Source organism: Ascaphus truei, chromosome 2 (genome assembly GCF_040206685.1).
Source record: "Ascaphus truei isolate aAscTru1 chromosome 2, aAscTru1.hap1, whole genome shotgun sequence".
Lineage (NCBI taxonomy): Eukaryota > Metazoa > Chordata > Amphibia > Anura > Ascaphidae > Ascaphus > Ascaphus truei.
Window position 1 is genome coordinate 160381168 of NC_134484.1, and position 288358 is coordinate 160669525.

Sequence of the window (288358 nt, forward strand, 5' to 3'; positions counted from 1 at the left end):
GTAAGTCGCTATCGTTTGAGTTCAGCAGCAATCTTATCTCTTTATGAGGAGATAAGGGGAGATTTAGATTTTTTCACAGCCAGAGGTCGTGCAGTCCCTGGGCTTGTTAAAATGCTGTGCTCATTACATTATCTTGCTTCCGCGTCATACCAGACAACTGTGGGCATAGTGGGCGGGGTCTCGCAATCTACATTCTCGCGGGCCTTGACCCAGTTTCTCTATGCACTCAATAGACGCGCTAGGAATTATATTCATTTTCCTACAGAGGCGACAGAGTGGCTGGAAGTCAGGACTGGCTTTTATAATATAGCAGGGATACCATGTGTGCTGGGTGCAATCGATTGCACACATGTTGCTTTGATTGCACCTAGTCAGAGTGAGCATGTGTACCGCAATCGTAAGCACTACCATTCACTCAATGTACAGGTGGTATGTGATGCGACGATGAGGATAATGAATGTGGTACCCAAATTCCCTGGTTCCAGTCACGATTCCTCTATCCTGAGGAACTCTTCAGTCTTCCATGCGTTCGAAGAGGGACATTTTGAACATGGTTGGCTGCTGGGTGAGTACACATTTACATGTTCTAACACAAAACACATTTTTATGTAGGAATGTTGGCATTGTAGAATCTTATCACTAATGTCAGCTTATGTGTGCTCCATTCATTATAGGTGACTCAGGATACGGAATTAGGCCGTGGCTCTTGACTCCGGTGCTAAACCCTCAAACTGAAGCAGAGGAGAGGTACAATGCAGCCCATATATCTACAAGATCTGTTATAGAGAGGACATTTGGCCTACTGAAGACCAGATTTAGGTGTCTGGACAGAACTGGTGGGGCTCTTCTATAGAAGCCTCAAAAAGTGTCTGATATTATCCTTGCCTGTTGCATTTTGCACAATGTTGCACTCAGGCACAATGTACAATCAGACCTAGCTGAGCCTTTGGTAGACGAGCATCCCACCCATGTAGCTGCTGAAAATGAACAAACAGCCAGTGGTGGCCAGACACGCCAGAATCTCATCAATTCATTTTTTTCTTGTAAGTAAAAACATATATGTTCCAAGTTATACTTTTATAGTTACATTATGTTATCTTAACAATAATGTTTTTTTATATACCCTTCTGGTAGGACACAGATGAATATGGGTTGCACACCTTTCTTTTCTCTGCTGTGTGCACAAAGGGATGTGGCACCGGTATGTTATTGTTGCACAGGTTATATAATCCCTCTTCAATTGTACTTTAGTTGTGTGTATGTGAATACAACTGGGGTAACAAAGCACTAATATTTTAGCATTGTGTTGTTCCTTAGGCTAACACAATACACATATTATGCCCATACTCATTCATGCTTCTAGTATGCTTACATACAATGTTATTGGTGCAGTGTAACATGTACATCCATATGATGTGTACACCAGGCTGATTTACATTTTGAATGTGATTAAATATACATGGTGTTGCACATTTAACACCAAATACACACTTTGCTGTGTTGTTTACGGTACTGAAGATGGCATGTCAATGTTTGCAAGTTATATATTGTTCCTTTGCATTATAGGTATATCTCCAGTATGACTGATCATGGTATGTATATTTGCTGACATCTCTCATAAGATGTGACTACATCAATCTTCCTATAATTATTTGAAGTCAAAACCCAACATATTGGTTTAAACACAAATGTAACATATATGTACTTTCTGTATCATGTATATGCATTTAGCTACTCTTGAGCTTTCATGTGCATTGTATTAGAAAATGATTACTCCCATTTCATCACATTTTATGTATGTTTCCTTATAAATTCCATTAATGTAATATAGAGGTGTTTGGAGACAAGGGGATAACTGTACTTATTTGTTTACTTACGGGAGCTCATTCATCACGGATGAAATTGACTGATCATAACACTCCATGCATGAATGCCTGTAATCACAACAATGCGTACTACATCTTATATTTAGCAATGTAGGTGTTTTTTAATGATAGGAATTAATAGTCAACATTAATTTAAATTTGTGACATGTGTATGTATAAGTCACACGTGTGGATGTGTCCTACATGTACCAAGTGTAAAACTGTTATACAGAAAACACTAATTTGTCGCAAATGTTACTGTCATTTAGCATTTCTAATTTACCAATATGACAATGTTGGTAATATTTTTGGAATATAAATCACGTCACTTCATCATTATGATGATGATAATTATCAAGTATTCTCACAATTGTAACCTCAATCACGTGCACATTAGCATAGACACACTTTTTAAGACAACTGTTTGTGTCTGTATCAATTTGTGTAGGATCCATGTATAACACCGACAAATGATAACACCAGCTTTATTATGGTAGCTTATATCATCATATTGACTATACTATGTATTTTTAGAACGTTTAATAAACACAGTAAACTATAGTTAGTTAGGTTAATGAAATATACACAGAAACGTACTTCATTACATGATGTTGATGTCATATTCAGAACATCATGCATTGTAGGGGACCACAACATTTGGCCAATAACATTATTTGCTACAGTCCCAAACCATTTTATCAACATACCCATGTAACAAGAGATTTTTAACAATAAATGGCTAGTTGGTTGTAAGTGTCCTTTACATTGGGAGAAGGAGTGGCTCAGTGAGTAAAGACACACACTGGCACTGAGAGTTTGAAGCAGGGGAGTCTGGTTCAATTCCCGGTGTCGGTTCCTTGTGACCTTGGGCAAGTCACTTTATCTCCCTGTGCCTCAGGCGGCAAAAAATAAATTGTAAGTTCCACGGGCCAGGGACCTCAGCCTGAAAAATGTGTCTGTAAAGCGCTGTGTACAACTAGCAGCGCTATGCATGAACATGCTCATATTATAATTATTATTATTATTATTGTTACATAGTTTCGACAGTCATACGTTCCATTACACAATAGAATACACAAATGTGTTAGCAGAGTGGGAATGGTTGTTATATATAAAACACACCATGCCATAAAATGATAGTAGTCATTAAAGAACACTCAATAAAAATTCATGAGGCACTATTTTGCAACATCATTATGTTAATTAAGTGCTTATGCAATATAGGCATAAGGGTATCACATTTTTAATTGTTTGTTAATAAGCGCTGCAAGCAATATAAAATTAGTTCCATATGTATAGTAGTCGGTGGCTCCTCCTCACAATCATCTCATATAAAGGTAGACTCTTCTGAAATCATACATTGATCCGATTGTATCTTCCCTGACATCTCTGAAATACAGCAAACACATGATGGTCAAATATGGCACCTTACTATATATGTATCCGTGACAACGCGTTACACAGCTCTATATGATTGTGTACATACACACGTCACTCACTTATATGTTAGAAGTACAAGTGTACATCAGTATGTAATGTTTCTTTAAATTTGTAGCAGGCATAACTATGTATATGAAGTGAACGTTGCCTGTATACTGAAAAATGTGCGCGCACATCTTAATGTGCGCGCACATCTTAGTGTGCGCACGCACTTCACGCTTGGCTGCACTAACTGTTAGCGCATGCGCAAAACAAAGCGTACGTTGTGCGTTCAATACATCTTGAAAATACCATTAAACATAAAATCTTTATTTCAAATACAATGAAGACGAAACTACATTCGTTCTAAACGAGTACATCTGTATTCTTTTTAAACAGACGTGTTTGGACAGAAAGGACGGCCGATAACACAATGCGCAAATGCAATACGTGTGACGTCATGTTAAACCAGCGTGAAACGCACGCTAACACTCCTCCCACTCAATTAACATTCGGCTTAGGCCCAGTTGACGCCTACAAACACTGAGCCGCACACATGACACACTGCAGTTACCGTTACTATAACAAAACATGACAGCCAATAGGCTTTGAGGCACGCACGTCGCTTGGGGGCGGGACTTACATCCGTAATCCTTTTTAAGGACGCCTTGGCCCATGACAAGGGTCCCACGTCATACGTGGTGGACCCGGTTTTAAATGTTGTAGATGTTGCATGATAACAAAACAGGTATGTGTTAGAGTTAGGGTAAAATGTTGCTAATATGTTTTAAGGGATAGGAAAGTACGTATATTTATTCCGTCAGCAATGTGTACTACTCTTTCACGTTCTACTATATTGTATTAGGAAACAATGTGTTTGTGATCGCTACATGTTATGCAGTGTGCAATGTTACGCTGTATCCACGCATTGAAAGTGAAAATGGTGGTTACAAAAAAAAAAAAGTTTAAACGCAGAGTCAACGCATAACGATTGTTATATTTACCATTCTTCTAGAATTAACTCTTCGTCTGCCTGCAACTGGTCGCTCCAGAAATGCAAGGCATTTTCATCCACGCTTGACCCAAATGCTGAATCCAGTATGTCACACATCTCCTCCATGAAGCGCTCATAGGAATCGCCACTGCTTTCTTCAAACAATTGGTCCGGAGGTAGGTTCATTTCTTCGGGTACCCATTCCAATGCATTTTCTGCTGAAAGGCTTGCTACATAATCATAGTAGTTTTGTTCTTGTACAATGTGGGTTTCTGGAATGGAGGGAGCAGATATTGCAGCAGGTATCGATTCACACGGAACAGTAGTAGCGGATCCATTGCTATTGGCATTAGGAATAAATATGCCTTTAAGCACAATATGTGTGCCCTCTTTCACGGTGAAATGTTTTTCCTTCGCAATCTTCCAGAAACCATACTTGTCTTCTAGCTTATCCTGCACAAGTTCAAAACAGTCATTAAGTGAAGAAGATTGGGGAGATGTTGGAGCACTGCAGTGAAAAATACCAGGCTGGCGGCGGCGTGCAACAAAAAAACTTTAATGCGGCATAAAAGCCCTGAATTAAAATGACAGAACAATTCTCTGACGCGTTTCGTCTGGGCGACTTTTTCAAAGACTCTTTGAAAAAGTCGCCCAGACGAAACGCGTCAGAGAATTGTTCTGTCATTTTAATTCAGGGCTTTTATGCCGCATTAAAGTTTTTTTGTTGCACGCCGCCGCCAGCCTGGTATTTTTCACTGCAGTGCTCCAACATCTCCCCAATCTTCTTCACTTACCTGGCCTTCTACTGATGGGACGGATGCACGCCAAAGAGAACAGTGGTGAGGCTTCCTTCCTCCCGGAATGAACAGCTCAACAGGCACAGGCTGAGACAGCCCCGTGAGTCTCTGCACTCCCTGCTCAAGGACCCGCTGGAAACACGTGACCCGCCAGAGAAGGAACCGCCGGATGGGACAAGCACTCCGGTCAGGTTAGAGGTCTCTCTTTCCCTATAGCGGTTTACTCTATGTGCCTGAGCTTTACATTATACATGACTGTATACGAACTGATGCACTTAATGGGGGAAGCTTCACACTGATAATGAATTACCAAAAACCACTGATCCCTTGAAGACTGTGATAACGATCTTCAGCAAACACCAATTTGAAGCACCCTTTTAGGGTTTACTCCCTTACCAACCTACAAAACAGTCATTAGTTGATAAAGTGAATCTTACTGAGGAATTAAAATTGCGCGCATGCCCACGGTCTTGGTAATAAGGATATTTTGCTCGAATCAAATCATAGATTTGGCGTGTGCTTGCTTTGTGTCCGCAAGTTGATAAAATTGCTTCTGATACCATGTATTTATACCCTAACTGCGGATTTTGATTTTTAACCAATTCTTCAGCCATTGCAGATTAGCACAAAAGATGTGTGCAGGTATCTGTCCTTTGCTCATAAAAATGAAACTGCTCAATGGCTAACAAATTTCTGTGTTTCCTTTTCAAGGTCACCAAAAGTATAAACTTTTACTCCTCATTTCAAACGCCAATTGGATTTGTAGTTTTAATTGGGTGAACATTTGTGGTTTGTGATAGCCGCTTGTGGGACAAACATGTATCCTTTTTTTTATCTCGTTTCTGAAAACATTCCTACACTTGTAATTAAGTAACATTGAGTTTTCTTGCAAAATAACAAAGAGCACTGTGTGAAAATAGTGCTTAGACAGCCATATCAGTAAATACACACACCTGCAAAATGAAATGTTTCTTTCCCGCATACATTTCTGTGTGTATTTGAAAGTCTGGTTAACTCCCTGTCTGCATGAGTTTAAATACGTGTGTATCTATATATATATATACATATATCTCTCTGATAAATATATATATATATATAAAGTGTATATTGTACTATATGTATATTGTGTGTATATATATATATATATATATATATATATATATATATATATATATATATATATATATATATATATATATATATATATAGTGTGTATATATATATATATATATATATATAGTGTGTGTATATATATATATATATATATATATATATATATATATATATAGTGTGTGTGTGTGTGTGTGTGTATATATATATATATATGTGTGTGTGTATATGTATATATATATATTGCAGGAGTACACACAACATATTGATGGCAGTAAGTAGGCCTTGTATGAAACCTATTTAAATGGTGATAAACATGAGTGAATTAAGTAATAAACATTTGTTTGCGCCCAATACTGTTAGAGGCTCACACTTAGTATAGTTTTCAAACATTAGGCCTGTATTATTAAAATACTGTGTTTTCACAAGGAAGCATGAAGTGTATGTTTTTTGTAAATACATCTATACCAGTTTAGATAGTACTATATATACATACACACACACACACACACACACACACACACACACACACACACACACACACACACACACAGACACACACACAGTGTGTGTCTGTGTGTGTGTGCATATATGCATACATACTACATATATATTAGTATAAATTCAGAGATGTTCTTGAAACAAGAACACATAAATGATTAAAGGACAACATTACAATGCCCAAGCAAGGCAAAGGTAAGTAATATTTTACACATAATCCTGCTGTACACGTACAAGAAAGATGTTTGCAGTTAAATATGTTTTTTTTTAATTGCATGTGAATAATATGCACATGCAATGATTACATCAAGTAACACACCCAAATGCAATGTTTTGCTGCAAAGTCAATGGCAGCTTCTCTAAACTTAGCAACTGGCTCCTGGTGGACCATTACTGAACAGACGATTAATACATTAATATTTATAACACTATTCTTTAATAACGACTGTTAACATTTCCAAAACTTCACGTGTACAAGAACATACTTGAAAGTTTGGAAACAACACAGTCTTCTGCATACATACAATATTAATTAGATAATCTGAAGTCAACAAAACAAGGCCAAAGACATATTTAGTGAATTATAACATTTATTTTTTTTGTTCCTTTTGAGATCGAGTAACAGGCCTGCTTGTTGTCTCTTGTATTTTCCTTTTTCGTTTGGCAACAACTTTAGCCACAACAGAGCCACTTTGACTGGCCTCTGGCACTTCACGGGCAGGGCTTGTGGCCAGTGACTCACCTACAGGGCTTTTGGGCAGTGACTCACCTACAGGGCTTTTGGGCAGTGACTGTTCACCTACAGGGCTTTTGGGCAGTGACTGTTCACCTACAGGGCTTTTGGGCAGTGACTGTTCACCGACAGGGCTTTTGGGCAGTGACTCACTTACAGGGCTTGTGGGTAGTGACTGTTCACGGACAGGGCTTGTGGCCAGTGACTCACCGACAGGGCTTGTGCCCACTGACACATGTGAGCAAGTTGGTAGACACTGCACAAGTGATGGTTGCTCTGTTTCATGTGTGTCTTTTTTTGTTTTTGACCAAAAACTGGTCAGTAGTAACTGCTTGTGTTTTGTTTGTGTCGCCTCCTTTGTAGGTGTCAGCTGCTGATTTTGTACCGATGGCAGCGGTAGCATGTCGTCAGGAACCTGCACAGCTATGTCTGCTACTTGACCGGTAACATTCGGACCTGGTGAATGAAGATCAGAAGCATGTGGTGAAAACTGACCAGCATGAACAGATCCTGCCTGTGCGGTGTTCAAGTTGAATTGTGGTACATTAGTCATTCTCAAGTAATTAACTTGTGTTTGCTGAACAACTAATGCTTCGAATGAGGTGTTGATTTTTTGCAACTGTTTAGGCACTTCAATGAAGACTCTGTGGAGATGTGCCAATTGTGAAACTGTTTCTTCCTGCAGTGCAATCATCCTTTCCAGCACTGTCATCAGGTCAGAATGGCGACGATTTTCTGCTTCCACAATTTTTCCCTCAGAAGCTACAATTGCATCGTATGTGGTATTTGCTGGACGATTTGGCGGTAAAACAGTTTCAATTGGAACCTCTTCATGGTCACTTGCTTGTATTTGTGTGTCTATGGCGGCATCATCATCATCATCATCATCATCATCATAATCCTCATCATCATGTTCTACAAATAAATGTACACATTATTAAATGGCATGTTAATCTCTGCTGTGTTACTATGTAATTCTACTGTGTCATAAGTAACAACTAACATGTTTCCATACGTTTTATAACCTCACATTAAAAACTACCTTGACTTAAGAATAATGTTTGGACTCAGTATGAAATATGAGTGAATGAAAACTTGCTGTAAACTCACAACTCCTACATGATAGTTAACATCACTAACACAATACATGTTGCCTTACACTTCATTTTCACTGACACTAAGTAATCCTATTTAAAGAACATGTGCAAAACAAATAATGAACATGACAACATAACATATAGAAGAGCACATATTATATGGCCACCAACTGATACACTCACCTTCTAGGTGTGTTGAGCTGGCTGACCCAGGTGAAGACACTTGTTCCGTCTCAGGTGACACATGTCCTTCAGGGGCAACTATATATAACAGTAACATAAGTTTTACATTTACATGTGTAAATATTGAACAAACAGTTATTGTATGTTCTGTATTTATGAGTACCTAACAGCATCATTTCCTTAACCCAAAATGTGTGTGTGAAAGTGAACATAAATAGTTGTAATAACAATGTACATGCCTGTGTACTTAGAACTTTTGAGTTCCCTAACATAAAACATACTATGTTTCTGCAGTAATGCTTGAGGATAAATAGATTAAATTTGAACATAAAAATCATATGTTGTGTAGTGATATCAGTATCATAATGTACATAACTATCATGAGATGACCATTCACAATGGTTATCATGAAGGTGGTCATATTGCAAAAAGTGTTGTTTTTGGTAGAGGATATGTGTGGTACATTAATCGAAGATGTGGCACACCTGAATGTGGCTGTCACTCAACAAGACAAGACATGCAGTGTGTGATAATGTGTTGTTGATAGTAGTTCAACTATAGATATGAGTGAACTAATGTGTGACGTACGCTTTGATAAGTAATGAGTTGTTGGGGCATTTAGTAGCTAAAGTTAAGCTTTCAAATGAGTGTGATTAACTTCAGTTGTGGTAGTCAGGTTGTAATAACGGTATTCCCTTCCCCAAAAAGCCTAATCAGCCACACCTTTCAATTACTTGAAACAGGTGAAAATGGTGTGAACTAAGTTGACCCTAAAATGAGCCTGTAATTTGTGTGTGTGCTGAACCCCACCCCCTCTTTTGAAGTGTATGCTGTGATGAGATATTAATTGCAGCTGCTTTAACACAATGGTAGATGAGCTAAATAGTCGTGTGCTGTTTTAAAGTTATGAAAACAATGACATAACATATGATACGTGTGCCTCATTATGCTGTCTGTATATGAGTTAAAGCAAAAATGGACCTTTTCATAAACAACTATAGATGTGTTAGTGCAAGTGATGTTTGTAGGCAGTTGCATGCAATATATTTGATGCATGCTTAAAATAGGCAGTAATGTCATGTTTGTCGGAGTAAAATAAATAAAATACACAATAATATTATACATATTTATGTTCTGTACCTGTAGCTAGTAATAATTTCTCATTAACATGTGTTACACATGTGTACTACCCTGTTGTTCCCCATCTTCGCCCACCATCAATTGCTTCCACTGCAGCAATGCATTTTGGGAATTCACATGGAAATGAGCACGCAATGGCACGTGCTATATTAGTTACTGCTTTTAGTAGGACTACAACATATATGTCTATTTTGAGATATATATATATACAGAATCAGACATATACATATATAGATGCAGGTATGCTTATATTGTGAAGACAGTATAAAAAGCAGTGTAAATATGCAAAATAACTGTAAGCAACGACACGCCTAGTACAGTAATATTTCTCACCTGGTGGAAATTGTGAGGGATAAATTCCAATATCACGGTCACCAGGTAAGCCTTCCACGACGACGGGAAGTAATTTTGCCCGAAGCAGCTCCTCCAATGGAGTTAATATCAGACGTTGTGGTGTCGGCCCACCTCCAGTGCCAGTAGCATGCACGCGTTGGTCTTGTATTTTCTTTTTCAATTTTGACCTAATATCATCAAATCTTTTCCGACAATGATACTTGTCCCTGACACTATTCCCACACGCATTGACACCAATGACTATTGTGTCCCACATTTCTTTTTTGCTTGATGAACTTGTCCGCCCTTGAAAAAAATACAAAATATATGAGGTTAATTAATAATAATAGAAGCACCAGTTTCCTACACTGCTAGCTGTTCCAAGAGATAGCAAACATGCTGTTTTAGGTGTAATATGTGAAGCACATGAGCATTCACTACTAAACCTATACATGTAAGCAAGGTTGCATTAATATTGTATGCAGTTATGGCAAATTGTACGCCTGAGTTTTGTTGTCCTTGTAACGCATGATAAAAAGCTGTGTTTCCACACTAATTAACATAGAAATATATTCTGTACCCATATTTGCATATGAACAAAACTCAGATGACCTAGGATCACATGTATTTGAAGAATAAATGTAAAGGTACACTTACCTACTAAATGTCCATAGATACTGTCATAGTGCTCCAGAATGCCAGTGACAAGAGCTGTATTTTCCTGGTCATTGAAGCGAGGATTACGTGGCTTCTCCACACGTTTCTTCCGAGCAGGTTTAGGGTCAGAGCTTGGCTGGTGCTGACTGGACTCTCCTTCTTCCAATGGAAGAGCCTCCAAAAGCTGGCCACCAGCAAGCACGCCACCACCAGACACCCCATCAGCAACTGCGCCACCAGCAGCACTCCCAGCACCAGCACTCCCACTCCTAGCACCAGCACTCCCAGCACCAGCACTCCCACTCCCAGCACCAGCACTCCCACTCCCAGCACTAGCACTCCCACTCCCAGCAACAGCACTCCCACTCCCAGCAACAGCACTCCCACTCCCAGCAACAGCACTCACACTCCCAGCAACAGCACTCACACTCCCAGCAACAGCACTCCCACTCCCAGCAACACCACTCGCAGCACCAGCACTCCCACTCCCAGCAACACCACTCACACTCCCAGCAACATCACTCCCCTGAACAGTACATTCACTCCGACGCGTACTCGCACGAGTAGCACTCTCACTCCCACCAGCATCACTCTTCCCACGCTTTGCGGGCATACTTCCAGCACTCACAAAAAACAGACAACAAATGTACAGCCAATCACACGAAACACTTCCACATATAAAACAAGACAAAGATATAAACAAAACAACAATGGACAAAGCTCACCCAATACACAACAAGTCTCTCAGTCAATATGCAAATCTTCAATCAGCCAGCTCTGTGCGTCTCTCTCTCTCTCACTCCCAACAACACAGAGAATGATTAGCAGTACACGTTGCCTTTAAATATGGTGCGCTATCCAATACATGCTTGTTTCGCCTGATTCAGCAAGATTTGTAATTGGGCAACCTAACAGCACCCCGCCACGCACGCCGATACACCTGTGTGTGATCGGCTAATCATCGTGAGAGTGGGCGGATTTGTTTTCGGTTGATTTTGAATGTATTCGGCACTTACTGCATACGGAGAGGAAAAATCGCCAATAACATGCCTAATCGGTAAGCTTGCCGATTTCACATAATCGACGCTTACTGCATGAGGCCCTAAGTGGCTTTACCATTCATACTATTATCAGTATACACATACAACCATAGAGTGCAATCTTGTAGGGTCTTTTCGATTCTTTGGGGTCAAATTGTTATGCAAAAGATGTCACCCTGCCCAGACTGAGCGGCACCAGGTAAGAGGTCTCATATGCTAAGCGGCAAAGGGGCAAAGTTCGCACATGCCCAGAGCAGAATGAGAAGCCGCCTCTGCCAGGTTTGCAAAGTATTGGCAACTCCGTGATAGGTGGATGGAAATATTCCCATGGAGAGATAGGCTGCACTAGTTATGTATAGGAATGTTAACCCTATAAGAACCCGTGCAGCCCATCAGGAAGAGAGTCATCATGCTGTAACAGATTCAACTAAGATTCATCATGCTGTAAGAGATTCGTAACATCGTAACCAAGATTCAGCAGGGTAGGAAAGAATAACCAGCTAGGGCTCCCAATGGGAGATTAAGAAAAAAATTCACATTATATACTGTAGATATGCTAGAGCCAGAATCAATCAACAGACCCTAAAGAACACATGGGTGGGTAAAAGAGGTGGCAGGGAAATACACTATAGATATACAATAAAGTGGACAGTACAACTCAGACCCCAGGGTAGACACAATGAAAGGCACATGGACGTACACTGGAATCGGACATTTAGTTACGGCCATCTCACCGTGACCAAGTCTCCACCTGCGTTTGGCCGCAGCAGGACCTTTCACTGCTTGACACTCAGCCACTTGCCATGTCTCTAATAAGGTAAGCTAATTTAAGGTGTGTTAGTGGTTATGGTAGAGGGTTAAGGATAGGGCTTTAAGTTTAAGGGACTAGGTTTTAAGAGTAATGGATATGGGTAAAGGGTTAAGATTTTTAGGATAGGGGATTTAGGTTTAATGGTAGGGGGTTAAGGGGTTTAGGGTAAGGGGTTTACTTAAGGGGCTTATGGTTAGGAGTTAAGATTTTTAGGGTAGGGGGTAGCATTAGGGATTGTTACAGTAAGAGGTAAGATTAGGGGCTTATCTTGGTGGAGAAGTGGCCGGCACAGAGATGTCCCAGCGATGAGGTAAGTAGCAGCTAAACCCCAGCTGAGATTTGGTCACGGAAAAGCAGGCACGACCAAATGCCCTAGACTGGAGGTTGACATCGGATTCTTACTGAATAGGGGAAAGTTTAAAGCCTATGAAAAGATAGGGCCTTATGAATAGACAATCGCAAGTTCTTATCTAACTTCAAATATATTTTAGTGTATGATGTACAGTGGCGGCCACCTTTAGCCTAAATCGGCTGTATCTGCAACTCTCGGATAATCTCGATCAGATGCGGTTTTTTTTTTTTGGTCCAGAGTGAATTGCGTTATTTTAGCAATTGTGATATTAGCATTTTATTCTCGCTGTCCGCAATACTGCAATGCCATCTAAAAACTCAGGGGGGCGTTCATGAGCTGTTGTCTTGGAAGTCTAATACCTTCGCAGTTCAACCTACGTCAGTACACAGTCTGCGTGTGCGCGCGCAGTAATTGTAAATTTGCATATTTACAGTATACATGCATTTGCAGTGCTGTACTGTATGTCTCATTTGAAAATTGTTGAAACGCATAGGCATGTACAGTACTGTAACAGTGTCACATTTCAGCATATACAGCACTCTCCCCTCGCTCGGACACACACAGGATAATTTACTGTGCTGCAGGGTATTTGAACTTCTTATCTTATCTACAGTGCAATACCATTTCTTTGAACGTGTGTCTTTCTGGTTTCAATCACATTCCTGCTTGACAGCAGATGATTACTGCGCATGCGCCTGTAACTTCACCCACCACTGCTTGCTTGAGTGAGTGACCAAAAAAAAATTTATTCTAATTTTTTTTTCTCCACAAGCCTGCAAAAACCATCTTGATATTATGATATTCAATCTGTGCTGTAGCTTTTGACTGTGACCCTGTCCGTTTGACTGCACATGGTTGATTTGTGTGCTTTTTACGTAGTGTATTTGGGGGTGTAGGGATCAAATTATTATGATGAACTGCCTTTTGAAATTATGTCATTTCTTTGAACTGCTGCACAGCTAATCCTTCATGCAGCCCCCTCCCCCACGCACACACACAAGGCACGCTCAAGGATTTGAAACCCTTATCGACAGACACCTCCATAGAGTCATTCATTTTCAGAAGCTTGTCATTGTGTTTTTAATCAGGCCCTAGCAGAGCATCATGCAGGAAAGAAGAGAGAAACTAAGCACTGGATCCACTATTAGCTTGAAAAAACACAGAGGTGCGTTCCCATAATAAAAAAGTTTAATGGATCAAAAACATGAAACAAACAGAACTCCTACGCGTTTTGGGCTTGTAGCCCTTTATCAAGGTGAATAAAATAGCTTACCGGAGTGTATTTAAATACCTGATCCTCGCGCTGCTGTAACCAATCCCCCGTCACTTTCTGGTTTGAAAAAAGCGACGCGGGACGTGTGACGTCAGCACGTTGGAGCCGATACAATACAACAAACTTTATTAAAACAGAAAAAAATTGACACTCCGCAAATGAATGAAAAAACTATAGATAGACATTAAAACAAAGTTAAAAAACAAATAAAGAAACAATAGAATAACTAATTCAATGAGTAAAAGCAAATAAATGACTCATTCATAGGTTAAGCATGTTCTATACCTGTTGGACAACCACAGTTAGAATTCATGGGAATTGTATTCGTAAACTTGAAAAAAACATACGTATACATGTACAAATAACATTGTGAGAGCAATAATCATGATTAATAAGTAAAACTAAACATAGAAATGTACATTAATCACTCAGTATAGATAATGATAAATTGCCACTCACAATAGAATTAATAGTATCCAAATTTAAACAAATACTGTCCACAACCATTTAAAGTGTTCATAATGAAGTGAGAAAACTAATCCTCATCATAAAAATATATAGTAATGGTTTTTAACAGAATGAGAGACAATCCCAATAGCACATCTGACAAAAAGCCATTGATAATGGGTTAAAAATATGTATATATATAGTATTCAAAATTCAATCTAAATGAACATCTATAAATATATTTGTTGTTCATAACCAGTATATTTATTTTATAAAAAATGTTCCGAGCTAAAGAGAGATATATGTAGAGACAAATGTGCCTCCCATATGAAGTAGGAAAGAAAAATGACAAACATTGGTTCAATTAGAGCAGGAGAGGCCCAAGGTCCCAGTCTGAATTGAGACCACTAGGGATACGAGTCTTTAGGGTAAAAATCCAAAAGAGCTCCCTCCTGTCCAAAATGCCATTTCTGTCACCACCTCTAATGGGACACGGTATATGCTCTATACCCATATATGAAAAATTGTTTACATTACCCATACTACAATCGGTAAATTGTAAAGAGACAGGGTGGTTGACATCTTTTTTTATAATTAGGCGTAAATGTTCGAGTATACGAACTTTCAAAGCCCTAATTGTTCGGCCTATGTATTGTTTACCACAACCGCATTTAAGTAGATAAATTACATATGTAGTATTGCAATTTATGAAAGATGTAATTGTGTAACTATTCCCTGTACTAGTAGAGGAAAATTCAGATTTAGTTAACATATATTTGCAAGATTTACATTTTAAACATTTAAAACATCCCTTAGGTAAATTATTAACCAGTTTCTTGGCAGTAAACAAACTGGGTGAAACATAGTTTTAAATTGTTCTTGCCCTTTTAAACACAAATTTGGGACCCTCATTAAAGACATGCTGTAAAACAGGATCGGCATCTAGTACAGCACAATGTTTTTCACAATACTTTTGATTTGATTTGCTTGTGTATTGTATTGCATAACAAACATTGGGGATTGTGAAAAAGAGTTATTTCTTTTTTTGTTCTGTAGTAATCTTGATTTATCCATGTTATTAACCTCCTTAAATGTTTTATGTAACTCCAAGCGTGAATATCCCCTGGCCTCAAAACGGTTCATAAGATCCATCGATTGGTTCAAAAAATCCTCTGAGTTAGTACATATTCTTTTTAATCGGATCAATTGACCTTTTGGTATTCCCTTAAGTAGGGACTTGGGGTGGCAGCTGTCAGCGCGTAAGAAAGTATTGCGTGAATTAATTTTACGATAAACGTTCATTCTAATGTTCATGGCCATATCGATAAATAAAAATAAGTCTAAATAATTTATATAGTGAAAATCATAGTGATAAGTGAAGTGCAAATTTAAATCAATATTATTAAGATATTCAGTGAATAAAAGAAGAGTGGGTACGTCCCCATTCCAAATGAAAATGAGGTCGTCGATGTATCTTTTATAAAAGGTGAGAAAGTGTCTAAAAGGGTTATTATCTCCAAACACGTGGACCGACTCCCACCAACCCAAAAAAAAGGTTTGCGTAGGAGGGGCAAAACTTGTACCCATAGCAGTACCACATGTTTGGAGATAAAAAAACATCATCAAACATAAAATAATTGTGCGTTAGTAAAAAGTGTATAGCATTCAAAATAAAAGTTTGTTGTAATAAAGTTTGTTGTATTGCACCGGCTCCAACGCGCTGATGTCACACGTCCCGCGTCGCTTTTTTCAAACCAGGAAGTGATGGGGGGGGGATTGGTTACAGCAGCGCGAGGATCAGGTATTTAAAAACACTCCGGTAAGCTATTTTATTCCCCTTGATAAAGGGCTACAAGCCCGAAACGCGTAGGTGTTCTGTTTGTTTCATGTTTTTGATCCAATAAACTTTTTTATTATGGGAACGCACCTCTGTGTTTTTTCAAGCTAATAGTGGATCCAGTGCTTCGTTTCTCTCTTCTTTCCTGCATATTGATCTACATGAACGGAGGCACGGTATACCCCAGGAAAAGTGGACTCTAAGGCTCTTCAACCACGTGAGTTACATTCCAATGTGAGTCCTTTCCACTCTCCTTTTCCTACAAGTGGCTGCAAGGATTATTGTTCAAATACCCCATGTTATTGCCATGATGTTGTTCTGATGCTGGACACCGGCAGGTGTATATTGTCCTTACCTCATTGCCTGTGGGACTTTATTTCCAGTTACAAATCTACTAGGCCTGTGGGTGTATTATATCCTAGCCTTATTCATTGCTTTCTTTGGAGGGGTACTCCACTTTAAATCTTAGCTGTTATTACAGCATTTTCTGCATTTTTTATCTTAGAGCACCATGCAACCTTGTTTGTTCGTTCAATACCTAGCAGAGCATCACCTCTCTATGCGCCTGCGTGTAATCCTCTTTGGGATGGGAGCTAGTTGATTACTGCGCATGCGCCTGTAACTTCACCCACCACTGCTTGCTTGAGTGAGTGACAAAAAAAAAATTATTCTAATTTTTTTTATTTTATTTTCTCCACAAGCCTGCAAAAACCATCTTGATATTACGATATTCAATCTGTGCTGTAGCTTTTGACTGCGACCCTGTGCGTTTGACTGCACATGGTTGATTTGTGTGCTTTTTATGTACTGTATTTGGGGGTGTAGGATCAAATTATTATGATGAACTGCCTTTTGAAATTATGTCATTTCTATGAACTGCTGCACAGCTAATCCTTCATGCTGGTCTCGGATACAGTCAGATTGTGATTTTCCTGCAGAGTGTATTTGACCCTTAATGCACTCTTCTCATCATTCTCCTCACTTATTTTGTCGACCAGAAGAGTTGTCTCCCTACAATGTACAGAAAAACCACCCGGTAAGTTACAGTGCAGTAGGCCACAAGCACAGCACATCATTTGGTGTAAAAATAGTATACAATGAGATATTGTTCTATTAATAAGCAGCAATTTAAAATAAATTGTGACAAACGCCCCTCTTTTGTAACGCTGACGTCTGTCTGGGTTCTTCCCGACACCGTTTTCTAGGGTTAATTATACAACAAACAGGAACGTGCAAAGTATTACGTTGCTTAACTCAGGCTTCTGCCTGCTTTATTTTCATCCAAGCAAGGTACTGCAGCTTTAACATGTGTAGGTTAGAGGCACTCAGACATTTTCATTCAGCGGTTCCCTTATATCAGTGTCATAGCATTTCACACAGTGTCACTTTTAAGAAATAAAAACCAAATCATATAAAGAAATCCTATCCCTTTCAGGGATCTAACTACACATCAGAATCAGCCCCTAACTGCTGCTGGCCGACTAACCTGGTTCCCCAGCTTAAAACAATGCCCTCTCATTTAGGGTCACTAGATACAGCACAGTCTTTTAGCAACAGCAATAAACATTTGTTTTGTCTTATCTGTTCGTGGTGGCAACTCGGTCCCAAGTGTCCAGGCAAATCCTCTGGTACTGTGATACTTGGAGGGGCCGTCCACCCCGAAACTGGATACCGGGGAGCAGCGATACCCCCAGCCTCAAGGCTCTAAGGAGAGAGAGAGAGTGAAATGCAAACCTCTCTGTTCTAAATACCTGTGCTAGTGATTAGGAGAGCAGGTGAGGGAGAACTAGACCCATTGTAATCTGTGGTCTGGATTTTCCATCCACCAGTCTGAGTTAATGTGAAGCTGTGGAATGGATCCTTTTTTAACTATTCCTGCACTTTCTGACCTAAAACGGGGCAGAAAGCTGCCTAACATCTTTGGACTATGTCACATATCCCCCTCCCCAGCTCACACCTACTGGGGTGAGCGGCCATGGACCTCACTGGGGTGAGCGTCCTACCTGAAATACTTAAGCTAACTCCCCAGTACAATATTAAACATTCACAACATGAATATTAACTTTTTTTTTTTCACGGCAATTATGGACAATAGTTTTCATCATAAGAGACTATACTTGGCAAACATATTTTGTTGCTCTATATTAGGGAACTATTTTGAAAAATAAATTTCTAGCACACATTCTTATAACCCAGGATATGCTAAATATACTCACAAAACCAGACAGTTTCTTTTACCTCCCTGGGTTTTTTCTTTTCTACTCTAGAATATGAACCTCAAATATTTACCAACAAAAAGGGCCATCAACCCTGTATATTAATTTGTAGTTTAGCTACATTTTCAACACACAGAAAAAATAACATTGCAATATTTCAAAATGCTTATTCTAGAGGCCAAATATAGCATAACTACACTAGCTTATTTGCAAAGTTAAGTGACATAGTCCACTCATATAACATAAAAATCGGTCATTCCCAAACATTTTTTTTTTCTTGACTTCCAGTCCATTACATCTTCTGACTTCATTTCAACACCCGCTGCAACCTGCAAATGACTGGACTGTTTCTTTAGCTTCTGAAGGAACTCTGGGGCCGGATAGTCTTTGTCTTTATATTGTGGCCCAGAGTGGCGAGATCCGGAAAAATTCAAGGCCAGCGTTGACTTTCGTCGCTTTTGCTTTGCAACCTTTGAACCTTTATGGTACTTCTTACTGCCATGTATTTTCTCATGACCATCACTCTCAGAGATTTGGGATTTTCCCTTTCGGGCAATTATATGGTACTTAGAAGATAAAGCACTGATTACCTGGAGCACCTTCACATTGATGGAGCTCTCACTAACTCCGGCTGTACCCTGTGGCATTTTACCTTTGCAGTCGGCAGGGATGTAGTCTTGGGCCTCTCTTTCCTGAGGCCTACATTTATTCAGGCGGAAGTACCGCTGGATAACCAGTGACGCATTTCTCAGGGATTGATAGCGAATCCTGTTCTGTGTCATCCTAGTCAGAGACTGGATTTTTATAGTTGCTCCTTTCATAATGAGGAACCTGTTTCGTACCATGCGGGCACGGTAGAATGATTGAAGAACACAGGCTGCTTTATTCCGGCGATTGAACACACGAATTTTCATCCCTCTGTAGGCAGCCTGTAGGATGATAGTTGAGGCGCGTTTACGCCGATAATTTTCTCTTTCCCTTCTTCCTTGGATAAGAGCTTTGCAGTGCTTCTGAATTATTCTAATGCTTTTCTCCTTTTTCAAAACGTTAAGTTCCTCCACGAGAGAATTCGGTTTTGTGCATACATGTCGCAATTCTGTTCTCAGAGCGTCCATTTCTTCCTGGTGCTGGCTCTGAGTGTGCATCAATGCATTCTGTAGTGCTTCCTGCACTTCTAATTTTTCCTGAGTCAACTGTTTCTTTACTTTTTCTGCTTGGTCAGTCAAATCTGAATTTTCCAATTTCAGACTCTCATTTTCTTGCTTTACAGTCTCTTACTCACTTAGGGCAAGCTCATGGGTTTGCTTCAACATTCCCAGCTATGTGTTCAGACCGTGGCCCTCCAGGCGTGAGTTTTGCACCTCTGTGCTGAGCGCGTGAACCTCTTGCAGAGCCTTCCCGTATTTCTGTTTTAGGATAGCAATCGATTTGTCAGACTTAATCTGTTTTTCATCCATGGTGGCAATTACAGTGTTGGCCTTTTCCAGCCTAGTCGTCACCTCTTCCAGCTCACTCCGTAAGAGAGACTCTGTTTTCTTCAAAGCCTCGTACTCCTGTAAAGCTGGAAGTATACACCTCTGTAACTCGGCGTTCGATTCTCGCTCTTTCATCCAACATTCTCGCTCCTTCACCAAATCCTGCCACAGGACTTCATAATTATGGCGGGCAGCTTGGAGTGCAGAAACCAAAGCCTCTTTATCCTGGTTCAAGGATTCAGCTTCCCTTTGTTCCTCCTTTTCCTTTGCCACTGTTCCCGTGGCAATTCTGCCGGTCACTCCGGTCTGCAGCACATCTCGGCGCCTTTCTGACAGCGCAGGTTCAAGTGGCTCGGTCACTTCCCCTGTGACTTGAGGAACAGTTTTCTTTTTCTTCTTCTTTCTTTTTGCTTTATTAGCTCCAGAGTTATCAGTGGTACTGGCCACACACTCACTAGTATCAGCTTCCACATCTTGCTTGCACTCATAGGGCGTTGCTTGCTTTTGCAGCTGTTTGTCTTTGAAAATTTTGGGGCACACATCTTCCATGTGACCTACTTTATGACAGGCCCAGCATACTAAATTCATCTGTGGGTACGGCTCTCCTCCAGGGGCCACATACGAGTCGTCATCATCATCATCATCGTATGGCCTGAAGGGACAGTGTTTTTCATGATTATGTACATTACAAAACAAACATTTCATGTCGGCCATTTTAGAAACCCAGCAGGGACAATTTGCTAGCTGCAATTTTACTCACTTTACATACAGCACTTGCTAGCTGCAAATGCACTCACTTCACCCGTTTTAACTTTCTTATATCGTATATTCCTGGTTCCAAAAACTTAAAAGCCGATGCACTATAGAGACAATTCCTGGTCGAGGACAGAGCAGAGGATCATCAATAGACTATACTTCCTCCCGCATGTATTTTGTCTGCCAACACCTTTGACGCTTACCACACATTACCAGGGCTCAACGTAACATCCCTCTAGGCCTCAAGGTTCCAGAAGGACGTCTGTTCACTCCCACGAACTTCCATACGAAAGTGATGGAATGGGGTCACGCTTCCAGGACCGCTGATCACCCCGGCACCAGGAGAACAATCGACTTGTTGGAGCGCACCTTCTGGTGGCCAGGCATGCGCAAAGACATTGAAAGATTTGTGGCAAGTGGATCATCAGGAAGCGCATACCATGTGGGAACATATAAAAAGAAAAATGCTTTTGGTGCAATATTGTGCAGACAGTGGTGGAGTAAAGTTGCTAGCACAGAATGTGTACACAGAATACTCACAAACGTGAGGTAGGATGAAGGCACATAAAGGTATCTTTAAGAGCTGGTGTCAGTCTGTGGAGTATGGTGTTGCCAGAATAGTGTGGTTCTCAGCTGACCTTAGGGCAGGAAAACACTGGACATAGCATAGACCGTAAAACAATTTAATAAGTGATGTAGTTATAATCCAATCTACTCACATGTTGCAAGATAAAAAACAGCATTTTAGATCTCAATGATCTCTGCAAGTATCGCTCGATGCTGCCACCGGATGGGGCCTCTCTCTCTGGTCTCCCTCCTTCTCTGCTATGCGGGTCACGAGTGCGTGTCAGCAACCGGAGGTGACGTCACGGCATCCAAGGGTTCCAGTGGGTAGAGACAGCGTCACTCTATGCATTTCACCTTTCTTGGCGTCCTCAGGAGTGACGTTGTAAGAGGTATAACTGATATATATACACCCTCCAATTGGTAGTTAATTGATTAACTGAAAGATGCTGGTAGACAATTATCTCTAGGATTACAATAGCCTAGATAGCTGCTCTGGTGTATAGCAGGGGTAATTGGGCACAGAATCTTGCAGGGCAGTCAATAAGACTTAACCACTGAATGCCTGTCCAATGATGTATTTGACATATGTATTCTGCAGACAGTGATTGCCCAACGGCACCCGCCATATCTGACATGTAGATGTGTTACTTGCATAATAAATAGAGCCATATTATTAAACACCAGAGTGTGTAAGGGATAGCCAGATCACTTATAAATGCATAGACATTTACATACATCTGATCTCCAAATACATCCTAACCAAATAGTCTGATTTATCCTACTGATACAAAATCCAATGTGCAAAATAGCAGGATGATATATATTGTTAGCCTTTGCTGGTAACAGAATGAGGATAATAAGTTGCCACATGCAATGGGCAGTCTTATAGGCAAAATACATACAATTAACTGTTCCTCTGTATCATACATATGCAGAGTTCAAAAAATGTTAAAACTAATCTATAGTGATCTCATGATCTAACTAAATAGAAATTAATAAAATAACCTATAATATAAAATGTCCTGGGGGGAAGAGAAACGAAAAGTTACTACAGGAAACATAAGAAAAACTTATAAAAATTCTTATAAAAGTCATATTAAAATCTTATAAAAACTTATAAAAAAGGTTTAATGTCAAATTCTAAGTTAAGGCCCGAGGGGGACATAGTACTGAGTTCAAACATCCAGAAAGATTCTCTCTTTAGAAGAGCTGAATGTCTGTTGCCACCCCTCCAATGTGGCATCACTTGTTCTATGGCCTTAAAAGTTAACCCTATTGGGTCCGAATTATGCATTAACAAGAAATGATTGGAAACACTATGAGTAGTGAGTTTTTTCCTAATGTTTCCGATATGTTCTAGTATGCGTGTCTTCAGAGGACGAATCGTTTTTCCAATGTATTGAAGACCGCAACTGCACTCAATGAGATATATTACAAAATGTGATCTACAATTGAGATGCTGTTTTATATTATACACTTTCTTGGTAGCATAGGACGTGAAACTGTTGGTAACTTTAGAACTAAAATTGAAAGCTGTACACATTTTGCAGCCGTAAAAACCTTGTGTCGGATTCAGCCAGCCAGAATATTTAGCAATGTTTTTTTCCCTGAGGGCGCTAGGGGCCACAATGTTTTTAATGTTCGGGGCTTTCCTATAAATCATTTTCACTTTGTCCGGTAGATGTTTCCCTATGATTGGATCATATTTTAACTATAGATTAGTTTTAACATTTTTTGAACTCTGCATATGTATGATACAGAGGAACAGTTAATTGTATGTATTTTGCCTATAAGACTGCCCATTGCATGTGGCAACTTATTATCCTCATTCTGTTACCAGCAAAGGCTAACAATATATATCATCCTGCTATTTTGCACATTGGATTTTGTATCAGTAGGATAAATCAGACTATTTGGTTAGGATGTATTTGGAGATCAGATGTATGTAAATGTCTATGCATTTATAAGTGATCTGGCTATCCCTTACACACTCTGGTGTTTAATAATATGGCTCTATTTATTATGCAAGTAACACATCTACATGTCAGATATGGCGGGTGCCGTTGGGCAATCACTGTCTGCAGAATACATATGTCAAATACATCATTGGACAGGCATTCAGTGGTTAAGTCTTATTGACTGCCCTGCAAGATTCTGTGCCCATTTACCCCTGCTATACACCAGAGCAGCTATCTAGGCTATTGTAATCCTAGAGATAATTGTCTACCAGCATCTTTCAGTTAATCAATTAACTACCAATTGGAGGGTGTATATATATCAGTTATACCTCTTACAACGTCACTCCTGAGGACGCCAAGAAAGGTGAAATGCATAGAGTGACGCTGTCTCTACCCACTGGAACCCTTGGATGCCGTGACGTCACCTCCGGTTGCTGACACGCACTCGTGACCCGCATTGCAGAGAAGGAGGGAGACCAGAGAGAGAGGCCCCATCCGGTGGCAGCATCGAGCGATACTTGCAGAGATCATTGAGATCTAAAATGCTGTTTTTTATCTTGCAACATGTGAGTAGATTGGATTATAACTACTTCACTTATTAAATTGTTTTACGGTCTATGCTATGTCCAGTGTTTTCCTGCCCTAAGGTCAGCTGAGAACCACACTATTCTGGCAACACCATACTCCACAGACTGACACCAGCTCTTAAAGATACCTTTATGTGCCTTCATCCTACCTCACGTTTGTGAGTATTCTGTGTACACATTCTGTGCTAGCAACTTTACTCCACCACTGTCTGCACAATATTGCACCAAAAGCATTTTTCTTTTTATATGTTCCCACATGGTATGCGCTTCCTGATGATCCACTTGCCATTTTCTATGAGGATTGAGAAAGAAATCCTACACCAGGTCACAGCTGCAATCAACCATTGTGTTTGTCTAAGTATCACTATTATCATTATTGTATTGATTATATCACTGTTACTGTAAATGTATATGAGCGCCAAATTTGGTTAAACACTTCACACACATTGAAAGATTTGTGACTTCATGTCCCATATGTGCTCAGAATAAGACGCCTCGCAATAGGCCGGCAGGCCTTCTTCAACCACTACCAATTCCAAATCGTCCATGGACACATCTCTCCATGAATTTTATCGTGGATTTACCCAGCTCTAAAGGGATGAACACCATACTGGTGGTTGTGGATCGCTTTTCTAAACAGGCGCATTTCATCCCACTTAAAGGTTTGCCCAGCGCGCCTAAACTCTCAGAAGTCTTCGTCAAGGAGATTTTCAGACTCCACGGTACTCCACAAGTCATAGTCTCGGATCGAGGCTCGCAATTTATCTCCAGATTCTGGAGAGCCTTCTGCCAACGTCTGGGCATTTCACTTAATTTCTCCTCTGGGTACCACCCACAAACGAAAGGACAAACGGAAAGGACCAATCAGTCCTTAGAACAGTTCGTTCGCTGTTTTGTCTCGGATTCACAGGACAATTGGTCTGATCTCCTCCCATGGGCAGAATTTTCACATAATAACCTTAGAAATGAGTCCACTCAACAGTCCCCCTTTTTCACGAATTATGGATTTCATCCCTCGGCCTTTCCTTCCACAGTCTCCAGTTCGGAAGTTCCCGCCGCCGAGGACAGAATCCAGTGCCTCCAGGACTCTTGGGAGAAGATTCAGGGGAACTTGAAACAAGCCATCAGTATGCAGAAGAAACAAGCCGATCGTCACCGTCGGGAGGTTCCATCGTTTATTCCTGGACAAAAGGTCTGGCTTTCAACGAAGAATATTCGTCTCAAGGTCTCTTCACCCAAATTGGCACCCAGATTTATTGGCCCATTCGTCATTACGGAGAGGGTCAATCCTGTCACATACCGGCTTAAATTGCCGGCAACCATGAAGATTCCTTCCGCTCTTCACATTTCTCTTTTGAAACCCTTTATCCAGGATCCCCAATCATCCATTCGAGACTTGCCACCTCAGCCTGTTCTTGTGGAGGGTCAACAGGAGTTTGAGGTGCAGACAATCCTCGACTCCAGAGTATAAAGGGGGAAACTGCAATACCTCGTGCATTGGAGGGGTTTTGGTCCAGAGGAACGTGAATGGATCCCTCGGGAATAGGTACACGCTTCCAGATTGGGCAGGGCTTTTCATCACAGATACCCTTTGAAGCCTGCCCTGGGTCATCCAGAAGTCTCCCCTGAAGGGGGGGGGTACTGTCAGGATCGCTGCCAGGCTCCTCCCCCAGCACGCGTCACGCGGCTGTACCTCTGACATTCACAGACCGCTATCGGTGCGCACGCAGCTGCGCAATGCTTCATCCGCAGAGGCGCGCTACCACAGTATCACCACAGCACCCACTCTGCATCGCACTCCTCGTACGCGCGCACGCCGCACGCCAACGAACACTAGTAGCATCAGCTGTGTTACACCAGTAGCCAATCCAGCACTACCCTATCGGCTCGTGGCTTATGTGTGAGGTCATCATCTGCTAGTTCCTGATTGGTGCTTTCCCCTTTAAATACCTTCATGTTTCACTTTCACTTTGCTGGACATAAAAACTGTTGTGCTGTGCTTGCTGCTTCTTGGATCTTGTCTGTTCCTGTGCCTTGCCTGACTCATGTTGTGACCCCTGCTTGTACCTGGACCTGTCTCTTCTCTACCCCTGGACTTCGGCTTGTTATTGGACCCCCGCTCTCTCCTCTCCTTGATCACGGCTTCGGATAACGACGATTCTTCTCTCTCCTCTCCTCGATCACGGCTTCGGATACGATGATTCTTCTCTCTCCAACCCCGGATCACGGCAAGTACCACGGCTTCCCCGAACTCTCCTGCCCTGACCCAGCTCCACGACTCCGACAACGCATTCCGGACCAGGCTCCGTGGTTGTAGGGCGGTGGTTAAATACATCCCCACCTCAGCCCCGCGGTCTAGTCCTGTTTGTGGTGAGCGCAGCGTGACCCCCACGTTACTTCCCCTTACTATATACTGTATACAATACTATATACTATATACTATAAACAATACCAAAAATGGTGAGAGGGGTGTCAACGGCTGTCCATATCCCAGGTCATGTGCCGTTCCGTATTGGCTACCCTTCTGTGTAGCCTCTCGGGTCAGTGTTGTTCGATGAATGTATGGCCAAATCAGTTAAGTCCTTGAATATAAATACCCTAAGGATCTTACCATCCTGTTAGAAGTCCCCATGATCTTAGTTGACTATTGAAACTATTAACTACTGGTGAGCCTCTAAGGACATTATATATCCCAACACTTTGTATGATTCCAACAAGTTCATATGCCACCTGTAATTAATGTAATATATGTTATAAGAGCAAATTCACATATATTACCCCCTCCTTCATGTATCACAGGATCTATTCAAATAGACCCTTAACGATTATCAACCTATCCGGAGGACCTTTGGCTTCTCCTAGTTCATCTTTGTTATTGAATGACCAACGAGCCACTAATTTGCCTTAGCCAATCAAATGGAGGATCACTACATCATGTCAATACTTATCTCTCATTAATTTAATAAACCCTTGATTTATTTAACTTAAATCAGTGAACCGTTAATGACCCCCCATTTACTCTATCTTCCTAAAATTAGAACTAGATTACAGTAAATAGTATAACATGGCCTCTAATTTATCTTGTAGTAAGGTATAGTGTATAGGATAATATATAAACTAACATCTGCTAAACTATACTACAGACCACACAATATATAGTATTTACACAATACATAGTATGTACACCTACCCAATTCATAATATATGTAGCAATATATATATACTATAGGTGAAACATCTATTTGATTTCTAAATTACATATCTAATTAATATCTAAAGTACATATCTTTATATATTATAACTGGGTCTCTCCTTCTATCCTCACCTTATTATACCTCTTATTATTATTTACTTACAGTATATGTGAATATCTTTATTGCCTAATATGTACTAATTTACCCTACCTTCAATTTGTGTGCATCTTCAAACTTTATGATATGTATCCACAGCCGGATACAATAAGATCCCTATTGTGGCGCACTGCAGACCTTTATGTTTTACTAGCTGATATACCGGCGTTGCCCGGGCGTGGAAGGGCAGGGGGGCATGGAGTGGAAGGGCGGGGGGGCCAAGGGGCGTGAAGGGCGCGGAGGGCAAAGGGCAGGGGGCAAAGGGCAGGGAGGGGAGGGGGGCAAAGGGCAGGGAGGGGCAGGGGGGCAAAGGGCAGGGAGGGGCAGGGAGGGGCAAAGGGCAGGGAGGGGCAAAGGGCAGGGAGGGGCGGGGGGGCTAAGGACAGGGAGGTGCAAGAGGGCGGGGAGGGGCAAGAGGGCAGGGAGGGCAGGGGGGCAAGAGGGCAGGGAGGGCAGGGGGGCAAGAGGGCAGGGGGGCAAGAGGGCAGGGAGGGCAGGGAGGGCAGGGGGGCAAGAGGGCAAGAGGGCAGGGGGGCAAGAGGGCAGGGAGGGAGCGAGGGGGGCAAAGGGCAGGGGGGGCAAGAGGGCAGGGGGTTAAAGAGGGAAGGGAGGGGTGGGGGGGTCAAGAGGGCTGGGAGGGGCGGGGGGGCCAAAGGGCAGGGAGGGGCGGGGGGCTAAGGGCAGGGAGGGGCTGAGGTGCCAAAGGGCAGGGAGGGGCTGGGTTGCCAAAGGGCAGGGAGGGGCTGGGGTGCCAAAGGGCAGGGAGGGGTGGGGGTGCCAAAGGGCAGGGAGGGGCGGGGGTGCCAAAGGGCAGGGAGGGGGAGGGTGGCAAAGGGCAGGGAAGGGCAGGGGTGGCAAAGGGCAGGGAGGGGCGGGGGGGCCAAAGGGCAGGGAGGAGCGGGGGGGCCAAAGGGCAATGAGGGGCGGGGAGGTCAAGAGGGCCGGGAGGGGCGGGGGGTCCAAAGGGCAGGGAGGGTCGTAGGACCAAAGGGCAGGGAGGGAGCCGCGTGCTCTGTGTGTGGGGGGGGGGGAGAGCCGCGTGCTCTGTGTGTTGGAGGGGGAGAGCCACGTGCTCTGTGTGTGGGGGGGGAGAGCCGCGTGCTCTGTGTGTGTGGGGGGGTGATCAGGGGGAGCGGGGGGGGTGAGCGGGGGGGTGGGGGTGAGCATGGGGGGGGGTGAGCGCCGGCTGAGGGAGTGGCCTATGGGTGGTGAGAGCCGTGGGGAGGTGAGAGTCCCCCGCTGTGTCCCGGGCGCTCGCTCGGCTCCTCCGCTGACTGTAGCGGCGCCGGGGGGGGGGAGGGGGGAAGCGCGGGAAAGCGGGAGACCCAGGGAGAGGAGGAGGGTGTGTGTGTGTGTGTGTGTGTGTGTGTGTGTGTGTGTGTGTGTGTGTGTGTGTGTGTGTGTGTGTGTGTGTGTGTGTGTGTGTGTGTGTGTGTGTGTGTGTGTGTGTTTGGCCCGTCACTCCACCTCAGGCCAATGAGAGGTGTGCGGGGGCGGGCCAAGGGGGTGGTGTGAGTGTGTGAGGCCAATGAGAGGTGTGCGGGGGCGGGCGGCCCAAGGGACCAATGAGATTTCCCCTAGGGACACCGGACATCCAGACAGGCAGGCATACAGTGCGATCACTAATATAGTATAAGATTGCGGTCAGAGGTAAGCAAAAGACAATAAATAAAATCAATTTTATTACTAGCGATTTACGCATAACTTTACATATGTGGCCCACAGACCCCCTCTATTGAAAGATTGAACAAAACTTTAATTTACATATCTTGGTATACCTACCCCGTTTCTCCCCCGCATATCGCCCTGGTCACCAGAACAAGACACTCACGGACTGACGGTGACGCATGTGCATTGAGACTCACGCAAACAATTATTTACGCTATAGTGAATTGAAGCCACACAAAAAAAACCTCTCACCTTAATGGAAGGTATACCTTGCACACGATCCATGCAAAGCTGAAAAAGAGTACGCATTTGGCATTTGCAAAACAAAGAACAATATTTGGCTAGTGTCATTGGCTACAATAGCATTATACGTAATTACACGACACAAAGTCATCTACCGCTGTGATTTTACTGCAAGGAATTACCATAGTATTAACTCCTCCCTACCCATCTGCAATCCTATCCATCTCAGTGTTTCAATAGGAAACGCTATTTGTGCTTCTGATACTAGGTATACTGTACTTCATAACTATAAAGATAAGGCATAACCTTCCTCTACTGAAGGACAGTATATACTTCATTACCTATCCAGTAATATCCACGCCGTCTCACTCCGCACGGACCCACCGTGATGCATACACAGTTAGATGTACGCAATTAAATAAATGTATATATATGATCTAGGGCAATTTGAAGCCACAAGTACATTTACTCTAATCAGAGAGGTATTATTATAACCAACATACCCACCTTGGTAGACTTACATCTCCAGACCTGCATCCCCCTCACTGGGTAACAATCAGAGTACTGTGACATATTGTGGAATATATGCTTTGACCCTAACATAACTAACGAAGTCATCAACATCCCATAATCATAGGGACTTCAAGTCTACCACTGTCTTGCCTAGCATAGAATAAGTTAGAATTACGCCATATAATCACCTTATTTTTATTCATCAGACAGCTGGACAGAATACCAATCTCAGAGTCCACGGTGACGCATGCGCAGTCAGACATAGGACACAGAACCTCAACTCAAAACAACATAAACTGAAGTGAGCTCTATACCTCCGTCAAAAACACCTGACTAGATTCACTAACTACAAACTGCTCTACAGAGCTATCTTAGCACAACTTAAAAGGATCAACTGAGTGACTACAACACATAGACATATACCCCACTCGGCTATATATGTCTATCTTTTAATACTACATACAAAATGTTAATAAAATTGATTTTATTTATTGTTTTTTGCTACCTCTGACCGCAATATAACATAAAGGTCTGCAGTGCGCCACAATAGGGATCTTATTGTATCCGGCTGTGGATACATATCACATAATCTCTATCACCTACCTCCCTGGCAGCACGCATATATCACCAGGGGTTAGGAGTAAGGTTCCTTGCACACTATTAACCATCTTCAAACTTTAACTATTCAAACTATACTAACATATCCCCCCATATCTCTCCTCCCCCTCCGATCAGCTATGAGTCCCTAGAATACATTGTCTATTAGGGGAGCTTTATATGTGTCCAGCTCTTAACTGACCATCCCCCCTCTGGGGGTGGACTGCCTGACCCTTCTGCCAGTCTCTGGTCGTTATTATGACTGTATTCTCCGAACTCCCCCCACCCCCTGGGGCCAGCAACCAGATAGCAATGAGAACCCTCAAGTGGTGATCCCTCCGCCGATGTCTCCCACTGTGGCTGCGCCATCCACCACTGCCCCCTCCTCTCATCCACCCTGCGCATGCGTCATACTCAAAGTCTCATGAGAGTCTGTCGCTGATTAATGTCGTCATAGAGCCAGCCCACGAAAGTCAGAGAGGTTCCCGCTCACCACGGCTGCTACTTCAAATTTGTATGCGGATCTGCTCTTGGTGTGGATCATAGAATCCATATCTTGGGGGCTAGTGGAGATCCGAAGTAGGTCTACTGCATCCGGATTTCCAGAATCTCCTCGGAATCCTTTCAGGTAGCGGAGTCAGATATATGGGCGGTTTTAGATGGAGCTCAACGTCTCTCCAGCCGCTCTCTTCTCCTCCCGGGCGGTCCTCACTTTACTCCATGAGGGTGCGGGTATGCCATCATTAGCCGCCAGTGGGCCAGGGGGGCTCTGTGAAGATCTTGAGACTCCCAGTCGGCTCAGGAAGCCCTCACCATCCCCCATGTTCTTTAAGGAATGTGCCACTCCATTCTTTAGCACTAATAGTGCACACGGGAACAGCCAAAGATATCGCACATTTTGATCTCTTAAGGCTTTTGTGACAGGAGCCAGTGAACGTCTTTTGGCTAGAGTAGCTGGGGACAAGTCTTGGTACACTTGGAATTTGATCTGCTCGAACTCCATAACCCTTAGATTCTCTGGAAATTTTACATGTTTCCTCTTTGGTGCGATAGTGATGAAACCAAATCACTATGTCTCTGGGGGGGTCCACCTGCTGAGGTCTCCCCCCTAGTGCCCGGTGACACCTATCCAGGAGGAGATCTCTGTCAGCAATATCTGGGAATAGGTGCTCTAACCATTTCGAGGAGAACTCCTCTGTGATGGATTCAGGCACACCTCTCAACCTGATATTACATCTACGATCCCTATTTTCGACATCTTCTATTTTATCCTCTAGGGATCTGACCTGATCTTTTAACGAGGCCATTTGGTTCTGAGTTTGAGTCATGGCAACTACTGTTTCATCCGTTTTGGAGTCCAGGGCATCGGTTCGCTCCCCCAGAGCATCCACGTCCTTTCTGAGAGCCCATAATTCGGATTTGAAAAACTTTTTCATTTGTGCGCAGAATTCCTTCATATCCTTGCGCCTAACAACTTCCAGATCTTCTGGTTCGTCACCCGGGGTATCCGTTTCTGGATCTAACATGGCCGGTTGCACTGGTATCCCCGGTTTGTCCCCTCGTGCTGCATCTTTACTTTTAAAATACGTGGTTACCGGCTGGGTCTTTCTGCGCGGTACTTTGCCCGATGCCATCTCCGTATGTTCACAAACACTTTCAGATTTGAACCGCTGCACTGTTCGCGCGTCTGCTGCTGAAAAATAAATTATTAGCGCCGGAGAGAACGGAGCTTAATCTCTAAGCATCCATTGATCCTCTCGCCGCGCATTCGCCTCTGTGAGATTAGACTTTCAGTTGAAATAGAAATAGCGACATAGATTTTTTTTAGACGGTTTCCCTATGCTTGTCTTAATTTTAGGGGATTATAATGCGCTTTTTCATTTTTACATGAATTAATTTCTAGACTTCATGACTGATAGCATTGTAAAAACAAATAAAAACACATTATTTTCTTTCTGCAAGTTCTGTATGTGTACGTTTGGCAACCAGTCTGTTAATATTAAATCACTTGAGATTTTTCAAGTGGTTATAATGACAGAGAAACACATATTTTGCCTTCTGTACTATCCGTTGACAATCCATCATCACCTGTAGCATGCTATGGTCAATCATGTCTAGCCTTCTCTTTCTTACAGAATGGAGTGAATAAAATGATCCAGGGAATCCTCAAAGCCATTAATATGATATTTGTAATTGTACTAACAAATTGTTGCAAATTTATAAGACAAATCTTGAACCTCATTATACAGTAGCCAGCATTTAAATGATGTGTACAGTAAATCATTGTGAGATGAGGTCCATATGAAATGGAAGGGTTGTTTTTTAATGCCAGGAATACACTAGATCATACCATGATCACATATATAGAATTAAGTAGAATGGTGTCACTTACGCCAGCTTGTCAAGCAATACACCTACATATTAAACAGAAATCAAATGTAAAAAAAAGCCCTGCCATAAACACACTGTGTGAAGTGTTTGTTGGAGACATCAAGTAAAATTATTTTCGTGTGAACTTTTAAATGTGACCTATGTTATATTATACTTACATTGATTTTAACCTTAGCCATTATTATTGAAACTGCTGCATTTTTAGTTTGTTATAAGCTTCAAAGCAGACCATTTGTACTGTAAGTATTAGGTCTGACAAAGTGCAATTTCTATTTTTTTATTTTTTTTTTTCCATTTTTGCTGCCCTGAAGAGCTTACAATCTAAGAGGTAAGTGGGGAGAATTTATAGAGAAAATAGGAGGGTTTCTGGTAAGTGCATCTGCAAGGGGTCAAGGTCAATGAATACTGTATACGTAGATGTATCAGCCAACAAAGCTACCCATATGCTTCATTAAAGTGTTGTGTTTTAAGATGGCTCTTAAAGGTGGAGAGAGAGGGTGCTAGTCGCATGTTGAGGGGACGGGCATTCCAGAGGTGTGGGGCAGCGAATGAGAGGTTTTAGGTGGAAGAGGGCTTTGGATACAAAAAGAGTAGACAGAAGACATCCTTGAGCAGAACACAACTGTAGAAGATTAAAAATATTAGCACACGGTATTTTTAACTAATTAAATGTTGTATTTGTACAGGATAACAAAGGAAAAAGGAATAATACAAAAATACGGAACCTTATTGAAACACATATGCGTGTCATCACATTTGTGCGCATATTTCTAATTGGAACCTTGTTGAAACGCATATGCGTGTCCTCACATTTATGCGCTTGCGTGTATGTCTAATTGTCTAAATAGGAAAACTACAGTAATTGCACCTTTCCCCTCCCCCCCTCACAAATCTTAACAAACAAAAGCAAATCCAACTGCTTATCGACACCTACCCCAGAGCCATTCATTATGTTTTAGGCTTTGATGAACTGGAGTCTTGAGTATATCAATACTTATCTGGATATTTTGCACTATATCACATTAGCATTAATTTAATATTCTACACCTTATTAGGCGTCTCCAATATCAAGATACATTAGGAGCTCGAAATTAAATTAATTCCAATTTGGTCCAATCGGATCACGGACTTTGGCCCCGCCCTGATACTATTAGAGTGATATTTGATGTCAGTCAGTTTAGGCTCCATACTAATCCATGACCAATACTGTAGGTGTGGATATAGCCTACTGCATACCACTTATTATGGGGATTTTACTATGTTATATATGTGTTTTTAATATTGTGATTATGAAATAAAACTTTATTATTTTTTCTGATCTTCCCGGTTCTCAAAGGGTCAAAAGACTGATTTACAGCAATTATCTGTTAAACTAAATACAGTCTCTATACTATTATCCAGCAATGAGTGCTTGAAATAGGGGATATCTTTTCTGATCTGTCTTAGATCAACTCTGTAATATGTATTACTTTGTCCCCAAAGCACCTGCTATAATTGAGTGTACTGTATACACATTACAAGATATATAAGGTCGAAGCGGTCTCATTTCTCTATCTTCTGATAATAAATAATAAATATAGAATAAAAGATATACATTTTATTTTTGTGGTTTCTTAGCAGAATTAATAACACATGCAAAACTACTGTAATTATACGGCAAAATGCAACGTCATTGATAAAATAAAACAGCAGTGATGATACAGTAACAATATAAAAATGTATTGAATATGAAAACATAGCATCATACTGTATAAGGTTTTGTATAAAGCTCACAATTATTCTCTCCTTCTCAATAAAAATTACATTGTCACTTCCATTTTATTCCTCGTTGGATTTTGAAATCAGATTCACAATGCGCAAGCAACGTTTTAAAAAAGCGGTATTAGAGTTCCATCGAACTTCCTCCTTATCTTTTGCTGCTGTAAGGGATCGGGGGATACATGCCTCTTAGTGGGTCCCCGTCACCCAGGATCCCAGTGTGGCCGCTCATCCCAGACCCCCTCCCTATCGGCTCCTTACCTCCTCTGGTCGGACGCCATGCCGCTCCTCCGTGGCACACGCCGCATCCTACCACACGTGGCCGGGGCTCGCGCACGGCAACCTTACAGGGCCCGCGTGCACTCGATCCTCTTTGCCATCCTCCCGCACTGCTGGCTCCACCTCCCATCAGCTACAGGCTGTGTCCACCACTAACCTGGCTGACTCCCACTCTGGGCACCTGAACCTATCCCTGGGTTTGCTCAGACAGGCCTCCGCTCCACCTCTTGCTCTCATTGGTCCTCCTGCATATATAACCCCAGTCTGCCCTCTCCTTCCTCGCTCTGCATAGTTCTTCTTTGGCTTCGGTTGTTCGGTCGTCTATGCCTGGCTCTCTTCTGTATTACAGCTCTAGTTCCTGTCCCTGCCCCCGTTGGATACCATTGGCTCTCGTTGACTTTGTGTACCTTGCTACTCCCTGGACTCGGCTTTGGACCTTACTACGCTGCTCTCTCCTGCCCCTGACCTATGGCTCTCGGATCTCTACCCTCTGACTTCTGGCACCCCGGACACAGCAAGTATCAAGTAACCCTTTCTCACCAGGCCCGGCAACGCATCTTACCACACTCTGGGCACGCCCTCACTGCTGTGGGTGTGTGTTATACCCTTACCCATATCAGTATTGGGGACTGGCCAGGTCAGCGGGCATTCAGGCATTACAGCTGCTTGATGTCAACGTTTCTTTTCTGGGGAAAAAAAGATGTTATTATTTCTGGTATTGCGCATGCGTCAAGTCGCACTGTTGTGTGCATGAGTACAAGCATTGATACTGTATAGCAAGCATACTGTACACTACTACAGTATAGTGTCATTGGGAATTAAAGCAGCAGTTCAAGCAATATCCTACATGTGTGGTTTTTTAAATAAATCAGTTCTGTACTATGAGAACAGACTTGTAGCATTTAAAAAAAATAAAAAATGTCCAAAGTGACAGCCCCCTATCCCTTCTGATAGGCTCAGGCTCTTGAGCCCCGCCCTCTCCCTAGCAGTCAACCAATTGTATCTACTGTAGTAACTGATCAGTCAATCATATTGCAGGACTACATTTTCAATAATGCTGTGCAAGAATTTAATTAAGTAACCCTGAGTAAAGCTATAGATTACAGGAGAACGGACCAAGCTGCAGTTTACCATAGCTAGTCACTTGTCTGTGTGCATATTGTATTGATGCACGTATTGTATTTTTTTTTTAAAAGAATATTTTTTTAAACGGCAACTTGAACTGCAGCTTTAAACTTAATACTGTACAATATAGTGTAATACAGTATACTATAGTACATTATATTTACCTTCATTATAAACTTTGCCAAATGGTTGGAGATGAGTGGGTAGTCGTCATTATAGTTGAAAGGTGACATCTGGCCTGCTATATCTGTAGTTGACAGCTGCTTAAGCTGGTAATCATGTTGGTAACCATGTTGGTATGTGTTATCAGGTTGGAAATCAGACTGTAAATGTTGAGGTTATCTGGCAGGGACAGGTAGCAAGGATTGCCGTTCACCAGGTTTTCACTGACAGTCGGACTTTATTGTAAGCCGGTGCTGGTGCCGGCGCTGGCACATTACTGGATTGGGATAGACGAATCTTATATGGATTAAACCTGACCTTTCTCCTTTTGCAGTTGCCATGATCAAACATACTGTAAAAATCTGGGATCACACACCAATATCCTCTTCTATCTCCAACAGGAGGGGCAATGCGAAAAAAGCAATGATCGTTAGTTAAGTTTTGCCTTACCGTGTGCTTCCACCCACGAACGTCAGGTGAAAATTTGTAAAAATCATAGTTCGAAATGAAATATTCATATATTGCTGATAAAGTTGCCATCTTATCTGTTGTAGCATTAATTGCAGAACATATTAAAAATGCATAACTACAGTCAGGTTTTTTATACATGGTACACACATGGTGCCAGTCGAATCAGCAATTGTGCAGGGATAAGAATGTAGAAAAAAGCCCACAGCATTGTATTTTAGAGGTTTATATTATGAAACGCCTAAATTTGATAATGTCTTCAGCGTCTTCAAGGACAAAGGTCGATTCACAATGGACCACTGTGGTACTCTAGACTTGTTTTTTATCTGGTTTTTAAAAACCTGCAAATTGACACAGTAGCACAGTACTGTACACATTACAATTCATTCATTTCTGCCCCCCTGGCGGATACTCGAAGAATTGCACCCAAAGAAATCAGAATCCATGTAATTCAAAGAAATCAACTGCGGTAAACACAGGTGTGACTGGTGTGATTGGTGGCATTCACGGAAGAATAACGAGTGAATGCCGCATGGAATACAGCAGATTTCACTAAAACGGCTCCGTGAAATGTTCGAATAATGGCCGCTGCCTCTGTATATTTAAGGAGTAAAGAAAATGAGAGGGTATTTGCATATAGCACTACTCAGTATTTGATGGAAACATCTCAATTACTGTCCGCTTTTTATTAAAATAGAATGTACATAATTATGGAAAATGTGATTCTTCTGGGACCTACGTTCATCTCAGTTTTGACCTAAGACTTAATGTGCATTTTTGAAAAGTTGTGGATAAATAAACATTGCCAGAGCAAACTGTATTCCCTCAATGTTTGTTCAATACACCATCTTTTAAATAAAGAATTTGCTGTGTCAAACAGGGCATTTGTTTATCAATCAGAAACTTTAGTGTCTTAATTTGTTATTGTATCTTTTGGTGCAATCGTAAAGAGAAACCACCGGTCAACTCAATTGTTGTTACTCAGTTAACACTTTAAATAAGTAAAATAAAAATAGATTTCAAAATTGAAGGACAAATATTACGACCTAAAAATCTATGGTCATATTTTTCTCTGATTGCTTCAAAGACAGGTCTGTGGTAAAAAAAATAAGATCTATTTGTTCAGTATTTCTTGCTTCAGAGCTGCAATGGTGCTTCATCATGACTTGACTGCGATAGCATGTCAAGGTGAAGCAAATGGCTAGAGTTCTGAAATCTAATTTATTTAAGCTTTGTAATCTCTAAGGATAGCAAAGGTTGTAAATCAACAGTAAAAGGCATGCAGGGGAGAGAGAAAAAAAAGTCTTCCTTGAATTTATCTTGGAAATGAATAACAAGGATTAGGCTATATGCTGTTGGCCCTCTTTGTGCAGAAATACATGTGCTATTGAAATAATGTTTGTGTGTGGCATCATCTTGTACACACTATGCTTTATTTCTAAGTAGCATTAAAACACAAATGTAAACAAAGTTTACTATTTGCAAATATTTTAAAGGCTCTAATCAGTGGAAATCATGAAGATTTCCACTTCCAGGTCATGTGGTCCCGCGTTCTCGTCTCACGGTACTGGTCGCCGTCTCAGCTCAGCACAACTCGCAGTGTTTTTCTCCTTTGTGTAACTGTCCACTGAACATGTTTCGCTTCCGCTTCATCAGGAGTGATGTTTCTCTACCTGAGCTAGTCCCTTTCTAAGTACTTGTTTGTAACTCCTTCTGTGGGGTAGGTACTTTCAGGGGCTGTTCCTCAGTTCTTCCCAGGGATCAATTGGTGAAATAATGAAGGGTTTCTCCTTTCTTTCTGTGTGGGGTCTTCTTTACTAGGAAACATTAAGGTTTGTGTGTCCGAGGCCTCACGCAATAATGCAATGTTGGAAGGCAGCTATCCACAAATGGACTATAGAATGTTTCCCAGGAAAATTGCACTAGTTCATTTAATTCATTCATTGTAATCCCCATGGAAATCACTTCTTATAGTAATATTTAGAACAAGCTTTTAAATGTGATATTTGCTAAAAAAAAAAAAAAAAAAAAAAAAAAACCCTTGTCTAGAGTCTTAATCCAAATCTGGGACTCAAAATAAGTATCAATTGAAAAATAATGCGTTTCGTACACCAGTGGATCACTGGTGTCAGTAGAGCTGTACTTAAAGTTCAGCAACTCCTCTTACTCTGAATCCAGACTTAGAATCTGTAAAGACCTTGGAAATGTAGGATATCCCTGTCTGCAGATGCTGTGTACAGGGCCGCCAACAGGGGGTCTGCCGGGGCTGATGTCCAAGGCCTGCTGGCAGGGGGGGTCTGTCAGGCACTGCAAATTTCCCCCAACCTCTGGCCAGGCCCTGCTGTCGGTCACGGCCGGGCCCTGGCTCATAGCTGCATCAGGTAGGGTTGCCAATGTGGCTGCAGGGCACCCGGTGGCAGGTCTCTCTGACATCAGCGTCAGAAGTCAGCTGAGCTAAGCTTGCGTCAGCATGAGACCTCGTGGGACAGACAGTAAGGGAGAACTGGGGCTGGCAGCAACTGCTGTGACCTGCTGCCGCCCCCTCCCATCTCCTTCCCCCCCCCCTCCAGCCATCGGCCCCACATCGCAGTGTAGTATCCAACACAATCTGATTCAGTGGGCCAGGAAATTGAGTAGCAGCAGTCTCTATTCTTACCACAACTAGAATACTGACAGTCATTTTTCCCAGATTGACATCCTGTATAACAATCTTGTTGGGAATCGAATAGAACCTATAAGAAAGCGCAAAGAAAGCCTCCAATGGAGAATTATATCAAGGGAATTTAATAGATTAAGTACAATTAATTGAAATGCACTCACACAGAGTACTAGCAGTAAATACAAGTATAATACACACTGAGGGTCCTACATCTCCCTCCGTTGCTCCTGATCGCAGCTCTCACGGCATCCTTTGGATTCTCTGACAAAGCTAGCCATGTCTAGTGAAACACGTAGAATAAGAGAAGAAATTCCTGGTAGCTGGGGTTTGTGCTAGTCATGCCCCCTCTAATGGCACCACTTTCAATCATGCTTTCAACGCTAGACTTTCTCTGCAGGAGACCCTCTGAAATCCATGGGACGCCATGAGGAGGGAGGACAAGCAGAACAACATCAGAGCTGAAACAAAGCAAACAAAAAGGGAAGCGCTATCCAAAGGGATTGATGGGTTCTAAACTAAATAAAGAAAGGAGGCCGCATGATATGGTCTGTTCCCAGTCCAAACAAAAATTGTCTAGTTCTTAAGTTCTACATCTCCCATCCCTTGCTCCTGATCAGAGCTCTGATGTAAGTTCCTGAAAAAATCAGCGCAAACTCAAACAAAATAAAAATGGTGAAGTATGTGAATAAAAATTGTGGTTTTAACAATTCTGGTGAGATATGCACTTACATGTAATTGCCCAGACCCCAGCAACTTAAAGGTATCTTTAATATATCCTTTCTTGTATCAATGGTTTCTCCGTGATGTTTTTATGTGTAGTAAAAAAGCAGAGCAGCCTCGTACTGCAAATATGAAAAGATTTTTTATAAAACTTTAAAACAGGGATAAACCCTAAACACTCACAAATTGCCAGTTATTTTAAGCTTTGATACTGTATATGACTCTGGAACCAGTGGAACAGAAAATCCTTTCTTCTCATGTAGTTATAGCTGTCCTCGCCGGCGTCTGACATCACTTCCGGGAATTTAGTGTCCGTCACTGGTTCCGGTCCTTTGTCACCCTATGCGTTTCACTGGGGGTTCCTACTTCCTCAGCCCTTCCACCAATCAATCAGATTTGGAGATAAACCATGTGAGGCATCACATGGAGGATTTCCCAATACAATTGGTTGGAGTACCATGTGATGGCTTCCATTTTTCTTTCTGGTGACATCATCTTAAAGGGAGGGAGCATATGCTACCTGATTGACTGACTTCCCTCCATTTAAGATGATGTCACATTCTTAAAAAAAATGGAAGCTGTCACATGGTACACCAACCAATTGTAATGCCTGTATGCCCGCAGACCTGGCCAGTCCCAAGTACTGAGGTGGGTAGGGTTAACACACGCACCCACAGCAGTGAGGGCGTGCCCGGAGTGTGGAAGTGCGTTGCCGGGACTGTAGAAAGATGGTTAGAGTATACTTGCAACGCCTTGGGATATAGAGTTCGGTTAGTGATGTCCGTGTGCCAGAGTCTAGGGCAATAGAGAGCAGGATAGTGATGTCCGTAAACCAGAGTCCAGCGATAACAGAAGTCAGCAAAGTCGTGTCCGTAAGCAGGGTTCAAGGGCAGGAGAGAGCAGGGTAATCCAGTACAAGCAGAGGTCAAGCCAGGGAGATCCAGGGGTAAGCAGGAGCAGGAACAGAAGCTGGAAAACACAGGAGAGCCAAGCATAGGACTGCACACACAGAGGTTACAAAGAACTATGCAGAGCAATGAGTTAGAGGATAGTGAGGGGTTATAAATGAGGGAACACCAATGGGAGAGAGAGGAGGAGCAGAAGGTGAAGTGAGAGGAAGCAGGGATAGGTGAGAAGGAGAGGAGGAGGAGACAGGCGAGTCAGAGAGGGAGATAGCTTGTACAGCATGAGAAGGAGCCAGGGGTCTGGGAAGGCCTACAAGAGGAGCGTGTGCGCGGGCCCTCTGTAAGGTTAGAGTACGCACGCACAGGCTGTGTCAAGAGGCGCGTAGAGCGCCGCAGGGGCACCCGCCGAGGGCGGGAGGAGAACCGGAGGAGTCTGCAGGAGGTAAGGGGACTGGAGCAGGAGCAGAGGGAGACCGTGAGCGGGGAGTGCTGTAGAGGGGAACGGGAGACTAAGAAGACGCGCGTGCCCTGCGGGGAACGCGCGCAGACGCTGGGAGAGCAGAGCAGAGGGACGGATGCGGGAGGAGGAAGGAAGAACAGAACGGGGAGGCAAGGAAGGGACATGAGAGGCAGGAGGGAGCGCAGCGCCAGGGACACATAGAGGGGAAGGAATCCCCTGAACCGTCACAGTATCCCCCCCTTGAGGATCGATCTCCGAGCGATCCAGCCATGGCTTCTGGGGAAATTTCAGATGGAATTGCCAGAGGAGTTTGGGAGCATGGATGTGATGTGCTGGACCCAAGAACGCTCTTCTGGGAGGCAGTGCTAGTTGGTAGGCGACCGGATTGATCTTTTCTATTATCTTGAAAAGGCCCAAAAATCTTAGGGACAACTTTGGAGACGGAGTCTTCAGCCTAATATTCTTTGAGGACAACCACACTCTGTCACCGGGTTTGAACGAAGGACCTGGTTGACGACGTCAATCTGCCTTAGTTTTTTGTCTAGAGACGGCAGTTTGTAGAGACTTAAGGATCGTCCTCCAATAATTCTGAAGGGTCGTAACATGGGAGTCCACTGCGGGAACGCCAGAAGGGGGGGAGAAGAGGGAAAGACTGCTAGGGTGAAATCCGAAATTGATGAAAAAAGGAGATTATTGTGTAGATTCATTCTTAAGAGAGTTGATAGCAAATTCGGCCCACGGTAACAGGTCCACCCAGTTGTCTTGCGACTCGGAGATGAAACATCTGAGATACTGCTCTAAGGTCTGATTCATCCTTTCAGTCTGACCATTGGTCTGAGGGTGATATCCGGAAGAAAAAAGAAGAGAAATCCCAAGTCTCTGGGAAAACGCACGCCAGAACTTAGAGATGAATTGAGAACCTCTTTCAGAGACAATTGAAATGGGAACGCCATGTAATCTGAAAATTTCCTTGGAAAAAATATCGGCCAAAGTAGCAGAATTAAGAAGACCCTTGAGGGGAATAAAGTGTGAGTGTTTAGAAAATCTGTCTACCACGACAAGAATGGAATTCATTCCCTTAGAGTTGGGAAGTTCGACAATGAAGTCCATAGAGATGTGTTTCCATGGTTGCTCCGGGATGGGAAGAGGCATGAGAAGACCCAAAGGCTTGTGATGAGCAGATTTACTCTGGGCACATACCGGACAAGCACTAGTGAAATAAAAATGTCCTTGTTCCTCTTAGGCCACCAAAATGTCCGTTTAATAAGATCCGCTGTCCTCTTGAAGCCTGGATGACCAGCCGATCTAGAAAAATGTCCCCAAAGTAAAATCTTGTGGCGAAACCGTGGAGCTGCATATAAGCATCCCTCTGGTACCCTGAACCTGCTGGGAATGTGAACATGGGCTTTGTTGATTTCATCCAACACATCGAAATTATTGGCAGAGATTATGCACTTATGGGTAGAGGTGACAAGGGAGTGGGACACCATGCACATGTAAAAGAGAGATCACAAAAATAGTACAGTACTGTATAGCACAAAAATGATAATCCTATGAAATTCTGCAAAGGTTATACTCACAATCAGACAGTGAGTAAAGGCATTTCACACATAAAGTGTACACGAACAGTAGTCCCACGTAGAGGGGCGTCTGGGGACCAGGATGGGATGGATAGGGTGCTAGTGCAGCAGAGGACAAGAACACACCATAGCGCGAACTGTGCAACAATTTAATGAATTAAAAAACACTTCACAAGTGCTCACTTACAAAGTATAAGAAGTTATTAGGCAATAAGGAATCAGAGGTACAGGCATATGATGATCTCACCGCCCCTTCCTCTCCAGGAATCGTGATTAGGTTTGGAATGGAGACGCTCCGCCACAGGTGCTCCTAATTGCGGCCGCAAGAAGCAACGAACAGCTCAGCGTCTCTCCTCCATGTGTCTTGGTATCTGCCTCGATTCGACGCGTTTCGCTAGAGAACTAGCTTAGTCGGGAATCTGGCACCGTATCCTACACTTGCTCTTAAATACAGTCAGTTAGCTCTTCATTGGTGGTGTATAATGGTCTCTGGTGATGTGGGATTAATGCGCTGCATCTGTGACCACAGTCACCTGGGATACATGATACAAAGCCAATCCAAGATGGCCGCCATCAGGACAAAAACTTACAAACCCCTTGTATAACTTTATCAGCCACATTGTCTTAGTGACACAGTATTGGAATGCATGATACAGAGCCAATCCAAGATGGCCGCCACCGGGACAAAAACTTACAAACCCCTTGTATAACTTTATCAGCCACATTGTCTTAGTGACACAGTGTTGGCATACATGATTCAAAGCCAATCCAAGATGGCCGCCATTGGGACAAAATCTTACAAACCCCTTGTATAACTTTATCAGCCACATTGTCTTAGTGACACAGTGTTGGAATACATGATACAAAGCCAATCCAAGATGGCCGCCGTCGGGACAAAAACTTACAAACAGCTTGTGTAACTTTATCAGCCACATTGTCTTAGTGACACAGTGTTGGGAATGGACAACAGATCACAAACCCTCTTAAATTGAGTAGTCAGCAATGGAAAGACATTGCATACAGTTAGAAATATACCCAAAAAGCAGTGTTTATACAATACTGATAAAAAGTAATTCTAAAAGTACATTTTGAAAAGAATATAAACATATTTAAAAAAATACATACAAATTACAATTATTGCTACTGTTTAAGATTTTTAATGGTTCACTCTAATAGTTAAATGGCAAATTTAAAAATAAAGAATAGTATCTTTATTACAGTAAAAATTACTAAAATCCTAACTAATTCTAATTGCTATCCTTGTAGTCCAACCAGGCAGCATATATGAAATAAAAGAGAACAAAGTTAGCAAGCACATAATATACTTTCGGAGAATATCTTAAAAAGGCCACATATTAAAATTTTAAAACAGTGAGAAAAACTGCAGAAGTCCACTATCATTTCGGGTGATGTATCATGGTCCAAAAGCGTAAAAAGTAATGAAAAGGCAGAAAGATTTTTGGGACAGTATACAAATACCAGCCAGTAATCTAATTATTTGAAAAATTAAATTTTTTGAGAAAAGTAATTATTGCCAGAGCTTGTGACAGGACATGAAGGGGCAGTGCCTTAGCAAATGGCTGTTAAAATAGAATACAAGAAAATTGGTCTTTCAAAGTTGTTTTTTTTAAAACAGAAAATGCTAAAAGTATTTTTTCTTACTACAGAACTTATTTATTTAAAAAAACACACATGCAGGATATTGACTGAACTGCAACTTTAAACTGATTTCCATATACAGTAGATGGCCAGGTGCATGATTGCAGGCAATCTACAGAAAACACTTTAAATCCAATTCAGTGTTGAGGCTACATGGATTTAGAGTGTTAAAAGTGAATATCCAGTGTGCCCCTCTCTGATGTAATATTTTCACGTATTGGTAGTGGGATATGTTCCAGAGCTACACATCTCAATGTGTTCAGGGAACCTGAAGGGCGAAATGCAAAGTGTTTTGCAACAGGATGGATTAGATACTTTTTAATAATCAGTCTGAGATGTTCCATAATACAAATTTTCAATAGCCTCGTGGTCAGACCAACATATTGTTTATGGCACCCAACATTAACATATAGATGACAAAATGTGTTTGGCACGAAATAAATGCACTAATTCTAAAATCTTTTGTTCCCTTTTGTCTTTAAACGTTTGCATTTTTTGCAAGTATGGACACCTTTTACAATGGCCACACCTGTAACATCCCTTCAAATGTGGAAATAAAATGTTGTATTGCTTGGATTTTAATGGACGTAACATGCTAGTGGGAGAATATGTTACGCAGAGTTTGAGTTTTTCTAAATACAACTTTAGGGTCTGCACTAGTCATGTTTCGGATCAGAGGGTCCAGAGACAGAATCTTCCAATGCTTCCTAATAATGGAAGTTATTGTTCACTATAGTGTTTAATAAAATAAGGTGTATCTAAATTGGAGCCCTTTGCATCTCTTTGTACAGTATATCTATGGTACATTCTGATCCAGGACCAGATCTAGTGCCAATCGATGAAATCAAATCCTGTCTGTGTGCAATGCCATATCATAGGATCTAATAGATCCTTCCGGTCATAGCCCTGCTAATAAAGTGATCCAGAAGATCCTGTGATTTTAATACAATATCTTCCATAGTTAAACAATTCCTGCGTAGTCACAGGAATTGCCCACGAGGAATTCCCCTAAAAAGGTTGTGGCAACTCCTAGCATGTAAAAGGGAATTGCACAAATTTTCTTTCCTGTATACAGTATGTCTGATTGTACTGTCTTATTGGCATCAATGTGGAGGTATAAATCCAAGTATTGAACGTCATGGTGATAGTGTGTTAATGTAAGGTTGAGATCATTATTTCCCAAATAAGCGAAAAATTAATAGTTTGTCCTCTGATCCATTCCATACCATCAACAGATCCTCTATATAGCGCCTGTAGAAAGCTGTAGTTACGAAGCGGTTTCTATCTCCAAACACATGGGTCTTCTCCCACCAACTCATGAATAGGTTGGTGTACAATGGTTTCTTCACTCTAAGGTAGAGCTACAGTATAAAGATTGGAATTGAAAACTGCAGGACACTTAGCCAATCAAGTTATGCTACTCTTTAGCACCTACAGTAGGAGACTTACTATGTATAACTCTAAGTGATCATCTTACCCTTCAAGATTCACGGATGAAACCTCTTAAATTGTTAATACTATTGAAACATATGTTCTTTTGACATGCAATCATACTTTTAACTGAGACATCACATCTGGTCTGCAATCAAATTATAAATGCATATCAGAAAAAAATTATAGCTGATCCCTTAAGGATACAGTTGAACTAATGCAGATATTTTATTTTCTTCATCAGTGTGCATCTGTTTTTCTTTTTGGAAAATGAGTTTGCAATTCAGCATGAAAAGTTCCATTTAAAATAACAATGTTTTTCAAAGTCTGTAACTCTGTGGTGTATCAACAAATAAAGTATTTATAATTTGACGTTTCTACAACAGATGTGTTTACTTTAACTGTACTATAAGTGCAATACAAATTGAATCACACATGTTGGGGATTTGTTAAGCTTTGCTCCACATTAGGTTTTCACATTCAAAGTACTGGCGTAAAGTAAAAATGCCATGTCTTAATACTGTATGTACCCCATCATATTGAAAAGCAGCAGCTACTACTGCACAAACATCTGTTACTGTTACCCTGTTTTTTAGTTTATAAAACCTTTGCTTCCTGTAGTATAAATAACTAGTACAAAACTGATTATGATTAAAATATGGATAAGTATTGTCATTTTTAATTAAATATATTTCAGGCACAACTAAAAAAATATAAATAAGGCATATAATAAATAATTATAAATAACAATATACTAGAGTTAAGCATTTCAGTCAAATTAAAATTAAAGACAGCAACAGTAAAATGTACACAACATGTAGCAAAGTGTTGTTTCAGGGAACATGCCATGTTTCTTTAGTGAACAAAGTTAATAGTAGAGTTAAATCAATAAAAAAAGTCTAATGTTATAACTTTGTGTGATATACATGTTTAAAGTCATCCTTCTTTGACTTCCTTCAATCCTGTTGCTTATGATGCAGTAAATGTACATTTTTTATAGCACACAGTGGCCTGCAGTGAACCTTAGCCAAGAAATATGTTCTACAAGAACTGTAAATGAAGAATACAATTGTCGAAAGTAAAATTATTAGTGGAACAGAATTTTTTACATGTGGTGATGTCATGGTAACCAAGGATGAAACAGTTATTATGTGATGAAGACGGTGATGGTAGGGGTAGCTGCCTGACCTATAAAAGAGAAATTCCAGCTGGTTACCTCTAAAAAAAATGTATAACTTGGCTGGCTAAGTAATGTAATGTATATTTTAGCCCAATGTATGTAATGTGCAGGGAATGTGGGCAAGCTAAATTCAAAGTCCTGTCTTGTACATAAATACCTTATGTCTGTATTAAATCCTGTGTTAGCAATTTCCCCAACCTTAGATACTTGGTACTGTGAGGTGAGGAAAATAACATATCAGCCCTGCAAATTCAAATTATGTTATTTGCCTGTTCCTATCATTTCTATGGAGGGAGTTTCTGTAATCCATTTAGCTGAGCTGTTCCATAGAAAATAAATGATCAGGACAAAGATACAGGACTAGTTAATAGAATCAGATGACAGGTCTGAGCCCCAGGCACTGTTTCTCTTGGATGGCTGCCCTTGCTCAATGTTGAAGGATAGCCACAAAGGGATTAATAAGGGGCACTGCTGATCAGAGCACTAGTCCATCTGAGAGACACACTGGGAAGGAGTGTGGAGTTTGACTGTGACCAGCTGGAGATACTTGACCCACGACGTAATGCTCCTTATAGAAAAACGTGGGATATAACAGTAGCAAAGCTCCCAACATTATTTTCAGGCATTTAGTAATTTAAAGGCAAGCACCCCACCCCTTGAGGTTTGGATTTGTCTTCAGAATATGTTACAGTGCAGTACTTCCCTCCTATCAAATCCCGTATCACACAATCAATTCTCCTCCTCTCTTTTAAAGTTTAACACTCTTCTGCTCCTCCTTACATCTCAGCCCTAATTTCTCGCTATACTGTACACTATCTTGACTGTTGCGTTTTGCTCAAGGATTTCTTCTCTCTACCCCTTTTGTATCTAAAGCCCTCTCCCGCCTTAAACCTTTCTCACTGACTGCCCCACACTTCTGGAATTCCCTTCCCCTCAATATCCGACTATCACCATCTCTATCCACCTTTAAGACCCACCTCAAAACACAACTGCTTAAGGAAGCATATGAGTAGCTCCATGGCTGGTAATTAACACCTCATACATAAACCTTGGCCCCTTGCAGATGCACTTACTAGAATGCCCTCCTACTGTCTCTGTATGTTCTTCCCACAAACCAATTAGATTGTAAGCTCTTCGGAGCATGGACTCCCTTTCCTAAATTTTACTTTTATGTCTGAAGCACTTCTCCTCTTTATGGGTTATTTATATTATTTGTTATTTAAAGGACTGTCACGTGTATTACTGCTATGAAGCGCTATGTACATTAATTGTACTATATAAAGACATACATACATCCAATTCTCTTAAAGGTAGTACGTGCATGTGTAGAAATGTAATGACCCACGTATGCATTCCTTACAGTTCCCATAGAACACAATGGTGGACTTCCGGTATGGCACCAGTGCACACAGTCACAGGCAGCTGAGCTCCAGACCAGACACGCTCTGCACAGCAAAACCGTGATGGAAACAATCAATAAAAAATAAATAAAAAAACACCATGATCCACAGCGCAGCCCCTGGAGCACCACGGACAGTTATCTGGGAAGCAAATCGGCCGGGACAGCTAAGGAACAGAGAGCACAGAAGAGTGAGAAGAAAAAAGAATCTCCCAAGATGTCCCCTGAGAGAAGAGTTACAAGGCAGGCAGCGATAGAGGAACAACAGGATGCAGCCCTTAAAGAGACAGACTCTGAAAATGCTGCTATGGCTAAAGCACTTGCAAAAGAGCTAATGCCTGCATTAAATAAGAGGTTTGACTCTTTGCAAAAATCCCTTGAAGATAAAGAGGAACTCTCCTTGCAAAATGTAAAATTGGGAGAGGTGGAGACCAGCGTGAGAGATTTGCAAGATGATCTGGGAGAAACTCAGTCAGAAGTCCAGGAACTAATAAGGAAAAATCAAGCCTTTGAGGAAAAGGTAGATGATCTTGAAAATAGATCCAGGAGGAGCAATATAAGAATTATTAGATAACCGGCGTCTGTAAAACTATGTCAACTTATGGATTTCTGCTCAAAATGGCTCCTGGAGACTCTGGGGTTAACTTTGGATCTGGCAACCATCAAAGTAGAAAGAGCCTATAGACTTGGGCCAGCAAAATATAAAGGAGACAGACCAAGAGCAGTGATGGCTAAATTCTGGACTTTAGTGAAAAAAACAGACTTTTGTGACCTTACTCAGGACTCAGGAAGAATTGCATACGAGGGATCCAAGATATTAATTTTCCAAGACTTTCCGGTGGCAGTTTCAAACAAAAGGAGAGAGTTTGGACATATTTGTACAGATGAAACTGCCGGTTCTGAGTCACTTGGCAGGGAAAATTCGTGGCCATCTCTCAAGGCTTCTCATGTGGCATATCCCCCCTGTTCGCAGCGATTTGACAAGTTGTCAGCGAGTTGTCCAGGGTGGCAAGCTGTCCCTCCTGTATTTAGTGGTCAGACGGAATTGTTACTTTTGTGGTTGCAGTTCAGTGCATGTCCAACATATGGAAAAGTTAATGTCTTTGCCTGTGGGGGACATTTGATGCTACATAACATATATACTACATCTGAAATCAGGTGTCTTTAAGGCCAGATAAAAAGAATATACATTACAGTAATCCATTGTTAAATGACCTTGGTCACTCAAGACTTTATCAAATGTAGGCATTTCACATTTTATTACAAAACAGAATGTACTGTACATTATTTTACATTGACTTGACTGCTGACTGTTGTATGGGACATATATCACGTCAGCTCTTTGTAGTCGACCCAAATGCAGTTTCGCATACATGATATTTTCTGCAATTAATGCAGGGACAGATAAGAAGGCAACTATATCTGACATCTATGACTATTTCATTGAGAAGTATGAATACTTCAAAAAATTCACCAAACCCTTGTTGTTGGAAGAATTCTGTACGACATAATCTGACTGTGAATGATTGCTTTATTAGAACACCACGTACCGATTCAAAAGGAGGTTTCTGGTCACTGCACCCATCTTTTGCAGGTATGTATGATCACAACAACTTCAAAACGAGAAAGATCGGGACCAGCACATTGAATAAATCATACTTCCCAAGCCGGTCCCTCCAATGTGACACCACCAGCTGACCAGCTTCAGCCTGAGTGCTTGTCTCAATATTAATACTACTACCAGTACAGTCCAACCGACACTGAAAACCAGATGAACCTACATCCTTACTACCTGCCCCCGACCTGAGTACCAGCCTCAACCTGATTATATTGCTCAGTCTGGCTACCTGTCCCAAGAGCATTATCAGCAGGGACCAAACAATGGAATCAGTGAGATTAACTTTCATCCCAACTACATGATCGACTCAGGCATCTATGCACAGTACACCCCTGGCATTAACATTGGGTCACCTCCACCCAGTTGGCAAGGTTTATAATGAAGGTACATATAATGTATTGAACACTAGTAACTGTAATTACCAATGGCGCACATACAGTATTGTAATGTGTGCATGCCATAGCCCGTTAATGCATTGACGCATGCGCACTTTTGTGTACTACAGTACTTGAATGCTTAAAGAATCATAGAATTTTTTTTCAGAAATTAAAGTATCAAATCGACAGCCAGAAGATGATGTTAAAAAACTATATTTAAAGTTTCATTTTTTTATTTTATATCACCTTTACTATTCTAACAATGTGATATTTATTTTCATGTTTCTTAACTTTTATGGTACTTTCTTAATGATTGTATTTTACACTTGTTTGGCACAGCACATACTGTATGTGATAGTTGGATTTATGTGATCAGCTTTAATAAAATTTCACACACGTTTCAGTAGACAAACCAGACTCCTTGAGCCGCACCTCCCCCCCACCTCGTGAATATACAGTAAAGAGGTCCCCGGGGCGATAGAAATTTCACACTGAAATGTTTCAAGCTTTGGCTGCAAGGTTAGATCAAATGAGCTGTCACCGGCCGCTGAGAAATTCCACTTCCTGGTTAATGAAACGCAGGGCTGTTGCGTACCATACAGAAGCATGTGCATATGACACAAGGCCTGCATTGAGCATTAGAATGCATTGAATAACAATGGAACATCAAACTTGTATAAAAAAAAATCAAAGCCAAAAAATAATATTTCTCCCCCCCCCCCCCCTCTAAATAAGAAGAGATTAAATTGCAGGATTTAGAGAAAACATAATATGATGGATATTTGTCATATTTAATAAAATGTAAAAAAATTAAATCCCAATTTTTTATTTCTAAATGAAATTGCATACAATATCTTTGCATGTGCAATTTATGAAAACATCATGTTTTGGATAATTGGCAAAAAAAATTTCAATTTTGTTTGATTTTTTTATTCTATATTAACATTATTAACATGACTACATTTCATGCTTGTGGGCAAAGCCCCTTCGGTATTCTTGTTGTAGATAAACAGAAATATTCCTTACACATGGTCTCAGGCAGTGATCACTTTTATTAAAATTTCACACAGTTCAAGAAGACTACATTTCACACTTGTTATATGCATGTTAAATTCATTTTTCTACAGAGGGAGACTTTACTGAATTACAGGAGGAAAACTAATGCTGTTGAAATAGTTGTAAGGTCGGTCAATTTGCCTTTTTGCAGAGACTGCTCATATACCTTTGCCCCCCATCCATCTCCCTGCTAATATCAAGTTTTAACGATTCCCCATGTTGCCATATTCCTCTATACTAGTGTAACGGATTTTCTGGACTGGCCTGACCCACCCAATCTCATATTGGCCCCTGTGGTCTAACCAGTCCCCATTACAGTGTAGTGTCTGGTGGTGCACCTGTTGGCAACAGGACTCCTGAGTCTCCCGCATGATGTTGTGTGGGGATTGTCAACCCAGACAGGCAGCTGAGGTAGTGTGCATGAGTCCTACCTAGATCCAGTGCAGCGCCTCCACCTCATCAGGATCCCAGCGTGAGCTTGTGGCTTGTACTGGTGAGGAACTCCTCTGTGGTGCTCCTCTCTGTGCAATAACTCCACACTTACACACGAGAGTGTCTTTGAACAAGGTCATCTTTATTGGCATGGTGATGTGGGCCAGCTGCCCCTCACAGCTATCAGCTTAGCCACTCATAGTCATTAGTGCTTCCCTTTGAAAGGTTCCTCCTTTTCTAATGGAGTTGCTTCCACCTCTCCCCTAAGGAAGATTCACCAGCTTCTCTCTGTCTGTTCTGAGCTGCACGCAGTCACAGCTCTTGCATCAGCCTCTGCAACATTGTTGCAGACCTCCACATGATTCTCCTGAACAGAGTCAAAACACCAACTCAACTGAACTAACTTTAGACAGTGCTGTGTCTTATATCACCTAGGAACAGGCACATCTCTGATGTCACTAACCGTGGACACACAGCATGTTGTCACTTCCTATGGGACATATGACACCTCACCAGGGTGTGAGGGCAAACCTCCATGATGACTACTGGCAATCCTGCATACTTACCAGGTTTACTGCCAGCATGAGAAAGAGATATGTACACCAATTTTACACATGCCTACACTAGTGTTTCCCCAACTCCAGTCCTCAGGGAACCCCAACAGGTCAGGTCTTAAGGATATCCCTGCTCCAGCAGAGGTGGGTCAATCAGCGACACAGTCATTTTAATTGAGCCACCTGTGTTGGAGCATGGATATCCTTAAGACCTGACCTGTTGGGGTTCCCTGAGGACTGGAGTTGGGAAACCCTGCTCTATACAATGATTCTGCCCCTGGCACACTCATCTCATCTTGTCATTGAGAGGGGGGGGATTAGGCCAGGCTATTGACTGTCTTGATGCACACAGTACAATAGGAGAGGACGTTTCCCCCCTCCCCCAGGTGGATTCCTGTGAAAGAGAATAAAGGGAAAGGGGAGATTACTTCAGGATTGTGAGTACAGATACCTTTGTGTATCTTCAGTGCACTTGTGCTAAGATACTTTGCCACGATACAATTCTTTGTGCTAAATGCTGTGCAAACAGGACTCATTAAGCACTTCCAGATTAATCAAGTTCATAATTATACTGTACCGATGACTTGTGTACTGTAAGACTAATATCAATATCCCACACCAAGACATAAAACATTTACCTTTATGTACCGTAGACCTGCTGGTTCCTGTCTGTACTGTACTTACTTTACTACATCCCAGTCGTCAAACCAGAATGTTCAAAAACACGCCTGCACAACCCCAGTCCTTGAAGGCCGCAAACAGGCCAGGTTTTCAGGATATCCCTACTTCAGCACAGCTGGCTCAATTTGTGGCTCAGTATGACTAAGTATGACTGAGCCACTAATTGAGCCAGCTGTGCTGAAGTAGGGATATCCTGAAAACCTGGCCTGTTTGCGGCCCTTGAGGACTGGAGTTGTGCAGGCCTGTTCTAAAACAATGGGCAACACATTTCTTATGTGATTTATATAGTTGTTGCATGTTTCTACAGTGAGTGTTTCCCCAGTAACTATGTATTCCCTTTAAAAGTTATTTTTTGTTGGCAGGCATGATATATTTCCATAGGTGATGTTTCATAGCATGCCACACCAGTTCTGTGGGGTACAAATCGTGGGATCTGCAACATTAGGGACAAAAAGGGTGAATAACAAAGATCAATACAGTTGAAAACAATGAGAAACAGTTACTATGCAGTACTTACTCTGGTGGTGTTCTGACCCAGTTAATTCCACTTAAAGGCAGAAGAGGCACTATGTTTTGGGTCATTATCCTGGAAGAACTGGTGACAAGGTGGGAAATCACTCCTAATGTATGATACTATAGGGGGTGACAATCGACTCCTGGAAAAAACAAACTTATCTATGATTCCTGGACAAAGAGAAGAAAAAATAGGAAAATAAATGTATAGCACTGTCTAACACTCTCACATACAGTACAGTACATAAGAATTGGTGTTTTATCTAATGGAAAGAACAATTACCAAGACAAAAACCCAGGGACTTACTATACAGTACCTTCAAATATTATTATGGGTCCTGGTCCAAGTGTCGAGATTGCATCCCACACATGGACCTTGAGTGGGTGCTTGGCTGACAGTTGAGGGCTAGACATTTTTTTTTTGCGAAAGGCAAAAGTGGGAAATCTTTCTAGGGCAACTGATGTCTCACCCGAAAATATAACATCATGAAACGTTTTGCAACTATCAATCCATGCATGTGCTAATTCGACGCTTTTAATCTAATTAATCTAATTCGACCCTCTGTAATGACAAGAAAGAATTTTACAGGTACAGTAAAACAGCACAATAGCATATAGCGCTTTAGGTGTACTGAGACATTACACTTCTACTATAAGAACAACACTATTGCATTTTATTAGAGTGAAACACATTACCTGACACGTCCATAGGTCTAGCCCAATTCGCATCTCATCACCCTGATGCTGTTCTCAGATATTGTTAAGTTATGACTCTTCTCCGGAACCACCTTAACTGCTGTGGACTGTTAATCATTTGCCTCGCTGATCTCATCCACCAGCAGCTTTGCCTCCCTACAGTTTAAGAAACATGTTATTAAAAGATGGATATGGCATGATCATTTAAACTAAGTTTGGGACATTTTTTTAAAGGTGTCAACCATTTGTGTTATGAAGACATTAATAGTTTTCTAACACCAATTCTTTTCTTTTGGTTATTATTCTCTATTAATTCAATTCTATTCTACTGCCAGAGTTGTCCCAATCTTCAAAAGTGTGGATAAAAACACTGTCTCAAACTACAGGCCAATCTATCTTCTCCCAATACTATCCAAAGTCATAGAAAAATGTGTCCACTCCCAATTAAGCAATTACTATAACAAGACAACTTTCCCTAGCCAATTCCAATCTGGCTTTCGTCCCAAACACTCCACCGTAACTACCCTGCTAAATGTTTGCAATGAAATCCAGCGTGGAATGGAACGGGAACAACTCACTGGTGCAATATTCCTAGATTTTGCAAAGGCTTTTGATACTGTTGATTATGCTATCCTGCTTAACAAACTCCAGAGCTCTGGAATAGGGAAGCATGCTTTAAACTGGTTTCAGTCTTACCTATCAGGTAGATCCCAACATGTGTCCATCTCAGGCCCTAACTTCAACCCCCTGGATATCACCTATGGTGTCCCGCAAGGCTCTGCTCTGGGGCCCCTACTCTTCTCAGTGTTCATCAATGATCTTCCCAGAACTTGTAAGGAAGCCTCAATACACATGTATGCAGATGACACAATCCTATATGCACACAGCCATAGCTTCTCCGACCTTCAACACATACTTCAATCTGACTTTTTGAGACTCGAAAACTGGATTTCCCAAAACAAACTGTTTTTAAAGACTGACAAGACTGTAACAATGGTATTTGGGACCAAGACTACATTTTTAAAGCTTCCTGTGACTGAGCACCAGATCAGAACCAACGCTAACACCACCCTAATGCCTGTTACAAGTTTTAAATACTTGGGCATATGGTTTGACTCCCACTTAACATTCAGGATGCACATTGATACCCTAAAATCCAAAACCTACAGTATGCCAAACTAGGTGTACTTTACAGGAACAAATCCTCCCTAAGTCTGCTGGTCAGAAAGCGTATTGCACAGCAGATGCTAATGCCAATGATCGGCTATGGAGACATAGTATATGGCTCAGCACCCCAAACCCACCTTAGCAAACTTGACACCCTCTACAATTCAATATGCCGTTTTGTTCTCCAATGCAACTACTGTACAACACACATCACTGCAAAATGCTCAAAGAACTAGATTGGTCATCTATCTGATCAAGCTCCTCACCCCTTCCACATGCAGCACTTATCATCTGAGATAAGACTCCAAAAGACTGTTAATAGTCCCAAGGCTCAACAAAGTATCCGGCCGTTCCTCCTTCTCTTAACGTGCACCTCAAAACTGGAACAACCTACCGGAGACTCTCACATCCACCACCAGTTTACGTTCTTTCAAAACTAAGGCTGTCTCACATTTTAATCTGTTCTGTAACTGTTTCATAAGCCTATAATATATATTTTCTTTAACTGTGCATGCAATGTCTTGTATATAATGTATACCCTGTTCATTTATGTAACTGTATTTGTAACCATGTATTATTTGTCTTAACTGTAAGCCCAGGACATACTTGAAAATGAGATGTAACTCTCGATGTATTACATCCTGGTAAAACATTTTATAAATAAAATAAATAAATGACGACCATACAGCAAGGCGAGCCAAGATATAAAAGGCTTTATTTGTATATACACACACAAAATAGAACAGGCTACACCATGTCCCCCCTCAACGCGTTTCACACCATATTATGACCGGTTATGGCCGTTATTTGCAGTGGCTTCGGATGTTTTTTTCTTCATTCATCATTGCTTACCTTGAGATCCAGGACGCCCGCTTGGAGAGAGTGCTTTGAGAAAAACCTCTATTACAACGGAACTACCCGCCCATGAGAACGCAGGTTACAAAGGGACGCCGACACAGAGGATTACTTGACCCAGATCGTAGGACTGGCTACAGAGGTAAGCAATACCCAATTTACCTCTGAGCCCCGATCATTATGGATATTTCTTTCCTTTATCTCTCTCCCAACAAGACGGCATGTAAATTGATTCATTAACAACACGTGTACAAGCCACTTACCAGAGCGCAAGACAGCAACTTGATCACAACGTGTTAAATGGAGTAATAGAAAAATAAATGAAATTATGGGCAAACAGAATACAAATATATATATATATATATATATATATATATATATATATATATACATACATACATATATACATACATACATACATACATACATACATACATACATACATACATACACACACACATACACACACACACACACTAAGACATTACTGAACAGATGTTTATGGAACACCAAAAATAAATCAATGAGCAAGTCTTTAAAAAGAAAGAAAAAAGGTTGTACGCAGCATGCTTATTTTCAGATAAAATGTGCAAAGCAATTCTGTGCAAATAGGTATTGGGTAATTCAAGGGATAACTTGTTTCTTTGAAATGCAGTCTCAATATGCATATGTATTGTAAAGAAAATGCAAATGTTACTGAGGTCCATTTTGAAATATCACAATTGATTGCAAAGTTCTAACAGCCGTTTGCTGATGGGAGATGTTATTTTTTTTTTTAAATATGCTGGGCCATAATATGATCAAATTTTCTTATTAAGCCTTAACTAAATATCCTCTATGATTTAAGATAGGATTGCTTATACGTTAGAGGGATTTTTTGATCAGGATAATGAGAAAATAAAGAATGTGTTCTCTTCCTCGTCAGCAGATTTATCCACAGACAGTGCTTCAGCTACTCGGTTATTTGTGTTAGCTTGTTGTCATATAGTAAGACTAATGTACTCACTTCACAGAAACAAAATTAACTGATTAAAGCAGCAATTATAGCTCTTCATTTTTTCATGACATTGAGCTCTCCTATTGGTAATTTCTACTGCCCATCTTTGTTTTACTTCAATTTAACAAGCAAAGAGTAGGGTCAATTTCTTGTGAATCATCTTAAAACATCGCAGATCAGCTCCGGTTCTGTTTCTTTTAAAAGGTGTGAGACAGGGAAAGACCCCATAGTTCTTCTTAACCTTTTTAGTGCCACTTTGTTTGTGGCATCAGTTCTACAGCCCTCCAACAAGTTCTGATCATGTGATCATTATGGATATTTCTTTCCTTTGTCTCTCTCCCAACAAGACGGCATGTAAATTGATTCATTAACAACACGTGTACAAGCCACTTACCGGAGCGCAAGACAGCAACTTGATCACAACGTGTTAAATAGAGTAATAGAAAAATAAATGAAATTATGGGCAAACAATAACAATATTATACTGAAGAAAAGTTATTTTGATTTGATCTGAGGCTTGTGTCCAGCCTTTGATTATCCGCTATAATGCGATATTGTCCTTGTATTATATGCTAATATGGAACTAGAATTGAACAAGATAACTCACGTTGATAGATGATGCTCTGTCCATAATTAGGACTGGAGTCTGTTGAGAAAACATCTTGGTGGATACTACAGTTCCAATTCCAATGCAGTTCCATGTGATTTGTCCAACATTTAGAAGCATACTGTACGCATGCTAAAGAATGTTCTTTTTTACATATAACTAAGGGCTTTATTCAATACAGTTTGAAACTGTTATTCATCTGATTGCGCTTAAGAGTATATTAAAAACAGCTCTAAGAAGAGTGTATACAAAATACATTGTTTTGCGTTTAAAATACAATTTGTGGATTGTCTGAAATTGAATGGCAGGAGACATTAAACCAAATAAATTACATTGCCTTTTGCAACTCAATTTGATCCCATTTCTTTTCCCATACAAATCCTCTTATGAACCTGTTACTTAAAACAAATCCTGATATTTTTAATAGCAACCTACTTAGCTGATTCTTAGTTTTCATCCATACACAGATATGACAATATAACATATTCAACGAATGTAAATGTAAAATAAAGATAAGTATACAAAAAAAAAAAAAGAACAATCATATTTGAAAATACTAAGATACTGTAGATTATGACATCTCTCACGAGTATCCATCTTTCGGCATTATTTGAAAATAATACAGAGACGGAATAAAATAGAGGGTATTCTTTTTTTGTTACTTTTATTATTTTTTTTCAAGTTAAATTTTTATTGGCAATTTTCAATTGGGATACAGAAGATAAAATAGGTACAGTGAGGATGTTATATAACAGAAACCATAATATATTCCAGGCCCACATATCCAAATATAATGATTATCCTTACTGCTGGAGTCCTCCTTAACGTCCCCTAATATCTCTGTGATTAAATAATATTGGACGAACATCATGGACAAAATTAGACGAAAAAAATGGACCAAACAATACAAGGGGAAGTGAGGGGGGGGGGGGTTGCAGCACCAATGTCAGCATAGGTCTAAGTTTGTTTTACAAGTATGCTCCCCGTCATACTCATTACTTTGGTTTATTTGAAACATGCCTCTGTGCTAGATCTACTTGGAGGGAACGTCGTCTTCCGTCTACACCCAAGCTAATTCTCTAATATCTCTCCGCCCTCCTTCACTGGTAAACCCATGGGAACTTGTCGCAGCTCTCTTAGGTAAGCTGTGAGTTTCTGTATCGTAGCAAAATGCAATATTATGTATTTTACCATTGCCAGTGAGGGGGGTTCCTGTTTTTTTCCAGGACCCCGCTATACAGCATCTTGTGGCTAACATGATATGGGATATTAGTTTGGTTGAGACTCTAGACATGCCTTGAACTGGTCTGCCTAGTAGAGCGGACCACGGGTTGGGTCTTAGGTCCGAATTCAGAAGTCTATTGATAAAGATACTTTTTATTTAAAATTTTCAAGCCATGTTCACATGATATTTAACATATATCACATAACGCATTTTACAGAACAAAATAAAATGGGGGTTAAGTAATATTGGGGCAGTGAAAAGGGGGGAAAGAGGAGGGCGTGGGTTGTAAGGCATACAAGACATACAGTGCTACGATTAACATATATATGTTATTTATATTGGTTAAAGATTGGGTGTTATACCAGGATTCAAACTGGGTCATTTTTAGTGGTACTTTTTCTTGGTATTAGATTGGTTATGGTGTCTAAGCTGCAAATATCTATAAAATTCGGTATTTGGGATGTTAAATTTTGATTGTATTGTAGGGAAGGTCTTATTAGTATGTAAATCTAACATCTTTCACCCTACTAACTCCACTCTATATATAGGACATCTTTGCATTTATTGCATTCTTTACGGTACATTTGTAATGCATAACCAATTATTTATATACTTTAAGATTTATTGCATTATTCATATTGGATTGTATTAAATGATGTATCCGTAGTCATATTATTATGTCACATGAGGAACTAGGTGAATTTTGCTTACTTTTATTTGTAAGCTCAGACTTTTACTGTGCTAGTTGTTCTATCACTCAGTAAGGACAATATGCATGCAAAACATGAGTTTATTTCATCAATTCTGGTAACTATTGCTGGTATAGTGCGGGTTAATTTCTGCAGATCATGCGTGATTATTGTGGGATGTTCTGCCTCTTTTATTTTTTTTAATTTTTTTTTCTTTTCTCTCTTTATCTTCTCTGTTCTTTCTGCAAGACATATTTAATTGATTATTGATATCAGCTGTCTTGTATGACGGGGAGAGTCATAAATACCCAGGACCTCCCTTACTTCATTACTCCTTGAGAAAGCGCCACAGTAGGCGTGAAACATGTGGGAGAGTAGTTAGTACTGTCTGTTTTTTTGTTTTTTATGTAGTTCATTAAAGTATACCTTTTTAACCCCTTTTTGCTGGTGAGTGCCTATTTTTTGTATTATGGAGCGGCTGGATTTTTGATTCTTACCTTGTTCTATAACTCCATGTTGCAACCATTCTGTAAATGGGGTTGTTTCGTATTGTAACCTGGCGAAAAAGAAGATTTTGAGAATAAAGGGTACATCATGGAGAAGGAGGTGGTCAAATTGTTTCTGGATTTAAGGGAATCCCACAAATTACATGAGAAGGTTAAAACTGGATTTTTATATACTGAATGTGTCCTACTGTTCTTTTTCAGCCAAAGGAAATGGTGGAATTCCTCAGGGTGGCAAACTAAATCCTCCACTTCTACCCATCTTTTCTCGGTTGGGTTATTGTGCCAACTGATTAAATGTCCTAGGTGAGCTGCCTTGTAGTATCTTTTGAGCTACAGGAGCACCAATCCACCCTCTGATTTAGAGCGATATATAGAATGGATCTGTTAATCCTTGTTTTTGTTTTTTTTTGCTAAATGTAGCGAATAATTCTATTTTGCAGTAGTTATAATTCTTTGATTGGGACTTTAACTGGTAGTGTATGAAAAAAATATAGAATCTTTTGGGTGATATTTTATCCATAGATGCATCAAAAGCAGCGTTAAAATTACCTCCAAGGATTAGTATGCCCTGTTGGACAGACTCAATTTTTTAAATTAGTCTGAAAAAACTGCGACTAACCTTCGCTAGGGAAATAAACATTAACTATCGTAATTTGGGGGGAGTTTAGTGTGCCCACTATCAGCTACTGTATCTACCAAAGATGTCTTTTTTAATGGATTGCAAAGTAAAGTTCAGATCTTTTTGAATTAAAAGAGCAACTCCATTTTTTTTATTCTTTATTGACGCCTGATAGATTTGGGGATAGACAACCGGAAGTATTCCCACAGGGGGGAAGTGTGCGCTGCTCAATAACGATGGAGGCTGGATAACGTGAAAAAGGAATTTTATTCTAACCTCGCAACATATAAAAATCTGGAAATGGTAGAGAACACTAACGTGTTTCGCACTATCCAGTGCTTTATCAAAGACTGCTGGCCTCTCGGAGATGATGAACTATATAGTGATCCCCAAACCGGTAGCTCTACTTCCTGTGCTCTGCAAACTGAGTCCCCAAGTGTAATGGGAAAAAATGATGGTAGCAAAGAGACTTGTAGAGCGGAGATGCTGGTTGGGGGGGTCTGTATAACAAGTAAAGAGAACATACATATAATAAACATCAAAGAAAAACATTAACAAAAATACACAACATAAGCAAAGCATGTATCCCCCCATCTATATTTGAGTTGGTTTTCACGCAGAATGAGTGTGAATTCCCGACGCTTGGCTAGTGTGGCTTGAGACAAGTCTGGGAAAAGTTACAATGTGGATCCTTCAAATTTGATTTGGCTTTGAGATCTGGATGCTCTCAAAATTTCTTCCTTGGTTCGGAAGTAATGAAGTCGGACAATAATGTCCCGTGATTTGTCCGCAATCAGGTTTTTGGGCTTTGAAGCTCTATCAGTTTGAAGCTGATCTTCTGTCAGGGATGGGACGAGAGATGTAAAGAATCTTGAAAAATAAGCATCCAGAATGTTGTTACTTAGTTCCTCAGATACGTGTCTGATCCTTATGTTATTCCGTCTGGATCTATTTTCAGCATCTTCTAATTTTTCTAGTATTGAGTGCACCTTCATTTGTGGTTCAACTATGTCCTTGGAGTGTTGAGCTTGTGCGAGTTGTGGCTTCAATTTGTTCATCCATTTCGACTATATATTCTGGAATTAAATTAATTTCTTCCTTAAGATTTTTGTATAATTGTTGGAATTCAGCATGCATTGCTGCTTTAAGTTCTTCAATGAAGCCCTCCATGTCTTTTTTAGAGACAGCTTGCGATTCAATCTCTGGTGACGATTCTCTATTGTAGCTCCTCCCTTTTGACGTGGAGCCTCCATCTTCAATTGTAAAAAATAATAAATGTTCCCAGCACACAAAAGAAGGAAAATGGGGGAATGGTGAACCAAAAAGTTTAATGAGAAAAACACAAAGTGAGTGAAAAAACTACAATACAAAAAGGGGGAGGGAGGGAAGGAGTGGGATGAACAAACGTAAAAGTATAGGGGAAAAGGGGGCGGCAATGTTTCGGGGTATGAACCCCTTCTTCATGCCTGTTCCCAAAAGACACAGGGTATCTAATGGTACTTCCCTAGTCCCTATACACGTCGCCCAAAGAAAGCACCAAAAATAAATGGGCAGGGACATGGATGTATCCTAGTAGGGAATAATGTAACCAGGTAGTATCCTAACAAGGGTTAATAAGGCATGAATGAATCCAAATAGGGGTTAATGGGACATGAATGGCTCCTAACAGGGGCTAACAAAAGGTAATATCCTAGCAAGGGTTAATAAGGCATGAATGTATCCAAATAGGGGTTAATGGGACATGAAAGCCTCCTAGCAGGGGTTAACAAAAATAAACCACATTAATCTAGGTAATGTCCAAAGTACTCAAGCACACACAGTCCGGCAAGATACAGTGGCGGCCGATCTGAGTCTAAAACGGCTAGATCCGCGGCTCTCAGATTATCCCGGTTAGGTGCGTTTTTTTGTCATTTTCGCCCGGAGTGAACTGCGTTATTTTCGCGCTCGTCATATTAGCATTTTATTCTCGCTGTCTGCAATACTGCAATGCCGTGTAAAAACTCCACAGAGTCATTCATTTTCTGAAGTTAGTTAATCATTGTGTTTTTAAAATGTCTCTAGCCAAGCGTCAATCACCTCACTGCGCCTGCGTGTACTCTAATCCTTTTAGAGATGGGAGCTTGCTGCTTACTGCGCATGAGTCACCCAACCCCCTCTGTCCACAGAGTCGTTAATTTTCTGAATATTGCCATTGTGTTCTTAATCCGTCCATAGCCGAGCTACAACGCCTCAGTGCGCCTGCGTGTAATCACCCCCCTCCCCCCAACCCTTTGAGGCTTTGTTTACGGTAACGCTTTGGAAAATCCCTTCTCGATTTTGAAATGTAAATCCGATTTGCACAGCATTGTGAGAATTGAGAGTTATAAAAACCATTAAGTGATTGATTGGTGTACTGTAGGGGTGGGGGGGGGGGGGGTTGTGGTTGTTGTAAATGATTATGACTACCAGGAATGTGAATAAATATTTATTTTATCAGGAACCAAAAAATACAAATATAAAAATAATCATGAATAATACATAATGCAGTCTTTATTAAGTTCTTTTGGCAGATTGAAATTGGATAAACATTTAGAAAACATTTCTAAAACATGGGGAAACATGAATAATGACCATTTATAAGAATATTATTTAATAATATATACTGTAATGTATAATATATACTATATATATAGTAATATTATTTTTTCCGTCTTTATCTTGTTCCTCATTCTGTGTTCAGTACAGTAGTTCATTGAGAGAGGAGAGGTTTTGTGTACATCATTACTGCTGTTTATATACTGTACATTTTACTGTACAAACAGATTAGACTGGACACAAAACCCCACCTCCCCCCAGGCCACCCTTTTTTCCTGAAACGACAAGAAAACAAAAAATTAGTGCAGTTATGTGAGTACTGTATTAGGGCATTGTGTGATGTGTAGTACTACTGTAGATGGCTGGTGCAGCTTTTATGGAAAGAAAAAAATTGAGCAGTTAGTAGGCAGTTACTGTAGTACTGTCAAACTAGTCTATACTGGAACTACTGTATACTATACTCTGACTACTGTTAAATACTATGTACTGTAACCTGATGGCTGGTGCTGCTCTCTCTGTAAAGAAAAAACTGTAACTACTGTATACTCTGACTATCTGGAAAGAAAAAATCTGTGCCATACTTACCTGTATCATACTGTACTTACAATACTACAGCACAGTACTACTTTCCTGATGCTTGCCCATTACGCGCGCTCACAATGGGCAACACAGTGGCAATATGGTCTATATATTTATTGCAGCGTTCCACGGTGAGTACATCGTTCCAAAAACTCATTATGCCTTTCAACAACTCGTCCTTTTTGGAGGGTTTCGCCACTTTCCGGATATGGTCCTTCAGCTGATGCCAGACCATTTCGATCGGATTGAAGTCTGGCGATCTGTCATTGGAAAATAAGGACAATTAGTTTACGAGATACAGTACACAGTAAAAAACTGTGGGGAAAAAATGAGACACGGTTACCGCACTTACTCCGCTGGCGTCTTCACCCAGTTGATACCGCGCTCAAGGAAATGCGCTGTTGACGCGGTGTGCTTCGGATCGTTGTCCTGGTAGAAGCGGTGACCATTCGGGAACTCGCGTGTGATGTATTGCACTATCTCAGGGACAATGTTGTCTTGGAAGAAAGCTTTATTCATGATTCCTATAGCAAGAAAAGAAAAGTGCTCAAAAAACTGCGCAATAGTACAGTACAGTGCATACAGTAAGGCTACACTAGTAAAGTACAGTGCATAAGGCTACATTATATTTCATATATTTTACCTTCAAAGATGACAATGCATCCTGGTCCACGCCTAGAGATGGCACCGCACACATGCAGCTTCAAGGGGTGTTTTGGCCGCAGCTTCAAAGATATGCGGCCTTTTTTGTGGAATGCAAAGCTTGCAAATCTCTCCAGCGACACAGTAGACTCGTCAGTGAAGATGCAATCCTGGAAAGTTTCCCCACTGTCGATCCATGCCTGGGCCTGGACCACTCTTTTGATTTTGTTTGCGTCCCTTATCATGGGGTACGCTCTGTAATGACAAGGAATAAATAATTTTAACGGTATAGTACTGTTTCCAAAACAACACTTTTACCTCCTGTACTGTCCAGTACTAACCTCACACGTCCATATTTCCATCCAATGCTGAGTCTCATCTTCTTTATGCTGGTCTCGGATACAGCGAGATTGTGTTTTTCCTGCAGAGTGTATTTGACCCTTAATGCACTCCTCTCATCATTCTCGTCACTTATTTTGTCCACCAGAAGAGTTGTCTCCCTACAATGTAAAGAAAAACATTCCGGTAAGTAAAAATATTAGAGACAGTAGATCAAGAGGATACAATATATTGTTCTATTAATTCAGTATGCAGCAATATAAAACTGATGAAAAATAAATATAAATATACAAAATATATATACTGTACTGTTGTAATATAAATATAAATATACAAAATATATATACTGTTGTAATATAAATACAAATATAAAAAATATATACTGTACACTGTTGTAATATAAATATACAAAATATATATACTGTTGTAATATAAATATAAATATACAAAATATATATACTGTTGTAATATAAATAAAATATAAAAAATATATACTGTACACTGTTGTAATATAAATATACAAAATATATATACTGTTGTAATATAAATATAAATATACAAAATATATGCACCGTTGTAATATAAATATACAAAATATATATACTGTTGTAATATAAATATAAATATACAAAATATATACACTGTTGTAATATAAATATTCAAAATATATATACTGTTGTAATATAAATCTACAGAAATAACAAAAATATTAGATACAGTACTGTAGATGTACAGTACATTTTTGGATCAAATTTTTTTTTAAAAGTTTTATAAATATACTTACGCGTTAGTTACCCTTGGTGCCCTTTTGCGTTCGCATTTTTTTCCGTGTGCATGATAGCTCACGGTGGTTGCTGGCAGAACGAGGCCAGAAGTAGCTAACCAGCGTTGGATAGCAGATATTCGGTGTCCGCTCGTGTACATCTCCTTAATTCGCATGCTGAGATCCTTGGAAATCTTTTTAACAACCATTGCTGCGAGTAGAAAGAAATACAAACACAAGACTGTATATTCGATGTTTAGTCGATGTGTATTCAATGTGCAGTGAATCCACAAAATGGATGGTGTATTTATATGGTAATGACTCAAATTAGAGTACGCCCACTTTCAACACCTGTACCTCGCTGCCATGCATAAAAGGTTACAAACTTTGCATAGCCCACCACTTGATGATCTTTACCTGAACTTGCCCTTGTCCAGATACTGTTCTGCATTGTGCCACCTGCTTCCATGGATCAACCCCGATTCTACGGACGCAGGAACCCTATCGCCTCTGCCGTGCCTGTCATGCAGAAAAAGCGAAAGGCGGTTGCCGTTTCCATGCCAAGGCAAAAGCGACAGGCCAAGACCAATAAAGAAAACCTTCTGCTGACCCCAAAGGCTAAGGTTTTCATAGACGTCAGCCTTATTATGTCAAGAAGATATACGGTGATGTACTCTCGACGCAAAACGATTGGCAGCCAACCCATCGAACCCGCAGACCACTTCCTCCCATACGCTTCGACGACACTGCCGCCGCTGTACCGGAAATCTTCAGCCCGTCTTCTCCACCCCTCGTCCTCGACGCTGTCGCCGCCCTCCCGAAAATCCACAGGCCATCTTCTCCAGTTCTATCCGACGACGCTGCCGCCTCTGAAATCCATGGGTCACTTTCTCCTTTGCTCATAGACGACTCTGCTTCTCGCCCGGAAATCCAAAGGTCCCTTTCTCCATCCCTCTTCGACGACGCTGCCGCTTCTCCTCTACCGGATATCCACAGGTCACCTCCTCCAACCTTCTTCGATGTCGCTGCCGCTTCTCTCCACGGAACCCCCATCTCATCCTCCGTTGCACCCATCCACCCAGATGTCCACACGCCATGCACAAGAAGCAGCTCGTTAGACCGGATGCTGAATGGGATAAGTGTGGATCTCCCCGGGAACTCTATTGTGCTAGCAAAGATAGATCTGCTTCTGGAGACCATGTTAAATGTGGAGCAACGGATGCTACATATGGATCAACGGATGATACATATGGATCAACGGATGCTAGATATGGATCAACGGATGGATCGACGGATGGAGAAGATAGAGGCTGACATAGCGGTTATACATCGTTAGCTCTGTGTTAATGCCCCTGTTTCCCTGACGCCAGAGCAGGGGGTTTGACATGGATGTGATGAATGGGAGCATCGACCTCCTTCTATCACCAAGCACACCCCCTCCACCAGAAGATGTAGTGTACATGTATGCCATTGAGGAGGACATGACAACCCCGTCAAGACCACGCCAGGAGACAACATGGCGACCTAGACCAGAGGAAAGCTTCCTCCCAGACAACCTACCATCGCCCGTCGCCTCAAGCACACCCGCTCGCAGAAGACCTACATTCGCTCTCATCGATACGGTGCCTGAGATCACCCTGTGCGATCTGCCACCGGCGCTCAGGGAGAAGTATAGGGTGATGAGTTCTGGTGCACCCCACAAGTATGCCTTGTTACTTTTTAAGCACCATGTTCCCTACTCGTTGTACTGCGACTTGGCCTTCAGAGTGACCTACGACGGAAATCGCGTAAAAAAGGCGCTTCCTGACAATTTAAGAAAGAACATTCTGGATGAAATGTGGCGCTTTTATCCAATTACAGATCCTGTAATGAAAGGCGTTCGAGACTGCATTAATGGCGTTTTGCGCCATGCAAGGAATCGGCCATGGACGGACAATGTGGTGGACTTTCTGGATTAATCACGGGAACTGTAAGACCATACTGTTGTGCTGAACTGTGCTGTACTGTACATGTTTTGACCTGCTGTACATAAATAAAGAAGATGTTGTTGTGTGTTTTTTAACTTGTATTTATACAGAAATGTTTTAACTTGCTGTACACACACACAGGACCTGCACAATTCCAGTCCCTGAGGGGCGCAAACAGGGCCTGTCTGGTGCCCTTGAGGACTGTAGTGATGCAGGCCTGACTGACTGTTTTGCACACCATCCCACTGTACTCTATACTGTATGTTTCTTTAATAAAGTAGATGTTGCGTTTTGTATACTGTATTTTATGAATAAATAATTTTTTTAATCACAGGTAAGACCATACTGTTGTGCTGAACTGTATTGTACATGTTTTGACCTGCTGTACTTAAATAAAGAAGATGTTGTTGTGTGTTTTTTAACTTGTATTTATACAGAAATGTTTTAACTTGCTGTACATACACAAAGGACCTGCACAATTCCAGTCCCTGAGGGCCACAAACAGGCATGGTTTTCAAGGTTGTCCTGAAAACCGGGCCTGTCTGCTGCCCTCGAGCACTGTACTGGTGCAGACTGTTTTGCACACCATCCCACTGTATATGTTTTGACTTGCCGTTCTTTGATAAAGGAGATGTTGCGGTTTGTATATTTTATGAATAAAGAATTTGTTTTTAAAACATGTGACTGTAAACCATACTGACTGACTGTAAATGTTTTTACTTTCTATACATAAATGTTTTCACAACTGTAGCAGTAAACCAGGCCTGCACAACTCGTAAAGTGCGGAGGGCCGAACTGCTCCAAGGAAAAAAAAATTGGGCCGCACGGGTAAAATCATCATCATCATCGTCATCATCATCATCGTCTCTCCTCCAGCACCTCTCATCATCATCCTGCACCTCCCATCACTCTCCCCCCCCTGCATCTCCCATCACTCTCCCCCCCTGCACCTCCCATCACTCTCCCCCCCTGCACCTCCCATCACTCTCCCCACCCTGCACCTCCCATCACTCTCCCCCCTGCACCTCCCATCACTCTCCCCCCCCTGCCACTCCCATCACTCTCCCCCCCCTGCCACTCCCATCACTCTCCCCCCCCTGCACCTCACAAGAAAAACAGAGTCCGTCGTACGTGTAAAACAGCATATATTATTCAAAATAACACAATGTTTTCTTGAAACAAAATTACATTTAAAATACTTTAACTCAAAGTAACTAATTTCCTAACATCTGAAACTTAATGAGAGGTATTACACCTCTTTATAGCAACAAGCTTGTTGTATTCCGGGGTCATATTTGTAGTAGACGTCTTCAAAATGTCTTCCAAATTGTCATTTGTCAGACAAGAACGTAGTTTGTTTTTGTTCAAATTCATGATTGAGAACGTTTGCTCACAAATGTAGGTACTGCCAAAAATGCAGAACATTTCCATTGCAGCGTCAATAAGATTTGGATACTTTTCACGGTCTAAACTCCTGTAGAATTCCTGCAGACTGCTTTCTCTGTGCTTATTTCTGTACTCCGTCGAAAACTGAAGATCAATAATGTTAAACTGCAACTGGAATGGCAATTCTGCTGGATCCACTGAAAAGGGATCTTCAATCATCCTCAATTTAATGTCTTCTTCGTTAGACAATGTGAGTCTTCTGTCAAATTCTTCAATCAGACCACCAATTTGCATAGCATATTTTTGTCCTAGCTCGGTGTGCTTGTGCTGAGGGATATGCTGTGCACAAGTGGGAAAGTGACACATTGCACCTTCCAACAGCTGACTTCTGCAAATCTTCAATCTCACTTGGAAAGCCTTCACTGCTGCATACAGTTGAAATATAAGCTTATTTTTTCCCTGAAGTTCAATGTTGAGGTAATTTAGATGTGTTGTAATGTCACAAAAGAAGAAAAGATCATGATTCCAGGACTCATCTTCAAGCTCAGGAAATTTTCTTGGTTCTTGTTCTAAGAATTGGACTACTTCCTCTTTCAAAGCAACGAAACGCTGGAGCACTCGTCCTCGACTCAACCACCTCACATCCATATGGTAAAGTAGGTCGCTGCACTCGGCGTCTACCTCTTCCAGAAAAGCTCGGAATGTCCTATGTTTCAGTCCTCTAGAATGGAGGTAGTTAACAATAGAAACTACCACTGACATTACATAATCTAACTTCAAAACTTTGCTACACAGAACCTGAAGATGTATAATACAGTGATGTTTGGTTATTTGTCTACCGATAAATTGTTCAATAAGAGTAACTGCTCCAACATGTTTTCCACACATTGCCGGTGCACCGTCAGTACAAATGGCCACCAAGTTTTCATAACCTATTCCCAACTTATCATTCACGCACTTTATAACTTCAGTGGATATTTCTTTTCCAGTTGTCCGGCCTGTCATGGAGCACATACCAACCAGCTCTTCAGTAATTTCAAAGTTTCCATCAACACCTCGAATAAAAATAAGAAGTTGAGCTGTGTTCTTCAAATCTGTACTTTCGTCCATTGCGAGAGAGTAAAAGCGGAACTCACTGGCTTTCTGCTTCAGCTGATCTGTAAGATTGGTGGAAATGTCCGCTATCCTCCTCTGTACAGTCATGCGTGATAGACTGATATTCTCAAATGTTTCCTTCTTTTGTGGACATAACCCAGAAACAGCAATCAGCATGCATTTCTTTATAAAGTCACCCTCAGAATAACTTTTTCCAGCTGCAGCAATTTCCATCGATATTTCAAAACTGACCTTGGTGGCCGCCTCGCTCTCGGTGTTCACTTTCTTGAAAACCTGTTGTTCTGCATCAAGACGTTTCACAAAATGTGCTGCTTTAATTTTCTTTTCATTTGCGTCCAAACTGGCCACTTCGGGATGTTTAGTCTCAAAGTGGCGCCGAATATTGTATTCCTTGGGAACGGCTACCTTTTCGCGACACACAAGGCACAGAATTTTCTCTCGGAACATAGTAAAAAAATATTTATTTGTCCATTCAGGGTTGAAAGATCTATTCTCCGATTCCAACTTTCTTTTTTTCTTGTCACACATTGCAGCTGTAGTTGTTGGAAATAGGAACGTCATTGATGATGATGATAATAATTAATATTTTCACAATGTAGTCTAATTTCAAACAGATTTATATAGAAAATTATAAATGTCTTTTTTTAAAAGCCTGTCACAGCTCATTTCAGCTGCCCCAAAAACCCAAGGACGTTCCTCCTCCTTCTTCCGTGCACCCCAAAACTGGAACAACCTACCAGAGACTCTCACATCCACCACCAGTTTAAGTTCTTTCAAATCTAAGGCTGTCTCACATTTTAACCTGGTCTGTAACTGTCTCATTCGCCCATAATATATATTTTCTTTAACTGTGCACGCAATGTCTTGTACATACTTGAAAATGAGAGGTAACTCTCAATCTATTACTTCCTGGTAAAATATTTTATAAATAAATAAATAACAGCAGGCCCCACAACCCATATCGGCAGCATCCCCCCCAACGCAGCATCCCCCACCCCAAGGCAGCATCCCCCCCAATGCAGCATCCCCCCCCCAACGCAGCATCCCCCAACCCAAGGCAGCATCCCCCACCCCAAGGCAGCATCCCCCAACCCAAGGCAGCATCCCCCAACCCAAGGCAGCATCCCCCAACCCAAGGCAGCATCCCCCCCCCCCAACGCAACATCCCCCAACCCAAGGCAGCATCCCCCAACCCAAGGCAGCATCCCCCACCCCAAGGCAGCATCCCCCAACCCAAGGCAGCATCCCCCAACCCAAGGCAACATCCCCCACCCCAAGGCAGCATCCCCCCCCCCAACGCAGCATCCCCCACCCCAAGGCAGCATCCCCCACCCCAAGGCAGCATCCCCCCCCCCAACGCAGCATCCCCCCCCAACGCAGCATCCCCCACCCCAAGGCAGCATCCCCCACCCCAATGCAGCATCCCCCAACCCAAGGCAGCATCCCCCACCCCCCCAAGTCAGCATCCCCCACCCCCCCAAATCAGCATCCCCCACCCCCCCAAGTCAGCATCCCCCATGCCTACCAGATGATGCGGCGATAGCAGACTCTGTTGTGGCCGACGGTGTCAAAAGGAGGAGAGGAGGTGGATGGCGGAGACGGCAGGTGAAGCAGGGGGAAGCACGCTCTACTATCAGACCCTGAAGTTCCGGGTCGCGGGACAGGTGGAGCGCGCTCCTAGAGGGCAGCATGCGGCCGGCCGCGAGGGTTTACCAGGGAACTTCCGGGTCGCGGGACTGGTGGTGCGCGCTCCTAGAGGGCAGCATGCGGCCGGCCGCGAGGGTTTACCAGGGAAGTTCCGGGTCGCGGGACTGGTGGTGCGCGTTCCCCTGCTGGAGCCGGGAAGGGGGGTTAGGGGGATGACAGGAAGCGCACACGTTTGCTGGTGCGCGCTCCTAGAGGGCTGTGGGCACAGACAGCATGCAGCCGCGAGGGAAGGAGAGGAGTGGGGAGGGAGAGGAGGGGGGAAGAAGGGGGGTTGAAGGGGGGCCGTGGCGGGGCCGTTGAGCACGTTGAGCCCCGGCAGGCCGCTTGCGGCCCGCGGGCCGTATGTTGTGCAGCCCTGCAGTAAACTATACACCTGTTGATGTTTTGAATTGCTGTGCACTTAAAATGTTTCTACATTGTACAGTATTTGTAAATAAATGTTTTTGTACTTACTCCACCAATAAAAGAATATGTTGATTTGTTTTACATTGTTCCATTGGCTCCTTTGCTACTGTAACAAAATATAGTGTTTCTAAAATGTACATTACTGTCCAGGCACACTGTACTGTATACTGTAGGCATGCTCAGTACAAGAGTATTAAAAAAAATAGAAGACACATACAGTACTGTACTGTATGTACTGGCACTGTATAGAAGACACATACTGTATGTACAGTACTGTAATACACGTACATTTTTTAGGGTTTATTACACAGTATACTGTTTATAAAAAAGTATTGTATACTGTACGGCCGCAAAACATCAGCATAGTGTACATCAGCCACTAAACTGTAGACTCCGGTATGTGGGTTTTTAAATCCGATTCAGTAATGTGCAGGCATTGTTACACAAAGCGATATTATCCATCGAAATCCCTCCATTAGCCGTTTTCTTTTCTGAGGAAAAACAAAAAGAAAAGTTTTACTGTAATGTTCTAAAGACGTTCCCAGCCAGTCCCACCAATAATTTTCTCGGGGGGTGTCTCCTGTTCACATGCGCATGCCCTTCCATCGATGTAATGACACGCATACTGTATGCGTTTCAAGAAGGTTCCAATGCGCATGCGCCTAGCGTTCCACCAATAGTTCAGTATCTGCAGTACAGTACTGTAGAAGCCGCTCAGCCAATAATATTGCTTACAGGAGAATCGCTTGACTTTTGAATCGCACCGATATTGATACTGTATTGTCAAAATAAAAAAAACACAGAAAATAATGCGGCAACAATACTCACCATAGAATTTCCCATTCAGCTGGCGCCGGCGCCGGTCCACTGCCAGTCCAGCGTTCTTGATCATCCACGTCGATAGTTTGCAGTGGGACTAGTCCACCTGTAGTCAGCTGATGAGGTTGGAAATTGCTTAGGTACATGCAAGCTTGATCGAAACTGCACGCGAAATCCGGCTCAGGCTCAGGGTTGTCACTGACGGCGGGACCGCCATTGGAAGCCAGTGCTGGTGCATTGCTTGGCAGCGACTGTCGTTTCTTAGTTGGTTTTAACACGACCCTTAGCCTTTTGCTGTCTGCATGATCATAGATACAGGAACAAGCCGGTGATACACACCAATACCCTCCAACAAATTGTGGATCAATACGATAAAAACAGGGATCGCTACATAACCTTTTCCTTATTGCACGCTTCCACGTATGAGGAGTTGGCGAAAATTTGTAAAAGTCATAGTTTTCGATAAAATACTGATAAATTTGAACAACTGTTGCCATCTTATCATCTGTTGCATTAATCGCGGCCCATATCAAATACGCGTAACTTCTGTCTGGTTTTTGGAAAACGGGCTGCACTTGAACACTCATGGCGGGCGGGTCTCTGGAGAATACTGTAACCGAAACTGGTCTTTGTCTTTCTTTAATATGAAAAGCCTAAATTGATACATTTTTTCAACCTCTTCCTTCAGTCTCAAGGCCAAGTTACAATAGCACACTGTGGTATCTTTTTTAAATGAAACACCTGCAAGTCGACACATTACTGCAGCACATGCGCATTACAATTCATAAATATCTGCCATCTGGCGGACACGCGAAGAATTTCAACCTATTAAATCCGAACCATTCTCAATAAACGCATCAACCGCGCGTCAACCGCACATGACCCGTGGCTGAGAACGCAAAATGAATGCGGCATGCTCCAGGTGAGGTGCGTCGCATTCCAGGAAAAAGCCAGGGAAAAAACAGTGATGTGTTAGAATCAGATGCGCCGCAGCAGTACGCTTAGGAAAAAATGCTATAGTTGTATGGCTGTACAGACCAACATAGAGAACCTGACCACAGTCCAGCAAAGTCTACAAAAGACAAAATTATATGCTTAGTACTCTAGTAATCTAGTACTCTTGTGGCTATACAGACCAAACGTGCAGTAGCACGTGTGCTAGAGAGATCACATGGAAATCACTTCCTCCTGTTCCCAAGTTGCTGTAAGGCTGCAGCAATGGAGCCCTCTGAAGTACTGCCTCTCACCGCTCCTGATTGGCTGAAGTAGCAACAGCAGCTCTGATTGGACCGTCAGTCAGTCTGATGCTGTGGGGCAGGAAGATCTCAAGCAAGGCATATTGTTGTCATGGTTGCTATGAAGGCAGACAGTCTCTCTCATAGTATTCACTCCCATCGGCAGACAGGGTCCACAGGGGCAGCATAGAGAACATGCAAAATGATGCAAAGGAGGAAAAGACAGGAGTGAATACATAGGAAATGAAAAAAATATATAATATTCAAACATATGCAGATATAATAATTATTATTGTGCTAGAAGGATCTGTACTACAATGACCCAAACTACTGAGATGAAATGTATTGAACAAACAGGCAGATATGCAGGTAAAAAAGTGTATAACAGACTCCCTCTATGGGTTACCCATACTTAGGAAACGTAAATGATCTATATGGAGGTGATGCCACCAACAGGACAGATAGAGGTGGGGGAGACAAACAGTGTCCATGGATCGATCACAGCAGATGATGGTGCAACATGGCAGAACCGGTTAAGGGTCACACACTTCAAACATGGGCAACTACAGTCAAGGTGGACAGATCTGTGGATAGAGAATGTAATACAGCCACGGCCCATTTTATTCTCCAACATCTCCGATTTTTTTCGGGGATTTTTTCCGAATGCCACACACTTCACCGTGTTCATGCCACATTCATGTTGCATTCATGCCGGCGTCACCCGCAGTTGATGTGTTTATTGATGTGTTTATTGATAATGGTTCGGATTTAATTGGTTGCAATTCTTCGCGTATCCGCCAGGTGGCAGATATTCATGGGTTGTAATGCGCATGCGCTTCAGTAATGTGTCGACTTGCAGGTGTTTAAAAAATACGAGAACTAGGAGACAAGAACACCCTATTGACAGCACTCGTTATATTGGGAATGTAATGATGAATTATTTAATAAGCAATACTTTATTCATATAGTATAAAATAAATGGTGAAATATTAAAGGGATAAACAACTAACACTGGTGACACAACATGTAAAAAACAGACTTACAGTGCTCTATACAAAAACTGAGACATAGGGGGGAGAGGTAAAAAAAAATACCACAGTGGTCCATTGTAAATTGACCTTGGTACTGAAGAAGTTACAATAATGTATCAATTTAGGCTTTTCATATTAAAACATAAATGCACAGTGTCTGGTCTTGTTTTATTATCCTGAGAGTCCCGACATGAGTGCACAACTGCAGTCCGTGTTCCAAAAACCTGACAGACCAAACGCTTATTTAATATGGGCCGCGATTAATGCAACAGATGATAAGATGGCAACAGTTGGTAAAATGTATCAGTATTTTATCGAAAACTATGACTTTTACAAATTTTCACCAGATGCTCATCTGTGGAAGCGTGCAATAAGGAAAAAGTTATGTACCGATCCGTGTTTTTTTCGTATTGATCCCGCACACAGTCTTAAAGGAGGGTATTGGTGTGTAGCACCAGATTTTTCCCATTTCTTTGATCATGGAGACTTCAAAAGGCGAAAGGTCATGTTAAAACCAACTAAGAAACGTCAGTCGCAGGCAAGCAATGCACCAGCGACAGCACCATCTTCCAATAACAGTCTGACCGTCAGTGAAAACCTGGTGACCGGCAACCCTTGCTGTCTGTCCCAGCTCGGATACCTGCAGCCTGAGCCGGATTTCACGTACAAACTCCAGCAAGCTTGCATGTACCAAAGCGATTTCCAGCCTCATCAGCTAACTACAGGTGTAGTAGTCCCGCTGTCACCTGTCAACTACGTGTATAATCAAGAATACGGGACTGGCAGTGGCTCGGCGCCAGCTGATTGGCAAAGTCTATGGTGAGTAATGTTGCCGTATTTTATTCTGTTTTTGAAATATCAATATCAATGCACAGTCAAGCGATTCTCCTGTAAGCAATATCATTGGCTGAGCAGCTTCTACAGTAGATATTGAACAATTGGTGGAAAGCTAGGCGCATGCGCATTGGAACCTTCTTGAAACACATATGCGTGTCATCACATCAACAGTAGGCGCATGCGCATGTGAACAGGAGATGCCCCCCGAGAAAATTATTGGTGGGACTGACTGTGGGAACTTCTTTAGGGGACTGACTGACCATTACAGTAAAACTTGTACTTTTGTTTTTCCTCAGAAAAGAAAACTTTGTCATCTCCTGCGGAAAGAGAGGATAAAACAGGTAACAGCGGTCACAGCTCCTCCAACCAGCCAACGCATTGAAAAAATAAAAAACTTTATTGAACACAAACAGTGAACATCAGCAGCAATTCACTCTAACGCGTTTCGTCCAATGGTGGACTTTATCAAAGAGTGATCACCCCTGCAATATAGCGATCCCTATATAGGTGATGATGTGGTTCAATTAATTAGAAAATCACAGGGATGGACCTCCCCCTTCACCTGCAAGCTATTAGTCAATTCTTGACTATTCCACGTCACCAAATTTACATAGGGAACGGTACATGCACAAACCCATAATAACAATACATTTGTGTATTAAGAAGAAAAGAAGAAAGAAAAGGAAATAAAAACATAGGGGTTAAAAACAAAGAAAGCTGAATATTCACATCATTAATGAACTAAACATAGTAATGTACAGTAATAGATGTGGAAAAAATAAATAAACAAAAATAATTAAACAAAAATTATTATATATAATACAAATAATAATTAATAGCAAGGGAGCGATGAACCATCTGAGGAAAAAATAACATAATAGACAGTATATTAAAAATGAGTTGGTATATGAACCAAATGCAAGAAATCTAACCCAAATAATATAAATGACAAGTTATTGCCTATAGAAGAATATACAATATATAACACATCATAACGCATTGCAAACATTTATGATGTAACCATTAGATATTAGATATTACACACCCTGAACACACCCCACACAAAAAGGTTAACCAACCAGGAAGTGTTTAAGTTCCCACTCCTGATTAATGCCAAATGGATGGAGAGTGTTCAGAGTGTATATCCAATACATTTCTTGTCTATTCAATGTATTTTCCCTATCACCACCCCTTACATGACAAGGGATGTGTTCGATAGCTGAATATGAAAAATTCTCTGTTCCACCTCTAGAACACATAGAGAAAAGTCTGGCCACAGGATGTGTTAAATCCTTTCTTTTTATCAGACGAACATGTTCTGCAATTTGTTTTTTTAGTGGTCTGATGGTCACATCCACAGTTTAAAAGGTATATTATGAAGGTGGTTACAATTCAAAAATTTCTTTATATAATATTTATTTTTGTTCTGATTAAAAGTTATGACTTTAGTGGTATGGACATATTTGCACACAGAGCAATTGCCACAGGCAAAAAAGCCTCTGGGTATCCCTTGTATATTAGGGTATTCTAAACGAGACTCAAAAAGACTTGGTGATAAGTGTGAAGCAAGTGTTTTGGCCTTACGGTAAGTAAACCTTGGCCCATTTTTTTTTCTTTTTTTTTCCTTTATTGGTATCTTGCAAGGTACATACAGGTAAGAATAACAGTCACAGCTTGGTAGATGATTTTGGGTCATAGGCACATGACTGCGAAGTACAATGAGACACTCAATAACATTTTGTTTTCCTTTTTTGTAGAAAAAAAGTTTGGGAACGACAGGGGTCAGGTGGATAGATGGGAACGACATGGGGATGAAGGGGGGGGGATAGAGAGAGAGGGAGCGAGGACTGGGCTGGGTGGGACTCTCGGCCCCTTTAGTTCAGGGGGTGTCATAGCTGGATCAGGGCTTGTAATAGTGACGGAGCGCCTGAGCCTGGCCAGGGTTCCCAGGTTTTATAGAACTGGTGCATTCTCTGTTTCAGCATGGCTGTCAGTCTCTCCATGTTCATGACCATGTCTATTCTCTTTATTACTGTTCTCCTGGAGGGGGCTTTTATTTGTTTCCAGGCAGCCGCGACACAGCATCTTGCAGCCGTTAGGATCGTCGAGGTCAATCTGGCCAATGGGGCGGGGAGGCCTTCAATTGGTTTTCCAAGCACGTACGTCAGAGGGTCCAGGGGGACCTCCAGTCCTAGGGTTTCAATCAAGAGTCTCTGAATCCTGGTCCAGAACCTCTGGATCTCTGGACACATCCACCAAATATGGGGCATGTCCCCCCTTTGACCACATCCTCTCCAGCACACGTCTGTTGTGCCTGGGAAGATCTGGCTCAGTCTACTCGGGGTTAGGTACCATTGGAATAGGATTTTGTATATATTGGGTGATAGAGCAAATTGATGTTTTGGAGGCAGCTTCCCAGATATCCTCCCAGTCTTCCAGATCAATTGGGGTGTTTAAGTCGGCACTCCATTTTTGCATATATGAATGCAAGGGGGGGTTGGGAGGCCTCTATTGTTCTATAGATAGGATATGGGCCTGTATGCTCCATTGTTCTACTAGCGGGACTTGGACTGGGAGAGTTTGAAAATAATAGAGTAAGCGGGGGAGGATGTTTATTTTAGCGGACACTATTCTACCAAACCAGGAGATCTGGTGGGTGTGCCAAGTCTCCAGATCTCTTTTGATCTGGCGGAACAGGGGGGGGGGTAGTTAGCTTGATATAGGGAGCTGTATGACCTAGCTATTTTTATTCCTAGGTATTTAATATGGGAGTTATTCCATTTATACTTAAAGTTGGCTTGCAGTTTCCATGCAGGGTCTGGTAGGGAAATGTTGAGCGCTTCAGACTTGTCCATATTTATTTTATATTCAGACACCAGACTGAATTGGTCTAATAGCTTCTGAAGATTGGGGAGGGAGATGTGGGGGTCAGCCAGGGTCAGAATGATGTCATCGGCAAAAAGGGAGATTTTATACTCATTATCTGCAATTGGGATGCCTTTTATGCTAGGTTCGGCCCTGATCCGGGCTGCCAGTGGTTCTATTGAGATAGAAAATAGTAATGGGGGTAGAGGGCAACCCTGTCTGGTTCCATTTTTGATTGCTATTGGGTTTGAGTGTCCGCCCGGGAGTTTTAGAAAAGCGGTGGGGTTGTTGTAAAGTGCTCGCACCCCCTCAAGGAACGGGCCTGAGAAGCCAAATTTAAGCATGGTTTGGTCGAGAAAGGATCACTTAATTTGGTCAAATGCCTTTTCGCCATCAAGGCTTAGGATCATGGCTTGGGTTTTGTTGAGGTGGACGTGGTCTATGATGTCAATAATTTTGCGGGTGTTGTCAGAGGCCTGTCTTCCTGACACAAAGCCCACTTGGTCTATATGAATTAGTCTAGGGAGAATCGGGTTCAGTCTGTTTGCTAGGATCTTGCTGAAAAGCTTGAGGTCTGTATTGAGTAGGGAGATCGGTCTATAACTACCGCATTGTAGCGGATCCCTTCCCTCCTTGTGGATGATGGCAAGGTTGGCGGCCGAGATTGTACCTGGAATTGGTTCACCATCTAAGAAAGAATTGAACATGTCCAATAGGAACATGGAGAGGGATGCTGCGAACTTTTTATAATATGTGTTAGAAAACCCATCTGGGCCTGGTGTCTTAGCTATTTTGAGGGAACTAATGGCTTGGGACAGCTCTTCCTGTGTTTTTTTTTTGGTTAAGGAACTCGAGCTCTTCCGCTGTTAAGGATGGGAGGTTGCATTGAGTTAGGTATTCTGCGGCTATTTTGGCACTGTCCTGGTCCTGGCCATGGGGGTGGAGGTTGTAAAGTTCTTCGTGGAATTTTGCAAATTCCTGCGCTATTACTTTTTCGTTGTAGGATAGTTGCCCGTTTTTGGTGCGTATTTTTGTGATCTTTGCTTTGGCTTTTACGCCTCTAAGTCTTGAGGCCAGGAGTTTGTCTGCTTTGTTGCCCCTGTCGTAGAACCTTTGGTTAGTCCATTTCAACGCCCTCTCTACCTCGTCAAGTTGCAATAATTTAAGTTCTGCCCTTGTTTTATCTAGGGTTCTGAACACTCTTTTAGATGGGGTCTGCTTATGTTGGAGTTCTAGGGCCAGGATCTTATCTGTGAGCTCTTTTTGTGCTTTGAGTTTCATTTTCTTCTTATGGGAGGCTAGCGAGATAAGGTCTCCCCTGATAGTAGCTTTGTGTGCTTCCCAGAGCAATGCTGCTGATGATACAGAACCGCTATTTATTTGGAAAAAAGTGTTCAGTTTCTGTTTGATTGACTTAATCACCTGGGGGTCGTTAAGGAGTGAGTCATTCAATCTCCACTTGTACGCAGAGCTTTTGACGAAAGGTAGAGAGAGGGTCAGTTTGACAGGGGCGTGGTCTGACCAAGTAATTGGACCTATGTTGGAGTGGGAGGATGCCTGGAGAACATTATTGGTGCCTAGAAAATAGTCAATCCGTGAGTAAGACTGATGAGGAGCTGAGAAGAATGTGTAGTCCCTCTGGCCCACGTGCTGGGTCCTCCAGATGTCCGACAGTGAGTAGTGTCATAAAATCTCACGGAATGTTTTGGCCTTTTTCTGTGTCTGGGCGGTGTGTGGTGTCGTGGGCAGAGTGGATTTGTCTTGGTCTGGCGAGAGGACCATGTTGACGTCCCCAACCAGTAGTAGTGAGGAGAGCATAGATTGGTCTAGTGAACCAACTAGGTTCTGGAGAAATTGGATTTGATTGTCATTAGGGGCATATACAGTATATTCAGTATAGAGATGGGGGATCCTGACAGGGTACCTTGTAGTAGCAAGTATCTTCCCTCAGGTAGAAAAAACAAATAAGTGCGCTCTAAAATATATACTTAATACGAAGTGTTAATTGTGATGTCAATTTAAATAAAAAAAACATACCCCACCATGTGGAAAAGGTAAATACTGTAAATATATACCAATGTAGATGAGCGTCTGCTGCTGTGTAAAGGGTAGCCCAAGACCCTAGAATCTAGTAACAAAAAAAACAAACAAAGCGCACAACACTCATCGTGAAAAATGTAATAAACTATGTTTATATATAAGGTGTTTCAAGGTTATGCGTACATCAAGGTAGATTAATCAAGCATAGAGCCACAGAGTGGCAGTTACCAGCGTCTGCAACCAGGAACCACCAGAGCTTCACTCTCCTTTCCACCTACAGGTAGGTGAAATGCCAGATAATTGATGACTCTGCCACAGTCTCAATGTCCTGTAAATGGCGTCAATGCGCTTAGTGGATCCTGGGGAATGGTTGTCCTTTGCTCGCAAGTAGTACACAGGTTCCTCTGCAGACCTCACTGTGTTTCCCGATCAAACAGGCAGCGTGACGGCGTGGTCCCGCGGGCCCTTCTGTGACGTCAGAGCGCCTGCTCTGCTTTGAGTAACAGCATCTGCCAGTAATGATTCAGACCTCACTTGGCAACCACAGAGGCAGGCAACAGCGCGGCACATGCGCAAAAGAGGAAATCAACTCGGTGTTCAGCAAACCGTTTGACAACAATAAAATACACCTTGGAACATGAATAATAAAAATATATAGATTGAATGGTATCTCTCCTACGCAGCGTTTCGTAGCTCAACAGGCCACTTCTTCAGGGAATAAAACACATGATATCTGTATCAGAGTATATACCATTCAAAACCATATGATTGGTTAACAATTTAGTAGTATCAACGAATCACTATGCACCATGCTAATGCAGTACAGCTGCAAAATCAGAGCTGCCTAAAAAAAAAAAAAAATAGTAAATGGTTTACTTATGGATACTTTAGGTCTTGATGAGAGATCAACATTGCAAGTACATACAGTACATGAATCAGGTAAACCGTTTTCTTGGTTTGGCATGTGGGAGAGGGGGGGAGAGGGGAGGGAGAAGGGGGGGGAGAGGGGGGTAGAGGGGGGGAGGTGGGGGAGAGGGGGAGAGAGGGGGGGAGAGGGGAGGAGGTGGGGGGAGAGAGGGGAGAGTGGAGAGGGGGAGGTGGGGGGGGAGAGGGGTGGAGGTGGAGGGGGGAGGTGGAGGGGGGGGGAGGAAGAAGGGGGGGAGGGGACTGACTGGGGGAGTCATCAATGTCAAAGGCATATACAAGGTTTAAGCAGAGCTCCCGGAGCATATTTAGATTGAGCAGCAGGTCTATTGATTCACAGGTAAAATAAAAAACTTTATTGAATACAAACAGTGAACATCAGCAGCAATTCACTCTGATGCGTTTCGTCCAACGGTGGACTTTATCAAAGAGTGATCACCCCTGCAATATAGCGATCCCTATATAGGTGATGATGTGGTTCGAGTTTTTTATTTTTTCAATGCGTTGGCTGGTTGGAGGAGCTGTGACCGCTGTTACCTGTTTTTTCCTCTCTTGTCGTCATTTCCGGCTGGAGCACGCCGACACTACGAGCAGCCGGGACAGAGGCTGCTCACACATCAGCGCTACAGGCAGACTACTACATTCTCCATGAGTACTGACCAGCTGAATTGTGACATCGTTGGACAAAGGGTGGAGGTGAGGCGGACGGACACCGGACACATTGACTTACCTTTAGGCACCTCCCTGGAGGTGCCTTTCTGTACTTCTACCAGAGTATACTTCCTAGCCCACCACCCTGAATTAGTCCGGATAAGCTTAAATAGCTCTTATAACATTATCTTAAGAAGAGTGGTGTCTTCCTCCCTGATTTACGGACTGGTATAAATTACAGCCTGGGTAGCAGCCTCGGTATACCTTGGGGGTCATTCCCCATATTCTCTATTGTTTCTTTCCCTACCTGGTGGCTCACCTTGTGTTTGTTATAAACACCTCTATGGATAACTAAATACACTGTTATTGGATATACATGATCTTTGAGTTTTTTATATATTTCCTTGGATATATATCTTCCCGCAGTCGTTTCAGCCAACGCATTGTTTTTAATACATTTTTTCTAATAGGATATACTTATCTTTTTTCTATATTTTTGTGATGGAAGATGTGGATACTGACACGGAGCACACAGATGTGGATACTTATGTGGATGCATGTGGGGACAATACCAAGCGGTCTAAAAAGGCAGCACATTTTATTTTGATGAGAATACAGAAATCATCTGTGAGGAACCATCTGACCTAACTCACTATTTTGTTAAATTGGAAAAACTACTGGTGCAAAATATACAGTGGCGGCCGCCTCTAGTCTAAAACGGCCGCCACCGCGGGTATTTTTAAACCACGTGCAGACGCAGGCTTTTTTTTTCTTTTCGGCGCCACAGGCGCTTCCATTGTTCAGCGCCATTAGCGCTGAACGGAGAAACGACCAGCGCGCGGCCGCGAGATGCGGCTGGCGCGCGGTCAAGTTCAGCGGCTGAAAAAAAAATCCCCGAACAATTGCCGGCAAGCTTTAGGATAAGCTTAGCTGCAACAATAAGACTTTGGTGGGACATCACATTATTGAATAATTATATCAGATGTAAAAGGATCCCAAGGGGTTTACGTATTAAAAAAAAAAACTACTTTTGGGTTTATAAATAAACAGTTTGAACAGGACTGGACAAATACTTTGGATCAATGTTCAGTCAAGTTAATGGAGCTTATCATCCAGCAGAAGTCAAAAGAAAAAGAGACTTTGATGTCAGACATTAACATCCTTAGGAATAATTTGAAACCATTTGCAAAAATGGATCAATTTATTAAAAATGATAAGACTCTTTTAACTAACATAGAATCTATTGAAGATACGATTAGTGACAAGAAGCATAACAAATTCGAAAGGGACCGCTCAGACTATATTAAGGGTCAAGTTTATTGTTGGCAAAAACCCCAATTTAGAGATAATGCAGGGTCCAGTACACCTAGGGGTTCCAGATCATTTTCTAAAGGGTGGTCTAAGAAAACACCATATAAATCTATACTTAAGAGCAGACCCATGGAAGCCTCAAGTCTTGACTCAGACTTTTCTGACCACGAATCAAGGTCCCACTCTGTTTCGTTTGAAGGTTCATCTGAATATATAAGGGATAATCTGGGAAGATCTAGGAGTGACAGTAGATCCTCAATCACATCAGCTACCGCCAAACCTAAATCATCAGAACAGTCTTCCTCCTCTTCTTTTTTACCGACAGGACCAAGACAGCGCCGAGAACCAGATGATCAAGGAGGAAACGGAGAGGCACGCGGGATAACAAAGAGGAAGAAATACACATAGATGTAACTAATAACAATGTGATTAATCTTTCAGGAGTGGAACTTTCCTTCGAGCAGTTATCTTTACTTAACAAAGGTTTGGGGTTTGCAACAGTTCAGGACTTTCATTTATTCCAAACAGTTATTGATCTTCAAAAGTTCACCCGGAAGCTAACCCTTAAAAAGTTTTTTTCCTAACTGATACTGATGTTCAAGTTGATAATTCTAGTTTTAATTTTCAGGAAACGTGTGTATTGTCAGATATGAATGCATTATTAGAACAACAAGGTGAACATTTAAATACGTTTTCACAATCATTTCTTGGCAATCATTACTCAGGCCTCAAAAAGAAGTCTATTTTTTGTCCCAATAATAACAGGGGCCCCTTTATCACTACGTTTGAAAGACTAGTGGAAAGGGATTTACGATTATTGGCTCAGGGTTTTTCTCAATCCTATATGCACTCTAATAATCTGACATACACAGAGTTCAAACAATTAGATTATCTAAAAAGAGACATGATATTATGTTTAGAAATGCTAACAAGGGTGGTGCCCTTGTTGTGTTATCTACTGAACAATACAAACGTGAGGCACTCAGACAATTGGGGGATAGAACCCATTACCAATTCCTTAAAGGAGATCCTACAACTAAATTCATTTTTCAACTTAACGAATTGATTGATTTTGGTAAGATTTTGTGTGTTATCAATAAAAAAAGAATGTGATTATTTGAGCTGTCCACATCCCGTGATTCCGGTATTCCACCATCTCCCAAAGATCCATAAATCGCTGGTGGACCCTCCGGGCCGCCCTATAGTAGCGAGCATTGGATCTTTGGGAGATGGATTATCGCGATATGTGGACAGCTATCTAAAACCATTGGTATTCCAATTACCATAATTTATAAAAGATTCAGCAGATCTTATGGTCGGTCTACAGGACTTGGTCTGGAAAAAAGAATATAGGTGGGTCACACTTGATGTGATCTCACTATATTCCATTATACATCACGATCACGGCCTTTCAGCCATCAGTCACTTTTTGGATTTATCACAACTTTCCACTTCACTTTGCACATTTCTTTTAGAATCTATCACCTTTTTATTGACTCACAATTATTTCTTATTTGACTCACATTTTTATTTACAATTATTAGGCACTGCAATGGGCACGAGTTTTGCACCATCTTATGCAAATTTATTTATGGGTTTATGGGAAGCACAGCACATATATCACAGTAACAATTTCTTTCGCACCAATTTTATATTTTTTAAAAGATATATTGACGATCTCATCATGATATGGGATGGCGATGAAGCATCACTCATATCTTTCATTAATATATTAAACACTAATGACTAAATATTAGTTTTACATTCGAACAAAATATTAATCATATTAATTACCTAGACCTACTCCTGTATATCGACCATAACATGACTATCCAAACAGACATTTTTAGAAAACCTAATTCAAGGAATACCTTACTTTCTGCTAAGAGATGCCATCCATGTTCACTTTTCAAAAGTATCCCTAAGGCTCAGTTTATCAGGTTAAAAAGACTGTGTTCTGATAATGATAGTTCCCTTGATTGTTCAAGGAAACTATCTGAGAGATTTGTAGCCAGAGGCTATTGTAATACTGATATTCAATCAGCGTTTGAATCTGCTAAATCTATTGATAGAGCAAGACTTTTGAAAAAGAGGACACCATTGAGTCGTAAAGATAATACCAAATCCTTTTCTAACTACAATGATATAAGTCCATTGCTTATTACAACATACAATCGTCAATCACAGTTAATATGTGATATTATTCACAAGCATTGGCAAACATTGTCTTTAGATAAGGACATCTTCGAATTTGTTAAAAATGGGCCAAGGTTTACGTATCGTAAGGTCAAAACACTTGCTTCACACTTATCACCAAGTCTTTTTGAGTCTCGTTTAGAATACCCTAATATACGAGGGATACCCAGAGGCTTTTTTTGCCTGTGACAATTGCTCTATGTGCAAATATGTCCATACCACTAAAGTCATAACTTTTAATCAGAACAAAAATAAATATTATATAAAGAAATTTTTGAATTGTAACACCACCTTCATAATATATCTTTTAAACTGTGGATGTGACAAGAAATATATCGGACGAACCATTAGACCACTAAAAAAACGAATTGCAGAACATGTTCGTCTGATAAAAAGAAAGGATTTAACACATCCTGTGGCCAGACATTTCTCTATGTGTTCTAGAGGTGGAATAGAGAATTTTTCATATTCAGCTATCGAACACATCCCTTGTCATGTAAGGGGTGGTGCTAGGGAAAATACATTGAATAGACAAGAAATGTATTGGATATACACTCTGAACACTCTCCATCCATTTGGCATTAATCAGGCGTGGGAACTTAAACACTTCCTGGTTGGTTAACCTTCTTGTGTGTTCAGGGTGTGTAATATCTAATATCTAATGGTTACATCATAAATGTTTGCAATGCGTTATGATGTGTTATATATTGTATATTCTTCTATAGGCATTGACTTGTCATTTATATTATTTGGGTTAGATTTCTTGCATTTGGTTCATATACCAACTCATTTTTAATATATTGTCTATTATGTTATTTTTTCCTCAGATGGTTCATCGCTCCCTTGCTATTATTATTCGTATTATATATAATAATTTTTGTTTAATTATTTTTTTCCACATCTATTACATTACTATGTTTAGTTGTTTTTAACCCCTATGTTTTTATTTCTTTCTTCTTTTCTTCTTAATACACAAATGTATTGTTATTATGAGTTTGTGCATGTACCGTTCCCTATGTAAATTTGGTGACGTGGAATAGTCAAGAATTGACTAATAGCTCGCAGGTGAAGGGGGAGGTCCATCCCTGTGATTTTCTAATTAATTGAACCACATCATCACCTATATAGGGATCGCTATATTGCAGGGGTGATCACTCTTTCATAAAGTCCACCATTGGATGAAACGCGTCAGAGTGAATTGCTGCTGATGTTCACTGTTTGTATTCAATAAAGTTTTTTATTTTTTCAATGCATTGGCTGGTTGGAGGAGTTGTGACCGCTGTTACCTGTTTTTTCTTCTCCTGTCGTCATTTCCGGCTGGAGCACGCCGACACCACGAGCAGCCGGGACAGAGGCTGCTCACACATCAGCGCTACAGGCAGACTACTACATTCTCCGTGAGTACTGACCAGCTGAATTGTGACATCGTTGGACAAAGGGTGGAGGTGAGGCGGACGGACACCGGACACATTGACTTACCTTTAGGCACCTCCCTGGAGGTGCCTTTCTGTACTTCTACCGGAGTATACTTCCTAGCCCACCACCCTGAATTAGTCCGGATAAGCTTAAATAGCTCTTATAACATTATCTTAAGAAAAGTGGTGTCTTCCTCCCTGATTTACGGACTGGTATAAATTACAGCCTGGGTAGTAGCCTCGGTATACCTTGGGGGTCATTCCCCATATTCTCTATTGTTTCTTTCCCTACCTGGTGGCTCACCTTGTGTTTGTTATAAACACCTATATGGATAACTAAATACACTGTTATTGGATATACATGATCTTCGAGTTTTTTATATATTTCCTTGGATATTTATTTTCCCGCAGTCGTTTCAGCCAACGCATTGTTTTTAATACATTTTTTCTAATAGGATATATTTATCTTTTTTCTATATACTTTTTTCTATATTTTTGTGATGGAAGATGTGGATACTGACACGGAGCACACAGATGTGGATACTTATGTGGATGCATGTGGGGACAATACCAAGCGGTCTAAAAAGGCAGCACATTTTATTTTGATGAGAATACAGAAATCATCTGTGAGGAACCATCTGACCTAACTCACTATTTTGTTAAATTGGAAAAACTACTGGTGCAAAATATACACTGGCGGCCGCCTCTAGTCTAAAGCGGCCGCCACCGCGGGTATTTTTAAACCACGCGCAGATGCTGGCTTTTTCTTTTCGCCGCGCAGGCGCTTCCATTTTTCAGCACCATTAGCGCTGAACGGAGAAACGGCCGGCGCGCGGCCGCGAGATGCGGCTGGCTCGCGGCCAAGTTCGGCGGCTGAAAAAAAAAGCCCCGAACAATTGCGGGTAAGCTTTAGGATAAGCTTAGCTGCAACAGTAACACTTTGGTGGGACATCACATCATTGAATAGGCATAATGAGTTTTTGGAACGATGTACTCACCGTGGAACGATGCAATAAATATATTGACCATATTGTGACTGTGTTGCACATTGTGATCGAGCGTAATGGGCAAGCATCAGGAAGGTAGTATGGTATAGTACTGTACTGTAGTATGGTAAGTACAGTATGATACTGGTAAGTATGGCACAGATTTTTTCTTTCGTGAGAGAGCAGCACTAGCCATCCGGTTACAAAGTATTTAACAGTAGTTACAGCATACAGTAGTTCCAGTATAGACTAGTTTGACAGTACTACAGTGTATCTGCATACTGTAGTCCAATATGGAGTAGCTATACAGTGCACAATGCCATAATATGCACCTAACTGCACACATTTTTCTTTCCTGAGAGAGCAGCACTAGCCATCTGGTTACAAAGTATTTAACAGTAGTTCCAGTATAGACTAGTTTGACAGTACTATCTGCATTCTGAAGTCCAATATGGAGTAGCAATACAGTACACAATGCCATAATACAGTATACACATAACTGCACTAATTTTTTATTTTCTCGTCTTTTCAGAGAAATAAGGATGGACAGGGGGAGGGGGGTATCATGTCTAAATTTTGTGAACGGTGTGTACAGTTAAGTGTATCTAAACTGCAGTCATGATTTACACAAAACCTCCCCTCTCTCAATGAACTACACAGAATGCGGAAGAAGATAAAGACGGAAATTTTGTATTACTGTTTTTATTATTATCAATGTGCATTATTCATGATTATCCACCGACCCTCAATTTTCAACCCCCCCCTCTCTCAATGATTATTTGTATTTTTCTTTCCTGATATAATAAAATACATATTTAATTACATTAAGATTTTATTTCTTTGAACTTTAAATTCACTATGAATGTGTGTGGGGGGGACTCTTCAAGAAGAGATACAGTTTTAATAATTGGCTACCATTTTAATAATTGGTTACATAATCAGATTAACATAAGGGAAAGCCAACAATAGGAAAATTAACGAATGGTCTGAGAGAGGTTGAAAAGCACAAAGACAAGCTTTTGAAAATGAATGGTCACTCACTCTTGAACTTCGCAAGCAGTGGTGAAGTTATAGACGGACGCATGCGCAGTAATAATCAGCTAGCTCCCTTCCCAAAGAGGATTACACGCAGGTGCAGAGAGGTGATGCTCGGCTCGGGACGATTAAAAGCACAAAGACAAGCTTTTGAAAATGAATGGTTTTGGAGAGGTGTCGATAAGAGGTTGAAATCCTTGAGCGAGCCTTGTGTGTGTCTGCGGGGGGAGGGGGGTAAAGCTGCATGAAGGATTAGCTGTACTGTAGTTCAAAGACATGACATATTTTCAACACGCAGGTTATCATAGTAATTTGATCCCCACACCCCCAAATACATAAAAATCACACACAGGAAGGATGACAGAAAACAAACTTGTTCTCAAAATTATTCATAAAAATATTTGCGTATGTGGGTGCGACATTCGACCCCATAGCGGTTCCCTGGCACTGGATATAGAAGATATCCTCAAAGAGGAAAAAATTCTCTTTAAGGATAATCCCCAGTAAATCCAAAATAAGCATACGCTCCTTGGGTGTGAATAGTATACAAGTGTCTAATGCATTCTTGACAGACTCTACACCCTCATCATGCGGTATGGAGGTATAAAGGCTGTTGACATCCAGTGTAACCAGGATAACCTCCTCCGTAAAACTGGGGATCAGTCCTATCTTACGTAGAAAATGGGGCGTATCCTAGATATAGGACCTGGACTCAACAACCAGAGGACGGAGTAACTTATCCAAAAATACGGCAATCAGTTGAAAGAGAGAATCCGTCCCTGCCACTATAGGACGACCTGGTGGTTTAGGTAGATTCTTATGAATCTTGGGCAAGCTATACAGGACAGGCATGATGGGATCTTTCTTAATAAGGAAATCTCTCTGTCTTTTGGATAGTACCCCTCCTTCGTATGCTGAATCGACAACTGCTAAAATCCTACTGGCAATGTCAGCCGTAGGATTAATGGGGCTAATTCTATAATTGGATACTACCGAAAGTTGCCTGAGAATCTCCTCCCTATAGTCCACTTTGTCCATAAGGACAATAGCGCCACCCTTATCAGCTGGTTTAATAACAATGTTGTATCCTTCTCAAGCGTCTGAATTATTAGCCTGTCCTTTTTAGAGAAGTTGCATTTAGAATAATGATACTTTCGATTCGCCAGTGTACAAATGTCTTTCTGGACAAGTGTGATATATGTTTCAATGGTATGATTTTAAGGGGGTGGGTTGAAACGACTCTTAGGTTTACAGTCAACGGTGAGTAAGTGAAACGGGGTATCCTCTTCATTATCTAAACTATGTGTGGATAAGGTGGATGGTTGTTTAGAGAAAAAACCTTTCAGTCTAAGGTTCCTAAAAAAACGTGCTAAATCAACATCTAATGCTAGATGGTCAGTGTGTACAATTGGGACAAAGGATAGTCCCTTGCTGAGGACACCAATTTCATTCTCAGAAAGTGATCTGCTGGAAATATATACCACCAATGAACGTGGGAGCGGGTCTGCATTCCCCTCCGGGCTGGTTCGTGAGTGGTTGCGCCCCGCGTCTTCCTCGTTTGTCCCTGGCCAGTCGCTGCTCTAAAAAAGTTGGAGTAATGCCGGTGGAGGAATCGCTTTCCGTGGTTTCCACGACTTCCTGGTGCTGTTGAGTTTTTGCCTGAGCTCTGGGTCGTTTCCATCGCTGATCTACCCCCCTTGAATCTTTGTACTGCCAGTTATAAACTTTTCCTGTTAGATAGTCTTTGGCGTCTCTCAAAAATTTACTTTTTTCTGGTCTCTATTTCTCTAGAGAATGTTGCAAGGCACTCATCTAATTCCTTTTTGAGGGTATTTAAGTCCTGTACCTGCAGGGATGTTTTAAGGGTCTCCTGTAATCTGGTCACCTCGCTTTTGGTCTCCGCGAGATCTTTCTGAATGGACTCAATTGTCAAAATAATAAGATTGTGGGAGCATTTGTTTAATATTCCCTCCCACTTAGCACAATAATCCTTATCATCTCGGTGAGAGGCAGTACTTCAGAGGGCTCCGTTGCTGCAGCCTTACAGCACCTTGGGAACAGGAGGAAGTGATTTCCATGTGATCTCTCTAGCACACATGCTACTGCACGTTTGGTCTGTATAGCCACAATACTCTAAGCATATCATTTTGTCTTTTGTAGACTTTGCTGTACTGTGGTCAGGTTCTCTATGTTGGTCTGTACAGCCATACAACTATAGCATTTTTTTCCTAAGCGTATCTTGCCGGACTGTGTGTGCTTGAGTACTTTGGACATTACCTAGATTAATGTGGTTTATTTTTGTTAACCCCTGCTAGGAGGCTTTCATGTCCCATTAACCCCTATTTGGATACATTCATGCCTTATTAACCCTTGTTAGGAAACTACAGTACCGACCAAGTTTATTCTAATACGCCTAGAGCCGCAAGCCGCGAGGTTTCCCGGCTTTGATGGAGAATCCCCTTGGCGTGCCGCGCGTCACCGATGCGCGGTCACGCTTCATCGGGAGCGTGTGCACACGGCGTGCGTGCCCATGGCTCCCTTCGGGGAGCCCTGGTGTCCCGCGATGTGGGGGATGCGGTGGGGGGCTCCGGGGGACCCGGAGAGGGGAGGGGGAAGCCCCGATCGGAGGACCGATCCTCCGACGCGCGCACGGGACACCTCGGTGCGCGCCCGAGATCTGCTGCAGCCGAGACCGGGTAAGTGTTAGACTAAGCTCGGCCGCAACAGTACCTGGTTACATTATTCCCTACTAGGATACATCCATGTCTCATTGCCCATTTGTTTTTGGTGCTTTCTTTGGGAAACGTGTATAGGGACTAGGGAAGTACCATTAGATACCCTGTGCCTTTTGGGAACGGGCCTGAAGAAGGGGTCCATACCCCGAAATGTTGCCACCCCCCTTTTCCCCTATACTTTTACATTTGTTCATCCCATCCCTTCCTACCCCTTTATGTATTGTGGGTTTTTCACTCACTTTGTGTTTTGTTCATTAAACTTTTTGGTTCACCATTCCCCCATTTTCCTTCTTTTGTGTGCTGGGAACATTTATTATTTTTTAGTATTTTGCTTAGGAGGAATTAGGGTCCCCCTTGTTCCACATTGCACCTATTACCCTTTATACATTTATGTGTGCTGTCTATACTTTGTCCTCCATCTTCGATAGGCCTCATGGATCTCTGCTGGAAGAATTGCGAAGCTTCCTGAGAGAGGGGTTGTTTAGCTTTAAGAGGCATGGCGCGGAAGTCAAGATATTTCGGTATTATTTAGTGTCAGCTTTAGAGTGTTTCAGTTAGTGTGGACTGCTTTTGCTTTATTTTCATGATTGTCCCCCCTCTACATGGAGCGGTCACAACAGACATTTTTTGAAACACGAGCTTGCGCCCCTTTCCATATGTATTTAATGGGTAATGGAATTCCTGGTTTTAATCATCTATATGTTTATATAGTTTAATAGATAACAGATTCGTACAGGTGTTTCAGTGCTTATGTTTTTCAGAGCACCTCTGTAACCAACACACCACTTAATGTCAAGGATATGTTGAGATCTGCTGACTTTGGTAGCCTTGGCCTCTCAATCTTTTTGCCTCACACAATCTCTTTCCAATATATTTCTGAGCAGAGGGGCCTGGGAGCTAAGGGGGCGCAAAAAGATGGGGTATAGGGGGCCTTCTTTCTTCCAGCCAGACCATCCAGCCCAAAGACTCACCTTTTTTTAAATTGTATTTGCTTGGGGGGTCCCTATTTCTTAAAGTTTGGCCCAGTCTGTCAACAGAGTCCAGCACACAGTCCTGTACCTTTAACTGGTGGCTGATCCCTCACCACCAGTCTCCCTCTCTCTCCTCTCCAGAGCAGATCTCCTCCAACCAGCGCAGCTACCCGTGGATCCTGTGAACCAGTTAAACTCGGGCAATGAGCAGGACCTCGGTGAGACTGGCCTGTCTGCTGTGTGCTCTGCTGGCCCCGTCAGCCGGATCGCAGATAAGCAGGGTGTACTGCCATTCTCTCCTCCACAAGCCCCTTTCACATGGCAGTGGCGGCCATCTTGCCTTGGGAGCAAAGCTTATTGACGGCCCAAGGAGCAGCAAGCCCACGCACTCCGGAAACCCACACGACTCTTCCAGTTACAGGGGGGTGGTAGCCATTTCATTTGGGATCAGGCCAAATTAGTGTACTGATCAGAGCCCCCACACCGCCTCCGCCCGCAGTTGGCAAACCCGACCGCCCAGAAACCCGACCGAGACCTCTCAGCCTAGCGGAGTGTCCAATCCTCCATGGAAGACAGCCGCGTCGAAGATGGTTGCCTCGCCTCACCACAGACCCCATGTGACAGCCACGGACAGGTTGGGGTAAAATTTTTATTGTGTACTTCAACCGGGGGTGGGGTTGGGGAGAGTCCTCTGTAGAGATTTCAGGCCCTGATCTGGGGAACTGTGGACAACAACGCTCCAATGGAATGCAGCGTATTGGAGTCCTGGGTGTCTTCAGCAGGCCCTCTCCACACCAGCCACGATGATCTCGTCGATCCCCGCTCACCTCAGATTTTGGTCTCTGGGTCTGGGTATATTACCACAGGTCATGGGCTGTCTATGGAGGGCTGCACACCTTGCTGGATTCACCTGAAGCCTCAGTGATTGGTCAGATGGGCCTCGTGCCTGCAGTGGCTGGATATAGAAAGCCCCCAAAGCGCCAAGCCCCAACTCCTCTATTCCAACATTGTCAAGGCTGTGCTAAATCAGGGGTGCACAAGATTTTTCAGCGGGGGCACGGGCATTTGCAAAGGCCTTGCGCTCTTCACCAAGGCATTTAAATTAAATGCCGTGGGATTGAGTGAGGTCCCTGCAACTTCACTTACCGGGATTCAGAGGCCTGGTGTGACGCGTCGCCATGTCAACGAGCGGTCAAATGGCACTGCAACGTCATGTGATGTCACATGGCCCTGTGACGTCATTTGATGCCGGCAAAAGAGGTAAGGGGGGCGAGCAGGCAGGGGGGCACAGCTCAAATAGTTTGCACACCGCTGTTCTAAATGACCAATTGCTTTTTCATTGTCTAGTGAAAAACATGCTACTAGATATTGGTGGATACCATATACATACAACTGAACCTCATGCTCATACAAGAAGAGTTTAAACAATACAATATGTAAATATTGCTCACCAAGGGACATCCTTGCCTTGAAATAGTTAATTGGAACTTATTATGAAATATGCCACATATAGATTGGTTTTTTTTCGTGCGATGTGTGAGGTAGTCAATACCAGTGCACCTCGTTTTTTGAACCACATATTTTTGTATGTTTGAGTTCAAGAAGTCATTTTAAGTATGGATGACTGCATCTTCTTTTCTGTAGTCATACTGTACAGTACCTCTGAAAACACCTGTTCCAGGGTCAACAATAGTTATTCTCAACTCTTATACTTTAAAGATACTATTTTGAGATAGCTCCCTCATTATTACTGTAACCTTATGCTAACTGGCCTTTTCAGCTATTCTCTATGTAATTTTGCAGATAGAAACATGTCTCTCACAATTTTTTTTAATGGTCTCTTCCTTTATCGCCACATACCTTAGTTGGGGTTTTAATTACATTTAGTATTACCTCCAACGCTCTCCTTCATTCCATCTTGGCATTACGTTATTTTTCACATCTTTATTATCAAAATACTCCCCCCCCCCACACTTTGCCCTGCCCGATAATAATCACACCACCTCCTGTTCCTATTGTCTTTTATAAAATAATTTTTTTTTTGCTAAGGTTATGCTATACATATATGCCTTTTATTTTCAGATCTCTGAAAATGTATTATCCTTTACAGTGCTGGTTACACATTTTCTGTACAATGCAAGAATAAAATACTAATTGTACAGTAGTGACTGCAATAATGTATTTGTTTCACACTTGGCGAAACAAACACTTTAACACAATTTATGTCATCAAAGCCAAAAGGGCGATTTACTGTATTCAATGGCCTTCTAAAATTTAAAGCTTCAGTCTATGATCTTTGCAATCATATTGTAATTATATAATTGATAGAACCATGACAGGGTTTACCCCCTCATTGTGTTACCCTGCATGGACTGGCAACACTTACTAGGCCAGCTTGAAAAAAATAAAGAAAATAAGGCAACTGGTCCCGATGGCATACATCAAGAGTTCTTAAGGAGTTAAGTTCAGTAATAGTCAAACCATTAAATTTAATATTCAAGGACTCAATTTCCACATGCTCAGTACCACAAGATTGGTGTAAAGCAGATGTGGTGCCTATATTTAAAAAGGGAGCTAGATCACAACCGGGGAATTACAGACCTGTAAGCCTGACTTCAATAGTGGGGAAACTACTTGAAGGTTTAATACGGGATAATATTCAGGAATACCTAATGGGAAACAAAATTATTATTAATAGTCAGCATGGATTTATGAAGGATAGATCATGCCAAACTAACCTTATTTGTATCTTTGAGGTAAGTAGGAATTTAGACCAGGGTAATGCAGTTCATGTGGTCTACTTAGATTTTGCAAAGGCTTTTGATACGGTTCCACACAAGAGGTTGGTGTACAAAATAAAGCAAATTGGAACCCAGTAAAAATATATGCACCTGGATTGAAAAACTGGTCCTATGGTGGCCTTTCCTTCTCCCACACTCCGCGCCGATGGCAGGGGTGGAGGCGTGGGGCTCCTGCTCTCCTCTCTCTGCCGTTACCGAACCCTTCCTATTCCCCCCTCTTGCTTTTCCCTCCTTTGAGGCTCACACTGTCCAGATCTTCTCTCCTCTCCCGGTCCATGTGGCGGTCATCTATCGCCCACCTACCTCTATTCATTCCCCTTCTGCCTTTCTCTCTCACTTTGAATCCTGGCTCTCTTTCTTTCTCTCCTCAGACTCCCCTGTTCTTTTCCTTGGGGACTTCAATTGCCACATTGATGACCCCTCTCTCCCTTGGGCTTCCCGCTTTCTTTCTCTAACCTCTTCTTCTGGCCTTCAACAGTGGACTGCAGCCAGCACCCACAAGGATGGCCACTACTTAGACCTGGTTTTCACTAAAAACTTTTCTCTCTCTGATTTCTCCATTTCCCCTTTTCCTCTCTCTGACCATCACCTCATCTCATTCTCTCTATCTCGCTTCTCCCCTTCGCCACCTCCATCTACCCCCCGGTTCTGCAGAAACCTGCGCTCTATTCACTTACCTGACTTTGAGTCCACTTTACACTCCTCCTTCTCCTCTCTCAGCTCTGCTACAGACCCTGACAACCTGGTCAGGAACTACAACTCTGCCTTGTCCTCGTCTCTTGATCTACATGCCCCGCTTTCTCTCTGCCGCACTCGCCCTTCTAACCCTAGACCCTAGCTAAATTCCCACACGCGCATGCTGCGTTCCTCCACTCGTTCCTCTGAACGCCTCTGGAGGAAGTCTCACACTCTCGCAGACTTCCTTCACTACAAATTTATGCTATCCTGTTTCAACTCTGCCCTCTCGCAAGCTAAACAAGCCTATTTTTCTGCACTAATCAACATGCACAAGTCTAACCCACGCCGACTGTTCTCTGTCTTTGATACTCTACTCAAACCACCCTCAGCTGCCTCTCCTTCCTCCATCTCCGCTCAGGACTTTGCTGACTATTTTAAGGAAAAGGTGGAATCCATACGGCAGAACATCCCGTTTCTTCCTCCCATCCTACACCTCTTCCTAACTCTCCTCCTGCCTTCCTTGACTCTTTTCCCACTGTCTCAGAGGATGTGTCGCTGTTGATCGCCTCCTCTCCCTCTACCACTTGCCCTCTTGACCCCATTCCCTCCCATCTCCTAAAACCTCTAGCTCCTACTATAATCCCTACGCTCACACACATTTTTAACTCGTCCCTCTGCTCTGGAACCTTTCCATCCTCCTTCAAACATGCAACAGTCATACCATTACTCAAGAACAACAAGCTTGACCCTACCTGTCTTTCTAACTATCGACCTGTCTCCCTCCTGCCTTTTGCCTCTAAACTCCTTGAACGTCTTGTATTCTCTCGCTTGCTCCATTTTCTCAACACCTATTCTCTCCTAGACCCTCTACAATCTGGCTTCCGCTCTGCTCACTCCACCGAAACAGCCCTCACTAAAATAACTGACGACCTCCATGCTGCCAAAGCCAGAGGTCATTACACTCTGCTCATATTACTCGACCTCTCTGCAGCATTTGACACAGTGGACCACCCTCTTCTCCTCCACATTCTCCATACTCTAGGTATTTGGAACAAAGCTCTATCCTGGATCTCATCCTACCTCTCCCATCGTACTTTCAGTGTCTCTTCTGCTAACACCTCCTCCTCCTCTATTGATCTCTCTGTGGGGGTACCCCAGGGCTCTGTCCTGGGACCTCTTCTATTTTCTCTGTACACACTCTCTCTAGGTGACCTAATAACATTTTTTGGGTTTAAATATCACCTCTATGCCGACGACACACAAATATACTTTTCAACACCTGTCCTTACACCTGCTGTACAAACCAAAGTTTCTGAATGTCTCTCTGCTATATCATCCTGGATGGCCCTCCGCCGCCTTAAACTCAACATGGCTAAAACAGAGCTCCTCATACTTCCTCCCAAACCTGGCCCTACTACCTCCTTCCACATTACTGTTTGAACTACAATCATTCACCCAGTAGCCCAAGCACGCTGCCTAGGGGTCACACTCGACTCCTCTCTCACATTCGCAACATTTCTAAAACTTGTCGCTTTTTCCTCCGCAATATAACAAAGATACGCCCTTTCCTCTGTTGCTCGACTGCTAAATCTCTGACTCAGGCCCTCATTCTCTCCCGTCTTGATTACTGTAACCTCCTGCTGTCCGGCCTTCCTGCCTCTCACCTGTCTCCCCTACAATCTATCCTAAACGATGCTGCCAGAATCACTCTACTCTTTCCTAGATCTGTCTCAGCATCTCCCCTCATGAAAACCCTCTCCTGGCTTCCGATCAAATCCCGCATCTCACATTCCATTCTTCTCCTCACTTTTAAAGCTTTACACTCTTCTGCCCCTCCTTACATCTCATCCCTAATTTCTCGTTATGCACCATCCAGACTCTTGCATTCTTCTCAAGGATGTCTTCTTTCTACCCCCTTTGTATCTAAAGCCCTCTCCCGCCTTAAACCTTTCTCAGTTTCTGCCCAACACCTCTGGAATGCCCTTCCCCTCAGTACCCAACTAGCACGCTCTCTATCCACCTTTAAGACCCACCTTAAGACACAGTTGCTTAAAGAAGCATATGAATAGCACTGTGGATATTCTGAACACGATACATAAAGCTTGGCCCCCTGCAGACGCACTTACCAGAACTCCCTCCTACTGTCTCTGTACGTTCTACCTACCAATTAGACTGTAAGCTCCTCGGGGCAAGGACTCCTCTTCCGAAATGTTACTTTTATGTCTAAAGCACTTATTCCCATGATCTGTTATTTATATTATCTGTTATTTATTTGATTACCCCATGTATTACTACTGTGAAGCGCTATGTACATTAATGGCGCTATATAAATAAAGACATACAATACAATACAACTGGAACTTTTTCAGGTTGGGCTAAGGTAGTGAGTGGAGTACCTCAGGGATCGGTGCTGGGACCACTGCTTTTTAACTTGTTTATTAATGACCTTGAGGTTGGCATTGAGAGCAAAGTCTCCATCTTTGCTGATGATACTAAATTATGTAAGGTTGTATAATCAGAGCAGGATTTAATTTCTCTCCATAAGGACTTGGAGAGACTGGAAACTTGGGCAGGTAAATAGCAGATGAGGTTTAATACAGATAAATGTAAGGTTATGCATTTGGGAAGCAAGTATAAATAGGCGAGTTACAAATTAAATGGGGATAAATTGGGGAATCTTTGATGGAGAAGGATTTAGGAGTGCTTGTAGACATCAGGCTTAGCAATAGTGCCCAAAGTCATGCAGTAGCTGCAAAGGCAAACAGGATCCTATCTTCTATTATACAGGCAATGGATGGAAGGGAAGTAAACATAATTATGCCCCTGTACAAAGCATTAATAAGACCACACCTTGAATATGGAGTACAATTTTGGGCACTACACCTTAGAATAGACATTATGGAGCTAGAGAGAGTGCAGAGAAGAGCCACCAAATTAATAAAGGGGATGGACAATCTAACTTATGAGGAGAGGCTAGCTAAATTAGATTTATTTACATTAGAAAAAAGGCGTCTAAGAGGGGATATGATAACTATATACAAATATATTCGGGGACAGTACAGGGAGCTTTCAAAATAACTTTTCATCCCAAGGGCAGTACGAAGGACTCGAGGGCATCCCTTAAGGTGGGACGAAAGGAGATTTCACCAGCAACAAAGAAAAGGGTTCTTTATAGTAAGGGCGGTTAAAATGTGGAATTTTACCCATGGAGACTGTGATGGCAGATACAATAGATCTGTTCAAAAAAAGGTTGGACATCTTTTTAGAAAGGAAAGGTATACAGGGATATACCAAATAAGTAAACATGGAAAGAATGTTGATCCAGGGAATAATCCGATTGCCAATTCCTGGAGTCAGGAAGGAATTTATTTTTCCCCTTATGAGATATCATTGGATGATATGACACTGGGGTTTTTTGTTGGCTGTCCTCTGGATCAATAAGTAAGTATAGATATATGATAAAGTATCTGTTGTCTAAATTTAGCATAGGTTGAACTTGATGGATGTATGTCTTTTTTCAACCTCATCAACTATGTAACTATGTACAGTACTAGCAGTTTGACTTTATTGATCCAATAAACGGAAAAAATACATTTGCAAGAGCAAAGTTTTATTTTTTTTTAATCATTTATCTTGCATATGCTACTGAGAAATGTTACGTTTTTAACCTGGCAGTAACTAGTAACTAGAAAGTAAACAATACAACAAGAGCATTTTTTTTTAAACAGTACAATACAGTACAATAGACTAACAAACACGTCTTGAAATTTTTCACGCAAAGTAATGAGTAAAGGAAAATAATATTACTTATTAAACTAAATAAAATTGTTGCTTCATTGTGCAGATTCCTTACGGGTTGTAAAACCTTTTAGTGGTCCAACATAAGAGATTTTTGTTGATAAAATTAAAGCAGCAATCCCAACAAATGTTACATTTATTTTTGGGGTCTTCTGGTGTGTAACCTTACTATTTTCGGCACCGGGCAAGCAGTGGACCTTGTGGTAGCAGAATTTTTTTACTTAACAAAAACAGTTCCAAAATGTTACCATAACAAGAATAAGCAACATGTATGTAACAGTTCTGTCCAACTGTCCAGACATACTGTATGAAACCAAATTATTCCAGCAAATCTGTAAGGATAATATTATATTACTCAAATGTTGTAAGAGTCTTGAAACAAATGTTGAAAGCCAGTTGAATTATGGAGTTCTTGAACGACTTTTTATACTTTCAATAAAGGTCTGTCATCATCTTTAGTGCCTTCGTGTGAAACAAAGAATTGCATATACCAATTAGGATGAATCCAGCGCAACCTAAAATAAATGAATAAACAAAATTAACTAAGGTACCAAAATGAGTCCCAATGTTTTAGAACTAGTTAAGAAAGTCAATTTTTCGCACACATTATATATATATATATATATATATATATATATATATACATATAAACAACTAGGTGATATAATAGCAAGAAGAACCCTCGAAGGAGGAAGGTGGAGCACTGTGCTCCACCTTCCTCCTTCGAGGGTTCTTCTTGCTATTTGATCTTCAATCAAGTTGGATGCACGCATGACGGATTTCCTGTGTCACTTATCTGGATGGTTATTCAAATGTACCTCCATCTCTACAAACAGTGAGTTTACTGGAGAGTTTTCCTGCTACTAATTGACTGTGTTACCTATATGCTCTAGTGGCCTTATCTGAGTGTGGTTGAAGAAAAGGGGGCACTTTACCTTTGGGTGTTTGTGCCTCCCCAGTACTCTATAAATCCCACTTCATGATTTAAGTCGGATATATGGCGGCCACTCATTTATGAGTCATAGGTTTTTATATACACTTATGGTCATTATTTCAGCTCATTATATTTGAGCAGCAACACATGGATTAATACTCCCAGGATCAAGATCATATTGCTCAGTCTTTATGGGATTTATTGGATGCTATAGTTTATACCTGTGAATTGCTTCTGCTGCACCGATTGTGGACCGGGTGTCCTTTCTCTGCTATAACTAGGTGATATAAGTTTTTTTTTTAATGGTAAGTGAAAAGAGGGGGTTAGTACTGTAGACACTTTTTTTTAATACATCGAATCTAAGACGCACCCCGATTTCAGACATGTGAAAATGAGAAAAAAAAGTGCGTCTTAGAATCGAGGAAATAGGGTGTGTGTATATATATATATATATATATATATATATATATATATATATATATATATATATATACACACACTATATATTGTATATAAATACAAAATATACACACACACACACACACACACACACATCCTATTTCCTCGATTGTAAGACGCACTTTTTTTTCTCATTTTCACGTCTGAAATCGGGGTGCGTCTTAGATTCGATGTATTAAAAAAAAAAGTGTCTACAGTACTAACCCCCTCTTTTCACTTACCATGTTTCAGGAGAGGTCCCATGTCAGCGGAGGATGAAGCGGGCGGCGGCAGGAGATGTCCCCTGTCTGCAGGTGAATGAATATAAGACAGCGGGCAGGTGTGCGGTGGCAGCAGGAGATCACAGTAGCAGGAGAGCGGCATAGGGGAACGGCTTGGGAGGTGCACACTGTAACCAGAAGTTGACCGGTGTCTGACTTCCGGTTACACTGTGCACCTCCCAAGCCATTCCCCTATGCCGCTCTGCTCCTGCTCAGCTCTCCTGCTATTACAATACTAACCCCCTCTTTTCACTTACCATAAAAAAAAAAACTTATATCACCTAGTTGTTTAAAACCATCACACAAAACTATATCTAGAGGTACTTTTTTGGACCCTAAGGGATTTTATAAATGCCTTAGGTGCAAAATCTGTAAACTGGATCTACATATAGTGCTAAAAAGACCGGGAAATTTTCTTCAACTTATACAGGAAAAACATATGATATTAATCATTTCATAAATTGCGATTCATCTAATATTGTGTATCTCATACAGTGCCCCTGTAAAAAACAATATATAGGGCGCACTACGAGAAAACTTAAGCTACGCTTTGCAGAACATATTACTAACATACAAAAAAGATTTTTACAACATACTTTGTCGAGACACTTTTGTGAGGAGCACAATGGTAACCCTGCAGACATCCAATGTATTGGCATAGATAAGTTACCCACCAATTGGAGAGGTGGAGATAATGTTAACGCCATATCCAGGTTAGAAACCAAAGTGGATCCAGATGATAAAAACATTGGTTCCAATTGGATTAAACACAGATATAGATCTGGGTGCATTCCTGCAATAAATTACCATACTTTGAAAATAAGGATATAATACTATTAATTTATGTGTTATCCGTGCATGTATGCCCAATGGGTTACCTTATTATTTGATTAAATCAAATTTAATTTTGTTGTTTATAATAGAAACCATATCAGGAATATATGATTGGACCTAACACAATGCAATAAAGACATAGAGATTTCTTGCATGTGGACATCCAATCATGTAAAATATAATTTTGGGCTGTGGTTAAATTAAATACTGTATAATATCACTCTAAAAACCTCCATATGAATAATCCTGAAGATTTCAACATATTTATTATTTACTATGTGTATCTTATTTAAAAATGTTATTATTATTTGTTATTAAAATTGTCTGTGATTTTATATTATTGTTGTAAAATTTTATGTTTACTATTTTATATATGGGTCCGTTATACTGTAGTTAATTGTCATTTCAGTAATGAGTTTGTAGGGCAACAAGAGATTAAGACATTGGTTGATTAATTAAACTATGGGAGACCATGTTTAACTATAAAAATCCCAGTATGCCATTCATACTCATTCCCCAGATGAAGTCCTATGAATAGGACGAAATGCGTAGGGCAAGACTTAAGATCACATATATCAAGCTCCCCCTATCTCCAAAATTATCATACTTTGATTCCAAAACGCAATATTGATCTCAATCGTGGACATTGCAAAACTCCCCGCTCCGGTACAAAGACGAACCAGGTGACGTCACACTCGCGATATCTACGGAGGAACGTGGGAGTACTATTTGAATCATCTGCAGACGGTGCAGCTACTGCATCTCGGCGTCCCACGTGGAGAGAGGCAGACAAGCAGAGAGTAGCAGGAAGGAGAGGAACGAATGTGTCCTACATGCCTAAACTATTGGCTACTTTGTAAGTAGCCGACTACTGTTGCGCACTTGTATTACTAAAACGTGCTTCACGTATTTTCATTTCAGAAATCACCTTCAAGATACCAACCATTGTTTCAATTCCATGCTCTCTCTTATATATTTTATACAGTATATTACATTTATCGATTTTCTGCACCTGTGTTTCCCTCCTGTTTTCCCCATATATAACTATTGTGTATAGTATGACACTGTGGCAGCATTTATCGTTGTAATTATTGTGTCTATGTGCGTACTTAGTTAATTTATAGTACACACACACACATATATACATATACATATATACAGTGTTCGACAAACTTATACATTTGCACGGCCCGGGCGAGTGGATTTAACATCGTGGCGAGCTCCTATTGGCCCAAGCAGCACACGTGTGGTACTAGGTGGCGAGTAGATTTTTTTCAACATTACCATTCTCTCGTCCGGTAGTAATAATGAAAATCTGTATTGGGCATCTGAATAGAAATGATAAATCACTCAATCCGACGTTTCGGTCCTGGAATAGGACCTTTCTCACCCCCTTGAGAAAGGTCCTATTCCAGGACCGAAACGTCGGATTGGGTGATTTATCATTTCTATTCAGATGCCCAATACAGATTTTCATTATTACTGAACCGAGTGCAGACTTTCTTTACCGGACAAGAGAATGGTAATGTTTTTCTATTATTTGAGACTAGCACCTGTCTATATGAACCAGTACATTGAGTGCAAGCTGTGATGTTTGTTTTTATATATATAAATATATATATACAGTGTTCGACAAATCACCCAAAAATCTACTCGCCCAACCAAAAAATCTACTCGCCCCCAACCCCGCCCCAGTCCCGCCCCCAACCCCGCTTTAAAATAAAATATATAAATAAAATACATTTAATAAATTCCTAGCCAGAACAACATTCGTTTTTGACATAAATGAATTTATTGTATTACATTATACTACAATTAGTCCTTGTTACGTGTGTGTGTGTGTGTGTGTGTGTAAATGTCGGATCTAGAAATAAAAGCCAGGTGTGAATGACTAGTTTCCTGAACCCGTTAACCAGTGTCTGGATGCCCCCGCTTCATAGTATCTAAAGCAGCAATCCCGCCTGGGATCTTACCTGATCCGCAGTCCCTCAATGTCCAGGTACCTCATTCCCGCAATGTTTTACATTGGAGGGGGGGTGTTCCCTACCTGTCTTCTGGGTTAGGGGGGGTTCCGATGTCTTCCGTGTGAAGCTTGAGTCAGATCTGGAAGAAAGCAGTATAGGTTATTGCGGTGTAGTATAGGGCTGTTAAGATATAAAGGGTAAATAAGAGATCCAGAGTGTGAGAGAGAGAGACACAGAGAGAGAGAGAGAGAGAGAGACAGAGAGAGACAGCGAGAGACAGAGGGAGACAGAGAGAGGGAGGGGTAGAGAGAGAGACACACACACACAGAGAGAGAGAGAGACACACACACACACAGAGAGACACACACACACACACACACACACAGAGAGAGAGAGAAACACACACACACACACGGAGAGAGACACACACAGAGAGAGAGAGAGAGAGATGAGACACACAGAGAAAGAGAGACACACAGAGAAAGAGACACAGAGAAAGAGAGACACAGAGAAAGAGAGACACAGAACGAGAGAGAATGAGAGAGACACAGAGAGACAGAGAGAATGAGAGACAAAGACAAAGAGGGGGACAGGGAGAGGGTGTGGGCGACAGGGAGAGGGTGACACAGGGAGAGGGAGACAGGGAAAGGGTGAGGGTGACACAGGGAGAGGGCGACAGGGAAAGGGTGAGGGTGACACCGGGAGAGGGTGACACCGGGAGAGGGTGACACACACAAACACTCACAGACACACACAAACACTCACAGACCCACACAAACACTCACAGACACACTCACAGACTCAAACACACACAAACACACACTCACACAAACACACAAAAACACACACTCACACAAACACTCACTCACTCACACAAACACTCACTCACTCACACAAACAAACACTCACTCACACAAACACTCACTCACACAGACACTCACTCACACAGACACATACACTCACAGACACATACACTCACACACAGACACACACACACAGACACTCACACAGACACACACACACACACCCACTCACACACACATCCACTCAGACACAAACACACACACAGACACAAACACACACACAGACACACACTCACACCCACTCACAGACACACAAATACACACAAACACCCACCCACACTCAGACACACACTCACACCCACCCACAGACATTCATTGGAAGGGAGGGGGCCTACCTGTTCCTCCAGGGCCTGCTTGTCCTCCACATGCTGCTCCACATGCCAGGGGATCGGGCAGGAGTTGCGGTAGGATCGGGTGGGTCAGCGGGAGGATGGGGGGGCCAGCGGGGGGGATCGGGGTTCAGCGCGGGTATGGGGGGGCCCGCGGGAGGACCCGTGGGGCCAGCGGGAGGATGGGGGGGACAGCACGGGGATGGGGGGGCCAGCACGAGGATCGGGGGGCCAGCGGGAGGATGGGGGGGGTCAGCGCGAGGATGGGGGGGCTAGCGGGAGGATCGGGGACCAGCGGGGTGACAGCCGGACAGGCGCACGGCCACCAACCTCCCCGATGGGAAACATGGCAAGCCGCGCGTGCGCCCAGGCTGCAGCCAGGAGGGGGGTCAGGCAGCCATGCTGGGAACAGCCGCACGGGCCACACCAACCTCCCCGATGGGAAACGTGGCCGGGAACATTGCCAATCCCCCCCCTCCAGCGCGTGTGCACGCGCACCCCCCTCCCTCTACCTCCCGCCAGGCTGCTTCCCTTCTTCCCCGCTCCTATTACCCTGCCCGTGCGGGTGCCAAAGGAGCGTGGGACGGAGGGGAAGCGCCTACCTGGTCTTCCAGCCCTGGGCAGCAGCAGCCACGGGGACCCCCCCCCCAGCCTACATCCGGGGACCCCGGGATCCCCCCTCCCAGCCTACATCCGGGGACCCCCCCTCCCAGCTTACATTCCACCCCGGGCAGCAAGCTGGCATCGGGTACAGGGGGAGGGGCTGACCCAGAGCTGCCAGCCGGCCCTCTTCCTCCCGTCAGGCCAATCAGGGAGGCAGATTACTTATTTATTTATTTTAAAAAAAAGAAATTGGCGTGAACGGGGGAAATTTGAGCGCGAACGGGGGAAATTTGAGCGCGAACGGGGCAAATTTGAGCGGGAGCGGGGGAAATTTATAAAAAAACACGTGTGCTGCTTGGGCCAATATTTACACGCCCGGGCGTTAAATCCACCCGTCCCGGGCGAGTAAATGTATAGGATTGTCGAACACTGTATATATATATATATATATATATATATATATATATATATATATATATATATATATATATATATATATATATATATATATATATATATATATATATACACACACACACACACACATACACACACACACTAGCTGATATACCCGGCGTTGCCCGTGATGTAATGTTCTGGCTCCCCCATCCTCCCTCTCAACTCCCTTCCCCCCCTCTTCACAGCTGTTCAGAGCTGCGCCCCCCTCCCCCCACTGTTCACAGCTCCGATTCCCCCCCCATTCAATGCTTTTTTTTAATACATCGAATCTAAGACGCACCCCGATTTCAGACATGTGAAAATGAGAAAAAAAAGGTGCGTCTTAGAATCAAGGAAATAGGGTGTGTGTGTGTGTGTGTGTGTGTGTGTGAGAGACATGGAAAGTGAAAAAGTAATTTTCCTCGATTGTAAGGGCCAAATCGATGGTGCGTCTTACAATCGAGGAAATACAATATATATATATATACTTAGTTAAGTTATGGTGAGTAAAAAAAGTGACAAAAACCCTCCACAGCAAAGCATATAGCAAATATTCCTGTATGCTCATTTGCATGTATTAGGCAGGTCTGCAACCCTGCCTTTCACCATTATCACCCAGCATACAGCACTTCCACTGCAGCAAGGGATTCTGGGAAATGACATGCAAATGGGCACACAGTGTCACCTTTTGCTTCAAAACCATTTTTAACATGGTTCCCTATTGTATTGTATGTCTTTATTTATATAGCGCCATTAATGTACATAGCGCTTATAGGCTTAAGCTTGCTGCATGGTCACAGCTTTAAGCACAGCCAGGGTTAAGATGCATAGCCAGAAAACCCACCCACAGACAGCTGTTTCGACCTTAATGGGTCTCCTCAGTCTGGGGTTGGTTAACTAGCTATGCAATGAAGCAATGAGCACAAATGTGTGCCCATTTGCATGCCATTTCCCAGAATCCCTTGCTGCAGTGGAAGTGCTGTATGATAATGGTGAAAGGCAGGGTTGCAGACCTGCCTAAGTCATGCAAATGAGCATACAGGATTATTTGCTATATGCTTTGCTGTGGAGGGTTTTTGTCACTTTTTTTACTCACCATAACTTAACTAAGTATGGTAAACCCCATCCTCATTGCTTCATTGCATAGCTAGTTTACCAAACCCACACTGAGGAGACCCATTAAGGTCGAAACAGCTGTCTGTGGGTGGGTTTTCTGGCTATGCATCTTAACCCTGGCTGTGCTTAAAGCTGTGACCATGCAGCAAGCTTAAGCTTATAGGGAACCATGCTAAAAATGGTTTTGAAGCAAAAGGTGACACTGTGTGCCCATTTGCATGTCATTTCCCAGAATCCCTTGCTGAAGTGGAAGTGCTGTAAGATAATGGTGAAAGGCAGGGTTGCAGACCTGCCTAAGACATGCAAATGAGCATACAGGAATATTTGATATATTTATATAGTGGTTGACAAATCACCAAAAAATCTACTCGCCACCTAGTACCAAACGTGTGCTGCTTGGGCCAATATTTACTCGCCCGGGGGTTAAATCCACTCGCCCGGGGCGAGCAAATGTATAGGTTTGTCGAACACTGTATATATATATATATATATATATATATATATATATATATATATATAAACACAGAGAAGCTGATTTTTACACAGATTTATGCTATGGAGCGCATTGGAGTGGGAGTCTGTGGAGTGGGACCCCTACCTTTTTCCTATACAAGAGGCCCTGGCTATCTGTAACACACACACACACACACACACACACACACACACACACCGTATTTCCTCGGTATATATAGTTATATATATATATATATATATAGTTCTAAAATGTAAAATGACACCAATGAGGTTATATTATCATATATACATTGTATAATGCCAGCTAATTCTAATGGAAAAGTCTCCTAAGGGATTTGCAAGTTTTGGCAATTACTATAAAACAGGAAATAGCTTTACATTAGGAAATAAAAGGGCAGTAGTGTGGGTATCAAAGTATTCATCAGTCTAATCTTAACTACTTGCAAATAAACTACTGTAGCGAACTGCTTTATACGCTACACTAAATTTTTTTGGAAAACCACAATAAGAAAATGACATGAATTAACGTTTTTGGACTATATACAAGCCCTACCTCCCTTGCACAAATACAAAATAGATGGCTTTATAAATACATAGAATAGCATACAGTACATAATGCCCATTTTTGGAAGTGTACAGTATATTGTGCAGTAATTCTCCATGTACAATTTTTATTGTTTTGAATTTAGGGATTATGTCAGAAAAACAGCTCCGGAAATAGACCTTAATCTTCCTCCATTCAGTCCCTGTTGCATAGATTATGAAATACTGCCTGTACGTAAGCATTGGCTGTGATACGATGCCAGCAGTTTGTATTTATTGACATATCTGACAGTACTCAAAGAATAAAAATAATACATTTAGTGGATTGCCATTTTAACAAAGTGCAGGAGAGAAACTGATGGTTGATCAAGAGGTCACACGCTGAAGGTCCAAGCCAAAGACAAAATCACTCAGACAGTAGAGAGGGAGATAAAACGTTGTTTAGGTTGATAAAGGAAAGGAAAAAACAAAAGGAGGAAAAGCAAGACTAAAGAGAGAAGGCAACAGCTGTTGAGGGAGACAAAGGCATACAGTAGCAGACTACCTTATTATTTTGTTTCAGTAAGTGAAGAGGAGAGACCACAGTTGGGCAACAGGAATAGAAATGGAAAAGTGGTAGACAAGTCAACTTTCAAAGAAGCAAGTCCTACTAGGTAACTAGAACTTTCAAAACTGAAAGAGGAGAAGTGAGTGGAGTACCTCATCGATCAGTACTGGGACCCTGCTTTTTAATTTGTTTATTAATGACATTGAGGTTAGCATAGCAAGCAAAGTCTCCATCTTTGCTGATTACACTAAATTGTATAAGGTAGTAAACTCAAAGCAGGATGTTATTTCTCTCCAGAAGGACTTGGATAGACTGGAAACTTAGGCAGGTAAATGGCAAATGAGCTTTAAGACAGATAAATAGAAGGCTATGGATTTGGGAAACAAGAATAAACAGGCAAATTAAAAAAGGATAAATGAGGAAAATCCTTGATGGAAAAGGATTTAGGAGTGCTTATAGACCGCATGCTAAGCTATAGTGCCCAAAGTTATGCAGTAGCTGCAAAGGCAAACAAGATCTTATCTTGCATTAAACGGGGAATGGATGGAAGTGAAGTAAACATAATTATGCCCCTCTATAAAGCATTAGTAAGACCGCACCCTGAATATGGTGAACAATTTTGGGACCACTCCATAAAAAAAACATTATGGAACTAGAAACAATGCAGAGAAGAGCCACCAAATCAATAAAGGGAATGGAAATTCTGACTTATGAGGATGGGTTAGCAAAATTAGATTTGTTTACATTATAAAAAAGGAGTCTAAGAGTGGATATGATAACTATATACAAATATATTCAGGGACAATACAAAGAGCTTTCAAAATAACTATTCATCCCAAGAGCAGAACAAAAGATATCCTACAAAAAAAAAAAAAGTTGGACATCTTTTTAGAAAGGAAAGGTATACAGAGATAAAACAAATATGTAAAAGTGGGACGGATGTTGATCCAGGGTGTAATCTAATTGCCAATATTTGGACTGAGGAAGGAGTTTATTTTTCCCCTTATGAGATATCATTAGATTATATTTCATTGGGGTTTTTTGTTTGCCTTCCTCTGGATAAATATACTATAAAAACAAATATAGGATAATTATCTGTTGTCTAAATTTAGCATAGGTTAAACTTGGACATACAGTTGTGTGAAAAAGAAAGTACACCCTCTGAATTCTAAAGAGTATTCAAAAGTGGAAAACTTTCAAGACAATTGCCAATCTTCCCAGGAGTGGACGTCCGAGCAAATTCACCCCAAGGTCAGACCATTCAATGCTCATAGAAATTGCAAAAAACCCAAGAGTTACATCACAGACTCTACAGGCCTCAGTTAGCATGTTAAATGTTAAAGTTCATGACAGTACAATTAGAAAAAAGACTGAACAAGTATGGTTTGTTTGGAAGGGTTGCCAGGAGAAAGCCTCTTCTCTCTAAAAAGAACATGGCAGCATGGCTCAGGTTTGCAAAATTGCATCTGAACAAAACCACAAGACTTCTGGAACAAGGTCCTTTGGACAGACGAGACCAAAGTGGAGATGTTTGGCTATAATGCACAGCGCCACGTTTGGCGAAAACCAAACAGCATATCAGCACAAACACCTCATACCAACTGTCAAGCACGGTGGTGGAGGGGTGATGATTTGGACTTGTTTTGCAGCCCGAGGACCTGGGAACCTTGCAGTCATTGAGTCGACCATGAACTCCTCTGTATACCAAAGAATTCTAGAGTCAAATGTGAGGCCATCTGTCTGACAGCTAAAGCTTGGCGAAATTGGGTCATGCAACAATACAATAATCCCAAGCACACCAGCAAATCTACAACAGAATGGCTGAAAAAGAAAAGAATCAAGGTGTTGCAATGGCCCAGTCAAAGTCCAGACTTCAACCTGACTGAAATGCTGTGGCTGGACCTTAAGAGAGCTGTGCATAAACAAATGCCCGCAAACCTCAATGAACTGAAGGAACGTTGTAAAGAACAATGGGCCAAAATTTCTCCACAATGATGTGAGAGACTGATAAAGTCATACAGAAAACGGTAACTTCAAGTTATTGCTGCTAAAGGTGGTTCTACAAGCTATTGAATCATAAGTTGTACTTAGTTTTTCACACATAGCTTCTCCATTGTGGCTTTAATTTTGTTAAATAAATCATGACACAGTGTAATATGTCATGTGTTGTTGTTCATCTGAGGTTGTATTTACCTAATTTTAAGAGCTGCTAAGGAACAGAATATTGTTATTATGTCCTGATATGTAAAACCATAGAATTCAAAAAGGGTGTACTTTCTTTTTCACACAACTATGTCTTTTTTCAACCTCATCTAATATGTACTGTAACTATGAAAATAATTCAATATGGCCAGATGTGATACATTCAAAGATATTAAAAGAGTTTAGGGGTGTGTTGGCAACCATTAACATAACTATTTAACCAGACACTATGAGTATGTGTAGTTCCAGGTGACAGGAGAAGAGCAAGCATTGTCCCAGTTCACAAAAGAGGAAGAAGGGAAGAGACAGGTAAACTACAAGTCAGTGAGCCGGACGTCAGTAGTGCAAAAATTAATGGAAGCATTGCTGAAAGATAGAATTGTTGACTAACTCAAGTTCAACAACCTACAAGATACAGTACCAGGTAGCATGGGTTTACTGGAGGGAGATCAAATCAAACAAATCTTATAGATTTCTTTTACTGGGTGACTAAGGATCAGGATAGAGCAGTAGATGTAGTTTATTAACATTTAAGTAAGGCCTTTGTCACTTTCTCATATAAAAGACTGTTAAACAAATTGCAATGTTTGGGATTGGACTCTAAGGTAGTAGAATGGATAAGCCATTGTTGAAGGAGAGGTGAAAGAGTTGTGGTAAAGGGAGTACATTCAGATTCTCTATTGACAATAATGAATCAATTGCCAATTTGAATGCCGGCAAACCCAGTCCCCGAGGAGTTTAGTAAAAATAGTCAGTATGTAAACGTCATGTCCGAATGTAATGTGATGAGATTAAAAGCTTGACGATTAAAAATCCACATAGGTTCTCTCATTTTAGAACTTTATTCCTGCACTAAAAGCGCAGGATAACAGCAGGATGAAAAGACTATGGCAAAGAAATGTCTGAAAACAATCAAACATACACAATTTATTACTATGCCATTTGCATCATTTTACTCATTCATATAGGCCACACTCTCTAATCAATATTTATATTTTAAGTGCTCTATTAAAGGTCAGTCCTGGAACATTCTCTGAAACCTGTAGTATTTCTTGTTTCTAAATAATTGGTCTGTTATGGTGCTGTGACTCCCTCATTATCAGGGACCTTGAGTCACAAGCCCCCCATCTGCACTGTTTTCACATTCCATGTCCTAATGAAAAATATTGATACAGATCAAGCGAGGGGCCGACTAAATCAAATATTTAAGTGTCCGCTCTTTACCAAGCATTAACTTTACTATTTTTCCTCTCTACTGTACTTCATCTACTAAGCAAAATGAAAGGTTAGACAGAATAGCAGCATATACTGTATATCTCTATGAAAGATATAGTACATTGTGTTCAGTCAACTCTCTCCTGTCCACAGAAGTAACTTGGGGATCTGTACTGAGACCGGAGCTCTTTAATATCTTTATTGGCGACATTACAAATGGTCTGGAAGGGAAAGTAGGGCTCTTTGCAGGTGACACAAAGATCTGCAAGAAGGTTTAAACTCCAGGGTGAGGGTGCTTAAACAAAAGAAATAATAGTTAAGGTAGATTGTTGGAGGAATTGTTAAGAGTGTGGCAACTACAATTTAATGGCCAAAAGTGCAAATTAATGGACTTGGGTCACATTCAAAGGCAGTATATAAAGGATTAATGGCAATACAATTGTGGAAAGGGGGCTTGTGGAGTAATTATTTCAGCTTAAAAGTAGGCAAGCAATGTGGAAAGCCAGGGGATATTAGGTTGTATAGGGAGAGGCATTAGCAGCATAAAGAGGGGTGATGAGGTCACTTTATAGATCATTGGTGAGCCCTCACCTAAGTATTGTGTGCAATTCTGGAGACCAAATCACAGGAAGGATGTAAATAAATTGGAGATTGTACAAACATGGCTACTGAGATGGTGCATGAACTACAGCATACAACTTATCAGTAAAGACACCCTTCTTTGCCGGGGGATCACGTGAGGCCTCTGCAATTTCTCCTACCTTGTCTTCTGTGACGCGTCGCCACGGGGTCATGTGACGTCGAAGACAAGGAGGAGGGGGGCGTGTGCCGGTAAGAAGAGCAAGCAGGGGGTGCGCAGGGGAAAAAATTTGCGCACCCCTTGCTAAGAAGATAGAACAGAAAGGGCAGATATGATTTAAATGGTCAAATACATGAAGGTTTCCATAAAGAACAGGAGGAAAGAATATTTCAGAGAGAGAAATGCGAGAACAGGAGGTCATGCTTTGAAGATGGAAGGTGACAGGAATGTGAAAAATACTTCTTCACAGAAAAGATGGTGGATTCGTGGAATAGCCTCCCAGCAGAGGTGGTATACTGAACTCTGTACTTGACGCTAAAATAAACCGTCCTGTTTTAAAAGATATAACCCCCCAAAAATGATTAATTCACTCACTATTATATAGTGCGATGTTGAGGTATTCCATAGGTCAGTAGTATGTCCCAAACCAGCTGTTCACTTTTTCTGTCCTTAAGTACAGCACCAAGTTAACTATATAGTATTCTTCAGTTTCTTTCATCCACACCAGTTCAATATGAACTTTTCCCATTGAGTCCTCGTAGCAAAGATAATAGTTTTGTCCCATGAAGTCATAGAGTCCGTCTGATGTTTTGGAGGCCTGCAGGTTAACTGGAGCACTAGTACACCAAAATGGCTTTTCAGTTTCGTCCAAAACTGTAATATCCATCATAAAGCAGTTCTATATAGGAAAGAAAGTTATAATGTGTTGGCAATAATTGAACATCGCATGCAACATGTAAATGTTGCATTTTTTTAAAGTTAAAAATATGCTTCTATATTTTGATAAGCCCTGATATGTAAAATATCTTCACAATCACTTGTGTTTATTACGTTTCTAATATTTGGGGTTTATTTAATGGCTTCTGGTAGTAATATAGGTCTTTGGGTGAAAAAAAGGTATTTGCTGTTTTCAGACATAGGGTATTATGTGGGTGAAACGTCTGTCATCTGTTAAAAAAATGTTTTACCAATTTTAACATTTCTGGAGTACAAAAATATACAATTTAAAAGTAGGTCACTGTAAATACAACACAGTTTTACAGCTTTTGAGAATATTAAAGGGTGTTTTAATTTCAGCTTTGGGGACCCCCTGCTTCCTGAGATACTAACCTCTGTTGGTCATGCTGGTTACAGCCAACCCTGGCTGGGTGAAGTATATGGAGGTAGAAAGGTCCAGTGGAAGCCACGACGTCACCCGTTGCAGCTTCCCAGTGACCCACATTACGTGGGAGCTTTAACCCTCCATGAGATACCAGTAGACACCAGCAGATACCTTTGGAGGTATGTATCTTGGGAAGCAAGGTTCCCCGGAGCTAAAATTAAAGTGGTTCAGCTATAGAGTCCCTCTTCTCTATACTCATTTAAAAATAAATGACTGTAATGCTCCTTCAAACATTGGGAGGAGTTACTGCTTTGAAGAACATGTCTGTGCTTATTTGTACGTCTATAAAAAAAATGTGCATAACCATTTGAACAACAAGCCTAACTGTAACCCGTATTTGTATTTTGCAATTAGAAAAAAGTTTCTATTTTCCCCATGTATTTTCAGAATAACTGCGCTTTATAAGCTCTCCATCTCAAAACAACCCAAAGTTTAGATTTTCTGTTAGATATGAACATCCAACGTTACCAGCAAAAAAGTAGGCAATAAATAGGATTAAAAAAAAAAAAACTTTAAAGCATTTATATTTAAGTTCATATCCAATCAGGTCACCAAATTTCCAAATATAATTTTTTTTTTTAAGATGAGTCATGGATATTCTTCGATCTTTCTGTTTAATATGTGGCGCATTTCACACTCTCCTATTCACACAATGCCCCTTTCAATTACAGCAAATGTAATTAGAAGTATACCCAAAATATAAAAGCATAACCAAGTTTGCCATGTCAGTGGTATCTGGTGTGTGACCTCTATGTCCCATAAATTAATACCCAACAGGACACTTCTTCTAAGGAAAAGCACAAATGATTTGCCTTAACGTCTAACAGAGGTTACAATGAAAGTGCAAGCTCTCAGGGCCATACGATAATCATTACTATGTATAATGTATATAACACTATTATTTTTTTTTTTTAATGACGCACAGGTTTTCTTGTACAAGCTACCATGGCACTATTCTTCATTTGAACAAACAACCAAAAAGTGCAACAAATTTCAACAAATCACCAATAGCAACGTAGAGACAGCACACAAAAACTATCTCACTATCCGTGTTTTCTCCAAAACTCCTCGTGTGAATTAGAAGAAAGTCCGCCAGTAGAAGGTGCTTCTTTAAGAGTATTCCCAACTCTTGGGCAAAGAAGACTGTATACTGTATAGGATTAGAAGAGCACACACACCACACCAGGTGCAGATCACTTTTATTAACAGTTTAAAATCAAAAGGGAAAAATTCATACTCACAAGTGTGGTGCTGTCACAAAGCAAACAGATATAGTGTTGTCCACCACAGTGGGATATCTCCAATTCTGCTGCCTCTGTTCTACTAGGTTGAACCCCCTACCGCTGGAGTGAAGCCGCCGAGCCACGCGCGCACGTCTTTACTTCTGGATACGCCGAGATGACCCTCCAATAGTATGGAGATTGGTGCAGCAGGCTCCAGCAAATTGTCAGGATCCCGCGGGCACACTGTTCTGCAGTATGAGATTGCCCTACACATTTTGCAAAGGCTATCTTTGCTTCCTCGGGGGATAGGGTGTTATTAACACTTTCCATATTAGTCTCTTTATGGTACCCTGGGTTAATTACCCCTTAAATTAGCATAAATATTACTCAAAATGCATTACATATGTAAATTTTTGGAAACAAATACTGTAACATACAGTATAGATGATTATTATGAGATACATATTGCTACATAAGTGTAGCCAAGTGCCCCTGGCTATAGCCGTCTACTGGCCTCAACACTAGAAGTCCTGATAGGAACAGGCAGTGTTGGGGTTAAACTCCTGCGTAGGGCCTAGCCTGCAGTTGCAGCCTCAATGGGTACTATGTTGCCTTATCTAGGGGCGGGCCTAAACCGGCAGTTGGAGTGTCATACCTGGGGAGGGTACTGACAGATCAAATGTATATGGTGTGATGCCGGTCAGTACCTGGGCCTGCCCTGTTATGGGGCGGGGTTACAAGCCCTTTCCTATAAAAGCTGACACCACCAAATTGAGTGTTGATGATTATGGGACAGTGTGATACCCTTTTCCCTACAAGATGGTTAAGGAGATTGGGAGGGGCTCTTGGGGCCCCAAGCACCTGTGGTCTGCTTCAGGGTTGGAAAACTATCATGCTGCTATGCAATAAACCTGCCGTTGGACCAACTATGGTGTGTGGTTATTGGAGAGGAGTATTGCCTGTGGGAACCATCCTGCATTCAGCAGGAGCCTCATAGGATGGAGGAGCAACAGCACCGGGGACAATACTCATGTAGTGGCCGGATCTTCCGTGGCAGGGAGGGAACAGGTGCTACATTTGGAGGCACTGCTGAGAGTAGCAATAGGGGCGGCAAAGTATGGCTGGGAAACCCGCTGAAGGAGAAGAGAATAGGGGCATTCTCCGTATCCAGGCCAGAGCGTTCCCAGTTGGTTGCAAGCGGGGTACCCCAGGATGGTATACACTCAAGATGCAACTTCACCCGCTGCCACATGAGGTGTGCCTGAACAGCACTGTATCAAATACAACAGTGTTCCAGCACTCACTGACTCTTTAGAAAAATGTCAAACAAGGAATATGCCAAAATGAAAATGTAATATGAAGACAAAAATATATAATAACTTGTAACAATGTCACATGTGGGCAATAAAAAATGGACCCTAAATAAAGTGGTGCGGGGAAAAACAGGGGAAGGGAAAAAAGGAATACGGTGGGGGGAAACAAAATGGAGGAGGGTAATTTGAGGGACAACATTTCAGGGTGAAGACCCCTTCCTTAGTTCCGTTCCCTCAAGTCCAGAAGGACCAAAGGTACTTCCCTAGACCCTGCGTCCCCAACAGACTATGCAAAACCCAACACAAGGAATATACCAAAATAAATGAGAGAAAAAAAAAAAAAAAAAGGACAGGCTCAGTAAATAATGTCCAGATTCAGCAAGGAAAGTAGTAGGCGTAGATAGAGCACAGCCGAGGACATCCTGTATACGATATCCAGGAAAGGGAAAAAGGCCAGGCCACTCCGAAGATAACAAAAAAGAAGTAATTTATTGCAGGCTAGACATACAGCAAAGAAAGGGACTAGATGAACGCATCTACGTGTTTCGTACACAGAGTACTTTGTTTATTAATCACTGTTTGTATTCTCGTTTTCTCTCTTTGGAGTACCCTAGTCCCGTGGAGACATCTTTAGCCATCAGCTCCTCTCCACAATCTGCTTGCAGCATTTTCCGTCTATGTGGATACATGGCGGTCGTCATGACAACGGAGGATGCATCAGCTAGTGATTGAAGTCTGAACACGTGCATTCAGACCTTGGGACTCGCACAATGTTCACTGCTTTGGGCGACGACTCATTTAAGCTACTCAGGATCATCAGCTGTTGGATGTCCGATCACTCGTGATTATGTTGCAGCTGTGCAGTCACATGACTTGGATTCCTGCCTATCGGAGCAAACGATCTGGGTATACGTCCACTGCTGATGTAATCAGTCTGTGCTGTTATCTTCTTTGGAGACTTGTGGACTCATTCAGCATTCCGTATCAGCAGGAGACAGAGAGAGAATTATTGTTTTTGCTTCACAGACTAAGTACTTTACTGTTTGACTATATTTTTTGCGCAGCAGCTTACATCCTCTTGCTGGATCATCCCTTTGCTGGATCTGGACATTATTTACTGAGCCTGTGCTTTTTTCATTTATTTCTGTATTTTCCTTGTTTTGGGTTTTGCACAGTCTGTTGGGTACGCAGGGTCTAGGGAAGTACCTTTGGTCCTTCTGGACCTGAGGAAACGGGCCTGAGGAAGGGGTCTTCACCCCAAAATGTTGCCCCCCTAATTACCCTCCCTTATCTTTTCCTATTATGGTTTTCCTTGTCCTTTTTCCCTTCCCTTGTGTTTTCCCAGCACCACTTTATTAAGGGTCTATTTTTTATTGGCCGCATGTGTGACATTGTTACAAGTTATTATATATTTTTGTCTTCATATAAAATTTTCATTTTGGCATATTCCTTGTTTGACATTTTTCTAAAGTCAGTGAGTGCTGGAACACTGATGTATTGGTTACTGTTTTAGGAGGAATTATGGTCCTCCATTGTTCCATTGGCACCATGCAAATATTCTATTTGTTACTTCTCAGAGTGCTGTCTATCGCTATTGTTCTCAGCACTGCATCAAGGCCATCGTTTGACCTTTTCCGGGACATTATGCAGATTTGAAAGGTGTCTGAATCACACTGTATCAGTGCCAGGTCCCTTCCATGTCTGCAGGCAGAGAGGTGTCTGAACCACACTGTATCGTGCCCGGTGCTGCAGATGGTATGCCTATCGGGGATGACTTCAAAGATGGTACCCCACTTTGGACTATCTGTCGGGTACCTTTATTGTGCTACGTTCCAGAGTTGAGAGGTGCCTGAACACCACCGTAACCGCCGAAGGCACGCTGCAGCACATGCCCCAAGGAGAATGTGACTTGGATGATAGCACCTCCCGCGATGGGACTGCAGCGTATGCTCCAATACTACGTGCTAGATCAGTGAGTGGGATAGGGTGCCCAAATGGGGACCTGGCACAATAGATATCCCCCCACATTGGGACAATCCGCTTGCAGTTGGGGAGGAAAAGAGTGCATGTGGAGCATGCCAGCTGGTGTGGCCACTTGAAACATAGCACCCCTATATGGAGCTCATCGCAGGACCTAAGGAGGAGAGTTCAGGGTCACCGAGGAGGATCCTGGAGTCTGACTGCATACTATTTTTATTGTTAAAACCTTAATACTTATGTACCAAAATGTATCTCATAATAATCATCTATATGTTATATTGTTTCCAAAAGTGTAGATATGTAATGCATTTTGAGTGTAGTGTTTATGCTAATTTAATGGTTAATTAACCAAGGGTACTATAAAAATGGGACTCCTTAGGAAAGTGTTAAGAACACCCTAGCACATGAGGAAGCAAAAAAGCCTTTGCAAAACGCATAGGGTGATCTCATACTGCAGAACAGTGTGCCCGAGGGATCCTGACAATTTGCTGGAGCCTGCTGCACCAATCTCCATACCATCGGAGGGTCATCTCGGCGAACCCGGAAGTAAAGATGTGAGCTTGCGGCCCCGCGGCTTCCCTGCAGTGTGGGGGGACTCTACCTAGAACAGAGGCAGCAGAACTGGAGATATCCCACTGTGGTTGACAACGCTGTGTGACAGCAACAAACTTGTGAGTGGGAATTTTTCCCTTTTGAATTTAAACAGTGTTAATAACAATGATCTGCACCATTGTAGTGGTGTGTATGCTCTTGTAATCCTACAGTATGCAGTATATACTATTTTTCCTGTTGTGTTTTCCATATTGAGAATACTTTGGGACATATTAACTGAACCACAAGACCCTTTTCTGTACTGTAAGACACCCTATTGTCTATTCACTTGAATGGGCTGCAAGGAGTCTTCTAGCTGCACAACTTGTCTTTACCAGTTAGTAAATGTGGGCCTCAATGCCTATTTTTACATCTCAAGTAGCCCGCAAAACATTTTCTTCGTACATGGACACAGATATAGCATTACACATTGGACGTTCCTTACTAGGTATTTACCTGTATATTGCCTTCAAATGTGTCAGTCCTCCAGAAAAGGCCTACATTTCCAGCAAGAGGCGCATGTTGTTTGTTGTTCTTTAAACCTATAACTGTTAGTCTAAGAAAACCATTTCTGATGTAATCTGTAAGACATGACAGAAATACATTGCTATTTTTGATATTAAACATAACTTAAATTCGTTCAATCTGATTTTATCTCCAATCTATAAATTATCAGCTATTGTTTTCTTCTTAACATTAGAGTAGGAGTTATACCCTTGATGTTATCCTGGTGATGGCAAAAGAGAATTGGGGGAACCCGCTTAACCAACAACATATACAGACAGGTGCACTAGGGCAATTGATTACTTACAAGAGAAAAAAACACCGGTGGAGCATAGGCACTAGCAACCGAATAAGTCCCTATAGCGTGCACTCAATATCTGTATAAGGGAAAGTACCTAAACAAAAGTAGGAGAAGTCAAAGAAATCAGTGGTACTGGTCCAGGATGTATTGCGTAATTAAAGAGTTAAAAACACTATTTATTGGTATGCAGTAAAATAATTGGACCAGACTGGATAAATGAGTACCCTAAAAATGTATTAAATAATAGCACAGTGTGCTAATTACTAATAGAGGCAATGGGTAACCAATGCAAATTAGCTAGGTCAATGAATACCACTATATGCCTCTATGACCCAGCATACCAAAAATTGGCTGAAGGCATAGTAGCCCGAAGTGTTAAAACAGCAACCATACGCAAGCAAACAGTGACAATGTTGTGCCAGCTGAGAACGCAATTTCTTCACTAAATAACAACAAGCCCTGTATTTGTGAGATCACATAAGCACATAGTGTAATGTTAAAACAAAATGTGACAAGTGGGTGTCTGTGTAGAGACCCAGCTTGGAGCTGACCCTCAAAGCAGTAATTAGCTACACACAGGGAAGGGAGAGAAAAATATACATCCCTATACACCAATCTAAATTGACCCTGCGGGGATATAGCCTAAATATATGGCTACATACTGAGGGAATCACATAAACCCGCTCTACCAATCCGTCAATAACATACCCCTGCGTCACTGGGGGGGGGGGGGGGAAGGGATGGGGGAGGACAGAAAGAGGGAGAGAAGACCCGAGTCACTTAGCTGTACTGTCCTTGCGGGATGCATTACGAAAAAGATTGAAACCTCACAAGCAATTGAAAAAATAAAAAATCTTTATTGAACTACATAAAAATGGCATGGACAAAGACAAATCTTCTCCCATGCATGTCATGCCCCCTATAGCGCTTTCTCAAGCGCCATAGGGGCCGTGAAACATATGGGAGGAGAGTAGTCTTTTTTGTCCGTGCCATTTCTATATAGTTCTATAAATATTTTTTATTTTTTCAATTGCTGGTGAGGTTTCAATTTTCTTAAGAGCTGTAGTCTCATCAATCTACCTTTCACTTCTCTGCTGCACATGATTGAAGAAGACGCATCCGGGGGTCACGGAGGATCTCTGTAACAGCTGGCCGGCACAAGTGCCCTGTCAGCTGGAGGAGCAGGACGGTGAAACCTTGTGAGTAATTGAGTACTCCACAAAGGGCATACCGGAGACACAGGGTTAAGACACAAGCACTGGACATTCACTGAGAACCTGTAAGGAATTGGGGAACACGTCCTTTGCAACGTGTTCCCTCCTTACCTGTCTCCGCACAGGCCTCCGCTCTGGCACCAGCGTGTACGCGCACCCCCGCTCTGTTTACAGAGCACGCGAAGCTCTTCTAATGCGGTGACGGAGCTTAGCTCCACCCGCTCACGTGACACCGTGCACCGCCGCTGCGTGGGAAGATCTCCTAATGCCCACTTGTCTCCTGCAGCCTATTCTAGTCTCCGCAGAAGCCGCGCCTCCGCTCAGCCTCCTTGGCTAATGGTTTCTGTTCCCGATATACTGCACCGACACACTTTATTCGAGCAAATACCCAGTATGTACCTGGCAGATACCTGGAATGCGCCGCTCCTCACCTCTGACAAGCCCCGTTGCATTTGCCTTCCCAGCCTGGGTTCATGCCTGGCTCATGGGCGGCTGATCTGTTAAATGATAATGATTAGGATTTAATAGGCTGCAATGCTTCGCGTGTCTACCAGATGGCATAAATTCATGAATTGTAATGCAGTATATATATATATACTGTGCAATATTGCAGCCAGCGGGAATAAAATGCTTCAATCCCTGCTTGGAAAATAACTCAATGCACTCTGGCAGAAAACAGTCACAAACCTCAATACACCCGGGTATACCCGAATTCGTGGGACTAGTCAAGCTCGAATAAAGTGTGTCGCCAGTGTATACCCTGCTCTCACTTCTAATCTTTGCTGAGCATAACTAGTTGTAGCCTTGTGCTCCTGCGTCTGTTGTGCATTGCTCCTGTCTCATTCTCTCTTGCAGTTTCTGGATTCTACGTGTACCGACCCGGCTTGACAACTGAACCCCCTCTGGACTTCGACCCCGGTTTACCCTCAACTCTGTGTACCTCTCCAACCCAGACCACGGCTATAAGAACTTCTACGATTCTGACATCTCCAATCCCAGACCAGGGCTTAACGGACTTTTACTATTCTGACATCTCCATCCCAAGACCTTGGCAAGTATCTGGACTAACCCGCTCTCTCCAACCCAGACTCGGCTACGTTGACAATCCGCCTGCCAGGCACGCTTCCGCTGCTGTGGGTGCATGGTTCTATAATTCCCCACCTCAGTACCGGTGTCCTGTCTTGCTCGTGGGTAGCGCAAGTGTTACAGAACCATACTCAGTCCTCTTGTGAGTGTTCTCTTTGTTTTACTTCATTTTTCCCTATATATGTGTCTCCTCCTACCCTATTTATTCATATTGATACAGGGCTTAATTACATCCTCTCAACCCGATTTTCGCTCTGTTTTTATTTTATTCATTTGTTATAGTTTATTGTCTTTTCCTTGAGCTTATATTCGGTTTTGCATATATCACAATTAGACGCTAGTCTACATGATATCATCAAGGGAGCATGGCTTAGACACAATGCAAGGACACGCAGACTGGCATATGGCAGTGTGGTGGCCTCCACAGTGCTACTGTACATCATACTCTATGAGGCATACATGCCCTTTGCGTGCACTCTTTTGTGAGTGCAACTCCTTTTTTAATTTACTTCATAGTAATGCACTGATATATTATTTTCTTCTATGTGCATATCTCTAAGAAGATAAACCATCCACATAAAGGTGGATCAAAGCACAGATATACACCGCTCCTAAAGGTGCAGTAGGCATATACCGCCAACTCCCTCTACCAACATTTGTTACTGTAGATCTGGACGACGAGAGATAGCAATGGTATATTGTACCATTCAACATGCATTCCTGAAGATAAAGTCCATCCCTAAATCAGTTTTAGATCCGATCACTTGCTGGAGCATCAATCACAATACCAAATGAGGTTGTACCAGGCCATTCTGCTTTCCTCATCTCCTCCTTTCCAGTGGAAGGAATGCTAGGGAGCTGAAAAACCAATATCACAACAGCCTCACATTGCAGCTCCACCTTTAATTATGTAAAGTTTAAGACAGGCCTGTCCAACTCCAGTCCTTGAGGGCCGCAAACAGGCCAGGTTTTCAGGATATCCCTACTTCAGCACAGCTGGCCCAATTAGTGGCTCGGTCATACTGACTTGCGGCCCTCGAGGACTGAAGTTGGACAGGCCTGGTTTAAGAGTTTGTGAAGAACCCAGGTTCAGTGGATCCGAAAGGATCCCGTGACTCCTACCCAATTCAGTGAGACAAAATAGATTGCAAGGCATATTCAAATTCACAATATAGCCTTTTGCCAAGTTTAAATATGCTGGATGTTGGACTTCATAAAAATAATGACAATACTTTGAAGTACCCTGCTCAAAAGGCAAGTTATTAGAATATTTAATGAAAACGTCATGTCTGACATTGAGTTTACCTTTGCCAGCTGTAAGATTACAGTAATCAAATTTAGGCTATTCGAACTAAACAAGCCTCATTTATGCAAGAAAAAAAACCCTGAAAAAATAAAAAATGTGCATTATATAAGTAGTTTAGGTGCATTTGCAGCAATCTGAGACTGTATTCCATGGTTTGTTGAAATATATGCAATTTTACTAAGTGCAATCTTTGAATGAATCTCCGGTGTCACACACCACCCTATGCTTTGTGAATGTATTATTAGTTACTGAAAATAATGTCAGTTCTGCACTGCACAAATGCTGAAGAACAGTAGCACACAATAAGAGAACAGTGTCTGTGTGTGTGTGTATATGTACACACACACACACACACACACACACACACACACACACACACACACACACACACACACACACACACACACACACACACACACACACACACACACACACACACACACACACACTATTAAAATGAATAAGAAAGGACCCAAATTAATAATAGACAAGTATCTCTTAATAAACTATCAATTTTTAGCTGGATATAATTTGTTCCTATGATCTTGATTTTTCAGACAAATACTTAAATTCAGATTTTATTATACAGATGCAGCAGCCCTTCTTCAAACATTTCTCGTACTGAATTTCGAGAATGTCCTGAGATTCTCTCAAAATTTGCTCTGGCAGACTGATGGCCCATCGGATTAATACAGCAGGGGTCCCTGCTGTGTGAATCCTACTGGGGTCTGCCTGTCTGTAAGAGACGCGCAGTAAGAGATAGGCTGAATCAGTCACTCTAACGGCGTGCCTCTCACAGGCGATTGTGGGGGTTTTATTTCCTTTTAAACATTACAGTAATGTAGCAGGGGGTCTTCTGTGCTGAACCGCATTGATTTCAGGTCTGGGGAACCCCTGCTTCCCGAGATACAGGCCCCGTTATGGGGTGCCGGTATCTCCTATGCATGGAAATGTCTCGCGTCATGTGACTGAGACATTTACATGCATAGGGGATACTGGCACCCCATAACGGGGCCGGTATCTCGGGAAGCAGGGGGTCCTCGGACCTGAAATCAATGTGGTTCAGCACAGAAGACCTCCTGCTACATTACTGTAATGTTTAAAAGGAAATAAAACCCCCGCAATCGCCTCTGAAAGCACCAATATACAACCCAACTCCTGTGCCCCCACATAAAACCAATATTTATTTTTAGAGACACAGGATTAATACCACAGGCCGGCAGGGGTCCCCGGGTGGTAACCACGGGTTTGTACAGGTCCCACAGTGCACCCCAGGGGTTTCCACCAGTATCTGGGGGCCCTCGGGTGGTCCACGCGAGGCTCTGTGGCCTCCAGATGGTTCCCGTGGGTCCCAACGGGGTCCACGCGGGTGTCTGGGGGACCCCGGGTCATCCCCACGGGTGTCTTGGTGCCCTCGGGTGGTTCCCACAGGTGTCTGGGGGCCCTTTGGGTTGTGCCCACAGGTCCCCCACACCTGTGGGGCCAACGGTTGTTCCCCGCAGGTATCCGTGGGTCCTCAGGTGGTCCCCGCTGGCCTTCAGTACCATTCCAATATTTAAAACAAATAAACATGGCCTACATTTCAATAAATACACCTCCCCTCCCCTCAACACATACAGTAATGGGCAAAATAAATATTATCCAGATATGGATAATAGATTATTTGCCCATTATTAAACACAACATTAGCCAGCCAGCATAAAGTAAATACAAACCATTCTACTTATCCTGCCAATGTGAAGGGTGTCCTCGTCAGCATACTGCAGGTCCATGTCCTCCGTTGCCAGAAAGCATACATAATAAATACAATCTAATGGCCCCTAGCCCCTTAACGGTTAATAACTGCTATAGTAATTAAGGGGTTAACCCACCCTGCCCCGCTACCCACCCAGGAGGCCTAACCACCCACCCAGGACCCACTATACCCACCCTGTACCCATTGATTGTTATAGTAGTACATCATACCCACATAATATGGGCATGATAAGCTACTACAGTATAGCAGGCAATAGTCACTCCAAGGCTTATAGTAAGTAACGTGACGGAGCGATGGCTTGGTGGCGATCGCTGGAAGTCATCTCAATTTGATTTTTCCAGTGACCACAGCCTGACGTCACCGGCACTATAAGCGTAGCCTTACACAAAAGCCTGAATGTCCAAAATACACAATAATAAAATCTACACAACAAGCACCTAAACCTCCAAACTGTAAAAGCAATAGGCAATCAATTACCTAAATAAAACCACTAGCCAACCAATCAATTAAAGAAATAAAACCACTAGCCAATCAATTAAATTACACCACTAGACAATTAAAGAATTCACACTACTAGCCAAACAAAACATTTCATATACAGCAGTAACCAACACATCAACTAATTAATACACCCACTTGGTAACACATAAATTAAAACCAGTAGCCAACAAAAAGCATTAAATAAAAACACTAAACAATCTGTAAAAAAACACAAATAAAAACACCCGACCCGGGGACCCCAGGACACCTGCAGGGACCACCCATGGACCCCGCTGGGACCACCTGGAGGCCCACAGAGCCTAGCGGGGACCACACGAGGGCCCCCAGACACCCAAGGGATCCCCCCGGGGTGCACTGTGGGGCCTGCAGACACCCGTGGGGACCACCTGGAGACCTCCGCTGGCCTGTGGTATTAATCCTATCTATAAAAATAAATATTGGTTTTATGTGGGGGCACAGGGGATGGGTTGTGTATTGGTGTATTTATTGAAATGTAGGCCATGTTTATTTATTTTTTTAAATACAGGAATGGTACCGCAGGCCAGCAGGGACCCACGGACGCCCACGGTGACCACCTGAGGACCCACGGACACCTGCGGGGAAGAACTAGGGGCCCCACAGCTGTGGGGGCCACGGGGACACTCAGGGACCACCCGAGGGCCCCAAGATACCCATCGGAACCACTCGAGGGCCCCTAGACACCCGTGGGGACGACCTGGGGACCCCCAGACACCTGCAGGGACCACCCATGGACCCCGTTGGGGCCCACGGAAACCCGCGGGCACAACCTGGAGGCCACAGAGCCTAACGTGGACAACCCGAGGGCCCCCAGACAACCGTGGGGTGCACTGTGGGGCCTGCGGACACCCGTGGGGACCACCAGTGGACCCCCACTGGCCTGTGGTATTAATCCTGTGTCTATAAAAATAAATATTGGTTTTATGTGGGGGCACAGGGGGTGGGTTGTGTATTGGTGCTTACTACATATATTAATTTAAATGTATGACTAGTGTAGATGAGCAGGGGGTCCCTGGAGCAGAACCGCATTGATTTCAGGTTCGGGGACCCCCTGCTTCCCGAGATATATATATAAATATCAGATTAATCAAAGAGCATCAATATATAATATATTTAGACAGGTGAACAGTCTGTTAATGACTGATCAAGTGTCTTAGCAGATCTTCCTTCAAGTGGCCCTGTGGACAATCAAAAGCCGTTCAGGTTGACAGCCATTAAAAACCGTTCCTGTTGATTTCTGTCTATGTGACTGGACAGAGAAAGTGTCTGTTTATGACTGATTCAGTGTCTCTCGTCACATTTACTCCCACTCGACACTGGACACTGAGCCCCAGTGGAACTGAAACACTCCAGAAGGAGGCGCACATAAAGTGAAAAATAAAATAAATATTCAACTTCTTAGTGCCCTTTGTAAGGATGACAGGCACTCATCAATTCAGTGATGAGCTGCTTGGTTTTTGAAGGTAAAAATGCAGAGTGCGCAAAACTGAGCCTAGGGATAGTGAGCATGAAGTCAATGCAGGCACTCCCTGATGACGTCAGTACGTCAATGCCAACAATCTTTTTGCGGATTGCTTTATCAACGATCGTTTTGCGGATTGCTTTATCAACGATCATTTTGCGGATTGCGTTATCAAGGCAGTTACCTGACACCTGATAGGGGCAGGTATATATAGAGGGAACTGATTCCCTATTGGTTCAGCTATATGTCAATCAAAGAGTAGGTCAGACTCAAGTCTGACCCCTGGTGTTCAAATGTGATATTACTGAATTGTCCTTATTATAGTGAACAGATTATCCAAGTTTAAAGTGCTCAATAAATGTGACAGCTCTGTCACTAACAGTATCCCTGATACAGATGGGCAAGGTGGGTGGGTGAAGGGATTGTGGAATAAGGTGATGGGCATTGGTGTGGGAATCTAGATGAAAGGGTAATAAACTAATCCCTCATTCAGACCGTGCGGAGAGAGGGTACCCAACATGTATATCCATCTGGATTCCTCTCTTAAAAGTGCTTCATCCCAGTTTCCTCTACGGATCCTTAATGACATCTGGTCAATGCCCACAAAAGTGAGGACTCCACTGTCACCATTGTGGTGCTCCAGAACATGCCTGGCTACTGGTGTGTCAGTCTTATTTCGAATAGTGCCAAGATGTTCTAAGACCCCATGTCTAAACGGGCGTCTCGTTTTGCCAATATATTTCATGTTACAGCTGCATATAGCCATATAAATAACACCGGCTGTTTTACAATTAATGAATTTCCTGATGTTATAGGTTTTGGTGTTATTCCAGTCCGGGAATGTTTTAGATGTTTTTATTGACTTGCAAGCTGTGCAATTGTGGCAACTGAAACAGCCCTGTGGTTTACTGGGTAACCATGAGGTGTTGATACTTTTTTCAAAGTGACTGTTCACTAGGTGGTCACGGAGATTTCTAGACCTTCTAAATGTTATTTCAGGATAGTTTCTCAGAACCTCTTGAAGATCAGTATCTGCTCTGAGACTGTGCCAATGAGTCTGAAAGATACTTTTCGCTCGTTCCCATTGGGCATTATATGTCCCAATAAATCTAATAGACCGGGATTCTCTAGTGGGGATCTTATCCCTCAGTAAAGCTTCTCTAGGGGTGCTCTTAGCTCGCTTATACGCCCTCTAAATAGAGTTCATACTATATCCCCTAGATTTGAAGCGTTCTTTCATTATAACAGCCTGTGTCTCGAAGTCTAGAGATGTTGTACAATTTAGTCTGAGACATAGGAATTGACCTACCGGGATGCCCCTAATCAGATTATAGGGGTGATGACTATTTGCCCGCAGGATGCTGTTGGTGGCAGTGCTTTTCCTAAAGATGGTAGAGGTAAGGTTACCATTATCCTGTTTGATTATATTAAGGTCTAAAAAGGAAATCTCAGTGGGTCCGATCTCCAGAGTGAGTCTCAAATTGTTATCATTCTTGTTCAGTCTTGATGAACTCCTTCAGTAGTCCCCGTCCAGAGTAAGAACACGTCATCGATGGATCGATATCACATATCCAACCGATGTGACACACACTTTATAGGAGTACCTTTGAAGCTACACACCCATTTTAATTCGCTAAGTTTATTAGGCACCATTGTTCTGTTATTTAGGTTTGCGATCCCTTTTATTGAGTATTTCTCATAATAAAGTTATGTTTTTAAGTCCTTATCACAATACTTTACCGATTCTGTTGAGCTACTACCCTGGCTATCTATCAATGTATACCACTTGGTCACCTATTAAGGTTTAGCTACTCCTTGGAGTGCTCTCATGATATGGGATTCTTTTCTGTTTTGTGGTTTACCCGTCCCCCTTTTCCCAGAAACATGAGACTTCAGGAGTGGGAGTTTTACATGGGATATTTGGGCCAAATTGTGGTTATCTTTCATGCAGGAGTTCGGGGGACAAAGATACCGGTAGTCCCGTAATTCTCCCCTACGTGCAGGCGTGATTTGCGGCTACGTGAGGTGAATTACACAAGGGCTTCACAGTGTATATCAGGGTCCCCAAAAGATATAAGTTTTATTAACAGTGTTTCAATGTTTTATACAATCTATATTAATGTCTATACAGTCAGCCCGGGCATCTACATAGGTGCCGGGATGTCTGCATAGACATCGGAGTTCAAAGGAGAAAGGATGTCTAGAGGTGAGAAAAAAGTTTGCTGAGCGGGGAAGGGCGAAGTATCAGGTCTGGAGAGTTGGGGCCCCCTTTTGGACTGCCAGACCTGGAAAAGCCTGCCCAGCGGGTGGCAATAGGTTGGCTGGGGGAAGATGCTCCTGGAAGGTGCGTTTCCATTTGGCCAATTAATATTTCCCGCTCGCCCAACTTGGCACGCCCCCTCCTCTGACATCAGCAGCCAGACGAGGCCCCATTCTGATTGGCTGCCGGGGAAATTTCCCACACTCCGATTGGTCGCTGCTCCGACTTCCATGTTAGAGATAGCTCAGCGGAAGGTATGTAAGGAGATGGCCCAAGCAGAGAACCAGACCATCTAGTTGCTTGAGTCGGTGAAGCGCGGGCTGGCTTTTCAAGGTTGCTCTCTTGCGAATAGCAGAGCAACCGGCTTCGTTTCTGAAGCTAGGAAAGCCTGCCCTGCAGAGACTAAGTCAGATGGGAAGTCCAAGTTCTCAGAATAGAATGTAGTGGTCAAGGTTGGGTATTCTACTCAAAAAGAGTACCAGGAAGCTGGGGAGGATAAGACTTCCGAAGCAGGTGCCCTGCACCTATTTGAGTTTTTCACCCCCAGGCCCCCAGTAAGTGTGTATTTTGTATATTCATTGTGTGTACGCTAATAAACGAAATTTTATTACTGTAACAGGGGAGTAATCCCTGTTCAAGTAATGTGCCTTTAATCTGGCAGTGTGGTGGTTAACTGCTGGTAGTCAATTAATAAACACCACCTGCCTGATTGCTTACAAAAGCCTGTCTGTTGAGACAGGAAGTGACTCCTTAGCTCTGAATGAGAGCTGACCTTTGGAGATACAGAGGAGTGTTCTTGAGACTCCCAGGAGAGACTGACCAAGAGAACACACATCTCTGGAGCTGACCGGTCTTGAGCTCTGCCCAGCATAGCTGATTGCAAGACACCAAATAAGACTTCTAAACCTGGATGCTGATATTTTCTGTGCACGCACGGGTGCGGTTCCAGGAGAGCAGAGAAGCTTACTCTACAGCAAGAAACAGATAAGACTTTCATAATTAAGAGACTGCTTATATCTGCTTATTTCATGCTATATGTTTTGGGGCTGCGAGACATGCTTGACTTATGGAGTTGTGAATTAATTGCATGGTATTTTCACTAGAGATACTCCCAAGTGAATAGAAGCTTTGTTCCCCCCCTGTGTTTGGATGATTTCCTGATGAAAAGGAAAAGGCACAATAAAGCCTATTATAATTTCACCTTATAAAGTCTCCAATTGTGTACCTGTGTACGTCCGTCTACATATGGTGTCCGAGGTGGGACAAGAGGTGTCCTTGTAGTTAAAAAGGACCAGAGATTTTTATGTGAAATTTTTTTTTATGCTTTTTGCCTACAAACAATCTGAGAAACTTAGAAAAAAAACAAAAACCTCATGCAGCAGAGATCAGAGTTAAAGGGATACACACTGCACTGAAACTTACAAAAATCCAGAAGAGACTGCTGAAGTAGCTAAACCTTATTTTGCCTATCACAAAGTGTAATATGGTCATTGAAATAGGGGTTTTGCCTTTCAGCCATAGTCAGGGTTCAAGAAGTGAGTCAGCCCTTAAAAAGGGATATGTGTTTGTTGTTTTCAAAAGTTTCGCTGAAGCAGTGAATACAGATGGTGACCCACGAGTGGTACTGATTTTGCAAATAAAGGTTGCCACACCGCATAGGGCTACCAGCTGTGAATGGAGTATATGCAGAAAAGTGTGAAAATTGACTCAAGACTGTGCTGAAGCAGGGGAATTTTTAGCAAACAAATGCTGAGTGTTGAGTCACCCTGCCGGGAATGAAAGAATGTTTTTTTTTCTGCAAGTAAAAAAGTCTGCCTATATATATCTTGGGAGCAAAAACAGACACCCAAAGTGTGAAGTGTGAATGCCATAATACCCAAAGATGAAACGGAAAATTACAGAACTCAGGCAGAAAACCAAATTCTGTTGCTGAAGCGGAGAGATTGCACCTAGCAAGTAAATGGTGTAGAGCAAATAGACTTTTTTTTACCTAGCAACTGCACATCTTGTATACCTGATAAGAGAAAATGCATGCACAGTACTGCTGATATTGAAGAAAAAAAAATTCTCAAGAAAGAAAGTCTACAGAGATGCCTGTGAGAGCTACGACCTCTACAAGCAAAATATGCCCATCTGTAGGACTACCACAATTGGGGGTTCTAGCAAATACAGTGGCAACAGCTGCAATAGTGCCTCCTGAGGTCAGGAAGAAAATTACACTTGATAGCCTAAAAATGGAGGACAAGATGCAGCGTTCCTGTAATGAATCCTACCCCACAGAAGAGTGGCCCTTCCAGTCCAATAAAGAGGAAGACATCTCTTACGGGGAACCCGAACCGAGTCACACCCACAAAACATCCCAAGAATGGTGGGGGTGCCTGAACTCGGCACGAACAGAAAAGACCGCTCCCTTTGACGAATATGATCAGCAAGAGACAGAGTGGGAGCAGCAGATCACCGAATATTTCTGTCAGCTAAAGCAACTGCAAGAAAAGCCTGGCGTATATAATGAAGCCGCTAAAATTTCAAATGAAGATGGAGACCCCAATATCCCTGAAGGGACGGTGTCATCCAAATCAAAAAGGCGGAAAAAGAAAAAGAAAAGCAGTTCTTCACTTACCGTGGAAGGAACAGACACGTCCGCAGATCCTGTGGAGGAAAAGGGGGACCGAGTTGTCCTGCAGTCTAGAGAAAATGGAGAATTCGTCCCGCGGTTAACCGAATATCCAGAGGGCCCAAGGCAGAAGTCGTGTACCCCAAAGAAGTGTCTGTCCGGTGCCAACAGTGAGGAACCCTCAACCAGTCATCCCAGGGAAGCGGAGCCGGAACCAGTGAGTGACGATCCCAGCCCTGAAGACGCCCTGAAAATTGCCAGGCATGACTGTGATCTGCTCTGTGAAGAATTGGAAAGGGAGAGAAAAAAAATGCTGAGCTACAGAAGACTGTGCTCGCAATTTACTCTGCGGCCAAGACCGAATTGGAGGATCTCAAGACTGAGCTAGATACTGCAAAGGCTACTATTTCCGCCATGGATGAAAAGCAGAGCCAATCGGATAAAATGGTGGCTACGCTAAAGCGGAAGTATGAGGAGGCACTGAAGCAGATGACAGTCTTCCAGCAAGAGGTTCACACTTTTCGTATAGAGCTTGATGCCTCACATCATGAGACCAACAGCTGCTGCACAGACCTGGAAGTTTCCAGAAAGGAACTACACAGTTTCACTGAGGAGCTGGACATTGCTAAAGAAACTATTGGTAATCTTGATACAGATCTCAAAGTCTCTCAGAAGGAGCTTCAGACCCTCAACCTAGAGAAGGAAGTCTCACGCCAGGAGAGTGTCATTCTCAAAGCAGATGTGTGTAAATGGAAGGAGGACTGCAAAGAAGCCCTGAAGAATACAGAGACTGAAAAAAGAGAAAATTCAAGATTAAAAAGAGAAAACTTAAAACTGAAAGAAGAAAATTTTCAGTTGACAGAAGAAGTCAAGGAAAAGTTTGAAGCAGAGCACCGACTGCAGAACCAACTGCAAGGTCTGCGTACACACCTCCAGTATGTTGAGGAGAAACACCAAACGCTGCAGGAAGAAAAGCTGCAGGCTGCTAAAGAAATTCAAGTGCTGCAGGAACGTCTGATGACCCAGTATGTCCCCGCAAAGCAGCATGAGAAACTGAAGGCTACCCTGAGCATCACCAAAGCAACGCTAAAAGCCAAGCTTAGAACCCAGGTGACGCGGCACAAAAGGGAGCACAAGAAGGTCCAGAAACTGAAACAAGTAACTGTGGCCCAAGCAAAGAAGTTCGTAGTGCTCCACAATGCAATAAAAATGTGGAGGCAGGCTCAGAGAAAGCAAAGCATGCAGATAAATTCCCTGAGACTTGCAAGACGCACTCAAAAAACAGGGATCTCTCGCGGATGAGATTACAGTCCTACAAGGACAAGTATTGACCCTGACTAAGCGTCAGTATCCCACAGCCTCAAAAACCCATGAAGACAAGGGTACAGTGAGAGCTGGGAATACCGCTCATCTGAAAGACAAGGTTGCAAAATTTGAACCACCTAAACAAGCACTAGCAAAACCTTCAGCCACCCAGCAGGCAACAAAAGAAGGTACACATGCTGAATTAAAACCAGAAGAATCCTTAGCTGATGAAGCTGAAAAGATGGGACATTCTCTGGAAGTGGGTGTGGAATTGCAACTTAATCTAAAAGGGGCTGAACTAGCAACCCCATTGAGTGGGACAAGGGCGGTTTTTAAACGCTCTGCAACTGCTGCCATACAGTATGCCTACAATAAGACGAGCACCCGACGCGAGGGAAATCTCATGACCGCGCACGTAGAAAAAAGACTATACTTGGAGAAAGTCCTCCTCGAGCGACTGAGGGGTGCTGATCTCAAACACCTTCAGGAGAAGACACGAATAAACTGGAGAAAGGGCTCCAATCCCAACAGGACTGAGGGTTCTCTTCCTCCATCCACTCTCATTCAAGTCACTGAGATATCTAGAATGAGAGTGGAAGGATGGGCTTTGGCCGTGGCAAGCCCGAGCTTCCCACAAACAGGGGAGGTATGTAACAGGGGAGTAATCCCTGTTCAAGTAATGTGCCTTTAATCTGGCAGTGTGGTGGTTAACTGCTGGTAGTCAATTAATAAACACCACCTGCCTGATTGCTTACAAAAGCCTGTCTGTTGAGACAGGAAGTGACTCCTTAGCTCTGAATGAGAGCTGACCTTTGGAGATACAGAGGAGTGTTCTTGAGACTCCCAGGAGAGACTGACCAAGAGAACACACATCTCTGGAGCTGACCAGTCTTGAGCTCTGCCCAGCATAGCTGATTGCAAGACACCAAATAAGACTTCTAAACCTGGATGCTGATATTTTCTGTGCACGCACGGGTGCGGTTCCAGGAAAGCAGAGAAGCTTACCCTACAGCAAGAAACAGATAAGACTTTCATAAATAAGAGACTGCTTATATCTGCTTATTTCATGCTATATGTTTTGGGGCTGCGAGACATGCTTGACTTATGGAGTTGTGAATTAATTGCATGGTATTTTCACTAGAGATACTCCCAAGTGAATAGAAGCTTTGTTCCCCCCCTGTGTTTGGATGATTTCCTGATGAAAAGGAAAAGGCACAACAAAGCCTATTATAATTTCACCTTATAAAGTCTCCAATTGTGTACCTCTGTGAACGTCCGTCTACAATTACACTATCTTATTTTGTCTAGTGAATGATGCCAGAAAGGTATAAAGTGTTAAAAGTGCTGGTCTCCCGACACAACAGGGTCATCCCTTAAGATTGGAGGACAGGGGATTTCACCAGCAACAAAGGAAAGGGTTCTTTACAGTAAGGGCAGTTAAAATGTGGAATTCATTACCCATGGAGTAATCACAGAAAAAAGACGGTGTGAAACAGCGCTACATATATAAATAAAAACACTTAAATAGTGAACAACACTGGCAGCCAGGTAAAAAACTGACAGTACAGTCAGTCAGAGAGCATAGAAAACTGCAAACTTCTCCACAGACCAGGACAAGGCTCTAAAAACACTCAAAACTTCCCGACGCGTTTCGTATGCATGCGCGCACTTCTTCAGGGGATGGCATACGAAACGCGTCGGGAAGTTTTGAGTGTTTTTAGAGCCTTGTCCTGGTCTATGGAAAAGTTTGCAGTTTGCAGTTCAACAGTTCAACAGCGGAGCCGTAGTGTTATCGTGGTGTACCTGCGGAGGAACAGTGAAGGAGGAACGTCTGCGGTGGGACTCCAGTGGGCGTGACGTCACATACGCTCGGAAGTCCCGTCATTCGTGTGACCCACCTTCCACCTCTATCACGTGAGGACGCCAGTGAGAGTGCTCCGGTCGCCATCTAGGAAGCCCAGCAGCATGTTTCCAGTCTGTTGCCTTTTTAAATCTAGCATCTTGTGAGAAGGGTTTTTAATTTTACCCCTCCGGATGCGTGTCTATTTTACCCTCCACACCCAGTAATATATTAGCTTTGTCTTTATTATCAAGCCGTGCTAGTGTATTTTCATTTGTCTGTCTTGTTTGTCTTGTGTTGTTAGTCTGTTTTTACCCGTGTTTGACTTACTGCACCATAATTTGTTCTTTTTCTTTTTCAACATATCACTTCGTTGATGTGAGAATCCTTGATTACCAGCCTTACTAGGACTCCATTTGGACTTTACACCATTTTGGTTTGGTTTTCACTTTATTATTTGGGCGCCGGTTCACCCTTTTTTTCTATTACCCATGGAGACTATGATGGCAAATACAATAAATTTGTTTAAAAAAAAAAGTTGGACATCTTTTTAGAAAGGAACGGTATACAGGGATATACCAAATAAGTAAACATGGGAAGAATGTTGATCCAGGGAGTAATACAATTGCCAATTCTTGGAGTCAAGAAGGAATGTATTTTTACCCATGTGTGATATCATTGGCTGATATTTCACTGGGGTTTTGTTTGCCTTCCTCTGGATCAATATACTGTAAGTACGGATATAGGATCAAGTATCTGTCGTCTAAATTTAGCATAGAATAGACTCATGTCTTTTTTCAACGTCATCTACAATGCAACGATGTAACGTCCCTTCTAGAACGGGGCTATAGAAGGATTTTCTCCTGCCATTCTATATATCTCAAATATAGCTGCCTTAAACCATCTAGATATGGAGGCAACTGAAGCTGCATGATCCTTTCTGGATCCTAATACAGTAATATCAGTCTTTTGCTCATATGGTAGAGCCCTGACTACATCCAGATTGTGCATCTAACACTCTGTCACGGGTAGGGTTTGGACAAATTGAGGGAACTATAATATCCTGATTGATATGAAAGTCTGACACTACTTTGGTTTAAAATGGTCGGACAGGTCTTAACACAATTTTATCTTGGTGAATCGGAAAAAATGGTTTGCAACACGATAAAGCCTGGAGCTCTCCAACCCTACAAACAGCAGTATTAGCCATTAGAAACAACACTAATTGTGAGTAATCTAATACGGAACTTGTGTATCGCTTCAAACAAGGAAGAAGCTAAGTGCTGTAGCACCAGATTAAGATGCATAATCCTCGACGCTACTTTAATAATACTACAGACCATCGGATCTAAGGCAATCTGCCTATGATAGAATGCGCCTAATGCAGATACTTGGACCATAAAATTTGCTGAAATCCTTGCTGAATGAATTATTAGGGATTTCTAGCTGCAAGGGTTTAACCTTTGTTATTTAGACGAATGCATAAATGTTCTCCATATTTTATAATAGATTCTAGATGTCATTAGCTTTCAGAAATACAAAAAAAGTGTCAATATAACTTAATTGCCTGTTCTGATTAGTCAATGAAACTGTCAGGCTGCAAATCCAATGAAGTCTGTGATCTGGGCCTCTTTAAAGACCCCTGAGACTGTGCTTTATCAACAGACTGCAGGAGTGAAGTTTTCATCCAAATCAATTAAATTAGTTAACTGACCAGAATTTTCTTCCTCAGTCATCTTTTTAATGCAATCTGTGCACAATCTTTAGCCTTAGAAATTTTTCTGGGCTTGCCTACTTGAGCCTCCTGCCGAGGCTGATGTTTTTCTTGTCCCCTGAAACTGTAGGAGGAACAGGCTTGCTGCTAGCTTTTTATCCCATATGTTTTTTGTCAGTGAACACGATTGTATTCAAAATATATACCATTCAACCAGGATTGTTGTCAGGGTTATTCAAACTCCCCCCAAAGGGGCTAGATCTTGACTAGGTGCAGCTTGTTACAATGAGGTGCTCTGTGGAACAGACACTCATTAATAAGCAGGTGTCAAATAGCCGCTTAGTAGCTGATTTACTAGGCAAGCTGTCATTTAGCCCTAGAAACGGCTTTCCTGGGCTTAACAGGAACAAATAAGCAACGAAAATGCATGCTTTTTCAAAACCTGCTGTCCAGAACCAGCTTCCTCCCTGGTAGGTAACCCCTATAAAAGTGTACCGGAGGTTTAAACAGACCTTTGGTGCTGAAAACACGGTCTCCGTCATGACGTCATCTGCCTGCTCCTCTGCGCCACATAGAAGCAGATCCCATGGCCTCAGGGGGAAGATGCCTCGAAGTATGCAGCTGGCATTTACAGTTGCTTTACCACAGCGGCTAGAAAGCGGTCATTCATGAGGTAAGCTTAGGAAAAACTGTAGGGAAATCATCTCCTACTCCGTTGAGGGCGGCATGTGTGGCAAGGAACCTGCCTGACGTCCTTTCTTCAGCTAAGGTAGGACTAGAATAACTGACCTAGCGTGGGAAACACCCTCTTATATAGTGGCCACAAGATCTACTTGTCTTACTAGCTATAAGGTGGAGGAGCTATCCCATGCGTAATGGCTGTCATAGAGGATGAAGAAGAAAAGACAATGTAAGCTTATGTGAAAAGTGATTTTCTAGAGCAACTCCTTGAATTGGTACTAAGAATTATTTTAAATGTGGTTCAAACACATAAGGCCCCCTCATATGCCAATATTTTCATGTACTGTAGAATACACACACACACATTTTTGTTGTTGTTTTGTTTCTGAACCGTTGATATATATCCCAATACAAAAACCATAGTGGGTAGTGCAGCTCCGATGGAAAAAAATACTTTTTCCAATCGTCTTTAAAATTGTTTGGTACAGGATAACGAGTGCAAATACTCCCAAGTATATGCAAGAATAAAAAAGGAGGAAGGGGGAAAAAAATAGTGCAACACAGCAAAAAGCTTCAAAATATAGAATTGGAAAAAGCCAAAATCATCACACACATGCTATGCATTAGAATAAGGCGATTGAAGAGGTTAAGCCTCTTAAGGTGCTGGCTTTTGCAGGTATGGGATGGGGATCAGAGATCCAGTGTTATAGTATGAGACCACAGATCCTCCCCTCATGGAAATATGAGAAAAACAGACCATAGAACAGATATGTAATATACGAAAAAAAATAAAAATACTAAAAGAAAAAGACAATGCACTCACAAAGGGCGCTCTTTCTTAAGCATTAAGACCACCCTGGGTCCAGGAACCGACACAGACGGCGCACACTAGCTTCATTCCTATCTCACTCCGTTCCGTGGGGGTGACAACACTACAGGAAGAGCTGCTGTCACCGGGAAACGGAGGAATAGGGTGGGGTCTTGCAGCTGTGCTTTGCTATGCTTGGTAGACTGGTCCTGCTGCGGAGTAGGACCAGACTACCAAGGAAAGCATTAAGATACAGTATGTTGGGTTATGTTCTACAATTTTTTTCACCTAACGATATGGGTATGGCCCGGAAACGTTGTGCAGCAAAGTCCATATCATAAAAAATAAGTAGCAGAATATGAATTTTATATAAGCTTTAACTCAGAGTGGGCAGTGATAAAAGAGGCACAGACCATTGTAACCATTTAAAACAGGCACCATGTATTAACTTGTAGTTCGTGCATCTTTTAGTGTTGACACCCTATATCTATATATATATACACACACACACTGCTTATTTTACGCTCTCCTATCCACAGAACAATAAAGGAGCATTAACCTTTTTTGCCCCCTCCCCCCCCCATTTAACTTACATGGTTGAAAAGTATGGGGTCCGCCGAGATAAACTGTAATAGCTGAAATTAAGTGAACCCTTGTAAATACAAACTAAGGTACCACCACTCACTGACTAGAGATTAATAGATTCAACACGGTAAATGCTAAAGTAAATAATTTAATGTAGGCACAAGATAATAAAGTAAAACCTGGAGTGATGTGGCATTAGTGGGTAGACACTAATGAGTGCTGGAACCTTAGTTTGTATTTACAACTAGCTGATATACCCGGCGTTGCCCGGAGGCCGTGAGGGGGGGTGTGAAAGGCAGGGGGGGGCGTGAAAGGCAGGGGGGGGCGTGAAAGGCAGGGGGGGGGCGTGAAAGGCGGGGGGGGGGGGCATGAAAGGCAGGGGGGGCGACACACACACACAGTGTGACACACACACACACTGTGACACACACACACACACAGTGTCACACACACACACAGTGTCACACACACAGTGTCACACACACACACACACACACACACACACACACACACACACACACAGTGTCACACACACACAGTGTCACACACACACACTGTCACACAGACACACAGTGACACACACACACACGTCACCTAGAGCAACACACACGCGACACCTACCTCTACTTCCGGCCGCTGCCATCTTCTCACTCGGCGCCGCGAGGGAAGAAGGGTGTCCTTCCGGTTGCGCCGCCATCTTAGGCGCCGCGAGGGAGGAAGGGGGTCCGCTGCCTGTTCCCCCGCCGGGGATGGAGATGAGGCGCCGCGAGGGAGGAAGGGGGTCCGCTGCCTGTTCCCCCGCCGGGGATGGAGATGAGGGGAGCGCCGGGAGAGGTGAGCGGAGGGGGTGTAATGTGCGCGCGTGTGCACAGGGACAATAAAGGTAATGGACGCGTGCGGGCGGTGTAATGTGCGCGGCGGCGGGCATATATGAGCGGTTTACACGGGTATGTGGCCAGAGAGCGTCCGGTGTAATGTGCGCGGCGGCAAGAGATGATGTGCACAGGGACAATAAAGGTAATGGACGCGGGCGGTGTAATGTGCGCGGCGGCGGGCATATATGAGCGGTTTAGACGGGCATGTGGCCAGAGAGCGGGATGAAAAGAGATGATGTGCACAGGGACAATAAAGGTAATGGGTGAGTGTGAATGTGTGGAATGTGTAAGATGTGTGTGTGTGTACACAGGGGTGAGAGTGTGTGTGTGTGTGTGTACACAGGCCTGACAGTGTGTGTGTGTACACAGGCCTGACAGTGTGTGTGTGTGTGTGTGTGTACAGGTTGTTGTTTGACAGGGGTGAGTGTGAATGTGTGTGTGACACAGGGGTGACAGTGTGTGTGTGTGTGTGTGTGTGTGTGTGTGTGTGTGTACAGGGTTGAGTGTGAGTGTGTGTACAGTGTTGAGTGTGACACTGAGTGTGTGAGTGTGAGGGGGTGACTGTGTGTACAGGGTTGTGTGTGAGTGTGGGGGGTGACAGTGTGATATGTCAACTTACCAAGGAGTCCTCAGAGGTTCTGGGTGTGTGGTGTGACTGCAAGTGTGTGAGAGTGAAGGAGGTGATGTCACAGTGGGGCGTACCTCTTGGCCAATGAGTCACGGACCAATCAGATTCACCGCAGATAGCACTAACCTCACTAACCATTCGATTTTATATATTATAAGATTGTCTCTAGGGGGAATTGGGGTCCCCCTGTGTTCTGTAGGCACCCTGCACATATTCATTTATACGCTTTTGAGTGCTGTCTATTCTGTATTTATAAGTGAACCCTTGTTTTACGAAATACATACAGGTAAAAAAAAGGTACCTCTGATACTTCTTGGTTATTGAAATCCCTTGTAACACACGAGCCAAAAGGAAGCCCCAGTGGCTTCCCATTGTCCCATGTGATGTGGGAATGTAAACCTTCATCTCCTGGAGGGGATGCTACCGGCTCTATCTTCAGTGGTAACTTTGAAGCCAGGGGGTCCTCAGAGCATTTTAGCTTTGAGGACTAACCCTGCTTACTGTTCATGTCAAAAAAAGAAATGAAACGGGAGGGTTATGCACACACAAAATGAGTAGGGAGAACTGCAGCTTTAATGTTGCCAGGGAAAATACTGCCTTTGAGTCACACCGGATTACATAATAAACTGGAAAATATTCTGCAGAAGTTTCTTTTCAGGAACTTTATTGAAATCAACGCACGAAAACATTATTTTGTAGCTATACAAAAAAAATCTTAAAATGCATTGTTAAGAAAGAGAATTTATTTTGAACTCTACTTGAAAAAGCCACCCTAGTCTCAAAAAGATTGGTAATTAATGTCCATAAGACTGTAATATTTAATTATGTCCTTTAATTTACTTCATGGCCCCCAGCCAAATTACTAGAGCTGCATTAAAGCCCTGACCATCTGGTATTAACAGTTAATTAATATCAAAGTCAACGTAATTTTCCCTATAGAATTTAATTTAGAACAACATTCTTGTTCTGTTTCACTTACTGCTTAACGCAATGTAACCTGTGGTTTAAATCAGGTCACAAGAAAAATGAACTGGAGATTTACAAAAATACTTAATCCTTAAAGCAGAAGACCCAGCAGAATCCCACATTTTATTGATGACTATTCATTTTCTTTACAGGATTAGAACGGGTGGTCCTCTGGAGCTCATCCACATTATTTTCAGCTCCAGGAACCTCCCCCCCCCCCCCCTCGTCCCCCACCTCCACCAGTTCCTGAGATATTCACCAGTGAAGCTACCAGTGTTATTGCTGAGGACTCAAAGGGCCACCCGATGAGAAAAAAAGATGACCTATTGGCCCGTGGGACCCGTGAGATTTGGTGACCATTTTGATTTCCCTCCAGGGATTACAAACACTGATAACTACAGGTAATCATCTCTGCAATCAGGAAGGTCCCTGGAGCTGAAAATAATGTGGTTTAGCTGCAAAGGAACCCCGGTTCTTATCCAGTCCAAAAAACAACAAAGTATTACAGTGGCAACATCAGTGATCAATCTTTAGTCAGTATTTACCTGTATATTCATTAAGTAATAATGCCCGAAGAACAGTGCATTACTGGCCAATAATGCCCTGGCTGGAAGAGTTGAAGGCCCGAGGCGAAGCCGAGGGACTTTAACCCAGCCAGCGCATTATTGGCCAGTAATGCCCTGTTCTGAGGGGATTATTACTATTATAGGCTAAATGTAGGCTTATTTCATAAATAATAGACACTTTTGTATAGTTAAATAGATTTTGTTATTAAAATAAAATGGTAAATACATGAAACCACCTCTACAGTATATACGCTTACACTGCAGATATCTATATCCACACACTGCCGCCCCTCTGTGTACACACACACAGCAGCTCACACACAAACTGCTGCCACACACACACACACACACACACACACACACACACACACACACACACACACACACACACACACACACACACACACACACACACCACAGTACCTCTACACACACAAGCACACCACACACACACACACAGCACCTCCTCTACACTCACAACACAGCACCTCCTCTACACTCACAACACAGCACCTCTACACACACAACACAGCACCTCTACACACACACAACACCTCTACACACACACAACACAGCAGCTCTACACACACACAACACAGCAGCTCTACACACACACAACACAGCAGCTCTACACACACAAACTCTGCTGCTACACACACATGCTACACACAAACACTGCAGCTGACACTGACACACACACACACACACACACACACACACACACACACACTGGAGCTCTATACACACACACACACACATACACACACCACAGCAGCTCTACACACACAAACTCTGCTGCTACACACACATGCTACAAACATAAACACTGCTGCTGACACTGACACACACACACACACACACACACATACTGGAGCTCTATACACACAGCTCTACACACACACACACACAAAAACTGCTGCTACACATACAACAGCACAACACACACACACACAGACTGCAGCCACAATAAAAAATGGAGCCACTTACTAAACTTTGCACTCTCCCCCTCACCTCTACACCCCCCCCCCCCACCCACCCACAACACTGCACCTCTATACACAACACAGCACCTCTACACACACAACATACACACAACACTGCACCTCTATACACAGCACCCCTACACACCACACACAAACTGCTGCTGACACTGACACACAACACAACAGCACACACAGTGCTACTGATACACACACACACAAACTGCAGCCACAAACAAACTGCAGACAGTCACTTACTTCTTTGCAGACTCCCCTCCTCCCCCCCCAATTCAACTGAATCTGCTCAGAAAATCTCAGTCAGCTCGGAAGGAGTAAAACCATGGCTGATACTTTTTGACCAATCCCCTGCCCTGTCTCAGAGCTGTTACTTAATTCAAACCAATCCCCTGCCCTGTCTCAGCTGTTCTGAAAGCCGATTGGCTGGAAATAAACAGATTGAAAACTGCACTCTGAAAGCTGCTAAAATTCAGGGCATTACTGATTGGATAATGCCCAGAATTTTAAACAATCAGAGAGCAGGGTTTTCAATAATGCCCTGAATGTTACTGCTTTAGCCTATAATATGGCTTAATTAACTAAAGAAGAGCTGATTTTGCAATAATTGGGTTCACCACAGGCTTCTAGTGTAGCACATTTGATTTGGTGTTATTCACTATGAACAACCCAAATATGATTTCTTTTTTCTTCCTTTGATATTTGGGTTACATAGTTACATAGTAGATGAGGTTGAAAAAAGACATAGGTCCATCAAGTTCAACCTATGCTAAATGTAGACAACATATACTTTATCCTATATCTATACTTACTTATTGATCCAGAGGAAGGCAAACAAAAACCCCCATTAAGGGGAAAAATTAATTCCTTCCTGACTCCAAGAATTGGCAAATCGGATTAATCCCTGGATCAACATCCTTCCCATGTATACCTTTCCCATCTAAAAAGATGTCCAACCTTTATTTGAACAAATCTATTGTATCTGCCATCACAGTCTCTATGGGTAATGAATTCCACATTTTAACTGCCCTTACGGTAAAGAACCCTTTCCTTTGTTGCTGGTGAAATTTCCTTTCCTCCAACCTTAAGGGATGGCCCCGAGTTCTTTGTACTACCCGTGGGATGAATAGTTCTTTTGAAAGCTCCTTGTATTGTCCCTGAAAATATTTTTATATAGTTATCATATCCCCTCTTAGACGCCTCTTTTCTAATGTAAATAAATCTAATTTAACTAGCCTCTCCTCATAAGTTAGAATGTCCATCCCCATTATTAATTTTGTGGCTCTTCTCTGCACTCTCTCTAGTTCCATAATGTCTTTTCTTAGGATTGGTGCCCAAAATTGTACTCCATATTCAAGGTGTGGTCTTACTAATGCTTTGTAAAGGGGCATAATTATGTTTACTTCCCTTCCATCCATTGCCTGTTTGATGCAAGATAAGATCTTGTTTGCCATTGCAGCTACTGCATGACATTGGGCACTATTGCCAAGCCTGCTCTCTACAAGCACTCCTAAATCCTTCTCCATCAAGGATTCCCCCAATATATCGCCATTTAATTTGTAAGTCGCCTTTTTATTCTTGTATCCCAAATGCATAACCTTACATTTATCTGTATTAAACCTCATCTGCCATTTACCTGCCCACATTTCCAATCTCTCCAAGTCCTTCTGAAGAGAAATTACATCCTGCTCTGATTCTATTACCTTACACAATTTAGTATCATCAGCAAAGATGGAGACTTTTCTCTCGATCCCAACCTCTGGGTCATTAATAAACAAGTTAAAAAGCAGTGGTCCCAGTACCGATCCCTGAGGTACTCCACTCACGACTTTAGCCCAACCTGAAAAAGTTCCATTTATGACAACCCTCTGTTGTCTGTCCTTTAACTAGTTTTCAATCCAGGTGCATATATTATTACTGAGTCCAACTTTCTTTATTTTGTACACCAACCTCTTGTGTGAAACCGTATCAAAAGCCTTTGCAAAATCTAAGTAGACCACATCAACTGCATTACCCTGGTCTAAATTCCTACTTACCTCCTCAAAGAAACAAATAAGGTTAGTTTGGCAAGATCTATCCTTCATAAATCCATGCTGACTATTACTGATAATTTTGTTTTCCATTAGGTATTCCTGAATATTATCCCGTATTCAACCTTCAAGTAGTTTCCCTACTATTGAAGTCAGGCTTACAGGTCTGTAATTTCCCGGTTGTGATCTAGCTCCCTTTATAAATATAGGCACCTCATCTGCTTTACACCAATCTTGTGGTACTGAGCCTGTGGAAATTGAGTCCTTGAATATTAAATATAATGGTTTTGCTATTACTGAGCTTAACTCCTTGAGAACTCTTGGATGCCATCGGGGCCAGGTGCCTTATTTACTTTAATTTTTTCAAGTCGCTTATGAACTTCTTCCTCGGTTAACCAATTGTTCATTAATATGGAGGTTGTGGCTTCCTCCTGCGGCACTACTATTGAACTTGATTCTTCCCTGGTAAACACAGAGGCAAAGAATTTGTTTAATACCTCAGCTTTTTCCTTATCTCCAATAATCTGCCTACCCATCTCACACTGAAAGGGTCCTATATTTTCTTTTCTCATTTTTTTGTTATAAAGGTACTTAAAGAACTTTTTAGGGTTGACCTTACTTTCTATTGTAATCCTTTTTTCATTATCCATTTTTACTAATTTGATTGCCCTTTTGCAATTTTTGTTACATTTCTTATAATTCTGATACGATGTCTCCGTCCCTTCTGACTTAAAGAATCTAAACGCCTTCCTCTTCTTGTCCATTTCCTCCCCTACCTGTTTATTTAGCCACATTGGTTTTGACTTATTTCTTTTATACTTATTACTCAAGGGTATACACTGATAAGTGTGCTTTTCTAACAATGTTTTAAAGACTGCCCATTTATCTTCTACATTTTTCCCTGCAAAACATCATCCCATTGTATTACTACTAGATTAGACCTCAGTTTATTAAAATCTACCTTTCTAAAGTTTAACGTCTTTGTTGAACCCAAGTAATCTGTTTTTTAAAAATGTATAACAAATGAGACCATGTTATGATCACTGTATCCCAAATGTTCCAGGACTTGAATATTTGTTATTACTTCTACATTATTTGATATGACCAAATCCAGAACTGCCCCTCTCCTGGTTGGTTCCTCAATAATTTGGGTCATACAATTGTCTTTAAGCACCCCCAAAAACCTGTTCCCTTTTGTTGTAACGCTAATCTCATTGCCCCAGTCTACGTCAGGATAATTAAAATCCCCCATTATGCAAACATGACCCAGTTTTGATGCCTTCTCCATTTGCAAAAGTATTTTAGCTTCCTCAATCTCACAGATATTTGGTGGTTTATAGCATATTCCCACAAACATTTTCTTTATACTTTTACCTCCACTGCTAATTTCTATCCACAAGGTCTCTACATTTTCATCATTCCCTTCATAGACATCATCCCTTATAATAGGTTTTAGATCCGGTTTAACATATAAACATACTTCACCTCCCCTTCTATTTGTTCGATCCTTCCGAAAAAGAGAATAAACCTCTAAATTAACTGTCCAGTCATGAGTTTCATCCCACCATGTTTCAGTAATGCCTATGATATCATACTGCTCCCTTGCAGCTATTAATTCAAGCTCCCCCATTTTATCTGTCAGGCTTCTTGCATTAGCAAGCATGCATTTCAGTTTTTTTTCAGCCTGTACTATTATCTTATCTGCTCCTTCATTTTTGCTCCCACATGGTTTAGTCTTTAGAAGTTTTCTAGTATTATCTGTATTTACTATGGGTGTCTCACTGCTTGTCAAACTTGCACTTGCCCCCATTCTACCTCCATACCACATTGAATCCTCCTCTATTCCATTTAGTTTATTATCTGTTTCATTCCCCTCCCCCCTCCATCCTAGTTTAAAATCTCCTCCAACCTTTTTAGCATTCTCCCCCCTAGCACAGAAGATCCCTCTTCATTGAGGTGCAATCCGTCCCTAGAATATAGATGGCACCTCTCAGAAAAGGAGTCCCAGTGTTCTAAAAACCCAAACCCCTCCTTCCTGCACCACTTTCTTAGCCATGCATTAACCTCCCTGATCTCTGACTGTCTCCCTGCGGTAGCGCATGGCACTGGTAGTATTTCAGAAAATACTACCTTGGAGGTCCTTGCCTTAAGCTTTTGGCCTAGATCCCTGTAATCATTTTTTAGGACCCTCCATCTTTCTCTAACTTTGTCATTGGTGCCAACGTATACCAAGACCGCCTGGTCAATCCCAGCCCCCCTCCCAACAATCTGTCTACCCGAACCGCTATGTGCCGAACCCGAGCACCCAGGAGACAACAAACTGTTCGGTTCATGCGGTCCTGGCAACAGATTGCCCTATCTACCTTCCTAATAATGGAGTCCCCTACCACCACAATCTTTCTTTGTATCTGAGCATCCTGAGTCCCCACTGTGCTGGAGGAACTATTCCCCTGGCTGCTACAGGAATTAGTCTCCTCCAGCCTTGCCATTTCTGCTCCAACATTCCCAATATCTTCACTCAACATGGCAAATCTAATGGGATGTGTCAGCTCAGAAATGACCTGCCTCTCCCTATTGCCCCTGCTTCCCCTTCTAACTGTCACCCAGCTACCTATCTGCTCCTCACTAGCAGAAACCAAGCTACCTACCTGCTCCTCACTAGCAGCGCCACCATCGGAATCACTAGTCGAAGCAAGGGCCTGCTCAGTGAGCTCTAATTCCCTTTCAAGATTGCCAATGTCCCTCATTATTGCAAGTTGCCTCTTCAGATCAGCAATCTCTGATTCTAAAGAGACCACCCGCTCACACCTCTCACAGCGGTATGCTCCTTGGAACAGCTGCTCCAAGTGCACATACATGTGGCAAGATGTGCATTGAGTGGCATTTTCAATCCTGCTCATTCTAGCAACTATGAAGTTTAGAAGTACTAACAGTAAACTGTACTTCAATAAACTATACCTTTTTTAACCACTTCCTTGTTCAAACTGCTTCTGGTTCTAACTGCACACACTTAAACAACCAGCACTTGAAATCAACCACACAGATCAGTCAGTACACGCAAAAATATATCTACAACACACACACGTGTGTTTAGCTGTATGATTCATACCTTACCACGCCAGCTATCTCTACTAGCTCCTCTAGTGCGCTGACCTGTGTCTTACTTTCATTTGATACACCCATTTAAAGAGGTGTTAGTGCTGCTACAGGGCAGCACTTGCTATTCACTATCATAATAGCCTGCCTGCTTTAAATACTACCGTGCATGTTTTTTCCATGCAGCCCTGTATAGACACAGCTGCTCTGACTACCTAGGTCTCGTGTGCTATACCATTTTCTCAATTGCAGCAGTTTACGAGTGAGCAGCTCTGCGGTCACATGGGCACCAAAAAACCCCGTTGAAAATATTACCAAGCAGCCCAGACCTGCGTTTACTATTTTTCACTACTCCTGCTACTAAAGGTACACAGCATCCTCGTACCTACGCCCGTTTGAGACGCACACTATACCAGATACAGCACAAACTTTGACACATGAACGCACCAATGTACAAAGAATACGCATATATACTGGGTTCATATCAAACTACGATCTATAGTGATCCATAGGCACTACGTTCTGTGTGTCACTATGTGTAATCACTATTGAACATTTCCTCGATACCCAGTACTCCCTTTACCCGTTACCAACCTTATACGGGCCGTCCAAACATTTACTTCACGCACTGCCCCGGCGCATGCGCAACTCGCATATAAACAGACTCTACTGTTTTAACTTACATGACGCATGCGCAGTGTGCACATTACGTTGATGTGCTGCGTGAACTTCTCTGTTAGTCTCGGTAGAGCCTATACCTACCAATATGTCATAGGGTTACAATAACCCATCTAGATTATTGACATTTAGAGCATCTGCCAAGATTTTCACACCTCAAGGGAGACAGAACTAATGGGAGCACAGTGAGACGCTTGACGGAGGTTGACATAGACCAACAGCAGTCTATTATTAGTCAGTGTATAGTACAGCACTATATACTGTTTTGTGTACACTATTACACTAATATTCAATAAAGTTTTTATTTATACACAAATATTTAATAAAGTTTTTTATTTATACACACCAATCCTACCCCTGACCGTCTTTATTTTCAGGTCTGCAGTGCGCCTATCCAAAGGGGATTCTTTGGTGTATCACTCTCGATACACATTTATTATATACAACACACACACACTTAAAAAAATTTTTTTAAAATCATTTGTTAAATTGTATAGTGTTAGTTCCACAAAAACACACGGACCTAATCAAAATTTGTTATTTAACAGTCACATTGCAACGCAACATATAATTATGTAAGGATAAACCCATCCAAGAGGAACATTTCCAATAACCACAGTGAAATCTAAATAAATGTAAACTAAAAATTACTATGATTTGTTTTTCAATCAAGCATAAAAAAAGATCCTGTTTTGGAAAAAAAATAGGATTACAAATATACAAGATTTTGTAAAGCCAGTAGCAGAAATATTTCCGCTTTGAACACATGCAAACTGTTTCAAGGAAACATGATTGAATTAAGAGCCATTTATATGTTGCAGAGAATCATTATGCAGTTTGTCATTTTACCTCTAGCACTAGATTCATTTTTTTGCAACCAATAAATAATCTAGTATATTCCATAATAGCTACCCTAGTAATTTCCACATGTGGACAAAGAATTATGGCTGAGTGACTTACACATATGGGACACTTAATATCACAACAGTGACAACAATGAAACGGTTATATTATTTTCCCCAATGTTGTAAACTAGTGAAAAATATAAGGTCAGACATTTCTAATCTGATCACATTTCTTCACACCTGAGTTGTCTGATGCAGTTAAATAGGATGTCACGCAAATTGTTGAGTAAATCACATCTGAGCACATAATGTATTGGAAATAACCTACTACTAGGCAATCCAAAATCAAACATCTGTTGCCACACTACAGAGGGAGTGAAGAGGTGGTGACAGGAGCCACTAACTTTGTCTCTTAGAATTTTGTTTGAATGTAATATTGAATTACCGTATTTCCTCGATTCTAAGACGCACTTTTTTTCCCAATTTCACATCTCTGAAATAGGGGTGCGTTTTAGAATCGATGTACTAAAAAAAAAAAAAAAAAAAACCCTGCTTGGGGGCGCTGCAGACGGAGGGCGTGCAGCTTTCAGCGTTTTAACAAAAAGCGCGGTAGCCGTCTGCTTGAACCACGGCCCCCCGCCCGCTCTCCCCCTTGTCTCAGTTGGTTGCTTGAAGTGCTGGCCCCCCCTCTGCGACCCACAGCAGTGCGGCTGTAGCGGCACCACCAGCTGACCGTCCCTGACTGCTACTCCAGCTTCCAGCCCCACGAGCCCTCTGCTACTCACAGCTTCCAGCCCTCTGCTACTCACAGCTTCCAGCCCTCTGCTACTCACAGCTTCCAGCCCCCTGCTACTCACAGCATCCAGCCCTCTGCTACTCACAGCATCCAGCCCTCTGCTACTCACAGCTTCCAGCCCTCTGCTACTCACAGCATCCAGCCCTCTGCTACTCACAGCATCCAGCCCTCTGCTACTCACAGCTTCCAGCCCTCTGCTACTCACAGCTTCCAGCCCCCTGCTACTCACAGCATCCAGCCCTCTGCTACTCACAGCATCCAGCCCTCTGCTACTCACAGCTTCCAGCCCTCTGCTACTCACAGCATCCAGCCCTCTGCTACTCACAGCATCCAGCCCTCTGCTACTCACAGCATCCAGCCCTCTGCTACTCACAGCTTCCAGCCCTCTGCTACTCACAGCTTCCAGCCCTCTGCTACTCACAGCATCCAGCCCTCTGCTACTCACAGCTTCCAGCCCTCTGCTACTCACAGCTTCCAGCCCTCTGCTACTCACAGCATCCAGCCCTCTGCTACTCACAGCATCCAGCCCTCTGCTACTCACAGCTTCCAGCCCTCTGCTACTCACAGCTTCCAGCCCTCTGCTACTCACAGCTTCCAGCCCTCTGCTACTCACAGCATCCAGCCCTCTGCTACTCACAGCATCCAGCCCTCTGCTACTCACAGCTTCCAGCCCTCTGCTACTCACAGCATCCAGCCCTCTGCTACTCACAGCATCCAGCCCTCTGCTACTCACAGCATCCAGCCCTCTGCTACTCACAGCATCCAGCCCTCTGCTACTCACAGCATCCAGCCCTCTGCTACTCACAGCATCCAGCCCTCTGCTACTCACAGCATCCAGCCCTCTGCTACTCACAGCTTCCAGCCCTCTGCTACTCACAGCTTCCAGCCCTCTGCTACTCACAGCTTCCAGCCCTCTGCTACTCACAGCTTCCAGCCCTCTGCTACTCACAGCTTCCAGCCCCATGAACCCTCCGCCCCCCCTCTGCTACTCACAGCTTCCTGCCCCATGAACCCTCCACTACTCACAGCTTCCTGCCCCATGAACCCTCCGCTCCCCCCCCCCCCCCTCTGCTACTCACAGCTTCGGCTGCCAGCCCCACGAGCCCTCCGACCCCTCCCTTGTCTCTGTCACTGTGTGTGTATGTGTCTCTCTCTGTGTGATTCTCTGTCACTCTGTGTGTGTATGTGTCTCTCTCTGTGTGATTCTCTGTCACTCTGTGTGTGTATGTGTCTCTCTCTGTGTGATTCTCTGTCACTCTGTGTGTGTGTATGTGTCTCTCTCTGTGTGATTCTCTGTCACTCTGTGTGTGTATGTGTCTCTCTCTGTGTGATTCTCTGTCACTCTGTGTGTGTTTGTGTCTGTGTGTGTCTCTGTCACTCTGTGTGTGTGTGTATGTGTCTCTCTCTCTGTGTGATCCTCTGTCACTCTGTGTGTGTATGTGTCTCTCTGTGTGATTCTCTGTCACTCTGTGTGTGTGTGTGTGTGTGTATGTGTCTCTCTGTGTGATTCTCTGTCACTCTGTGTGTGTGTGTGTATGTGTCTCTCTCTGTGTGTCTGTTACTCTGTGTGTGTTTGTGTGTGTGTGTTTGTCTCTGTCACTCTGTGTTTGTGTATGTGTCTCTGTGTGTCCCCCTCCCCACCACTGTCTCCCTCCCACCCTCCCCTCCACTGTCTCCCTCCCCCCCTCCCCTCCACTGTCTCCCTCCCCCCCTCCCCTCCACTGTCTCCCTCCCCCCCTCCCCTCCACTGTCTCCCTCCCCCCCTCCCCTCCACTGTCTCCCTCCCCCCCTCCCCTCCACTGTCTCCCTCCCCCCTCCCCTCCACTGTCTCCCTCCCCCCTCCCCTCCACTGTCTCCCTCCCCTCCTCCCCTCCACTGTCTCCCTCCCCTCCACTGTCTCCATTCTTCCCCATCCCCTTCTCCCCCATCCCCTTCTCCCCCATCCCCTTCTACCCCCATCCCTCCATTCCCTCCTTTCTCCCCCCCTTTCCCACCTCCTTCCCTCCTTTCCCCCCCCCTTCCCTCCTTTCCCCCCCTTCCCTCCTTTCTCTCCCCCCCTTCCCTCCTTTCTCTCCCCCCTTCCCTCCTTTCTCTCCCCCCCTTCCCTCCATTCTCTCTCTGCTCATCCGATACTGTCTCTCTCTCTCCCCATTCTGTGTCTGCCTCTCTCTAGTGCAGATAAATGTATGCTAATGTTTGCTTAAAAAAATAAAAAAATCTGCACATTTAATATATTGGGGTTTTTTTCCCACAATTTTTTTATTAAATCAAGGGTGCGTCTTAGAATCGATGGCGTCTTAGAATCGAGGAAATAGGGTAGTAGTTGTGTACATGTGCCAAAAGTGACAATGTACAGTACTGTAGTAGAAATCCAACTAAGCAATGATTAAAAAAATAGGATATTTATTGTAAGGAAAATTATTTTTAATAAATACTGAAAAGGTTAATTAGAGCAGTGGTGCTCAACTCCAGCCCTCAACCCCTCCCCCCCCCCCGCCTTTGTCACCTGTGCGAATCAGTCCCTGCTCAGCACAGGTAGCTCAATCAGAAGCTCAGTCAGACTCAGTCTCACCTGTGCTGAAGCTGGGATATCGTGAAAACGTGACCAGTTGGGGGGGGACTTGAGGACTGGAGTTGATAACTCCTGATTTGGAGCGCACAGCTTTTTTCTTTTTCTTACTTCATTAATGCTATAACATTCATTTGAATTTATTTAGAATCACATTCTCACTGATTACTGTCAGTTTCTGATTTTTCTTTTAGACATTTTATGTTCTCTACTAAACATGACATTTCCTTGTAAAACACATACAGATGCAGCAGTCTGTATTTGACCACATCTCGTTCTAAAGTTACAGCCAATTCGCCAGGTTGCCTCTTTAAGCAGCCTCCTTTACTCTGCCTACCAACTAGACCAGTGGTTTTCAACCAAGGTGCCGCGGAGCACCCCTCAGGGGTTCCGTGGCCGCCAGGGGGGAGGAGGGGGGAGCAGGAGGTGTGTGTGTAAGTGGGAGTGTGTGTGTGTAAGTGAGAGAGAGTGTGTGTGTGTGAGTGTAAGTGGGAGAGTGTGGGAGTGTAAGTGTGTGGGAGTGTAAGTGTGTGTGTGTGTGTGTGTGTAAGTGGGAAAGTGTGTATAAGTGGGAGAGAGTGTGCGAGTGGGAGGAGTGTGTGTGTGTGGTGGGGTGTAAGTGGGAGAGTGTGGGAGTGTAAGTGGGAATGAGAGTGTGGGTGTAAATGGGTGTGTGCTTGTGTAAGTGGGAGAGTGTGCATGCGCGCAAGGGGGAGAGGGAGCATAGGGGGGAGAGAGACGGGGGGCGAGAGACTGGGGGGTGAGGGTTGGGGTTCCCCAGAATTTCAAAATTGAATTCTGGGGCTCCCTAACCAAAAAAGTTTGAAAACCACTGAACTAGACAGTGCACACTCAGTGTTGCATTCATACATCCATGGATGACTGTCAGTAACTCCTGCAAGACTATCGCTGTCACATCTTAGCGACAGACCCCAACAATGCTCCTGAATTTAACTTTTAATTGACATTTTACAAGTTAAAAGCTACAGGCAGAGAAGTTCGTGGCGGCTCAGGTTTAAGTTATGAATGAGGCACTGGTGTATTTACTTATTTTCATGAAGAATGATTAGTTGGTTAGGGTCATTTTATTCAAGATAAAAAAAAAAAAGTGTTGCTGCATATAAATTGCTAAATGACCAAACAGGCAAATTTCAAGGTTGAGAACTGCAGGATCTGCAGGGCAGGTCTCCAGGATAACTAAAAAGCAGAGACAAGCAATTTAGAAAGGATAGTTAGAATCTACTGGCTGATATTCAGCTTTTTGGCAGTGAGCCACAAAAACAAAGGCAAATAATGAACAATATGAAATTGCTGAAAATGTGAATTTCCGTGGAGACTGCAAAATAAGGCTTTTAGGTACAAAAAATACCATTTAATATACAGGGGGTTATTTAATAAAGTATACCGACTGCAAAACATGCGCATTAGATTTATTTGAAGAAAAACTACAAATGTTTTCAATGAGACGACCCATTTTCTTTGATACTGTAAATGTGGCGATGTCTGATCTGGCCTCAGGTTTGCAGTTAAGTAAATAACCAGATATTCTGAAAAATGGGACAGAAAACGGGAAGCTGACATGAGACTATGGGAATACTTTTAGACTCTTGATAACTTAAGTCTTTCCCTAATTCTATGTTGCAAGATATCCTTTGTGTGCAGAGAGGAGAATTCCAGCTAGAGAAACCTGCAAACTGTCAAATTAACCATGCAGTTGGAGTAAGGTTATTAAATTTAAATCCAACCACAAAGTTCTTTAGAAAATAAAGGAGAAGGATGTTAACAGGTTTTATTTATTTACAGAAAAACTAGTTAACAGTATACCAAGCTACATTCATGCATTTTTCCTTTACTGCATGTATGCGTTCAGAAAACATCTGCACCAGAGCAAACCTAGAAAAAAAATCAAATAATACCAAGGGTTCTTTGTCACTACTTAGTTACATAGACATGCTGTAACTGTAAACAATGTACATACAGTACCAGGAAATAATTACCTCTGCTAATCAGAGGTGAAATTACTATTTCACTATCGAATGAAATGTTTAATTATTTTAAATGTGTTATAGAGCTATTCTCTCCATTAATACCAGGATACGATTCATGTGAAGAGGAAGATGGGCCACGGTCCTGAATATCATTGATAGAGTTATTGTATGCATATGCTCTTTTAACACCTTTGCTGATGGTGGAGACTGCAACAGAATTATTTTCAGAGATGGCCATAGAGAAGTAACAGCACATAAGCTGCATTGCTGTTTAAGCATTACACATATATTTCTCATTCATTTGCATTGCTTGAAACACTGGGAGATAAAATGACTTTTCTAAGGTTGGAAGGAACGGACACCGACATCCAAAGCAGATTCACCCACTTCAGAGACTTGATAATAAAACTGTGCAATTCCTTTATTCGCACAAGTTTTAAAAGTGCATTGCCACTTGGCAGCATACAGTATATACACATTTCTTCGGTTTTATGATTTCATAGCCATAAATAAGCACATAAAATTTTACAGAATATACAATACAAACTGATTTTAAGGCCATGCAAGGAGAGCTTGGTTTTCTTTTGTTTTATTAAGAGATAAGTCATTGAAGAACATCATTATTTTTTTTTACATTTCAGAATTACACACCAAAGACGATACAAAGAAAGGAGGAAGGACATAAATCATCAGTAGTATAGCCTCCTTATACCAGCATATTCTCTGTCAATATCAAATCAACATATCCCTTTCCTCCCCTTATTCTCATCAATGAATGCTCAATAAATCAAATTAGAAACCATACAAGCCTTTCCTGTTCTCACTTTCTTTTTTAGGCTCTCAACATTCATATGAACATTATCTCTCTCTTATTTTCTTCTTATTTGTATATGTAAAGCATATCACAATGTATAATATTACATTCTTACCTAAGTTGCAATCAGTTGGTGCTCTGGTTAAAAATCTTGATTGTGTGACTAACATAATGGCTGCTTGAGTCAGTGTAACTCAGCAGCTACAATCTATCCTTAGATTACTAAGGTAACATTATCTATTGTTACAGTTTGCATCTCAAACTGTTGGGAACATTGGCAACAAATTATCACTAACAGGAAAGTGTTGCAAAGATCATGCACTGTTTGGGAGGTGGGCTAAACCCTGCTATAGAAATCAAAGGGTGCTTTAAAATGCATTAAAAATGGCATAATACTACAGAACCGATTTTAATTTGTTTTAAAACATAAGATTTCATGTTTTGCTGCTTTAACATTTGTATAAACACAGACATCCTTCCACAAAGTGAATTCAGATTCTGCTCCTCATACAAGCCCCAATCCTTCAGGTACCTAATTAATTGACTGTGGGGCAGGAAGCAACCATTTAAAGTAATTAAAGCAGGATACTCTTTCTTGCCAGGATGATAATAACGTAAATTGCCAATGGGATATGGGGAATGACCAACTCTCAATTACCAAAGTTACCAATTTATATGCCCCAACTTCCATAGGGCCTTAATTTTGAACATTATCAAACTAATGCAAGACTTTACGCCAAAAACAATGTGCTAGAGCTAGATCCATCTACAGTATGGCTGTGGGTTTCAACCTTTTTTTTTTCTTGGGGCCCCCATAATCACAATGCTCAGTTGCTGAGTCATCCCTACAGCAGGATAGGGTTAGAGAAAACAAAGGATAGAGACAGAGAGTCTGAGGGGGAAGAGAGTCACACACACACACACACACACACACACACGACAGAACAAATACACACACTACAAATACACACACACACCACAAGGACAGAATAGGATATACACACACCACCAGGACAGAACAAATACAGTAAACACACACACACACACACACACACACACACACACAGGACAGAACAAATACACACACTACAAATACACACACACACACACACACACACCACAAGGACAGAATAGGATATACACACACCACCAGGACAGAACAAATACAGTAAATACACACACACACACACACAGGACAGAACAAATACACACACTACAAATACACACACACACACCACAAGGACAGAATAGGATATACACACACCACCAGGACAGAACAAATACAGTAAATACACACACACACACACACACCAATGCTTCCTCCTCTGCTTAAGAGGCCTGTTATAAAGATCCAAGTTACAGTATGGATAGAAACGTCGATTCGGTTTGAATAAACCTTTTTCTATTTTTGTAACACACCTCTGGAGTGCGGCTCTTTTCTCCTCTTGTAGGAGAGTTGTTAACTACAGGCATACCCCGGTTTAAGGACACTCACTTTAAGTACACTCGCGAGTAAGGACATGTCGCCCAATAGGCAAACGGCAGCTCACGCATGCGCCGGTCAGCACATCCTGAACAGCAATACCGGCTCCCTACCTGTACCGAAGCTGTGCGCAAGCGGGGAGACTATAGACTACTGTTACAAATGTGTTATTTACATCAGTTATGCACGTATAGGACGATTGCAGTACAGTACATGCATCGATAAGTGGGGAAAAGGGAGTTTCACTTTAAGTACATTTTCGCTTTACATACATGCTCCGGTCCCATTGCGTATGTTAATGCGGGGTATGCCTGTATACTGTTTGTGACTTTGGCGTGTACCCAAGGCAATATGATTGCGGAAGTCAAGGAAGTGCACCTTTTTTTTTTCTTCATTTCCTCCTCTGCTTGGCCACACCCCACAGGCCTCCTGACACCACATATACCTTCCACCCACCACCTGACTAGAGGGAGATGGAGGCATCCTTAAAGATACCTCTATATGCACTTCGCCCTCACATGACCATGTGAGTAGTGGTATTGTCCACTTGATATTACACCAATAGCTCTTCGAGTTCTTCAGACATTGTTCCACTATGTATGCTTTTCTTTTCATATTTCACATATGACTCTGCGCTCCCCGAACCACACCATTACAAAGTCTGCAAGGATCACAGGAGGATCTTATCCGATTGAGCCTGCATATCATTATTTTCCATTATTGTATCACATAATATATGCTGAGCACATTTCTTTGAGGTCACGTTATTGTCACTATCACAGTTTTAGAGAGCGCCTAAGTGTTTATTTTCTGTTCACCCCTTCCTGATTGGCTGCTGATGGGTAATGCAGCCAATCAGGATGGAGGAAACTGCTCAGCTCCCTAGCTACTGCCCGTGGCACTCTTTTGATCCTCTCATGGAACCCCAGGGTGCCACGGAACCCCAGTTGGGAAACAATGACCAGTGGTCTATGGCATTTGAAACATTTATCTAGCGCTTCCATTTTATTTTTAGAAAGTTTGCATGGAGAGGGGTTAAGGCACAATACTGTAGCAGGTTTATTGGGGGCAGAGGGGGTGAGTGAAGGGGGTACTTGGCCCTTCACTCACCCTCTCTACTCCCAATAAACATTACAATATGTACTACACACCCACTAATACACAACCCACCCCCTGTGTCCCACATAAAAACATTTTTTATTCTTTCTGCACAGGATTGATACCAGAGGCCGGTGGGGGTCCTCGGATGGTCCCCACTGGCCGGCGGTATCAATCCAGTGCATAAAAAATGCAATACATTCAAATAAATACACCCACCCCCAATATATACAGTACATTAATGGGAAAAATGACTATTATCCAGTTATGGATAATAGTGCATTTTCCCATTTAAAATAAAACATAAATCAGCAGCATAAAGTAAACTAAACTGGCACTTACCCCTGCCAGGTTGAAGGCTGTCCTTGTGCAACAGGACAATAAAAAAAATTGAGTGGCATGGTGGCACTCCCATGCCCAGTGGGCATGAGCTGCCACTATGCCAAGCAACATGCATCCTGCCAATCTTCAAAACAAGCCACTAATAAAAAAACACATTCAATTTTAATAATCTTAAAAATGCCATACAAAAAAATTGACTGGCATGGTAGCACTCCCATACCCTGAGAGCATGTGATGCCACTATGCCGCTGCACCTGCAAAAAATAAAAACCTGCATAAAACAAAAACCACATTGCAATTCTTCAAAAATAAAGGCCAAAACACCAATTGAATGGCAAGGTGGCACACCCATGCCCTGTGGGCATGAGATGCCACTATGCCATGCAATGGGGAACCTTAAAAAAAAATATAACATTAAAAAAACAAAACCCATCTTTTTCTTACTTTTTGATGTCTTCACCCACCAAATCCGACTCTGCAAATCTAGCACCAGCAGCAACTCCAGGTCCACGACGCAATGATCCTCAACAGCCACAGTCCTCAGGTAAAATGTTTAAGTATTTTCTTTACTTCATCTGTAATTTGTAATCCATTTTGGGGTCTTCTTTATCTTCATCTGTACTTGTAATCCATTCACGGTTCTTTATCTTCATCTGTTCTTCTTCTGTTAATCCAATAGGGAGGTGTTGCTCCATCAGCTCTGCGGCGTCAAATGAGACTACACAGGCTTTAATACGCCCTGTGACTTCACATTTGAGAGGGAATGGTTCCCACGCCTCTGATTGGCTGGGATAACTACGTGTCTTTTTTTTTGAGGTGACGTCATCAAAAGGGAGTGAAGCAAGCCAATCAGAAAGGCTCAGCTTCCTTTCCCTTTAAGATGACATCACAGAATCCAAAATGCCTGGCATCACATGGTTTACTAGAACCAATAGGATTGGGGGGTCATCCTATTGGTTCTAGTAAATCATGAGATGCAGGCATTTTGGGTTCTGTGACGTAATCTTAAAGGGAAAGGAAGCTGAGCCTTTCTGATTGGCTGGCTTCACTCCCTTTTGATGACGTCACATCAAAAAAAAAAAGGGGGCAAATGGTTATCCCAGCCAATCAGAGGCGTGGGAACCATTCCCTCTCAAATGTGACATCACAGGCTGTACAAAAGCCTGTGTAGTCTCATTTGAAGAAAACAGATAAAGCTGAACCGGAGGTTGTGCAAGGCTGATATTTTGCCACTATAGCAAGGGTCCCCCCGCATGAGGACCAGGTAAATTTCAACCCGCTCAGACCCACAGAACGGGTTATTTTACATTTTATTCGCGCAATTGGCGTGGGATCTACTTAGGGCCGCGGTCAAGTTCACGGGCAATTGGCGTGGGAACTTCTGTTCTAGGGCACCTAGGAACAAAATTCTTTTTGCCCATAGATGTTAGGCACTGTATACCACTGTACAGTATACTGTGGAAGACAAATAATGACACGATACTGAACATTTAGAATAAATGCATAGTTTTATTTATTCGGGTTTATTACACAGTATACTGAGAAAAAACAAAAAGAAAAGTTTTAATGTACAGTAATGGTCAGCCCCCTAAAGAAGTACCCAGCCAGCCCCACCAAAATAATACGGCAACAAGATTGTACTCACCATAGAATTAAAATTCATTTTCCCCCAGATGTTAGGAACCCCCTCACTTCACCCCAACAGGGTCCGAGCATGTACAGTACAGTACTGTACTTTAAAATAAAATTAAATATGCAATTTTACTATTACTGCGCGCGCACGCACAGACTGTGTACTGTAGGTTGAACCGCGAAGGTATTAGACTTCAGAGACAACAGCTCGCAAACGCCCCCATGCATTTTTACACGGAATTGCAGTATTGCAGCCAGCGGGAATAAAATGCTTAAATCACGGGCGCGAAATAACGCAATACACTCCGGGAGAAAACGTTACTAAACCGCACATCACCGGGATATTCCGAAATTCGCGGAACTAGCCAACTTCGAATAAAGTTGGTCGCCACTGTAAATAAGACCCCAAATGGATTACAAATTACAGATGAAAAGAAAGAAAAGACTTAAAGATTTTACCTGTGGACCCTGGCTGATGAAGACCATTGCGTCGTAGACCTTGAATTGCTGCTGCTGTTGCAGTCGGATTCCTTGGGTGAAGACATCAAAAAGTAGGAAAAAGATGGATTTTGTTTTTTTTAATGTTATTTTTTAGGTTCCCCATTGCATGGCATAGTGGCATCTCATGCCCACAACGCATGGGTGTGCCACCTTGCCATTCAATTGGTGTTTTGGCCTTTATTTTTCAGGAATTGCAATGTGGTTTTTATTTTTGCAGGTGCACCATTGCGTGGCATCACATATCATAAGGGCATGGGAGTGCCACCATGCCAGTTAATATTTTTATGTGGCATTTTTAAGATTAAAATTGAATGTGTTTTTTATAAGTGGCTTGTTTTGAAGATTGGCAGGATGCATGTTGCCTGGCATAGTGGCAGCTCATGCCCACTGGGCATGTAAGTGCCACCATGCCAGTCAATTTTTTTTATTGTGCTGCTGTTGTTGTTGCCCATGGAGGACAAGGATGGTCATGAGGATGAGGACAGTCTTCATCCTGGCAGGGGTAAGTGCCAGTTTAATTTACTTTATGCTGCTGATTTATGCTTTATTTTAAATGGGCAAATGCACTATCATCCATACTTGGATAATAGTAATTTTGCCCATTACTGTACTGTATGTATTGGGGGTGGGTGTATTTATTTGAAGGCATTTTTTTTAATGCACTGGATTGATACTGAAGGCCAGCGGGGATCCCCGGACACCTGTGGGGACCACCCAAGGACCCCCGCCGGCCTCTGGTATCAATCCTGTGCAGAAAAAATAAAAAATGTTTTTCTGTGGGGACACAGGGGGTGGGTGGGTTGTGTATTAGTGGGAGGGTAGTACATAATGTAATGTTTATTGGGAGTAGAGTAGCTAGCCGCTAAGGTAATGAAGCTGCTTACATTGTATTTTTATTTATAGTGTTTGTGAGCAGGGGGTCTCCTGAGCTAAGCAAAGTTGATTTCAGTCTCGGGGACCCCCTACTTCCCGAGATATAGGCCCCGGTATGAGGTGCCGGTATCCATCTGCTTTGTTTAGATCCCACGTGGATTTTAACATAGCGGGGATAGTGGCACCCCATACCGGGGCCTGTAACTTGGGAAGAGGGGGTCCCCGAGGCTGAAATCAACTTTGTTCAGCTCAGGAGACCCCGTGCTCACGCACACTATGAATAAAAATAAAATGTAAGCAGCTTCATTACCTTAGTGGATAGCTACTAAGTAATGATTTTTTATTTGGGGGGAGGAGGGGTGTTTGATACTAGTGTGCGTTTGCAGGGGGACTCCTGAGCTGAACAAAGTTGATTTCAGCCTCAGGGACCCCCGACTTCCCGAGATACAGGCCCCATTATGGGGTGCCGGTATCCCTCTGCTTTGTTTAGATCCCACGGTCACGTGACCCACAGGATTTTAACATGGCGGGGATACCGGCACCACATAACAGGGCCTGTATCTCGGGAAGAAGTGGGTGCACGGACCTGAAATCAATGCAGTTCAACTCCGGAGACCACTGCTACATTACTGTAATGTTTAAAATTAAATAAAACCGCCGCAATCGCCTGTGAGAGGCGCGCAGTTAGAGTGACTGATTCAGCCTCTCTCTTACTGCGCGTCTATTACATACCAGTATACCCCGGTATTTAATCCGATGGGCCATTATGTCTTCAGAGGACCATCCCGGACCACCATGCGGCATAGTGCAGGATTTACACAGGTAAATGGTCAAATAATGGCCGCTGCATCTGTATGGGCTCTCTGTATTATTTTAAATTGCAGTTCCCTAAGATCTGCCAACACAGTGCATTTTCGAATACAAATTGACCATTCATTTCCATAAGATGATCACTGATCATGCGGTGAGAACATTCTCCCTTATACAGAAGTACAAAGCACGAGATACATAACATTGTCTTCGTAAAATCCATCGGATTAATTTATTACCTTATTACCGGGTTAATATAATGTTGTCTCTGGAGATATACAAAAAAAAGTGACTGTTAGGGAGTTCAAATTTGGCTCTAAAGTCTTCGGAAAGTGAGAATAGTTTGCATCCCATGATTAAGATTTGCAATGTCCCTAATGCTCTTCAAAAATTATTCACGAAGAAAAGCAGAAATTCTAGTTCAAAACCCATATATTTAATAGTCTCTACAAAAATGGATGTTTTTACATTCATTTGTATACAGACTATAAAACTACAAGAACATTTTACAAGCACATTATCAGGACGAAAAATGGAAAGGGACTTGCAACTTTAAGCACCATTCTAACGCTGCACACATTACTATAAAAACCACAAATTAATTTCCATTATAATATAGCACACCAAACAGTTTTTTTTTTTTACAAATATACTGTACCCAGCACTCCCTAAGGAAGAGCTAGCAAAATAAGAAGAAAAAAAAACTGCTGTGACAATTTCATGCTTGAAATAGCTTTGAATAGCTCTTACCTGAGGACATCAGAAAATAAACTGCAGTGAGCCGACACTAGCTCCCTCTCATGGTTAATCATATCACAGCACTCTGCAACACTGTCATGCCAGGTAAAATGCTTCTATAAATAACATGGCTGAGAAGCACTTTGTAAAAACAGCCAGTTTCTTGGTTGAAAGTTTTAACTGAGCTTAATTCATTTTGAAAAGATATGAAAACCTGACTATACCCATTTTCCGCATTGTCCCACATTTCTGAAAACATCAAGAGTAAGTTAACCATAATCAGCTGGTCCCTTGTCTTACGTTACCTACTGAGCCTGAACAAATAAAATTACATAGAATCGTACCTACAGCACACCGTATATGTACAGCGGCATCTATTTTAAGTCAGTCGAAACCTTTGTAAATATCCTATGGATTCAGCTTGAACCTGGATTTTTACAGCAAATCTCTCACAAGTGAAGCATCACAATACAGACTGGCCTAAATTGAAGTTGAAAATGTATTCCTGTGTGTAAAAACCTAAACATTAGACAACTTAATCCTAAAACCATTGAAAAAAAAGGGATATTGTTAAAACTTGACTATGAAACATGCCACTGAAGTATTTACGCAATGAGCTTTAAAATGTATTTGCATGTCCAAAGAGTTTTGCAAATACAGTATATTTATTGTTTCTTTCAATTTACAAAAACAAAACTAGGTAACATTGCAATCCACTAATAAATGATTTCTTAATATTTATTTGCAATTGTTAACTGGCTGCATTTTCCTGTTGACATCTACGCACACATTTTTTCAGCATTCTTACATACATCTTTAAGAACCGAGTAAATTTGGGATGTTTATGGGCTGCTTACACCTTACATCTTGTGTTCCCTAAAGATGTGGTGTTAGCCTAAACCTGCTCAAATCTTTTCTTTTTCCCCTCTTTTCATAGGACCTGCAGAGAACGATGTTTACACTTACCTTTTCTGCAATATAAACCACGAAATGTTCCACAAAGATAGGTCCTTGGTCCACTATGCATGTCAATGTGGAGCTGGTAGCCATGAAGACCATATTCTGAGTCAATATCATCCAAGATTGGAATATGTGGAGGCGGGATGTATGGACTTTACAAAACAAATAAGAAACGAGAGGAAAAAATAAATATTTCGGTTGCAAGAGTAAAAATATATTTGCCTTACTGTTGTGTCTGTGTCATATGATGTTATATAGTACATAGCTATTGTTACATCGTTACATAGTAAATGAGGTTGAAAAAAGACATACGTCCATCAAGTTCAATCTACTGTATGTTAAATTTAGGCGAGATACTTTATCCTATACCGGTACTTACAGTATATTGATCCAGAGGAAGGCAAGCAAAAAAAAACAGTGAAAGATAATCTAATGATATCTCATAAGGGGAAAAATAAATTCTTTCCTGACATATATTGGCAATCAGATTACTCCCTGGATCAACATCCTTCCCATGTTTCCTTATATGGTATATCCCTTTATACCTTTCCTTTAAAAAAAGGTTTGACATCTTTTTAGAAAGACATCTATTGTATCTGCCACCGGTCTCCATGGGTAACGAATTCCACATTGTAACTATCCTCACGGTAAAGAACCCTTTCCTTTGTTGCTGGTTAGATCTCCTTTCCTCCAAATTTAAGGTATGACCTGTGTCTTTGTACTGCCCTTGGGGATGAATTTTTCTTTTGAAAGCTCCTTGTATTGTCCCCGAATAGATTTGAATATAGATATCATATCCCCTCTTAGACACCTCTTTTCTAATGTAAACAAATCTAAATAAGCTAACCTCTCCTCATAAATCAGATTATCCATCCCCTTTATTAATTTTGTGGCTCTCCTCTGCACTTTTTTTAGTTCCATCTTGTATTTTTTTATGGAGTGATGTCCCAAATTGTAATCCATATTCAAGGTGTGGTCTTACTAATGCTTTATAAAGGGGCATAATTATGTTTACTCCCTTTCCATCGATTGCCCGTTTAATGCCAGATAAGATTTTGTTTGCCTTTGCAGCATACTGCATGACTTTGGGCACTATTGCTAAGCCTGCTATCTACAAGCACTCCTAAATCTTTATCCATCAAGGATTCTCATAATCTATCCCCAATTAATTTATAAATTGCCAGTTAATTCTTTTTTCCTAAATGCATCACCATATATTGATCTGTATTAAACCCCATCTGCCATTTACCTGCTCAAGTTTCTAGTCTCTCCAAGTCCTTCTGGAGAGAAATTACATCTTGCTCTGATTCTACTACCTTATACAATTTTGTGTCATCAGCAAAGATGGAGTCCTTGCTATATATGCCAACCTCAAAGTCATTAATTAACAAGTTAAATGTTTTTTTGTTCCCACATAAGATGTTGATCCAGACATGCAAAACCTGACAATCAAATTAGCCAAATAGAGCAAAAATGGTTGCCAACAATGAGCTCAGGCCTGGCCATTTTAGACAGCAAATTCAAATCAACAAATGCATTTAAAAAGCTACATGTGTTATTTAAGGTTGCATTACACTTCTGATGTTTCAGCAGTAAAAGGTACCAAATCAGGGATTGCACTGTAAAAGAGAAATTGAGATACTAGAAAAAAATGCAGAGATGCTTTCAGTTATCATACAGCGCTACACTGAGCTTCATACTAGTGCTAAAAATGGAATCTATCACTTTTTTTTATATATAAATCATTGTAAAGAATTTTAACACAACATCTCTAACATACGCATTATGGGAACTGAACAGGTTTTCCTATCAGGGAGAGGGGGAGGTGACTTGTCTCTATACTTTTTGTGTTTCTCTTTAAATTGTAATACAAAGCAATCTCTGATGAAGTTTCCTTTTGATACCAACATGTCGGCAGTGTAATTCGCAACACTAATGTACTTCATTTTATTTTTCTGTGTGCAAGACTGATTTGTTCATATTATGGTAATAATATACATGCCACAGGCAAAGGAACTTACAAAAGCTTATTCCATTAATGTCCCACCCTCAAGGGTTTTGGAGATTTAGAAGAGTGAGGATGATAGGAGGTACACAAACACTAACAGAGACAGAAAGCAGCAATAAGAAAGGAGGACAGACGTGACAAGGAGAGAGAAAATGGCAAAGGTAAAGCAGGAACATTATTTTTAGTAATAACTTTAATATATCCACTAGGTAAAATCTCTATTCTTTTAAAACATTGATCATCTTGCTTTGTGCAGAGGGTATTAAGGGAAGTCCCAAAAACAGATCATTTTAGAAGGGCCCAGTTTTAAACTTTTGGGAACCACGGTCTTTATAGGTGTTCTACCGATGAGGTATCATAATGTGTTTTTAAAGAAGCAACTCTTCCGTTTCAAGAAATATATATATATATTTTATTCCCCACATTTGTTTTCACTCACCTGACTGGGGAAATGTTAATATCTTACCCACTGGAGCCCCCCAATCTGCTTTAGAGAAAAACAATATTGCCAGCATATGTAAGAGAACGCACAACGATCATATAGTTTATCAGCAGTTGTGGCTTATTCCCCATTTAGACTGTATTTCTGAGAACGTCCCAAACCTTGGAAATAAATGCTTTCTGAATTGTGGCTTTACCCTGGTAATATATTTATGGACTGAATACAATGTCTCTCTTTCTGAGAGATTCGTGATTTAGAACGATGACGAAGATGATGATGCCAGAAGACATTCATGAATTCTTCCAGACTATGGGGGCATGCACGGCACCCCAAACTCACCTTAGCAGACTTGATACCCTCTACAATTCAGTATGCCCCTCTGTCCTCCAATGCAACTACAACACACAGCACTGCGAAATGCTCAAATAACTAGATTGGTCATCATTCGAGTCTTGGTGCAAAGTTAATCTTTCCTGTCTTGCCTTCAAATACTTTCTGGGCAAGCTACCTGCCTATCTGAACAAGCTGCTCACCCCTACCACATACAGCACTTATCATCCGAGATCTGACTCCAAAAGACTGTTCATGGCCCCAAGGATCAACAAAGTATCCGGCCGCTACGCCTTCTCTTACCGTGTGCACCCCACAACTGGAACAGTCTCACAGCTTCCACCAGTCTAAATTCTTTCAAAACTAAGGCTGTGTCACATTTTAATTTGGTCTGTAACTGTTACATATGCTTATAACATGATCTTTAATTGTTCATGAAATGTCTTGTATATAATATATAAATAACCCTGTTCACTTAATGTAACTATGTATTTGTAACCATGTAGCTGTCATCACAACTCTGTGCCCAGGATATACTTGAAAACGAGAGGTAACTCTCAATGTATTTCTTCGTGGCATTTTTTTTAACATAAATGTAAAGCCTTGAATAAGACTATACAATTAATCATTCATTTATCTACTTTCTATTTTATAACCAAAAAATACTTCTCTAAACACTAACACTTTATAATATGGCAATCTTATTTACAAACCAAAAGTTGGTCATACTCAGAAAATCAAGAAACGCCATCATTGCTATACATTATCCAACTACAGATAACCACAGTATAATACAAACACAACTCTATAGTTCCCCATGTATATATTATGACTAGAACTTGATCTGTAAAACAGAATTAAACAAAAAATATCAATCTCCCTATACTTATTATAGGAGACCGATTTGTTATCTTGTAATCTAACAACTATTTATCGAATATATTACATATTTACAAAGTTGTCATTGATTAAAAAGGAGAAAAGGGTGGAGAAAAACATCAAGACAGCTCCTATCACTGTATCGCAAATGTCATGCACATATTCCAGTGCATAATCTTACCCTTAAATGTGTCATTTGTATTAAATTATAAAAAGAGTAGGTGACAAAATGATTTTTTTGAGAATCTATCAGTTCTAGCTCAGTGACCGTCTCCCATTACTATACTGTAGGTCAGCTGCCTTTTCCTTACAAATTTATCAAAATTGATAAATCAGCTCTTCTTTTAAAATGATACACAATTGAAAAAAATACAAATATTTCCTACAGCATTTATGCATGCGATTCTTCCCAATCATGGGGAGCTCTGAAACACCTAAGGTTTGCTGATCATTCTGTGGACATGAAGGGAGTGGAGACGAAGCTACAAAACAACACGTAAAAAAAGAGGCATTCAACATTTAGTTAGCTGCTTATTTTAAAGCAGCAGTCCAAGCTGCTGTTTTTATTTATTTTCCCATTAATATGTGCATAATACAATCCACACAATAAGTAATTAGCCAAGTTGACAACCAATCCTTTATTCTGTGATCGATTGGCGAAGACTCGGCTCGGGGTTCAGTAAATGTCAGTACAGCAGAAGGAAAAAAGTTGCAAAGTTCTGTCGGAAAGATCATGTGGCAGTCACTAAATACAATTGGTGCACTGCTAGAGAGAAGGCAGGGCTCAACAAGGGGTGTGCCAGAGTCTGATTCAGAAGAGGAAAATGATAGGACTTTGTAAATGGTTGCTATAGAAACAAAAAATGCTTGCTAAATTATAATTCATTAAAAAAGTCCTTTTTTTTTTAACTCTACAAGTATGTTCTCATAGTACAGAATTGATTTTTTTTTTTATTTTTAAATACACATGTAGGATATTGCTTGGTCTATAGCTATAAGATATGCATTTTCAACATGGCTTTGTATGTGGAAATGAAGGTGCTTGACTAATATTGAGTGAAAGAATGCTCCATGGGGGGGGGGGGGGAGGGGAGAATATTGAAAAAGGTTTACAAATGGAGAAGTCTGTAGAGGTAAAGGGTGCAAAGATGAGAAAACCTTAGGCCTCGTCCAGGGTGAAGTTGAGCGCGCTTGCGTGCTCATGCGACATGCAATCAAACACATGATCGTAATGAGAATGTCCAGAGTGCTTGCGCGCACGTGCCTGTGAGTGGTTCCCACTGAGAGCGAACCAGCTCGGTAACATCATGGCCACGCCCCCCAAGCGCGTACAAATACAATTTTTCAACAGGACACGAATCGCTCCTGCTTCTCATGTTCCTGACGTCACGACGCTCGAGCAAGAGCACGCTCGCTCTCAGCCTGGCCGCTGCCTTAGGTTAAGTGTAAGATTTTAGTAAAGCTGTAACAAGAGTTGTATGGAGGTGCAGGAGTGTAGAGCAGGGCTCTTCAACTGGCGCACGTGGTCCAAATGAAACCAGCGAAGGGCCTTGATGTGCCTTGGACTTTTTTGCTACTGCGTATTTCAGAGAGAAAAGAAATGTAAAGGGCGCAATAAAACGTATATAAACTTTATATGTCACCTTAGGTGACCGTAGACAGAAAAATACAGTATTATACACTCACACAAAAAATGCTATTAATTAAAGAAAAAGCAAAAAGTATATAGTAATAAATTCTTGTAAAAAAAAGGATAATTGCCTTAAAACAGTGTTTAGTCTCACTCCCTCCGTGTACCTGCTGCTAGATGGAAACTGTGAGGACAGCGTTTGCTCCTGGGGTGCCCGCCGGACTGCTCAGCTGTTTAGGGCAGATGTCCGTTTGAAGACCCGCTACCTCCGTTAATTGGCGGGGGCTGCTGATCTTCTCCACGTGTGCCGTCAGTTTGACGCCCTCCTCAGCATGTTATTCCCCCGATTCCTCCCTGCTGGGACGTCAGCAGGCCGGGCGTCTGGTGTCCTCATCTGTCTTTCCAGACGATATTGCAGCTCACTGAGTGAATTGTGGGGACTTCACTGCGGTCTATGCGGCTTCATCATGTCGTGATCCTTGACGAAGTCACATCACGTGAAGAAATGCGTAGGTGGGGGACCTAAGCACAGAGCAAAGTCCACATAGACCGCAGTGAAGTTTCCACAATTCACTCAGTGAGCTGCAATATCGGCTGGAAAGACAGTCGAGGACACCGGACGCCCGGCCTGCTGGCAACACAGCAGGGAGGAATCGGGGGAATAACACGCTGAGGAGAACAGCAAACAGACGGCACCCGTGGAGAAGATCAGCAGCCCCCGCCAACCAACGGAGGTAGAGGGTCTTCAAACGGACATCTGCCCGAAACAGCTGAGCAGTCAGGCGGACACCCCAGGAGTAAGCGCTGTCCGCAGTTTCCAGCCAGCAGCAGATACACAGAGGGAGTGAGACTAAACACTGTTTTCAGGCAATTATCCCTTTTTTACAAGAATTTATTACTATACATTTTTTCTTTTACAGCAATTTTTGTGTGAGTGCATAATACTGTATTTTACAGTCTACGGTCACATAGGGTGATATATAAAGTTTATAAACGTTTTATTGCGCCCTTTACATTTCTTTTCTCTCTTTGTTTGAGGTCATCTCTAAACTAGAGGAGTGGTATCCTCTCCTTGTGGGGCAGCATTATTTCTTATACAAGAGGAATATCTCACACTACAGGAGGACTTACACTTACAATCCTCTCCCACCTGTCTGAGTGTACTTTTATTCAATTGTTTACTCCAAGGATTGACAGGGGGATTATCTATCTGTGCATAGCTTCTGGTCTGCATCTCTTAGCTCTTATCCCTATCAGTGGTCACCATTTTATTATCTATTATAAAAAAAATTGTGGGTTTTTAATATTTGTTCATAATTTTTTATTTATGTATTTTTTATTATATCTATTTAGTCTGTGACTTCCTAATTCAGAGGTTACAACTGGTCTGCAATCAACACCCCTCAGGCATTACTTGCATTTAATTCCAACTATAAATACTTATATGGAATAATCTGTGGTAAAACCTAGCATACCCAAGTTGCACAAGGTGCGTGTACATCCGCACACATTTTTTCCTCTGACTGCGTATTTCACACTAGTTGCTTAGGCAGCCAAGTACAGCTTTCCCCACAGAAACTCACTTGTAAGTTAAGGTAATATAAATATATATGGTACACATGGTATAAATGCTTGCAAAATGTTGAAATATATATTTTCCAAGTCTTTAAATGTAACTAAAATAACATTACAATAAGCTTGCAGCCCTTCTACTACATTAATGTTTTCTGATCTGGCCCTTAGGAGACCTGCATTAAAGAGCCCTGGTGACAGTGACAAGGGTAGACCGGGGAAAGCACCCACTGCCCATGCTCTTCGTCAACACGGAACCTTGGTAAATCAAGAAAAATAGGAACAATAAAGCACTCCTTCCAGAGCTGAACCTCCTAACTACTAGGAAGCCTATCATGATGGAATGACTTGATCCAGAAGCCCCAAGTATGGAATTAATTAAATCCCTACTAATCAAGCTCATTACCATCGTAAAAAATCAATAAAGATCAGAGAGGAAACAATCCAGGGAATAAATTCCACACTAAATGGGACTTAATTAAAGCATCATTTCCTAAACAGGACCAGATTAAATTCCTTGAAGAACAAAAAAAATAGAGCTACCCCAGAGATTAGATCACCCCTTAAAAAGCTTTATCTAAAGACAAAGACTAACCAGAACCCAGTAAACCTAATATGTAGAAATGATAAAAATGTTAACGCCAAATGGTGTTTGGTTCAATAAGCACTCCATTGTTCAAGGGAGTGGTTGGGGCTTCTAGGGGCCAGAGATATAAGGGAAAAAGATTGTTTAAAAATGGGTGAAATAGACATCTCCCAATGTGTTGTTTAATCATGAAAACGGCAACGTTTGCTTTTATACGTAATATGTTGGGAATTCCTGTATATGTATCTGTATGACTTGTAAGTGTATACACCTGAATAAAAAAAGATATTAAATAAAAAAATATTTTTTTTAAAAAAGAGCCCTGGTGTAGAGCCAAAGTGGCCAATGTTGTAGTTTATACTAATGTTGATAGAAAGCCAGCAGTGTGTTCAGGAGGTCATAAGTAGATACACGTCAAGAAGGGCAGGAGATGATTCGAGCAGCAGCATTTTGAATGGATTATAAGGGAGATATTTGCAAGTCATGGAGGCCAGATAAAAGAATGTTACAGTAATCGATATAGGAGAGAACAAGAGCAAGCATTCGTGTTTAAGTGGTAGTGGAAAATAGAAAGGGCGTTTCTTAGCAATGTTGCAAAGGAAGAATGCGCAATATTTAGTAACAATGTTTATAAGTGGGAAGATGGAAAGGGAGGAGTCAAATGTAACCCCTAGGCAGCATGCTTGCGAGACTGGGTAGTTGGTAGTGTTATTGACTTTAATGGAGAAAGGAACAATTGGGCTAAGGTTTGGGAGGGGACATGAGGATCTCTGTCTTAGATATGTTAAGCTTGAGGCAATGAAGGGCCATCCAGGCAGAGATTGCAGATAGTCACTCTGTAATTTTTGACTGGACTGACGGAGTAGATAAATATAGTTGCATCATCAGCATAGAGATGACATATTAATCCAAATGAGTCAATGAGGTCACCAGAGATTGGTTAACAGTATCGAAAGCGGTGAGGTCAAGGAGAATCAGAATGGAGTAGTTTCCTTGAGACATGGCGATATGAAGGTCCTTAGCTACCTTGGTGAGTGCGGATTCTTTTAAGTATGCTGTGCAAAAGCCCAATTGAAGAGGGTCAAATAGGTTATGGGAGTTAAAAAAAAAAAGTGACATTTTCATAAAGAAACAATTTGTTCCAGATGTTTAGAGTCAAAAAGCAAGAGGGAGACAGGGCAATAGTAAGAAGGGGAAGTAGGATCTAGTGTGTTCTTTCAAATAGGTCAAACATTAACTTGCTTAAAATGAGATGGAAAAGTATCCGAGCAAAGAGAAGAGTTAAAGATGTGAGGATGGAGCCCATGGTACGAGCGAGAGGTTTCAGTATGATGGGAGGGAATGGGGTCTAGGCTGCACGTGGTGGAGTAGGGATTAAGGAGAAGAGTAGCAGATCTGATTCTTCCCCTGTAACTGAAGAGAAGCAATCAAAGGCAGACGAAGGAGGATAAGGAAGGAGGGATGTGAAAGGAATACAGGGAATTTCTCTGCGGATAGCGTCTACTTTGCATTTCAAATCATCGCGAAAGTCTTGGGGTGTAATGGAAGGAGTGGAGAATGATGTGGCGAGAGGTCCAAGGTGGGTGTTAAAGACACAGAAGAGGTGGCATGGTTTGTATTTATGCCTGTTTATAAGAGAGGTGAAGTAGCTGTTTGGCAAGAAAAAGAGCAGTTCAAGCAGGACAGAATATTTTGTAGTGAAGGAAATCAGCGAGAGTGTGACTTCCTTCAGAGGCATTCAGCTGAACACAGAAGTCAATTTAAAGAAAGACTTTGCAAAATAATGATATGATAAATGAAGGACCGCATCATTAATTTTCCCACTGGAAGTCATTAAAGTCGCTCATTCATTCAATGATACTCATAGGAATGAATAAATATTCTTCCTTTGAGAAGCCATAAAGATAATTTACTGTGTTTTTCAGTGATACATGGTCTTTCATGCTCTTTAGTAGCTTGAGAGTTATTTTTGGTATATGTGTTAGTATATAGTCTTCTTCTCTATTGTTTTATAACATTTTGGAACATTAAGAAAGCAAGGAAATTTGGTCTTATTTTTGGTTAAAAAAAAAACAACAAAAAACTCCTCATTGATGAAGATGGAGACCAATACCTGCTCCCAGAGCCCACTCTGCAAGACAGATGCAATGTATCCAGGCTCTATCATCAGATTTGCATTTGGAGTGCCTTTGCCAGTGAAGGTGTTAAATCCTTTGAAGCCAACCACCACTTCAGTCACAAGGAAAGTGACTTCTGTGTGCATCAACGAGATTCTGAAGTAGCACATATACATTTTCTTCATCTATATACACAATAGTATACAGCGGCTATTCTCAAACTGGGCAACCTGAAGATGTTAGATTTGGTCCATGGCACTCTTAACAAATCACTTTCAGCAGTGCTTTCCTACTGTCTATTGCTTATACTGTATAAGTCACTGGTGAAAGCTAATGTTTAGATAGGTTTCTAGAAATATACAGATTAACAGTTCTTAAATTTACTGTAAGTATTGTGGTCCTCCTAAAATGGTTATTACATGTGAAGCTGTTCTTATTAGGGATTGTACATCATTTATAATTTCTGGTAACCTAATTTTTCCCCTCGCAGAAAAATTATTGGTGGTCCTGCACCACTGGGGGAGTACTCAAAGTTATCAAAAATAGAAGAAAATAGGAAAGAGTGAAGAAAACTAATAATCACATTTTCCGAAGCAGACAGTGGGTACAACAGGATCAAGGTCACTGAAGACAACAAGCGAGCCTGGAATAAATCATGTTGCACATCGCAAAACATTACAGTAATTCAAAACAAACCTTTGACATTGCCGTCGTCTACCTTTAGATATTACAAAAAAAACAAAATCTACAAAAAATGACAACTGCAGTTTAATAAATATACACCAGGCAAATGAAAAAGAACACAAGGTAAAGTACTGCCTGGCTAAAAATAAATAACTGCTTACCTATTAGCTGATCCAAAGGTACTCATTTCGAGAAGTTGATGATAGTGTAGAGTTGCCATGACAAACGCTATTTCAGAACCTTTCTAAAGATAAATGGAAAAATGTTATACCGTTTTATAAATTTGTATATGTTTTTTCTTCCCAAAAGATATATAGATCTATACATACCGTACACACACTCACTCAATATATAATCACACAAAAATCCCCCGGCATCCAGTCCATACAAAAATTTCCTTAGCGAGCTCTTTATTTATATTCCAAAAATATAATTACTGTAGAGAATTAAACAGAATTATCTCACCTATAACTGTAGCTTGTGGGTGCTGTCAATGTTGCCAAATAATCACTCTGCTTAATTCAGAGGCGTAATAACAACGTAATTCACTTGGTAGAAGACAAAGATTCCTCATGCGAAAAGAACAGTGTATTTTGTATTTGTATCAGCGGCACTCTGCTAACTTTTCAACTCTGTCATAGACCAGAATCCTAGGCCTTCACGCAATCATCGCAAATGATCATTTACAAATCACATTAAAAGTTTTCTTTAAACCTTTCATGTGGATCCTCAGTGGATTCCATTGCTTTCCCACTCCACTCTGCTCTGCAGATAGATCTCAGCTTCCATATCAGTGCTACAATCACCCCGCCCGACCTGTTGCAATAGTGTTTGCGCCAGCATGTTCACCGAAAACGTTTACTCTCTGCAACCAATAGAAAATGATAAATTATATAAATTCATACATCTTCCTCTGAAGTTATTCATTTATAGTGGTCATAGATTGCTATTAAAATAAAAATGAAAACACCACTTCCTTATTTAATCTCACTCGATTTCTAGTGGTTGCTTTATGTCGTGTTTATTTTGCATGACTATATAACTGTGAAGCGTTATTGCTGACGTCAGGGCGTCTCAGGAAGAAGCAGCATATGAGATGGGGGACCATGCGCCAGACAAAGGAACAATGAAGCCCTCCAGCGGAGACATTCAGCCCCATCAGATGCTACACTTGCAGCTATACACGCAACAGGAAACTTTCATAGCGACAAAGCTGGTATTTTTGGGCTCATATTAGCACAGGTGCCATTGCAACCAAGGTCACGTGGGGAGTGTAGAACGGATATGGAAGCAGAGATCTATCTACAGAACAGAGCGGAATAGTCAGCAGATTGATTGAGGGAGGAAGAGAGCACTGATATCAGAATGTGATCCGCAAGAAAAGTAAAGCACATTGTGATTTGTGAAATGTCACAGAGAAAATGTTAATAATGGAAGAGAAACGCACGTGGCAATTGAAACTGTTGCATGAAGGTTTAGGATTCTGGTCAATGTTACAGAGTTGAGAAGTTAGCCGAGTGCCGCTGCATGAATAGTACACATATACACCGGTTTTCACACAAGACATTTTGATTTTCTAAAAGAATTACCTTGTTGTCCTTTCACATGGACAGCAGAATTAAGCAGTGATTATTTTGCAACACTGACAGCACCCACAAGCTAGTTATGGGTGAAATCATTCTGTTTAGTTCTCCGCAATAATTCTCTTCTAGTATAGAGAACTCTCTGAGGAAGCTGTGTGTGGATTGTGACAAAATGGGGATTGGGGGATTTTTATGTGTGAATATAGATTGAGACAATAATTTACATACATATATTTTCTATGTAGTAAATAAATTACACCTTCCTTCTATTTTCTCCTCAATAATTATACATTTTCACAACATTTGAACATACAGTAGGTTTATTATGTTCTATACCCTTTAAGTGCAGATAATCGACAACCTTATACCATTTTTTAATAAAGGCACTAGATCATTGTTTTCGTCTTCTCTTTTCCTCGAATGTAGAAGCTATATATTTTTTTGCATTATAACAAATAGTAGCAGGCTTAAAATGTTTTGGCCAAAGGATGGAAATAAATTACCCATACTTATGAGGGAAAAATCTACATAAAATACTAAATAATTTGTCATATGAGAATGTAGCATGTGGGGCTTTCTTGTCTTTTGTTGTGTTATAACAAACCAAATACAATGCTTACTTTCCATGCAAAATCTGACTGACTACAGAACTTGCAAAAAGAGATTCAATTAAATTGTACCTTCCAGAGCCCAAGCAACAGGTTGGGAGAAAGACGGATAAGCCTAACAAGAGTGTCCTCGCCAATTGGCACACCGCAGCTCCGCAGGTCGCGCAAATCACATTCAGCAATAAGGGAGCATCTCCGAGGGCTTGTTCACAGAAGGACATAGTAACAATACAGAAAGAATGTGTTGTAAATCAGGTGATCATCTTTGTTCATTGCTCAGCACAAAACCCCAGATCTCTAAGACATGCAAAATCTTTCAGGGAAAACATTCTCACTGGCGGTGCCAGCTAATAAGGTACAATGTAGACGTGGTTAGGGGGCTATCTAGAGCAGGGGTGCGCGATTTTTTTGGGAGGGGGGAGGGGCGCAGCGGTTACAGAGGACCCGCGCTCTTTCCGAAAGCATTTAAATGAAATGCCGGGGAGCGCGCTATTACTCACTTACCTGCTCTCCGATGGCTTCGAGGAACGCGTCGCCATGGCATCAAATGACACTGCGGGGCCATGTGACGTGATGTCGCATGACCCTGGGGCGTCATTTGACACTGCATACCAGGTAGGGGGGACGCGAGCGCTGGGGCTGAGCAGGCAGGGGGGTGGCGCAGGTTCAAAACTCTGCGCACCCCTTATCTAGAGTATTATTAATCGCAATCTCCCAAAGTGGGCATACTTATTTCTCCAAATGGTTATTTGAATTAAAGGATACATAGCCTCTCTTAAAGCACCAGCCCAAGCTGCTGGGCTCTTTTACCCTTTAATATGTGCATCAACACAATCCACACAATGATAAGTTGTCGATTGATCGGCGAAGATTCGCCTTGGGGGTTCACTAAGTGGCTGTCAGTTCAGCAGAAGAGGACCAAAGATGCAAAGTTCTGTGGGGAAGATCATGTCACCAGGAAGTCACTAGATACAATTAGTGCACTGCTCGAAAGAGAGCAGAGCTCAAAAAGGAGTGTGCCAGAACCTGTTTCAGAAAAGGAAGGGAATGTGACTTTGTAAATGGTTGCTATAGAAACAAAAAATGCTTGTAACATTATAATACATTTAAAATGTCATTCAGAATGTTTGTTTTTTTAATCCTACAGTACAAGTATTTTCTCATAGCACAGAACTGAGATTTTATAGATTATATATATATACATATATATATATAGAAAGAAATTTCAGTAGCGCCACACGTGAAATCAAGTAGGGTTAATAAAATAAATAAATAAATATTAATTATTAGCGTGCAATTATTATGTGCAATATTAATAATATTACAATATAAATCAATCTAGCAAAAATAATACCAAACAGTGAATTTGAAGAATTAAATAAGGTGATAATTATAAAAATGCTAATGTATCAAACAGGGAAAAAAATGGGAGAGGGAACAAAAAATGGAGGAAAGTCCGACCCTTGATGAAAGGCCAGTGTAAAATCAATGATGATGTGTGATGCTGTTCAGGGATCCACGGCTGCTCTCAGAAGGAATGACCAATTCCAACAGGAAAACTATAGAAAAAGAAGAACAGAGAGCGCACGTCCCATAGTGTAAAACCGTACATTTAATCAATAAAAAGGACAAGGGGATTAAGGACACTCACAAGGATGAGTTAAAAAGGCAATTTGTGATATATATCTAATCACCACCAGCAAGGCCGCACCGTCCTGGAACACATCTGATGGTATAACGTCCCTCCGGTGAGCCTCCAGCAGTAGTTTGGTGATAGGGAACAAAGTCTCTCATCGTCCGTGCAGTGAAGATATTATTTCAGCCTCAGATCAGCTCCATGCGCTCTCCGGCCGTAAAGTGCGCACTGCTTGATGACGTAGTGTCGTGGTAGCGTAGTGATGACGTAGTGTCGTGACGAAACGCGTCAGGGCACGCTACCACGACACTACGTCATCACGTGTGCGCACTTTACGGCCGGAGAGCGCATGGAGCTGATCTGAGGCTGAAATAATCTCTTCACTGCACGGACGCTGAGACTTTGTTCCCTATCACCAAACTACTGCTGGAGTCACACCGGAGGGACGTTATACCATCAGATGTGTTCCAGGACGGTGTGGCCTTGCTGGTGGTGATTATATATATCCCAAATTGCCTTTTTAACTCTTATCCTTGTGAGTGTCCTTAATCCCCTTGTCCTTTTTATTGATTAAATGTACGGTTTTACACTATGGGACGTGCGCTCTCTGTTCTTCTTTATATATATATATATATATATATATATATATATATATATATATATGTATATATATATATATATATATATATATATATATAAATATATATATTTATTAATAAAAATAAAATACCACTTTTTTATTGCTTGGTCTGTAGCTCTAAAGGATTTATTTATTTTTTGATTCTGCAAATATACTGTACAACATTTTATTAACCCTGTAATTAATGGTGATAGTGGGGTAGGGATTTCTTCAAAAACATTTAAAAGGCTCCTAACAAATGCAAAATGCAGTGCATGTTATGTGCATTTGTCAATTTAAAAAAACTTTAAAAACACAATAAGTAAATACATAATAAATAAGAATAAAAAAATCCCAGGCCTTGGCTCCAACAGATCGGGGATGACACCACTATTCGCTAACCAGGAGTTCTCCCCGGGTTTGACGAAGTCAAGTTTTGACGAGTGGAGGTCAAGGGGGATCCACAGGATAGTGGAGAGTGTGTGCAGGGAGAAGTCCAGGGTCCTCCCCATCACCGCCCTCAGGGAGCAATACAATCTTCCAGGTGGTGAAGTTTTCAGGTATCTACAGATCATGGGGTTTGTCCAAGGGGGAGGCCTACCTCACCCGCTGATATTTTTCGAGACATTATGTCGCAAAACCCCAATCCAAAGAGGGTCGACATCGACAATTTTCTCCTCAATCTTTCTCCCTTCCCAGTGAAAAGAATTCTCTTTCATAGCACACTGGGAGAAGGATTCAGGCCAAATTCTGGAACCAGAAACATGGGGGGGAAATAATCGAAGCGGCAGCCACAAGCTCCATTTGTACGCATATTAAGGAAAATGCCTACAAAGTTTTATATAGATGGTATCTGACCCCGGTGAGACTGGCTAGAATGTATCCAGGCATGTCCTCTAGGTGCCGTAAAGGCTGCGGCCAAGGCGCCTCGTTCATCCATATTTGGTGGATGTGCCCCAGGGTGTCAGAACTGTGGAGAAAGGCTCACAGACTGACTCAAAGAGTTTTAGGCTTAAATTTCCCTTTAGACCCGCGGGCGTGTCTCCTAAATAAACCCATGGAGAACATGAATAGATACCAGAATAAACTCATTAGCCATTTAATGACAGCAACGCGTTGTGCTATAGCAGAAACGTGGATGAGTTCAAGACTGCCGGTTCTTAATCAGATAAGAACAAGAATTTGGTATTCTCTCAAAATGGAGAGACTTACTGGGATTCTGAGAGACTCCTGTTCAAAGTTTCAAAAGGTATGGCAGCCGTGGCTGATCTATGAAACTCTCAACATGCAGGACCACCCACCCATGGATCAGTCCAATATCCTCCAATGAGAATCCCTGCGCTACCCAGGTAACCAGATGGGTAAGCCACCCCCCCCCAACCCCCAATAGTAGCAATAAAGGGTATTTTTTCCAGTGGCTATGTATAATTTATTTCTATATATGCGAAGTATGATTGTCAAGACTGTCAGGAATGTTGCACCATTCCTCCTCCCCCCCTCACCCATTACCCATCCTCTTTATTTCTGTACCCTTCCCCCCTCCCTCTCCCCACAATTGTTGGAAAAAAACTAATAAAAACTTAAGTTAAAAAAAAAAAAACATAATAAGTATGGTCAACTATAAAAATATCACTAACAACTTGACAAAATGTTACATGCCTAAATTATTTTACTTTTAACTGAATGTCCACCATACATACATAGCTACAATATAAAGCACCAGTGCTGTGAACCATGCACACAAAAATAGAAGTCACCCATGTAACATCTTTCATGGTTAATTGCCTGTTAGAAAAAAAATGATCCCTTCCTGCATTTGAAGATTGACATACTGTATATAATGAGGAACTTTATTCAATTCCAACTCTCTCTCAAAAAAATAAATAAAAATAATCATGACAAATAAAATATCACCCCTACATACAGATGTAGCAGCCAATATTACTCCAGCTGGTGTGTTGGAGCGGGATATACACTACACACAATCAGGAGAAGACGCCTTTGTTCCTAACTAGCTGCGCGTGATAAGGGGGCCGGGCCAACACATTTCGCCCGCTGATGCGTACTAGCAAGTGCAATAGCAGCTACTATTGTACATACTCCAGTACATAGTATGGGGATGCTGATTTGTTGTAGTATTTTGCCAACTATTTTGACAATTAGAAGTGTTTGGCCATACGTCGTTTTGCTTTTTAAAGGAACATGTTTATTTTTAGTACAGGGGAAATCTGGGTCACACTGATAATAAATATGAGGTGATGCAGTCCACTCTCTTGACCAACCACTCATGTTCAAGTTCGAATCAGGGTGCTTCCTAATACAGTTTAGGACGGTCCAATACCATGAGAACGGGCAGGTTCTGGAGAAAACTGTATCGTTTAAAAGGAGGGCGGGGCTTCCGCCTTCTTCCAAAATGGCATCAGAGCAGCTTTCTACATGTGAGGCAAATCAGTGAACTATGAGCTTACATGTATTGAATAGATTTTCAATGTTTTAGAATACCAGTGTCAAAATCCCACCGCAAATGTCAAGAATGCTTTAGGCTGCGATTATAGTGGGTGTGACGGTACGTGCGATTTAGCGTGCTGTGAGAACAAAGTGCAGCAGCTGATACGGGCCGGCCATAGTGCGCGCGATGCAGAGCGACTGCGCAGTAGATTTTCCAAAAAAAAAAGTCAAATCGTTTTGTTTTTTCGCGTCACGTGAACGGTTCAGCCAATGAGGGGGGGACCAGCCTGGTGACGCCTCCGCCACGCCTCCCCAATCGCTGGAAGTCTTACTTGGCAAAAGACTTTGCAGCAATAAAAAAGGCGTTCATACAAAAGCAACACTTCAGTATTGGCTCATCATTAGTGAATCTTACAAATATTAGTTGGCATCCATTATCCTCAAACAATAAATAGAGGATGACTTCTGTATGAAATACATGATTTGAACCGCAATAGAGGACTAAAGAGGACTAACACTGGTTGCCTTTTTAAGTAAAACGTACCCATTTTTAGTAGGGAACATGCATTTATCAAACAGCACCGGTGTCACTCCATGAAGCTGCAGTTTAGCCAGAGATCCTAGTGAAGGCCATACCAAACCATACCAAACCACAGTAAGGGATGTGTCACTATAGGAAATGTCCATTTGCTCAATGACATTTTCCTTCCCACTTCTGTCCTTGAAGTTAATGGCCCAGATCAATCCAGACATTCTGTAAATAGAGGCACAAGGAGTATGAGGAAGGAAACCCGTCTTACAGTGATACGTCAGACATGACAAGTATGATATATCAAAGTTCTAAATACTGTAACTTGCAGCAACCTATGATTTGGGAAAATACTTATTTTTCGCACCGTTTTCCAGGGAAAAAAAACAACCTGTGAAGCAATTTCACAATTTAATTTTACAACCATTTCAGTGTGCCTAGGGACACGCAATCATTACATTGGTTAGTTCTTGAGCTAGCAATGACCCACGTGGCATTTAAGCTCAAGCAGTTGTCAAGTAATCATATGTTTGTCAAGATCAATCAGTTCATGATGCATATTTGCTTAATCTGATGCTGTATTTTTACCAAAATGTACTGAAGTATTCTGGTTTTAAACGTAATATTAGCACACTATTTCTGTGCTATTCTACTAATAGTGATAACTAAACACACATGTTCAAGCTACTTACTTAACAGCCTTTTCAATATTGGCTGGAATTCCAGTGTTTTTATTTACAGATTTGAGAATTTGACATATTCTAGTTTTTCTGCCAGTTATCATTTGGTTGATATAGGTATTCTTCCAGTAACAAGAAAGCTTATCTTCCACTGTAGTGACACTCAACCTCTCTGCCGCTGTGTCCACAGACTTCAGTTTCCAACTGGAGCTCCTCAGTGGAGACAAGGAGGAGTAAAACTTGTACCATATTAAGCTGAAAGTAAAGAATTTAAATCAATATATACCACTTTGGATTCATGATTTTGAAATAACGCACAAAAAAAAATCATAATACTGCTAAGGGAACTGTATGTAATTTGTAGCAGCAAGTGTACATAGTCATTCTTTAATCAGTTTCATTCCAGGACCTACATGAAAAAGAGAGCTAACTCTCAATGCATTATTCCCTGGTAAAACATTTCATAAATAAAATAAATAATTACAACAAAATCTCATAAATGGGAGACATCAATATGCTTCTGTTATTTTTGTACAATATTTGTTTGAGGCATTGTGTACATTTATTTTCAGCAATTACCTGTATTGATTCTGTTGTAGCATTGAGTAAAATGCTTTTGTTTGCCCGTTGTTAGCCCACATTACGCAAAAAAGACAATTAAATGACGTATCACAAATGTACCAATGTTACCAGGTTTCCAAAGAAGAAATCTTTGGAAAATACTGATTATACAATAAATGTGTCTTTACTTGCTCAACGATTCGGCTTCCCAATGGAGCCCTTTTCAAGAGCTATCATAGTACAGTAAAGAGCAGTTGGGTGCCTGCTTTTTTTTAACCTTCTATATAGTACAGTTTAGTACGTTAACAGAAGCACTCGCTCCAATGTTTTGGATTATTACTGTTATTGTGTGCCCCGACATATACATACACACACATTATATACATATATATTATATATACACACATACAGTAGGGCCCCGCTTTTCGGAGCTCCGCTTCTCGGCGTTCCGCTCATACGGCGTTTCCCAATGTATACCCATATTCATTAGGTTGGGCGTTTGTTCCGTTTTTCCGGCATCACGCGCTCAGCAGCCGAGTATGTGGCGGTACCGAGAAGGGGGCCGCCATGTCTGCGCATGCGCAGAAAGGGACGGTCGATGTCACGCATGCGCAGAACGGGGAACTGCAAGTCTGCGCAAAAGCAGAAAATTGCTAGTTCCGCTTTTCGGCGATTTATGCATTGCAGCGGCACCAGGGAACAGAACCCGCTGTACAAGCGGGGCCCATCTGTACACACACACACACACACACACACACACACACACAAACACACAGTGCGGTTTTTGTAGATTATGCTCTATGGAAGCCAGGAGAAGTTCAAGTAGGTTATGGGAGTTAAGAAAGTTAAGTATATGTAAACAGGTAATATTTAAAAATTGGGTGGAGAATGTTCAGGGGGACATGTAGTAGTTTCCCACCAGGTCAAGGTACGTGAAAGCCAGGGCAATTTGGTAGACAAGCCAGTTCCAAATGAATATTATTGAAGGAACACCTGAGTTAGCAGGGGAGAGGAGTGTCCTATAGGCCAGTTATGTCCCACTGCTGCCCCTATAGTTTGTGTTTTTACAATATACATTTTTTTATTGTTTGGTGCTTTATAATGCAAAAAATACTAAACAGTGTTTGACGTTGTATTAACCATCTACTTAATGAAAATGTATACTTACTGGTGTTAATATGCACCTGTGTAGAATAGTATAATGACTGTGTTGTGCGGGTTGGAGACCTAAGACCACCTATAGGGGTAGGCCCCTGTCTGATTGTGAGTTCCCTATGAAAGGGGGATAACTAGTATTCCCCAGAATGAAGTTGGGTAGTGAAATGTCTTTACACCAGGTTTTTAGTAAACCTCACAAATGCATGTGCACTTAGTAGTGTGGGTATGCAGGAATGTTTAGCAACATTCAATTGCATAAGCCAAGGGAGAGGGTGGCCAGCTATTAGGGTCTAATGTGTAAACTCTCTTCGTACCAGTCCAAGGCTTCACAGAGTTGAGTAGCTTGGGCCGTAGTAGTAGAAGGCTTTGATTCTACAAGATGCCGCTCGGCAGTAGCGTGATCTGGTGACGTCATCCTCAGGCCCCATCCATGGTTGGTGAGACCACGGAGAGAAGTGCACACGTGGTGCAATCACAATGCCTTACGGCAATGATCGCAGCCTTAGATCGAGTGTGCGCCAGCACGTGGGGGCGAGGAATCAAAAAAATTCGATGTAACGGTCAGGTCACGTGAGCGGTTCGCCCAATGAGGGCGAACCAGCTCTGTGATGTCACAGACATGCCCACCAACACACCTGCCCATCGCGTCTAAAATGCGAGTGACGTCATACGCACGAAAGTGAGCGTGTGGTCACCATGGACCCAGCCTCACGCTGCTGAGCGGCATCTTGAACAGACAGAGGAGACAGGAGGAGAGAAGCAGAGGAAACAGGGAGGCGTGGCCGTGAGTGGTTCCCCCTCATTGGCTGAAATGCTCATGTGATGCAGCCATCGCCTCCCAAGAACAAATTCCTCTGTCTCCCCTCCAGCCTGCCACCCTGCAGTTTCAGGCGGCGCGCACATCGCTCGAGGTGTGTTTACCTCAATTGGATCAATGTATTTTGTTTTTGAGCCGCGCGGCATCACGCCACTCCTATATCAGTTTGTGGTGGCCTATCTGAATGACATCAAATAATCTCCAGGATCATCAAAGACATGTCGAAATGGTCCTGGAACGTCTGCGCAAACATCAGCTATGTATCAAACTAAAGAAATGTGAATACGAAAAGACCTGCATGCAATTCCTCTGGTATATCATCTCTCCTAACGATATGAGTATGGACAAAGGAAGATTCTGGCGGTTGTTGAATGGCCAATTGCAAAAAAAAAGAAAGACGTTCAGAGATTTGTGGGCTTTGCCAATTTCTACAGACATTTTATTAAAACTTTCTCTTGCCTAATTGCTCCAGTTACTCAACTCAGCCAAAAGGAAGTTTCACTTGAATGGTCACCAGAAGCTGTTTGGGCTTTTGAGCGAGTAAAGTCATTCATTACCTCTGCTCCTTTCCTCGTTCATCCAAACCCGAACTTATATTCATCATGGAAGTTCATGCTTCCGGCTCTGCCCCGTCATCCATGTGCTTTTAATTTCTATCAGATGTCTTCAGCAGAAAGCAATTATGACATTGGGACAAGGAATTCTTGGCCATTAAGGCAGCATTTTCTGAGTGGAGACACCTCCTGGAACGGGCCACTCGCCCGTTTATTGTCCTCACAAATCACCGAAACCTAGAGTTCATCCAATCTGCAAAAAAAACTGGCTGCCCAAAAACCTTGTGGGCTCTCTTTTTGCGATTGCTTATTTCGTACCGCCCCGGTTCCAAGAATAGCAAAGCAGATGCTCGCACAAGAAGCTCATCATCGGGTTTTGAACATGAAGAGACTATTCTACCTGAAAGACATTTCCTTGTTGTGTCACCTTTTCCTCACATCTTCTTACACAGATTAAAGGAGCCTTTTGTGACGGTGAGGAGGTAACCAGGCTCACTAATAAAAGGTTAAGCCGTTTGGTTACCTCTGATTCATGTTTTGAGGTTCGGAAGTGTCAGCTCGAGCCCAGTGATTGTATATGCATTGTGAATAATTTTGTGACAATAAAGAATGTATGTGTTTTTACCTTTCCAGGAGTGCCAGCAAGAAGAGATTGCTGGGCTATGAGTTACAAGGGGGAGTTTACAAAGAAAGTGTTGTCAGAATGTGCCTAGCTAGTCGGGGTCCAGAGTTGCTGGATACCCCAATAATGTACCCCAAAATCAGGTCGGAATCCCGGATACATATAGGCACATTGCTCCGGCAAAATCTCCCCTTGAAAACTCTTGCGCGACTAACCGCTAGGATTCCCTGCTTCAGCACAGACTAGAAAGGTAAATGGGGCATAGGGATGTGTGGTGTCCCTGGAATGGTACAGGGGTCCCTAGGTTAAAGGGGGATGCCCAGGTCACCCAGAACCCAGTATAGGGGTTCTCCAACCATACATAAGGTTGTGAGGATTTTTAACCCAGTATAGGGGTTCTCCAACCATACATAAGGTTGTGAGGATTTTTAAAGTCTAAGTATAGTATAGTGTGTGGGGGAAAATGGCTAGTATGGAATAAAAGTGCAAACTTCTTATTCTATTCCCCATAACCATAAGACTTAGGAAAAGTATATAAATGCTTATTTTATTAAACAGTGTGTTTTAAAGTACATGTATGCTTGTGCACAGTATAATGAGCTGGGTCTTTCCGGACCGATGTTCTGGGTGAGTCACTGGGCTACCAGTTGGTGCCAGCGTGTCTACTCAGACATCGGACATGAAAGCCACAGAGGATGCCAGAGGTGTAAAGAACATTTGGGCAGGAGGTTTAGGCTTGAGTACCCACGTTCTGGGAAGAATGGAAGTCCTCGGACTACCATTTGCCTTTCCCAGACTGTGAGGATTCTAAACCAGCGGATGGCTTCTGCATACCAAGTGGCTGAGGTGGCAAGCTTGCGCATGCCCTTGGCTGGTCCAGAGGATCTTCTTGCCTGGCTTCAGAAGACTGGCATCGCTCTGAATGGCTGGTAGGATATTTCCCAAGCTCGGATTGGCTGTATTATTTCATGATTCTAAGCACCAGAAAAGCAGCGGCAAATTTGAAACGACCAAAAGATGATCTTGGAGAAATAGCAGCGAGCCCGCTTCAGAAATTTCACACATATTCCAAGGACTAATTTATAAGGAATCCCCGCAGGATGTTGAATTGATTTTGAAGGATGGCCTTTGGATCTTTCAGGGCCGTCTGTTCGTTTTGTAGGGGGCAGTGAAAAAAACAAAAAAACAGCGCATCTAATGTAAAGTGTATAAATATATATTACAATATAAATGAAGAGTGCAAAACCAAATAAGTCACACAACTGTGTCACTTAAACGATAGATACGTGACCTTATACTAAAGTCTCGGTGATGAGTCGGCTGCAATCCACAAAAAGATCGCTCACATCTTAGGAAACTGAAGAAACATAAGAGGAAAGAGCGCACAACTTATGGTGTAGTATACAAAATAATATAGTGGTGAGGGTGAAAAAGGTGAGTATCATATGTACAGGAATAAAGTTTTTTAAATCATGTTTATGCATTAACCAACACGATGTTACCGCAGTCAATAGGAGACTACCGCAACTGACATCGATACCACGAGTGTACTACGAGTATTTGTAATTTCTTCACTTACGCTTTTTGTGTGCTCCCTCTTAACAGCAATCAGCAGCAGCTACATACACCTGAGCTATGTTATCGTGTTCGCGGCAGCACATCTTCCATTGTATTGCCTCGCGGCCTAGCGGTTGCGTTGCTGTCCGTCGCCCTTTGCTCCATAGGCGAGTCTGCCTTATGTTGTAGCCATGAGTGGTATTATACACTTTTGTATATTGCTTGTCCATTTTTCCACTTCATTGTGTGTGCCTTCTGTATATAGCCTGTGCAAGCGGTATCTGACACTGTGCAGTTCTTGATCTGTGACAAGCTTTCCCACCTCGCAGCATTTGCAGCTTAATGGTGGTGTGAATAGCTATCACACACTGCTATACAGGTCAGTCCCAGAGCTATTTGGCTACACTGTATGTGTTTGATGCTGGTCTCAGGGTTTTTCCTGTTGATTATCTGGACTATTATTCCCCCGCTCTGTAGGGGGTAAGATTTAAAGTCCTTCAGCTAATGCACGTTTATAGGACTGCTGCTCATCCAGGTGCCCACAAAACAAAGGAACTTTTGTTCCGCTCTTTTTTGGTGGCCCAAATTGCCTAGATGTTAATAACTATGCTCACTCTTGCGAAACCTGTGCTAGAAACAAGACCCACTGCACCACCTCTGAACTTGCTCCAACCACTCCGTGTCCTCACGACCATGGGGGGCCATCTCCATGGATTTCATTGTGGAGAACCTTTTGTTCAACCATAGGAATTGGCTTAAATATGTCCTCCAGCAACCATCCACAGACCAACGGACACACAGAGGACTAATCTGACCTTGGAGCAGTATCTGTGCTGCGTCTTGTGTCACCTCCAGGATGACTGGGGTGACTTCCTGTCTCGATACATTTTCGGTAAATAAAGCTCAGCACAGCTCAACCCAGCAAAGCCCCTTCTTTGCGAATTATGGGTTCCACCCTGCCATCTTTCCACTTCCCGGTCTCTGGTCCCACCCCCGCTGTCATGGACAGAATTTCATCCTTGCAAGAAACCCAAAACATCGTGCAGGTTTACACCATCAAGCTGGGCAAAATGTATTGGTCTCTTTAGGAGTTCGTCACAAATTGCCGTCGCTTTATGATTGGAGCTTCCCATCTATATGAAGATCCACTGTTTTCCACGCCTCTTTTGGAGAATCCTTTCCCTGGGTGTGCTCTCTCACCTTGTACAGATTGACAGTGAGGACGAATACATAGTGGAGAAGATCCTGGACTCCAGATTGCACAGAAGAAGACTACAGTACCTAGTGCATTGGATGGGCTATGGTAACAACGAGAGTTCCTGGGAGACACATGAAAATATTCACCATCCACGCCTAATGACAGTTTCACAGAGAATATCCAGCAAAACCAAGAGGAAGATCGTTTGGAGCATGTCTTTTGAGAGGGGGGAGTAATGTCAGGGATGTCCCTGACAGAATTTGAACTCGAGTCTCTCTCCTTCCAAGTCTGGAGCTCTGCTGACCTGCCATCGGGATTGCTGCTTTCCTGTTGCTGTCCTCTGCTGAGAACTCTGATTGCCTGATGACCTACACTTGTCCTCTACCTGCAACTACAGACGAGCAAACGAGTATTCTAAAACTTGCCTTAAACTAGCCAGGTACATGCTGGGCTTCCGTAGCCAGTAGACACACTAACAGTCACAGCTTGCTCCCGAGCAGAGGCGTGTCATCTCCCTGCACTCCGGACGCGGAGGCAGAGCAGCTCTTGCGGCTAGAAGGTTACACTGTTGCACGGCGGCGAGCCCGAGTATCGTTCTGTGTGAGTGCTATTTGTATGTCCGGTTATGCAGATGTTTTAAACAAATAAATGTTTTGTTAAAAAAAACATATTGAAACCGTGCCTCACTTACCCCTTAACTGCTGAACCGGGGAGAACGAATAAGTTGCCTGATCCCAGGCACCAAAGAGGGGAGTCCCGATTGCAGTTTCTATTTAAGAACATATGCTGGTGCCTTTACTTTGATCAACATTCTGGAAGGGTTAAGGTGAACCCCACAGACCTTTATACTACACCTTTACTTACACTGGGCCGTGTAAGTATTCTGTTATTACATTTTCATTACCCCTACACTTTCTTCTGGAAGAGTTTGGAGGATATACCACAGATACCATTATATATCTACGCTTACACAGGGCGTGTAAGTTTATTAATTATATCATTATCACATCAGTTTTATTGGTCCCTTATTAGGGGTGATCAGCCCTGTTGTGGTTCATTATTTGTACAGAGGGGGATGGAATGCCCAGAGGGGTCATAGGGTGTGCACCTTGCACTATACCAATTGTGAAAGGAGGGAAAACTAAGTGGTATAACCTGTGTAGTGTAGGAACAAAAACTGCAATAAAGTGTGGAGGTGGTGCTGGCAGGGAAGGGGTTAATATTGAACAAAAGGATAAAGAGAAGTTCCCTATATGCCGCACAAGAAAACACCTGTACCTGTATTAAAACTTACTATTTATTAATAAACAATTAAAATATATTTATTGCAGCAGTAGTGTGAACCAAAATATTAAAAAGTAAATTAAAAACGGAGAGGTTAGCTGTATGCCTAATTCAGACTAACAATGTAGATAGAAACCACTATTGTAAGTATGAGTGTCCCACAACTATATAATTATACTAGAAGTGGTAATGGTTCTGTTACAATTTAATGTCCTTAGAACACTACTCCCAAATGTTAAAGGATGTAACCTAAAATGATGTATAGGTTCAAAATGAGTGTGGTTGAGCCTGGTAGAATGTAGATCAAATATACATACACATTTGTGCCAGGCCGTCAGGTTCAAGATTTAATGAGCCTGTGGGTCTGTTATGATAAGCTTCAGCAGCTGTCGCAAGATCACAAAGTCTGTGTCTTGTACTTAGAACCATACACCAGATAAGGAGTAGTCAGAGTGTTGTGCTTCCTATTGAAGTCTCCGAAACACTCTGAAAGGAGGTTAGGCAGCAGACCTCTCCGATATAGCCAGCGAACTAGGTGGTAACGCTTAGCTTGTATTTCACCTGTAGTGGCTAAATCTTGAACCTGACGGCCTGGCACAAATGTGTATGTATATTTGATCTACATTCTACCAGGCTCAACCACACTCATTTTGAACCTATACATCATTTTAGGTTACATCCTTTAACATTTGGGAGTAGTGTTCTAAGGACATTAAATTGTAACAGAACCACTACCACTTCTAGTATAATTATATAGTTGTGGGACACTCATACTTACAATAGTGGTTTCTATCTACATTGTTAGTCTGAATTAGGCATACAGCTAACCTCTCCGTTTTTAATTTACTTTTTAATATTTTGGTTCACACTACTGCTGCAATAAATATATTTTAATTGTTTATTAATAAATAGTAAGTTTTAATACAGGTACAGGTGTTTTCTTGTGCGGCATATAGGGAACTTCTCTTTATCCTTTTGTTCTTTCATTATTTGCAAGTTTCTGGCCGGAAAGTGTTAACCCCTTGCTCCCCTATTTTTTCTGTTTTCTATGTTTCTGTAAGGGATTTGGATGATCCCTATATTCGGTTGAAGCAGAGGGGATTGAAGACTGTCACTCGGTATTCTGGAGATTACCATTACTGGTTTTATTATTTTATATTTGTTTTTCATCTCGGATTCGTGACTTGGGGTAAGCGCCAGTTTTTTTGCCTTTCACATGCTGGGTACATTTCAGTGACATTTCTGCAGAGGCTAATGGCCCATCGGATTAACACAGCAGAAGTTCCTGGCAGTCCCATTCAGCTTGAATGAGACTGCCAGGGACCCTCGCTATTAATCCGATGGGCCATTAGTCTGTCTGCAGAAATGTGTGAAATGTTGCAGCATGTACCCAGCATGTACCTGGGTATTTTTGGAGATTTCCCCAGGTTTGTTGCCGTCTGTCTCGGGCCTGCTAGCCTGTCCCAGCCACTGATCTCCAGCTTTCGCAGTAGCCACCCGTTACAAATATTAACACTGCATTCGGGATATTAAATTTGCCATCAAAATGAAAACGGTATTTAAAGATTGCATTAGTTATGAAAATCACAGACATCTTTTCAGTGATAATCAATACAGTGACGTGTAAAAAGATTAGAAAAAAAAACCACAAGGACCTTTCTTCATGTAATGTCTCTACTAAAATATTAAATCATGCCAACATTATTGATAATTGTTAAGTTCAACCTGACAATGAAGCTTCAAATATTTTAAACTTGGGCCCCACAAAAGATAAGCAAATATCTTGGCCACGAAAAGCCTGCCCACCACCTGGTAAATTGTACTAAATGTTATTACTTTAGCTCGGAGTCATCATAACTTAAGGTATAATGCACCATTCATATATTAACAGTAATAATTTTGGGAGCTGAAATTGTACCAGTGAATTAAATATAGTCAGAGTGAACGCAACTTTCAATAATAAACAAACAAATTAAGCATTTACAGTCTAAAGATTCTTTGGCACAATTAACTCTGTTAACACCGTACCTGAGTCTAATAAACTTCACTTGTGCACGTGATCATGCTTCAAATTCTAAATGATATTTAATTCTTTTGTTTTACTTATTTTTTTATTGTGTGACCAGAGCACTCAGATAATAACAGAGCAGTGAATCTATAAGAAGGAACTGAACTCACACAGTGGAGCAAGTTTCTATTACTTGACAAATCATTCAGGAGTTGGTATGTGAAGAAATTAATCAATACGGCAATACCAAGTATTGAGCTGCACTATGGGAGTCAATAGCAACACATTTTCCAGTCAACATATAGTGCATAGAGAAATAAATCCACATGAGCCAAAGCATATGCCACAAATAAATGATTTTTAAAAAAGGCTAGTTAAAAAAAGTCTTGTAACATATTTTTTTTTTCAAAAATACTTTATTATTATCAGAAACATTATTCAACTTCTAAGTTTTGCTTCTTACTTGTCATTGGACAGCTGGTAAAGGCGTTTGTTGACACTGCCAATACACAGGAGGGAGATCGGATCTAAATATGATAATATCTTATGCAGTATTTCCGATGGAATGCTAGAGAAGAAATAGAAGAAAATATAATCAATCATTCACATCTTAATATATTTTTATTTTAAAGTGCTGCTATTTATTTAAATCGAAGTAAAATGTGTCTTCCTAGATTATAATCTTGACATGTTTTGCTAATAACAAAACAAGAAAGAACATTTATTAGCTTGTTCTCATCTCAGAGTGTCACAAACCTGTCTTACACCCTATGGTCACAATGCTACCACTTAAGCCAGGGATTCTGGGTAATGACATGCAAATGAGGACTCATTGGGTGACTTTTTGTTGCTTCTTATTCAGTTTAACAAGGATATCTTAAAGCTGCAGTTCAAGCAATATCCTGCATGTGTGGGTTTTTTTTTAATAAATCAGTTCTGTAGTAAGAAAAAATACTTTTAGCATTTTCTGTTTTAAAAAAAAAAACAACTTTGAAAGACCAATTTTCTTGTATTGTATTTTAACAAGCATGCTTGTTCCTATAGCAACCATTTACATTCCCCATATTTAAAGATGTCGCCAAACTTTGCCAATCAATAGACAGAGAACGAATTGACCGGCAGCTATGTAGTTCTGTAAGTAAGTAGAGATTGCCCACATGAAACTATTGAAGTAAAAAAAAAAAAAACAGGAGCTTGAATTGCAGCTTTAAAGCTTATGCATGCTGCATAACACAGCTTTACAGTAAAGCAAGGGTTAAAGAATTGAATGGCCAGCAAAACTCACAGACAAGCATATTAAACTTCTTTTCATGTTTCACCTTTTAAATTACGTTCAAACTTAATTATAAGCTCAGGATCTTCAGAAAAGGACGGCAATATATGTATACTATAAAAACTAGTGTGAGAATGTAGGAATAGTAGGTCTTTTTCTTAACTGTCCATGATGCAAGACAAATCTTGATCCAGTTTAGTAGGACATTACCACCATCGGTAGAAGTTTCATATCATTCACTAACCGTGAAGAACTTATGTCCAACTATAAAAAGGACAAATACTAGAAATATAGATGTCTTAATAGTACATTAATTCACGTAAAGATTCCCCAAATTCCAAAAAGGGTTAAAAGCAATGATTTTAACCACAGCATTTCATCTAATATTCATTGGTGCAAGAGCCTTCCACCAGAGTTCCATGACTATTCACAGCATTAAACAACTACCAAATTTAGGGGTATGTTTACATTATGGATTAGTGGTACCTGGAGGAATATTTATGTCTCTAATCTGTATCTCTGTATTGGTAAATATATTTGCAGAACCCATCATTATACTAAATTGAAGTAGTTGGGTGCATGGATCAATCCTCATTTGACATCTGCCTTACATATACAGTAGCTAAATAGAGCAATCTATATAGAAAGATGCCTTTACCAAGTCTGTTTGACAAAACATGCATAGTAGGTAATCCCAATTATTGAGTATGGAATTGAATCGAAATTACCTCTGCATAAAGTACAGATTGGCACCAGAACTATCTCCTAGATTTACTAAATGTTGGTGAGCAGAGGCATGTTTGGTTGGTTAGATAGAAATCAAACAAATTGAGCAAGTATGAATATTTAATATTTGTTTACATTTACAAAGTCTCCAAATGATCTGGAGGTGTTTTTACATTCTTAATCTAATATTTTGTGATGAGCATTTGCAAACTGGTGTACAGTACATACAGGTTATTTTTTTGAAGCAGACTTTATCCCCTTTGCTTTCTCGTTTTGCAAATAACCCAAGAAGCTTTCCAATTCCAACACATCTGCGAGTGTCCTGTGTGTGTGATATACAGGCAGTCCTCGGTTATCCAACGGAATCTGTTCTGGAAGTAGCGTTGGATAGTTAAACCGATGTAAAGTGAGTCCCATGTTAATCAGTGGGGATAACGCATTCAGGCGTCGAAAAACAGCCCGTAGGGTTGCATTGTAAAGCGTTGGATATGCCATCCGTTGTAAAGTGAAACGTTGGATAACGAGGACTACCAGTACCAGATTTAAAAAAAGAAACAATATGTTGTTGATTTTCAAATATTGGTCCTAATTTAAAATTAAAAAAACTACTCAACAACCTTATATTCTTAACAATAACATCAGAAGAACCACTATTCTATCCAGGTTATAAATTATATCTACATGTTTTTATGCCATTTATTGCATATCTGCTTGTGTACTGTAATGCAACAGAGGACATACCCTTGAAAACAAGATATTCCTCTTAATGCATCCTCCATTGGAAAATGTAACTACTTGATCTGCCACAATTCATGCTTTTAGCTTAGGACTTCTGAACTTTGCTAGTGTCACATGCTCTCACACACATTGTGGTACCATGTTACATATAACATAAGAGTGTAAGTGTGATACCAGAAGTACTCTTACTGTCGAGTCCAATAGGCCAAACCACTTTCAGTATATGCCTGAAACACCAAGGAATTATTAGCCTGACTAAAGCACACTACATAGGGGATAACTAACAAAGGCTGTAAAAACAAAAACAAAAAGGGGGTTAAAAAAAAAATGTAAATAAATAAATGAGGCACCACAATTGCTGCTTTAATAATAAAACTTGACTAAGCAGTGGAGAACGCTTAAACAGCTGTAGAAATGGGTCTCTTTCACTTACGCACTGCTATATAATAGATTTTGGATACTTTTGTTAATGGACTGTGTGAATGAATTGTACTATTGCAAACCTGTTTCTAAAGGAGGAGATAAAATAAAATACAAACTTTTTAAATGTATTTTTGGATGAGTGAAATTACTATTTTTGATGTTGCTTGCGGGTGTGTTCGCTACATGCAAAACACAAAAAGAAGTACATCCTCTGTTAATATCCAAAACAACAGAGGAGTGGGGGATCAGTCACCCAAGGAGGGAAGAGAAACTGACATAGAGCAGTAATGCAGGATCATTTGGAATCAGAAAGAAATCGCCAAGTGTCATACTCACAAATTCAAAGAGTAATAAAGGCACTTCCCAAACTGTGGCAAACGTGTGTGGGTACAACCTGGTGTAGTAGCACTCGGGAAAAGAAACCAGAGACAGTGCAGATGGTCTTTCCATTATAATATATTTTATCAATAAATGGACCCCCCCCGAAACGAAGGCTTACATCAGGGTAGTCCTTTAAAAGCATATAAAACAATCTGTGCATGGATGCCGTGACTCCCGGGAGCCGGGTGAGTCGCGCTCTCACCCACTCCAAGGTACCGACCTCTCCGATGTCGTCAATTCCTGGTTCCTTGTTTCCGGAAACCTGGTGACGCGGCCGACGCTGGTCCCACGTTCCGGGTCTCACTCTCACAACAGGAACCGGACCCTGCTGTGAGAGTGAGAGACTCGGAGTGTGGGACCAGCGCCATCTGCGTCATCAGGTTTCGCGAGTATGAAATTTTGGAGAGTCCAAATGATCCTGCATTACTGCTCTATGTCAGTTTCTCTTCCCTCCTTTGGTGACTGATTTCCACCCCCCTCCCCCCCGCTCCCGTTGTTTTGGATCTCGGCTGTGGAGGATATCTGAAACATATCCTGATTCAGGGTTTGAGCTGAGGAGTATCTTATTGTTAGTTTTCACCTTGTTTCACTTAATTGAATTAGCTATTGCACTAGTGAATTATCACTCTTATATTTGTTTAATCACTGTGCACAATATAGATCACATTCTACATTGTCATTTGATATATGAACTTGCTAATTTCTATTATTATTGTCCATTTTTATTAACTAACCAACGTTGAGTGCCACTCTTCACTCTTTTGTATACATCCTCTGTTAATGATGTCTAGTGATTTAAAAAAAAAAAAAAATATTAAATCTATACATTAAAGGCCAAAGCTGTGACACTAATGTCCTTTTATTTGCCTTTCCCTGCATCAGGACTGATTCCAAGCGGTGCGTTCATTCATGAATCTTACAGACCTATTTGCAGAATTTCATTTATTGCCAATTTTATATTACTTCCACTCTTGGGCTGCCTAGCACAAAATATCCATCTTGTCACGAAGTATAAATTAAGTCAACGGTGCTAAAAAATGAAGACTTACCAACCGTGTCTAGCATTGAAATTATATTAGAACGTGCTATGCCTGAAGCTCTCACACAGGTTATTTTACTATAATTCTGTCAAAAGACCTAAGGATACTTGTTTCTCAAGTCACTTACCTCTCCATGTATTGTGTATTATGGGATGATTTTCGGACCATTTTAGAAGTCCCGGCATATTTCTTTTCACGAGGAATAGCCTTTACTGAAAATGCAGTTGAGACTTTAGAGCTGTAAAATTAAAGCATATATTAAAACATACTGTAAAAGTAAATACAGGCATACCCCGCATTAACGTACGCAATGGGACCGGAACATGTATGTAATGCGAAAATGTACTTAAAGTGAAGCACTACCTTTTCCCCACTTATCGATGCATGTACTGTACTGTAATTGTCATACTGTATACAAGCATAACTGATATAAATAACGCATTTGTAACGGGCTCTATAGTCTCCCCGCTTGCGCCCAGCTTCAGTACAGGTAGGGAGTCGGTATTGCTGTTCAGCACCTGCTGACAGGCGCATGCGTGAGCTGCCGTTTGCCTATTGAGCGAGATGTACTTACTCGCGAGTGTACTTAAAGTGAGTGTCCTTAAACCGGGGTATGCCTGTATGTTAATTAACAATTATGTAATTTGTTGGGCATCACGAAGTCCTAATTTTTCATATTCATTGAAATAGAAAAGTAAAAATGGAGAATTGTTAAACAGGAATATTTAGCCCTATTGGTTGTAAAATGTTAAAGTGGCAATGGGAGCATAATTTAATATTTTGGAGATACTGTAATTTCAAATGACCTACCCAGTCTTCTTGAGAAAAGTACCCCAGGAATGAGCTCCACACGTAACCCTGATCCTCTGATACTGATAAAGAATATGCACACAGCGCAACAGGAGTACACTCTCTGTGGTACATTTTTTATCATTTATATTCTTGTCTCAAATTGTCAGACTATCATTTATATGGCATATGTAGCAATGTGGATTTTATAGTTAGATGTTGATGCACATATTATTATGCTGGTTTCACTAGCTTCATTTGTCACCTAGATTACTGTTTAGATTATATAGATTGGTTATTTTACCTGTCAGATTCAGTGACCCTGCAATAAATATTAATACTATATTTGTACTGACCTGCGCTGTGTCCATATTTTTATTGTTTTTCTGGGAAAAACTTTTGGGCTCTCTCATTTAGGAGTTATTGGGGGTGACTATGCACCCAGCAGCAAGGGGATCTGTCTTCTACCTACATCATACATCAGACAACACGAGCGGATATTCTGATACTGACCCTGTAAACACTGGCCCACTGTAAGAAAGAGAAGTCTTCCCCTCAATTACAATGAGTGGGTAGGAGAAATCCTGTTGCCGGTGCAATAATAACCCATTAAGAGTGTCTCTGTTTATACAGTACAGGAATTCAGGTGGCTGTAGTTATATCCCGTGGTTCGGAGGAGTATGAAAATGTATAGGAATATTGTCAGAATATAACCGATGAGCGTGGGGCGAAAGAGGGGGAGGGAGAGGGAAAGTATTCGGAAGCCCGCTGATGAGGTGAGTCACTGGCTCTAAACCATCCCCCATCCTGCGCAAGCCCCTGAGGTTAACAGGTAACCACACGTACCACTTTATGACCCATAAGCGAAAATTATAATGTGGTGGAACACTCACGGTGGCCGAGTCTGATGTGCTCTCCTCGTGGTGTGTTACTCTCAGGAACTCCTTGGTGTGTGCGCTCCTGCACAGGTAGATGAAAGTGGAACAATAAAGAACAGCAGCGGAGCACTACTGTGGTACTGGTAGTGCTCCGCTGCTGTTCTCTATTGTTCCACTTTCCCACAATTACAAAAGTCTCTCTATTTACCTCCTGTTGCTACCCGAGCTGAGGTGATTCAAAATATCCTCCCAACGCCTTCCTATGGCCGCGCATATAGTGTCCGCGACGGGTGAAGGCGACCACTTTGCCACCGCCGCGTGCCCTTACAGTAAGCCGGGAATATTTGATTTTTCAAGGGCTGTCGCCTCATGTGACAGCCCCTGAACAAACCAAATGCCCGGAAGCCCGCGCCGCCGCAAAACAAAATATAATTTTCGCTAGCGGCAACAGGTGACGTCACCCGTCGCCGGCACTATACGCGCGGCCTAAGGAGTAAACATGTGGCTATATTTCAAATGCTAGGAACCAGTTTGTTCAAAACTAATGTCGTCAAATTTCAGAAACATTGGAAATAAACGAGGATTATCATGTGGCCCAGCAGAATGTAATTGATAAAAAAAAAAAAATCATGATGGCTTTATTAGCTATATAATGTTTGGGGATGTAATAATTCAGAGGCAGATAAGAGTATTTTTTCCATTGATATGAAACAAGCCCCCCGAGTGTGCATGGAAGCTTGCACTGTAAGATGTTACATAGACGATGGTGATCTATGTTCAGGCCACGTTTACAGGGCAATATATATAAGCTAAAATACTGCTTCGATTAATTAGTTCATTTTGTATTAATTTGAGAAATCTTGAAAATCTGGCCTGTTGAGAACTGAACTTGGACCAACATGAGATTGGTAATAAAAGATATAATTTAGATGTCACGTTATCATTTTCTCCTTTGCAATCTAATTGCAATAAGCAACATCAACATCTTTCTAGGCAAACTGCAAGCCGAAGAACAACAGCATTAAATATGATTTTGCAGTTTAAAAAGTTGCAGTTATTTTAGGGAAAGAAACATTGACTTGGAAGGCTTTGCCATTGTGGTCAGATGCCCAAAAAATTATTTTGCAGCACTGTCTGGTTATTGGGTGGGATTACTTTAAACTATAAACGGACGTTTGCCATGCAATTACAAAAAGTTAGCTATTTGTTATATTGCTTTCATCAACAAAAGCTAAAAATAGATAAACAAAAATCAGCACTGTTAGTTTTACTTTTAAATCTTTGGAGGACGAGTACCAATAGAAGGTAATACTGTAGCTATTTGATTTGGTCTAACAAAATATATTTTAAAGGCAAGCTTTTCAGAGCAATACTTTCATCCTCATGCCAAGCAGCACTGGCCTACAAATAATTTTTACCAAATGCTGATAAAGATCAAGAGAACGGAAGAAGAAAATACTATATGAAGCAGTTATAAAGGTTGTACCATACAGGCATACCTCGCATTAACGAACGCAATGGGTCCAGAGCATGTATGTAAAGCGAAAATGTACTTAATGTGAAGCACTACCTTTTTTCCACTTATCGATGCATGTACTGTAATCGTCATATACATGCATAACTGATGTAAATAACACATTTGTAACAGGCTCTATAGTGTCCCCGCTTGCGCACAGCTTCGGTACAGGTAGGGAGCGAGTATTGCTGTTCAGGACGTGCTGACAGGCGCATGTGAGCTGCCATTTGCATATTGGTCGATATGTCTTTACTCGCGAGTGTGCTTAAAGTGAGTGTCCTTAAACCGGAGTAACCTGTACCTTGCAAATATTTAAATATTAACGTAGGAGGAAAGCTGCATGAATATAATAAATTAAATAACAAATAAAACATATCGTTTCTTTATTACTGCAAAATCTCCTCAAACGTAATTAACTATCATACTACATAAAGTTATTGGCTGCCAGTTGCAATATCAACATCGGTTTCACCCAGCACTATCCCTAAGCAAACACCAGTCTGGCACAGATAAAAAGAAATCCAACTGAAATGGTCAGCGTGATAATACAGCAGAGGTCATGAAAAGGAATCATTTTATGCGCTGGAACAAAAGAGCTCTGATCAAATGGGAAGGAAGTTCATTAAAACGACATAATATACTTTCGTGAATCACTATTCCGTCGCATTACAAATCCCAACAGTCCTCTCATGCCCCGTAGTCTGCTCATTTCTAGCTCATTCTGAAACCCGCACACAGCACAACACCAGACACCAATAAACTAGCAAGCCAGAGACAAGTCATAAAACTCTAAGTGTATGTCAAATCTGACCCACAAGGTCAGAAATGTGTTGTGATTGATAGTTACTATTGCAGGAAGGAAGCATACAGTAGTATCTAACCTGGCTTGTAAGGTTTGAAGGTGGGAAATAAGTGACTTTGTTTCCTCTGCTACTGCAGCATTTTACAGAAAATCGGACGCTTTTTGCTTGTCAATCAATAAACAGATAAAAGGACTTGATGGCATTGATTTAATGAAGAAGCAGCCAGTGCAATTTCATACCCAAGTGTTACAGTTAAAGTGCCCATTCCTAGTACAGTACCTTATTAATTGAAAACAATCATGTATTAAAACATTGTTTATGGCATTTTCTACATTTTTACATGACACTGTTATGCTTAAGAATGTTTAGGAGTATATAGCTTAAGCAACAAAGCTCTGGAGAGGTATTATTTGGTGGACACCACACTGCAGCCTTACTTAGGTTCAGCTTAGGACTCTCCTATTTGTTAAGTGTTCAAGGGCAATTTGTTCACCAGCAAGAGCTGTTCATTGTATTCACACTGGACAGACAGAGCAAGTAAAATTTATTACTATGCCCTGATAAAAAACTTCAGACGCACAATAGCTCTTTACAAGCAAGAACCCTTAACAACTGGTGAGCATCATTTCATTTTTCAGATTGAGTAGCTCCACACACCATAAAAAAATAAAGGCCTACTTTCTTTCTACCATCGGAAGCCCTTTTAGTGCTGTTCTGAGCAATCCCCCTCTTTTTATAGTCTGTCTTGACTTCAGTTGAATTCTGGATATCAGTTGCTGAAAGTTTGCCTTACAGGTAATTGAAATGGCTGCTGCCATTTACACTCACTAACCCTTTGATTGCCAGATAACGCAGCTACCCCGTCACAGGGTCCGGCACTCAAAGGTCCCTATGATATGGCTTTCGGGTCATTGTCTTGGGTGAGATTACATTATATGCGTCTGTGGAGCGCTGAACGTGATCTAGGCGGCATTCCCGTAACCAGGGACGATGCCGCGGTCACGTGACCACGATGTGTTGGAGGGGCAACAGAGGTTGCCATGTCAACAGAGGATGCCAAAGAACTAAACAGGTGAAAACTTGGCCAAAAAAATATTTTCCTAATATCGAAAAATGTAAAATGTTAAAGTATATCAGCACAACCTGAACTATGAGGTTATGTTAGGACTTTAATACTCTGTTGCTACTTTAATATTCTGCTGCTGGAATGGTTTGATGTGTAAACATGGCCTCAGGCGCAGTGAAAATAGCCTCATGCATCTTGCGAGTACTGCAGGAGAGCTCATTAGTGAGATCAGCTGAATAAAGTGCTCAAGTGCAATAATGTTGATTCACAGGTCCCCAGGTGAAGGATCCTCCCTTTCCCTGGGAGTCATGAAACAACATTATGTACATCAGCTCTTTTTTTGGGCCGATCTCACTAATTAGCCCTTGTTCTGGAGAGATGCATGACTAGATAGAGGACTTCATTAGATTTGATTGCAAATATAACACCACAGCAGAATTCAGTCAGTGTTTGTTCTGAATCTTTTCCAGGTTTTCCTTTCTAAATTAACTCTAAGATTAGCATCTACACATATCAGCGTTAAAAAATTAATTAATTTTAAAAATGTACCTTAACAGTGTCCAACTGACTCTGCTAAATATAAGCTATTAAATCATTATCTACAGTACAATGTTTAAAGCCTGCAGCAGACACACGTTGTTTTAGCGTGTATGTACAGTATATATATGTACAGTATATATATGTACAGTATATACAGCTTAACCCCGTTATAGCGCGGTCCACCCGAGACCACCATGCCGTGACGTCACATGACCCCGCTGGGACAGTACACGCCGGAACCGCAGAGGAGCAGGGGGAACAGGCAGTCCACATCTCACAAGCCGCACACACGGCGCACGCACACGGCACGCACAGACGGCCACGGCGCGCGCACACACGGCCCTCAACCCTCACCGAGTGCAGCGAGTGCACAGAGCGCCCACAGAACACCGTGTGAACACCGTGTTTGAGAAGGGGGTTACTGTGAGTAGGGAGGGGGGTTACTGTTTGAGCAGGGAGGGGGGCTACTGTTTGAGCAGGGGGGATATTTTTAGCAGGAGGGTATGGTGAGCAGGGGAGGGGATACTGTGAGAGGGGGGGGGTACTGTAAGCAGGGGGGGTACTGTGTGAGCAGGGGTGTACTTTGAGCATTTGAACAAGGGGGGGCTGTGAGCAGTGGGGGGATGTTTTGTCCCAATTTTGCCCAACCACCCCAAAAAAAATAAAAAAAAAATTTAAATTTAAAAAAATAAATATATAATTTAAAAAAAACGAGAGCCACGTGAAAACCGCGTTATAACCGAATTCGCGCTATAACGGGTCACGCTATAACGGGGTTAAGCTGTATATATATCCAAAAAAGAATATCAGTTGTGAGCACATTCACGTCTTCAACAGGTCTGCAACCCTGCCTTTCAACCATCATCACCAAGCATACAGTAACCACTCACTTGCTTTGCTAGTCCCATGCTGTGTTTAAATGCTGTGTGAACGGCGATGCATCAGCTTAAATGGGCTCCATGTGAATGGATATTCCAGGCAAAAGGTGACACAATGTGTGCTCATTTGCATGTCATTTCCCAGAATCCCTTGCTACAGTGGGAGCACTGTATGCAAGGTGATAATGGTTGAAAGGCAGGGTTGCAGACCTGTCTAAGACATGTGAATGTGCTCACAAGTGATATTCTTTATTGGCTATATGCCAACGGTGGAGGTTTTCTGTCGCCTTTTTCACCCACCATAACTTAAAATAAGCAAGGGTGTGCAAAGTGGTGGGCCCATGAGACCCTCTGCAGGGGTCGCGGGTTTTACAGAGGCCCTGCGCGCTTCCCGAAGGCATTTAAATGAAATGCCGGATGAGAGGCACAGAAAGTAAACTTCACTTACCTTTGCTCAGGCGGCTTCTGGCGACACGTTGCCACGGCAATGTGACGTCGTGACATCAGAACGACAGAGCCAAGGTAAGAAGGGGGGGGGGGGAGGTTGCGAGCCGGCAGGGGGCTCAGTGTAAAAAGATTGCACTCCGCTGGTCTAAAAGGTACGTTTGGGAGGATATAAAAAGCACTTGAGACTCTAGTAAAACAGGTCTCGCCCGAAAAAATTTTAACAAAAACTTTGCAGGCGAATCTTCATTGGCAAATCTACTATTAACAAAAATGTGGCTACATTTTTGCAAGCCAAATTTGTATACATTCACCCTGCCTCTATTTGTGTCTAACACCTAGGAATCCTATTCCATCGTAAGTCCGCAGGTTAATTCTTCATTTATTACCAATAAAATTAATCTTGCTCCCTCCCACTATTTGTACCAAATACAAATCCACTTTCAAAGATAAATTTCAATATCTCGGAAACAATAACAGTCACTGGTTTTTTTTTTTAGTCACCTTCTTTGCCAAGCACAAGTTTTTGTTTTTTTGGAGATTCATTCTTCTCCACATATGGTAGAGGATGGTTATATATTTTTCTGGTAATGCTATCCATGTAAGGTGTAATTCCATTGTATTTGTACAGTATAACATTATGTCTTCATGGTTGATAAAAGGAAATCAATAAGAGGAAGAAAGCAATACTACAGTAGGAGACACATTCGTGGGTTCACTAAGGCTGAGTCCCCACTGGCGCTGAGCGGGCGGCGCTTGGCGCGGTTACATGCATTAATATATATATATATATATATATATATATATATATATATATATATATATATAAATATATGCAAGTGCCCAGCGCTTTTGTAAATAAAAATTTTAAACTTTCCCGCTTGTTCAATTGCGCCTCCCTCATCCCCCCTGCGCGCGCGCAAGTTGCAGGACACCCGGCGCTCATGCTCTAGGCATGAGCGTGCTCAGCGCCAGCGGGGACTCAGCCTAACCAGTATAAATGTATGTTTATTTATATAGCGTCATTAATGTACATAGCACTTCACAGTAGTAAAACACGTGACAATCATATAAATAACAAATAATACAAATAACAGACCATGGGAATAAGTGATTCAGGCATGAAGGTAACATTTAGTAAAAGGAGTCCCTAAGAGCTTACAATCTAATCTAAGCATATCCATACCCGTTATACCATTTCAGCAAAAGTAATTTGTACTGTATGTACTGTAACTTTGACAGAAAACAAATGTGTGGACCACTGAACCAAAATGAACAAAGCGTGCTTTTTCTGAAGGTTACAGTATATATAAAAAAAAATTAAAAAACCTCCATTAATGACCTCAGCTCTATATTCATAGAATATCATCTGTGACTAATTAATAAAGGACAAGGTGGTAGCACCTTGGTCTCAATGTACAGGGGCCACTAATTATTTATTTGACTTCCGTAAATTGCTATATCATGCGGTTACCTGCTGCATGGTCTTGCCTGTGGATTGGTCTGACGTGGCTGAGATGGGAGACACAGAGGAGTCATCACAGGCCCAATTTTATCTCTCTGCAGCCTGTCGCTGTATTGTTGGTGAACCCAACCGCGTCCTGTCGCCATACCAATGAAGAATAATGTTTATACACCAAGAAATACCTAAAGATGAGAGGTATATAGAGATTAGTGTAAGTAATGCATAAGTATCTATGCAAATATGGAGACTAAACCAGAGGACAGTTTAAAAAGCAGACAATACTTGTACAAAATAAAGTTATTTACCAATCACAGCAAATGTACACATCATCCCCAGCAGACCTTTGCTAGCATTGAGGCGGGTCTACAGACCTCAGCTTAGGGATGGGTGTTGTACTGTTCAAATAATTTTCAAGAATGATTTGATTGGCTGCCGAAGTACCAGTGACGCTAAGGCCTCGTTCAGGGTGCAGGCTTCGGAGGGAGGGCTTGCTGCCGTGGGACACAAAGTATTCAAATTGAATACTGGTTGTCAGGGTAGCAGCTGCCCTGTCTCCAAAGCCCGGAGTTGACGCTGGCTACAGTTTCAATAAACGAAAATTTCGTTTTTTGAAGCTGCAGCAGCGTCACTGGGACCTCGGCAGCCAATGAAATCATTCTTGAGAATGATTTCATGACTGCAACTTGGATCCCTAAGCTGCCGTCTGTAGCCCCGCCCCCTCCTCAACTCCTGAAAACGTCTGCTGGGGATAAACACACATCGCCCAGCAGACTGCCGCCCTCCCTCCCGCCCGCCCTCCCTCCCTCCAACTCCTGTCTCTGGCACCCTGAACGAGGCCTGATGCAGCTTGAAAAAACAACTTGAGTTGTTTATGCAAACTGTAGCAAGCGTCAACTCCGTACTTCGGCGACAGGGTAGCTTCTACCCTGACAACTGCTATTTACTTTAAATACTTTGTTTCGAACGTGTGCACGCACGTCGCGAAGCAGGCACCCTAAGGCCTCGTTCAGGGTGCAGGCTTCGGAGGGAGGGCGTGCTGACGTGCGAGCTGCCGTGGGACACAATTTATTCAAATTGAATACTGGTTGTCAGGGTAGCAGCTGCCCTGTCTCCGAAGTACGGAGTTGACGCTGGCTACAGTTTCAATAAACAAAAAATTCGTTTTTTGAAGCTGCAGCAGCGTCACTGGGACATAGACAGCCAATGAAATCATTCTTGAGAATGATTTCAAGACTGCAACTTGGATCCCTAAGCTCCCGTCTGTAGTCCTGCCCCCTCCCCAACTCCGGAAAAAGTCTGCTGGGGAGGATGAACACACATCGCCCAGCAGACTGCCGCCCGCCCTCGCGAATGCCCGCCCTCCAACTCCTGCCTCCGGCACCCTGAACGAGGCCTAAACGAGGCCTAACTCTCTTAGCATCAATTTAAGCCAGTAGTTCGTGGAATTGCATCACTATTCGTTTCTAGCTGCAGACAGGTACTTCCTTACTAAATAAAAATGTTTTAAAAAAAGCTAATCTGGCTGTGCAGCGATAAAAGTATCAAGCATCGACAGACCATCACCAAATCCAAACTAATGATAATGAGTTGTACCTGCCACCACCAGTGTCTAATGAACAGCAATGGCCATCAGAAGAGTCATTTTCCACACATTTGTTTTATATTGCTATTTGATGAGAGTAAAGGGTTATAAGGATTAGGTAGTGCAGCTGCAATTAACAGCTGCAGCCAGTAATGTCCTGGGGGACCAGAGGAGTTTCAGGGGTAGATACATGACATTTATATAAGGTTTAACTGGGACAAGTTTACATAAGCCAGAAACATTTGAGACAAGCTGTAGGAGGCTGCTCTATATTATATAAAAAAAAAAATTTTATAAATCTGTACTGTACTTTAAAGTTATTTAAAAGAAAACATAGTTTTAGGTCTACGGTTTTTCTTAGCCTGCTCGTGTTTTTCTACAGATCTGCTCAAACGAGGACATTAATGCAAAAATAGTCATTTTAAAACGATTAGGCTGCAATTATAGTGCCGACGACGCGACGTCGCCCGAAAACAAATGCATTGCCGCCGCGTGCGCTTATAGTAAGCGCGATGGCGACAATGCAACGGCGTGACGTCGCGAAAACTGGTAGCCAGCAAAATTTGATTTTTCAAGGGCTGTCGCCTCATGTGACGGCCCTTGAACCAATGAAATGGCCGGAAACCCGCGACGACGACGCCCGGCGAAATATAACTTTCGCCTGTGGCGACGGGTCACCAATCGTGACGCCGTCACTATATGCGCGGCCTAAACCCACCCTTCAGACAGGTGGCGATGCACACTTATACCAAGTATCACAGTTTGTTGTCAAGAGAGATTTGAAAACATGAAGAAATATTGCCCTATCCATAAAAATTCCAGCGTTTATTTTTTTAAATATGCAATAACAATATTACTGATTTATTACAAAAAACAGCAATAGTGTTGGAAATATTTAACCGACATATCCTTTTCTCTCTACATGCCATACATTTGGCTTCTAGAGGTTCTCCAGAACACAAAGGGTCTTTTGGGTATAAAATATACTAGAGAGCAGGAGCACAGCCGAAATCCAGAAAAAACAAATGTTCCAGGGCAACTCCGGATTTAATAAAAAATATTTATTGCAAGGTCAGCTCACAATAGTAGTGTATAAACGCACCTACGCGTTTAGTCCAGAGAGACTTGATTAAGGACACCTGGTGCTCATGCGCTGCACCCTGCTCGGCCGATTCGTGGCCGGCTAGGTGCGCGCTCGCCTGGGGGCGCGGCCACGACATCACGGAGCACGGGGCGAACCGCTCATGTGACGTGCTTGCGAGCAGCAAATTCAAATTTGCTTGCTCAACAAGCAGCTAAGCGCCGAGCAGGCGCACCCGCTGGCCACACACATTGCCGCAATGTGTCTCATCGTGGCGAGCATGAGCGCGCCCGCCCACTCAGCGCCACCCTGGACGAGGCCTAAGAAACACAGGACTTGTTTAGAGTCAGAGAGCAGACACATGGCTTTAACCCAGGTTTTCCCACTTGCAAACCCAGTAATTACTTTAAAAACCCTTCTACAACAATACCTTTGCAGTTCCATTACCAAGTAGTTGCCAAAATCAAGAGCTACTATTTGTGCATAGTGCATTTTAGTACTGCTTTGCATCTGAGAGCTCCTTGGTGTGCTGCACAATTACATTTTTAGAACTCCCTTTACCCTCTATGTAGATTAAAACAATATTAAACCGGGTGCCCTGGGACATACCCTCCTTTAGTCCACCTCATTACCATTAAGTAGTTTAATTCCTAATTTACTGTACTTAAATCACTTTGTAGCACTCCACCTTGCAAAACAAAATGGTGGGATTGCTTATCATGTGATAACATATACCCCCCAGCCCCTGAAAGTGGAAATCCAAAATGGCCCTAATTATTTTGCAGAAATCATTAAAAACCTTGTACCTCTGAGCAATGCGTATTCGTTCCCCCTCTTTTGTATCCCATGAAATACAACATGCATCTCCCCTCACCTGCTCTTCCAACTGCTGGTAACTCATGGAAACCAAACAGGAGCGAGGAAAGAAGACAGAGGAGTGACATGAAGGGGGTGGGATGTCTGAAAGCTCAGGGCTGCCACCCACTGGCCACCACTGTTAAACCAGCAGCAAACATATGTTCAAATGAGATCTAATGGGGAAAAAATGCATACACACTGCAAGGCACCAACAGCATGAATAGGACAACCTTACTACTCTGGTGGTTTAGTGGTTAATTCTACAGCAGAAGCTATAGAATTAATCCTTGAAGATATATTAACAACCATATGTTAATGTAGATGTATAACACATCGCATTTCATTGCACAGGAGATAGACCATTTATTTTATTATTTTTCTTAGTCGTGCTGCTGACATTAGGAAGCCATTTAAAGTAGCATTTTGCTAATTGCACCTGGCCATGTATGCACGTCGGCAAGTAATTGCTTTTGTGTGTCGCTTATTTCTCGACCATGCAGGTAATTACGTGTGACAGAGGATCGTGGAGGGAAGATATGAGAATATGAAGTGCAGCGGGAACTGTTTGTGTGTGTGTGTGTTTGTGTGTGTGCTAGGCTGCACAAAGCGACCCCCCCTCCTCCTTCCCCACGGATACAGCACGTGCTGTGAATGCTCATCATGCTGGTCTGTCACCCACTGCAAACTCCCAGCATCGGGTCTGAGTGATCCACACTACAGCAAGTCAGGCTGAGGGGTTGTATCCACACACACTCAAACCTCTTCTTCTTCTTCTTCGCAACTGTCAAGCATTGCGTTTCATAATCCGATTATACACAATAAAAGCAATACATTCATTGTGTTATTTACTTTAGTTGCATTTCTTTTAACCTATCCTAATAAGAGCAACAATATATAATGCAAAGCAATACATTATCGCCGGCATATTCTTCATACGCAAGCACTTTTTACTTCCAGATTTAAATTCGCAATACATGGTAAACTACGTGTGCCTATGCCCACAGTTGTATTTCACTTCAATCGCGTCTTCCTGCATAAATACGTATGTCCAGCAAGATACGAAGGTCAAACAAGATGCCTGTCAGATCAGTTTCAGACAGCGAACACCTCCCTCCCTACTGTCTTCTGAGGTCACTTGCAGGGATCATGCTCGGATAGATTTGTCGAATGGCACCCTGGGAGTTGTAGTCCTGTTGTCCCGCACATTGGTAGGAGACTGGCGGGAAGGCGAGTTCTGCAGAACTACGACTCCCACAGGCCACCGCCCTCCATATTCTGTCTGCAAACTCAATGGAGAGAGGCGTGTGTGCAGATATCAGTGTGCGGGTAGAGTAACATGGCTCGGTAGTGGTGAGGCCTGGGTCTTAGCCTTTCCTAATTAAACCGTGGTTTAACGACTGCATTTCGCGTAAACACGGGGCTTTGTGTTAGGAGGTATTAATTTGTCCCATAGCTTGTAAATATACAAAAAAAAGTAACTGTTGCAATTAAAGTTGCCTGATCAATGTTATATATCCATGGTTGTGAAATTGTTATAAATTAAAAGGGCATGCATGATGTTACCCCCGTGTCTCTGGAGAGCTGTGCTGTGTAGGCACAGAGTACTGGTGTCTTCTTCTTTGCAATGCCCTGACCTCCCCTGGCAGAGGATGGCTGCAGTAAGCAGTCTAGCATGTTTAGGAGCCCTCCACAGAAGAGACCCTGCTACCCTCAAATCCTGTACCCCGCTCACTGCTAAGCAAACCCTATGCACAAGCAGGAGCCTGCTGCAGGTCAAAGACTCAAAGCACCGTGTGTCTGTTCAAATCAGGAAAGATGGGGCATCTCCACAAACGGCTACACAAAAAGGTATTTAGGATGTTATTGATTGTTTGATTATCTCATATGCACTGACCTTTGGCCCCTCGCTGACACACTTACCAAAACACCCTCCTTCTGTCTCTGTACGTTCTCCCCTCTTTGGCCGCGTCCATAGAAGGACAAGCAGCGCTGAGCCGTGCGGACGCTCCGCGCTGAGCCTTGGCATCCTCAATGAGGATGTCTTTAGAGGGGGCTCACGCGAGCGTCTGCAGGCGTGCTGACGAGTTGGATTTTTCAGCCGAAAGCCAAGCTGTTTTTCAGCGCGCTGTCGGCTAAAAACATCCAATCGGCGCGAAGCAGCATCAACGGCGCCGTGATTGGCCCAGCGACGTCACTGCCCCGCCTCCCACCACCTCCCGATTGTGCCCCGCCTCCCCCCACCTCCCGATCGCGCCCGCTGGCTCGCCTGCATGTGCATGAAATCGCACAGCTTCAGCGCGGTTCCGCACTGCTCCCCCCCGCTCCCCCCCCACTATGGCCCCAGCCTTATTTATTTTTATCTGTAAAGTCTTTTACCAGGTAGTAATACATAGTTACCAAAAAGGGGGGGGGGGTAGGGAGTGAACACAAAATCATACTAATTGAGTTGATAATTACATAGAATAATAATTTGGGCACACAATGTTGTTGTCAGTCTCCTACTTGGAGCTGTTTTAATACAGTGTTCTCAGTCAATGGTTTAAGCTTGTAGATTCCTTATGCCAATATGCTATTGGTTATAGTGTTTGTTAGGCAGTGAGGGTATTATCTAGCTCTCCACCTAGTTATCCATGTGCCTCTTGCAGCATATTTGCTGCATTAGGAGTGTTAGTAAATTGTGGCTGCACCCATGAAATCTACATCTTGTATTCTTTACTTATGATTCATTAATGTGGTTTGAGCAGCACACATTACTAGGTAGGGCTCTAATTTATGAATTTATCTTTTATTTTCTACTCTTATCCTCACTGCCAACACCAATTATTTACCATCTGTGCTACAAGCTGATCCAGTGGGGTTTTTACCCTGACTGTTTGCACTATTAGTCCCCTTTACCCTACCATTAATATTCAGTAGGAGGTTTTCCATCTTTATCTATAAGGTGACTCTGGTGCTACTGTACCTTGATTTAATTTCTTTTTATCTGCGTTATATACACACTCGGTAATATATGTTTTTAAGTAATTCATTAAAGGTTATATTTTAATTAGTGGTGTACAATTAAGTGAATTTTTTTCGGCGTCCAATCATTTTGTGCTCCTTATTTTTGCTACATAGAGAGTTACCTGTCGTTTTCAAGTATGTCCTGGGCACAGTGTTAGGCTGAGTCCATGGTGACTCCAGCCGCGCTGAGGCTGAGGGAAAGCGAGTGCTTTCTCTGGCCTTAGTTCGCGCGCTGTCCGGGGGGGTGTCGGGAGGCGGCCCAGTGACGTCACGGAGCTGGTTCACCCTCATTGGGCGAAGCGCTCACGTGACCGGCCCTGCGCCCCCGTGAGCGCCGAAACTAAAAAAAAAAATTAAGAGCTATGCCTCCGCACGCCTGCGGAAGCGTGTGCGAGCCCCTGCTAAAGCCGCTCTCATTGCGGCTGCAGGGGCTCACTGACAAGTGTCAGCGCCGAAGCGCTGACCATGGACTCAGCCTTAGGCCAAGCTCAAGGTGGCGGTGTTGCTACATGCGCGCGCTTCCAGGACTCTTTCCTGATTCCTGGTAGTTCCTCAAGTGCCCACTGCGCACGTCGACGATTCTATATTTTGCTGCCACAACGGAAATTGCCAATGAGTGCGAACCAGCTCTGTGACGTATTCGCCATGCCCCCGATCGCCACGACCGTTCTCCTGCAGCTAGCTCAAACATCGCTTGGGTTGCAGGAGTGCGCAGCGCACGCTCGTGCCACAACCATATGCTCGGCCTTAGGCTACGCTTATAGTGCCGGTGACGCCAGTCTATGGTTGCTGGAAAAATCAAATTGAGATGACTTCCAGCGATCGCGACCAAACTGTTGCGCTTACTATAAGCGCACGTGACTGCGGCAATGCATTTGTTTTGCCTCCACATTGCGTCGCCGGCACTATAAGCGCTGCCTTATAATGACAAATGCATGGTTACAAATACATGGTTACATTAAGTGAACAGGGTTATACATTTATGTATAAAGACAATGCATGAACAGTTTAACATATTTTATCTTTTAGGCATACGACACAGTTGCAGTCCAGATTAAAATGTGAGACAGCTTTTAGACTGGTGGTGACTTTGAGAGTCTCGGGTAGATTGTTCCAGTTGTGGGGTGCACGGTAAGAGGAGGTGCAGCCGGATACTTTGTTGAACCTTGGGACTGCAAACAATCATTTGGAGTCAGATCTCAGATAAGTGCTGCATGGAGTAAGGGGGAGGAGCTTGTTCAGATAGACGTGGAGCTTGCCCAGAAAGTATTTAAAGACAAGACAGGAAAGGTGAACTTTGCGCCTAGACTCAAGTGATGACCGATCTAGTAATTTGAACATTTCGCAGTGGTTTGTGTTGTAGTTGCATTGAATTGTGTAGGGTGTCTAGTTTGCTGAGGTGTGTTTGGGATGTTGTACCATATACTATGTCCCCAGAGTCTATAATTGATTCACATTAGCATCTGCTGGGTAATGGGCTTTCTGACCAGCGGGTTTAGGGAGGATTTATTCCTTTAAAGTACCCCTAGTTTGGCATAGGTTTTGGATGTCAGGGTATCAATGTGCAACCCAAATGCTAAATGTGAGTCAAACCATATGCCCAGATATTTAAAACTAGTAACAGGGGCTAGGATGGTATTAGCGTTGGTTCTGATCTGAAGCTCCGTCATTGGTAGCTTTAGAAATTTAGTCTTGATCCCTATTACCATTGTTAGTCTTGTCAGTGTTTTAAAAAGTTTGTTTTGGGAAATCCAATTTTCAAGTCTCAAAAGTCAGATTGAAGTATGTGTTCAAGTCAGAGGCTAGGGGATGTATGCATATAGGATTGTGTCATCCGCATACCTGTGTATTGAAGCTCCCTTACAAGCTGAAAGAAGATCATTGATGAACACTGAGAAGAATAAGGGCCCCAGAAAAGAGCCCTGCAGAACACCGCAGGTGATATCCAAGGAGTTGGAATTGGTGCCTGAGATAGGCCCATGTTGGGATCTACCTGATAGGTAGAAATGAAACCAGTTTAAAGCATGTTTCTCTATTCCAGAGCATTGGAGTGTGTTTAGCAAGGTGGCATGATCAACCGTATGAAAAACCTTTGAAAAATCTAGTAATATTGCATCATTAAGTTGTTCCATTTCACAGTGGATGTCATTGCAAATGTTTCGGCGGGTAGTTATTGTGGAGTATTTATGGCGAAAGCCAGATTGGAATTGGCATGGGAAATTTGTCTTGGTATAGTAATCGCTTAATTGAGAGTGAACACATTTTCCCATGACTTTGGATAGTATTGGGAGACGTGAGATTGGCCTGAAGTTTAAGACAGTGTTTTTGTCCCCACTTTTGAAGATTGAGACAACTCTGGCAGTTTTCCGGGTTTTAGAGATATGGCCTGCAGATGGAATAGAGTTGATTAGGGAAGCAATTGGTTTGGCAAAGGCTGGGGCACAAAGTCACAGGAACTTAGATTGCAGTAGGTCAGGTCCACATTGGCTGCTTAGTTTTAATTTGAGGAGCGCTTGTGTAATCTCCCCTTCGGATACTGGGACAAATTAAAAATTGTGAGCAGTGTTGAGAGAGGGTGGAGCTGTAGGAGTTCTCCCAGATTGAGCTTCATGTTTGTAGTTCGGGTTGTGTTTTGCTAATAAGTTAATAGCACACCCCACAAAGTAGTCATTGAAAGCATTTGCAATGTCAGTGGGATTTGTCAGAGTAATATCATCCTTAATGATATTATATGGTTGTTGATTGCTAGAAGGCTGGAATATATTGTTGATGAGCTTCCAGAAATTTGCTGGAATTGATGTATTCTGTTGAAGATTGTAAGAGTAATATTGGGTTTTCGCGTGTCGTGTTTGCCTTGTGCATGTATTCCGCAGACATCTGTAGTTAAGATCCTTGCTAGTGCCAGTTAATTTGCAGCTTTTCCACAAGACATCCCTAAAATGGTAGAGCGCTATACGGTCTGTTGTAATCCACGGAAGGTGGGCCCCCCGTACTCTTATTCTGCGTAGTGGAGCATGTGTATCACAACATTTTTTAAGAACTCTGATTGAAGATAATCAAGCGCAGAATCAGGGTCAGCTATTAAATCGATTCTGCACCAAGGGCAGTTGGTAATATCAGCCAGAAAAGTTTAAAGTTTCTAAAAGTTCTAGTGAGTAGAACTTTAGGGCTTGATTGGGGTGGTCCGATTTTCTTTACACAGTACACTATTGCTTGGTGACTAAAAATGGCAGGTAAAATACCAGAGGATTGGATTCTGCTGGGACTAGAGGAGAAAATCCAGTCTAGCAAGGAATGGTTGTGAGATCTCAGGTTTGTCCGTCTGGGTTGAGAAACTAGCTGGGGTTGGTTAAATCTGGGGGGTGCAGACTGGGGGGGGCGCAGGATTTTGTTGGGGGGGGCGGTGGGTGCAGAGCCCCCGGTTCTCTTCCCCCAAGGCATTTAAATTAAATGCTGGGGGATCGCATGAGGCCTCTTTAACTTAACTTACCGAGGTTCAGCCGGCTTCAGGTGACGCGTCAAATGACACAGCAGTGTCATGTGACGTTACATTACTCCGCAGTGTCATTTGACGCTGTGGGTCATGTGAGGTCACATACGCCCAGGCGTCATTTGATGCCGACAGGAAGGTAAGGGGGGGCACGAGCACCGGGGGAGTGGAGGCAGGGGGTGCAGCAACAGACATTCGTGCAACTCTGGGTTATGTGATTTGAGTTGTACCTGGATTTTGTTGTTATTTGGGTCAAGCCAATTCTAGTTGAATTCCTCATCAACTAACAGCTCACGCTTCTCATTCAGAGAGGAAATTGAACCAAGAAACTTGGTGATATCAGTGAGGGATTGTAGGGGGGTGGTTGATACCAGTAATAAGAACACGCTTAGAAAACGGGAGGCACATTTTGCCAACTAGTTTTTCAAAGGAGGGTGAGCTTGGGGGGCAATATAGCAGCGTAAATTGTAAATTATCAAGATAGGGATGCCGTTTTCCTATTGTTTTGTGTCTGAAGCGCTTAATCCCATTACGTGTTCTATTATGTCACGTCTATTACTGTGGTAAAGCGCTATGTATCTGGATAGTGCTATATAAATATATACATGTTTGAGGGAAGGATGTGTATCTTTCACCTTCTCTAATTTTTGGGAATTGCAGCCCTCTCACCTTTCACTAATTTATTTCTCATAGACCTCAGTGAAATATCACTGGTAGAAATCAGCACTTTTACACAAATGCGTTTTTTTTTTTTGTCCCAGAACACCCGCATCTCACTGAGAATACAAGTAGATCCCAGCACTCAATGAGAGAATAGTCACGAAATAAGCAAAAAAAATTAATGAAGAAATAAAAAATGATCACATACAGACACAGATGCAACGTGATAGCCAAAATAGGGGGGGGGGGGGAGGGGGTAGGCAATGGCTTAAGTTATGAAAAAGGCACTGTGACGGTGAAGGGCTAACCAGGCTCACTTGGTTGCCCCTGATCCATGTTTTGGGGGTCCTAGAGTGTCAGCTCTTGGACCTGACTGTCGTGTATGTAATACCATGCTTTTATGTAAAATATGTGACAATAAAGAATTTTTATGTTTTTGCCTTTCCAGAAGTGCTAGCAAGCTGAGATTGCTAGGCTATGAGGTTCAGGGTGGGTTTTGCGGAGAAAGTCTTTGCAGATTGTGGCTATGTTGCTGGGTTCCAGAGTTACTGGATACCTCAAAAATGTAGCCGGAATCACGTAAGATTCTCGGATACATTGAAGCACAATTCTCCGGTCAAAATCCTACCCTGAAAACGTTTTTGCAGCTCACCGCCAGGAGTCCCTGCTTCAGCACAGACCAGAAAGGTAAAAGGGGCCTAGGGGATCAATGTATCCCCATAACTGTACAGGGGTCCCTAGTATAGAGGGAGGGTGCCCAGTTCATGCCCAAGTCACCCTGAACCTGTTATAGGGGTTCAGGGGGGGCTCCAGCTATAAGATAAAGTTGCAAGGTCTATTTTGTGTAAAAATGTAAAGTTGGGTTTTGCAGTGTGGCAGGGATATGGCTAGTGAGAATAACGAGTTTAGATTCTTATTCTATCCTTGACACCAAAGAAGGACTTGGACATTTTTAGTAAGACACAGTATCCAAGTATATTTTATTAAACGGGTATGTTTAATATATATATTGCTTGGTGCACTGTATATGAGCTGGAGATTTCTAAGTCCATGGTTCTGAGAGAACAGATGGCTACCAAGTTGGTGCCACTCAGTCTGCTCGGGTCCCGGACTTGAAAGCCACAGAGATGCCAAGGTGTTAGGATGGGCGGAGTACTGGAGTTATCATTGAGTACTCACGTCCTGGCATGAATCGGCTATCCGGCGACCATTTGCCCATCCCCAGACTCTGAGGAGCCTGGCTCGGCTGGGGGTTCAATATGCCAAGAGGCAGAGGTGCCAGGTTGGCGCATATCCCTTTGCAGAATTGAAAACCGTGCCCGTCTAGCTTCAGGGTACTGGCAAAACGCTGATAGGCTGGTGGCACAATTCCCATGCTCTGATTGGCTGAGGTATTCTGTAAATGGGACTGAAATCCTATAATAAACCTAGCAGCCAATCAGCTCAGGAGATTCTAAGCGCCAAGACAGCAGCGGCAGATTTGAACTGACCAAAAGATGCTCTGGGAGAAATAGACGCGAGCCGGCTTCAGAAATTTCCCACTTTTCGGGGCCAAGTTTTGAGAATACAACGTAGCGGTCGCGTCTGGAACTACAAGCCGACAAGAGTACCAGGACCAGAACTACAGGCCGAGATCAGTTCCAGGACTTTTTTGGCTTAGTACTGGTCAGCTAAAGGACTTGTAAAGACTTTGTTTTCTGTGCTAGATAAACTAGGAAAGGTTAGTTTTGTAGCCCAGACCCCCAGTAAGTGTGTTTTTCCTCTGTATAATTGTAATCCACTGTGTGTACATCTGTTTCAATGGAATAAATGACAATTTGTTTTACTTCTTGGTTTTGCTCAACGAATGATCCCGGCTGAAAGGTGTAAGTGTCTGGTCTCACGTGACCTGCATCTAAGGGGAAAAACACATGAATGGGAGGACAAGAGGTATGAGAGGGAAAGCAGGAGGGGGGAGGAGAGCGTGTTGGCAAAGGGAAAATAAAGGCAAACGAGGGGGGCAACGTTTCATGGATGGACCCCTTCTTGGCCCGTTTCCAGTGATCTGTTAGACCAGGGGTGCGCAAACTTCCTGTGCTGCCTTCCCCCCCCACTCCCCCGTGTTGTCATGGAGACTGAAGCCGGGTAAGTGAGCCACGCCCCCCCCACCCCCCAAAAAAAGTTTCACGCACCCCTGTTTTAGACAATAGGTACTTCCTTCACCCTTTATCCTGCCCTCCTAAAAAACAAAACTGATAAACAATTGCAACCACAAAGTCTGTATGAGAATAAGCTCATATGCACCCAGCAGGGTACAGGTAGCAGCAAGAGCACATGTACAAATGCAGAGAGAGCAGTAATCACAGAGCTGAGATTCCTGCTGGGGAACCAAATAAAGCAGTCCAGGCACAAGTTCCTTAGTCTAGTAACACAACAGTGCAAAAAAGGCAATATGAACGATTTAGGCACTGACCATTTCAAGCTCACGGTTTGCCGGTGTCTCTGCTGCAGGCTGGAGAATGTGTGCTGCCGCATCTCACTGGTTGGCAGTGCACATCCTGGGGTTCATTTAATTGAAACAACTGAGCCTATTTTCAGTCTCCTTGCTCCTCATTCCTATCTTTTGATATGGAGTATTCCTATCAGATTTTTGAATAATTTTGGCAGCAAGTTTCCTTCCACTTGAAGAACAAATTATGTTGGGTACTATTTGCCTGCTACTAGTTCAACAGTATGTATGAAGTACAGTACATCTGGCCGAAATAGGTCTTCAAATCCATTCATTTAAGTGTTTTGTTTTCATACTGACACCACCCTATCGATTTTACCATTAGTAGGTGTTGTATGGTTTTCAACGCTTCTAAACCGGCATCTGTCATTAAAAGTTGACTAAATTATTCTTTAGGAACACCTCCATATGAAGGCTCAGTGATTGGTGTTCTTTACAAACGTATCAAACACTGATGCCTTTCTAAAAATATTAAAAAACGTTCCATACCATGAGTAGGTCTTCTTTGCACCAAATGCGTCCCGATCGTCCGCTTCGCTGGAGTTAGAATAAGCCCCTAAGTGGTATTGAGGGTTGTAATCGTACATCCGTATTAGACCGGTGGTGTAGATATTACATTTAACCCTTTGAGTGAGTGCTGGAGGGGCCACGGCTCCAGAGTGCTACGGTCTAACCTGAAATAAAAGCACACTTCGGCACGACATACCCACTAAGCCATAGGGCCCCCTGTGCTAGACCCCCTGACATAGTGACTATGTATTGGGGCACCCGAAGAATAAAGTGGCAATCACGGCTGCTTGTTTCATGAAACGTATCTTTTAAACTGGTTGAGAGACAGGGTATCTTCAGAAGCTGAACTGCACTAATTTTCAGGATCCCCCTGGTTCCAGGATACTTATAGATGTAGTTAATAAATCAATTCTGTGGTAAGAAAAAATACTTTTAGCATTTTCTGTTTTAAAAAAAAAACAACTTTGAAAGACCAATTTTCTTGTATTCTATTTTAACAAGCATTTACTAAGGCACTGCCCCTTCATGTCCTGTCACAAGCCCTGCCACACCCCTTTGTGAGCCCTGCTCTCCCTCTAGCACATGTCAGCGGAGGTATGCTCATGAATATTCATGAGCTTCCACTGAGTGACAGAAACAGAGGAAATACATTCCCCATATTTAAAGATGTCGCCAAACTTCGCCGATCAATACACAGAGAACGAATTGACCGGCAGCTATGCAATTCTTTAGGTAAGTAGAGATTGCCCACATGAAACTATTGAAGTAAAAAATTTTTTTAAAAAGGAGCTTGAACTGCAGATTTAAAATGCATGCTTGCTAATGCAAGAAGCCTGACAGATAAAATGGGGGATCTTGAATTAATAGCTGCAAGGGAGCAGTATGATATAGGCATTACTGAAACATGGTGGGATGAAACTCATGACTGGGCAGGTATAGGAAGGTATAGAGGAAGATGTTCATTAAGGGAATGATGAAAATGTAGAGACCTTGTGGATTGAAACTAGCAGTGGAGGTAAAAGTACAAAGAACATGTTTGTAGGGATATGCTGTAAACCACCAAATATCAGTGAGATTGAGGAAGCTAAAATACTTTTGCAAATGGAGAAGACATCAAAACTAGGTCAGGTTTGCATAATGGGTGATTTTAAATATCCTGACAGACTGGGGCAATGAGTTTAGCAATACAACAAAAGGAAACAGGACACAAATTATTGAGGAACCAACCAGGAGACGAGCAACACTGGATTTGGTAATATCAAACAATGTACAGTAGAAGTAATAACAAATATTTGGGTAACAGTGATAATAACATGGTCTCATTTGAAATAAATTATCAAAAAACAGATTACTGTACTTGGGTTCAACAAAGACCTTAAACCTTTAGAAAGGCAAATTTTAATAAACCGAAGACTAATCTACAAGTAATATATTGGGATGATGTTTTTACAGGGAAAAATGTAGAAGATAAATGGGTAGTCTTTAAAACCCTGGTGGAAAAGCACACTTATCAGTGTATACCCTTGGGTAGTAAGTATAAAATAAATAAGTCAAAACCAATGTGGCTAAATAAACAGGTAGGGGAGGAAATGGAAAAAAGAGGCAGGCGTTTAGATTCTTGAAGGAGGCATCGTATCAGAACTATAAGGAATGTAACAAAAATTGCAATCAAATTAGCAAAAATGAATAATGAAAAAAGGATTTCAATGAAAGTAAGATCAACCCGAAAAAGTTTTTTAAGTACCTTAATAACAAACAAACAAAAAAATCAGAAAATAAAATCTAGGACCCTTTCAGTGTGAGATGGGCAGGCAGGTTATTGGAGATAAGGAAAAAGCAGAGGTATTAAACAAATTCTTTGCCTCTGTGTTTACCAGGGAAGAATCCATTTCAATAGCAGTGCCGCAGGAGGAAGCCATATTAATGAACAATTGGTTAACTGAGGAAGAAGTGCATAGGCGGCTTGAAATAATTAAAGTAAATCCCAATAGCATACATCCCAAGAGGTCTTAAGCAGTTAAGTTCAGTAATAGCCAAACCATTATATTTAATATTCAATAATATTTTTCGTCTGCCTTCCTCTGGATCAATAAGTATAGATATAGGATAAAGTATCTGTTGTCTAAATTTAGCATTGGACTTAGTTAAGTTAGGTTGAACTTGGACGCATGTGTTTTTTTCAACTTCATCTATTATGTAACAGGCATTTTTGTTCCTATAGGAACTATATACAAAGTCACATCCTCTTCCCCTTCTGAAAACCGCATCATCTTTTTTTTTTATTGGCTGCCTGGTCACATGATCTTCCTCACAAAACTTTGGCTGTCAGTGCAGCAGAAGATTACCGAAAATGCATTTGGTGAACCCCAAGCTGAACGGACCGATCAGCAATTTATCTAATCACTTGTCAGTGTGTAGATTTTATTGATGATCATATTGAACGGAATGTTTTTATTTATTTTTTAATGACCGCTTGATCTGCAGCTTTAACTTGGAAAACAGCCATTCTTTAAAAGAATAAATATTCTAGAATAGTCTTATTCCATGGTAACCTGAGAGACATTACCATTTTTTAGCTGCTCCAATAAATGTCACTGGATCTTTTATTCTGGTTGGTTGGTCTATGGTGTTAGCTGGAGCCTCCAAAAATTCTTGTTGGTGGGACTACACAGGGCCAGAAGAAAACATATTTTGCAGATAAATTAATGTATAATTAACGTTTGACAACTATGTGGTTCTTTAAATTAATATTTTTTTAGCTTTTCTATTAGATAACGGAACCATAGACACCAGGTTTACAATTTGAGAATTCTACTGATAATCTGAAGATGAGTACTCATGTAATACCCCATGAAAAAGATCTTCATACAGTATGTATGATGGTTGTCAGGTGACCATTCTGTGTCCATGCATGGTTGCCACATCAGCATTGGCATCACTTGACAGGTAAAGAAGCTGAGGGGTCATTTATAGACACAGTTCAAAACTGGGCTCAGACAGAGGTGTATATAAATGTACATAAATATAAGGACTTCTAAATAATTCAAATGTTTAAAGTGAAGAGTCGTGGCAAACCTTCCTCCTGTTACTTGTAAATTGTGAATCTGATTATTATTTTTAGACGGGGGGGGGGGATATTACACTAATCATATATTTTATCTCCATTGTCAAAAATACTCACTAATTGTAATATTCATAGGTTATTAAATTATTTGTCTTATAATGTTCCCCCCACCTTCTCTTTAACAATTCTATAAACTGACATCTTAAGTCTATATTATGAGATTTGTACTGTAGTGTCTTAATGGTTCTCAGTTTGCATCCTGCATTAAAATCCACTACTGTGGACCAGAAAGCATTTGAATTAGAGATCTAAAATAACAAGGCATTATTCAAATAAACCATGTACCTGACATTTAATGACATGGAATAATTGTGGTAAAAAGGCAAGAAAAAAAAATGTGTGTGTATTTCCAGACTGTGATGTTGGTGTCTGCAGAGGTTTTTAGTGCGCAATGGGGAGGGCGTTGCAAGGACTGAGCTGCCATGCTGGCCTTCTAGCCATGCAGTCTTGCAGCTCAAAGGTGGTATGCGGTCGCGTGACTCTCTGATATACAGCTCAAAAGCCAGTCACGTGGGGATTACCTGGGGTGAGCATGAGAGGATGCGTGTGGGGTGGGGGATCGTTGGCACCAGATAGCATGTGACAATTCTCACCTATACTGGTGCTTCTTTTCTAAATCTGTAAAAATCCTGATTGTGTGACTAACATAATGGCTGCTTCAGTCAGTGTAACTCAGTAGCTACAATGTATCCTTCTATTACGAAGGTAACATCTATTGTTACAGTTTGCAGATCAAACTGCTGACAATATTGGCAACAAATTATCCCAAACAGTAAAGTATTGCAAAAATCTTGCACTGCTTGGGAGATGGGCGTAAACCCTGCTATAGAAATCAAAGGATAATTTAAAACGCATAAAAAATGGCATTAAGTGTTAAATAATACTACAGAACTGATTTAAAAAAAAAAACATATACGATTTCACATATTTTGCTGCTTTAAACAACGTACGTTGTTTTTGCATATGAGTTTAGGATTAATCTAATGTTATTTGCCCTGATTTAACAGAGATCAGTGCATCTGGGCCTGTGTGACTATACTCTATCTTCTGCGTTCCTTTGACAAGATCAAATCAGGTCAGGTGTTGAGAATCTCCCGTTAAGACTAGGTGCGCTACAGCCGCCTTTAGCAAATGCTAAATTGTAGAAGATTCCTTAAAAATAAAACCAACACCTATTACTAAATATATTACTATTGCATCTAGCCCTAGCCAGGTGACGCAGTGTGCATTATCATTTGGACAAAGGAACTTAAAATAGATAATTGGGGAATATCTTGTTAGGGAGTTCACTGTAATAGTCCTTTAAGCACGGAAGCCATACCTTATCACAGATGGCCTTGTTAAAAGATTTTTAAAAGACTCTGCTATTGCAGTAGAATGTTAAATATAAAAGTGATATTCACATATACTATTTAAGTTAAATCAATTGTATACATTATTATTATTATTATAGGTGAAGACCCAGTAAAATAAAATCCTATTTTTATAAACAAGTTGTGTAGTTCTTGCTCCGCCTCATTGTCCCCGGAATCTGCTATCTCCCCCGATGTGGCCCTGCATGGAGCCGACGGTTTGCCAAGGTTACGTGTGCAAAAATAACTAGTGTGAGATACCATATCAAATCAGCACTTCTGTCAAGCTATTTATTTGTGGTGACGTGTTCCTATGCAATAGCTTTGCATTGTTTTATTTCCATTCCTAGCTAACAAGTTGCATTGTCGGCTACTTTCTCAACACCACATACAGTACTGCTAACTTGATGTTGATTTGGGGGGAAATAACATACACCAATTAATTAGTTAAACTTTGAGAATTAATGTTTTATTGAAGTACGTTGTGTGATTTCTTGCACAGTCCATTGTTGCTAAGATAAGAGATTGCAAATCACAAACTATTTTGCAGAGAACGCTTTTGATTAACTTCTTTAATTTTGTGTATCGCCAAATAAAATTTGAGTCCCTTTTATTAACTGAGGTTTAAGAACCAAAACTGTCAGAATTGACTCCATTCACAAAGAGGTGGACAAAATACAAATGTCTCAGGTTTGGTTAATTTAACCTAATTTACCATTTTTAATAAGCTTAAACCAGGTACGTAGCAACCGTAGGTAACACAACTATTTTCGACTGAACATAATGTAATGAAGCAATTGGTGTGAAATCCCTTATCACAAATAATTTGTATTTTGTTTTCTTTGTTGCAGTGAAAGAAGCCGGCAAAGACTTCACATATTTTATTGTGGTGCTTGTTGGAATCGGCGTTACAGGTTACAGACAAAGACATTTTAAAAAGAAAAGCAAATTACATGTGTATGTGTAATGTGTATATATAATATCTAAAGTTTTTCTTTCCTCTCTATTTTTTTTTTACTCTTTGTGCAGGGGGATTGTTTTATGTTGTATTTAAAGAACTTTTCTCTTCTTCGAGTCCCAGTAAGATATATGGAGAGGCCTTGAATAAGTGCCGGTCTCATCCAGAGGTGAGTTACAGAAAACTGTTACAATAAATAAAGTGAGAGGTGTGCAGTTGCTGTATGCATTAGCAAACACAAAACACTGACTTTAGACAGAATAATGAAGTGGTAGGCTGAACAAATAATCTTTATAGCCCTTTATGGAAATTGTGCTGCATATAGAAATGACTGCGACATGATAGCAGTACGAAACACACATTAATAATTTTCCAAGTTGCCAGAGTCCAATGTGCATGCGGTTCTAATCACAGAAATCATGAGGGATTTTTTAATTAAAGGAGCAATAAATGCGCTTTGTTTTATTTTTTTTAACCTGGGAGTTTTGAAGCAGGGGGTCTCCTGAGCTGAACACCATTCATTTCAGCTCTAGGGATCCCCTACGTCCAGATATACAGACCGCCAAAGGGGGTGCCAGTATCTCTGCAAAGTTTAAAGTCCCCTCGTCACAGAGGCCAATGTGAAGCTGAACCTGATGACGTCACAGCTTCTTATTAGCACGCCGGGCACAGGAGCTTTGAAAAGCGGCCATTACGTGAATCCTGCAAGCCAAGCGTCTACAAGCACCCCCTACGGAGGTATCTATGGAGGCAGGGGGTCCCCGGAGCTGAGATCAATTGAGTTCAGCTCCGGAAACCCCTTGCTTCAATGCTATGTATAAAAAAAAAATGGGTGAAAAAAAGGAGCTGCTTGAATGGCCGCTTTAAACTTTTACTGCGATTTGTGCTGACCCAAGACTCTGATCGGCACTATCGTAGTTTACTGTATAACCTGCATTGAAGCCATAATTTAGACCCACAGTGATGGGTAATAAGTCATGGCTTTGCCTAACCTAATAACAGTGCTACAAAGTCTGTAGAATCCTTAAGCAGACTATTTTTAACATTACTGCTATTAAAGAGGGCTGTATTTATCTGCGAAGCTATTTAGAAAGTAATGTGTGAAGTGTATAACAATTGTTAGACCATGTTATTACACTTTGGCAGTGTTTCACTCACTCAGGGCTTGAGGTAAAGGGTCTGCACGATTATATACCTTGCATATGTTGTATACGAAAACGAAGTGGCAGAAGAATTGTGTACATGCTTTGTGTAAACATGTCTTTGTTTAAATGCATGTTCTTATGAATCAGGTTATTGGAGCTTTTGGTGAGCCTATCAAGGGTTATGGAGAAACGACACGCCGTGGCAGAAGACAACATGTTAGGTAAGCCTTTTCAATGGTGGCATTTGCATTAATATCATTTAAAGCTAAGAACTGAACTCAGATAATTTGATTGGGTAATAATCACCCAGTTTAAAAAGGGAGTTGTCCGCATAAAAATGTTGGTTGAATAAAGTGAAAGCACTTGGCTATGTAACATTGCATACAGATGCAGCGGCCGTTATTCGAACATTTCACGGAGCCGTTTTCGTGTGCACTGCTGTATTCCACACCTGTGTATACCGCGGTTGATTTGTTTGAATTTCATGGATTCTGATTTCTTTGAGTGCAATTCTTCGCGTATCTGTGGCAGAAATGAATGAATTGTAATGTGTACAGTACTGTGCAACTGTGTCAATTTGCAGGTGTTTAAAAACCAGAACCCTAAAATGCCATTTTCTGCACTCGCGTCTTAAGGTGGTACGGTTGGAAGAAATCACGCGCCATGACGTGGGTATTCCGAGGTATACAACGTATGAAATGTTCGAATAACGGCCGCTACATCTGTATATATGTTTCCTAATGAAATCATGTTAATTGATTTTTACATTTAGGCCTAGGAAACCTAACTCTGAACACAATAACAACACAGAAAATGTAATATTCAGTCCAAACAGGATTATTTATGGGCCTTTTAAGTAGCTCATTGCTGACAGTGGAAGGAATGCTGCAGATATTTCAGTGTTGCAGTTATTTACATCTCTAAAACAGCAGTTTACATTAATATTTTTAAAATTGAGAATGTGTCCAATAAGTAGGGTTAAAGCATGGGATTTCAATAGAAGAGTTAAAGACCATTACTGACAATGCATAGGTGCTATTGGATATCAATGGCCCCAAGAGAAGCGCTACATGATGAAAATTGTAGTTGTACCTTTAAATCAACATTGTCACCTACCAAGTTCTGGTAAGTGATTGTTTAGTTGCAGAACACATTTTAATTGTTCTGTCCATTTTTTTGCAGTCACATAGAGTATATGAAAGATGGTTTGAAGTGCATGCAGTTAAAGTTTTATATTGAAGGCGCGGAACCAAGAAAGCAAGGAACAGTGCACCTGGAGGTTAAAGAGGTACATTCATTTTAAACATCACATTAAACTGGTTGATGCCCACTGTGCTTTGTACTCTGGTAATTCTGATTTTGTTTTTGCTTGCTTCTGTAGAATCCAGAAAGTGGGAAATATGAATACCAATACATCTTTGTTGAAATTGATACTTACCCACGCAGAACAATTGTCATTGAAGATAACCGGTACATAAATTAAGAAGAACAGAACTTTCTTTGGGAATTGTTGCCGAAATAGGCATCATTGCCTCCTATATATTTTTTTTTTATTATTATTCTGTTTGTGAAATCGGGTTAATATAATGTCTTCAAATTCCTTTTGATTCTTGCTGCCTTTCTGGGAGAATAGTCTGTGTGCTGCCATACGGCTTGCTTTTGGCAGAATATTCTGTTATATGCATGAAGTGTAATTAAATCATGACTCACTTTTTATACTGATGACTTGAAAACAAATGAATCATGTAGTTGCTTAATTGTTAAGCCAGAAATCGGGATTGTATGACTGCTTGTTATAACACTACTAATTTCTTGCTGTAGAATATCAGTTTTGTGGCTAATGCTCCCAATTTCTTGCTGTACTTTTTCATTTGACTATGCGGAATTGTGATAAAGCACTTGAAAATCTGACTTTCTGACATTTCATAAAACTATATTTACTTATTTAAGGTTTGAAGAAAAGACACAGTTCATTTTGAAGATAATCTAATGATGATGTTTGTCATGCTCACGTATTATATCAATTGATCAAAGGGATACACAAAAAAATCATTTTTCATTTAAGAATGTCTCTACTTAAAATTTACGTACGGAATAGGCCCATTCAATCTCTGTAAACAATCATATATGCACATTGGAAAATACCAGGTCAATATAACAATGAATTCAAATAAAACAAATGTTTTTTGTTTTATAGTAATCTGTTTGCATTACTTTAATGCATTATTTATTTCTGTACTAAATACTGTTTCTGCCGTCTGTTCTGGCACTTTTTCCTCTTGTACCGCAGTAATACAAAAGCAATGAACCTTGCATTGTAGAAATAAGGAGCAATCACAACAAGGACCGCTTTCCAGCTGGGACTCAGAAATAAGAAATGATGAGGTTTTAGTTCTGACACTGTCAAAGACGCAAGAAAAGACTAAAAATAAACTGGTTTAATTTCCAGGGACAATATCAAAACTTGCAGAGCATTGAAAAAATATAGTGCAAAAATTGTATATTTTATTTTTTTGTAAATTGGAGCAATTCAAGCACAATAAATTCCTGAGAGTACCATCTATTTTTTACTAGCGCAGGCACAAACAAAGTAAAATCACTTGAACAAAATCACTTGGAGCTGGCTCAGTCTGAAATTGGAGTTTATTTCATAGGTCAGGGCTTTCATCACAAAACCACTGACGCTTCCCTAAAACACAAAAAGGTTTGGAGTGCATAAAGAAAAGCGCAGATATTTTTTTAAAACCATGTCTTGACCAAATGTGGCCAATGGGCGGGCATGTTCAGATGACAACAGTGTTGGGTTACTACATGTCACATACAAATATCACCTGGCCTTATTTATGGAAGTGTGATTCCAAACTCGCAAAGTATTAAACAGATTAACCATTTGTCACTTAGATTTTTAGAAGCCATTACTGCAGAGCTTTCCAAACTTTTCATGTTGGTGACACACTTTTTAGACATGCATCGTTTCGCGACACAGTAAATCTGTTTTACTAGCAAACCGGAGGTTAAACTAACCCCTTATAAGAGATACGGACACATAGATAAATTGTAATTACAAAATGTATGGGGACCCAACATATTTCATGAAAACCTTTCATTTATATTTTTAAAAATACAGGTAAACCCCGTTATAATGCGACCCGTTATAACGCGATTCGGTTATAACGCGGTTTTCCCGTGGCTCCCGTTTTAAAAAAAATTAAAAAAAATTTAATTAAATTTTTTTTTTTGCTCACTGCTCACTGCTCACACTGCACACAGCACACTCTCACTGCACACACTCTCACTGCTCACACTGCACACAGCACACACTCTCACTGCACACTGCACACAACACACAACACACACTCTCACTGCTCACACTGCACACAGCACACACTCACTGCACACACTCTCACTGCTCACACTGCACACAGCACACACTCTCACTGCACACACTCACTGCACACACTGCTCACACTGCACACAGCACACACTCACTGCACACACTCTCACTGCTCACACTGCACACAGCACACACTCTCACTGCACACACTCACTGCACACACTCTCACTGTGCACACTGCACACAGCACACACTCTCACTGCACACTGCACACACTCTCACTACACACAGCTCACAGCTCTCACAGCACTCAGATGTCAGCAGCCCCCCCTCACATGTCAGCAGCCCACCCCCCCTCACGTCAGGAGCCCACACCCCCCCTCACATGTCAGCAGCCCACACCCCCCCTCACATGTCAGCAGCCCACACCCCCCCTCACATGTCAGCAGCCCACCCCCCCCCTCACATGTCAGCAGCCCACCCCCCCCTCACATGTCAGCAGCCCACCCCCCCCCCCTCGCCATGGGAAGGCAGCATGAATATAATAGGATTATCTCACTTGTCATGTACAGCCCTGCCTGAGGCATCCCTTTAAACCCTTCTCCTGCCCAAGGGTACCTGCAGCTTACTGCCTGGCCTATTGCTGGTTAACCCTTTCGTTGCTGGATTTAACATCTTTTGTCCTTCAGCCGCCATTTTAACACCACACACACACACACTTACACACTTATTTACCCCCCTCTTACACACACACTTTTACCCCTCTCACCTTTGCCCTCTCACTCGTCCTTCCTGTCTCGCCAGTGTGTCCCTGTGCACCGTTCACATCTGTCCCCGGGAAACACGCTCCTGTCCCGGACTTTCCGGCCGCAGGAGGAGAGGCAGCATTGTGTGTCACATAGACACAAAAACACGCAGCAGGGGCAGCATTGCGTGTCACAAACACAAACAGGTGAAGGGGCAGCTCAGCACATCCTCTCTCCCCGGTACTAAGCCCTGCCCCCTGCATGCTCTGACCTCTCCGGCAGCCTGCTACCGCGCACCGCAAAACCTGGGGGCTTAGAGGGAGGGGGCTGGGAGGGATGAATCGCCGCCATTTTTTAAAACTATTTATTTAATTAACTGGCGCCCGGCCAGTGTCGTCACGGGACGCACAGAGAGGTCAGACCGGCCGCATGCGGCCCGCATGTTGTGCAGACCTCTTCCTTCCCTCCTCACTCCCTCCCGATCAGGCGCGCGGCGGCCATTTTTTTTTTTTTTTAATTAGCGCGACCCCGTTACTAACGCGGTGGTCTCGGGGTGGACCCCGAGGACGCGTTATAACGGGGTTTACCTGTATATGATTTGTAAGATAACATACATTTCCAAAATTGTTGTCACTTATGAGTGACACAGAGAGAGAGGGTGAGAGAGCCTGGGTGACTGACTGTGAATTGATGTCTGTATTCATTCACACACACTCTTGCACACAAACGGGGATCGGACACACGGGGCAATCGGAGCAGGGGGGCCAAATTGGACATGGGGGGGGGGCATGGAGCGGTACTTACCTTACTCGCTCCATTTATAAAGGGTAATAAAACCGCTCATCCATGTATATATGCGTATGTATATAGGGAAAGGCAACAGGTGCTCAGAGGGAAAAAATGACTTGTATAACAGAGTAGATCCCAAGAGGATCAAAAAAGACTCCATCATATAACGAGCACTCAATGTTGGGGTGCAATAATAAGACTTACAGTGGTCTATCGGTTAAATACCGTTGATAGGGCAAAATATGCCCATCATGGCCGGAAAGAGCTAGGAAAATAATAAAGTTTTATTCAATTAATTTCAGGTAGTCAAGTTAAAAACACATATAAAACATTCAAACATTAAAAAAAACCATTGTGAAGTGGTAAGGTAAGCAATAAATCAATTAATATCGATATGGTATATAAGGTTAGTTGCTATCCACAGACGTCTAATTGCAGAATATAAATATTCCAAGACAAGCAGGTGGTATCCCTTTAAGCCTTTGAAATGAAAAATCACAATGGATGTAGTTTCAGGCAAAGTGGTATCAGAGATGTTATTCATAAACCTCTGTTACCAGGTGTATATTCCAGCTCAGGAATGGTATACAATCTACCACATAATCTATCATACAATACAACATGTGTAAAGGGGCTCCGCTCAACATGGAAGATGTATTATGCTCTATGATCCCCAAATGCCGCTGTTGTAGCATGCATACTGCATAGCCATCCAAAAGACTGAATTGGTGTCTGTATTCATTCACACACACTCTTGCACACAAACGGGGATCGGACACACGGGGGGCAATGGAGCAGGGGGGCCAAATTGGACTAGGGGGGGCATGGAGCGGTACTTACCTTACTCGCTCCATGCAGGAAAAGGCGCCTCCTCAATGTGCAGCTCAGATAGAGAATGGCTGTGCGCCAACCAGTCAGGTGGGGGGGGGTTATTTATTTTCTCCCAGCACGCGCATGTCACCCTGTAGTGACTAGTCTTGTCTAGGGGACGGCGCACGGCCTAGCAAACCCCCTGTTGGTGGCCCAAACCGCCCGCACCCCCCCCTAAATAATCATGCGCCCCCCAGTTTCCGCACCGCTCAGAGGTTTCTTACGTTCGCGTGACACCTACACACTGCAGCTGACACACTAACGTGTCGCGACACACAGTTTGGAAAGCTCTGCATTACTGAGTTGGATTCATTCAGTTTCTCAGTGAAAAAAGATATAGGAGCATAAAATCTGGAAAAAAACAATGTGTGTGTTATAATGTATGATAAACACACAGATTGTTGTCAAATATAGAGGTAAAGCATATACAGGCTAAGAATAGATGGAATAGTTCGATCAAAATACAATGGAGCTGAAATTCACCACCAGCAATTGTGACCTAAATTGGATAGATTAATGCATAGAATGGACAATAGTAACCCTAAGTGTAGTCTCAGTTGACCACATTCACATTAAGACCAGGCGGGTGCAAAGGAATAAAGCCATAAGCAACCCATCAAGAAGTCAAATGTGTATCTCAAAGGACCAAGACAAAAAGGCCATATGCCAATACACAATATACTCAAAAGTAAAAGTTATACAAATATCATTGTGTGGATACATAATATTCATATACCTTATATATTGGAGAACTGCAACACAGAACCACATCTTAATGTCATTGAACAAATGCAACCTAATGGAGAAAGAAACAGATATATGTAACCATTACTTGCAAAGTCGTCCAGGACAAGCCAATGCATCAGAAGAAGCAATTGAGATCCCACTCTGCGTTAAGTCCCTGGGATTGTAGTGTCCCCAAAGTGAATATCCAAAAAGCCTCTCTCTGATGCGAAATCCTTGCCCTGTCTCCACCTCTGTCAGGAATGGGAACATGCTCCAATGCTGTGCATTTGAATAACCGAAGAGAGCCTTCTTGACATTCCAAGAAATGTTTAGATACTGGATGGTTTGTATTCTTATTGTCAATCAAGAGAAAAAAAGGGGAAGGACCCCCAAGCTGATGCTACCAATACTGCGGTGTCAACATATGAAATAATATAATATCAAAAACTGGTATGCATAAGTATTAAACGTGGTCCGTGTGCTTCAGCCAAGTGTGTGTGAAGCTGGTACAACCACCACCTCACCTGGACTCCATCGGGGTAGCCCTCAAGCCGGCTCGCTAGTTTGTACCCCCAAATGAACGGAATCCAGAAGGCGCTGCCCCTCCTTCCTCTAACTGCGGGGATGGCAACCCGGGATGCGATGCCAGCTGGTAATGGCAGAGACCTGTATAGACAGCCTCCTGATCCTTCAACGGGTGCCTGCAAATCCTCCCGCGTTGTTGCTGTTAGGTTCTGTACAGGGGGTGGCGGCTGATGGGAGACCGGCAGATGATCCACACCTCCACGATGGTCGTCTCCGTCAGATGTCTTCCTCTCGCGGTGTCCACGTGTGTGGACGGAGCCCCGTCCTCACACTGGCTACGCCGGGTCCACTAAGCAGCTGTGGAGGACATCCTCACGATGGAACTGCTGCTATGAGTGTGCATGGGCGTGCTTCAATACCGATGAAGTGATGAAAGGTAAAAGGGATGAAAAGTATATCACTGCAAAAGGCAAAGGGCTGGAGGCAAAAAAATGACTATTTATTGGGCATATAAGCCAAATGGACAAACACACATACTAAAAAATCTCTGACGCGTTTCCCGCCGTGGAGGCGTTTTATCAAAGGGTACTGAAGTTAATTATTATAAGACCATTATATAAGCAGGCTTTAAATGAACCTCAGTACTCTTTGATAAAGAGCCTCCACGGCGGGAAACGCGTCAAAAAGTTTTTTAGTATGTGTGTTTGTCCATTTGGCTTATATGCCCAATAAATAGTCATTTTTCTACCTCCAGACCTTTACCTTTTGCAGTGCTCTACTTTTCATTCCTTTTACCTTATTGTCAATCAATCTTACGTGTTCTTGTATGCGGATTTTCAATAATCTCGTGATTAATCCAACATTGTTTGAGGCAGCCACATGTAAGTAGATATACTATAGGATTTGTCTGACCTGTAATGAAAGATTGAATAGTGTAATGATGCGTCCTATCTTCTCAAAAGTAGATTTTTTTTAATATAACGGCAAATATTGCAATGGCCACATTTATGTGAGCCTTTGAGTAATGGAAACAATCCCTTATTTTAAATTCTTTTTATGTGTTTGAAACATACTTGGTGAAATCAAATTTACCAATAGTTTGAGATTTGGAAAATACTATTTTAGGATCATGAGATACCATATCTTTAATGTGGGTGTCAGAGGAGTGAATTGACCAATGCTTTCTAATAATGGGCAATATAGCTGCAGCCTGACCACTATATTAAGTGATAAAGTAGGGCGTTTCATGAGTACTCGTATAAGGTTGAATATTCCTATCTCGTGACAGTGCGTATTAAAACGCCTCATTAAGATCATGAATGTTGTAACCTCTTTGTAAAAAAAAAAAAAAACGTTTTTTCAAATCACATGACCTGATTTTGTAATCATCTAATGAGGAACAATTTCTGCGAAGACCCAGAAATTGTCCTCTGGGTATTCCTTTGAAGAGGGATCTGTTATGGCAACTCCCTGCATGTAATAAAGCATTGCGAGAATTGTCTTTGCGATAAATATCGCTTTGAACTGTCTTGTCCAGATCTCCAATTAAATATAAATTCATAAACGGAATGTGGTGTCTGTGAAAACTGTGAGTGAATTGTAAATGTAATGTATTGTCATTCAAATAATTAAAAAAATAACATGAGATCTGTAACAGAACCTCTACAAATGATAAGCAGGTCATCAACGTAGCGCTTGTATAGCACCACATTGTGATGAAATGGATTTCTATCGCCAAACACATGGGACTTTTCCCACCAACCCATGAACAGGTTAGCATAGGATGGGGCAAAGCAACTCCCCATCGTAGTACCACGTGTTTGGAGATAAAAATGACCATCAAATTGGAAGTAATTGTGATGAAGTCAATAAAAAATACTGTCCAAAATAAAAGTGATGTGTGCTGGTGATTAATGTGGAGGTGTGTTCTAAATAATATCTAATGGCAGTGAGACCATGTGTGCAAAATTATGGTGTAAAGTGAAGCTACATCTAAAGTGACCCACAAAAAAAGTATGCATCATTTTAGCAGAAAGATATTGGACAGGGCAAGGAGAAGCCTGGTACATTTCCATATGGGTTTCTTGAAGCTGACTTGAGGTGACCAGGAATGAGACAATGTGGCTGCGGTATCAAAGAGAGTGCAAATAGTGATTGTGTCACTCTCTAAGGCAAAGCTTTCCAAACTGTGTGTTGCGACACGTTAGTGTGTCGGCTTCAGTGTGTAGGTGTGTCACCCACCCTCTACCTCTCAGTCACCCTCCCTCTCTCTCTGTCACCCACCCTTTCTCGGTCACCTGCCCTCTCTCTCTGTCACTCACCTCTTTCTCTGTCATCCACCCTCTCTCTCTGTCACTCACCCTCTCTCTGTGTCACTCACCCTCTCTCTGTCACCCACCCTCTCTGTCACGCTCTCTCTGTCACGCTCTTTCTCTCTCCTCTCTCCTCTCCACACGTTTCAAAAATGCATCCAAACATACAGTAGGTAAAAAAGCGTTAAAAATTCTTCTGCAGTTTTCTACTACATACATTTGTGAAGTATCCTTTTCAAAGATGACAAACTTAAAGACACTGAAACGTGGAAGCTTAAAAATGCTTGATGACGAAATGCGAGTGTCTAATATTCCACCAAATAGTGGAAGAATTGCTTGTAAAACTGAATTACTGTGTCACAAAATGATGCATGTCTATAAAGTGTGTCACCAACATAAAAAGTTTGGAAAACTCTGCTCTAAGGTGTAGAAGGGGGTGGGGGGGGGGGAGAGAGAGAGAGAGAGAGTGTGTGTGTGTGTGTGTGTGTGTGTGTGTGTGTGTGTGTGTCATTTATATGAGTGGCGTGACTGTCATTATCATTTATTTGTATCCTGCAAAACTAGCCCCATTCTTTTGTATATTCTTCCAACCCCAGATTACAATTGTTCTTTGTTTCCTTTAACCTTAAATTATGTTCCAAAGACTCCGCAGTATATATGTGAGAAATAATGTTCCCTTAAATTACTTATATACTCAGCAAAACAAGTCCAGAGAACCTAATCAAGCCCTATAATTTAGAATAACCAGCTACAATTCTGGGTGCTCTGTGGTGTACAAATTAAATGCATTAAATAGCTTTTCCCTGTTGTGATTACATTAACTGTAAATAAATGCCCAACATGTAGTCCTTACTTACACAAACAGGTCTAACAGCATGTAACTTGTTTAGCTGCACTTGAATATTGCTTTCAAAATGTTGGAGGAGCTGACTTTATTTAGATTTATTATGAAATTGTGCTAATTGCAAATATTAATCATTTACTCTCATCAAAGGGTAATTATGACAAGCTGCAGTAAAATCCACAATTAAATAGGCATTTTCATAAACAACTAACAAGAACTCCAGAATACTTTGCAAGCTATTACTTTGAAAATATTGAAATAGGTTAAAATGTGACGAATTTCTGCTAGTGGGTGTTTCAACTAAAACATGTTGTAAAAAACAGAGGACCTACTGGGAAATGGGCAGAATAGTTGGGCCGAATGGTCCTTACCTGCCAACAGTTTCAAGTTCCATTTCACGTTTTTTTTCAGCGTCTATTTTATTCTTACCCCAGAAAAAACCTGTCACGTTTATGTGAAACTGTTTATCCCACTGGGCAGGATCACTCCAGTTTTATGTTCTGAAACACCACTGCAGTAACTACTAAATCTAGTTTGGTTAAACTGATCAAATGTCCCTTTGATAAAGTCCTTTTGTCAGGACGAAACGCGGCAGAGTTTTTCCACACTGCGGATGTCTATTTTTGATTAAATTATTTTTTATTTTAACTAATTGCGCTTGGTTTGGCCACATTCCCCGAGGGCTATGACCGCCATTGCAGCATCATTTTTTTTATACAAACAAACCGGCAGGAGCATGCCGCTTCAGTGTGGTATCGGAGCATAGCTGGATCCATATCAGCATTATCCGGCAGTCATCAAGACGGAACTATCACGACAGGGAGTACGACTTCCCTCCAAGGAGGAACAGCGAGACAGGAAATCTTACAGGGAGGCAAGGCACACCTCGCCCCAAAAGGCAGAAAAGAACAGAGGATGCAGAGGAAAAAGAGGAGGAAGGAGGAAAGAGAAAAAACCAGAACAAGGAAACCAACCATACGCATTCATCAACAAAGAAATTCTGAAAGACCATCTGTGACTTCTACGAACTGTTTCTCCATTCAGAGAATTGGGAACTTATACATCAGGTTTAATACCTATTTTTACAGCCTCTTGGATAGGCTTGTTTTTCCTTTGGCAGCCACCACCTCATTCACTTGTTGGTGCCTGTGGGATCTGTTCCTAGTATTGGTTATCCTTGCACTATTAAGGTTCACCAATCTCATTTATTTGTTATCACTACACTGATTTGCATTTATCTGTTGAGAATTATGTTTATGTAAATAGGTTGAGCGCTTAATATATGTTTAGGTTCTCTTTTTTTCACTCCAGTTTTATGTTCTGAAACACCACTGCAGTAACTACTAAATCTAGTTTGGTTAAACTGATCACAAAGGTTATTACAAAGATAATTGCATAGGTAGAGTTGAAACCATATTTTTCACGGACTTGGTAAAAGTTAAATACCTGGTTTAATTGTCACTTTCATTCAATTCACTTAATATAATTTTACTATTTTATCTATGTTCTACATAAATCATAGATAAATAGTTTGAAGGATAGCATATATTTATTTACATATTCAACATTTTGTGGTGAAGAAAATGATTTTAAGTCTAATATATGTGAAATATGAACTGTCGGGGTCTCTGGAGAGTGGAATCCATTTTGTTTCACAGGCTACCATCTTGTCTTTTGTTTAACCTTTATGTGCGTTGTTTTAAGAATGAATTTAACTCCGGGGGAGGGGGGATATGGACTATGCCTTGTTGCTCAACATTCAAGAATATTGTGGTCAGCTATAATCTGTAGAACCAGTCTAGGCTAAATGAAATGACCTGTAGAGCCAGACTAGAATAGATTAAATGATCTGTAACTTGATTTAGAAGGAGAATGCTAAAGTGATGTCATTATAATCTGCCTAGCAACCAATGTATGTACTTTTGTATAAGAGCTCTGAGATGAGTGCACTCAATTCAGAGTCAGCCTGACTTTCCTTGCTGATCAAAAGTATCGTAGATCAATAAATTACTCAATATATCAAACCTGTGTTTGCTCTTGTCTGTGTGCAAAGAAGCTGACATTCACATATATATTTTATTTATTCCAATTTTGGGTACACTTTACACTTCATATTTTTCATGAATAGTCACATCATGCAATTGTACATATTAGGAATAATTGTAGCATTAATTTTAAGCAGTAGTATCACTGTTGCTTTAGTTTTATTATAGAGCCAAATAGATTGGGCACTGCACCAGTTTTGTGTATGTGTGTGTGTATATAAATATAGTTTTATCTATTTCTGAATCATTGGACCACACAAGGTATCACTTTAGGTGTTAATGGATAATTTTATCCATGATGGATTGTCATTGATCTAAAGGGGCATTTAATATGTGCTGGCAGCCCCTGTATGTTAGCCCTTGACGAAGCACGCACGTGCTAAAAAACAAGAAAGACGGTGCAAAACAGCACTAAAAATCATACAATACCCCTACTGGGAAACACGTGTAAGATATATATAACAATAATGGCAGCCAGACAGATACTGACAGTACAGTCAGTTGGATGGCATGGGAGAAAAAGGGAAATGTCGGCGCCAAGTGTGACAATAATAGATAGTCCAAACCATACGATTGAAAGTCCAATTGTAGTCCTTGGATGATCAAATGGTGTGCAAACGGACTGGATTCTCTCCAAGATGCGGTGCAATATGTGGAAATAAAAGAAAATGGATTATGGTGCAGTAAATCAGTCAATGCGGACATAAAAACATTTAACACTAACAACACAAAACAGACATGACAGACTAACAACAACACAAGCCAGACTGAAAAAATAATAAAAAAGCTATTTATTGACAACTAATTTAGGGTTCTGGAGGATGGCTGGCAGACACCAATCCGGGGGGGGGTAAAATCGTTGCCCTACTCACACGATGCAGGATAATATCAGGCAGTAGGACTGGAGACACAATCGGTGGTTTAAAGATGGCGACCGGAGCCCTCTCACTGGCGTCCCCACGTGAGGTAGATGCTGTGTGGAGCTACACAAGTCACAGGAGCTGAAGCACTTCCGAGCGGATGTGAAGTCACGCTCTGTCTTCCTCCCAATACTGTTGTCCTTGCACATATCTCGCACGGGATGTCCCTTGAAGAAGTGCGCGCATGCGCACGAAACGCGTTGGGAAGACATTGTTTTAGAGTGAAGTTTTGGTTCTTGGAGGTGGAAGCTTACTATCCGGTCTGAGGTGTGGGGGACGAGATACGTGCGAGGACAACAGTATTGGGAGGAAGACAGAGCGTGACGTCACATCCGCTCGGAAGTGCTTCAGCTCCTGTGACTTGTGTTGCTCCACACAGCATCTACCTCACGTGGGGACGCCAGTGAGAGGGCTCCGGTCGCCATCTTTAAACCACCGATTGTGTCTCCAGTCCTACTGCCTGATATTATCCTGCATCGTGTGAGTAGGGCAACGATTTTACCCCCCCCGGATTGGTGTCTGCCAGCCATCCTCCAGAACCCTACATTAGTTGTCAATAAATAGCTTTTTTATTATTTTTTCAGTCTGGCTTGTGTTGTTGTTAGTCTGTCATGTCTGTTTTGTGTTGTTAGTGTTAAATGTTTTTATGTCCGCATTGACTGACTTACTGCACCATAATCCATTTTCTTTTATTTCCACATATTGCACCGCATCTTGGAGAGAATCCACAGTCTGTTTGCACACCATTTGATCATCCAAGGACTACAATTGGACTTTCAATCGTATGGTTTGGACTATCTATTATTGTCACACTTGGCGCCGACATTTTCCTTTTTCTCCCACGCACGTGCTAAACACATAGAGGTGACGCAAGGCTGCTCAGCTCATTTCAATCGGTTGGAGTGACAGACCGGTAGAGTTTGAGGTACCAGCAGAGACTGCAGTCCGGACGCTTAACATCAGTGGTCCCATCCAGCTAACCTCCTTTCCCCTGTTCTGGTGACACAGGTTACATATTGTAAGTTGCATTTTAGTTGTATTTTAGTTATAGCGTAACTTAGTTATCAGTGTAGTTATTGTTTTTTGTATTGTGATTTTCAATTTTTACTACTTGTGGTCCGCCACAGCGTGGACATTTTAATATTGAACATGTACTTTTTACTGACCCCAGTGCGCTGTCTGCTGTTTTCGTTTTGTTTATCTATGAGACCTCCTTTGGCAGTTTCCTCTTAGGAGTTTTGGAGTACTCCTGTAGACAGCTGCAAGGGGTTTCTATTACCATCGGTTTCAATTGGGGGTAGTGCTACACATTTTGATTTCCATAGACTATACTAACATTTATATTGGTGTGTTGAGCCCCATTTTTTAAACATTGAATATTCATTATGACTTGCTTAGACAGTAGGAACAATAAAAGTATACAATTGGGATTAATGTTCTCGGAGGACATCTAGACGATTGCAACATTGATTTGTCGGCTAAATTACAGTCCCTCTCCAAAAGGTTAGAACAGAAAATAAGAGCATGGTGGGATATGATGACATTGGAGGAGTATGTTTAAAAGAAAAGAATACCCAGGGGTCTCAGACTCATTCAAAATTCCACTTATGAAATCAATAACCCAATTTTTTTTACAGAATGGGAAGAGACTTTGGACAAAATGGATTATTTAACTGACAAACAGAACAATTGGGCTATTGATAATAAGGACAATAGACCTAAAGTGAATCAGTTCCATTTGTCCAAACTTAGTTGTCCCAAGAAAGACAAATATGAAGAAAACCATGCTACAGTGTGCCCTAGGGTGTCGTTTTCCAAATACTCTGGGAATCAGAGCTCATATAGAGATCATTTCAACACTAAATCTAATCATAGCTCCAGAAATACTAATAGACCGCACTTTCACAATAGTACACTCAGGGGTAAGGCATCTAATGATTCTAATACCTAGGTCATCCTGATATTCATGATGACAATTGGCGTACAGTTAAAAAAAACTTTCCCAAGAATAATAAAAACAAAAAGAATGAACTTTAATACCACTGACACTGGGAATACACATTTGAAATATAAATATCAAGATATTCAACTATCTAATAGATTGAAGGAATTTGGAAGAGGTACATAGTGACCGTGAAAATGATTGTCAATTTTTTTTCAAAGGATGGAGAAGAGGAGACTTATAAGATCGAACTGGGATCTGAACAACCCCCGCCCCCCTCAGCAGTTACACCCAGACCTCCCACAAGAAAAAGCTCTTTTTCAGGAGATTGGGGAGAAAGTGCCCCACCAAAGAGGGGTATCCAGAACCAGAGGTACTGATATCTAATGGGATATTAAATTAGTTTACTTTAAACATCGATTACGGTCTCCGTGATGATCTAAGAAAAGGATTTTCTTTTTCTTCTACTAGCAATCCAAATTACTGATTTATACATCGACCTCTAAAAATTCTTAAGAAAATTAATGCTATACAGACATTTTAAGGGTTCAGCCATGCATTTGGTTATTACTGAAGCACCATCAGTGGTTAAACAGACCTTTTTGATTGTTCCTTTGACCATAAGGTATATCAAGATCTTGAAGATCTTTTTAAGGCGAGTGATCCAGACTTTATGTACAATACCAAATTTTATTTTATTTTTACAATATTTTATGTTTCAAACCCAAATCTGTATTTTTATTGTATCACGCCAAGGGGCATTATGTTGAATTGCTTGGAGAACTTGTAGATAGGAAATTCCAACATATATGTAGCCAGACATGAACTAACTCTAATTTAACTTTTAGAGAAAAACAAGCTTTGAAAGTTTTATGTTCAACACTGACATTGTTATAAGAGATGTGTAAGGAATCGGGGAACTCGCCCCAGCAGTGTGTTCCCTCCTTAGCTGCCGCATCTCAGATCCCCGCTCTCATTACAGAGCGTGCATGCACCCGCGGTTCTTCTACTTATGCCATGGAGCCCTGCCCCGTCCCCGGTCGCGTTGCGCACCTCTGATGTGCGGCACGTACACGTGACAGCGTGCGCCGCTCTCCAACTGTGAGTCAAGACTATCTAATGTCTGTCTGTTCCCTGAACCCTTCCCTGCTTCTGCAGAGGCCGCGCCTCCGCCCCGCCTCCTGCCTTATCTCTTCAACAGGAAGTGACTTCAAGCATACTGAAGCAAGTGACGCCATCTTGCTTTCTGGCAAATCCTGCCCTTTTCCTCCTGACAGGAAGTAAACGTCACTCTGACTCTCATTACCAACAGCTGCCGCTGCCCTTTAAATAACAGGCAGTTGCTACCTGCCCTGGGTCATGCAAAGTACTACTCCAGTACTCTATGCCTCTTGTTGCAGCCATTGCATACTGTTCCTGTCTGGATTTCCTCTGGGACCTCTACTTGTTTCCTTTGGCTTTCCGGAAGACTGGGACATTCCTCTTTCCTTTACTGAGGTATAGTTTACTGTTGCGGGTAGTGTAGGACCTGCTGAATAGGGTTTCCCTTGACATGGTAGCAGGCTTATAATACTTTGGCCAAAGCATTTAACTAAAGAACCCTTACTTTGAATTTAGTACTGCTTCTCTCTTCAGGTACTGGCACTCTGCCTTTAAGGAGGCTGGACGTCCTCCTGGTAGCATTCCACTAATTGTAGCCTTGTGCTCTTGACTCTCTCTCTTACCTCCTCACCTGTGGCACAGCAGACCCCCACACTGGTGCCTGAGAGTACGCACACCTCCGCTCTGCTAAAAGCTCACACGTACTAGCAGCTGTCCTAACTGTGCTTATGGAGCCTGGCTCCACTCCTCCGGACGCGCCGTGCTTCTGTCGTGCGCTCACGTGATGACATGCACTGCTCCCCAGCTGCGCGGCAACTTTCTCTTATCTCGTGTCTCCTGTGGCCTCCCCACCTCACTACAGGGTTCCCCTTCTAGCGCATGGGAGCGCAAGTGTTACAAGAGGTAGATAAAGGTGGCAGTTTAGTATTATAAAATAGAATTGACTACCGCTGAATATATACTGTCTGATAAAGTGTCCTATCATCAATTTAAAACAGATCCCATGTATTTATTCAGATATTGATTAAACCGTTACTTGAGAATGCATGTACAATGGGAATTCTAACCAGGACAAATTTGATTTTATGTATATCCCCAGTCCCACTGTACCCATTTTCTTTCACATACCAAAAATCCACAAATCTCTTATAGATCCTCCTGGTTGCTCTATTCTTTCTGGCATTCTTTAACTTCCAATTTTTCTCAATATTTACATTTTTATTTACAGCCTCTAGGCTCAGTACTTCCCTTGTATCTTAAAGATATGACAGCGGTATTACAAATACTTGAGAACTTCATTTCATTGTTTTTTATGAGGTGATATCTGATAGCATTGTCTTTGCTTTTAGGTTTTTACATTGTAGGATACATATACTTTATACACGTTGGTCATATCCCATAGATTGGTTGAGTAATATATCAGATTATTAAGTAATTTGCTGAGTATCATTAGCAGTTGATCTATCCACACTGGGAATATATACTAGTGTTTTTGCATATGTTACATCATGTCTCATTTTTAAAACCTTTACTTTTCTGGTTGGTCTGAGCCCAACCAGATGTTGTATTTCACTGATTGGCTGGCTTTGCCAAAAAGGTTTTAAAAATATATCTGATTACAACATTTTTAGATTTATTAAATCTCTTGTACATTGGTCATTTTAATATCCATTTATTTAGATAATGCATTTGAGTACTTGGATCATATGTCATTATTTAACATTTACTATATACAAACTTTTTAAGAAATTTGTGGTTCCTGTGCTAGGGTCTATCTAACAGAGCATCACACAGGATTACACATTCTGTTTTAGTTGTATTACAATTATTGTGTTCTTTTTACTTTATTTATTCATTTGTGGAGTCTGTTTTTTCCTTTGATTACTGAGAACTTCATGTGAAATACTGGATATAGAATGGCTACACTTGATGTGCAGGCACTTGACACCAGCATCCCCCATAAAGAAGGCTGTCAAGCCATTGAATATTTCTTTAATTCAAAAAGTACATTACCGAAATTACAAATTGATTTTATCTTAAAATCTATTGAGTTTATATTGTCTCATAATTATTTTATGTTTGATTCGGTATATTATTTACAGATTCATGGTATGGCAATGGGTACTAAATTCGCTCCATCTTTTGCGAATTTGTACATGAGATTGTGGGAATTGAAGACTGTATTATATGCTGCCTCCACAACTCAAATTGTGGAGGAGGTATATCGATGATATTCTCATCATTTGGAAGGGTGACGAGAAGTAATTTCTAGATTTTGTAGTGATGTTGAATGACACTGTATATAATTTGAGATTCAGCAGAGAAAGTAATGACAACAAGATTCATTTTCTTGACCTTGAAATATATGTTGACAACAACAATTTGTGTACAAAGACTTTTTTCAAGGATACTAAAGTGAATTCCTCATTGCACCCCTCTAGTTGTCATGATTGAAAATGGACTAAGAACATTCCATTTATTCAATTCCTCAGATTAAAAAGGAGTTGTACCAATGAGTAACAATTTAAGGAGCAAGCATTCTTCCTCAGGAATAGATTTCTCCAAAAAGAATATCATGGAGATTTAATTGATAGTTCATTGAGTTAAGCTATGAAAAGAAAACATCCCTCATTGGTACAGTATAATAATAAACCAAAATATAAACAAACAGCTGGAAATATTAAACATTATCTGGATACACAGTCCTTTAGTGGAAACGCTAGTACCACTAAGGCAATGTCTCCTAAACCCAAAGGACACAAAAGTACTGGAAATAATGTGGCACCAAGTAGAGACCCTTTATTCATTACACAATTTAACAGGGCCCACCAGTCTGTTAAAAAGGCCTTAAGGAAACATTGGAAATTTTGGGCCCTACTTTCAAAACAAGACCTGACATCACCTTTAAAAAAAAGCCCAACATTTGAAGTGAATATTAGCCCACAGTCAATTGAGATCTTGCAACAAAGAAGAAAATATATTTCGATCTAATTTGGGACTAAAAGGTAAGTCGTAATTAAGTGTAATCGATGCAAAGTATGTCAACAGACAAATTAATTACGTCTAAGGTTACTGGAAAACTAAATGAGATAAAAAGTTTTATAAACTGTATGACTACAGTTGTAGTTTGTGCAATATACTATGACTGTGGACTCCAATACATTGGAAAGACCAAGAGATCTTGACACTCCTGATTTTAGAACACTTTTCAAATATTAAGAATATCTATAAACTAATTAAGAAATAGAAGCATCTCAGTCATTTATTAAGTCATTTCCATTCTTTCCACCATTGTGATCCAAATTTGGTCAAATTTATGGGTATTGAAACAGTAGCACAACTGAAAAGATTAGGCAATAGAGAATTACATCTACTCAAGCGAGAGAAATATTGGATTTATACTTTCCAATCCAAATATTCAGGAGGGCTCAATGAACATGTGGAATTGACACCTTTCTTAATATTACCATTTTCCTGTTGGGTTTGATGACGGTCATTTATTTTCCACTTATACGTTTTGCTCAAATCTGTATACATGTTTAATTACATATGAAACAAAAACAAGAAGGAGCGCAATGAAGGGACTGGTAAATAGAAAACTTGTTTATATAGAGAAGTAGCAAAATATTAAAAACTCATCAAGTATAGGATACATCGGCACACAATGTAAACATCACAACACAACGCAGTGCCTGGCTGATAATGGTCCAACCTCCTAGCAAGGAAAGTCCAGCAGATGAGCACAGCAGCAGAGTAAGGCAACGGCTCCTAGCAGGACAGCTGATCGGCAGCCAAATGGAGGCACCAGTGGTGACATAGAGGGAGGGTGAGACCGCATCTCTGCTACGTCACCACTGTGTAACGCTGTGCTCACCACGGACAAGGAGAGACCCCAAAACTGAGGTGAGAAGAGTAACACCTGCACCCACAGCTACGGGGACATGCCTGGAAAGTGGAAAATAGGCATCTGGAACCGTACGGGAGTATAAGATAAAGTAAGATACTCGCCGGACGAGAAGGGAGGTTCCAGAAGATAGTTGGTACCGAGAGCCTGGGGTCCAGAGCCGGAAGGTAGATCAGAATCCGTAAGCAGAGGAAAGAGGTCAGAGAGTTCAGGAGGTCAGAACACTAGCCAAAAAGTCAAAGTCCAGAGCGGATCCACAGCCAAGCCAGTTCGGTACACAAAGGATCACTAGAAAAGACAAAGGGACAAGAGCTAAGGCAAACACGACCGTGGTTAACACTGGTTATACAGAACTATGCTCAGCCAAAGAAGGAATGGCTGAGCAAGGTATAAATAGGAGGAAGAACCAATAGGGAGAGGGGGAGTGATGAGGGAGCGGCCCTAGGGAAGATAGGGATTGGTGGGGACAAGATTGCCACAGCTGTGCTGGATGCGAGGCTTGTGGGCGGTGCACGCGCATCAGGCGTGTGCGCCGCGCGGGAGAGGAACACGCGGCCTAAGCTAGGGACGGGAACTCCTCCTGGGGGAGGACGTAACAGTTCTGGTTCGTGCGCGCGCATGCGCGCTTTCATCAACCACCGCGGGGAATGAAGTGGAAGGAGGTGCGCGCGGCCTGAGCAGGGGACGGGAGTTCATCCCGCGAGAGGGCAGAATAGTCCCTGTGTGTGCTCGCGCATGCGCGCGTCCTGAGGCAGCCGCGGAACCAGAGAGGCAGGAGAAGGGTCCCGCTCGCGGCGGTGAGTCTGTGGGGCCGGGGAGTGCCGGGTGTGTTGCGGCAAGGGAGGAACCCTCTTTAGAAGAGGTGTTCCCCGAAGTCTTACACACTGGTGGCTCTATGCGGCTGCCTATCAGCTGTCGTTGCGCTCCTACTTGTTTTTGTTCCCTTAGTATTGATCCTGTTGATCACTGGAGGATTTGGTGCAACAGGATGGACCCTCACCAAGTCATTTACCTCATGACTGGATTCATCACGTGTGGAACTGTGTGCCTTAATTACATATGACAAAAATACTCTCTTATTATCATATGTGGATTAATTTCCAGTATGATAATATTCACAGATTTTATAACATTCATTAATTCCATCATATTTACATTACATGAGTACACACATATCATGTGGATTATATATTATTGGTTATCGGGTGTTTTACAGACTGTTTTACACAATGCTTATTTGAAGTGTTTTAAGATGCCACACCATTTTGCCAATGTGGATTTTTAGTGCTGATTTGTTAAATTTGAATATGTATTTATTTGTATTTCTTATAATAGTTGTTATTTACTTTTGTTAATGTTTCTTGTTATAGTCTTGTGGTATATTGTAAACTTATACATTTGTTATAAAGCCTATTTCTAATTTAATATTTGTTATGATAAGCATTATATATTAATTTGATCTTTTGATATGCATATTGGAGATGGTGGATGCTGTTGCAGACCCCTCTAATGAAAGGCTCTTACCAAACTTATTATTATTTATCGGGCAAACTCTGCTAGATGTAAGAGCTCTGCCCAATCATTCTGATGTTCATTAGTATTGCACCTGAGGTATTACTCCAGGGATTGATTGGTGCGCTCGGTTTGCCTATTAGATTGTGGGTGGTAAACAGATGAGAAATGGAGGTCAATCCCTAATCGCCTGCAGAACTCCTTCCAAAATTGAGAGGAACTGAGACCCCCTGTCTGAGATGATTTCTAAAAGCAGTCCATGCAGACGAAATACCTCCTTGGTGATGTCTTCCAGTTCCGGGGAGGAGGGAAGCTTTTTTAGAGGTACAAAATTAGCCTGTTTTGTGAAACAATCCCCAATAACCAAAATCGCATCCGCCTTTACATTCTTGGAACCCGGCCGGTAGGAGATCACATAATTAAAGCGAGTGAAAAAGAGTGCCCATCTAGCCTGGCGAGAGTTTAACCTGTGTGCCCCCTCCAGATATTCCAAGTGTTTATGGTGCGTAAGAATCGTGACTGGCACGGCGGTTCCCTCAAGAAGGTGTCTCCATTCCTCCAGGGCCATTTTAATGGCTAGACGTTCACGATTGCCCACATCGTAATTGTGTTCTGCAGGAGAAAACTTCTTAGAGAAGAAAGAACACGGATGTAACCGACCCTGAAACTCACTTCTCTGTGACAGGACTGCACCTGCTCCAACGTCAGAGGCATCCACTTTGACAATAAAGGGATGACTAGGATCGGGGGAGTTTTAGGATGGGTGCAGAAGAGAAAAGATTTTGGAGCATCAGAAAAGCTGCCTGGGCCTGCAGAGACAAGTTCATGGCTGTGATTGGCGCAACGATTTTGGAAAAATCCTGAATGAATTGCCTGTAATAATTTGCGAAACCCAAGAATCTCTGAATGGCTTTTAATCCCTTAGCTACTGGCCAGTCCAGAACAGAAGCAACCTTGGAAGGATCCATTTCTAGGCCCTGGGCAGAGATGATGTATCCGAGAAAGGAAAGACAGGGTTTCTCAAATTCACGTTTCTCGAATTTAGCTAATAGATTATTCTCCAGGAGGCATTTAAGGACCGCCCTCACCAGCTGATGATGTTGTTCCAGACTTTTATAATATCATCAAGGTATTCAATAACTGAGGAGTCTAACATGTCTCTGAAAATCTTGTTCACGAAGAACTGGAACACTGCGGGTGCATTGCATAAGCTGAAGGGCATCACCAAGTACTTGTAGTGGCCATCTCGTGTGTTAAAAGCGGTTTTCCATTCGTCACCCTGCTTTATCCTTATCAGGTTATTGGCCCCTCTTAAATCAAGCTTGGTAAAATCTGTTGCCCCACATAGATGATCAAAGATATATGAAACACCCCAATAGGGGAAAAACCGGTGCACAGCTTCAGTTATGGGATGAATAAATCAAAAGGGTTTATTATATTAAAAACATGGACAAAAACATACTGATATTGTCACTCTTGTGTGAGATTGAATTAAACTATAAACTACTGCAGTACATTTATTGCTGGACCAGGCAAGAGATGACGTCAATCTGATACGAGACAGAGGCTGCAGGTCCCGTGAAGGGTTTACCCAGGAGCAGAGGCGCACAGTGCCGAGAGACCGCCGCTGAACGGAGCCACAAGTGAGGACAACACGGATACCCTCTACTCGACACCACCAGTGACGGGCCAGTCGAGATTTTGGCCGTATAGCACATACAAGGCATACAGGATTTCACATAACATAACTTTCTCAGTTTTCAGCCTGCTCTACAAGCCATGAGTACAAACTCTCTTGGAGAGTAACTGCATGTGATTACACAGCAGACCCCTGTTCCCTGCTAATACAGACTAGTGAGAAACTCTTGAGCACTGGATTTTTTGAGCTATTGCTCTGACACTATCTAGATGATCAAAGAGTTCGGTGATTAGAGGAAGAGGATACCGGTTCTTGACAGTGATTTTATTCAAACCCCGGTAATCAATACAAGGTCTCAATGACCGTCCTTCTTTGCGACAAAGAAAAAACCTGCACCAGCAGGAGAACAGGATTTGCGAATGAATCCTTGCTTCAGGTTCTCATCAATGTATGTCCTCATCGCCTTGGTTTCCGGTTCGGAAAAAGGATATGTACGTCTGGTCGATGCACAGGTAATTCTTCAGCCTTTCCCTTGTCGAAGACCTGCCTCAGGTCAGAGTAACAGGCCGGGAGACCAGGTAAGCCCTCCAGTGCCGGCAGTAGAAGAGAACCCACCAGATGACAGGGTGAAAGACATTTGCCATGGCAGGCAGACCCCCAATTTCTTATCTGTCTCGAAATCCAGTCAATCTGGGGATTGTGGGTACGTAACCAGGGAAGCCTTAGAACCACATCGATGGCTGGGGATTTGATGACATCCAGCTGGATGAGTTCGTGGTGCAAAACACCAACCGTAGTCCTGATTTGAACTGTCTCCTGTGATATGACCCCCGATCCCAACAATCTACCATCAATGGAAGAGATACCTAGGGGTACGTCCTTTCTCTGGAGAGGAATCTTGATCCATTGAACGAAGGCCTCATCCATAAATATACCTGCGGCTCCGGAGTCCACGAAAGCCTTAGTTATCACGGATTGGTCTTCCAGGATAGGCAGATGGGGACCATCAAGTGACAAGGAGATGGGGAGAAGGTGCAGATACCCAGAGGAAACTCACCTACTTGATCTGGGCGCGGGCGTTTCCCGACTTCTTAGGACAGGTTCGTACCATGTGACCCTTCTCGCCACAGTAGAGGCACAACTCCAAGGATCGCCGGTGCTGCTTCTCCCATTCTGTCAAATGCAAATTGCCCAATTGCATGGGTTCCGTTGGTTTCATTGGAAGGAGCTTGAATAGGTGGAGTCAGCGGAAGAGACCGGAATCTGTGAGAACGATCCTGCTCCTGGCATCTCTCCCTCATCCGAAGGTCCAGGGACATGCAAAGGGCAATCAGTCCTTCCAGGTTTGCTGGTATGTTCCTGTATGTCAATTCATCCTTCAGCCTCTCCTCAATGCCCTTACGGAACGTAGCGTTCAAATCCCCCTCGTTCCAATTGGTCTCCGCTGTCATGGTCCTAGACTCGATAGCATATTGTCCCATAGTGTGAGAGCCTTGTTTCAACTGTTGTAGTGCAGATTTAGCGGAAGCCGCATGGCCAGGGGTATCAAAGATTATCCGGAAGGTTTGCATGAAAGCGATGGAATCGTCTAACAAGGGGGAACCCTTTTCATAAGAGGTGACGCCCATCTAATGCTTCATCCGTGAGTAGAGAGAAGATATATGCCACTCGAGAGCGCTGGGTAGAGAAAGATGATGGTTGTGTGTCGAACTGCACCTGGCACTGGTTCAAGAATCCTCTGCAAGCCGAGGGAAGCCCTCCAAGCGGACAGGAGTCAGGATCCGGGGCTCCCTTAGGACAACAGATACTGGGGCAGCATCACGAGCTAAAAGCGCGGGCATAGATGGGGTCACGCTGGGGGTGCTGAGGTGGCTACACAGGGTCAGTAGCGTAGCTGAGATGGAATCCAGTTTCTGATCCAGCGTAGCTAGACGGGTGGCATGGGTTCCCAGAAGCTGGCCCAGACGGGAAATGGCGTTTGCTAGCTCTGCGGGGTCCATTGCTTGTCTCGTGCAATGTGCAACATTGCTGACTGCAATAATGTAAATAACTAACTAATACACCAAAACTACAGCGCTTAACCTATAATGAGCTAATGCTAAAAAATGTGCCTTAAATTAAAAAGTGTGCATACTTAATTACGCCTACAATATAATACAGTGTACATACAATATCAAGTGAACGTGATGACTAAAAAATAAACAAATAAAGCAGCCTACGTTGTCCCACAGTGCAGGTTATCTCCTCAACCTACACACAAAACTCATACAAAAACCATATGGGATACCTGGCGCTTAATTCAATAGAAAGTGTCCATACAGTGCAGTCCTTTAAATGTCCAAATGATGTTCCCAACCAAAATGACGATTGCAGTTGAATTCATTAGTTCCCCCTAATAAAGGGTTAAAGAAAAAACACAAATTGCGCAGTATATCTGGACAGATACATACAGGACAGTACGACCACAGTGAAACTACTTACAAGATAAATCTTGAAACTTTCAGTTTAGAGGATCTGTGCTTTAACCTCTTCCTTGCTGTGATCACGAATCCCACGCGAATCTTCTCAATCCTCCTCTTCTTTAGCCTCTCCCAAGTGGATATTCGGAAGGCATGATAGGAGAGAATACAGCAAGATAGTGTGGAAAGTATAAAACAATTTATTAAAATATATAAAAACAGCCAAATGTAAACTCACATATGGATGCAGTAACACGTGCAATACTAGGATGCCGTCCGCAGCTTGCTAAGGTGTCCCCTTTGCTTGCCACAAATCAAGTACAGCTGTATGTCTCCTCTCAGCAGCAACTCAGTGCTAGGACTCTCTTCGCCGTCCCTGGTGTGTTCCAGCGCTGGTCCCGCTGACGTCACTGCCTGAGAGCCGTTCAAACAACTGGGAACCTCCTCTACAGACGGTGCCTCTAGAACTCCTCCCCCCTAACGCGTTTCGTGACGTGAAAAAGTGACGTCCCCACGTCACGAAACGCGTTAGGGGGGAGGAGTTTTAGAGGCACCGTCTGCAGAGGAGGTTCCCAGTTGTTTGAACGGCGCTCAGGCAGTGACGTCAGCGGGACCAGCGCCGGAACACACCAGGGATTTTTCTTTAACCCTTTATTAGGGGGAACTAATGAATTCAACTGCAATCGTCATTTTGGTTGGGAACATCATTTGGACATTTAAAGGACTGCATTGTATGGACACTTTCTATTGAATTAAGCACCAGGTATCCCATATGGTTTTTGTATTGCTGACTGCAAACAGGATACGGACCCGCATGGCAGAGGTAGGGAGTAATACATCGACCTTGGCCTGGGATTAGAAGCCTGCGATACAAGGGTAGTTAAGTCATGTTCCGAGGTTGAGGCAGGCAGCAGGCAAAGGGTAGTCAGGTTCGGTTCTGAGGTCGAGGCTGGCAACAGGCGAATCAAAGACAACAGAGAGCTCAGACAGAACAAGGTATCCAGTACTTTGCACAAGCAAAGACTAGTAGCAACTTCCTGCATTTTAAAGGCCAGAGGCAGCTGCAGGTAATGACAACCAAAGAGAGGCTGATTTCCTGTCAGGGGAGTAAGGGTAGGATTTGCCAGCAAGCAGGATGGCCGTGGTAGCTTTGGACCAGATTATGTCACTTCCTGGATGTTCAGACAGATCCCTTATATGGATATGGTTACGGTAAGACACACTTTAAAGAGCACACACTGCCTAAGTCATGTGTTCCTCTGTCAGCTTTTAACGCAGATGTCTTATCTCTGTTGCTTAGTAACCCTCATACAACTAACTACTACATCTAAATTGCTGCTTTTTATATATCAAGAAGAGCTGATACTGTTACTGATTAGCAATTTTGTCTTTATATCCCCCCCATTTTTCCTTTTTCTTTATCCTTGCTCTTAATATATTTTTTCATTAATGTATTATTTCGTCTTCTAGCCTTGATACTTACAGCCCCGCTGTCTAAGACATGTGCTGGCTGATGCAAAGTACGCAACAGTGAAGGAGGGCTTCACCGCACTGAGCTCGGGCGAGCAAGTGTTCAGTTTCCGTTCACTTCTACATAATGTGACTGACGTTACTGACCTCTAACACGCACTGACACACTGCACATAGATCTCCATGAATTTCACTCCTCCCAGGAGCTTCATCAAGCGTGAGGAGGCAAGGACTTGCCTGAAGATTTTTTTCCGGTTTCAAGTGTGAGAAGAAAGGCTAAATGGCAGCTGCATGTGGAGATTGAGTGCTCACAAACACTAAGGATTACTCCCCTGGAGACAGCAGCTGACAGTAACATCCTTTTTGGAGCCAATACTGACACTCACACACAAAGAAGAGACTGAGGAGTCCTCAGTTGGTGCATGGGCAGGTCCCATAACATGCTTTATTTTATCAGACAAATTGTAAGTGTGCATTTGTCTTGTCCATGAGATATTAAAACTTTGTTCATCTGATTTTACACAAGGATCGGGCGCTTCTTTTCTCTTTTTCTCTAATATATATATATATACCTCTATATGATATACCCCTGAGGAAGAGAGCAGATCGCTCTTGAAACGCGTAGGGTGGAGGTTCAAGCCCCGCACACATTGGTGTAGTACCCCCCGTACATCGGTGAATCAACGTGAGCTGCCAGCTAACCATCTCTTATAGCCGCCGACGAGTTGAACCAGCTGTTGCGGTTTCCCATTATTCAAGCGCCCTGCTTGGTGCCCTGCAGGAGTACCTGCTGACAAGTTGCGTCCATGAGCGGATAGAGACGCCAGCTAGCAGTGAGCAGCAGATAGACTAGCTCACGGTGGTCCGTGGCTGACATCGTGCTGAATCAGCTGCAGCTGAGTTCCATCTGCTCAGACGTGCTTCCTGGAGCTGCAGGAGTCCCTGCTGATGAGCTGCACCCACGAGCCGACAGAGACGCCAGCTAAGCAGAGAGCAGCACACAGATGAGAGGGGATACTCTCTAAAATATCCACTGCCTGCAAACCTATTCCATCTGGTGAGTAGGCATTGCTATCATCAACATTGGTGCTACGGAGCAGTTGAACCACCTATTCAGATTTTTAATTGCTTAAATCTATATGTCCATGCAAATTGTGCATTATAGTAAATATTAATTGTTATTAAATGATTTTATTGTCCTAAAAATACCATTTCAGTATTCAGCTGTTATATGTTGTCTTATATGTTGTTTGTTTAATGTTTCAACAGTATTACGCTATGTGTTGTGCTTTCTCTTTGTTTTCAAGCCCACCGTGAGGATCAACAATCTTCACAACCAACAGGCTTGGTTTTCGTATATCCTTTATAGTGGTAAAATTTTATAGGCGCCCACGGAACTATTCCCTGTCCATTATATGGGCTCCATGTCACAATGTTTTTACGACAAAAGGTGACACATTGTGTGCTCATTTGCATGTCATTTCCCAGAATCCCTTGCTGCAGTGGAAGCACTGTATGCTGGGGATAATGTGAAAGGCAGGGTTGCAGACCTGCCTAAGACATGTGACTGTGCTCACAAGTGATCTTTTTATTTGCGATATATATATATATATATCTATATATAGTTATATATAGATATATATATAGATATATATAGATATATATATCTATATATAGATATATATATATATAAACATGACAAAGAAAAAAGAATCCCAGATTAGCACTCTAGCATGCAAAAGATATCAAAATTTATTAAACACATATAACAAAATATATAATAAAAGGATCCACAGTGTACCAAAGACTGATTGCTACTGAACACTAATGAATTGAAAATGCATGAAGTTACAGACTTAAGTATGAACACATTCAACAGATCATAAGCTGGTATAAAAACTGTAAGCTAATGTGTGAAAAACCATATTTTGTTATATGTGTTTAATAAATTTTGATATCTTTTGCATGCTAGTGTGCTAATCTGGGATTCTTTTTTCTTTGTCATGTTCACATATATTCATTATCCCTAGCACCGCCAGTAGTGTTTATATCTTACACTTCACCTAACTGGTTATAGCACTTCTTACTTTTGGTCTGTTGCAGGTTGTTTCTTGTGTTTCATATATATATATATATATTTCTGATGAGCGAGTTCCGCTGCTTAAATTGATATCAAACATGCCAAGGATATGTATGTGCATACCTCAGATACCTGTTTACTCATGCCAGAGTTGGCTTTGGACACCTTCGGGAGAATCACGTGAACACATTCATGCAGGTAGCATTATTGTGGGGGATACAGGGAGAAAGTTATAGGGGGTTTCATACTGTCATATTCATTCCTCTCCCAAGCCATAAATATCACAGGAGATGGATGAGTGGGAAAATAGGACACGCCCAGGAGGGTGGGCTTATTCTGGTCCCATTGCAAAGTAGGAGCATAACAATCATGCATTTGGGATATCAAACTGTTCAACATAGATGGTGTTTTATGCCAATAAACGTAGATTCTCTTATTTCAACTTCAAGCCCCCTTTGAAGGATGTGGTAATGTATTTAGATTTTCTGTTTTATATCTCATAATGTTATGAAACTGTCTGCATTTCTATATTTTATGTTGTGTGTAATGTTCTTTTCTGTAAATGAGCACTGTACCACTTTTCGTATATTAAATCAAAAATTGAATAAGTACTGTCTTTGGTTTCTAATTAGACTTAGTACCTTTTAGAAGACATTAACCGCATTTTGTGACACATTGGGTTTTTGTGTTAATTCTATATTTTTTCCAGTAAACAAGACAGAACTCCTAAGGTAAGACCTTAAATAATTCTTGGCGGAGGCAGCATAATAGGGGTGTAGTGTGAAGGTTTTGAAGGGGATATTGCTCAATTTGAGGACCCATCAGGATAGCTAGTAGTATTAACCCTTTTCACATACACAAATCAGGTGCTCACAATTGTGGTGTACGTGACACTGTGGCATCCTTTCCTGTGGTTGCTATAGCAGGCTGAAGCCCACCTCTTTTTGCGCCCACCAGTACAGGAGCTTTGGCAACAAATGATCACAAACAGGAAAGTGTTGCAGTGTTCCCAGCAGGAGACTGTGGCTGAGTTGAAAGCTGTATCAAATACTGAATCAAATATTTTATTAAAGGTAATCCAAGATTAGAACACATTATATTTTTAAAGTGCCACCAGGATTGCTGCTTCAAAGCAGCAATACTACATTGCCCCCCTTTTTGTTATATATGTATGTATATGTAAAGTATCTGGCATTGTATAATTATAGATGAACAGGGGAATAACTAGGAGCACAGCAATGAAAAAAGAGAACTGGAGGCCAAAATGAAAAAATAACAAAAAATTTATTGGGACATGAACTATTTAAAAGAAACCTTTTTCTCTTTTAAATAGTTCATGTCCCAATAATTTTTTTGTTATTTTTTCATTTTGGCCTCCAGTTCTCTTTTTTCATTGCTGTGCTCCTAGTTTTTCCCCTGTTCATCTGTTCCTGTTACCCGTGGATGCACGCAGCCTATACCGGAGACTTCAATTTACCTGGATTGGATTGTGAGTACGCCGTCCATTGACTGTCTGCTGTGGATTTATCACTAAGGGCATCTGGTTTTGCGAGGGTCTGTCGGTTCCCTTAGGGGGACTAAGGGTCCATCGCTTCCAGTTAGTTCCCTAACTGTGATCTAAGGATTACCTTATTATAGCGACAGCGTTCACATGCTCATGGTTTGTCTCCGGTATATCGAGGGTTAAAATTAGCCTATGCGTGATACACGCTGTCTCCCTGGTTAGTAGCGTCGGGCGTTGAGGTTTATTCCTCTGCTTTGCTAATTGTATAATTATACATTTTTACCTAAACTGGCAATTGTTTGGTGCTCGCATTACAAATCTGCAAAAATCCCGCCTTCTAACTTTATGCTGCAGTCTGTGAAATGCTGCAGCTGATATGTAACATTATATTACTGAGTAACACCTTATTGTTATAGCTTTCAGAGTAATAAACAGTCTGCTTTTTGGAACACAGCAACAGATATGTTTCTGATACTTTGCTGCCAAAGGTCAGAGCTTGTTTCAGAAGAGGAAGTGTATAGCTTTCTAAATGGTTGCTGTAGCAACCAAAGGATGATCAGTACATTAAAATATCATTATAAATGGCATTAGGAGTAAAAAAAATGCACACAGTTCTATAATAATACATAACAGATTTATTTAAAAAGACATACAGTATAGGATTGTTGACGTTTTGCTGCTTTACGGTCCAGTTATTGTATCATACTGCGTTTTCTCTGTTTAGGTATGAGATAACTAATGTAACATTAATTTCCCACATTAACCTAGACAGACTTTTGTGGATATGTGATGTTATGGTGACGCCTCATTTCCATATCTTTTACATTATCACTAATAGCCGATATAGCTGAAAGCAATGCTGTTTCTAAAGGAAAAACACTATTTACATTATTGCCCTTTAAAGACATACAGGGAGGCTTAACATAACATTAACTCATTTAAGGGAGCATTATGGTTCTGGGACTTAGAATTCTACTGCCATTACTATCACACTGGCGGCCCCTACGCTCCACCACCTACAGTACAGCAGCCTCCACACTAACCTCTCAAGCACAGGGGACGAGGTACTGTTGGGCATTACATAGGCACAGTATTTTTAAATAATGTTTCACACTTTGAATGTGTCTGTGGTAAACAACTGCTTTGAAAGGTTTTGACATTCTATCTAATCCGTTTCGGTAATAAGACAGTTTGTCAATCTAATTTACAGATCAACCATATTTTTTTTTTATTGTGTTTTTTTTTATTATTTGTAAAGTTCTTATAATGCCATCATTAGTTAAGCAGATAAGCAAAAGTATTTGGTGAGTATGATTCTGCAGACCCGAACAAAGGGAAAACATTTATTTTTTTACAGGCCACATATAACTAAATGTTGTACTTAAAAACTGATCTGGCTAAGGCAGCCAATGAAACTAGAATGCAGAACGTAATTACACAAATTCTTGTTTCATTCTTTTTGTTTGTTTAAGTAGAGGCTTCTCCTTTAATAAATGTAGAGTTTGCCATGGCGAATCAAGGGAGGGATAATGTGGGGATAAGATGGGAGGATAAAGCAGGATATATTTCTTGTTCAGATTGATTCCTTAAGTTATTCTCTGAAATGTTTTATGGGCATTGTAACTTTAAATTTAATTTGAAGGACAGCTACATATTCAGGGCAATGTCACAGCGTGTAATAGCAGCAAGAAAAGCATTAAGTAAAATACACCTCAGCCGAAAGCCTGTCACTTATGTCCCAACAAAATTAATAAATTAGCAATCAGCGCAGAGGAAATAAGATAGAGATTGACTTAGATAATGTGATATTGCATTAAGATAGTCTCATTATTATCACAATCTTGTAATGAGCAATGTTCTCTGATGCTATGGAAATATCAATCCCATCACCTCTGCAGCTAATCAGGATTAATTTGCCAAACAGGACATTCAAAAGGTAAACGCAATGATAAGAAAACGGCTGCCTTCTTATGAACTTAGCGGCATTACTGACCCTTCCCTACTAAGAGAAATTAGAAATGCAAGTTAAAAACAGCAACATAAAATAGCTATTTGACGTTTATGTAGTCCCCAAAACGACAAAATTGAGAATAACAAACATGTAGTTCCCAGCACCCAATGATAGAATAATCAAATGATGATCAAATAAGTAAATTTAATGCGAAAAAGTATCAATACATGAGAACATACACAATGAAAGATGCAGGAGTAAAGGGAGGTACTAATTACTTCAGGTGTAAACTGACACCTAAGGGGGGCGAGGGGTGCATTGGAGGATTAGGAATGGGTAAAACAAGGGGAGGGAAAACACAAGTAGGGAGGAGGGGAGGGGGGAGAAAAAAGGGAAAGTGGGGGATAAAGGTAAAAAAAGAGGATGCAAAAAAATGAAGGGTAAGTAGAGGGGGGCAACGTTTCGGGGATAAACCCCTTCTTCTGGCCCATTCCCTACGATCTATAAGACCACAGGTACTTCCCTCTCCCTTAATCCTAACCTCCAAAAAACTGCACTACAAAGAGAAACTCAAACAGCAGGCACTCACATAATCATCTACCATTCTCCATTTAAATCAAGATGTATGTATAGTCGTTAAGAACAAGCAAGAATATCATGAAAAAGCTTAAATATTCCTACTTCGGCAAAATTACATGCCCACAGCTGTGTGATTTATGGTGTGCTCTGAGAATAACCCAGTTCTGAGAGAGCCTGTCTTCTCAGAAATCAGTTGTTCCTAGCAAACAGTAAATCTTTATATACTCTTTCCCTGCCAAAGGCCATAAAAGGCAATAGGCAGTAAAGATGTGAAGCTCTGCTATTTGTTCACTTGCATAAAATGATTATACTAAGGAATGCCAGAGATAATATGAGCACAACAAATCTAAAAATCAAGCAGATATAACTAGTGCATAGAAGCTGTTGTTCATGATATGGTCCCTAATCTATACAGTAGTAATGATCCATATGTCATTGATATATATATATATTAACAATGGATAAAGGCATGTTTGTAGTGTGGATATGCCTGCTAAGGGCTGTTATATAGTGTGTGCGGCCGTGCGCGCGCGTACCTGTTCGAAGGCGCGTGCACGTGCCGCATGCTTTTTGTGTGTATGCTGTGAGCTGGGAAGGTATTGTTTGTTTGTGTGTATGTGTGTATGTATGTAAAATTTATTATTTATTAAAAAAAAAAACATTGGTAAAAATAAAATATTTATTACATTTGTGCAGACACACAAATACACACACACACACACACACACACACACACACACACACACACACACACACACACACACACACACACACACACACACACACACACACACACACACACACACATATATACATGTGTAGCCCTCTTTCCTACTGCTCTAGAGTGACTACTGCTACTGCACACACCTGTTTGCTCAGGGAGATCTGGGACTCCGCTAGCTGGGAGCCTGGGGTAATATTAATAGTATTGGCAGCGCCTCCACTTACTCAGGATCCCCAATGAGTGAGATTCCCCTAGGCAAGAACAATACTAACACACATCAGATTGTAACTGTTTACTGCTAAGCATTGATAGAACCTTATCTTCATATTATAGCAATAACACACACATAACACATGATATACCATTAACCAACGACTTGCAATATAACACCTGTGGCTCGGCCACTCTCATAAGGAGAAATGTCACTGTCCCGTCACCGCGTGTCCCCACACCGTGTCCATATGAACTAGAGATATGTATATAGGCTCAGTCCTTTGGTCACTCTACCTAGTGTCCCCAAAGAGTGTTCCCCAAGGCGGGATCAGCGCCTGTTGACCGGTGTTGGTGCACTTGGTAAATACCTTCCGGTCACTGGGGTGACCGGCAACAACTTCGAAAAGGATCCGCCGATCCAGCGCAGTCCCTCACGAGTGGATGAGTCACAGCAGCCTGGGCCAAACGACTGTCACCAACCGCAGCTCCGCAACACGGTGTCCCTATCTGTCTATGCAGTAAGGGTTAGGTGTCGCTACCAATACAGGGTGTCCCTGCAGCACCACATGCTATGGTGACTCAGGGAATACACTGGGGCCTGAGGGGAAATCTGGCCTACGTAGATGGGTCACTGACCCCCTGCACACACGCTACCTCTCCCCTTGCTCCTCCGGTGCTCTCTGGCTAGCGTAGTCTCTCCCCCACGCTTCCCTTTCCTGCCTCTAGCAATTCCTGCACTCCTATTCGCTCCCTGGCGTCAGGTGACTTTGCTGCGGCTCCTGGGGGTTGTAATTTACTTGCTGAGCCTCTTTTAATTGGCCGGCCATTCGCGCGCTTTGCACTGCGCATGCGCGAACACTCTCTGCTCTGACAGTCGCTCTTGACTATTGCGCAACAACATGGCGGCGCCCCGTGCTGCCGGGCCGCTGCGGAACCTTCCAACACTCCCTCCAGAGACACGGTGCAGCGAAGGTAGAAGCAAACTGAGACATCCCTACACATACATACACATATACATACATCCAGCGCCAGTAGCGGCGAGAAAAGATGATTTTCCCCGTCTTCCCCGCTGTCTGTCGGCTCCCCGCTCCCTACCGTGCACGCGCGCGGCCCTTGTATAGAAGGGCTGACTATCCTCAGCCACCTATAACTGCCGTGCGCGCGCAAGGCGTAGCACGCGTCCGCACTATAGAACCAACCTAAGGAAGCGTCACCTCTATATAATTTACATATATCAGTCGTAAAAAGAATGGGAGGGATGTATAAAAGATATACTCCCCAAAAGTGGTTCGCTAGAGGTACACTCATATGGGGTTCAAAGTAAATAAACATTTCATACAACTTTTATGATAACGGTCTATTGAAAGTATCTTAAAAACATCACAAAAATGTAAACTTTGGTGAAGATAGGACTGTGGTTGAATTAAGCAGTGATTAATATAACTGCTGAAATAATATAAGAAATCAATATAGCTGTGTCTAGTGTGGGTGGTCATTGTACTGTGAGGTATGATAATCACATCACAGATATTAGTACTGGTCTAAGTGATGCTTAGCAGCTGCCCACTCTCTGATAGCGGTAAACTATTGAGATGGCTGTGAGACTAATGATTTGGCTATTAAGTGGTTGTTCTAGCAACAATTTCTCACAGACAGATCTCCTGCAGTGTTTCCAGCAGTACTCTGATATTAAAGCTAGCAGCACAGCTATAATTTCTTGCTCTTGTAATGTGGGCTATGGAGTCACCATGTTGTAGTCACTAGTCTTTATGACCCCATAGACTTAAGTACTAATATTAACTGTTCTGTCGTATTTTTGTGCCTGTTGAATGAATATGCATAGTTGTAAGTGTAGCAGAATGATTCATTCTATTACAGTTAAAGCAGCAAAACATGTGAAATCTTATATGGGTTTGTTTTAATAAATCAGTTCTGTAGTATTTAAGTAATAATCCCTGAAAACAGGGCATTACTGGTCAATAATGCCCTGGCTGGAACAGTTGAAGGCCCGAGGCGAAGCCGAGGGACTTTAACCCAGCCAGGGCATTATTGGCCAGTAATGCCCTGTTCTGAGGGGATTATTACTATTATAGGCTAAATGTAGGCTTATTTCATAAATAATAGACACTTTTGTATAGTTAAATAGATTTTTTAATTAAAATAAAATGGTAAATACATGAAACCACCTCTATATACGCTTACACTGCAGATATCTGTATCACACACTGCCGCCCCCTCTGTGTACACACACCCACACACACACAAACTGCTGCTACACACAACAGCACACCACACACAGCAGCAGCTCTACACACACAAGCACACCACACACACACACACTGGAGCTCTAGACACACAACACAGCACCTCCTCTACACTCACACAACACAGTAGCTCTACACACACAAACTCTGCTGCTACACACACATGCTACACCCATAAACACTGCTACTGACACACACACACACACACACACACACACACACACACACACACACACACACACACACACACACTGGAGCTCTATACACACACACACACAGTAGCTCTCTACACACACACACACACACACACACACACACACACACACACACACACACACACACACACACACACACACACACACACACACACACACACACACACACACATATATACATGTGTAGCCCTCTTTCCTACTGCTCTAGAGTGACTACTGCTACTGCACACACCTGTTTGCTCAGGGAGATCTGGGACTCCGCTAGCTGGGAGCCTGGGGTAATATTAATAGTATTGGCAGCGCCTCCACTTACCCAGGATCCACACACACACAAACTGCTGCTGCTACACATACAACTGCACAACACACACACACACACACACACACACACACACACACACACACTGCAGCCACAATAAAAAATGCAGCCACTTACTAAACTATGCACTCTCCCCCCCACCTTTACACACAACACAACACAGCACATCACATAACCTCTACACACACCCCACACACACACAACACTGCACCTCTATACACAACACAGCACCTCTACACACACACAACACTGCACCTCTATACACAGCATCTCTACACACAACACAGCACCTCTACACACACAGACACTGCTGCTACACACACATGCTACACCCATAAACACTGCTGCTGACACACACACTGGAGCTCTAAACACACACACACACACACACACACACACACACACACACACATACATATATGTATATATATATATATATATATATGTGTGTGTGTATGTGTGTATGTATATATATATATATATATATATATATATATATATATATATATATATATGCAAATATAGCTGTATGCTCATCTGCATGTCTAAGGCAGGTCTGCAACCCCGCCTTTCCCCATTATCACCCAGCATACAGCACTTCCACTGCAGCAAGGGGTTCTGGGAAATGACATGCAAATGAGCACACAGTGTCACTTTTTGCCTCAATGAGCATACAGCTATATTTGCATATTTGCTTTCCTGTGGAGGGTTTTTGTCACTTTTTTTACTAACCATAACTTAACTCTATATATACATATATATATACACACAGTTAGGTCCGGAAATAATTGGACACTGATACAAGTTTTGTTATTTCGGCTGTGTACCAAAATAAATTCAAGTTACAGTTAAATAATGAATATGGGCTTAAAGTGCAGTCTATCAGCTTTAATTTGAGGGTATTCACATCCAAATTGGAGGAAGGCTTTAGGAATTACATCTCTTTAATATGTAGCCTCTTCTTTTTCAAGGGACCAAAAGTAATTGGACAATTGACTCAAAAGCGGTTTCATGGACAGGTGTGGGCTATTCCTTTGTTTCATCATCAATTAAGCAGGTAAAAGGTTCTGGAGTTGATTCCCGGTGTGGCATTCACATTTGGAAAGTGTTGCTGTGAACCCACAACATGCGGTCAAATGAGCTCTCAATGCAAGTGAAACAGGGCATGCTTAGGCGGGGAAAAAAAAGAAAATCCATCAGAGAGATAGCAGGAACATCAGGATTGGCCAAATCAACAGTTTGGTACATTCCGAGAAAAAAAGAACGCACTCGTGAGCTCTGCAACACAAAAAGGCCTGGACGTCCACAGAAGACAACAGTGGTGGATGATCGTATTATCCTTTCCATGGTAAAGAAAAACCCCTTCACAACATCCAGCCAAGTGAAGAACACTCTCCAGGAGGTAGGCATATCATTATCCAAATCTACCATAAAGAGAAGACTTCACGAGAGCAAATACAGAGGGTTCCCCACAGGGTGCAAACCATTCATAAGCCTCAAGAATAGAAAGGCCAGATTAGACTTTGCCAAACAATATCTAAAAAAGCCAGCCCAGTTCTGGAACAGCATTCTTTGGACAGATGAAACTAAGATTAACCTGTACCAGAATGATAGGAAGAAAAAAATATGGAGAAGGCTTGGAACGGCTCATGATCTGAAGTATACCACATCATCTGTAAAACACAGTGGAGGCAATGTGATGGCATGGGCATGCATGGCTTACAATGGCACGGGGTCAAAAGTGTTTATTGATGATGTGACAGAAGACAGAAGCAGCCGGATGAATTCTGAAGTGTACAGGGATATATTGTCTGCTCAGATTCAGCCAAATTCAGTGAAGTTGATTGGACGGCGCTTCACTTTACAAATAGACAATGATCCAAAGCATACTGCGAAAGCAACCCAGGAGTTTTTTTTAAGGCAAAGAAGTGGAATATTCTGCAATGGTTGAGTCAATCACCTGATCTCAACCTGATTGAGCATGCATTTCACTTGCTGAAGACAAAACTTAAGGCAGAAAGACCCACGAACAAACAACAACTGAAGACAGCTGCAGTAAAGGTCTGGCATCATAAAGGAGGAACCCCAGCGTTTGGTGATGTCCATGCGTTCTAGACTTCAAGCAGTCATTGCCTGCAAAGGATTCTCGACAAAGTATTAAAAATGAACATTTTATTTATGATTGTGTTAATTTGTCCAATTACATTTGAGCTCCTGAAATAAGGGGACTGTGTATGAAAATGGTTGCAATTCCTAAACGTTTCATACGATATTTTTGTTCAACCCCTTGAATTAAAGCTGAAAGTCTGCATTTCTATTGCGTATCGGTTGTTTCATTTCAAATCCATTGTGGTGGCGTACAGAGCCAAAATTATGACAATTGTGTTAGTGTCCAATTATTTCCGGACCTAACTGTATATATATATATATATACACAACACAACAGTACACACACTGCTACTGAGACACTCACACACAAAGTGCAGCCACAAACAAACTGCAGCCAGCCACTTAGCCTGCGGTCCCAGTCATGACTGTGACACGCGCGCCCGGCGGGGGGGGGGGGGGGGCGGCGCGTGCACAGCACTAACCACGATGTGCGGTCTCCAGAAGAGAGGGAGCTTGCGACAAGAGGGGGCATGGTCGGGGATTTGCGGGGGCGTGGCCATCACGTCACACGGCTGCTTCGCCCTCATTGGGTGAACCGCCGGTGGGGGCGTGGCCACGCCTTCATCGCAAGGTTTGAACTCAATTTCATTGAGTTTAAAAAACCTTGCAGTACGGCGCGGCTGCACCTTCAGCGTGAAGGTGAGTACTGGGCCCTTCCCCATTGAGGGGCGGTGCTTACACGCACAGCGAACGCCGAGGTGTGCGCTTTAGCAGTGACTGGGACCGCAACCTTACTTATTTGCAGACTTCCGCCCCCTCCCCAATTCAACTGAATCTGCTCAGAAAATCTCAGTCAGCTCGGGAGGGGGAGGAGTCAAACTGTGGCTGATACTTTTTGACCAATCCCCTGCCCTGTCTCAGCTGTTCTGAAAGCTGATTGGCTGGAAATAAACACATTGAAAACTGCACTTTGCAAGCTGCTATAAAATTCAGGGCATTACTGATTGGATAATGCCCGGAATTTTAACCAATCAGAGAGCAGGGTTTTCAATAATGCCTTTAATTTTATTGCTTTAGCCTATAATAGATAATACATACCGCATTTTTTATTATTATTATTGTTATTATTATTATTATTCAACTCAGTGCCATTTTTTAATGCGGTTTAATATATTGAGCATCCTTTGATTTCTATAGCATGTTTTAGCCACCACCCCTGCAGTGCAAGATCTTTGTAACACTTTCCTGTTTGTGGTAATTTGTTGTTAATATTTCCATCAATTTCAGTTGTAAAATGTAACTATAGATAATGTCACCTTAGTAATATAAGGATACATTGTAGCTGCTGAGTTACACTGACTGAAGCAGCCATTGTGTTAGTAACACAATATAGATGTTTACAGATTTATAAGAGGCACACCTAACGATTACCAGTTAGGTAAGAATGTATACATTGTCATATGCTTTACATATACCAATAAAAAAACTGGGAATGTAGTATTGCTGCTTGAAAGCAGTGTCCTTAGCGAATTCATCACTCTCACAGCCATCTGAATAGTTTACTACCACCATCAGAGTGTTACCAGACTTATTATTATTGTCATCGTTTATTTGTAAAGTGCCAACATATTCCACAGCGTGGTACAATGGGGGCACAGAGTTATGTATATTAGATAAACAGAATCACATGCCAAATAAAGACAAACAAGCGCAAACAGGTATAGAAGGTAATGAGGGCCCTGCTCGTGAGAGCTTATGGCTAATATCTGCGAATGTGGCATGGGTAATATCAGTATATTGTATATGTCAGTTTTAAAATACACATAGCACAGCTAGTTAAAGCAATAGTCCACACTGTCAAACTCAAACATAGATTTGTCTTTCCTGTGATGCAAACTTGGAGAAGGGGGCGAGAGAAGGATTAAAATGGCTACCAGAGACTTTCAAGGATTGCCATAGAAAATCCAAACTAAAATGAATACATCTATAATCTCTCCATCTTTAGCATTTTGTATACATTTTATAAGCTTATCTTGAATAGATCTCTGTGGTGATTGCTGCTTTGAGAAATTATCTTCTCCACGCTTTCCAAATATATATATTAGAATACCACATAGCTGCTTTCAAATTTAGGCTTTTTATTCGCATGACAAAAATGTGATTTACTGTCTTCTCTCCAAGGCTACAAATAGGAGGGTAATATATTTCCGTCTGTAATGAATTTTGCAGATGCTAGGAAAATAACACACTGCAACCGAAAAGCACGCAATTGATGAACCTTTGTACTCTGACACAATGCTGCATGAAAAACTAAATCAGAAAACAGGTATTTTCATACTTTTAGGAGACTAACAAACAGAGCGGCCATGTTCTGCTCTGCATCCAGCACAGACCGTTACAAAGACAAGCTACTTGTCCTTACAACCAAGAGAGTCAAAAGAAAGTAAGAGAACAATACTCTTCTCAAGCCAGCAAACAGCACTAGTTTTGAAGCTAGATGAAGCGAGCCAATATATTGGGTGTAGGATAATTTGTCAGAGACAGCCTGAAACAATGTTTAGAGTGAGAATCATATTGATTGCACTGGATTAGCATATTTTGAGAGTAATTATATTTTAACATAAAATCCTTACTTTCTGACCGTCAGGTTTTTTTTTTTTTTTCATGCACTTCCAAGAAGGGAATTACCCTTTAAACCACAAATTTGAGCTATTTGTTTGTGGAGTTTAATTATTACTTTTCTAACTTTAGTTCGGGTTCAGCTGTGATTGAAGTTGCGCCAGGATCACATTTCAAAAGGAAAAGGACTACAGTTTTTAAAAATATCAGCAGCAAAAATGTCAGTTGGTATTTATGATGTTTAATCCACTAATGTTCTTATATTTGTTTATTTTTAACATGTTTTACCAGGAAGTACTACATTGAGAGTTACCTTTCGTTTTCAAGAATGTAGTATATAGTAAGATTGAATGAAGAAAACCTACTATACTGTTTTGCTATTAATTGGAATAACTTGTATGTATACAGTATCTTTATTTATGTAGTGCACACCGTGTACTCAGTGCTTTAAAAACAGAATGTAGTAGGCACAAATTGCAACACCAAATATTAACAAATACTATCTTGCTACACAAGTGAATACCCTATTCAAATGGTATCATTGTACTAAATATAAGCTGTGGGTGGAAATCAAAAATAATCACTGCAAAGAAATAGAAACAAATAAGGCCCCATGGATTAAGAAGATTGATCACCATTAAGGTCTATATAACACCATCGGCGCAGCACTGTGTGCATGGGACGAAATATCTAAGGATGAGAGAATATTCCCATCCCCTCTGACCCAAATATGTGGGAATCCTGATTTTTTTCCCCCAGGGCTGGAATCCAAAATATTTAAAAAGTGGAGTTAGGTGGGTCTAATTAGACTAGGAGATGTGATGGAGATGGGTAAAATTTATATTTTAAATATTTTCAGGACAAGTTTGATTTCAAAGAAGGGGAGAGATGGCAATATGTGAAAATACTTCATTATATGAACACAAAGAAAAATAAAAAGAATACGATAAGTAATCTGAATCCATTTGAAACGGTGCTTGTTTTATTGGGTGCAAGCGGGCATAATATATTGTATATCTATAAATCACTGATGGAAATCAATATTGAATCTAAGCCAGGTTTTGTACTAGTATTTGCAAAGGAGTTGGGTAGGATTAACTCGAATGAACACAAATGTGGAACAATGCTAGTTCTTCCTCTGTCAATTAATATTTTAGAAAATACATATAAGATAATGTATAGGTGGTATTCTACACTATAAAAGCTGAACGAATGCTATCCAGGGACCTCCAAAAAATGCTGGAGAGGTTGTGGAGAGGTGGGAACAATGCTTCATATTTGGTGGTACTGTAAGAAAATAAAGCGGTTTTGGGATAAGATACTAGAACAGATTTTCAATATTAGCAAGATCAGTATTCCAGAAAACCCAAGTATCATATTGTTAAACAGAGAAAGGGTAAAAGAGCATAGAATTAGGAAATCTCTATTAATACATGTGCTAATGCAGCAAGATGTGCTGTTGCTACTAATTGGAAAAAGCTAGAGGCACCCACCATAGAACAATGGGACTCGAATGTGGGAGGTTATGAAAATGGAACTACTATCATATATAACCACTGGCACAAGGTAAACATTTTAACTTTTCGGGTTGCCATGGACAGAGTAAATTAATAATAGGACCCTGTGAGAAGAGTTGAAAGAGAAAATAACTGCCATAGTAGGATCGCGCAGGATAACTGATCAAGAATTTGGGGTTTGACTTGTTTTTCAATTTTTTTAATTTTTAGTTATGTTAGGTTGTTTTTGTGAATCTCTAATTTTTATTATTATTATTAATAACAGTATTAGTTATTATGTTATTGTACATTCTATATTTCCTTATATAACTAATGTCATGCTTATTATATAATGTATTGGTTAGTGTCAGGTCATAAAATTGGAAGTGATGGTGAGTTCTAACATCGCTCTCTGTTGTTTTGAGACTAGGATAACTTTAGGTTTGAGCAATGCTAATACAAAATGTAGAATTGTACATATGATTTCTGTGTGTGGTATTGTATATGTTAACTGTTAAAAAACTAAGGATTAGAAATAATCAATTTACAAAAAAATTAAAACTAACTGAATATAGTTCAGGGAATTATCTTTAATAATAATGAAAGAGAGAGTCTGTCTGTCAGGGCCATAGCTCCTAGACCATGAAACCTAGACATCTCAAATTGTGCATGAATATTAAGGTGACCATAGGGGTGTGCACCTGGGGTTATTTTTAATTTTTATTTAAATGCATTAATTCTATGAGGGATTATAATATATCTGACAAGCAACTCAGCAAGTGGGTGACGTACCTGGTAAGCTATGTATTTGGCACATGACTTCATAATGCACATAGATTGGTGGAACATATGGAGAGTCATATTGTTCTAAATTTTAGACAGAAAGCAGATAAAGAAAGGAAGTAAGTTGACGTGAGTAGAAAGCAAGAATGCTGGAGAAGGAGAGAGTGGTGAGAGAGTGGTGGAAAGAATTAGGGATGTCATAAGGTATTAAATAAACGTGAATACAGAAAATATATAAGTGCGCAACCCCAAAACAACTCAATCGTGTGAAAGACAATGTCTATTAGTGATAATGATACATAAATTCCTAATAAATTGTGTAAATATTAAACCAAGTGAAAATATTAGGCACAACCCTACTGTGGAAGTGAAAAAAATACCATACAGGAACGTTGGTGTAGGCGTATGCAGCTCTAAAAAGAGAGTGGCTCAGCACTCTCACGAACTAGAGATAAAGACAAGAAAAAAAGCGCAAAACGCAAATCGTGAAGTATATCAAAAACAGTGTTTAAGTAAAAATGGTGAGTATTCTGCGTACATGCTTATGATCTATGTTTTAAGCGTTTTGCGCTTTTTTTCTTGTCTTTATTAAATAAAAGTGTTGGGAGCAGGGAGAGAGAAAAAGGGGAGAGGCAATTTATTATTAGTAATTTTGTTTACTGCAACCCTTGCACAGCCAGGCTTTGACCATCTTGTAATACAATAAGTAAAAAACAAAATTAGACAATAGAAAAGGAAATTCCTGCCCTGGAGATCTTGCAATAAGTAGTACAGTATGTTTGGAGACTTACAGAGACAGCAGGTGAGGAAATAAGTACAGTAGATGGTAGGGGATAGACTGAGTATATCTAGACTCCACTCGCTGGGAAAGTGCCTCAGCCCGACTCACCACGAGGTGAGTGTGGCAGTGTAGCAGTGTGAGTGTGGCAGTGTGGCAGTGGCAGTGTGTCAATGCGGCAGTGTCAGGTCAGTGTCTGTGCCTGTGCAGGTCAGTGTCTGTACCTGTGCAGGTCAGTGTCTGTGCCTGTGCAGGTCGGTGACTGTGCGGGTCAGTGGCTGTGGTCTGTGCAGGGTCAGCGTCTGTGCAGGGTCAATGGCTGTGCAGGTCTGTCTGTCCTGGTCAGTGCCTCTGTGAGTGTCTACACTTCAGTGGCTGTGTGTCTGTACAGGTCAGAGAGAAAATGGGGGGGTAGAGAGAATGGAGGAGGGTGGAGAGAGAAACTGGACGAGGGAGGGGGGAGAGAGAGAATAGAGGAGGGGATTGAGAGAGAGAAAAGGAAGAGAGAGAATGGGGGATGGGGAGAGATTGGGTGGGAAGGGGTGGGAGAGAGAATTGGGGATGGAAGGGAGGGAGAATGGGGGGAGGAAGGGAAAGAAACGGGGGAAAGGGAAGGGAGAGAGACTGGTGGTGTGAGAGAAAATGGGGGGGGGGGATGAGAGAAAATGGGGGAGGGATAGAGGGAATGGGGGAGAAGGTAGAGAGAGAGAGAATGGGAAAAGGTAGAATGAATAATACAGCATCAATGGTGACATTAATAGATATCATTATAATATTCATTTTTAGTAATGTCATTTGTTGTATTAATAATTTTTTTATGTGTCCCGGTTTTACATTTTCAAAATGTGGTCGCCCTAAGTAAGGTGCAGGGGGGAGAGGGTGATGTGAGGTGCAGGGGGGTGGGATGTGTGTGGTGGGCAGGGGGGTATTGTGTGTGATGTGGAGGGGGAGTATTATGTGTGAGGGGGAGAGAGGGGGGTGTCAGAGAGAGGGGGAGTCTCGCAAAGGCCGCCGACACTGGGGGGGGAGAGGAAATGGAACAGTTGTCTTGAGCCCCAAGAAAGCAGTCTACGGCCCTATCTGGTATGACCATCCTCATATCTCCCCCAGCACCTCTCATCATCACCCTCATATCTGGGTTGGGGGGTGATATGATGATGATCTGTGGGGGGGTGGAGAGAAGATATGACGAGGATGATGATGAGGGGTGCTGGGGGAAATATGATGATGATGATGATGATGATTTTACCAGTGCGGCCCAAATCAGTTTTCTTTGGGGCAGTTCGGCCCTTCTCACTTTACAAGTTGTGCAGGCCTGCTTTAGGCTCTGAATTAACTGATTGCATGCTCTGGGGAGAATAATTATGATTCGGACACATTTTTGCTGCAACTCATTTTGGTGTGTTAAAGTGCATAATTTTTTCTAGAATAAACAGGGACCTGAGGCCCTGGCAAATATTTTAGTCTGAGATCTTTTATCATATTTGCATACCCTCAGTTGGTGGCTGTGGATAGTTATGATTTGCAATTGAGTAGGGGTTAATATTAACTCGCTGGTTCCTTGCAGAGGAGAAAGGGGGGTTAGCTAGAGTAGCCTTGTGTATTAACCCTGGTTGCAGATCCAAGTCACATGCTCACTTGTGTGCTGTTCGTGGCGGTGGTATATTGGGACAGCTTGAGGGTTGTGTATTGATTCTTGATCCTGTAGAGGAGATATTGTCCATTTGACAGACCTTTGCGGAGGTGAAGAGTGGGTGCGCTTGCAAGCATCAGTATTAGCCCTTGTCCCATATGCAGGTCGCATGCTAGCAGGGTGTCGTACGTGACATATAACATATTCAGAATATGGAAAATGCAGTAGATCTATTATTGACGGATGTGTAAATGGTAAATACCATTAAGAAAGGGGTATATGCAATTGGGAATAAGGGGGAGAAAGGTAGAGAAGAGGAAGGGAAAGGAGGGGGGAAGGGAGGGGAAGAAAAGAAAGGGGAAGGAAAGAAAAATAGAAGTGAAGGGGAAACAGAGGAAGGAAAAAGGAAATGAATATGATCTCATATGCATGAAAGAACCTCTTTAAAGGAAATGACCTAGTCCCAGTCAATATTAAGCCCTAATAGTGTTCTAATTCTCAGGATAAAGATCCCAAAGGCTTCTCGTCTATCTAGCACTTTGGTTCTATCCCATCCACTGGGTGGGGGTGGGATACTGTATGTTCAATGGCCTGAAATTTAAAGTTGTCAATGCTACCCCTAGGACAGTTAGAGAAATGTTTGGGAACAGGATGATTCTGGTCTTTTTTCATAATAAGGCGAAGTTACTTCATAATCATAATTTTTAGGCACCTCATGGTCCTGCCCATGTATTGTTGCCCACAACCACACAAATAAACAATACATGTTGAGTTACAGTTTATGAATGTGAGGGTTTCTCTCATTACAGTAGAGGTGAAAGTAGCCTTAGGCCACGCTTATATTGCTGCGACGTGACCGATAACGTCACTTTTAGCGATGTCGCTAGCGACAAGGCCAGTGATGTCACTAAAAGGGGCGGGCCATGCAATTTAATTGGTTTAGAGACAGTCCCATATGGGAACTGTCTCTAAAAAATCAAATTTACCCGGCTTCCAAATTTTTAGACGCTCCGTCGCTCCGTTGCCATACGCTTACTATAAGCGTTTTCGACGGAGTCAATTAATTTGTTTTAGAGCAACGTCACGTCGCCGTCGCAAGGCACTATAAGCACAGCCTTAGAGTTCATCCTGACACAGATCTTGCAACCATTACATTTTAATGACCTCTTCTGTAGATCAGACTGTGTCAGTCTTAAGTCTAACAAGACTAGGGGATAAAGAATTTGCTACAGTTTTAGCTCTTTTAAAGATTATATTTGGACCTGATGAGATGTACACTACCGACACACTTTATTGAAGTGTGGTCGGTACCGCAAGCCGGGAAATCTCCCGGCTTGCTAGTGGCCGCCCCTCGGCGTGCCGCGCGTCATAGACGCGCGGTCACGCGTCATCGGGAGCGTGCGCCCGCTGCACGCGTGTCCAGGGGCTCCCCGAGGGAGCCCTGGTGTCCCGCGATCGCGGGACAGCGGCAGGGGGTTCCGGGGGACCCGGCGGACCCGGCAGCGGTAGGGAGAGCGCCCCGATCGGAGGGCGCTCTTCCGCTGCTTCGGCGTGCGCCCGTCACACTCGGGCGCGCGCCAGGCTACTGCTGCGGCACAGAACGGGCAAATGCTCGAATACACTGTGCCGCAGCAGTATGGTTTGAGGACTGGATTCAGAGTTAGTACTCCCCGGTGTCTCTTAAAAATGGACTTGATCTGTTTGGCTTGTGTGCTATAAGATGTAATAAATGAGGGACTCTCATTAATCAAGGGCCTCCTCGATGGTCGTTTTAGGAATGAGGATCTCTCCATAGCTGAGCCTTCCTGAAGGGATTTATCTAAATCAGGAATCGTGTATAAAGATCTCTTGACTGTAATTCAAAATCCTCATCGCTAGAACAGTTGCGTCTTGCACACATGACCAGTCCCTTTGGTATGACCATGAACAGGGCTTTGGGATGGCAGCTGCTCGCCCTAAGAAAAGTGTTGTGTGACTTGGGTTTCTGAAATATGTCGGTCTGAATATTCAGTGTCAATGTATAAACATAAGTCCAAGTAATGTATGTGTTGTTAGTTGAAGGTATAGGTAAAATTTAAATTGTAATCATTATGATTGAATGTGTGAATATATTCTAAAAGTGTTGAAAGATCATCCTCTCAAATGAAAAGGAGATCGTCAATAAGACGTCTGTAAAACAAAATGTGCTCCCTATATTTGTTCATAGCTCTAAACGACTCCCAAATCTCATAAAGAGTGAAAAAAACAGAAAGGAAGAAAGGCACAATCCTTGTTTTAGTAAAAAAGTATAGATATATTGTGGACCACAAACCCCAATTCACACTTGCATATCAATAATGATTCTGCAGCATCAGAAGATACAAAGAAGTAAGAAGGCAGACTGTGCTGGTAGGGATATGTCCTGGTTCGTCCCGTTTGGAAAGAAGCCTATAGAACTCTGCTGATGCTAGCAACAGCTGGGTTCTCAACGTTCTTGATTCTCCTCTACTCTAACTGGTTCATCCTCACAGCGGCATCACTCATGACGTTGGCGGGAAATGGCACTGGACCAACTCCTCCAAAGTCCTCCTATCACCTCTGCGATTAGTTAATGTCTTTCTGGTGATTTGATAGAGATCTGTACAGTTTTTATACAGGTATTTTCCTGTTTTTAATATGTTTTGCTATTGTTGTTATTGTAGAGGGAGAGGGAGGTTGGCCCGGTATTAAAGGGGTTGCACCCCATATGGCCACCCCCTGACCTCACCAGGGAGGCAAGGGGTTAACTGGACTGCGGTCCAGGAATGTGGCTTACACCTTGTCATGTCAGGAAACTGTATATTCCCCTGTTCCCATGTTTCATTATAATCCTGTATTTTAATGTTTTAAAGTGCATTTCTGCAACTCCAGTTCTGGAGGTCACAGAGAGTTGATATTTGGCCAATATGTGGAGTCACTGTAGGCATTAAATCTGGCAAATTTCGACCCACTGAGCCCACCAGAATGGAATTTATTAATATGTGTAGATATTAAAGAGTATATGTACGGTATTTTGGATCTGCTCTGAAAAATGCAGACTCCATCTGCTATGCTAAATAGGTCAGGAAGGGCAGCCAGATGATTGAGCCTAAGTACTAATCAACAGATCAAGTACTAATCAACAGACCCTGCCACTCTAATTGTTACCTGAGGGTGGAGAATCATCAAACTGGAGTGGTTTGTAAGTGTTATGTCTACACCTACAAACAATGCAGATACTTCATTTGATAGACTGGTCGTCGCCCCTGATTTAATTATGGGGCTACCCATAGAGTCCCAGTACACATGGGGTAATTAGCTGGGGGGCATGGGTTAATCTGTGTCTCCACGTTAGGGATTGGATACAGATAATTGTTCACCAATAGTCTGTATTCAATGTTAAGAATAGGGTTACACAGGTATATAAACTGTGTCAACCCTACAGTTTTGAGTTGTGCTTCTGATTCCACCTGGGATGTCACCGGATTGCTGGAGAATTGCTAGCTGATACTTCTCCATCCCCCAACCCTACGTAAGTGTTACCTTCTTGCCTGTTAATTGTACTATATTGCTGTGTTCACCTTTTTTAAGGAATAAATATATTTTATTATATCTAAGCCTCGTTCAGTTCAACCCAGATATTTGGTGTTCATTATATCTTGTCATAAGCTACCGTGACAAGCGCTATAATTAACTGGTGGCAAGCGGTGGGATTGAACTGAACCTATATTACAGTGTTCTGTGGGACTCTGTCATATAGTGGGAACTCGAGAGTAATTGCGAGTTCCTGGGACTAAAGATATTGAACACACAGTAGTGCAACAGTTAACACAAGTTGTAACACCACCTCACTGCTGCGATCGTGACCCATGAGCGAGGCTGAAGGCTCTTCCAACATGAGGACCCGAGCTCAGCTGAAGGACAAGTGCCGTGAATATAGACTGCCCTATGAGAACCAGGAGGTCGCAGACATGGTTGACGCAATCAGTGACAATGAAGCCCAGTGCCGGGGCGGCGGAATCTCGGGGAGGGAACGAGTGCACCTCCCGGGAGCAGTGCAACAGGAGGGGTACTGGTTGCTGCGGCTACCAGTCCGTTCACCCCTGAAATGTTGGCACTGATTACTGCGTGGGGTGACAGAGGGACACCGGAGGAGCGGCTACAGTTTATCACTATGGCAGTGAACAGACCCACTTATTGCCCCCCTGTCCAACCCAACCAAGATGAACTCAAACTGGATCAGCACCGTCTCACCAAGTTCGTGGAAGGTACTGATCAGATCGACAGTTTTCTAAAGAACTTTGAAACACAGTGTCGGCGGTACAAAGTACTTCCCCAGCATAGCGTTGCACGTTTGGACCCTGTAGGCGGACGCTCACAGAGGTATGCAAGGGAGTCTGGTTATAGTGAAATTAAATAAGGCTTTTTATTGCGCCTGTTTCCTTAACATCAGGAATCCATCCAAACAAGGGGTAAACAAAGCTTCCATTCACTTGGGAGTATTTCTAGTATGCAGTCCACACTCCCTTTAGATAAGCATGTCTCCCAGCCCCAAACATATAGCATGAAAATAAGCAGATATATACAGTAAAGTCTCATAAATGAAAGTCTTATCTGTTCCTTGTGGTTTGGAGGGAAAATCTTCTCTGCTCCTGCGTTGCTACCTTTCCTCAGGTTTTGTCAGCATTCAGGTTTAGAAGTTTCTCCTGTGTCTTGAAAGCAGCTCTGCTGTTTCTTCTGGCAGGGCTCAAGACAAGTTGTGAGAGTCAAGGACAATCCCTGCTCTGTCTCCAAGTTCAGCTCAGGTGTGAGCTAAGGAGTCTCTCTTCCTGTCTCAAAAGACAAGCTTTTCTAAGCAATCTAATCAAGCAGGTGGTGTTTGTTAATTGACTACCAGCAGTTAACCACCACACTGCTGGATTAGAGGCACATTACCTGAACAGGGATAACTCCCCTGTTACAGACCCCTTACTGTCCGGCGTGGCTAAGCAGACTATGATGGCGCTTCCAGATGAGTATGCTGATGACTATGACCACCTGAAAGAACTGTTATTGCTTCAGTACGGTTTTACCCCCGAACCTACCGGGGTAAATTCCGGCAGGAAGAGAGGCAGCCTCAGGAGTCCTATGTTACCTACGTGACCTGCATGGCTTTGTACGGGATACGCTGGGTGGAGGGCTATGAGGCACGGACTTACCAACGCCTGCTGGACCTCATCTTTTAGGAGCAGCTCATGCAGCAGTGCCCACCGGCGGTGAGGTCTTGGGTGTACGACAAGAAGCCCAAGACTTACCAGGATGCGGCGAGGCTTGCAGACGACTATGTGGCCAGCCGAGCCCTGATGACCACCAAAACAGTAGCCAAGGCGGTGGTGGCGGCGGCACCGGCCATAAAGTCTGCCAATACCCCCCAATGGACTCAGGCGCCGCCTGCGGGCAGCAGTCCACCGAAGGCGGGGGAGCTCTAGCACGAGCGCCGGTGCTACAACTGCAACCGCCCTGGTCACATCAGACCAGATTGCCCGGAACCCCTGCGTTCCGGCAGACCCCATCAGGGGCAACGCACCCCAGCTGCGAAGCCGGTAGCCTGCGTGCGGGTGGCTTCCAACACAGACTCCGGACCGGTCATGGAACCAACTCCCAGCGAGACGTCCCATGCCACACCTGTCCCGGTTTCATCAGTGCCTACAGCCAGGAGCGGAGGACATCTCAGCGCGGACCTGCAGCAGACGGACGGCCGGAGCAGACATCTCACCCCGGTCACAGTCGGTGACCGGCAAGCAGTCGGCTTGCTGGATTCAGGAGCTGCAGTGACCCTGGTCCGACCTGATATGGTCCGGCCAGAGGAATTACTCCCAGGCCCTGGGATACAGATCTCTGTGGCCGACGGAGAGCCATGTTTCCTGCAAGTGGCCAGAATCTTTTTGGATTGGGGGGAGGGCCAGGGTGTGCGGGAGGTGGGGGTTTTACCCGGTTTGGATGCCGATGTTCTTCTTGGCAGCGATCTGGGACCGATGGCCTGCACCTATGACCGAGTGCCCAAACCCGCTGCAGTGGCGGCGGTTACCCAGAGCCAGACAGCGGCAATGACGGTGGCGCCAGTCCCCCAGCCTTTGGGACCAACGTTAGCGGAGGGCGCAGAGGAGCCCGGGGAGGTAAGCCAGGATCAGTTGCAACCACAGACTGACTTACTGTTTCCCCTCACCCTTCCTCATTCTCTGGACAATGACATGAATGGGGGGTGGCCAGAATTAGGAGCCTAGTTTAGGGAGGCAGTGAAGACAGACCCTACCCTGGCCGGCGTGAGACTTCGGCCGTCCGAATCTCAGGGAGGGGAAGGCACTGAGCACTGCCTATGGTATAAGGGACTCCTGTATAGAGAAGAAGGGAACCCAGGGATAGAAGAGGGATTGACCGGTAAGCGACAGCTAGTAGTGCCCCAGGGGTACCGACAGCAACTGTTATGGGTAGTTCACTCTATTCCGTTAGCGGAACATCAGGGGGTCAACAGAACGCGAGCCCAGTTATTACAGCGTTACTACTGGCCGGGGGCATCTCGAGATGTAAGCACTTTCTGCCGCTCTTGTGATGCCTGCCAGCGAGAGGGTAAGGCGGGCGACCGTGTGAAGGCACCCCTGAAACCCCTACCGATAATAGGGGAACCCTTCCAGAAAGTAGTGATGGATCTTGTAGGACCCCTTATGATTCCTAGCAGGTCAGGGAAGCGCTACATTCTCACGGTGGTGGATTTTGCCACCCGGTACCCTGAGGCGGTAGCGCTTGGTACCATAGATGCCAAGAGAGTGGCAGCAGCTTTGCTGAACATTTTTTCTAGGGTAGGTTTTCCTAGTGAGGTCCTAACCGATCAGGGGTCGCAGTTCATGAGTGAACTGTTACATTGTCTCTGGGATGCATGCGGTGTACAGCACCGGCGCACTACCCCTTACCATCCCCAGACAAACGGATTATGTGAGAGGTTTAACGGTACCCTGAAGTAGATGCTTCGGACCTTTATGGAGGCGGAGAGGAGAGACTGGGAGATTCATTTAAAGCACTTGCTGTTTGCCTACCGAGAGGTACCGCAGGAATCAACAGGCTTCTCCCCCTTCGAACTACTATATGGCCTCAGGGTGCGTGGACCTCTGGACCTATTCCGTGAGGGATGGGAAGGGGAGGCTACTGCTACTGATGCTTCAGTGATCCAGTATGTGGTAGATCTCCGAGACCGGTTAGAGATGCTCATGCGGGTGGCCCAGGACCACCTCAGGGCCGCTCAGACCAAGCAAAAGCAATGGTATGACCGGAATGCCCGTAGCAGGGAATTCATCCCAGGACAGCAGGTGCTTGTTCTCAAACCCACTCGGGAGAACAAGTTGATGGCTGCCTGGTCGGGACCGTACCCGGTTATCCGAAAGGTGAATGAGTACAACTACGTTGTACAGGTAGAGCCTGAGAGGCATAAGACATATCACGTCAATATGCTGAAAGAATACAGTACACCGAGTATGGGAGCAGTAATGACCATTTGTAGCCCACTGCTTTAGGATCCGGCGAGCAATGCTCTGCCTGATCTCCTAGGGGAGGCTAGGCAGGGACACACTGTGGAACAGGTGGAGATAGGGGTACAGTTAAGTGCTAGGCAGCAGGGAGAAGCCAGAGTCAGGCTAGCTAAGTATAGGGCCCTCTTCACTGACATGCCAGGGACCACACATCTCACCAAACACCCAGTACACACAGGGGACCTGCAGACTCTGCATAAGCACGCCTATACAGTGTCAGCAGAGGTCAAGACCAGTATGGAGAGAGAGATAGAGGAGATGCTGACCCTAGAGGTAATTACTCCGTCCCAGAGTCCTTGGGCAAGCCAGGTAGTTCTAGTTCCTAAGAAGGACAAGACCACCTGGTTTTGTGTGGACTACCGCTTGCACAACGCTGGGATGGTGTCAGATGCCTACCCCATGCCCCGCATGGATGAGTTACTGGATGAACTCGCGGGGGCAAAGTATCTGACCACTATGGATTTGAGCAAAGGCTATTGGCAAATCCCACTGACCCTGGAGGCTAGGGAGAAGTCAGCATTCATCACTCCAAGTGGCCTCTATGAGTTTTTGGTGATGCCATTTGGGATGAAGAATGCCCCGGCTACCTTCCAACGCCTGGTCAATAGGTTACTGGAAGGGATGCAGAGCTATGCCAGGGCTTACTTAGATGACATTGCTGTCTTTAGTAATTCCTGGGACTCCCACTTAGGACATGTAGCTGCGGTGCTGGATAGGATCAGGGAGGCTGGGCTTCCTTGAAACCCACTAAGTGTATGGTAGGGATGGCAGAGGTCCTGTACTTAGGGCACAGGGTGGGTGGAGGGCACCTCAAACCTGAGCCAGCTAAGGTAGAAGCCATAGTTCAGTGGCCTGTCCCAAAAACCAAGAAACAGGCCATGGCATTTTTGAGCACCGCAGGGTACTATAGGAAGTTTGTCCCACAGTACAGCGCCGTGGCCAAACCCTTGACTGATTTGACAAAAAAGCAACTGCCTGTGCTTATCACCTGGACTCCTGCCTGTGAAACTGCTTTCCAGGCACTGAAAATTGCGCTTGCTGGGGCCCCCATACTGGCTGCCCCGGACTATACCAAACATTTCCTTATACAGACTGATGCCTCAGACTATGGCATTGGGGCTGTGTTGAGCCAAGTGGGGGACGACGGTAGAGAGCACCTTGTGGTGTACCTCAGCCGAAAACTACTCCCCAAAGAAGTGGCCTATGCCACCATTGAGAAAGAGTGCTTGGCCATTGTGTGGGCACTCAAAAAACTCCAGCCCTACATGTATGGAAGGGCTTTCACGGTCCTCACAGACCACAACCCCCTGAGTTGGCTGCAGAGGGCATCAGGGGAGAATGCCAAGTTGCTAAGGTGGAGCTTGGCCTTGCAAGAGTTTGAGTTTACTATTCAGCACAAAAAGGGTAGTGAAAACAGCAATGCTGATGGACTTTCACGTCAGGACTATCCCTCTGAGACTGAGTTCATTAAGGGTGACAGCAGTGCCCCACTCCCCAATAGGGCCAGTGAGCCACAGGTCACCCATTAAGAAGGGGAGGTGTAGAGGGAGAGGGGGGTTGGCCCAGTATTAAAGGGGTTGCACCCCATATGGCCACCCCCTGACCTCACCAGGGAGGCAAGGGGTTAACTGGACTGCGGTCCAGGAATGTGGCTTACACCTTGTCATGTCAGGAAACTGTATGTTCCCCTGTTCCCATGTTTCATTATAATCCTGTATTTTAATGTTTTAAAGTGCATTTCTGTATCTCCAGTTCTGGAGGTCACAGAGAGTTGATATATGGCCAATATGTGGAGTCACTGTAGGCATTAAAAACTGGCAAAGTTCGACCCACTGAGCCCACCAGAATGGAACTTATTAATATGTGTAGATATTAAAGAGTATATGTATGGTATTTTGGATCTGCTCTGAAAAATGCTATGCTAAATAGGTCAGGAAGGGCAGCCGGATGATTGAGCCTAAGTACTAATCAACAGATCAAGTACTAATCAACAGACTCTGCCACTCTAATTGTTACCTGAGGGTGGAGAATCATCAAACTGGAGTGGTTTGTAAGTGTTATGTCTACACCTACAAACAATGCAGATACTTCATTTGATAGACTGGTCGTCGCCCCTGATTTAATTATGGGGCTACCCATAGAGTACCAGTACACATGGGGTAATTAGCTGGGGGGCATGGGTTAATCTGTGTCTCCACGTTAGGGATTGGATACAGATAATTGATCACCAATAGTCTGTATTCACTGTTAAGAATAGGGTTACACAGGTATATAAACTGTGTCAACCCTACAGTTTTGAGTTGTGCTTCTGATTCCACCTGGGATGTCACTGGATTGTTGGAGAATTGCTAGCTGATACTTCTCCATCCCCCAACCCTAAGTAAGTGTTACCTTCTTGCCTGTTAATTGTACTATATTGCTGTGTTCACCTTTTTTAAGGAATAAATATATTTTATTATATCTAAGCCTCGTTCAGTTCAACCCAGATATTTGGTGTTCATTATATCTTGTCATAAGCTACCGTGACAGTTATTGTTCCCTATTTTGTATGTAACGGTTTTTCCAGGCCCACCCAATCTCACATTGGCCCCTGTGGTCTACTGGCCCCATTACATGTATGTATGTCGTGTGGTGCACCTGCTGGCGTACAGGGCTCCTGAGTCTCCCGCTTGATGGTAGTGGGGATATCGGCATGACAGGCTTCTGAGGTAGTGTGCTTTGCGTCTAACTCACATCCGATGCAGCACCTCCACCTCATCAGGATCTCTGCGGCTGCAGGGGGATGTGTCTGATGAGGACCTCCTCTGTGGTGCCTCCTTCTGTGTAATAACTCCACACTTACACAGCAAGGATTTGGTGAAACTGGGCATTTTTATTGCACGTTCAGGCAGACTGCCCCTCATAGCGGTCGTACTGAGCCGCTCATTCCTTTGCTGCACTCCATCTGGAAGGTTCCTCCTTCTCCTAATGGAGTTGTTTCCAACTCTCCCCTAAGGAAGATTCACCAGCTTGTCTCTCTGCCACTTGAGCTGCACAGACTCACAGCTATTGCATCACACACTGCAACACTGTTGCAGACCTCCACATGACTCTCCTGAGCAGAGTCAGAACACCAACAGAACACATTAACTTTAGGCAGTGCTGTGTCTTATATAGGCTCTAGAAATGACTCACCCCTGTGTCACTAATAGTGGACACAAAGCATGTTGTACTTCCTTTGCTACATATGACACTTCACCAGGGTGTGAGGGCAAACCTCCATGATTGTTACTGGCAACCCTGCATACTTACCATGATTACTGCCAGCATGAAAGAGATATGTACACCAATTTTACACATGGCTACATGTAGTTGATTACAATTTGTTTTATTGAATGTTTTTACCACTTGACATTTTCGAGGAATGAGGATAGCCGTCACATCCGCGCGACTCGCTATGGAGTCATGCGCCGATGACGTCATCCTTAGCTTCTCAATGGCGCAAATTGGTATGTGTCACCGTAGACCAGGTCTTTTAACACATTTATATTTTAGGGATCATTCAATAGGCAAAACAAGGCAGTGAAATAAAATAGGGTTTATTTGGATAAAACATCGGAAATACAGCAAAACACAAAATACAGAAATATACACAGTTACTGGAGTCTGGGGGTTGAGATATAGCCTTTCCTAGGTGCAGTGCAGCTTGCAAGGGCTTAGCCTTGTTCTGGACATCCTGGACTGAGATTCAGCAGAAACTCCTGACCGGGACCTAGTCCCGATAGTCCTGGAACTGTTTTCAGCAGGAACTCCTGAACACGACTGCTATGTTCTCAAATGAGAACTTGGTCCTTGTGACTGACTTAGTCTCTGCGAGGCAGACTTTCCTAGCTTCAAAACGAAGCTGGTTGCTCTGAACATAGCAACTTTGAAAAGCCTGCCCTAGCTTCTTCTACCCAAGCCACAAAATCATTTGGTTCTCTGACAGCATGGAGGAAGGAGGAGCGACCAATCAGAGCATGGGAATTCCTCCACGCCAGCCAATAGAAGCAGGGGCTTGTCTCTGGGCTGACATCAGAGGAGGAGGTGTGCCAAGCCAGCTCGGATAGCCAGGTGAGTGGGAAATATGATTTTAGCGAATGGGAGAAGCGCCTAAGAACTGTATCTCCCCCAGCTAACTCATTGCCACCCGCTGGGCAGGCTCTACCAAGTCTGGCAGATACAAAAGATGTCACCACAGGGTTTGCTTTGTTCTCCTGACTTGGCAATTCGCCCTTCCTCACCCAACAAATGGTCTTCTCACCTCTGGATATCCTCTCCTCTTTGAACTGCGGACTCTATACAGACATGCCGGCGTCTATGCTGATGCCCTGGCTGAATGTATAGGGCCTTATAGTAAATAAGTGAAATATATACAGAAAAAAGAGACAAAACCAATAATAGTGTAGTCTGTGATAAAAAAAAATGTTCTATCTATTAAATTCTGTGTTGGTCTCACTCACAATGTTCTTCTTATATCATGTAGCATATCAGAGATTCATCTCTCTCTGATAAGAGCCCTTTTTGTCTGTCCCTTGGTAGGGGCTGCGTTGTAATATTGTTACTCATCAAGTAACGTTCATACGTAGAAAGAAGTGAGATATCGCAATGGTGTGATATTGTAGGGATAATATATTGCACAAAATAGCAGTTGAAACAATTACACTCACATTTGTAAATGTTAAAAAATATGTGGGAGAGAACTGCTGGGGAAACCGCAGGTAAGCTGTATATCTCACCGATCAGACCGCCACACCGCTATGCACCGCACGCATCCGCATACGTCACTTCCGGTGGTGATCCAACTATGGGCGGAAGTGGCTTCTCCGGTTCCTTCAGCTATGCACTGCCAATCTTTTTAGTCTCCAGTCCTCCCAGGATCATAGATTCAACGCGTTACGCACAGGCTTTCTCAAGTCTCACTTCTTGTTCTTTATAGCCATGAATGGCGCTTATCAACCAATTAGTAACGGCATGTTAATTTACCACTCAACTGCTCCAACACATAGCAGTGAGTGTCAAAGAATAATGAATAATATATAAACTGATGTATATAATAAATAAATACTATAAATATTCACATATCAATATATAAACAATCAATCAATATAATTATCATACATAAAATCACATTACACATTTTATTATAATAAAAAAAAATATATCAAATCAATATAAAATACGACGCAAGATATTAACTAGAGGAAGGGAGAAAGAAGAAAATGTCAATATCAAATAGAGACAAAATCTAAAACATAATTGGTAGTCTAGGTTGATTAATAGTGCTATAAATAACATAAAGAGCCTATATAGAAAAAAGTTTATATAAATTTAAAAATATAAATATATTACGCTAAGAAAGCATTAATATCAATATCAATATTTAAACCATTTGGAGTTAAGGTCTGCATTTTATATATCCAAAATGTTTCTCTTTTAGCTAAACTGTTAAGTCTATTGCCTCCTCTCCAATGTACTGGGATGTGTTCTATACCTTTATAACTTAAACATTTGGGATCTGACTTGTGACATATATTAAAATGCTTAGACACATTGTGTGTTAATACACTTTTTCTAATATTACCCAAATGTTCGAGGATTCGCACACTCAAAGGTCTCGAAGTGCGCCCTATGGGTCAGGGAGCGGGGCCCTGAGATGCAGTAGGAAGGACAGAGGGGAAATTCCTTCCTCTGCAGAGCCTTCGTAGGTGGGCGAGGACTAGGTCAGGGGGTGGGGCCTCAAGTAGTGCAGTGTGGGGCTGGAGCTGCAGCCTGAGAGACAGGCTGGGAAAGGCGAGAAGGAGGGGAAGGGTTAAATCACAGGGGTAAAAACAGACATGAAAAGGAAAGGATACAGGAAGGAAGAGACACAGAGAAAAGGAAGTACAAGAGGGAAAAGAAAGACATGAGGGAGCGAGAGCAGAGAGAGAGAGAGCAGAGAGAGAAAAGAGCAAAGAGACCGCAAAGAGAGAGAGAGAGAGAGAGCAAAGAGATACAGAAAAGAGGGAGAAAAGAGCAGAGAGAGAGATGAAAGAGAAGAGAGAGAGCAAAGCAAGAGAAAGGAGCAAGAAAAGAGCAAAAAGAGAGAGCAGACAGAGAGCGAGACATGAGGGGTTGAAAAGAGAGAGTGGGGTGATAGTCGAAAAATGTTATTTCAAACTTACAGGAAGTTCTGTTACGGTCCATGGGTGCCGATAGAGTTCTATGGGCTGGCGCAGAGACAGGGGGACAACTGCAGAAGCCACCATCTTCCAAAGAGAGATCACAACATGGAAATGTCATGGCAAAGAGGCAGCAGGCTGACCTTAACCTTTATTTTTTAAGAGAGCCCTGTCTATATCGTCACATAGCTATTATAATTGTTTTACGTTCAAAACCATTTTCTGTATTTGCAGTGTTTGATTAACTTTATTTACCTTTGCAAAGAGTGGTTAGTGTATGAAAGATTGGAAGAGGATGGTTGACATGATATAGTTTGCAATTATTACTTTTAACTACAGTTATAGCACTAAAAACACAGGTACTTAGTAGGCCAGTGGTGGCAATATTTTCTGCATGCACCTATAGTATGTGTGACATAGTGCATGGTATGGATTTCTAAATGTGGGATCAAATACATTATGTAAGGGAACATTATATACATGGTTGACTCCCAAAATAGCATATGATACATAATCTATGTCACCAGAGTGAAAAGGACCTCAATACTGTAGCTTTGTTGCAGAGACTACGGCTATGAACATCTTAAAAAAGGGACTCATTAATCCAAATCTTTAATTACTGATTCTATACAGGGGAAAGGAGCAGGTGATGGCTAATTAACATAATTTATTCCTATGACTTTCATCTTTCACCGAATTTGGGATTGTCTATGTTTG

General features: G+C 42.1%; 3 protein-coding genes across 9 annotated transcripts; 1 reads left to right on the top strand and 2 right to left on the bottom strand.

Annotated features, from left to right (window-relative positions):
- Positions 1-69387: 69387 nt before the first annotated feature.
- On the bottom strand, positions 69388-71214 carry LOC142488158 (general transcription factor II-I repeat domain-containing protein 2-like). The gene has a single exon (XM_075588532.1). It carries the CDS (start codon positions 71212-71214, stop codon positions 69388-69390), a length of 1827 nt encoding a protein of 608 aa, XP_075444647.1.
- A 29672-nt stretch (positions 71215-100886) lies between these two features.
- Positions 100887-212852, bottom strand: FBXO15 (F-box protein 15). Of its 6 annotated transcripts, none has more exons than XM_075585464.1 (12): positions 212692-212852; positions 207260-207432; positions 198999-199109; positions 194754-194858; positions 184544-184786; positions 183867-184076; positions 178692-178821; positions 176590-176672; positions 166187-166332; positions 121399-121523; positions 115049-115352; positions 100887-101608 (listed from the first exon to the last, which is right to left on the bottom strand). In XM_075585464.1, exons 2-11 carry the CDS (start codon positions 207394-207396, stop codon positions 115083-115085), a joined length of 1560 nt encoding a protein of 519 aa, XP_075441579.1. In that variant the 5' UTR covers positions 207397-207432; positions 212692-212852; the 3' UTR covers positions 100887-101608; positions 115049-115082. The 6 variants fall into 6 exon arrangements, with proteins under 6 accessions (XP_075441579.1, XP_075441577.1, XP_075441578.1 ...); XM_075585462.1 differs by lacking the exon at positions 212692-212852 and adding an exon at positions 211774-211911; XM_075585463.1 differs by lacking the exon at positions 212692-212852 and adding an exon at positions 211746-211911.
- Positions 212038-230583, top strand: TIMM21 (translocase of inner mitochondrial membrane 21). Of its 2 annotated transcripts, none has more exons than XM_075585467.1 (7): positions 212038-212619; positions 226250-226312; positions 226428-226525; positions 227649-227722; positions 228684-228789; positions 228883-228971; positions 229792-230583. In XM_075585467.1, exons 1-7 carry the CDS (start codon positions 212325-212327, stop codon positions 229820-229822), a joined length of 756 nt encoding a protein of 251 aa, XP_075441582.1. In that variant the 5' UTR covers positions 212038-212324; the 3' UTR covers positions 229823-230583. The 2 variants fall into 2 exon arrangements, with proteins under 2 accessions (XP_075441582.1, XP_075441581.1); XM_075585466.1 differs by lacking the exon at positions 229792-230583 and adding an exon at positions 229452-229701.
- Positions 230584-288358: the final 57775 nt, after the last annotated feature.

Coding starts and splice junctions, on each gene's coding strand:
- LOC142488158 (XM_075588532.1), bottom strand. CDS start 71,214: ATGACGTTCCTATTTCCAACAACTACAGCTGCAATGTGTGACAAGAAA.
- FBXO15 (XM_075585464.1), bottom strand. CDS start 207,396: ATGGCGACAGGACGCGGTTGGGTTCACCAACAATACAGCGACAGGCTG. Junction 178,822..183,866: donor ATGTTCCCTACTAAAAATGG/GTACGTTTTACT, acceptor TCTGTGAACAAG/CCCTCGGAGATGCTCCCTTA. Junction 166,333..176,589: donor ACCTTTGGATCAGCTAATAG/GTAAGCAGTTAT, acceptor TGTTTTGTAAAG/TCCATACATCCCGCCTCCAC.
- TIMM21 (XM_075585466.1), top strand. CDS start 212,325: ATGATGTTACCCCCGTGTCTCTGGAGAGCTGTGCTGTGTAGGCACAGA. Junction 212,620..226,249: donor ACAAACGGCTACACAAAAAG/GTATTTAGGATG, acceptor TCTTTGTTGCAG/TGAAAGAAGCCGGCAAAGAC. Junction 228,972..229,451: donor ATTGTCATTGAAGATAACCG/GTACATAAATTA, acceptor TACTTATTTAAG/GTTTGAAGAAAAGACACAGT.